This window comes from Castor canadensis, chromosome 5 (genome assembly GCF_047511655.1).
Source record: "Castor canadensis chromosome 5, mCasCan1.hap1v2, whole genome shotgun sequence".
In the NCBI taxonomy this organism is placed as follows: domain Eukaryota; kingdom Metazoa; phylum Chordata; class Mammalia; order Rodentia; family Castoridae; genus Castor; species Castor canadensis.
This window is the reverse complement of record NC_133390.1, coordinates 132472693-132761050: the sequence shown is the minus strand read 5'-3', so window position 1 is coordinate 132761050 and position 288358 is coordinate 132472693. Positions and strand designations below refer to the sequence as shown.

The window sequence follows — 288358 nt, the reverse complement described above, 5'->3', positions numbered from 1 at the left end:
TCTGTGCTTTTATCATTGCTCCCATGTCCCTTTTTTCAGTTTTGAGTTTAATTTTCCTCTTTCCAGCATACATCTTTGCAGATGTTAAAGAAAGCTTCTTTTCCAAAGAAGTCTTTTAGAGTAAAAAGGTGGTCAAGTTTTTAATTTTTTATTTTAAAAATAAGTTCACTATTCCATTAGAAAAACCACTTTAACTGAATATAGAATCTCAGATTCATAATCTTTTTTTTCCACTTCAAACTTCATTTGAACATATTTCTGCCTTTCTTGCTGATAAGAAGTATCCTGGTGCCAATCAGATTCTCAGTCATCTCTTTGTTACCTCCACCCCCACCTGAAAGCTCTTGGGATTTTGCTCAGTTTTTTTTCTAAAATCCTTAACAAGGGATTCTACTATCATACCACAACACTCAGTTGGTCCTTTTGATCTAGCAAGTACAGCCTTGCTCAGCTCTGAAAACATATATTTAAGCTTGAACATCCCCCTTCTCTCTCTCTGTCTCATTCTCGTGAATGCTCTACCTGATAGTTTCATCTCTTTTTACTGCAAGATAACATGGCAAAACATTTCAAAACCCTCTGCTTAAGAATGGACTGAAGGACCCTGAGTCCTCTTGCTCAATTCAGTAATCATGAACTAAATTTTCAAAGAAGAATGTCACACAATAATTAAATTTGCAATTGTGAATTGGCTTGTGAAAGATTCAACTTTGAAGGACAACATGGTATTAATAAATTGTGATTCATGGGTGAATAGTCTTTTTTTCCCAAAGTTTTATAAAGCCAACTGCTATTTCTTGGGCTTTATTTGCAGGAAGATTCTCCAGGAATAGGGCAGATATGACAATAGGGCAGGTATGAGGCTTCTCTACATTCTTTCAAATGTCTTTGGTTAGTGCTTCTTTCTTACTTTGTGTATCTTCTTCTACTTGTGGTGAGTTTGCTTCCTTTTCCTTTCTAAGATATTCCCATTGAAATGGGGTGACATATTATGAATACAACTCAGTAACCAAGCCTCGATGGTTAACACCATTCATTCATTTTATGGGGTTTGAACTTTCACACGAGAGGCAGCCAAGAATTTATTAAGCAAATAAATTACTAACACACTTATGAGCCTGATTTGATCATTTTCCATATTATCGGTACCTAGTAGTTGATCTAAGTTGCTTTTTATTATACTGGTCTACACTGTGATAATAAAATGTAAAACAATGAGATTTTCACTCATCCTCATCTTTTCTCCCTTCACATCAGCTGAAGATCTGAGTTTGGGTGGGGGAAAGAGATAGACAGAAGAGGAAACAGAGAGACAGAAAGACAGAGAGAGGAAAAAGACACAGAAAGAGTGAGAGAGAGAGAAAGGAAGGAAGGAAGGAAGAAAAGACAGAGAGTAGAGAGGGGGAAAGGAAAGACAGAGAGTAGAGGGGGAAAGGAAAGACAGAGAGTAGAGAGGGGGGAAAGGAAAGAGGTAGGAGCAGAAGGAAGGAGGGAGGGTTGAGACCTTTAGATCGCTGGAGGATGACTCATGAAGATGAATTGGGAATCTGGGAGGGTATGAACAGGCTACACTCTGTCCAGCATTGAGCCATATCCCAGCCACTTACCTGGATGGGTCACACCCCTGAGTGGAGGCCCCATCCCCTCATTCCCATTCCCACACATCCCCTGCCCCCTGCACCCTATGGGGCGCATACCAATCTCTAGGGCTTCTCCTGAAATGCCTTGCTGCTGTGTACAGCATGATCTCTTTAACCATCTGGATATGGTTCCTCTGTTAAGGAATACCTCAATCCACCTTGGTCAGGATATCTTCCCTAGGGCTTATTTGACATTTCTTTTATCTAAACTTGTATTTCAGGATGTAAAAGTTTTTTGAAAAGATTTTACAATACAGTAGGTCCTTCCAATTCACAGATATCTATCTAGAGAGCCTGGCAAAGACATAAATAATCCACTGTGTGTTCTCTACATATTTTGGACCACTTCCCAGGTCTTTCCAAAGTTCTCATTTTATCAATAATTTTCTTTTTGTTTGTTTTTAATAGAAAGACACTGAACTTTTACTTGAAAGGCATGGATGAGTCCCAGTCCCACCTCCACCCCTTGCTAGCTAAGGTTTGAATGTCATTTTCACATCAGTTTGCTGAGAAAATAACAATGTTACAGGACTGTTGTTAAAATTAGAGAAGCTGATGCCTGTGAATGATCTTCATGAGCCACAATTGTCAATATAAAAATGGTTGTCATTAATTCTTCTGATCACATTGTAGAGAAAGTGCAGTGGAGTCCTGAGACTTTACTGAACTTCTGTGCATCGTGCCCCAGTCTCCTTTGCAATGAGTCCCTGTGCAGTCAATGTGTTTTTCTCTCCCAGCAATGGGGGAACAGAGAAGAGAAAAGGTTGGAAACTGAGAGGCAATACATCATGAGAAAAGGCTCAGGTCTGGAGTCAAATGGAGCATGGCGCAAATCTTAAATCTGCCACTTCTTGTTGCATAAACTTGGACGAGTTATTTGACTTAGCTGAGCCTCAGTTTTCTCATTCATAAAATGGGTGTGGCCGACAATGCTGAAATTCACCAAATCAGTTTCATGTTCCTTGTAGACTCACAATAAAGTCATTCCCCATCCTCCCTTGCAGTTATGTTGGAGCCACAGCTTCTGGGAAGTCATAAGTGCTCCTTCCAGCCCTGGCCATCAAGGCCAGGTGTGGAGGGGAGAGTTCAACTAACGTGGTGAGAATCATAGGATCTGGGTACAGAAAACACATTTTCTAAATGAGTAAATATTAAGTGTTGAGCAAAAGAAGTTAAATAAAAATGAGTATGCATTGTGAGATTCCACAGTAGATGCTGTATGATTGTATTTATAGAAAAACAAATTTGTGCTGTTGAAGTTAGGGTAGTGGCCCACTTTTCCGAAGCAAAGAAAGTTGGAAAGAGGACATGGTTAAGTCATATTTAACCATGAATTCAATAATCAGTTTGTTAAAAGACCTGACCTGGAAAATCCAGGTGTAAATTTTATGGTACACAGGGCAGGCCATTGTTTATTTTGCCAGTAGAAAGCTGTTTCATTAGACTCTAAGAACATTATCCTGTCCTTACTTGGTCTGTTTCACAATGTGGAAAAAGATGTTGAGGGTGTTGTTTTCTATTCAGGTGTTGATTATACAGCTATGATTTATTTGTGAAAATATATCAGCTATACACTTATGATCTATGCACTTTCAGTTTATATATATTGCATATCAATAGAAAGCTTGAAAAAATGTGTTTGATCCCTTTAATTAGAAAAGATATTAGTGAATATATGTACATATTAGTATTGTATTAAATATATCAGAAAAAATTTGTGAAATTCATCAACTAAATCATATCTAATCATGAATTCAATAATTAATTTTTAAATAAAGATAAGATATCTGTCTTGGAAAATCCATATATTATAATTTTATGGTATATAAGGAAAGCCATCTTTTATTTGGCTGATAAGAAATTCTTTATGACCTTCAACACCTACCCTTGCCTAAGCATAAACCAGGCAGCTGCCTTCCTTCACACCTACAGGTAGACACCTCCCTCCTTTTTGCATAGCCAGAAATAATAGTTTGTTATTTTGAGCCTTACAAATTATAGTGGTTTTGAAGCTTACAATTTTTCTTGCATACTAGATTCTGCTTTTGCTCTTTGCCTGAATTTTATTGACTTTTACTGTTTTGCTATATTTTAGGAACAATATACCTTCTTTACTTGGTCCATTTCATATGTGGGAAAAATCATCAAACAGGCCATATCATGGTGAATTACTGAACCCTGGACAATGTCAGAAGTAACAACCTCTAGGCTCCATACTTCCACGCATGAGAAGTCAGGTAAACTCCTGGGAGGGAGAATCTTGAAGAATCAAAGGCACTAAATGCATTCAGTTTAAAACCATCCATCCAGAATATACATTGGCAGATTTGGAAATAAACCACCAACTATCATCATGTTAAAAGTGTGAACCACTTTTTAGCAATAAATGGGACCCTTCCAGCTCTTTTTCTAATATATCATTTGGACAGTAAATGCATGAAAGGACATTGTTATACTGGCTCCTTCTACATGCACTAGAGAAGGATATTGTTATACTAGCTCTTTCTAGAAATGCACATGATTTCTTGCCTTTTACCTATATGACCCAGCTTGATTGAGTTTTTCATGAAAACCAAGACTCCCTTACTTATCCTTTAACCCAACCTTCCTTCCTTCCTCCAGGTTGCTTGTTAGAGATAAATGAAACTTAACCAGTTTCCCCCTCCTTCAACCATGATCCATTCAGATTATAAAATCTCTGGACTTTTGCCTTGAAATATTGAGTTTTCCAATTGGCCCTAACACCACAAATGAACAAGCTTTCTCATTCATCTTTTCAATTTCAGATAGAGCTTTATCTTAGCCTAAGATTCCCTTCAGAAGCAAACCCTCAGAGATGAATTTAGGACAAGCATTTATCGGAAAGAAAGTCTGAGAAGGGAGAAGGAAAGTTTGAAAGCCAACAAAAGGAGTTAATATGAGTTATAGTGAGGGGAATTGAGGCTCCAACCCTCAGAATTTTCTTTCTGAAGGAGAAAGAACCTGGGGTATTACTAGTGACTTAACCCTCATTGGTTGAGGGTTGTGCAAGGAGTTACTAAGTCATTAGCACTTCCAGCATCCCCTGCAGACAGCTGAGCAGACTGCTCCAGTGCAGCACAAACCCCTTGGGCAGAGACAATGGTGATGCAGGTGCATGTGCAGGTGATGTCAGCATACCTGGAATAGACTACAGCAGCTACAGAACTCAGAGGTGAGCCAATGGGATACAAGTTCAGGCACAAGCCTCTCACCTGAGCATACCAATGCTAACATACACATCAATACCCAACTCATGTGCACAGCTTGGAGTAGAAAACACCCATTGAAGCTGCTGAAGCCATATGGTAAAGAAATGCCTCACTCACACATCCCACTGATTCAACCAAATTACTCTGGAACAAATCAAGAAAGCCAGCATTCTGCTTCCCAAGTCTTTAGTCATCTTATATATATTTGTTCAGAAAGCATCTGTGCCCCAGCCGGCACCCTAGCCTACTCCTCACTCCAGCTACCCACATTGAATATCACCCCAAAACACATTTGAGCTTGCAATTCTGTGCCAGAAATCAACAGTTTCCCTCACACTTACCTGTGACAGGTAAAAGGAAGGACTTCTGCCCTAAACTGTACACTCCTAGGCTGACAATTTTTAATGTCAACCAATAATGTGAGTATTTTTCCTATGCATGCTGTATGGGATTTTCTTACCAATCTTAAAAGCAGAATATTCATGATTTTTGGCAGCTCTACTTGGCTGCTTTTCTATTTTTTAAAAAATTGAAACATTAACTATTTTAGAGAAAAGTTCATGCACAAGAAACTCAAGCTCCTTCTGATGAAATCTGCTTCTTCAGACGTGATTGAAAAGAAGCGGAAGGATAGGCGAAGCTTACTGCATTCAACAATGAAGGAATGAACAGCAGCTGGAGACACCTGGGCCCCAGCCAAGTTCTTAGCTAACAGGATTGCTGTAGAGGCTTTATCTGGGGAAAAAAGAGAAACTGATGTCAGATCTGCATGTGAGCTCAGCTCCAGAGCTATCTAAAGGAACCTATTGGAATAGGAGAAAGCTAGGGAGGCAGACCAGACTTCAATTATACTAAAAAATACAGCCCAGTTTCTGCTACACATATCAAGGAGTTGCCCTGGTATATCCAGACCTCAGGCTCTGGCCCTAAATCACTATGTAAGATTGCCAGGCCCTTCTCTGAACTTACCGAGCTGGACCTACTTTGGCCCAAATGTTCCTCTTGCTTGATAGAATTCAGTCTCACTCCTGCCAGCAGTGGTACCCTGTCATGCTCTTGTCTTCTTGCCTGCACCCTACTTACCTACCAGTCCAGCTTGGATGCCCACCCTGCCATTACCTGGACAAGGCCATCAAGAGACCACAGTACAGCAATGCATGAGCATCACTGCTCCAGGATGGAATGGAAGGGAAATTCTACAAAGGTTAGTGATTTCTACCCTAGTGGCCCCCTGGGGGGGTTGAATCCAAGAGGCCTGGGATTCTCTCCAATGCATTCCAATTCTATGGGTCTGTGAGGTGCTCAGGCTTTTTAAAACTCCCCAAAGGACTTCAGTATGGAGTCAAGGTTGAGAACCATTGCCCCAGACAAGGTCAAGAATGTGAGGCTTTCAATAGGAGAAGGGGACCAGGAACTAGAGAAAAGGTTAGATCAAAAAGAATTAACCTAGAAGGTAACACACATGCACAGGAAATTAATGTGAGTTAACTCCCTGTATAGCTATCCTCATCTCAACTAACAAAAACACTTGTTCCTTCCTATTATTGCTTATACTCTCTCTTCAACAAAATTAGAGATAAGGGCAAAGTAGTTTCTGCCTGGAAATGAGGGGGTGGAGGGAAGAGGGAGGGTATGGGGGAATTAAAGGAGGGCGTGGGGGGAAGGGGGGAGAAATGATGCAAACATTGTATGCACATATGAATGAAAGAAAATTTTTTAAAAAAGGAATGGACAGAAAAAAAAAAGAATATGAGGCTTTTCCCTCTCTTCCTTCCTTTTCTCAGCAAGCAGCATACACATTCATACACTGTGATGAAAAAGAAGGACCTCATGTACTTCCCAGGGCACTTCTTACTCACATCAGTTGAACTGCACAACTAAAGCTGAGTTGCTTTTTACCCTTCCTTCTTTGAGGGGCCACTTGGTGTCCTAGGAGCACATGGGGTTAGGAGTCAGAAGACCTGAGCTCAAGACCAGCTCTACCCCTGGTAAGTCCCAATCCCTGGTGTGTCCTGACCTCTGAGCCCTCTTTCAATGTGCCTGTGAAATATAAGGACTGGACATGTTTTAAAAAGTCCCTTCTGCCTTTGCCACTGGCCCTCAGTATGAGCCACTTGTGCAATACTGGGAGCAGAGAGGTTTGGACCAGTCTGCAGGTGGATCACAGGCTTCTGAATGACACAAAACCCAAAACTGAGCTCTCCACCAGCATCCTTACTTGGAGCAGGCAATTCTCAAAAGCCTGAATTTTCGCCCAATCCACAAGGTCATTTGGGGGTTTTGGAGAGTTCTCCACAGCCTAACTTCAGCTGGTTGACAAGCCTGCCCTGTGGGTGTTGCCAGTCAAGAGTTATCCACATCTGAGTTTGAAGGACACTCCTCTCTTATGACTGTTTAGTTTCCCTTCTGGACATCATGATGGGAGATTCATTCTGAGCCTCCTTCATTATTTGTTTTCAGCCAATGGAAGACTGGAATTTCTCCAACTCATTTTCTGTTCATGGCACAGGCATGGAGAACCTCTGCAATCACCAAATGCCTGTTGCAAAATACAGGTCTTTGGAGGTATTTAGATCTAAAGCATGTGGAAGGTGACTGAGAGCCAGGGCTCTGGAGCGGGACCTAAGCCTGAAGATAAGTCTGGCACATACTGTGCGGCCCTGGACAGGTAGCATAGCCTCTCCAGCTGCAGTGTGCTCCTTGGCAAATGGAGAGGACAATGGGATTTATGTCATTGAGCTGCTATGAGGATTAAATGAAAGGCGACCTGTAACGTGCTGGCAGAGTGCCAAACACATGTGGGATATAATTACATTATTCATAGAGCACACGCCACACTCAGACCCAGCCTCTCCCTGCTGGGATCCTGCATACCAGTTCACGGGCAGAGATGGGCCAGGCCTGCTCTGTTACCTCTTTGATTTGTTTACTTAGGTGATTAGGTAGTTAGGTGGTTCATTTTTTTTTTCCTTTGAAATTTGAGGGTTTTTTCCTTTATTGTTGTGCTGGGAGGGATACATTGTGGCATTTACAAAGGTTCTTACAATGTATCAACTATATCATACTTGAGTTCACCCCCTCCTGCTTCTCTTCATCCCCACTTCCCCCCGATTCATGGACTGGTTTCAACAGTTATCATTTTTGCATTTTCATGCATATATGTACAGTTTTTTGCACCATATTCACCCTCCTACCTCCTTTCTCTATCACCTCCCCTCTCCCATTGGTGCCAACAATTCCCCCTGGGCAGGACCTGTTCTGCCCTCCTGTTCTTCAATTTTGCAGAGGAGAAAAGATAAAAGATAAAAAGAAAAACACAACATTTTTTCTTGTTTGAGATATAAAAGTAGTTATACAGGGAGGTTCCTTGTAACATTTCCACGTATATATGTGTTATTCCCCCAACTGGTTTATCTCCTCTAATTATCTACATTTTATCTTAGATATTTTTAAGAGACAGGTTCTTGCTATGTTACCCAGGTTGGACTGCCATGGCTATTCACAGGCATGAGTCCACTACCTAATGCAACCTGGTGGTTCCCCAATCCCAGAGGTCAGCATAGCACACCTCAGCCTTGAACTCCCAGGCTTAAGCAATCATCTTTTTTTTTTTTCCTTTTATTGTTGTGCTAGGGGTACATTGTGGCATTACAAAAGGTCTTACAATATTTCAAATATATCATCTTTGGAGTCACTTCCTCCATCATTCTGCTTTATCCTCCCATCCCCTAATTCATGGATTATTCAGCCTCCTGAAGAAGTCAGACTACAGGTAGGCACCACCATGCCAGGCTCTGTTATGTGTCATAGCTGAAGTCCATCCCATCCCAGGCAAAGCTGACCTCAGACAGACAAAGCCATGTCCAACAGTATTTGTTTGTAGCCCTAATGAACAATTCTGAAGAAGAAGGAGCCCCACATGTCTGTCTTTGTTCAGCCTGCTGGCATTATTGACACTGAGGATTAGACGTTGGCTGTTGGATGCTTTGAGAATTTCAGAGAAATAAAAGCCAGATCCTCCTGGTTCACACAGGGTGCTACTGAGATTCAACAGCCCCACCCTATCAAGAAAGAGGGGATGAGCTTCTACCACGGTACATCTGCTTTCATTTCATTCCCCCTGCACATTCCCCTTCCAAATTCCACTTGAAGAAAGTGCCACATGACCAGATGTGGTCATTAACAAATGAAATGGAAAACTTGTGACACAGAGCAGTTCTTCTAAAACCTGATGAGCACATGTGCCTCCTGGAGTTCTGACTGGTGGAGATACAGGTGTGAGGTGGAGCTGAGACTCTGCTTTTCCCCAACATGGCTCATATCCCTGGCCAGGTTACACCCTGAGGCTAACAAGGCCCCAGAATCCAACAGTAGTGAGGTTCTGTCATGGGTGAGAACATAATTGGGAATTCTCTGGGTGAACCTGCAAACTTAAAGGCAATTGTGAAATTTTGAAAACCTTAACTGAATTTAGGGGTAACCAGAAGGAGACCAGTTGAGGCTGCATCTGACTGTAGACCATGGCCATGGGGCTCTTTGTGTATGCTGCAAGCTTCTGCCAACATCACTCTGCTTGTCACTCAGGGTCCTGGACTCTGGGGATCTCTAGGGGAGGAAGGGACTCTGGCCTGGGAGACGAGTTTCCAGCTAGAGAGGAGCCCTGGGTTTCTCTACTGTATCTCTGTGTAGTGCTATCTGTCAGAGGGGGAAAACTAAAGGCTTCTCACCGTGGAAAATGCATCAAAGATTTATCTGAAAAGCCAGGAAGACAGAGGGTTGGCAGTCAAATACAAAGGTACACCCAGCTGTGCCAGCTGACAAGCATCAGGTCATGAAGATGTGGGGGTGGGAGGGATAGACCATGCAGGTAAAAAACCAGGAAGGGAACAGTACTCATGACCCACTCATCTTTTAAGTCTGAATTCTTTCCCTCCAGCCTTTCTTGGGCTCCTATTTCTCAGAGGAAAATGCATGATGCACTGATGCACTGGGTTTTGCTTTCATAACAAATGAGCCATGAACATAGTAAATAAACTTTAAAGCATGATCCAAATTCACAGTGGAGCTATTTTTATTTACCTATTTTATTTACTCAAGCCCTTTGTATTCATCAGCAGGTAACTCAAATGGAAGCACGTTTGGGGAAGTTTTGTAATGTGGTTCATGCTAATCTCGCTAGTTAACTTAGGACCCGTGATGATCTCAGCATCCTGGGGTGACTAACTCTATTGTTACTGTTGCTCTCAGGTTGAAGCTGACAGCTACTAAACTCTAGTTTTGCACATTGACTGTTTAGCAAGTCCAGACCCCTCCCTGGATTTGCCTCAGCTAATGGGAACCCCTCACCTGGACATATGGGAAGTTTCCCTCTCCAGGAGGAGCCAGTATCTGATCCATGGGCTAGCAGCTTGGCTCCTTGGTTCTGGAGGAATGTCTGGCACACGTGACACAGGGCAGAGCACCCCGTGGGAGCACTGCTGTGGTTTACATATGGTTTGATTACATTCCTCAAAGGTTCACATTCTGTATGCTTGGTCTCCAATGTGGCCATGTGGAATGTGGTGTTACCTTTAAGATGTGGGGCTTAGTAGAGGATGGTTAGGCCACAATGGGCACAGTCTTGGGAAGTATCAATGATGGTCTTGCAGAGTGAGTTGGTATGGAGAATGAGTTATTATAAAACAGTACACCTGAATCCCTCTCTGGCTTTGTGTCTCACAAGGTGACACCTCTCACACATCTCTGTCTTACACATCTCTCTCTCTCTCTTTCTCTTCACACACACACATGCGCACACACACACACACACACACACACACACACACACACAAACATACACTCCTTCCATAACTACATCCACCATAAATCGCCAGGGGAGATCTCATTAGATCTGACACCGTGCTCTTAAACCTCCAGAACTGTGAGCTAAATAAACCTCTTTTCTTTATAAAGTACCCACCCTCAGGTATTTTGTTATAGCAATAAAAAATTGACTAAGATACACACACAAGTTCAACTTCTCCTAAACCACATCTTTCCCCAGTTCCTTCTCTTTCTCTAGCCTGCTTCTCTCACTGCCTTACAGGTCTGCCTGAGAACTATCCCTCCATAAATTATGTGCCCAGGCTCTGCTTGGAGGGAACCTGACCTAAGACAATCCCAGACATTTACTCTAACAAACACCTCATTTTATCTTCTCAGTGAAAAGCTTGCATGTGCATTAGTACCTATTATTATTAATATTCCAGATTAAGCAATTTACCCAAATTCCCACAACTAAGTGTTAGACCTAGGACTTGAATCTGGCTAACCTTTACGTGACATGTTGTCTCCCAGCTTTAAGTGTTGGCTCTTTAGTAGGAAGCTAGCTACACACTGTAATGGAATAGAAGGGATTGTATTCTAAAGTATCATTGCTCTACATCCCTTTTTATACTAACATGAAAACAAAAGGCATTCTACTACATGAAATATCATAGCAGTTAAACTGACACCTACAAATCCCAGTGTGCCAAGGGCACAGAGAGACAAGTTGAACCTCCCACCACTCCCTGGAGGTGACATGGTCAGAGAAGGTCACCATTCAGCAAACACGATTGCACATGTGTCTTTGAAGACCCACAAGCAAGCTGTGGGCTTTTCCATATGTGATAAAGTGTCCCTGTTTTTGGTATGACCTGAGAAGTATGAGAACGCAGGCTTCTGAGGACTTCCACCTTTTTTATTTTCTGTACCAGGCACAGGAGTCCAAGGGCGTTTATCTTCAGAGCCAGGCGCAGTTCCACTGAGTGCTTCTATGTTGATTTATGTGCCTCGCTCTTGCAGTTCCTGGTGGCAGTTCTCCTCATTTGTCATAAATATCTCGTCTGCACATGGGCGTCTGTGGCCAGTTTCTTGGGCTGGGATCCTAGCAAGATGCATTTCCACCCATCTCTCCTGATTCTACTTGTCCATCTAAACTAGAGCAGCACTGTTCCAGAGGGAGTTAGCTTGAGTTTAAAATAGGGTTGAAAAGATGCCTGCTGCAGAAATAGGAACCTTGAAATTTAGACTTAACACATCCTGCCTCCTCTCCTGCACTGTGCGGTGCTGGGTATGGGCTGAAAATCGCCCAACAGACAACGAACCACACACAGAGGCAGTCCCGGGGCTTCTCCTAACTCCTCCTTCAATTGTGTATTTTAGGAAGCTCCTTAACCTTCTCAGCCTCCTTTTGAGCATTTATCACATTGCACAGCTGAGGGAGAATCAAACCAGATATGCTCTAGGCATTGCAGATAAGAAAAATAAATCTCTGTTGGGGAAGTGGTGACCTGAGCTTACAATACTTGTATTGAATTCTTCACGGTCAATCTCTGCTTTTCTTTGGGAACCCATTCTAAGATTCAGTTGACAGATGTCTTCCTTCTTCTCCTGAATTTCAGGTCAAATCTTTAAGGTTTTCCCTCAGTTCAATTTTTCCATTCTCACTCATTACAATTGTCCTCAAATACTCTGACAGTGATTCCCATGTCTGAGCAGAACTGGCCTAGGAACTGTACCTCCACAGTCCTCAAGGCCACGGCCACGGGGTCCCAGGTGAACCCTTCATTGCTCTGCTCCACCTGCTGGAACTGGAGCCTGATGTGCTGAGGAGTCCTAGTATGGGTTTTGAGAGTCTAAGGTTGTCCTCTTGGCATAAAGCCAAAATATGGTCTGTACTTGTCACAGCTCCATGAAAGGGTAGTCACAGGTGGCCATCACAATGCACGTGGTGACCACTCTGCCCTAAAACAAATGAAGGCTGGGTGCTCTACGCATATTGCACTTCATCCTCAGAATCACATGGGTACATTTGCTTTTCTTTTTACAAAGGTTTATTAAACCTCTTTCACAGGCTATGACTCGGTTACATACTGGAGCGGAGGGTGAAGACAGTCATGGCCTACCCTCATGGAATTTACAATCCATTGGGGAAACTTGACCATAACCAAAAGCCACACAGAACACACATAAACTCTGTGACAAGGACCATGCAGAAAAGTGTGCAAAGGTGAAACATTTTGCCCTGACCTGGCTGTAGGGAGGCAGAACAGAATAAGAAAAGCAACACATGGAGCTGAATAGAACCCATAGTGATGTGGGTGAATGTGCAGGGCAGGACAATGAGTGCAAAGGCCCTGAGACAGGAAGAAGAGAGAATCATTCAGAGTGGACTAGAGCTGCCCCTCCATGACAGAAGTCTGACAGGGCCTGGCCTGGAGCCTAATTGGCCATAGGGAGTCACTGAGCAAGTGTAGACAAGGGAAGGAAGCAGGATCATCATTTAAATCAGGACCCATATGACCCACATAACTCTGCTGACAAAGGTTCAATATGGCAGAGGGCCAGGAAAGCTCATGAATGGTGTGGCTTAATTTGACCCACTTTAAACAGTAGTTGACTACAATCCCATTGCTGGGTATGCACCGAAAGGAAATGAAACCAGCATGTAAAGCGATGTCTGCCCTTCCATGTTCATTTTGTCTATTTATGATGGCCAAGATATGCAATCAATCTAAGTGCCCACTGACAGATGAATGGTTAAAGAAAGTGTGGCATATCTGTGCAACAGAATATAATTCGGCCATAAAAAAGAATGACATCTTGTCATTCTCAGCAACATGGATGAATTTAGAAAACATTGTATTAAGTAAAATAAGCCAGGCAAAAAAGACAAAGACCACATGATCTCAGGCACCTGTGGAATCTAACTGATCTTATAGAAGCACAGAAGAGAATCATGGTTATTAGAGGCTGGGGCGGGGAAAGAGGGGACAATGAGAAGACTGGTATAGGTACAAAGTCAGTTAGCTGGGAAGGAATAGGTTCTGATGTCCCATAGCTCAGTAGGGTAACTGCAGTTAGCAATAATACATTGCATAGCTCAAAATAATTGGAAAACAGAATTTTTAATTTCTCACAGCAAAGAAATGATAAATGTTTGATGTAATGGATATGCTAATTACCATGATAAATGAGATAATAGATATGCTAATTATCATGATAAATGAGATAAACAATAGGCTAATTACCATGATCTGATCATTGCACAATGTGTACATGTATTAAAATACCATGCTGCATTGCATAAATATGTACAAGGATACATCATTTATTTCTCTTAAACATTTGGAAGTTTTTGATTAACACACAATGATTTGCACATTTGTGGGGCACAGTGTGGTATTCCAATACAGATATGCAGTATATACTGATTAAGTCAGGGTGATCACTGTTTCCACCTCCTTGCCATTACTTGTTCGGAGATTTCACACTCCTCTCTTCTAGTTCTTCATAACAGGTTCTCATGAACCCCACTGTGCAGCAGAACACTGGGACTTGTTACTTCTATCTTACTGTGTTTGGGTACCTGTGACCCAACCTCCCCTCCTCCACTTTCCATCCTCTGGTAATCACTATTCCACTGGCTTTTTTATTATTAGTGTTGTACTGGGGGTACATTGTGACATTTACAAAAGTTATTTCAAAATATCATAGTTTAATTCACCCCATCCATCATTCTCCTTAGTCTTCTCTACCCCAATTCCTGGAATAGTTTCAACAGGTCTCATTTTTTTCCATTTTCATACGTGAGTGTATGTAATATTTCCACCATATTCACCTCCTCCACTCCTTATATCCCCCCCTCTCCCACTAGTACCAACCCCCAGACAGGGCCTATTTTGCCTTTCTGTTCTCTGTTTTTGAAAGACATTTTTGTTTGTTTAAGATAGCTATACAGGGAGTTTCACTGTAACATTTCCATGTATATATGTATTATAACCCAAATTGGTTCATCCCCTCTATTTTTTCTCCTCTCTACCTTAGTCCCCTTCTTTTGGTGATTTCAACAGGTTCAAAAATTCTATATTCATTCTTGTATAGAAAGTACATCAAAGGAATGTAAGTCAGATTACAATAAAGGCACCTGAACAGCCATGTTTATTGCAGCACTATTCACAACAGCTAAGCTATGAAAACAGCCAAGATGCCCCACTACTGATGAATGGATTAAGAAAATGTAGTACTTATATACAATGGAACTTTATTCAGCCATAAAGAAAAATAAAATTCTGTCATTTGCAGGTAAATGGGTGGAACTGAAGAACATCATCTTAAGTGAAGTTAGCCAGGTTCAGAAAGCCAAAGGCCACATGTTTTCTCTCATATGTGGAATATAGACCCAATACAAATCAGCAAGTATTATGAAAAATAGGTTATGCTGAAGTGAGGTCAGTAATGGGAGAGGGGGGGTAAAAGAAGGAAGTTAAGAAGGTGAATATGGTTGATGTACTTTCTATCCACTGACTTTTTTTTTTAAGCATCCACATAAGAGAATCTGTCTCTATGTCTGATTTATTTCATATAATATAAGCTCTATACTGTTTTCATTTACATTCCCACCAATAATGTATAGGAATTCTCCATTCTCCCGGCATCCTTTTCTTTCTGTACAGTGATTTGAACTAGGGTCTATGCTTGCTGCCCAAACACTACCATGTGCCATGCCTCCAGCCCTTTTGTTTCAGTGTTTTTCAGATAGGGTCTCACACTTTTTGCCTGGGCCAGCCTTAGACCATGATCCCCCAACCTACACTTCCCACGTAGCTGGGACTACAGACACGTGCCACCTTACTTGTTGGTTGAGTCTTGCTAACGTTTTTATCCTGGACTGGCCTTGAACCACTATCCTCTTATCTCCATCTCCCAAGTAGCTGGGATTACAGACAGAAGCCACCACATTCAGCCCTTCTTCAGCATTTGCTTATGGTTTATTGTGATACCACTGAGGTTAGTTAGAAATGTCACCTTCTTCTCCCCACAAAGAGACTTGATTCATAGCCTCACTTCTCATTCATTATGGCCCAGAAGTACGAGCCTTCCTCTGTATCCACATGTGGGCCCTGGACAGGGGATGCAGCTCCACTGAGTCCTGAGGGATGCAATTTCCTCCTTATGGGCCTTTATTTTCCTGCCTTAAATTATGAATTAAATTAATAAAAATTCTATTTCCTACATAACGTTTCAAAGTAAATGGGGCTCTAAGTATCAAAGTGTCTAAATAAGAAATGATATAGATTGAAAATACATTTTACTCATTCAGAATTGATGTTCCATTCCTTCTTCTCTTCCTTCCTCCTTGCTTCCTTTCTTTCTTTTTTGCAAAATGAAAAATGAAATGTATCTATTTTAACCCTCACTGTAAGAGGATGGCAAAATATTTATTCATTGCTACAGTTACAGGAGATACATTGTTGAAACAAATTCAGAAACCTGCTTGATTAGGGGATCTCAGACCTGATAGAAGAATGAAAGAATTGAAATTAGAATTTGGGACTCAAAAGCTAGGCATGGTAGCATACATCTGTAATCCCAGCACTAGATAGGAAGAGGCAAGAGGATCTTGAGTTCCAGAACCAAAAAGAAGAGGGAGGGATAAAGGTAGGGATAGAGAGAAGGAGAAAGAGAGAGAGAAGAAGAGGAGGAGGAGGAGGAGGGAGGAAGGAAAGAAGGAAGAAAAGGAGGGAAGAAAAGAGGGAAGGAAGGAAGGAAGGAGGGAGGGAAGGAGAGAGAAGAAGAAAGAGAAAACTTGGGGCTCAAGATTCAGTTGTGAAGGGTGCCTATGGCTTATTCCTGTAATCCTAGCTACTCAGGAGACAGAGAGCAAGAGGACTGTGGTTCGAAGCCTGCCAGGCAAATAAGTTAGCGAGACCTTATCTTGAAAAATCCATTACAAAAATGGGCTGGCAGAGTGGCTCATGTGGTAGAAGTTCTGCCTAAAGAAGCACAAAGCCTGAGTTCAAACTCCAGTACCATAATAGAAAAAAAAATAAGATTCACTTGCCATTGCTAATCCCTCAGAGGAAATAGTTTCCTCAAATAAGTTAATACTTATCATTATTTTTAGTGAATAGCCCATTTATTAGCAAGCTAAGGAGAAGCCACAGGAAGGATGAGAAAGGGGAAGAAGGGATGCTGGCATTTACTGTGTATATTAAATACACTCTCAGGTTTGGAAAGAGTGAGATTTTTCTCACAAAAAAAAATCACGGTAGTAAATTCTTATAATTTTATGTTGCCTCAGATCAATTTTGAATAGAAGTTGAACTTTCTCATACTAAAGCAGGACTCGGTCACTTCTGATGCCGTTTCTAATTGTCCCCCTCCCTCCAGTTCCTTAAGGCAGTTGATCCAGACATTCTGTCTTATATGACTTCCTCCTGACGCCATCTCCTAATGGGACAACTAGATGCAATCTATGGACTGGTCTCACTGACCCTCACATCCCACATAAACTGGGCAGATTTGCCAGTGACCTCTCTCAGTCCCAGTGAGGCTCCACAGAGCTCATATGTGATTGCTGAATATCCACTCACTAGGAAGCCTGCTTGGGTGACAAGCTGCACTCCAGTGAAACTGGTCACAGGTCCCTCTCTTGCTCAACATCAATGTGTGTTTGAAGGGATGGACATCTTCCCTTGGCCTTGTGAGGCACATTGCCTTCCTCTCTCTGGGATCTGCAAGTGATAAAAATACTTTTTTTTTTTTGGTGTTACTGGGGTTTGAACTCAGGCTTTGCACTTGCAAAACAGGCACTGTACCACTTAAGCCATACCTACACTCTGATAAAAATGCTTCTGGTGCCTCATGCATTCTGTTGTGCTGCCTCCTCTGGGTCTCACCTGACCACAAACCTGAGGCTTATGCTTCTCCTGGTCAGGGAGAACCCAGACAGTAGATGTCTTAGTAGGACAAAGCTGGATGCAACTCAGATAACAACCAACAGGGAATCTGACAGTACAAACAAAATTCCTGTGAGAGAGACACTAAGTCATGGGTCAGACCAAGCATTACTGCCCATGGATGAAGAAGGATGTCATGAAAGGCACTCTGTTAACATCCACAGCCAAATTCTGCAGATTTACATCTGGGGGTTGAAGCAACTCTCTTAGATATCTCAAGACCAAATGAGAGGAAGATGTCAACAGCCAGAATTGAGTCACTTTAATCCAATGGACGAAGAGCCTCTCTTCATATTAAAGACATGTTCAGAACTGCAACATCTCAATGCTGGCCCCTCACAAGCACCAGCCTCCACTTAGAACCTGAGCTGACGGGGGCCGTAGAGGGTGTAGGGAGAGCAGAGGTCTCTAAGCAGCCTTGAGGACTGTGAAGTGTGACCACAGTGTGCTGTCCTCAGATATTGGGATGCAAAAATCATTGTGCAAACACCTCCACCTTGGGAACAGGTTCATCCCTGAGGAATGATGCTCAATTGCTCTGCAGAAAATGGGCCTTTATATTTGTCCACACTTTCCCTCCTGCATTTCTAGTGGCTTTCTCCCACTCCCCCATTTTTATCTCATCACAGTACTGTGTGCACATCTGTTATATATATTTAACACATGCAACCCTGAAATAATGGGAAAATCACTGGTTTCATGACGCAGCTGAAATAAGATAAAGGATGGGAGTTAAAATTTCGTTCAAGAGCACCAGATATTAAGGCCAGTGGATCACGCTGGTTGCAAGCTGCATATACACAGAGTAAGGTTAAAATTTTCCAGGTCCCCATGCCACATCTTCTCTGACTAACCTGTTATCTCAGGATAAGTGAAAAGTGGGTCACAAAAGGTTCTCTTGCCAGGTGTGGTAGTGCACACCTGTAATCCTAACACTGGAGAAACCAAGACAGGGAGATCTGAAGTTCCAGGCCGGACCGGACTACATAATGAAAACCTATCTCAAAAAAATAAATAAATGAAAATTTTAAATAACAAAGTCCTCTTGACTGATTTCCTTAGTCTTATATTTAAAAATGCAAACAGGTACAGCAGATGAATGGAACATCCTCTGTAAGATGATTATTAATTTTTAGTGTTTCTTTCTCTGTTTTTTATTTCCTATATAAACCCAACATTGACTGACCAGGGAATTTCCTTTACTACTGGCCATTCAGCTTTTCTTTTTATAAACTCAAAGTTGGCAAACAAAAAAAGAAAAGAAAAAGTTGGCAAACACATTCTGAAGACACAGTGATCATCTTAATATACTTCTATCAGAAATGTGAGGAATATTCAGAGCAAGGAATTCAGAGGTCAAAAAAAAGAACTCATCATTTTTTTTTTTGTGGTGCTGGCGATGGAACCCAGGGCCTTGTGTATGCTAGGCAAACACTGAACTACTGAGCTACATCCCCAGCCCAAAACATAGATTCTAGCCAGTGTGTGGTTATTTGGGGAAGTAGAGACCTGAAGAATTAGAGAAGGGCATGAGGAACAACAGAAATAAATAGCTTTTGAGTAATAAGAAAAGAAACTCCTTTCCACAGTGCAATCCTCAGCCTAGGAATAAATGGGGACAGTGCTATTATTTTATTACAATGCTAATAAGGAATGTACAGGCAACTGTGTGTATTTGTTTTGTGACCAAGGCATCATTATTAAAAAAGAAATGTGTTCAATTCAGCTGTGCTTGTTTTTAATGAATTAAGAAGGGCTTTCCTTCTCCTTTAACAGTTATCCTGTATAGTTCTTTTTATTATTATTTATCTTTTTGTCAATATATACATGTATGTATATATGTATCATGTACCTCATGGTGTTTTGAAATGTGTAGATATTGGCTAAATCAAGCCAATTAACATGCACATTACTGTCCTTGTTTATTATTTTTTGTGGTGATTCTCAACAGTGTAATACTTTATGATTACCTAAATTCACCATGTTGTACAACATGGGTCTTGAATCTCATCTTTCCAGATAACAGAACTTTTGTCTGATTCATGACTCACGCAGGTGGCACATGTGCCCCTCCTCCCACAGAATCAGGCTTTGTAGGCAAGGTCAGACAAAGCCTTTGAAAACTATCATTACTCTGAGGAGTAACAGTGAAGTTGTAACTAAAATCACAACCCTTTACAATGGATTTTTGGTGGTACTCGGACGTGTTTAGTGATCTTCACCACACTAAGTCTCTAGGATGCAACAGTGAGCTATGTTTTCAGTGCAGCATTCCCACGAGATGTCTTTTACTATGTTGTGTTAGTTATATTTTCTGAACCAAAGGAAAGACCCTCCACGGGAATACTTCATTTAAATGTGTTGATTTTTATCATGTTATCTTTTAATAGTGCTGGACTATTGCTTTCACCGCAAAGTCATGCATTGTCTCTTTTAATTCGCAGAACTACTTACAGGATGGTTATATTAGGCAGAATGCACCAGGCTGTATTACAGTCACAAACCTCAATATGTCAGCAGGTTAACTAGTCACATCATCATTGGATGAAGAGTGGGTCCTTACTGTCCAGTGGCAGCGCTTAATCTGGAGCATGGGCCCCAAGACAATGTGGAAGGAAGAGCAGAAGAATGATAGGGCAGATTATGCTATAGGCCCATTCTGGAAGGGCCACATTGTTTCGGCTCAGTCCATTGGTCAGAAGTCAGTGATGTGACCTCAACCCACATGAAGGAGACAAAAAGGCAAAGCCTCCCTCTGTGCCCAGAAAGAAAGGGTATAGCTGGGGTAGGCCACAAAGTCTCAGTCAATATTTATATCAGTCAACTTTTACTTAGCACCTGCTGTCTTCCAGGCAATATGCTGAGTCTTAAGGGTATTCATTCCTATTCCATTTATTTATTTTTAAATCAACTCATCATTCTTTTTATTGTACAAAATGTGTTTTATTATGACATTTTCATAAGTGCATATAATGTACTTTGATGACATTTGCCCACCCATTACCTTCTCTTGTACCACTTCCCTTCTGCTGATGTTCTTTCTCTTACCAAATAATCACCTTTCCACTTTCATATCTTTTTTAAAATATAGGTTCTGTATATGAAAAAAATATGCAATATTTGTCTTTCTGGGTCTGGCTTATTTCACTTAATATGATGATCTCCAGTTCTACACATTTTCTTGTAAATGATATAATTTAATTCTTCTTTATGTAACTGAATAATGCTCTACTGGATAGAATATCCCTTCATTGACTGATAAATACCTGGGCCAATTTCATAACTGGGCTACTGCTAAGAGTGATGCAATAAATATAAGTGTGCAGATGTCTGTGTTGCCTGCTAACTTTGATTCCTTCCAGTATATACTCAGGAATGGTATAGCTGGATTATATGATGGCTTTATTTATGTATTTATTCTGAGAACCCTCCACATTGATTTTCATAGTGCCTGGACTAATTTACATTCTTACCAACAGTGTATAAGGTTCCTTTTTCCAGCATCTTAGCCAGCATTTGTTGTTATTTGTTTTCTTAATGATAGCCATTCTGACTGGAATTTCAATCATTTTAATTTGCATTTCCTTTATGGCTAGGGATATTGAATACTTCTTAATATTTCTTCATATTAGTCATTTTTACTTCTTTTGAGAACTATGTGTTTAGTTAATTTTTTCCTTTTATTCATTCCTCTTTTGGTGTTTAATTTTTTATTTCCTTATATATTCTGGATATTAATCCTATGTCAGATGAAGAGTTGGCAAAGATTTTCTCCCATTCTATCAGCTGTCTCTTCACTCTGGTAGTTGTTTCCGTTGTTGTGCAGAAGCTTTTTAATTTGATACAATTCTTTTTGTTAATCCTTGCTCTTATTTCCTGAGCTATTGGAGTCCTATTCAGAAAATCATTGCTTATGCCTGCAACTTGATGTGTTTTCCCCTAGTAATTTAAATTTTTCAGGTCTGACATTAAGGTCTATCATCTATTTTGAATTGATTTTTGTACAGGGCGAGAGATAGGGATTTAATTTCAGTCTTCTACATGTGGATATTCAGTTTTCTCAGAACCATTTGTTGAAGAGGCTGTCTTTTCTCCAACATATCTTTTTGGCACCTTTGTTGGGAATCAGATGGCTGTAACTGCACGGGTTTATTTCTGGATCCTCTGTCTTATCCATTTGGTCTACATGTCTGTTTTTGTGCCAGTAACATGCTGTTTTTGTTTCTGTTGCTCTATAGTATAATTTGGAATCAGGTATTGTGATACTTTCAGCATTGCTCTTTCTGCTCAGAATTACTTAGTCTATTTAGGCTTTTTTTGTGTGTGTGTGCTTCCAAATGAATTTTATGATTGTTTTTTCTACTTCTGGGAAGAATGCTGTAGGAATTTTGATAAGGATTGCCTTGAACTTGATCCATTTAAATATTTAGAAAAGGGATGGTCAACATGTGAAATGAGTTTTTCAGAGCTGTACTGTTGTCAAATTAAAAGTTTAGATCTCAAATCAGAATATTTTGCTCCTCCAATTAACCACCCTCTTTTTGTTTTGCTTAGTATCTTGGCATAGGTAAAGAAATTTTGTTAAAATTTTTCCTGATATACGAGTTTTAAATTCTGAGATGAAAAATAGTCATACTTAAAGATGTCTTTATTTCATACCACACTCTGTATGCCAGGCCTGTGTTGTCTCTCTAAAAACCATGTAATGGAGTGGTAACTAATTCAATTTATCCACTCATAATGTGGCTATAATATGCAGAGTGAAACCTGTGCTATTGAGTAATGATATCCTATGGGATTCTTTCTTGAAGAGTGATTTCGTTTTCAATCTATATTTCTCCAGTCATCAGGAGTCATCTCCAACATGAGCTAGAGGGCTCTATTGTCACACAGTGCTTCTTCTAGTATGCTGGTGGCATTTGTGGGTGTAACTTTCTGCTGCTTATACTGTGTCACCTTCTGTTGCTGTGTACCCAGATATGGCAATTTGCTATAAACTGTGTGTGTCACTATTTGTCATGCATACTTTTCACTTATAGATCTTCTTTGTCCTGTGTCTTACAAAGAAAGGTCCTAATTACCCCCACCTTCATTTCGTAATTAGAGAATATTCTAGTCCCTTTCTCTACAGTGTATAATAGTTTAATGGACTTCAAAGAATAGATAAAAGTGCTTTTGAAAGAAGTCATTTTCATTTTCAAGGTGATATGTTTCCTCTTGTATAGAGAGTAGGATCATATTGATGCTACATTCTGAGCTTCTGTTCCTTTTCATGTCCTAGAGCCCAATTAACAAGCACATAAAATAACCAGGCCTTTTAAGCTTGTCAGCAAATTCTGTATAAATAAACATGAAACATGAATTTTTATTCAAGAAAATTAGCAAGAGAATTTTACATTCTTGGATCCAAAATACTTTTGTTCTTTGCACAGGGACCTCTCACTGCACTTTGAGTATATTTGGTGAAAAGTGTGAGCAGCATGTTGTAGCTCCAACCGGGACAGACCCACAAGGGAAGGGCACCTTTGGTAATTATACCAATAGCACATGTAACTTAGAATCTAATTGTTTGTCACAGTAAAGACCAACATCTTTCAAAGTAAGAGTTTATAATACAGATTTCTACAATATTCAATTCACAATAGCTAGCATACACTTAAAAATTACTAGTCAAACAAAAAAAAATGGAAAGTGATCTATAATGTATGAGAAAAAAAAAACCTAAGAAACACTTGTGAAGTTCCCATCACACAGGAAAAGAATGATACCTGGTTATAGGAATATTGAACTCTCCTGCCACAACTTACTAGGCAGTACTGAAGGTCTATATTAGCAAGTTCTTTTAACCCTGTATCCACCATTCAACAACAACAACAAAATTACAAGCCATACTAGAAAGCAAAAAAGAGTTTGAAGAAACAGAGCAAACAACAGAATCAGAAGTGGCACAGATGTTAGAATTATCAAACAAGGAATTAAAAGCAATTGTGACTAATACACTAAATGTTCCAATGGATAAATGGGTTTTGAGTATAGATAGAGTATATACCCAAAAAGATGTGAATCCCAAAGAAGAGCCAAAAAGAAATGTTAGAGATCAAAAACACTGTAACAGAAGTGAAGACCATCTTTGATAGGCTTCTTTGTAGACTGGGTATAGCTGAGAAAAGAATTGGTGAGCTAAAGAATACCTCAATAAACAATCCCAAAACTGAAAAGCAAAGAGAACTAAGACTAGAAGAAACATACCAGAATATAACATAGGACAACTACTTAAGGTTTACCCTATATATTATGAGAATATTATAAGGAGAAGAAAGAAATAGACCCACATACATGTAGTCAACTGTTTTTTGACAATGTGGACAAAGACAACAGAATAGGAGAAAGATAGTCTTTTTTACAAGTGGTGCTGGAACAATAAACACTCACATGCAAAGAAAAAAAAAAGAGAGAGAGAGAGAGACTCTAGACAGAGACCTGAATGTGCAATGAAAATCTATAAAACCCCTGGAAGATAACTTACAAGAAAATATAGATTACCTTAAGTTTAGCAATGATTCTTCTGATACGGCACCAAAAACATGATTCATGGAAAACAAACTGGTAATCTGAGTTTAATTAAAATTTTTTTTTTGTCTGTGAAAGAAAATGTGAACAGAATGAAAAGACAAGTTACAGAGTAGGAGAAAATGTCTGGGAACATTTCTGATACAGGAATGCTATATCCAAAATATATGAAGAACTCCTAAAGCCCAACAATAAGAAAACAAATAATCCAACTTTAAAATGTCCCCAAGACTTAAACATACACCTCTCCAAAGAAGGTATATGGATAGCAAATAAGCAGTCATACATCATCAGAGAAATGCAAATTAAAACAACAATGAACTAGCACCGCCCATCTATTAGAATGGCCAAAAATGCAGGACAGTCACCAACCAAATGCTGGTGAGAATATGGAACAAGAAGAACTCTTATTTGATGCTGGTAGAAATGCAAATTGGTATAGTCACTTTGGCAAAGAGTATGATTATTTTTATAAAACTAAACATTATGATTCAGCAATCATGCTCTTTGTTGTTTAAACAAAGACATTGAACACTCATGTACATACAACCCCCTCCACATGGATGACTATAGCAGCTTTATTCATCATTGCCAAAACTTGGAAGCAATCAAAATGTCTTTCAGTAACTAAATAAATAAATATGCTGTGGTACACTCAAGCAGCATTAGCCAAGCTAAAATGAAATCAATTATCAAGCCATGGAAAGACAGGAAAGAAACTGTGATAGTCAGCTTCCATTGCTCTAATAACATACCTGAGATAATCAATTTACTTCCTTCTTATTTTAAAAAAAATAATGCTTATTTTGGCTCACAGTTTAGAAGGTTTCAGTCCATGTTTGTTTTTCCTCAATGTTTTGAGCTTGTGATGAAGCAGCACATCATAGTAGGAGCTCATGGCAGAGCAAAACCACTCACCTAATGGCAAGAATGCAAAAAAGAGTGAGGAGGGTACCAGGCTCCCATAATCCCCATCAAGGACACACCCCAAATGATGTAAAGATCTCCCACTAGGCCCCACCTCTTAAATGTCCACAGTTTACATCAGGGTTCACTGTCTGTATTGTGCATTCCATGGGTTTGGACAGATTGATAATGACATGATCCACCACTGTAGTACCACATAACATAGAGTACCAGAATCATTTGTGTTCTGTCTATTTATGTCTCCCTACATCCTAATTCCTGGTACTCTTGGCCTCCTAGTTTTACCTTTTCCAGAATGTTGTTTATCTGAAATCACACTGTATGAGATCTAGAGAAGCTGTCACCAAAAGACCTTCATAACAATAAGTACTAAAGAAATTTCCTCAGGCTGAAGGAACAGATGGATAAGTGAATCCATGGAAGGAACAGAGGCATTAGAAGTGTTAAATAAATGGGTAAATATTAAGGATTATATTTTTTCTTCCTTAAAAGATACTAAAATTTTTAAAGAAAATCTAATAATACAATGCTGGGGTTATAATATATTTACAAAAATATATGTAATAAAAAAGTATGAATCACTGAGATAAAAGAAATTAGTCTGTTTTGATTTGAATATTTCATACAAAATGTAAAATGTTAATCATTTATTTGCAGACAAGCCAAATAAAATGCACTTTGAAATTCTTAGAAAACCCACAGAAAGTAAATGATAATGGACAAAATTAAATAATGATAATTTTTATTACCTCAAAGGAAATTGACTGGGAAAGGAGAAAAAAAGAAATAAAAAATATAGGAGCCAATAGTAAAATGAACCAATTAGTCACATTGGTTAAAATAGATAAGTTTAATAAATTTATATAAAGTTATATATACTTAAACATTTACAGCTATAAATATAATTATATATTTACATAGATACAAGAGCATCAGTCATATAGTTGTGCATATGAACTTAATATAAGTATAATCTATATTATACATGAAAGAATTTATAAGCACAAGAGCTAGTTGTTGGAAGAGAGGGATCAAGCTGAATTAAATGGACACACTGAAATTACATTGAAAGTAACAGCAGATCACTTAAAAACACTTCTTCCCTATGATCAATGAGAATAATGAGGACATTGTACAGATAAAACAGATTGAAAAGAAAAAAAGAGATTTCACAGCACAGAAAGAGAACGGAAACAGTAAAAAATTCTTGCTAATATTATACACACACATAGGAATGTTTGTATGTACCTATATATGAAAGAGCAGAATAAACCATGACAGACATAAAGATGCTACCAGGAGACATTCTTCTAGAAAGAAGAGAAAAAGAAAGAAATGCTTTGTGTGGTAGGCAGAGTGGTCCATCTAACTTCCTTGCATCCAGCTGGCTTGAAGCTTTGTCTTATTCCTTCTTCTCAAGATCACGTGGTAACTTTTCCTTTTGAGGATTTGCTGATGCTGAAAACAGACAATCCATTCTGACTACCCACCCCAAGTCCCAAGTCCTCAACACACCAGTGTGCACAGGCTGAGGTGCAGGAGGCCACCATAGTGGAACAACTGTTACTATGTTACAACACACAAACAATGTCCATGTGTTTCATAATTATACCAAATTATACCCAAGTTATACCACTTCTTGGTATAACAAAAATGGAGAGAAAATGTAAGCGAACTCCAAATGCATGGGGAGGTCAGGTTCTACTAAGTCTTAAACTGGCATAGATGCTCCAGGCTCTTAACAGGAGGACTAGGAAATCAGAGGAGTAATCCCAGGATCAAGTCACTCCACCAAGAGGCACCTTCTTGGGGTGTCCCTTGGGGATTTCCTGTTGCATCTCAGCACCCCATGCCAAGAAGCACCACTTCATAGTGGGGAGCTCCCCACTGAGAGTGGGGTAAACACACATTCTTTTAAAGCAATTACTTATCTGAGCTTTTTCTTCCCACAATGAAAGAACCTTCAGAAAAAATTGTTTAATGGAAAGAAAATGATTAACAACCTTAATTTGTGCTTCTGAAATTCTAATGCCAAACATTTGTCTACTTAAAACCTCCAATAGAATCAACTAACCAAATATTGGAACTAATAAGGGATAGAACGAGGTGCTTGACACCAATTTAACTGTAAAAATCAACTATTCTTCTACTCAGTGGCAATGATCAGGGAGAAAAACGACAAATCACTGTCAAAAGATTATGTGACAAAACACTCTAGAATAGAAAAATAAGGAAATGTGCAGAATATGGATTTAAAAATTCACTCTCATGTGATTTTATAGAATGCCATCTAACAAAAGTTGCAATCTGTTCTGAAAGCAAAGTTCCAGTACCCTGAAAATGTAAATCCTCTTAAATTAATCAGTAAAAGTAAAATAATCTGTCTCCTAATCTTGGGTTCATTTGTAATGAACCTTGGCAAGGTACTCATACGGTTAATATGAAAGAAGAAACATAAAAGAATAAAAAATAATTTTGTAAATGTTAGTCCTGATGAGAGACTTGCCCTATTAAATATGAAAAAAGTTAGAGTAATTAAATCTTCTTAGCACTGATACAGGGCTAAACAGTAGGATGGAGTTTAAGAACAGATCCACATAAGATACATGCATGATCCGTTGAAACAGTGGGGGGAAATGGAGTCCATCAGGAAAATTCCACTCCATTTTGTGATAGGCAGAATAACAGTCTCCAGAGATATTCTAATACTAGAATATATACTTTATATGGTAAAATGACTTTGCAGATGTGATTAAGATTGTGGATCTCAAAATAGTGAAGTGATCCTGGTTAGTGAGCACACCCATACCAATTACATAAGTCCTTAAAAGCAGAGGCTTCCTGTGATCTAGTTCAAAGGAGGGTCAGAAAGATGAGATGATGCTGACTTTGAGGACAGTAATGAGGCAGAGAATGTGGGTAGCCTCCAGGAGCCAGAAAAGACAAGAAAACAGAGCCTCCCCTCAGAGCCTCCAGGCAGGCATGCAGCCCTGTGAACACCTTGATTTCGATCCACTGAGGCCCATTTTAGTCTTCTTTCCAATCTACAGAACTGTCTTAAAACAATTATATTGATTTATGTCACAAAGGTTTTGGTGATTTGTTATAATAGCAATGAAAACTAATACAACTTTGAAGGAAAAAAGTAAGATTTTTACTTCATGTTACATACAACCAAAAATTTGGGGGTAAAGAAAATAAGTCAAGTGCAAACAAAAACTTGGTTAGGTAGTTTCACCATGAAAACTGTCAGATTCAAAATAGAGTAACTTATGTCAATCCTAACAAAAAAATAAGTGAATAAATCCAGGAGGTTATGAAGGAAGCATTCTCACTTAGGATTGCCACCTGATGGTCACAGAACCACAGCTTGTACAAGGCCACCACAACCTTACAAAAAAAAAGTACTTCTACAAGGTCATCTGCCCAGCAACTGCTCAATCTCAGACTGATGTCACTGTGTTATTAATCTATGAGACAAAAGATTATTGCTTCAAAAATATCTTGTATAAACCTCCTCAGTTTTGCCTTCATAACTTCCCCTTGGCCTCCATCTCTTTCAATAAGCCTAGGGTTTACTGTGGCATGTGTTTCCATTAAAATACTATTCTCAAGAAAACTTGGTTTGACTTTGGTTTTAACCTCTGTGTTTCTCTCAATCAACACAACACCACCATACATACTGACACATACAGACACAATTTGTAAGATGAGGGCAGGGATACGAAAAACCTTAGAATAGATACAGAAATCTATTTATATATTTATTTATATATAATAAAATATGTTTATTATATATTATGTTATAAAACATATATAACATTATGTACATATGTATTTGAAGTGGGGAAAGCCCTGTAAGCAACACATAAATTTCAGAAGCATACATCTGACTTCAAAAAATAAAAGTAAAATTTTTTTTCAGGGGACAAAAAAGAATTAGAAAAAGAGACAGGCTGAGAGAGTACTCTACTATGGAGCTACCCCCAGCTCCTTTTTATATTTATTTATTTATTTTCTGAATCTTCGCTTGCTATTCTACGGTGGTTTTATGAGGACTAAGGTAAATACGTGTAAAACATTCAATGATGCCTAACGCTTGACAAATGTTTGTTGTCTTTTCTTTTCTGGAATCTATCTCTGGAGTCTGCAAACTAGCCCACCACCTGTTTTATAACTAAAATGTCATTGAAGAACAGCCAGACGTGCTTGCTATGTGTTCTCTGTGGTTGCTTTTGTTCTCAATGGCAGCAGAGCTGAGTACCTACAACAAAGCCTAAGAATATTTGCTCTCTAGCCCTTTAAGAAAAAGTCCCTGGACTATGTAATGGTTCTGTTATCTCTCTTTTCTGCTCCCCTTTGTCATAAAACAATTGGACATGCAAAGAAGGAAATACTTTCCAAATTATGCATGCATATTTGTGAATAAGGGCCTTCTTTATATTTCTATTGCTAATTATACATTCAACTTCATCTAAATCTTTTTCTATAGAAAAAAAGCTTGTGCATAGATGATAATAAGCTGGATTTCCATGTGTTTTATATTTCATGAATCTTTCATTAGAAGAAAGATCCAGAATCTTTCTACATATTCTTAAATGGGAAGTTTTAGATAAGGCATATGTTATCCAATAGGATCTGTTTGATTGCAACTAGACATTGCAGTCTGGTTCATCTCACTTGGTCAGACATACAGAGGTGGAGGTTGCTCAGCTGTCCAAAGGTTGCAACCTTTATATCATTGGCATCACCTGTTCTTTTCATCCTTCTTCTAGGCTATCCTTAGTGTTTGTGATTTTCATCCAAATTCCTTATGCCTCATGTTCCATTCCAAACAGCCATGTCCAGAGACAGGAAGTAGGGTGGTGGGGGGTAAATGACATTAGCAGACATTGCTCCTCCTCCTTATCTCTCTCCATTTATCCCCCAGAAACTCTGCAGAAGATGTTCAGGATACCTCCCACTGGTCAAATCACCGTGAACCCTCCTAACTGCTAAGGATGCTGGGAAATGAGTTCCTGAGTTGTCTGTTTCTTTGTTGTTTTTCAGGTTCTACAGATGAGCAAACTGAGACAGTCTTTTGGAATGTCTGCTGGGAGACAAACAATGCTCACTTCCACAGTGACTAGCCTAAGTGTAGACATCAGGATCCAGTGGATTATGAATCTGGGAGTCCTCCTTCTGGGTGATGCCTTTGCTGTCTGTCCCTGCTGTCTCTATTTGGAAGTGAAGCAAACTCAGAGGTTGTTCAGTCCTTAGCATGAACCTCCTCTCTTTGTCAAGTGAGGCTTTCAATATTCTGAGGTGGGATTTGCAAAGCTACACCTTGAAAGCTCTGTTCAAGTAGCATTTGCAAAGATGGTTTCTAGTAGCTAATTCAATGACCATAAGGAGATGACAATCAGGTGCCTGTGGATAGAGCTTAGGCAGCCTCTTTGTGCTGTTTTGTATCTTCTCTGCCCATTCTCCTGAAATGAGAGGGTTCCTCACCAAACAATGGCATCCAAAACAAAAAGTCCCCACTTCTCACTGTCCAGCTGGAAAGAGGTGTGCCCTGATCGTCCTTAACCAAGATTCACTTGTTCCTTTCAATCCAGCCTCTTCCAACAATTGTAATAGGGCATACTTTGAACATTGGTTTATTTGTAAATGAGACTTTCATTGATTTTGGCCAAAGACCTACTGCAAGATTTATAAAGCAACTTCCGGTCATCCTTGGTTTCTGGGAGGGATGATTCAGGGCCCCCTTAGGTACTAAGTTCAAGTCCCTTATATAAAATGGTGCAGTATTTGCACACAATCCTCCTATATATTTAAATCACTTCAAGCTACTGTTAGCACCTAATGCATTGTAAAGCTAATTTGATAGTTGTTATACTGTACTGCTTAAGGATTAGCAACAAGACAACATTCAGCCTACATTTTTACCTTCAGAATGTTCTGACCTTCAGTTGGTTGAATTTGTAGATGCAGAAAGCTGACTTACTAGCCATGTGGTATGTGATCCTCAGAGTTAGAGGAACTGAAGGGCCTGAAAGTGGCTCTCATTGCGTAGGTGAGGTCATTTCATAATAGGAAATTGGTTTTGATGACTATGCTTGCCAACTCCTGTCTCTTCTCTGATTAAATTGAGGCCACTGGTTTGGAACAGCCTCAGAGGAAGTTCAGTCCTTGGCATGAACACATGTCTCCTCTGCTCATCAACTGAGGCTTTCACTATTCTAGGATGACATGGGCAAACCACACCTTGAAAACTAACCACTGAGATCATTCAGTGAGCCATTTTTTCTGTTTATTTTTCATCCTCAAAACTATTCTTTATTTTGAATATTTAATAAGTTTTTGGTAAAGTATTGTCAGCATAACATAGCCACAAGATGCTCTTTAGAAAACCAGGGTAGAAAGGAAGTGAGCAGGACAGAACATATAAAACTTACCACCTGCATACAAAAAGAAGATGCATGGGGCATTGGTCATTCTTGCCTGTAATCCTAGCTACTCAGGAGAATCATGGTTCGATGACAGCCCAGACAAATACTTCTTGAGACTCCATCTCCAAAATAACCACAGCAAAATGGACCAGAGGTGTAACTCAAGTGGTAGGGCCTCTACTTGACAAGCATGAAGCCCTGAGTACAAACCCCAATACCACAAAAATTTTTAAAAAGAGAGAGAGAAAAGAAGACACTTCTTGGAAGCCAATCAGTACAGAAAAAAATTAGAAACCATACCACATTTGGAATGAAACCATGATAAAAAAAACTACAACTCTTTGGGCAGGCATGGTAGGTCACATCTACAATCCCAGCTATACAAGTGGCATAGGTAGGAGGCTCTCAGTCTGAGAACAACGTGGGCAGAAACATGAGACCTATCAGAAAAATAACTAAAGCAAAGAAGGGCTGGGAGTGTGACTCAAGTAGTAGAGTGACTGCCTAGCAAGTGCTAGGCCCTGAGTTCAAACTCCAATACCACCAAAAAAGACAAAAAAAGTCACAAAAACTGAAGCACCATGGTCCAAAGGAAACTTGTGCCAGAGGCAAGAGATCTCTGCTTTTCCTGAGGCCATGGTATCACAACAGAGCTATGGAAGCAAAAAGGCCATCTTTACATCCATTAAGAAATTTGAGACACAGTTGAATTTTATTGAAACCACTCAGAGTTCAAAAAATAATAGCTATCATTTTCTGAGAGTCTACATTGTGCCAGAGCTGTGCTTAACCTCCCCCCACATGCCTTTGTATTTTATGGAGAAGGAGATGGACTAGAAGTGAAGCTGCCAACCACCAGCTTGTTAGAGAATCACCTCAGAGTTTACCTTTCCTCTGGTGACTTCTAAAGCCCACATTCGTTCCCTACACTTTAAAATGACTCTTTAGAAGGCAGCACCATAATGTCCTCTAAGATGCTACCATTTCTTGGTTGTCAACTTTTCCATGACTGTAACAAATGCCTGAGATGATCGATTTAGAAAGAGGAAAAGTTTGTTTTGGATCACAGTTTGATGATTTCAGCTCATTATGATTGGTCCTGTTGCTTTGGGCCTGTGTCAGCACAGTGTACTTGATGGAAGCAAGTGGCAGAGAGGGGCTGTTCATTTCATGGCTGAAAGTGAAAGGAAAAAAGAAGAGACTAGCACCCCACAATCCCCTCCAAGGGCCTGGCTTATAACCTTCCACCAGACCCCACGTCTTTAAAACTTCCACTTCCTCTCAATAGTCCTAGAGGCTGGGGACCTATCCTTTAACACACAGGCCTTTGGAGGATCTTCCAGGTTCAAACTGTAGCAGAAAACATTGAGTTTCTGATTATTCTTTGCCCAATAAGCCAATATACTTGGAACAGATAAGCCCTCTGTCCCTTTGAACAAAAGATACAGCTGTATCTCACTGTGTGATTTCTTGGCTTCCTCACTGCATGGTGGTTGCTCTAAGAGTGAGTATCCAAGTGTCTAGGCAGAAGCTTCATCATCTTTGATGCTTTTGCCTGGGAGGATCCTTGTCATCACAGTCTCACCTATACTCGAAGGGAGGAGCAGCCATGGTTTACAGAGAAGGGTGGGGAAGATACTGGTGCCACAGCTTTAGAAATTATAACCTTCTACAGCAGCTGTGAAGTGTTTCCTCCAAGACTATTGCACAGAGTTGCTGCTGATGGATGTCAAAGGGTATAGCCACAAGAGGGTTAGGAGATGCTTATGGAAGTGACTGGGGATACAGACTAGGGGTGCTGGTGTCATCTAACAGCTAGGGTAGCTTGTCTCTCATTCCCAGCAGTACATGGGTGTTGGGGGGCTGGACATTGCATACTTTTTTCCATAGTCTTTTACAGGCCCAGACCCCAGAGGGAAGCCAGGCCACTTGTAGTGGGTATGAGTCCTTGACTAACCTCAGCCCCAGAAGAATCTGCAGAAGCTGAGCCTCTTTCCACTGATTCCCTTGAATACAATGTTATTTGCAATTAAAACCAACTAATGATTAGTTTTGTTTCTCTACTCATTTAATCAAGACGGAGAGAATAGTATGGACATAAATCTGAAAGGAGAGATATGGATATTTTATCATCTGCTATATTATAAAAATCAATAAACTATGTACCATGCATTTTCATGAGATTCCAGTTATGGTGGCCATTCTGATTACTCTTAAAACATTGTCCATGGAGGGTCCCTGCTCTTCAGATGTAGGAACTGAAACAGGGAAAACCTACCTGTTGCCAAACATCATGCACAGAGCACCAGGATTCTGTCCCGCTCTGGATGTTGAACTTATGGTCTGTTCAATGAACCAGCTGAAGAACAGAAAGCACAAGGCAAGAAAGGACACAGTGTCCCCCCATTAGGAAAGGCTCCTTGCTGTGCTATGGGAAGCAATCTGGCCAGCACGGTGCTCATCACTAAAGAGCTGCCTGAAAGTCCTTTGTGCCCAACCTCCCCAGCAGGGACTCACTGAAAGTTTTGATGTCACTTATGCTGTGCAGGTTCCCCAGAGATGGATTTAATGTGAACCCTGGACAATGTCTCCTGAACCTTTTCCCAGCACACCTGTTCACTGAGGCTCCTATCCCAGGCTGCACAGCATCTCTAACTGGAACACCTGGGTCACTTTACCTGAAAAAAGAGCCACTTCCTCATCAGTGAAAACCAAAACCTACATTTGCCCTGTAAGTTCATGGGTGTTAGTAACTTGGAGTCAATAAAAGTTGCTTTCTATAGCCAGTTACCAGTGGCTCACATCTGTTATCCTACCTACTAGGAGGCTGAGATCCTGAGGATTGTGGTTCAAGGCCAGTCTAGGCAAATAGTTTGAGAGACCCCATCTCAACCAATAGCTGGGTGAAGTTATGAATGCCTGTCATTCCAATCTATACAGGAGGCTGAGATCGGGAGAATCATGGTTCCAGGCCAGCCCAGGCAAAAAAGTTTGCAAGCTCTCATCTCAATAAAAAAACTGGGCATGGTGGCAATCCAGGCCAACCAGGGCCAAAAATAAGACCCTATCTCCAAAATAACCTGAGCAAAAAGGACTGGTTAGCAAGTGTGAAGCCCTGAGTTCAAACTCCAGTACCACAAAAACAAAGGTTGCTTTCTGCAAAAGCCTAGAGAGATCCTAAACAGCATTCAGTTTGAATAATTGGGTTCAATAGTTCAATATTTCCATCTGCGTAGCAAAAGCCCTACCTTTAAGTTACTCAGTCACAAGTATTATAAAGCTCATTGCCATCCATGAAGGAAGACAGTGTGAAAAACAACTAAGTTCCAAAATGTCTCTTCTTCCTGTTGTTGTTTTGGCACCAAAAAGCCCCTTTCCTTGGTGGCCTGTTCTCTGCCACCCACTCACATATTCCAGGGCAAAGAGTTGCATCTGTGAGTCAGAACAGAGTCTTCCTAATCTTTTTTCCATGCCAACATTGAGAGAATCACAGAGCTGACTTTGTGGATTCAGGTGCAGTTGTTCTCCAGGCAAACCAGCTCTGATGAGAGGCCATCCATCAGACGCCAACTGCAGAGCTTCAATTGTGGTAAACACACAGTGCAGTGAGCATTCTGAATGATCAGTGTGCCCGGGGCATCTCTGGGTGGGTGTCTTACTCTGCATGGAAGACAGGGCCTCTTCCATCTGTTAGGAGCTAATAAACCCAATGACTGTGTTCACTGTCACAATCTGGACTTCCTCTCTGTCCATATGCTGTGTGTCCATTGCCCATTAATGAAGAAATCGACTGTCCTGTCTGAACTAAAGAAGTAGTGAGAGGCAAAGAGCAGAAGAGAAGCTCCCAGCCATGTGCTGGCCCATCCCTGCTGGAGTAGGCGTTCTATACAGGAGAAGCTAGACAACCAGAGAGAAGAGAGCATCAGAAGGTGATGTCAGAGTCACTAGACTTGAGCCCATTTCTGCATCATAGCAGCTGTGCCACCTTGAATGAGTAACTTGACTTCTCTGAGCCTTATGTCCTCAACCACAAATGCACCTTTCAGTAGGAGCTTCCTCTCGGGAAATGTGCATGAATGAGATTGCATGCATGAAAGATGCTTTGGGAAACTAGTAGTGATCATAGGGGTGATGTAAACATAATGCCCGTAAGGCTGGCAGGTGGTGGTGTCATCCAGGCACATTCGTGAACCATCATAACTACAGCATGGTGGGCAAGCTGCCTTTTGCACTGAGCAGAACAAAACTGTACTTGCTTCATGTAGAACATTTTCCTAGAGTCAAACCTGGATGTGGCAGAACTTCCTAGAAAGTTCCATCTGTTTCCTTACTCACATCCTGAAGGCTACAGCATGGGATGAGCAAGTCCACACAGCAGCATCAGTGTTGAAGTAGGCAAGTGAGTGCTGAAGTAATCTCCCCAAAAGTTTGCTGTCACCTTGGGTATTTCATCAATACTCTCTTGATTCTGGTTTCTGAACACCTAATTCACTCCTTGTGGGCCTTGCACTTGTCTCTGCTGTAGCAATTTCTACAAATTTGGGGTGATTTCTTGGTGGTCTCTCTTCCCTCCGAAGTTTTTCAGCACTTTCAAGTAGGATGGTTGTTCATTGCCTACAAGTCAGAATACTGTGAGTGACAACTGCACAGGTTTCCTATAGTGTGAAGCAATTCCCACCAACCCTGCGTGAAAACAGTACCCATTTACTAGTCACCCTCTCTGCTGGTCAGAAGTCTGGGCCATTGGGCCACTGTCTTGCCTGGATTCTCTGCTCAGGGTCTCAGAAGGACTAAAGACTGTCTGGGAAGGAATCTGCTTCCAAGCCCACTCCAGTTCAGGGTTGACTTCATTTTCTGGCAGCTCTAGGACTGAGGTCCACTTCCTAGCTGGGCCCAGGGACCTCTCTTGGCTTCTAAAGGCCAGGCCCAGCCTCCTGCTATGGTCTTCCATCTTCAGAGGAGAACTTCCCTCCTGTTGAATTTGCTTCAAGTTCTGAGTCCTTGACATCCCTAGCTGTGACCTGTAGATAGACTGAAAGGACCCTTGTGGTTAGGCTAGGCTTGGTGGAGGAGACCCTGTCTTAGAGCAATTGCTGTGAGATCTCAATTACTTCTGTGGAATTCCCCTACGACACCGTCTCCTTCATTCATGTTTTTTCAGTGTCTGAGAGAAAGCAAGCACCAGGGACCTACAATTCCATCTACACTCTTAGAACTCAGTTGCTATAGTGCACAAAATCAATTCAGCAAATATTTGTAAAGGGACTGAAAGGGATCAAGTTACATTTTCTCCACAAGAAACTTAAATTGTGTCTTTTCTGGAGACCAGGATTTCCAACACACCACAGTTCAAGGCAGATTTCCTGGGAACCACTGAGTTCCCCTTTCAAATATAGATTTCTTAGCACAGGGATTCTGGTTTGATAGTCTGGGGAAAGGGAATAGAATGTTCTGGCATCTAATAGGCTTCTCTTTGGGCAGTTCTGAAAGCACCAAGGAGCAGTTTCTCCTGCAGGCTTCGTCTGAACTGACCCTTGCATCTGGAGAATTTGCCAGGTAGGCAATAAAAAAGCAGCCTCACCACAGAGGTCCTCCTGTAGGAAATCCATGGACCCCAAATCAGGCATCTTGGACCCACACTTTGTCAATGGATTAAGGATGCCACCCAAGAAAATAATGGATCTGGGAAGGGAGGTAGAAATTGTTACTTCTTCCAGAAGAGGAATTAGAAAGGACTGTTTCCTGTATTGTTAATAGGCATGGCAATTATTTTTAATAATGCCAGTATGGTGCATCAACATCAGGACAATTTGTGAGCTAATTGAAGGGGGAAATCACAGAGTAGTCAACATATACTGCATTTATTCAGTTAGAAGACATTTACAGAGCCAAGTTCTGAGAGATGGCCCTGCCCTTAGCAGCCAAAGGCTCATCCTAGGGCAGACAGGTACATAAATAACTCTGAGAGTCCATAATCACTGAAGGCCAGCGTGTGAAAGCACCAAGCCATACAACACCTCACTGCAATCAAAGGAAAGCTGGAAGATTATAAATGCCAGGGTATGCTTGGTCCCACGCTTCTCATTTCTCTAAGCACATCAGGCCACATCCTCATTAAGCAGCCAACATTTAGTGACTGAAGTAAACACCAGAACTCACATCTGGGATGCTTTCTGCTGCTAAGCCCTTCTTAGCTATCTAACAGGACCAGCGGCTGTTCATCCTGGGGTTGGGTAACTAAGGTCATTACTAATAAGATTTGATAAACACTCTGGGAGTCAAGTGTTATTGAAATGCTAAGTCATGTCTTCTTCTGAGTGCCGGTGATTCCTGCACTGTCTCTCCTCCTCCCAAGATAGTTTGGAGCTCCTTTCCTGGGATGGTGGGAAATGGACAGGACTCTGTTGCTGAGCTGCAGTTGCAGTTGCCGGGCACCCAGGAGAGACCCACCCTTCCTTCTGTTTTCTAGAAGATCAGTGGGTATAGACCAGACAGAAGGGAAGTTTAGAGCTTCCTGAGCTTGGAAAAATGGCCATGACGTGTGAGACTCAGCTTGGGCACTCAGTGATAGGGATAGTGCAGCAATTGATGACCTTTACACTGGCCTCGACTACACAGTCTTCATGCTCTAGGACTATCATACCCATGGCAAATTTAAGAGTTCCTTACAGCTGAGGACAGGAAGCTTGTGTTCAATTAGACCCATCTCCATCTTCCAGGAGCAGGACCTGCAATGAGTGCCATGCTGTCTGTTGCTGCTGTCACCACCTTACAAAAGGAAAGTATCATTTGAATGAAGGAACCACAGGGCATGGTCTCTGCCCCTCCTGTGATGCCCATGCATCTTGTGATAGAAGTCAACCAATGAGAGCATACCTCCACACACACAACACACAGACTCAGCAATGCCTCCTGTACCATAAACCACTACTTTTCCCTGCCATTGGACAACTTGAGTATCATAGAGAAGCTGGTGACTGAGTCTACACCATCCTGTTCAGTGATAACTATGGCAAAGCAGACACAAAGCTGCACAACACCAGCCCTGCATCCCCTGACCTGCCAAGGTAGTGGGCAAAGCCATCAGTGAGCTGACAAGGATGTCACTGACCCAACTTTCCATGTCCCCTCACCCAATGTTCCAGACCTTGAACTGAGATTCATATTTGGAGAAAGAGACCAAGAGCAATGGTGGTCCCAAAAGGACATTCCTGCTTCACTGAGTCTTGCTTTCTGAGTCTTGACAAGTAGCCCCCACTCCCTACCTTTGGTTCCTGTCCTAGAATTAACTGCCCTGAATACTTCAAGCTCATTTCCTAGGCAAATGGTACATTTGGCTACAGTATCCACTTTGCAGAGCTTGCTGTCTTCTTGGCCTCCAAGGAGTAACAGCCCTGGAAATAGCATGAGAAGAAGAGAGAAGCTCTCAGGGTTCTTGTCTCAACCTATGCTCTAGCAGCTGACCAGCTCCCATCCTTTTCCATGATCTCTCCTCAAGCCCCTTGAAGCAGCCATGGGTCTCAGAGAGCCCTAACTTGCCATGCACCCTCAGTGCTATTAATCACCTCCACACTCCACTTAGTGGGGAAAATGATGCACACACAAGCTCATATTGAAATGAGGAAGCCAAAATGCTTGCATGTAAACATGATCTGCCTTTGGAGTCACACCAGATTGTCAGATTTATGCTTCCAATTGCAATAAAAAAGAAATTCCTGTAGAGACTTCAACAGTCATCTTTAAATGACTAAACCCACAGAATGACAATTGCTGTTCCATAGTGCATATTTCATGTGGGTTCTCTCACATTGCAGCTCTCAAAAGATAACATTCTGTCACCTGTATTGGTTTTCATTTTTAATTTACTCTCTGTCTAGAAGGATGCACAAGAATGCATATCAAAACATGCAGTTGATACCTATATCCTATAGCATGAATTGAATTGCCTTCTAGGGAGTCTGCTCTTCACATCTAGGAGAGTTGACTCTGTGCAAACTCAGGTTTCTGATGATTCTCCATATGGTCCCCCCTTCACCCTGTTGTGCCCCCTTTACCCTGTTGTGCCCCCTTTCCTGTCCTGGCAGCTCCCATATCACCTCTCTCTCTCTCTCTCTCCTTACTACTGTTGCCTACAGTTTCAGCCCACCTTCTCATCTCTTACCCCAAACTTACCAGCACTTCCCATTTAGTCTACTTTCTTTTGCCAGAAACATGATACCACACACTGGGTAAGTTATAAAGAAAAGAGGGCTATTGGCCTCACAGTTCTAGTTCAAGGTCCTGATCCACATCTCATGATGGCCTTCTTGCTTGCAGAGTCCTGAGGTGACACAGGACATCACATGGTGAGAGACAGGAAGCCTGCATCTCTTCCAATCTCTGCCTCTTCTTATAAAGCCATAGTCTCCAGGCATGGGGGTTCCACCCCAATAATCTTATCTAATCCAAATCACCTCCTGAAGACCCACCTCTACCCACCACAGTGGGACTAAATTAATACACTTTTATGACCTCACAATGGTGATTAAATTGAAACATGAGTTTGGGGGAAAAGACTATATTTAAACCATAGAATCTCTCAAGTCAAATTTTAGCTAATTAACATCTCTTTCCTCCAAAAACTTCTCTGCTCTTCTGCCCTGCAAGTTCTAGCTTAAGAGACAACCCTGCTTGACTGTGTTAACATACTGTTCCCTGCTGACCATCCATCCATGTGGCTGACCAAGCAAAGGTCCCACCATGGGCCTTCTATAACCTCCTTCCTCTTCTGTATGGTGAGCTCAACAGGAAGTCTGGAGCTGGAAGCTTCTACCCAATACTGGTCACCCCAACCTGCAGTAAGGCAGAGTCCTCCAGCCTGGATTCTGGCCCCAGCAGGAGGAACTCTCACCTTTCCAGGCACACTCATGTCCCCATGCTACCTTCTTAAGTCCCTGTCTCAGCAGGGAAGTGAGTTGTTTCCACAGGACAGGGCTGATGGGAGGAAAGGGGTCATTGTGGTCTCCAGTCCCACCTCTCACCCATGCAGTTCCAGGAACTTAAAGGGCCTCCTATAACTAGGTGGTTCAGGGGTCTGAGGATTTAGACTGCCTGGCCACCCAGCTGCCTGGCATAAAATATGAAGACCGCTTAGAGTTAGAAACAGCAGCAGGGGAAAAGAGGGTCAGAGTAGAAAGAGAAATTGCTGGGAGAGCTCCATCCTCCAGGAGGGAGAAAGAGGTATGGTTGATTGAAGACTGCCTCATGGAAGAACTGGTGAGGGAATGCAGCAAGAGCAGAAGCAGGATGTGCCTCCAGAGAGGGTGTTCTCCCAGGGGCAGAAGTCTTTCAGCAGAATCCCAGAACATGCCTTATTTCTCTGACAACTTTATGAGGCCACAGGCAGCTCATGTTGGCTACCACTTGACAGTCTTCAAAGAATTAGTCATTTCCACTATTCTGGGTCAGCATTTAAAACAGCTATCCCTGGGAAGAGCCCCAGTGAGCCTCTCATGATTCACTGTGGACAGGACTTTTAGTCTAAGAAGGCTGGAATCCTGAACATCCAGGGGAAGCAAGGAGGGGAATACTTTCATCTCCCCCCAGGACTATGATTTCAAAAGGGGAAAAAGTCAAGAAGAAAGAAAAAGTAATACAGGTTGGAAGTTCTAATGCTATGCTTTTTTTTATTGGACTAAAATATGTATATACATTTTATTATTTTAATCACTTAACAGTATACAACTCAGTGATGTTAAGTACATTCACCAATTGTGCAACCATCACTACCATTCATCTTAAGAACTATTTCAGCTTCCCAAACTGAAACTCTATATCCATTAATCATTAACTTCCACCCCTCCAACTCCCATCCAGCCACTGGGATCCACCATTCTAATTTCTGGTTCTATGAATTTGATTTCTCTGTGTGCATCATATAAATAGAATCATACAGTATTTGTATTTTTGTGACTGGCTTATTTCATTTAACATAATGTCTTCAAGGTTCATCCATGTTGTAGCATGTGTCAGAATTTCCTTCTTTCTTGTGGGTATATAATATTCTATTCTATGTACATACCACATTTTATTTATCATTCACCTGGTGGTAAACATTTAACTGCTTTTCCCTTTTGGCTATTTTGACTAATACTGCTATGATTTTGGATGTTCCAATATTTGCTCAAATCCCAGGTTGCAATTATTTTGGGCCTACACCCAAAAGTAGAATTGCTGGATCTTACAGTAATTCTATTTTTAATTTACTGAAGAATAGCTGTACTGTTTTCCACATTGACTGCACCATCTCACTTTCCCACCAAAAATAAACAAAGATCTAATTTCAATTTCTTCACATTCTTGCCCACACTTGTTCTGTTCTATATGTTTTGTTGTGTTTGTAATAACTGTCCTAATCAGTACACAGTGGTACCTCATTTTGGCTTTGATTTGCATTTCCCTAATTATTAGTGATGTTGAGCACATGTGCTTATTTGCACTCATTTTTCTTCTGTGAAGAAATATCTTCTTTGTTTTTGTTTGGGAAATTCTGGGGTTTGAATTCAGGGCTTTGTGCTTGCTAGTCAGGGGTTCTACCACTTGAACATGTTCTCAGTCTGTTTTTGCCTTTTAGTTATTTTTTTGCCTAGGGCCAACCTTGGACCTCAATCCTCCTTCCTACAGCCTCCTACCTACAGCCTCCATCCCTAACCAGGATGACAGGCATGCACCACCACAGCCCAGCTTATTTATTGAGATAGGATCTTGCTATGATTTTATTTATTGCACTAAAATATGTATGTACATTTTATTATTTTAAATCACTTATAAGTATACAACTAAAAGACATTAAGTACATTCACAAATTGTGCAACCATCATTGCCATCTATCTTCCCAATCTCAGCCTCCCAAGTAACTGGCATTATAGGTGTGAACCACCACACCCAGCTCTTTGTCAGTTTTTTTTTTTAATTGGTTTGTTTGTTTTCTTGTTGCATGCCAGGAACTCTATGAATTCTGAATATTAACCCCTAATAATATGTGATTTTCAAATATTTTTTCTTTTATAGCCTATGCTTCTTGTGTCTGATGTCCGGTGTTTTCTAAAACTCTGCCATCTGGCACATTTCTGTGCCTGGTGACGGGGTTGGTGAAGCCCTTCTCCAGTCACTTTCTGCAGCACACACCTGAGGCCTTTGGGACCTTAACCATCTGGATTAGTTGTGAAAGGAATAGGAGGTCTCAGCGGGCCCCAACCCCCTTGTTGGAGAAACCAGTACCAAACATCCCATGTAGATAAGATAAGCAATGCGGCAGGGCTCAGTTAGGGCATATAGAATGTGGGGAATGTGAGCGGGGGGTACATGCAAGATGTGAAGTACGTGCAAGATGTGAGGTACGCGCAAGATGTGCTCTGCCTGCTTGCCCAATGTTGATAACGAAAATATGCATGCCACCGCGGTCTATATAAGATTTCCCCTAAAGAGGCTCAGGGTCGTGTTTTCCTAACCGGTCCTGCGTGTCCGTGTGGGAGCTCGACCCTGGCTAGCCAGCCCAATAAACTCTGCTTTGTTGATTGCATTCATGCCTGGCTCTCTGTCTCTCGGGGGGAATAGGATTCCGGGTCCTAACATTTGGAGGCCCCAGCGAGATTTCATTTTCTCGAGAGACAGAACCTGCCTGCGAGAAAGCAGGGGCGATCCCAAGTCCTAGGCGTTGGGAGGGGATCCCAGACCCTCATTTGGAGGAACTTGAGTGTTCCATTTGGGCCGCGGCGGGGATTCGGCCAATCCCCAGGGAGATTCATTCTGGGAATCTCGCAAGGAGGACCACAGGGTCCTATTGGGAGAGGCTTTCCTCTCATTTGGGCTCGAGCATTTTAGGAACCCTGGCGCCAGGTGAAGAACTAATTGAGCTAGTCGACCGACCACCCGTCAAGTGGACGCCTTTCGGCCTGATATCCCAGTTGGACGGTGAGGAGGTTGAATGGGGTGCGCACCAGTGTGAGAGAAGGACCGGTCCGAGCGAGTGCTGGAGAATGTTGTGTGTGTGTGGAATTATTGTTGCCTTTACCCTTTTTGTTCTATCTCTCTTGGTGTTTGAGTCTCCTTCCACAATGGGACAGGGACAAACAACCCCAAAGTCTCTGATCCTTTCTCACTTTCCAGAAGTTAAAGAAAGGGCCTTAAATGCGGGTCTGGTCATCAAGAAAGGTAAGTTCGACACCTTTTGTTCTGCAGAGTGGCCCACCTTTGGAGTCGGGTGGCCCATTCAAGGTTCCCTCTCCCTAGACCTGATCACTAAGGTTAAAGCAGTCATTTTTCAGCCAGACAATCGAGGCCATCCAGACCAAGTTCCTTACATTTTGGTTTGGGAGGATCTGGTGAGGAACCCTCCCCCTTGGTTAACAGTTTTTCTGACCCACCCCTCCAGTTCGGCCCCCGGGGCTAAAACCCCAGTCACGCCCGCCTTGGTCATAAAGGAGGAGGAAAAACTTCCTCTTCCCACCTTGACCGGTCCTCAAATTAGGGCATCTCCTTCACCATCTCCGGTCTTACCAGAGAGTTCCCCCCTTTACCCATCCCTCGCAGGGGCAGAGGAAGATTGGCCACCTCCATACGTGACTCCCCCTGGCCAAGCCAGTGCCCCGGAGGAGGAAATTTCCTCATCCTCCTCAACAGGACTGGCAGCAGGAGGAGGAGTGGGTCAAAGACTTCGCCCCGGAGGGATCTGGGAAAGGGAGGGGGAAGACGGGCCCCCCTCATCAACACAGGGGGAGGAAACTGTCCCTACATTTCCAGACCAGATGGTGGGCCAAGGGGGACCGGGAGGAGGGCAACAGTTTCAGTACTGGCCCTTCTCCTCCAGTGATCTATATAACTGGAGGACGCAGAACCCGCCCTTTTCTGAAGACCCCAAGTGTCTCATAGATCTTCTGGAGTCCATCATGCATACACACCGCCCCACTTGGGATGACTGTCATCAGCTGCTCAATACTCTTTTTACGACGGAGGAACGAGAGCGCATCCTCAACAAAGCGAGGAAGAACGTCTTGGGGGATAATGGGAGACCCACAACTCTCCAACCGGCCATAGACGAGGCTTTTCCCCTACGCCGCCCTAATTGGGATTTCGGGACCGCAGAAGGTAGGGAGCGTCTTCGGATCTACCGCCAGACTCTTATGGCCGGTCTCCGAGCGGCCGCCAGAAGGCCCACCAATTTTGCAAAAGTGAAAGCAGTTGTTCAAAGGGAAAACGAAAGCCCAGCCGGTTTCTTAGAGCGCCTCTATGAGGCATACCGTCAGTACACCCCTATTGACCCTGAGGCGGACCTCCACCGGTCTGCTGTGGTACTCTCATTCATTAATCAGGCAGCTCCAGACATTAGGAGAAAACTCAATAAACAGGAAAACTTAGGGGAGATGACTATAAGGGAAATGCTGCAGGTAGCGGAAAAGGTCTTTACCGCTAGGGAAACTCCAGAAGAAAGGGAGGAAAGACAGAGAAAGGAAGACAGGGAGGCCCAGGAGAAATTGAGAAAGGAGGACCGGGAGTTCCAGGCTAAGGAAAACCGAAAGCAACAGAGAGAAATGGCTCGTATTTTCCTAGCGGGTGTCCGGGACCAACCCAGGGGAGGGGGCCACGCCAGGACCCCGGATAAGGAACACTGTTTTTACTGTAAGGAAACGGGGCATTGGAAGAGAGAATGTCCTAAGTTAAAGGGAAGAAGAGGGTTTGGAAGGAGACCGGGGGAAAACAGGGAAAGGGAACGAGCAGTAGAGCAGGCCAGAGTCCTCCTAGCCGGAGAAGAGGACTGAAGGAGACGGGGCTCAGACCCCCTCCCCGAGTCCTGGGTAACAATGCATGTGGAGGGGAAGCCGATGGGGTTCATGGTGGATACCGGTGCCCAATATTCGGTTTTAAACAAGGCACATGGACCTTTGAACAAGGCACGAACAAGTGTTGTTCAGGGGGCCACCGGTACGCAGTTATGTACATGGACTACCAAAAGAAAGGTGAACTTAGGAAAACACCAGGTCACACACTCCTTCTTGGTCGTCCCTGAGAGCCCCGCTCCCCTGCTCGGACGGGACCTACTCACCAAAATAGGGGCCCATATCCATTTTGAACCAGATGGAATAATTGTGACTGATCGAGAAGGGAGCCCGATTCATGTCTTGTCCCTATCATTGGCTGACGAGCATCGTCTGTTTGAGAGTCAACAGGAACCAGGAGGGGACATGACTCATTGGGTAAAAAGATTTCCCACGGCCTGGGCGGAGACTGCGGGAACCGGCCTCGCCAAACACCTCCTGCCCGTAGTTATACAATTGAAGGCTTCTGCTCTCCCCATTCGGGTGAAACAGTATCCTATGCCTGAGGAGGCCCGAAGAGGCATAGCCCCTCATATCCACAGGCTAATAAAGGAAGGAGTACTGCGGCCTTGTCAGTCTGCCTGGAATACTCCTCTGCTCCCCGTCCGAAAGCCGGGAAGCGGGGACTATAGGCCTGTGCAAGACCTACGAAAGGTAAACGAGCGGACGGAGGACATTCATCCCACCGTTCCGAATCCCTATACCTTGCTCAGCCACCTACCCCCCTTGCAAGTATGGTATACAACCCTTGATTTGAAAGATGCTTTCTTCAGCATTCCATTGTCAGAAATTAGTCAGCCGCTATTTGCTTTCGAATGGCAAGAAGATGGGGGCCAATCCGGACAGCTCACTTGGACCAGACTGCCGCAAGGATTTAAAAACTCTCCCACCCTGTTTAATGAGGCCCTGAGCCAGGACCTGGAACCTTTTCGTCAGAGCCACCCACGAGTCACTCTATTACAGTATGTTGATGACTTACTGTTAGCGGCAGAAACCCGAGAGGAGTGCATCAAGGCTACTGAACACCTGCTAACAGAATTAGGTGAGCTGGGGTATCGGGCAAGTGCCAAGAAAACTCACATCTGTAAAAGGTCAGTGACATATTTGGGTTATCGGATTGCAGATGGGGCAAGATGGCTGACTGATGCCATGAAACAGACTATTCTGGCTATCCCATCCCCGACATCCACTAGGGGGGTGAGAGAATTCCTGGGCTCCGCGGGGTTCTGTAGACTCTGGATTCCAGGATTTGCGGAAATAGCCAGACCCCTATATGAGGCCACCAAAGAAGCTCCAGACTGGAGTTGGGGAGAGAGAGAACAACAGGCCTTTGATCAGCTAAAAGACGCTCTTTTGCAGGCCCCTGCCTTAGCCTTGCCAGATCCTACAAGACCATTCACTCTGTTTGTAGATGAGAAAAAGGGGGTAGCCAAAGGAGTCTTGACCCAACAGCTAGGTCCCTGGAAGAGACCAGTGGCATACTTTTCCAAGAAATTAGACGCAGTAGCGGCAGGATGGCCCCCCTGCCTCCGCATCATAGCGGCCATTGCCGGGCTGGTGAGAGAAGCCGATAAACTAACCTTTGGACAGGCCCTCTGGGTAACGGCCCCTCACCCGGTGGAGGGAATCCTTAAACAACCCCCTGGGAAATGGATGACGAATGCCAGGCTCACCCACTACCAGGGGCTCTTGTTGAATTCCCCTCGGATCACATTCACAGATCCCATAATCCTGAACCCTGCCACCTTGTTGCCTAACCCAGAACTGCAGACACCTGTCCATAACTGCAAAGAATTCCTCTCCGAAGTTACACAGGTACGGGCTGACCTAAAGGATACCCCCCTGTCCGGCTGCAAATTAAACTGGTACACGGATGGAAGCAGTTTTTTCCAAGATGGAGCCTGAAGGGCAGGGGCAGCTGTAGTCGACCAAGAAGGAAATACGGTATGGAGCAGCACCCTCCCACCCAGAACATCAGCCCAAAAAGCGGAATTAATTGCCCTGGCAGAGGCCCTGGAGAGGGCAAAAGGAAAGTGAGTCAATATCTACACCGATAGCCGCTATGCTTTCGGTACCATCCATGTCCACGGGGCCATCTATCGCGAAAGAGGATTCCGCACAGCAGAAGGAAAACATCTAAAGAACCTAGCTGAAGTCCAGCGTCTATTAATGGCAGTGGAAAAACCGAAGGCAGTGGCAGTGATGTATGTCCCAGGCCACCAGTCTGCCAAGACGCCGGAAGCTGTCGGTAACAACAGAGCAGATCAAGAAGCAAAGAGAGTAGCAATGGTGAGTCCTCCCATGGAGACAGGGCAACCTTCCACGGTTGCGGCGATAGACGTGCCGGTCCCAGAGCTCCCTCCGCTACCCCCCCGACCAGAATACTCCACAGAGGATTTCACTTGGATGAGAGCCCACTCCCCCTTTAGAGAAGGGGAAGACGGATGGAAAAGCGACTTGGAAGGCAAGTTAATTCTGCCTGAAAAACTCGGACGATTCCTGTTGGCTAACTTACATAAGTCCACCCATTTGGGGCGGAGAAAATTACTAGACTTGTTGACATCTGCGCAGCTCCAATTTCCGAACCAGACCATAGCAGTCCGCCAAATTGTGGAAGATTGTGCCAGCTGCACAATCATGAAACCAGGACGAAGGGAGGGGCACCATACAGGTACTCGGGAACGGGGGAGGGCTCCGGGAAGAAGTTGGGAAGTGGATTTTACTGAGGTAAAACCGGGAAAGTTTGGGTACAAATATTTGCTGGTATTCATAGATACCTTTTCAGGCTGGGTGGAGGCTTTTCCTACAAAGAAGGAGACGAGTCAGGTAGTGGCAAAGGCTTTGCTAGAGGAAATCATACCCAGATATGGGGTGCCCGAGGCAATTGGGTCAGATAATGGTCCGGCTTTTGTTAGTAAAGTCCTGCATGGACTAGCCCAGACTATGGGGGCCAATTGGAAGCTACATTGTGAATATAACCCCCAGAGCTCAGGGCAAGTAGAAAGGATGAATAGGACACTAAAGGAGACTTTAGCCAAATTGGCCCTGGAGACTGGCGGTGATTGGGTGACGCTCCTTCCCTTGGCCATCTTCCGAGTCCAGAACTCTCCCTATGTCCATGGGCTAACTCCCTTTGAGATCCTGTATGGGGCTCCACCCCCCATCATTCAGAGGACCTTAAGCCCAGAACTAGGTGATCTGGCCCCAAATTACCTGACCATGTTGCAGGCTTTAGCTAAAGTGCAACAACGGATTTGGCCCTTAATTCAAGCATACCACGCTGTTAAGAGGGACCCGGCTCCGGAACATGGCATAGTCCCGGGTGACATGGTATGGGTTAAAAGGCATCAGTCCAAAACCCTAGAGCCTAGATGGAAAGGACCTTATGTTGTACTGTTTACTACCCCTACCGCCCTCAAGGTCGACGGGATTGCAGCATGGTTACACCATTCCCATGTAAGACGGGCTCACCCTCCGGAGAAAAAACAGGAAAATTGGTCTGCACGGAAGCATCCAACAAACCCACTCAAGCTCCGGCTGATACGGGATGCTCCGAAAAACGAGAACACTCCAGATGCTCCGCAGCCCTCCTAGAATGGGATTATCACCTGGGTCCACTACACCCACATCAGACCGGCAGATCCGGTAGCTTTGAAGAAAGGCTTCCTGCCAACAAGAAGGGTGTCCCACCACAAGGAAAATTTTTTCAAACTCAAACTTCATACTGGACCTCGGTAACTTTATTCCTTTTTCTAACCCTGTCCACCACTTGCTGGGGGCATACAAATCCACATCAACCTTTTAACCTGACCTGGATGATTGTAGATGTGTCCACAGGAGACATTCTTAACCAGACCTCCAAGGTGACCCCTCCCAGCACCTGGTTCCCAGAATTATACTTTGACTTAAGGGCCTTATTCACTGGCAGGGGACCATGGGATTTGCGCCAAAGTTACTTCTATGTCTGCCCCGCTCCCCAACCCAACCACAGAAAAAAATGTGGAGGAATCGCAGACTATTATTGTAAGTCATGGGGTTGTGAGAGCTCAGGGGATATATGGTGGCCACCCCCCGAACAGGGGGACCTTATTCAATTAAGTAGAGTCTCTCAATCTGGCATTACATACCACCAACCTAGACCTATAAATAAGGGATGCCCAACTCCCCCCAATTGTAATCCCATTATGATAAATTTCACTGATTTAGGAAAAAAGGCAACGAATTGGGAATTGGGTAAATCCTGGGGAGTCAGACTCTACAAAACAAATCATCCAGAAGCCCTTTTTACTTTGCGGCGTGTGCAACAACCAGTCTCTACTCTAACAATAGGCCCTAATAAGGTACTTAGGCCACCCTATGTAAAGCCACCTCCCCGACCTTCCACAGCTCATCACCTTCCCTCAACCATAGCCCGGGCTAATGTTACAACTCCAAGACCATCAGAAACCAGCCCTCCCCTGGTGAGGCCCAGTCTCATGACCGCATCTAAAGACCCCCTCTGGGAGCTAGTGGGTGCTGCCTTCCTGACGTTAAACCACACTAACCCTAACATGACTAACTCCTGTTGGTTATGTTATGATGTGAGGCCCCCATTCTATGAGGCAATAGGGCTAAACACCACTCACGATACCTCATCTGAGGAAAACCCTACTCAATGTTCCTGGGGAGACCGTAAGAGAGGTCTGACCATACAGCAGGTAAGCGGCCAAGGAACCTGCTTAGGAAAAGTGCCAAAGAACAGACGGGACTTATGTACTGTTATTAACGCCAGTTCTACCTGGGAAAATGCTATTAAATGGGTAATTCCAAAGGACAATGGGTGGTGGCTATGCTCGCGGTCTGGACTCACCCCGTGCCTATCAACTAAGGTGTTTAACAGCTCTAAAGAATTCTGTGTTATAGTGACTGTGCTGCCCCGCATCCTCTATCATTCGGAAGAGAGTCTATATTCATACTGGAATACAAAAATGGTTGAAAAAAGGAAAAAGAGAGAACCTATTTCCACAGTAACTATTGCTACCCTACTCAGCCTAGGGTTAGCGGGAGCAGGAACCGGCATAGCTTCTTTGGCCACCCAGCAGAAAGGGATGTCTTCGCTGCGTGCAGCCATAGACGAAGATATAGAGAGAATAGAAACCTCCATTAGCCACCTAGAAAAATCCCTCACTTCCCTGTCTGAGGTAGTACTTCAAAACCGACGAGGTCTGGACTTGTTGTTCCTCCAAAAGGGGGGACTATGTGTTGCTCTAGGGGAAGAATGTTGTTTTTACGCTGACCATACCGGAGTTGTTCGTGACTCCATGTCTAAACTTTGAAAGAGCCTGGAACAAAGAAAACGAGAAAGAGAGGCCGGGGAAAGCTGGTTCGAGTCTTGGTTTAACCAGTCCCCATGGTTGGCTACCCTTTTATCTGCATTGGCAGGGCCAATAATAATCATCCTATTACTTGTTACCATAGGACCCTGGATTCTAAACCGACTTATGACTTTTGTCAAAAGTCGAATTAATACTATCCAACTTCTGGTCCTCCGCCAACAATATCAGGCTCTTCATCCCCTTGAGAATGATTCCTCAATTTAGGCCATAAGAAAAGGGGGGAATGAAAGGAATAGGAGGTCTCAGCGGGCCCCAACCCCCTTGTTGGAGAAACCAGTACCAAACATCCCATGTAGATAAGATAAGCAATGCGGCAGGGCTCAGTTAGGGCATATAGAATGTGGGGAATGTGAGCGGGGGGGGTACATGCAAGATGTGAAGTACGTGCAAGATGTGAGGTACGCGCAAGATGTGCTCTGCCTGCTTGCCCAATGTTGATAACGAAAATATGCATGCCACCGCGGTCTATATAAGATTTCCCCTAAAGAGGCTCAGGGTCGTGTTTTCCTAACCGGTCCTGCGTGTCCGTGTGGGAGCTCGACCCTGGCTAGCCAGCCCAATAAACTCTGCTTTGTTGATTGCATTCACGCCTGGCTCTCTGTCTCTCGGGGGGAATAGGATTCCGGGTCCTAACAGTTGTGGTTGCTACCATTTCTTAAGCATCCAGCATTCCTCTTACTAAAAGCCTTACCTGTCCTGTCAACCACAAGTGTGTCTGATAAGAAGTTACATGTCTTCAAATGTCTCTATGACACTTACTAGGAGATTTCCATATGTTTTTAAGTTAACTGAAAAATCAAACCTGCAATGGTTTGACTGTGTCCTCCAAAAGTTCATGTGTTGTCACATGTACAGAAAAGCAATGCGAATCAACTCCCTGTATAACTATCCTTATCTCAACTAGCAAAAACCCTTGGTCCTTCCTATTATTACTTATACTCTCTCTTCAATAAAATTAGAGATAAGGGCAAAATAGTTTCTGCCTGGTAGCGATGGGTTGGGGGGTGTAAGGGAGGGGGCAGGGGGGTAAGGAAGGAGGTAGGGGGAAGGGCGGGGAAATGACCCAAACATTGTATGCACATATGAATAAAATTTTAAAAATGTTTTTAAAAAGTTCATGTGTTGGAAACTCAATAGCTAGATTCATATGCTAATGTATTTAGGGGTGGTGCCTTTGGGAAGTAATTAGAATTGGGTTGTTTGTTTTCTTGTTGCATGGCAGGAACTCTATGAATTCTGAATATTAACCCCTAATAAGTTTCATATATGATTTTGACTGAGGGGTATGGGCCCCCTGAACCTGTAGTCATGCTGCTGCTTCCAGAACTTTACTGGGCTGCCATCCTGTTGCTGAGCTCCCCCACCATACTCACAGTGGCTCTGACTGTGTCAGAAGCATAGGACAGACACTATTGAGAGCCACGTGCTTGTGATGCACGGATGACACGCGCAGGAATTTCAGATGCTCAGGGTTCTTGAGCCTGCTCTGAGAATGAAAGCACAGGCAGACTCCAACAGCAGAGGTCGGAAAGATTTTATTTATAGAGAATTTAGTTGGAGAAAAGAGAAGAGAAAGACTGCATATTGGAGAATGCAGGGGGACCCAGAAACCGGTGATCCCCTGGGTCAGGTTGGGGAGTGGGGTTTTATAGCCTATTTGCATTGCCTGATGGCAGAGATGCCTTTCAGATGCAAACAGGAGTTTCCTAGGGAGGAGAAGTGTCTCCTTGACCACTTATCGCCTTTTGGGACCTCCCACAGTCCGTCCTTCAGTTCTTCACTTGTGTGACCCTGTCTAGCTCCCCTAATTCTCTCTCTTTTTGAGCTAATCACCCCAGGCATTGTTCCCTCCCCACAGTGCACACTTAGGCATCCTTCCTGGATCGAGCACCCTCTCTACTTTGTCTCTAATGTATCAGGATCCCTTTCAACACCGGGTGGCCAGGTTTCCCTTGCTAAATTTGTTTTTCTCGATTTAGGACCAACTTTTGGCTTTTGAAGACCATTTCAAATCCTGCAAGTTTGCAGAGAAAATCAGCCATAGATTCCTTTTCCTCCATCCCCCAAGTTTGTGTTTGTGTCTAACTAAATATCCTTTCTTTGTCTCCTGCCAGTTGTGAGTAAAAACAGTGTCCTTGGTAGAGCAAGAACCGAGCTGTGGCATGACACCAAAGAGATTCCACTGCCAGTTGGGTTAGCAACTACTACTGCCACCTACATACACACTCACAGTCTCATGTTCAGGCACCAGACACACAAATACTCATACATGTACACAGAGCTGCACATAGACACACACATTCACACAGCCACACACCTACAGATATATACACACACTCTCACCAGTACACATTCACATACATACATACACTTACACACATATATACACACACCCAAACCTACACACACACTTACACTCACAGGCACTGACATACTCTCACACACACTGCTTCCACATGCACTGATTAAGCTCCTCATCAGAGTGCTTATCCTGGATTTTCTGTTTCCTGTGCTCCTGACTTATCCTGAAAAGAGCCCAACCTCCAAGCCACTTTTCCAGAGTGAGGTATATGACAGGCCTCTAGCTGCTTTTGGGTGATGCCCTTATTTCCTTCTGGGTAGTGGCTGCATTCACCCTGTTACCCCCCAACCTACACAACCCCCCCGCCCCCCACAGATGCCCAACACTCTCCTGTCCAGGCCAACACCAAGCCCTCAAGGCTCTCAGAGCTACTTTGTCACTATGGAGTCATGGCTGCCTGGTGAGATGGTGCCTGGCAAAGTTTGGCAAGGCAGGGGCTTCAACCTCTCAGATCAGGGGTCTCCCCTCCATCGATGGTATTCATTTTCCATGTCTGTCCACTTGGTTGTTAGGATGGCACCATCTTCAACTATGGCCACCCACCCTTTGTGGGTCTGCTTCACTATCCTCCCCTGGACATGGGGAGGCCCCTGGCCCTTTTCAGTTGCTGTTTTTATCTCTAACTGAGGTGATTCCATCACTACCAGACTGCAGATCATGTGCACGACACCCACACCTCCCACACCCATTTGGTTCTAAATGCTGGCTACATTCTTATAAATGCACCCATCTCCCTGAATCATTGCCTGGATATGGATATGGGGCAGTCATGTGAAAGTCATGTGTTCAGATACCACATTGATCTGAGCTCCTCAGCTTTCATGTCCCCCTGGTCCTCAGTGTTGATGGTCAAGGCCATGGGCAGCACCCAAGGCTTCAGTCATAAAGCAGAGTCACTCTTAAGGGATCCAATTCCTCATGCCATCCTTCCCCACCAGATTATTCCCTTGGCTCTGCTTTGAATGTGGTTGGCCATGTCCAGTTCTTCCCACCTTTAGTGAGTCACCATCCTCTCTCTCCTGGCTTTTGCCATAGCCTCACCATATGTCCTCCAGCTGCCTTTCCTCTCCATGCAATGCACTATTTGGGGCACAGCCCAGCCCTAGCTCTTGGTCTTGTTGGATAAGTCTGATCAGGAGACTGCCCTGTTGAGAGCCCTCCCTGGTTCTGCATCTCAGCCAAGGCTTCCCACATGCTTGGGAACCAACCAATACCATGGGCCATACCCAACCCATACCATGGGCCCTACCCAACCCATACCATGGGCCCGCTCACTTTTTAGCTGTATTTATGCCACTCTCCTCCTGCCCAGAGCAGCCTAGCTGCACCATCTTTTGCTTTCTATGCTTCAAATAACCCAAGCTCTTGCCTGACTCCAGGCCCAAGTCCTGCTCTTCCCTCCACCTGGTGTGCTTGCTCCCAGACACTCACATGGCTGCCCCTTCTTGTCACTCAATCTCAGCCCTCAGGTCACCTTTTTTAGGTCTCCTCTGACCATCAATGTAATGTGGGATAACTGTCCAAACTGTCTCCTCCTCACATTGTCCTGTCTTCATCGTCTTCCCAAAACATACCTTGACCTTGTGATTTCTCTCTTTCTTCTCCCAATAGAAGTTGTTGAGTACAGGGATCAAGCCAATCCTGTGCATATTTTATTTCCAAAAGTGCCTGGCACTTTTGGGTCAATGTATAAGACAGGCAATATATAGTTAATGAAAATGAATATTGAATAATCAAGTGGCAACTGTCAACCTTCTCTTCCAGTGGTTCTCAACCTTGGAGGCACATAAGCATCGCATATGAGCTTTAAAGAATACCAATGTATCATACCCAGAATTTCTGATTTAAAATCAGTGTTTGTTAAATCTACTAATATGAATCAAATGTGATGCCAAGGGACTTTCCACTTATCTTGAGTGCAGATTTCAGCCCTGAGAAAAGTTGTAGTGATTGGGATACTTGTTGACCCCCAATTCCTCAAAAGGACAATCATCTGATGACCACTCCCTGATGGGATTAGCAATGCACAGGACAAAGACAGGGAACTCTGTTTATTGGTAGGTCAGTGATTATTAAGGTAATTCTTAAAAAGTGAGGAACCAGTGGCACTTGGCAGAGTCTATGATTAAATAGTTTTGGATCTGTGGGGATGGCAAAAGGAGGAGATTTAACTGAACTCTGATGAGTAGAATCTTCTGTTGGGTCTTATCTTCCAGGGATAGGGATTGCTTACAGCATCCAACCAAGTTGTTGCTGTGTCTGATTGTTTACTTTTGCTTGGTCCCAGTACTATTTAACATAGAAACAGGAAAGCATGTTGATTTTCTCTCTCAGCATTAATCAGAAGATAGTTGTAGAAGCAAGTTTGAATCCATGCAAAAAGAGGTAAATTCAGAGCCAGGCATGGTGGCATACATCTATAATGCCAACATTTGGGAGACTGAGGAGAGGAGAATGAAAAGTATGAGGCCATGCTAGGGTAAATAGAAAGACCCTGTCTAAAAAAAAAAGAAGAAGAACATTCAGAAAAGTCAAATGAAAATACACATGATTACTCTGCAGCTGCCTTACAGCCAGCCAGGGAAGTAGAATCTGAAAGCTCTCTGGTCCCTCCAAATTAGCTACTCATTTTTATTTTAATGTGAGACCATTGCATAATTAATATTAGAACTCAATCTATTAAGCACAGTTTAATGAATCAGCCAAAAATTTTTGCAAAGAATGAGATGCATTAAGAATATGAATTAGTGAATCAAATGATTTATTCTTAATAATGCAACATAGTGATGCTGCATCCAATTAGAAATTAAAACCAGGAAACTGATCATAGACAATCATGAAAAATGCTGATTTTGTCTGGTTGTGGTGACTCACAGCTGAAATCCCAGCTACTTGGGAGGTAGAGGTCAGGAGGATCAAGGTTCCAGGCCAGTCAGGTAACCTTGATTAAAAGTGATCAAGACCACTATCTCAACAACAAAAAAAAGCTGGTCATGATGGTCTAGTTACATGGGAAGTATAAGTAGGAGGATCATAGTCCAGACAGGCCTGAGCAAAAGTGTAAGAACTTATCTCAAAAATAACCAAAGAAAAAGGGCTGGGGGAGTAACTCAAGTGGTAGAGCATGTACCTAGCAAACATCAGGCAAACTCCAGTACCCTGAGTTTAAACTCCAGTAACCACCACCATCCCCCAAAATGCTGATTTTATTAGCTACATAACCAGTGGTGGGACTAGAAAAGAGCATGGGAACTTGTTTAGAATAGTGCTTTGTCAACAAAGCACTTAGTAAGAAGAGAGGGGTCTTGAGCCAAGTTCATATCAGCACATCTCTCACCAGAAAGATCCACATGTCACATCCCAACTCAAAGGCTCGTAGGGAAATGTTCACAACACTTCTTCCAAATCAAACCCAGCTACAGCTAACCAACCATTTCCTTGAGCTGGCCCGAGTTTTATCCTCACGGTCTCCATTTGTGGTGTAATAAACTAGAATTTTCTTTCTGGGAAGATGTTTTATATAAAAAAAAATCCTAAATTGATCTCAAAGTTATATGACAATATAATAAAACACAGTATCTGGAAGCATGCTAGGGATTGAAGGCACAGCCTTGCAAATGCTAGGGAAGTGCTCTACCAATGAGCAATACCCCAGTGTAGATAGTTACAAAGTTTTTTTACACTAAATGCTTAATGACAAAGACCTCCTCTGGAGACAAGAGATGTGACCCCAGGGGCTCTTTTCAGTTGTCTAGCAACCAGCTGACTGGGTAGAGACCATCCTTTGGCCCCTTGGGGTGGGGCTGTGTGTGGCCCCAACCCTTAGGATCAGGCAAAATTTTCCTTTTTTGACACCCGCCCCCCACCCCCACCCTGCAGTCTCCTGCAGCTCTGCAATTCCTTCCCAATACTCTCTCTGTTTGCTTTGAAAATACTTCTCTTTATCTTTTCCCCACTCCTGGGTTGTGAACCCTCACCAGACAGGCTATTTTAATCCTTGCTTTATCCTGTGCAACAACTAAGAAAACATCTTGCGCTTACGAAAGGAGTGAACTGAGTCTCTTGCCTGACTACTCATCTGAAGGCAAGGTGCTTTCTGTGTAGTCAGATTCCACCTTTTCTAGGCAGTTTTGAGAGTGCTCAGGCAATCCTGCTCATGAATAATCAAAGAACACTGCCAGTGTGGACTGACTGGGGGCCAAAAACGGAGACAGGAAAATAGAGTAGAAAAATAGCAGTTGTCCTCTGCCTATTGAAATTCAAAAGGTTCCCTGGGGATTTATTTTCTAAATGGCTTGTAATTTCCCTAAGTGTTTCGTCCTTTTTTTCTCCTATGTGCGGGCATCCAATAAGCAGGCTCTGGTGCCATAAATTTCTGATGTTCCCTCCCTGGAAAAATCCTCTAATTATAAAGCAGTGTTTGCCGCATGAGTCAAAGGGAAAAGTAAATTACTTCATTTTTGTTCTCACCCTTTAGTCCAGGGATGAATGCCTGCTCACCCCGCCTTCCCCACTCCATGGGGTGAGCTGACCCTTAGCAAAGGTGGGTACTGGTCCTTGTCCTTGTCATTCTGTGCCCCATAGTCTAGAAGCTGGGGTGCCTGATTCTTTTCACCTCTCCCAGCTTCCCATGTTCCTTTGCAGGATGTCAAGGACGTTATCCTGATGTGTGGGACTCCCCACCTGTTCTCAATTTCAGACAGCAAGAAAGGGGATTTTTACATCCCTGATAGGGATTGGATTCCCCTAGGAACATCCCAAGATGCCTTCAGAGTTCTGATTTCAATGGAAAAAGTGTACAGGACAGAGATCATTTGATTTATAACATATTTAAAATATTTTGAACACTAGCACCAGGCGCCATTCCAAGCACATGCAGGGCTCCACTTAATCCAAGCTGGTCTAAAATGAAGCAGTTATTATTGTCCCAAGTTTACAGGTTCAGGTTAAGTAACCTGCCCAGAGTCACCAGTCTCTCTCTCTCTCAAGCACACAGAGTTGATAAGTGGCAGAGCAGCCTTTTGGCTCCAGGTGATCTAACTTATGAGCAGGACATTGTACTGGCTCCCTAGAGCACTTTACCTTTATGCACCTTAGCTATAGAGTCTTAGGAAGTTATAACTTGTTCAGTTAACAAATCCAAGTATAAGAACAAGTGATTGATGATAGGAAAAAAAAAAAAAAAGCCCAAGGAAGGAAGAGAAGAGACAGGGAGCTGATGAAGTCAAATAAGGAATAATTTCAGGGAAAATCCTGCTGGCAGAGCTTCAACCCAGCCTTACAGAGGGCTCTGGAATGCAAGGGAGGCCTGAGTTTGTCCTGCCCTGAAGCCAAGGAGTTGGCCTTTCCTGCTCCAGCCTGTCAGCTCCTGGTTACCAGCCACCAGAGAGAACAGAAGTCCATGGGCACTCCCAGCTCTCTGAGCTAGTAGCTGCACTGGCCCTCTGAAGGCAGTGCATATGCTGGAGTTAGGAGATAAGCCTGCAGAAGCTGCAGGGACTGAGCACAGGTCAGACTGTCAGGGTGCACTATGATGGGCCCCAGTGACTAGTTCAACACCCACACAGACAGAACCTAGTCTGCTTTGTCACTCATCAGAAGGGATAGGGGCCTGGGAGGCATCTACACGTGTACAGTAAGTAAAATTGGTAGAGTTGGGGAAGTAAATTCTGAAAGGAATGTAGTCAGAATTAGAATATTTAGCTCCAAGAGAAGACTAAGTAGTGAGTCAGTAACTGAGCAAGTAAAGAAAGACTTATTACAAAGAGAACAATGGTTCGTTCCATGACTAAGCGAGCAGGGAAGACATAGAAAAGACTAGCATGACAATGAATGGCAGCCCTCAGGAGACTCCAAGGAGGGGTGTTTGTCTCTATACCTGGGAAGTTGCATTACAGAGTTTCCCAGGTCCCTTCTGAAATGAGTTGCTGTGACAGATAAAGCATGGCATCAAGGACATTTCCTGAGTGACTCTGGAGTATGAAGGTTTGAGGACAGAAGTCCATAGAGAGAGGAAGATCAAACAAAACCAGATGAGTACATCTGCCAGCTCCCCTTGGCCCTATGTTAGGGCAGAGGACGTAGTTCATCTTTAAAAGGGGACCCCAGTATCATATTGCTCCAGGTTATAACCCTGTCTAGCTGAGTGCCTTTAGGACAATGTTCAACCTCTTTTGTATCTACTTCCTCGCGTGAACAATGGCAGTGCTGTTGTCCCTACCTCAGTAGGTGCACAGTGTGGTCCATGGATCTGGACACACTCAGAGCTTTTGCCACTGAGCCAGAGACAGAATCAGGAAACACCAACTAGAATGGCTCTGGGGATTTTTGTTGTTATCACCATCATGGGATACCCCAAGCATTCTGACGAGGCAGCTTGTACTATTTATAATTCCCCCAGCTATTGACATAGCACTTTCCATCATGCAAGTGCTGTGCAAGCTTGCCCATTCATTCTCCCAAAGGTAAAATCTGGAAATTAGCATCTCCTTTTGGCAGTTGGAAAATTGACAAACTGATTAAGTTGCCACTTCCCAGACCCAGAACAAAAGTAGGTTTTGTTGCATGTTTCCTTCCTTAGGATCTTAGGCTCATATTCCACATGAGCCAAACCTTCAGCGCACTTCATCTCCCTCCCTGCCTTCTGGTCTCTCTCTCTTTCTCTCCCTCTCTTGCTCTCTCCCTTCCTTTCTGAAAAAATGAATGGCTCTTTCTTTGACAGTACAAATGAGCTTTCAGAAAGGTATGGAAATCTCAGAATGGGTGGGGGCTACCTATGTCCAGAACCCAATATTATGCTGTGGTTTGCATACCCCAGCCACTTTCCACAAGCAGAGAAAGAGATGTGTAAAGCAGAACAGACTGTACACATTGACACCTGCCCAGCCAGCTCTTTGGGTACCAGTGTGGCACTAACTGCTGGGAGTTGTCATCTGCTCACTGTTGCACACAGCCTGCAGATGGAGCACACTCCAAGGTCAGTGAGGGCAGATGCCTGCTGTGGTCCTAACTGCGGCTGTGGACAGGAGAAAACCCAGAATCAGGGGCCTCAAGGCAACTATCATTTCTGCCACTTTCCACATGTGAGTACCCCACCTCTGAGTCCTGAAGGCCACGTGAGCTCCCAGTGCTGCCCCTTCCCCTGCTCACACATGGCAGGATCCTATTCCCTGCCAAGAGGCGTTTTCCAGGGCCACGCAGTTAGTGAAGCACCAGAATTGCTGTTGAGAGAAACTGAGGTCTGAGCCAGGAAAATGGCACCAAGTCCAAAGTCAAAAGAAAATTGAAAATAAGTGAGAGATCAGTCCTTAGAGAGTGGAAAATCAGATGGAATGAGGGGAAGTACAGGCTTAGGAATATGGTTCAGAGCACACCTGCTTTTTGTGAGTGTGAGCCCATGTATCCCCTGCACACATGACCAGTCCCTGGGAGTCTTGTGGCCTTATCTGCCGCCTGTGCAGTAATGCTATCATCACTTAGGACAGCCAGTACCAGTGAAGGAGACTCCATAGGTGCCAGGCCTAGGCTGAGGGTCCCAAATGCCCAGCAGGTCTGAGTCCTCAGACTCTCCCCTCCCTCTCCTGTGGTCACCAATGGCTTCTTCTGTACCATGAACAGCAGATGTGTGTACACTGAGAACCGATGTCTATGCTGGGCTTCATGCCGCCTCACATTTTCCTCACATGCTAATTCACTTTCTCTTCAAGACAGTGCAGGATATGGCCCTGTAAGGGAAGGACCTGGCCCAAGGTGGCTACAGCAGAAGGTGCAGCAGATGGGAGCCCCAGGCCTGGGACCAGTCCCCTTGCTCCTGCACAGCACGTGCATGTGCCCCGGCTCTGTCCTCTCTCTTCAAGGTTGCAAAGGGACTGCCATCAGAGCCTTCTTTTGAAATGAGAGTGCAAGTCAGCTCATTCTTATTTTGCTATTTTGATTTTGGTTTACAGGCTGTTTACAGGGCAATGAGGATTCACAGGCCTGAAGATGGTTATGGACTCAAATAAAAGCAAGACACAGGCTCCCTTTCTTCTCAGCAGAAAAGTATTATTGGTTCTATTCCTTTAAGCTGGTAGGTCAGCCTATTTTGTCACCTTAGAACATTTGTGGCTCCTTGACTTATTCTGACCTTCTTTGAATGTCTGCTTGAACTGGTCAGCAGGGAAGGCAGGTGGACTTGATCTGGAGAGGTTGGAGTGAGGGAGACCAGGCAGAAGCAATCAGGAAATTCCGGAGGGAGGCTGGTCAGAACACACTGGCTAAGCACAAATTGCCGCTGATTTGGTAGAGTGGGAGCAGCGAAGGGGCAAAGCTGCTTTGTCTGCATCACACACTCTGGCCTCTGGACACCCTAGGCTGTGTCTTGGAGTCTGTGCTGGGAGGCTGTTCAGGTTCAGCCATGCAGGCCCCCTCCTGTGGCCCCTGGCTCAGATACTTCCCTGAGAATAGAAGCAGATGCAAGGATTAAGTGCCACCTCTGGAAGTTATGGGTTCCCTGGTTGTATTTGCCTTTGTCCTGATAATTAGGGTGATAGTTCTGAGGTTTGCAGAAAAAAAGGCATGTGCTTTTGGAAATTGTTTTCCCTCTTAGTGCAGCAATTATGATTATTTTACACTATTTATGAGTTGAATGATTCTTATCTCCCTCCAAATTCATATGTTGAATCCCTGAACCTCAATGTAATAGTATTTGGAGATGGGACCTTTGGAAGGTACTGAGAGTTAGATGAAATCCTGAGGGTGGGGCCCCCAGGATGGGACTGGTGTTCTTATAAGAAGAGATGCCTCAGCTCTGTAGCTTTCCACCTACTGAGGACACAGTGAGAACTTGGCTGTTTGCAAGCCAGGAAGAGAGCCCTCACCTTGTGGCAGCACCTTGATCTTGGATTTCCTGCCTCCAGAACTGTAAGAATGAAATTCCTATTATTTAAAAATAAAGTATTTTTCTACCTGTTGAGTTTTTTAGGTGCTTAACTAGGGTTTCTTGACAAGACAATGTACATTATTATTACAGATAATTCAAGTTTTTAATTGCCAAATACATTTGTATAGGAGGAAAAAAGTCACAAAATACACACAAATGTTCCCAAATAATTGAGCTGTGCCACATTCAGCTCTCTGATGCCTTTTAGCTTGGAGTGAGTCTGCCATGGATGAGATGCAGCCACAGGTCATCAGAGCCACTTCGAATGCCCCTCTTGTGCACACATGTGTCCTTATGCTCCAATGTCTTCCAGTCAATAACACTATGAAGATACAGGCATGCATCACTTAGCAACCCTGACATATTCTGAGAAATATGTTGTTTAGGTGATGTTGTCATTGTACCAACATCACAAAGTGTATTTATGTACAACTAGATGGTACAGCTGGCTATACACCCAGGCTATATGGTACATTCTAGCTCTCTTACACTACAAACCATATGGCATGTTACTGTGGTGAATTGTGGGTAACTGTAACACACTGTTAAGTATTTGAATGTCTAAACATATAAAAAAGTAAAGTAAAAGTATGATATAAAAGATTTAAAAACAGTATACCTACAGAGACTCCAGTGCAAGTCTGAAGAGCGCCATGGGTGAGTCTGTGAGTGGGGAGAGAGTGTGAAGGCCTAGGACACACTGTCCACTGCTGTACATTTACAAACACTGCACTCAGGCTATAGTAAATGTATTAAAAATGTTTTCTTCCTTCAATGATAAATTAACTGTAGCCTAATGTAACTTTACAAACTTTTAATTTTTAATTTTTTTGACTCTTTGTAATAATACTTAGCTTAAAACACAAACACATTGCAGGCTATAGAAATTTTTCAGTTCCTTTATAATTTCACAGGTGCACCATTATAAATGTGGTCTGTTGTTGATTGCCTAACAGTGCTCCAGGCAAGAAGCACCATGGCCTACAGAGAGACAAGGAGGAGGACTTTCATCCTAAAGAAGGAGAGGCCCTCAATAGGAAAAGGGGACCAGGAACTAGAGAAAAGGTTAGATCAAAAAGAATTAACCTAGAAGGTAACACCCACGCACAGGAAATCAATGTGAGTCAACTCCCTGTATAGCTATCCTTATCTCAACCAGCAAAACCCCTTGTTCCTTCCTATTATTGCTTATACTCTCTCTACAACAAAATTAGAAATAAGGGCAAAATAGTTTCTGCTGGGCATTGAGGGGGTGGGGGGGAGAGGGAGGGGGCGGAGTGGGTGGTAAGGGAGGGGGTGGGGGCGGGGGGAGAAATGACCCAAGCCTTGTATGCACATATGAATAATAAAAGGAAAAAAAAAAAAAGGAGAGGCCCTAATTCTATGTTCTGAGGATGAGGACATGGTGATGTTGGAGATGGGCCTGTGGGTACATAAGATGGCCATGCAGCCAGGGTGGGGCAGACCAGGGGGAGGTGGAAAAGCATGCCTGCCCAAGAGTCCAGAAGGAGAAATGGAAATTCCAGGGTTTGCCCTAAGCACAGTCAGGACACTTGTTTTCAGGAGATTTTGTAAGAGAAACACATTGCAAAGAGTGTGGCTAATGGAATGTGATTATTTCAAAGCCGTAACAAGAATCTTCAACATGGATTCATCTCCCTGCTGCCTGTGGAAGATTTATTCAAGGCTTTCCTACACAAATCTGATTCTGCCATTCTTCTAGTCAGAGGCTGATCATTGCCTAGGATGATGCCCCACCTCCTTAAACTTGATTTGAGACCTTTAGTAATCAGCCCACTGTCCACTTCTCCACCCTCACTTCACACAACCTGGTACTCCATTCTTCTTCAGACTTAAAAGCCCACAAGAGCAACTCAGTTCCTAGGTATACCACCTTCTCCCACTCCCCAATGTACAAAAGCACCACCACACAGGCCAGACTCCCTGCTTACCGCCCAGATCTCAGTCATCTCAGTCATTCCCTCCTTCTCTGTCCACTGGGACCTTCACATCTCCCCTTCAGTCACCTACCTGTTGTCATTGTTGTTCACTGGCACACACAGGCAGGGACACACTTGGCACGCTCACTTTCCCCCTTCATTACCTGCCCGGCAGTGGATACCTGCAAAAGCTTGCTCAGCAAGCTAACAGACTCACAGGCAAGCAAAGAGGGCATCTAGTGACTTGGTCTCTCAAAGTGGATGGCTCTGCCATTGTGGATATGACAGCTTTTCCATTCTTTGTTATATCATTTTTCTCCTGTTATTCCCCCATGACTGCAAATGGGGTTATGATTTCAGCACATCTGACAAGCTGGTGACAACCCTTCTGATAAATCCTGGGTTTTTAGGTGGTTCTTGAATCAAAGGGACTCTATCTTTTGCCAGCCAGAGCGGAGAGATTCTGCCTAGCCACGTTTAGTTGCTGGTATGGGATGTGACCTTCATGAGATGTGGGTGCCAAAATCTAGCAAACCATGTTAAAGGGACTCCTGGAGGTAAGGTTTCCAGGCCAGTTGTGGTCATGCAGTCAGGAGTCCTCTGGTGCTGATGCTGATCTGCAGGATAAATAACCCAGGAGTACAAGTGGGGTGGGAGAGAGCCAGGGTTGGGCCCAGACACCTGCCTAAGTCCCTTTGTTTAAGAGCCATTCTTTCTTTAAAGCATGAGTGATAAACTGGGAATCACAGAAAGGAAATTGCTTACCTTTGTGTTTTTCCTTCTAGCTCCACATCCTGCAAAATCACAGAAGTGGTTATTTTTGCAATAGAACTTTTTTGTAGAAAAAAAAAAAGCAAAGGCAGCAAAAAATACATCTTCTTGAGCCAAAACTGAGTTCTTAGGCCTTTTTAGGAAGAAGTGCCAGAAATCACGCTAATAATTAATGGCATGTTTAAATGGTTAGTTCTACTCCAACAGTGTTTTTAAGAATCCCAACCTTTCAGATTTTTATTATGTTGGAGCCATTGTCATGCATGTAGTTCTTTTGTACAGCAAGGAAAATGCTGTCTTCTTTCATTTGATGAACCGGCATGTCTCTCTGTAGTTTGGTGCATGGATTGCAGTGAATGTCTGTATGTATTTTTTGAGGCAAGTGTTTTTGAGCACATGCTACAAATTCTGATCTCACAGCTGATCTGTTTTTTTTTTCTCTTCTTTTCTTCTTTCTCCAAAAGTCATTGGAAACAATTCCATTTTACAACTTTCAAGTAAATTAAAAAATCTTAAGAGATGCTTATTATTATGATATTTAATTTTGTCATCATAACAGATACATATTATTGGGTATTTAATTGTATCATAGAAATTGTTAACTAGGTGAAATGCAAAGAGAAGCCATCTGCCCAGGCAAGACAGAGGTGACAGGTGTCTGGGGCATATGTGGATTGGCCACCCTGGTAACATAGGAGTTGGGTGCTAGAGGCTCTGTGTAGATAAGCTGATTGTCATCTGCATAGCCAGAAATGTTCAGGAAAATGGGAATCAAATGTGTTCAGGTCAAGTGACAATCTAGAATGAGGAAGTGAATTATTAAGGTCTGGAGAAAGCAGAAGAGCTGGTGAAAGGTTAAAGCTAAGCAGGACCACAGACGAAGGGATCCACAAAGCTTGTATGGAATGTGATGAGGGCACTTGAACTTGGATCTTTCTTACCTAATTTCTGGTTGCTTCATGTGTGAGGAGCTGTTTAATGACAAAGGCCCAAGATCTACCCCACTTGGATAAAACATAAACAAAACTACAAAACTTCTTTCCTGCATGTTTATCGGATGTAAGCTGCAAGATATGAGTGACTTGTGGCCCCGTCTCAACACAGGGACGCCTTCAGAGAAAGATCAATTTGATACCTAAAGTCTTGTAGACTTTCTTTCTTCTTTTTTTCTTTGCTGTTTTTCTTCCTTCCTTCCTTTCTTTCTCTCACTTTCTTCCTTTCTTTTCCTCTCTCTCTCTCTCTCTCCCCTTTGCTCTCTTTTTCTCTCCCTTCTTTCCTTTCTTCCTTCCCAGCCCAGAATGCACACCAGAACTTTAGGGTAGGATTGGGGGATGCAGGAATTTCAGGCAGTAATCCATGGCAAACTTCCCTGGTTCTTAGTTAGACATCTCTCTTATGCCAGAGGGAACCTGCTTGACACACTTTCAGGCACTGCTTCCTCGGCCCTGATAGAGGCTGAGGGAGTTGCATTTCCTTTTTTCTCCTTGGCTGGGTGACTCTTCATTCTATAGATGTTCCCAGGGGGTGGGGAACCAGTTTTTACCCATGGTGGTGACCAGCTCAGGCATTCTTCCATGTACTGACCTCATCCCCTAACTACTTACTGGCTCCTCACTACCTCTCCCTGGGATTATGCCCCAAATAAATGATCTGCCTGAGTCCTCTATCTCTGGTTTCAGGAAAAGAGACACAGGTCAGGTGTCACCTCTTTCTGGATATTTTAGCACTTGTGCTTTCCAGAAGTGTGGCAAAGCTCATCCAATTAAGGTTTGTGAAACTGCCAGTTCCACTGGAGGACACCATTCCAGCAAGTGGGGGCGGGGCATAGGAAACAGAACAGTCAGCAAAACCTGCTGTTTTGGCTCCAATTGGGTCCTGAGGAATGAGAGAGACCTTTGAAGGGTTTCTTCACCAGTATATCTACCCTCAATGCCCACAATAATCACCGCTCCTATTCAACATGGACACTGCTGTCAGGTGGTTGGACCAGCCCTCCATGGTCAATGCAATTATGCCAGTTCTATAGAAAGACTGATATTTATAGGACCTTGCTTGGTATTTGAGGAGCTTGCTGAGTGTCACCCAGGTAAAGGACAGATAAGCTGGAGTTGAACCTGGTCTGGCCTGACTCAGGGATCTGTCTCCTGTCACTGTACCATGCTGCGTTTCCCATCATCCTAGGCAGGCCCAATGTATCTCTCAGGCTCTGAATGTAAAGGTCTAGAACTGAGAAAAACAGATCACCAACATTTTCCTGCTTTTATAAGAGAAATTACAGCAGTCCCAGGAGTGAGAGGAATGCTAAAGGTACCTGCAGGTTGGAACCATCAGCAGCAAAGAGCAGAGAAGCTGGGAGCAGGCACATGGAATCATTCAAGGGAACCTGGGGACATCTGAGCTGACACAACAATGTGTGCCACACACAGCCTCTGCCCTCCTTGAAACAAGAAGGGGACAGAATGAAAAGACCTTTTATGGGGGTTGGCCAAGTGGCTCAAGTGGTAGAGCTCCCACCTAGCAAGCTTGAGGCTCTGAGTTTAAACCCCAGTGCCACAAAAAAAGTAGAAAGGACTTTTTGATGGAAAACCTTCAATGTCAGCATCTTCTTTGTGCCAAAAGAAAAGAGGAATGGGTTTTCCATTCCTTTTTCTTTCTTGGAAAAAGCATCCAGCAACCCATATTGTCAACTGTCTGTGAGAACAATAACCAGTCAACTCTGCTTAGAAAAACACTCTGATCGCTCTACACACATCCCTGCCTAGTACAATGCCAGGCAGCAAATATCCTAATTATGCTTATTTTAGATATGAGGATGCTCAGTTCTATCAGTCAGGACAGAGTGACAGAAAGTGATGGCTCCAAGGTCAGAGTTTTGAACCTCCCCAATAAGCACTTAGCTGACCTCTCATTGGTGCCCTCTATTCACACTGATCATTGGAGGAAAGTTGAAGACAGGCCTAGACTGAGCCCTGCTCACCACTACCTAGCTAGGTGGGGACAGGTAAGATTCCCCAATGTATAGCTTCTTAATTCTCTGGGATCATCCCGGCTGACTCTACAGAGTTCTGATCAAGATTCAATCAGGTTATGTTTATAAAGAACTTACCTCATTGCCAGATGTAGTTGATTGCAAACAATGGCCATACATTCCTCATTCTTTATCTTATGCCCATTTTCAATGTGACTTTATGGCTTCACCCATCAGAAGGCATAGCCCATTTTCCCCATCTCCTAAATCTAGGCTGGCTACTTGCTTGGCTTCAATTGCCAGTGAGACAATGCAATGTCAGCCTAAAAATTTATGTGCATGGTGACTGACCTTACCTTGCTGCTTTGGGCACATTGTAGCCAGAGTGTTCTGAAGGACTTGGGGCTGACCTATTGAAGACATACCCAACCAACCACCAGGCATGTGAGGCCACTGATAGCCAGCTGACCACAGAGCCAGCATGCAGAGCACAGGTAATCCATCTCAGCTGGTTCAGCCCTGATTGCTAACCCTGAGAACAAACAAATAAATGGCTGTCATTTCGAACCCACTGAGTTTGGTGTAGTTTGTTATGCAGCAATAGATAACTGATATACTTGCACTGTAGCAGTTGCTTAGAACATACTGTCTTTCTTCCGTGATTCTTTCCAAAGAGATAATAATGGATGTGGAGACTGCTGATGGCAGTCAGTAAACTGGACATGGAGTGACTCCCAGCCCCAGCCCCTCTAGAACCGTTTCCTTACCCGTGACATCAAAGGTTTGGATTAGGTGGTGGTTGCCAAGGTTATCTAATAGTCAGACATTTGATTATGTCTTTTGTTTTTCCTCTTCTAAATTTGTGTCAACATATTATCACTTTTTTCGATTTTAAAACTTTTTTGCTTTGTTTTTGACAATCATTCATATTTTCCTCAGAGCCTCCCCCCACCATGTCCATACTGAACATTAGAATGATCATCTTTCTACCCTTTAAGTCAACAAGATTCAACTTTAACAAGTCAGCACAATTTTCAGTTCTTGGATCTCATAAACTTAAGACAAACAATTTAATAACAGACCAGAGGAGAAAAAAACGAAGCTAGGTTAATAGGGTAGCTTTAAAATCATGTACTTTTTTTCCCCTTTGGTATTACAATCAACATTGGAGGCTGTGATCTAAAGATGGTTTCTTACTGGGCACTGTTGACCCACAAACACTATTCATAGCAATCTGATACTTTTTGTAATCTCAAAGTCTAAAACTTTTTAGTTTAAGACATATGGGGAATATTTCCTATTTGAAAAATTCTTAAATCTGTGTTTTTCCTTATCACATCACCAATCTCTGAGCTTGTAGCGGCTTCTCCTGAAAGCTGGCCAAAGGCTTGACAGCTTGCTCAGCGCCTGAGTGACAGTTCCTCACAACACAGGAATTGGCCCCACTGACCTCTTTCAGCTCTGAGAGTTCTGTAATTTCTTTTAAGAGATAAGCATTGTTGAGAAGGTTAGCCAATTTCCAGAAGATTTTGCAGTTTCTACTGGCTGCTGTTGCTGCCTGATATGCAACAGCTCTTCATTGGCTTTCTTGAAACCTTTATTTCAGTGTGATATCAGCAAAATAGTTATGATCACATTCTGAGCAACAACTAGGGTTCCTCACATTCCTGTGTTGTGAGAAACTGGCCCAGGGGTGCTGCTACTATTCCAGATCAACTGGAGAGCCTACTGGGAGCCCAAATCTCTTTCCTGAGCTGCCTCATCTACAGCAGCATGCAGTATCTCCCTGTTTACACATGATCTCCAGCATCATAGGAATCAAGTTTCTTTTGCAATGAAATGGAAGGCCCATTTAGATTGCAGAAATATAAAACTGTATAGGGAAGGTGAAGGGGATGCCATTAAAAAAAGTGGTTTTTTTTTTCATTTTTTTCGAACTACTTTCATTTGTCAGGAGACATCTATTTTTTGACACCTCAGCCCAGTGGGTTATTGTCTCCAATAGTTATCCATCAGTAAGCATTTGCTCAACTTGGGATATACCCATGCAAAATCTATGCAGGTATAAAATACAGCAACTAGAGGAGGGCATCCTTCAGCTGGAAGTTGCATATTCATTCCACAATTAAGTAAGAAGATGTGGAGGTTTAAATGGCAAATTGGATGATAGAGATTAAGAGTACTACACCTTAGAAGTTTTCTCAGAAATACAAGCCCACTTAAAAAAAATCTATCTATCTATCTATCTATCTATCTATTATGTATCCAGCCAATACAAGGTTGGATAAAGGTATCTCTCTGTGGATAGAAAGAATTCTATGCTCAACACATCCCCTGGGAAGGCCTGGATGCAGAGTTCCAAAGAAACCACAGGAAAGCTTTCAAAGTACCTAAGACATGAACTCAATTCTGGAGGCAAATCCAAAGGTATTTTCTTCCTTTAACTTCTGCCACCCTCATTTTTGGAGAGAGAAGAACCAGCAGGGACCTGTGGTTATGTTTTATGCTCCCTCCCCCTCCCCACAATGTACTTGCCTGCTATATTAGAAAAAGCTCAATTTTAAAGTTCAAACAGTACCTTAGAGGAAAGGCAAATCCTGGCTGTAATCCAGACAGGTGTTCTGCTGGCAAAACAATACCTGCCTCCAAAACCAACCCAGAGACTGGAGTATGAAAATAGCACTGCCCTAGAGGTAGGGAACAACAGTTTCAGGTGACTCCCAAATATTGGGTAACTATGGGAATCTCAGTGAGCCTGTTTAAACCTCAATTTCTTCACCTGGTAAATTGGGATATTAATTCTCTACCTCAAATGGGTCTAACAATATTTGCTCAGCCTAGCAGTTTGGATGAGAGAATGTTCTGTTCAGGAAAGGACCTAGGAACAGTAAGCTGCTTTAGTGGCATTTTCCTCCAAAGAAAAACTTTCTGCTAGACAGGAGAAATGCACAATACCCTTTTCTGACTGTTTGAGGATCCAGAGGAAGGAACTCCAGGTATGCCTAGATGCTGCTGGGATGCAGATGAGGATAATATTCAGGTGTAAGTGAGGATTCTCTCAGATTGTGTCCAAGCAAAGAGCTATGCAAGTATTTGCAGGATTCACGGATGTGCTCCTCCTTCACCACCAATGCCTCCTTCTGGTGGCACTCTGAATTTTAGCATTCACATTGGATGCAGGGCTTCCACAGAACCTCAGGGAATGCAGGAGGGACCCCGCATCATTTCCAACTCCTGCCTGGTGCAAACCTCATCAGAGGAAACCTGGGCAAGACGCAGGGCTTCTGAGGGGCAAAAGCTTGGTTTTCAGGCAGTGTGTATGTGGTGGTGAGAGCTCTGCACCTAGGAGAGCTACGGACCTTGGAACCCTGGGGCATTAACTAGTCTTGACCACCAAGGCGCCAGCCTGGGTTGGCCTGACTGGGGCTCAATGCAGCGAGTTTCCACCTGCTGTTCAAAGAGGGTGGCAGAGTTTTTTTTTTTTTTTTCTAAATAACTTTTGATCCTCAAAGAAAGGGTGAATCTTTCACAGTTTGTCCTCTGAAACTTAAAATAAAAAGACCCTTATTTCAGCCTCCCCCAACGTTTGAAATGCAGACTGTCTTTGGTAGGTGGCCTTTCCTCGGCTCCCCTGTACCTTCTACCTACTCCCCACACCACCACTATACCCACCTCCAAGCCCCTCGCCCGGCTACGCCCTACTTTCCTTGCATTTCCAACTGCTGTGGGCCCGCTATGCGCCAACTACAGGCTGGTTATGAGCCGAAGGGTCTCAGAGTGCGGGCTCCGCGCCTGCTTTTGCCTTTATCCTGGCTTAACGGGTCAGGAGTTTATCATTCACTGTACCTATAGAGTGGGTTCTTCTGAACTTCAAAAACGAACCCGAGCCTGGGGAGGCCTTTAGGACCGAGGGGAGCCATCGTTTCCCGGAGTCGGGCTGCAAATTCCTGTCCTTCTAGTCCCCAGAGACAGTCCCCCATCCCCCAGCCTCCGTCGCCCTCACAAATCCAGACACTGGCCCCAGGCCACTAACCAGACGCTATCATCCGCGAGGGCTCCACTGGCCTAGGGCAAAGTTGGCGGCTACCTTCTCGCGGGCCGCTCCCTCTCCTCTTGGCCATCCTCCCTGGGGTACCCGCGGACACTGCCTCCCGCAGGCGCGGGCTAGCGAAGCGGTGGACCCCCGGGATCCCCTCGCCCAACGCGCCAGCCAGCCGCGCCACGGGAGTCTCCCCGCACCCTTTCCTTTCCCAAGGGACGAAAAGATTCGGCTCCACCCCGGTGCCACCGCTCTCGGTTCTTCGCCGCCCGGGCAGCCGCCGTTGCCCCGCGCCCAGCGCTCCAGAGCGCGCGGGGCAGCCGGGGGCGTTGGCGGCGAGCACAGGGCGGGGATCCGCGAGTGGAGAAGAGCCGCGCCGTGCGGAGGGGAGCCGAGCGGAGGGGAGGGCAGAAGAGGAGAGAGCCAGGGAGCTGAGAAGAAGAGGCGGGTGCCGCACCGCCCCGCATGCTCGCTTCCTCCGGAGACGTGCGGGCGGCCGCTTGGGCGCAACAGCCGGGTCACCTTGTCCCGGAGGTAAGTCCGGACCGCTCTGGCGGCGCGGGCGTGTTGATAGCCCGGCGGGGGTGGGGTGGGAGCTACTAGCTGGTTGTGGACGCCAGAGGCTGCCCTGGCGCGGGCGGGCTTCCTGGCTCCGCCTTGGAGCGCGCAGACCCGGAGGCGGCGTGGCGCCCTCGGTAAGTCCCAATGGTTGTGGCGACGGGACCTGGGAGTTGGGGGGTCTCCAGGCGAGAGGGCAGATGGGGGCTGGTGCGGAAGATGTGGAGGACGAGACTGGGTGCTGCCGGCCAGGGCTGCACCTTGGCGCCTCGCCACCTCTGGCATCCCGGCGACGTGTAGGGGCTGCTGCGCAAAGTCGGCGGGAGCTGCTGAGATTCAGTCCTACGAGCGCAGCACAGCCAGGCTGCCCAGGGCCGTGGGGGATTGCAGCGGGCTTTGGTTTTGGGGGTTGGAGCGACCCTCTGGAGCCACCCAGAGGAGTCCAACTGGGCTGGTGAGCGGGGCAGTCGCGGCGCTGGGGACTGAGATCTACATGGGACCAGGAAAGGAAGCGGACTTTGATTCTTCCAGCGGAGGTGATAAGCAACATGAGGATGCAAGCGCGCTTGGGATAGGGGGATCTGAACTGGCTACCGGGCCGGAGGATGGGACTTCTGGAGTCCGTCGCCCCGGGCCAGAGCAAGACCGCTTTTGAGATCTGTTTGGTCCCCGGCCGCGAGACATCCTGCAGCTCTGGGAGCCGCCAGCTCCTGAGCGGAGATGGGGAGATGGGAGTAAGCAGATGCTCTTTGGGGTTCAAATTCTAGTCTCGTTTTCTCCTGGCGTGATTTCTGCCTCTTCATGTGCTCTCTCCGATGAGTGGAGAGAGAGAGAGGAATAGGTCACCTGCAGAGTTGGGCACTTTTCTTAGGGAAGGGGCTTTAGATTGCGCGCTTGGTGCAAGACCCCAGTGATGTGGACTCCCGCCACTGAGCTTTTGGTAGGCGGCCCGGAGGGGTTGTTTGGCTTATCTGACGGACAAGAAGAAGGGACCTTCTGGTAACCATCATTTATTATGGGGTCCCCTAGCATGCGGAAGCTTGGGCACGTGGCAGCCACACTAAAGGTGCGCCCAATCGTCCTGCGGCGTCAGATGCATTGGAGCCTCTGCGCTGGTCGGGACTGGATGCCTGTGCCTTTCTCAGTCATGTCCTGATGTTCAGTGCAGCAGACACTGGCCGAGGAGGGGGTGGGGGGCCTGGGCATTATCGGATGACTTCCTTTTCTGGTTGGAATCCTGCGGTGGGACGCAAGCATCTCCTTCCTACAGGCCAGTGGGTTAGGGTTGAGCCAAAACAGAAAAGGCGGCATGCTGCGCAGACCTGCAGCCTGTGGGGGTGACTAGCCTCATAACAAATCCCAGAGCGAGCCAACTTTCCCTTGCTCTGGTGCCACTGCTGGAGCAGCCACTGTTGGTGCAGAGAATTGGTCCTCAAAGAGGGGGAAACCAGCTAGAGTGAAAACGAGTAGCCACTGTGGCAGCAGCAGTCTCATGTCGGTTTTGGCGAGGACCTTAAGAGGCTGGAGCCAAATTTTCAAATGAATTGCATGCTGTGCGCTGTTGTTGATTGTCTTTTTTGGGAAATTCAGACTACAGGTGCAGGGCCTGTGGATGTCTTAGGAAGCACACTGCACCTCAGTCCTAACCTTTCAACCTCTTTTCCTTTCTCCAGCACCCTAGCCTCTTGTCTAGGAGCAAAGCTTGGCATGTAGCCACTAACCAGGTGCTGCCTCCCACCCTGCCCTAGCTGCCTTCATGGAAAGCAATCCTCCTGATCAAGCGGGCTTTGCTCATTAAAGAAAAAAAGGGAAAGACCTATTTTTAAACTTTTCTGTTATTGAAAATTTCAACTGCACGGAAAGGCAGAGAGACAGAAAGTTAGAGGGACCTTTGTGTGTCCCTGGCTCAGTCACTGTACTCCTTAGAGTTGTGGAGGCCATGCTTGATGGAGGGTTTCAAAACTCTTTCCAAAAATGATAACAATATGAGGTGAGGAAGACATTAATTAGCATTACTTGATCATTCCACATTATATACATAGATCATAACATCTCTTTATGCCTCAAATTTATATATAATTATTGTCAATATCCAATATACAATTTAAAAAAAAATAAATTACATTATTTTAGACCTAAAAAAAAAAAAAAAAAAACCTTCCTAGCTCACTTCACCTGAATACATCTTCCTGTCTCTCCAGGAATGACAGTTCATTTTATGGTCCCTTAATCATCAGAAATTACATTTTTTTGTGTGTGTGCTGGGGATCGAACCTGGGGCCTCACAGCAGATGTTAAACATTGGCTAGCTCCAGAAATAACTTCTTGAAAATTCCATTAAAATGTAGGTAGATGAAAGCACCCCACCACCACCAATTTATATTTTAGAGCAGATAAAGCAAACTTGCAACTTTCCTGGAGGAATGGGGGAGGGGGCTGTTGACGGAGGAAAGATGAATCTAGATACTTAAGATAAAAGACATTTTAAACTATTGGATTTGATTTATACCAGTCAATATGTGCAAGGCATGAGCAAGATTCCATCTGAAGTATGGTAGGCAAAGAACTTTATCTTTTTGGTCAAAACTTTAAAACTCAGTTCATAAATCATAAGCATTTAATCTCCATATTTAGCACTGACACAGAAGTGTTACACTAAATTTGACTCATCTTTCTCATTAACTTTAACTCCTATTTTCCAGGGAGTTACTATTATAAGACAATAAAGAGGTATTTCCTTATGTAAGTTTTCTAACTGAGACGCTAGTCTGTGCTAGTCTGGGGCTCAGTGAGAGAACAGAACACACCTGTTACACGCACTGTGCCCTCCGAGGGGGCTCTCTGCTTGCTGGGATTTGATGTCCAGAGTGATTTTTGTTATCTGGATAGGTGTAGTATGCACAAGAAGGACTCTAGAGTCAACAGGAAGGGATGTCCTCCCCCCCAGAACCCCTCCCACCCTGAACACCTCTGCACTTTTCTTTAGATAAAACTGTTCCTAAAAATTGTCAATAATATTCTTCGAGTCAGACTTGAATACCTTTATAAGGTGCACTATTTAAAGTCATCCTTAATTAATCTTTTGTTAGGTGAATAACCCTCTTGCAGGCCAGCAGTCTTATGTTCCCTCCACCTCACCCCCAAATAAAACCCTGTTTTTTCATGATGGCAGTGTAGCCTTGTGCCTCTCACTTTGGACTTTGCAGGGTCTCCACGCAAATTGGAAAATGTAGATTCTCAGGGACAATAGCAACTGTATGTAACGTTATGATGAGTTTGGACATGCATGACATTAGCCGAATTCTTTGAATAAGAAGGGTGAAGGTGGCAAAGATCTAAGGATGGGATGTTTGTCAGCATCAGCACACAGAGGGAGGTAGAATGAATAGCAGAGCAATCTGCCCTTTCAATGGAGCATCACATAAGACTATTTTGTGGAAATGAACTGGACAGAGATGTTTCTGGCCATAGCTTTTGACCAACTTCACTGCACTGGGGACATTGTGCCAAAATGTAAAAAAAAAAAACCCAAAAGTATTCAAAGCATTAAAGATAGGCTGGCCAGTCTATCCATGCCACCAGAATTAGAATAATGGAGATATCTGGGTGATTTTCCAACATTTCCTATGCAAGATAGTTGCATGTTTCAAACGACTGCTGAGTGCTCAAAAAGGTGTGTTTTCAAGAGGGTCAGCAGGTGCTCAGGCACAGGCTATAGTCCAGTGCCCTCCTGTTTTTTATTTACTGTCAGGTAGAGAGATGAATGGGGAGACACACACTTGTGGCTTGTCTTCTATCTCCTTGGTACCTTCTGGAATGCATATGAGAAGACTTACATTTCAGACTCTGGGCCCTGCCACTTACTAGTTGACTGATCTAAGACAAATCTCTTAACTTTTCTGAGATTCTGTTTCTTTTCAACCACATTCTTTCCAAGATGTTTGAAAACAAGATATTTAAGGAAGGAGACTCTGAATTAGAGGACAAATTCATGTCTTAACTGAATGTTTCTGCATTCATGTGGCTTTCTGAGAAAACAGAAAGCCAGGCCTTTCCTTGTGTCTTCAAAATATAACTACTTGCTGGCAGCCATCAGAATAGGGACAGTTTCTACACACTCACATGAGGCAAACCAATTCGTGCATGGGAATGTGTGTGAGTCCTATCAACAGTCATGTCTGCTAATGACTGGGGGAACGTGTAGGAGAGGTATGTGAACAAAGCTTTTGAAATGTATCTTTAGCATAACTAAATTTAGCTTCATATCATATTTTACAAGTTTTATGATGTATTGTTCAAGATAAAAACATTTTAAGGCATCAACAAACCACCAAGCACCATGTTTAATACATGATGACTTAAGCTACATTGTTTAGCTCAGAAAGTTCTAAATCTTAAACCATTGTATCACAAGTAATGTGTTAAATTACCTAAGATAAAGTAAAATAGAATACGGCACTAAAGAAAACAACACGTGAACATTAGGACCTGAAATAGCTGTTAGAACCCTAAATACCATAACCAAGAAACATTACGCACATGTAGAAAACAATAAAATTAAAAGCTGTTCTGAAAGCAAATCCAGAGACAATTTGGATACTTTTTTGCATAAAAATAATTGATATAGGAATTACAGAGACATTTTGCTATTGAAGTTTCAGCCAGTGTTCAGTGTGAAATCATTTTGTTGTTTTTAGTTCCTGATTCTCAGCAATAGTACTATCGTTTAGATGATAACAACTCTGAGAGACAGAAAGAACTTAGATTGTAAAATGGGTATTGTAAAAAGAGCTCACTGTTTGAATTCACATTTTGAACAATTATCTTACATCCAACAAGTTCAGTTGTAATCTATCATTTGACCTCATTTGATTACCACTTTCCAATTTGTTTCCATCTGTTCCTTCCTTTTTTTTTTTTTGAACAACTGTATGTCTGAAACAACCAAAAAGCAAGCACATGTTAGACAATTAGAACCACAATAGTTGAGTTCTATTGCTCAACTTTAAGGCAATTTCTGAAAGCAAGATGCAGTGTTCTTACCTCAAATACATCTGAGGATCCACGTTCTTTCCCCCTTAGTAAAGCACAGAAACAAAATGTCATATAAACTTACTCTTTTATTGTGAACCCAATGATTACTTTTAAACTTATTCCTATGATCTTGGCCATCATAAGACAGTGGAGCAGACTCTTAGCTGGTGCACGTTTGAAATAACTGGGTTTATTTCTGAAGATCATAGTGGGGTTCCGCTTTGGGACAGGATTGGGAAATGCCATAGGCATGCTGAGGAAGGGGCTTAGAGTTGAACTTTAGTGGACCCTGAGGACACCCAACTCATCCTATGAAAGATTGGACCTAATTCCACTGTTGATTTATCTGTAATGTCTAAAGTTCATTTTATAAATCAAGCATTTCTGTAGCCACCCTTCATGTCTGAGTGCTTAGCCTCAGCCTATCATCCATGTGCCCCCTTCATAAGAGACCCTGTACCTACCAGTGAGCACCATAGGATAATGGTGCGGCACCTACATGGTGGTGGGGAGAGTTGAGCGGCGTGTTCTGTTTCTGAGATGGCTGGCCTGTGCTGGTAACTCAGACCTTCATAGGTTGATTTTAAGAGTAACATCTGCCCCAGATGGACCAAGGAAGTCCCCTCCTCATGTGCATGAATGCAGAGAGGACCTGCACCAGGCCACCTCTCCACTTGTATCCCAGCCTTGAATTACTTGCAAATATCTGCCTGTGTGTGGTCCAGTCTTCATTTTTCTGTCCTTGTTTCTTTCTTTTCCCATACACAGGGCTAGGAGCTGACTGATCAATCTGCACATTATTTTATGTTTTGGTTTGTTGGTTTGTGTACTAAATCCAGGGATTTGGTTTGCTCCTTTCAGTACTTTGATAGAATACAATTTTCTAAATTTCCTGACAGAGATGGGTTTTGCTAAAAGCTCATTTTAAGTAAAAGGAAATAATCTGTCCTGTTTTTTCTAAGTTCATTCTCTTCCAAATCCTCAGTTTTTAACAGTTGTGGTCCAAATGTCCTACCTTTTCATGGGGGTAACCACCCATTGCTCTCACTTTATTCAGAATGACATTATCAAGGCTTTTGTTGGAACCCTCTCCTAATGACATCTAGACTCAGTAAGGGCCATGTGGTTATTGAGCAATACAGCTGTCCTACGGGAGTGGCTCAGGACAGGGGGACCATTTATGCAGCTGCATCCTAGTCCCTTGACCTCTTTCACCCGACTTATCCAGGTCCTCTGGCATAATATTGGTTGGCACGACTGTTAACCTGAATGTTCTTCATGTCCAATGTCTTGGCTGTGATTGAGAACCTTGGATGTAGTTTGCAACATCACAGTCTGTTCTAGAAACATTGACCCCCTTCCGTGGCCCCCTCACAGTTCCTCAGTGTCTTTTTTCAGCTGTCTGCCCTGCTGTTGTAGCCTTCCCCAGGTACACAGAGGCCTATAGTATCCAAGCACACAGACAAGGCTGTCCAGGGGCTTCTGGTGCCCCCAGTCAACTGAGCTGTGATGCATGTAACACTCCCTGACTCCTCTTCATCTTGTCTTGTAGAAGTTTCTGGTGACCTTCAGATAGAAAATTTCCTAGTCTGATTAGGAGTTGCAAGTTACAACAAACTTAGAGCTCACCTCTCCCAGGACTGGACAAACTGCTAGCATGTGTTTGTGGAGTGTGTGTGTATGTGTGTGTGTGTGTGTGTGTGTGGTTCATGGTCTGCCCTTTCATAGTCCCATGTGCTCAGTCCTCCTACATCAGGACCAGGAGGAAGAGGGGATGGAGGAAAGAGGCCATTAGCTATTCTTTAGCTGATGGCCCTTGTGTTACCTCAGGCACTCAGATGCTCCTTGTAGATCCTTCCAGCCTCCCCACCTCCATGGTCTCCCTATAGCTCCTTACTGACTTGGAGATTCTGCCTCTAGCCCCGGACCCTATCGCATTGGACTTCCTCTGCACAATGAAAGGGTGGCTTGATGAGATGATGGTCTCCTCCTGGGAAAAAGTGACACTTTTCTAAACATTACCCTCCAACTCAGACAAGTGTCTCCATCATGTGTGAGGGATGAGGCCTCTGTGTGTGAAGGGACTTAGGGATTGGTGAGTCAAGGAAGTGGAATGCCCTCTGTTGGAAACAGGTGCAGCATTGGGAAGCGGGAGGGCTGAGAGATGCCATGGCAGAAAGAGAAGGAGACAGTGAGTGGTGATGGAACTTATCAAGTATCTTTACTGTTTCTTGGCTCCAGTGTGTCCCAGGAATTGTACAGAAGGCTAGGCCAAGTGCCATAGGGGTGGGATGGGAGAATAATGGGCTCTGAGGAGCTTTAGCACTTTAGTGGAAGATAGAAGTGGCAGACTCCATCTTCTACCCAGTCTTGAGTAGACATACTCAAGCCTGGTGTTTCACCACAAAGCCTGCCCAGCTGTCTGTAAGGAGTGGACCCATTCTTCTGATTCCTGGATGACATAGAGGTGAGCTAATGAAGAGAAGGCAGCTCAGACCTGAGGGCCAGACTAAAGCTTGTATCACTTGCTTGCATCTTGCCATGAGGATGATTCAGAAAAACCAACAACAGCTTCAACTCTTAGTGCCTTATTGCTAGTGGTACCCCTCCTGGTTCAGAATGGCAGTGCCAAGAAGCAACAGGGGAGAGCTAGAGGAGGAGGGGAGATTGGAGTGTGTCTGATCCTATTTGGTTCTTTTGGCAAACTCCCAAGATTCCCCATTTCACACTTTGTACAACCAAGAGACTGGGAGGGATCCCCCAACCTGCTTTCTAACCTTATGCTATCAGAAGAGGCTATGGAGCAGGAGCCTGTCTTTAGGGCTTGCTTGCTTTTGTGTCTGCCATTCATTAACATTCATGTTTTTTCACCCCACTATGCTAAGTTGTTCAATTTTCTTGGCATTGCTAAAACCTAGCATAATGTTTAGGACAGTTACACATTCTGCACAACAGTTGGATAAACAGATGTGGACAATTCCATTGTACAATAAACCCCAATTAGCACAAAATGTATTTAGGTCACTTCATCTGTACCTCTTGGATGGCTCTCTCAGGAGAGCACTCACAGCAAGTCAGCAAACTGACCCAGGCGTGAGGGGAGAACAGGTTTGTAGGTCAGGCTAGGACTCATGCACCCAGAAAAGTCCAGGAGAGTAGGAACCTCCCACAGAACATCCAGGCAGTCAGGATGGCAGGGGGAGGCACTTCTTTTAGGTAATGCCACAGGTCCTGGACATTGAGAAAGAACACCAACATAAACTAAGTAGGACAGGATGTCAACTCATGTTCTTATCTTGTTCTCAGCAGAAGGCTTTTCCCAGAAGATGGAAATATTCCTTCTCTGTAGACATTGCCCAGAAAGGCTGGTCTTCCTGGAATTTGCTCAGAACTGTATTTTGGTGAGTTCAACTCTGCTCACTGTCCAAGTCTTTCCTTAATCTGGAGCCTTTGCAGAGTATAAAGCAAAGATGAACCCAGTTGTTTCTGGGGTCCAAATCAGGGAGCCTCTGTCCCCACTAGCGTCTGGCTTAGTCTTGGAGAGCATCTTGGGAGCATAGTGTTGGCATGTGCATCCTTCCCCCAGATCCTTCCTCCCCAACCCCCGGAGAGCCCTCTGGCTTGTGCTGGCCAGGACTCTGCCAGGGTAGGGAAGCCCGCCAGGGGCACTTGACACTTGGTGGATGTGTTCCCACTCAGTCCTCATGCCCTTCACTGAGCTGTCCTGTCATCTTGATTTTGGTTGTGATTTACAGATGTCCCTTAATTCATGATGGCGTTATGCCTTGATAAACACATTGTAGGTTGACAAAGCCCATCTAACCTGGAACATCCTAGTTTAGCACACTGTAGAGTCTTGGCTATGACCATTCATCATTGGGGGTTGACGGGAAGTTACAGCTCTCAGCCCCACGCAGCATGGTGAGAGAGGATTGGACCACGTGACACTAGCTCAGATAAGATCCAGATTCAAAATTTGAAGTGCAGTTTCTATTGAATGCTTATCATTTTGTACTATCATGAAATTGGAAAATCCTAAGTGGAACCATCCTCAAGTCAGAGATCATCTGTATGTGCAGCTGGTTCCCAGGTGGACTTCCCTATCCCTAAATCCTACCTGAGGCTCAGCCCCCTGGCCTCTCCATGAGCCATTCCCTGGACCTGCAACTGAAATGAGCTTTTTCTCTGTAGTTTCCCTCCATCACTTCCTCCCATGCCCCTTCCTCTGAGAATGATACTGGTAACCTAGAAATTCACACCAGAAACCTCTTTCTGGGCTGGCACCCCTCTCTCCTCCCCAGATTTAACTATTCCTCACTGCTGCCTCACATCTTCCTACTGGTCCCAGCTAGACCCTCATCTCTTGCCAGGCAATCTCAGCGACTACCTTCTTCTTATTAACCCTCCACCCTTCCAGGACTTTCCAGAGTGAACCTGCTTAAATGAACGTCCACCTCCAGCTCCTCCTCAAGTGCTCCATCCCCAGCCACACAGAACAGGTTGCTTGGGGAGGACATGAGATTGTTCTAACAGATTCTGCCCCTTTCCAGCCTCATCACCACTCGTCTCTGTGATAAGAACACCAGGCTTCTCCCACTCTTACCATGCACATGCATGCACACACATATACACAAATACGTACATGTACTCACACATACATACCATCTGCTCCCACCTTCACCCCCAGCCTTGGTTGCCTGACTCTCGCTAACCTTCAAAGCTTAACTTGGTCCTCACCCCTTCCCATGTCTTTCCTTTAAGTTCAGCATCCTCACCTCTGATCCCAGCTCTGGTATGACATTAGGAGAACAACCAAAGTATGAGATATCTGGAAATAACTCTGGCATGAAGTAATATCCATACAAAGTAATATCCACATGAATTTGCTCATGGAATAAGAAAATGTTTGAATAATCAGAGAGAAGCACCACGGTTCTGGATAGAACACTTCATAGTGACACGGTCTCACTATTGCTCCATGTCAATTTATAGGACTGAGGCTGTCTAATCAGAATGTCAATTCTCTATTGCCTTTTGAGCTTGACATCATTATTCAAAAGTTCGTGAAAGAATAATCAGACTGCAATGCTAAAAATTTCTTTTCATTGTACAGGCTTCATTTTGACATTTTCATACATGTATGAAATGTACTTTGATCATACTCGCCCTTCTCATTACCCTCTCTTGCCCCTCCCCACTGGTCCCCTTTCTCTTCCCAAATAGTCCCCCTTCTACTTTCATGTCTTAAAAAAAAAACTAGATTCTTCAAATGAGAGAAAACAGGCAATATTTGTCTTTCTGAGTCTGGCTTATTTCACTTAGCATGATGATCTCCAGTTCCATTCATTTTCTAACATAATTGCATTCTTCTTCTTCTTCTTTTTTGTGGTACTGGGGTTTGAACTCAGGGCCTACACCTTGAGCTACTCTGCCAGCCCTTTTTTGTAATGTGTTCTTCCAGATAGGGTCTTGCAAACTATTTGCCTTGGCTGCCTAACCTCAATCTTCCTGATCTCTGCCTCTGGAGTAGCTACTGGAGCTCCTGAGCCACTGGAGCCTGACTGCATTCTTCTTTATAGCTGACTACTACTCCATTGTGTGCATATACATATGTCACATGTTCTTTGTGTCTTCATCCATTGGTGCACACCTAGGCTGATTCTATGACTTGTGAATTGTGCTGCAATGAACATGGGTTTCAGGTATCCTTACTGTATGCTGACTTACATTCCTTCAGATATATGCCCAGGAGTGGTATAGCTGCCTCATATTGTAGCAGTATTTTTAGTTTTTTGATGAACCTTTATACTGATCAATTGTAGCTGCACAATTTACATTCCTACCCACAGTAAGAGTTCCTTCCCCCCACCCCACATCTTGGCATAATTTGTTGTTGTTTATTTTCTTGATGACAGCCATTCTGATGGGGTGAGATGGAATCTCAGTGTCATTTCGATTTGCATTTCCCTGATGGCTAAAAGATGTTGAGTATGTTTTCAGGTGTTTGTTGGCCATCTGTACTTCTTTTGAGAACTGTCCTTTTAATTCACTTGCCCACTTGTTGACTAGATTATTTGTTCTTTTGGTGTTTAATTTTTTGAGTTCTTCATATATTCTGGATATTAATTCCCCATCAGATAAGTAACTGGAAAGGATTTTCTCCCCTTCTGTAGACTGTCTCTTCACTTTGGTCATTGTTCCCTTTGCTGTGCAGAAGCTTTTTAATTTGATGCAATCCCATTTGTCAACTCTTACTATTATTTTCTGAGCCTTGGCATCCTGTTCAGAAAGTCATTGCCATTGCCTATATCTTCAAGTGTTTTCCTCTAGAATGCTAAGCATGTCTTTAAATGAAGAATTACCCTACCAGATAATAACACCAACTGGTAAAATTACATTAGTTGACCTCCCAGTCATTAGGATGGTTGCCACAAGTTAAAAAACAAAAACCAAAAAAAAAGTGTTGCCAAGAACATGGAGAAATTGAGATTGCAAAGTGGAACAGATACTATGGAGGGTCCTAAAAACATTAAATGTAACTACTATATAGTCTAGCAATCCTCTTTCAGGGTATGTGTCCAAGAGAATTAAAAGCAGAGTCTTGAGATATTTGCATACTCATGTTTATAGCAGCAGTACTCACAACTAAAATGTGGAAGCTATTGATAGATAAAAATGTGGCATGCCCATACAATGAAATACTATTGAGCCTTAAAAAGGAAGGGAATTCTGACATATGTTACAACAAGGATGAACCTTCTGGAATTATGCTGCATGAAATAAACCAGACACAAACAGACAAATATTGCATGATTCCACATATTTGACGTACTTAAGAGTGCTCAAAATCATAGCAGCAGAAAGTAGAATGATGGTTGTCAGGAACTGATGGAAGGGGAAATAGGGAGTTATTGTTTAGTGGGTATAGAGTTTCAGAACTGCAAAATGGAAAGGTTCCAGAGGTCTGTTGCACACAATGTGACTGTGATCAACACTGCTACACTACACAGTAAGAAATGTGTAAGATGCTAAATTTTGTAGAGTGTTCCTTATCAGAAAAATAAAAGCTGTGTTAGATGCAACTGTAAGATTCTAGTTTCTAGTAAATAGTTGACTAGCTATTCTGGTTATATACTGCTGCATAATAAACTGTCCTCCAGACTCAGTACTCATGGGTCTGTGGTCAGGAATGTGAACAGGGGACAGTGAAGATGGCTCATGCCCTCTGGGGCCTCTGCTAGGTAGACTCAGGTGAATGCATTGAAGCTGTGTTGGCGTCTTCCTTCCCTCATATGGACCAGGCCTGGGGTCATGTGAAGCAGGGACCCAGCTCCTGCACATGGCTTCTTCCTAGCTTTCTCCAGCAGAGCAGCCTCAAGGAGGTCAGACTTCTTGTGTTGAGTCTCAGTAGCATCTAAGAACAGGAGGAGGATGGAGGCTTCTTCTGATCACCATGTCAGTTCCATCATGTCTATTACAAGTAAGTTCCTAAGTCACCCCACAATCAAGAAGAGGCAAATTAGACCCAAATTTTGGAGGAAGCACGTCCATGGTCAATCTGTCCTGCCAACAGGTAGGATGGAGAGAGCACTTTGAAAAAGATTCCCATCCAGGAGCTCAGAGTGGTGCCAGCAGCAGGATAAACAGGGGAAGAATTGGATGAGTGAACAGAGCACTGTGAAAGAGACGGTAGGATATAAAGTCAAATTACAGCTTCCCATGCTATAACAATTTCTGAATTTCTAAATACAAGAAGCACCAGTAAATAAATGTAAAAAGAAGCAGGTATAATTCACTCTGCAGCTACTGAATATCTTGGTAGTTATAAGTAAGAACAAGATTGATAAAGATAAACTAAATATATGTTACAAATTCTGTCAAAAAACTGTAAGCAAAATGTAGAAGAATATAATAAGATGGAAATAAATGTATGCAACACATGAACAACTCCTTGCTCCACCCAGTTTTTTTTGTTTTTTTTTTTAATGTGAGGGCAGGGTCTGCCCAGACTGATCGAACTGAGGTCCTCCTGCTTCCACCGCCTCAGCTCTGGGATTACAGGAGTGTACCACCATACCCAGATCCCTGAAACCCTTTCTTAATCATGTTTTATATTTCTACATCCTGCGCTTAGAGCCAGTACACATTACATGCTCAGTCAGTGTTTGCTGTTTCTAGACTACCTTGACTGCCCCCCTCTTCCTGAAAGGGTCTGTCTGCATTCTCACCAGGACTTGCTATCTGAGGAAGGCCCTCTGCTCTGAGCAAGCAAGGATGTTCTCTTTTCTGTAGCTGACAGTCTTGGCTGCAAGCTCTACAGTGGTGGATGCACTTCTATAAGTAGTTTACTCAACTTGGGTGGAGGGCCTGCCATTTGCTGGTGTGGTGTTATGCCTCAGAGACCCAAAAATGAGAAGGCTGTGGGACTCCTCATGCCTGTGAGGTCTGTGCCTGGGGTGTGGCTGCCCCTGCTTGACACAAATGCAGGCGTGATGGGATGAGTGAGCTTAGAGTCCTATGGTCAGAGTGCATGGTCAGGATGTCATGGCAAGACTCAGCCAAGACCCCAAATAAGAAGGCATTAGACAGAAGGAGAAAGAAGGGTCTTCCAGGCAAAGAGTGCAGGATAAGGGTCAGAGGCTAGAAGAGACTTGGGGGCAGCTAGGATGTAGAATTTTGGGGTGACTTCAAAACTCAGGCTGCACCAATGGTGTTACTCAGATCTAGGGAATCATGTGAAAAACAGAAAATGGAGTCAGCGAATTCACACACCATTGTGGTTTCTGTACTGCTGTGTTCAAATGGCCCCAAAACTTACAGCATGAACTATTTTGGAAGACTGGGAACTTTAGAGGGGTCTCTGGACTCCTTTCAGTTGCAGTCTTTTATATGGGTGCTGTCCAAAGATATGTGGAGTCAGAAGAAGGGGAACTGAGGCAGTTAGGGACCAGCCCATAACCTATCACCTCAGGAGCCTTCCATGTGATCTCTCCTGATAGGCTTCGCTGGGCTTCCCCACCACGTGGCGACCTTGAGATACTGGATTTCTTAAATGACAGCTCAGGGCTCCAGATTGAAATTTCCAGTGAAAGATGTGAGCTGCATGAACTTTTCTTCATCTCAGGAGTAGCCTAACTTCATTGGTGCTGAATTCTTTCTGTTACTATGAGTCCCAAGTACACCTAGACTCAAGGGGAAGGAGCAGAGACCTACTCCCCCGCCACCGAAGAGGAGCACCAGGCACATGAAGGGATAGATATGTGAAGGGAATATTGTATCTACCTTTAGAAAATATGATTGGACAAACACTAAAAAAGAAAATACTCAAATTCCTTGCTCTATAACACAGTAAACCTTTAAGTCACAAGTAAATAAAAAGTGGAACCCTTTTTCATCTGAAAAACACCTAGATCCATTTAAAAAAAATTTAGATTTGTCCTAGTCTTAATTATTTTCCAATGTCAGTAAAAATTCTTGTATGTCAAATTGTTGTTAAAAGGTATGTTCTAGACTGTGATGCTATAGTTGGGTCCCTAAGCCAGAAACTGGGACATAGATTAGTGGCATCAATTTTACATGCTATATGGATGCATTAGTCATTATATAGAGAATTTCAGGTCTTAGAAATTTTGTTCAATTTCACTATTCCCTAATGTTTTCACTGAAATGGTGGAAGGAAAAGGTAAGAAAAAATTGGAAGTTTCAGATCTTCGTAGATCTAGTGACTTCTCCAGAATCATGCAGGAGTTAGTGTCAAAAGTAACTAGATCTAGATTGTCTGCCTTTTTCCTTCTTTTCTTCCTGTTTTTATGCATTTTGTGTAGTGATGTCTCCTTTAAAACAAGAGCTCTTTAAACAAATGTGAAAATGCAGTATACAAATGATACATCAGAATGATGGAGAGCTGCGAGCACACTGTTGAGGAGCTAAACAATTAGGTTTCTTTTTCCTACATGACCTAAGTCTAGAAGCAGAAGGTGCTGACTCAGCAGTTCAGCAAATCAAGGCTGCATCTCTACTCTCTCGTGACCTTTCCGTTCTGGCTCCCATATGGCTACTACTACCCCAGACGTCACATCTGGGATCAAGGCAAGAAGTAGGAAAAGTAGACAGATCCCCAGGAGACTTCTTTAATCAGACACATTGTCAACTTTGATTATGGGAAAGTATGGCATGAAGGTGAGGGTTTATTTAACTTTTCCAGTCTCTAGGGTAAAGATGGGCAAGGTAAAGGGCTTGCATTCAGTGGTGGTTCCTGTACTCAGCCAGTGAATGCCATCCTATCTCTCAATGAGAGCTATACCAAGGCTATAGCATTGGGCAGAGGTTGGAAGGGAAGATGGATGTGTTTGTGAATGCAAAAAGAGAACATTCTGTGGTTTGCTGGTGACTATGAAATTGTGACTGTAGTCATAATCCTGCCACGGGATGGCAGGTGGAAGGTTCAAGTGCAGATGTTTCCCCTGTGCTTGGGCAGCAGAGCAAGCTGAGGACCTAGACTAACATCCATAGACTGTACTTTGAGTAGCTCAGTTCCAGAGTTCTCAAACTTTGCTACATGGTCATTGCAGTTGGGAATATTTAAAAACTGGCTTACCCACACTATGGTTTAGAGATGGTTCGAGTGTCTGAACCCTTGGTCTGGGGGTGGGGTACCATCTGTGTATGACCCTCTGACTCTGAGGCCACTGCATCTGTGTCCACAAATAACAGAGGAGGACAATAGAGATGGCAGTCAAGAACCAGAGGGAGCAGAGCTACCTGTGAGGAGCCCTAGAGTGAACTTGGGGCTGTGGGTTTTTGTGTGAGTGGCTGCTTCCCCTTCCATCCTGCACTGCTGGACAATGGCTAGAGTACAGTGTGGGAGTCTGAGGGGATGCTTCTGTGTGGCTTTGCTCTTTTTGGGGTCTCAGTTTGTGTCAAGGCCTGAATGAACACTCAGATCACAATTCCTTATTATTATTTATAGAAAGTTATTACACCTAAAATAGCAGTTTGCTGGGGTTTTTTGGTTTTTTTTTTTGAGCCCACAAGGATAGGATTTGCTTGTGGCATTTTGGGAAAACAGACCAAGAGGAGGGGAAACTGAGTCATAGTCAGTATGGGAAGGGTCAGTTGAGGCTAATTGGGGAGTAGAGGAAATGAGGGGCCTGGTGTTTTTGCAGTGTCTGCTTGAACTTGATCCTGGCTTACCACTCATTCTTTGGGAAGTTATTCAGTCTCTTGGTGCCTCAGTTTCCCCATGAAGAGGAGGTACCAGTGGTCATTGCATGGGCTTGTCATGGTGAAGTCAGAAACAAACAGTACTCAGCAGGAGGGCTGAAAGAATGCTGTCTGTGGCAAGGACTACCTTCTTTGGGGCCTGGGCCAAGCCTGCTCTAGGGCAGTGGGTTCCAGAATCCTTTGGATGACAGGTGAAACTGGGAGCTCTAGGTTCCAGGGGGACATAGAGGGGAGGAAGAAAATGCCAGGCCAATGACCCAAGCCTCACAGTCTGAGAGAGGGAAGAGCTGGGGAAGAAGCAAAACTCAGAGGAAGTGTTCTGGACCAACCTTCCAGAACCCAGCAGGAAGGGCAAGCCCACAGGGAAGAGCCATGGGGTTGTGACACCTGATTGCAATGGCAGGCAAGGGTTGGAGGTTTAGATCCAGTGCAGGAGAGTGGCTCATGAGACTGAGATATTAAAACTCACAAAACCTATGTGTTCCTGGGCCCAGTATATTCTACAAGGCTCACTGGCTGGGTCCTTAAGATGCTAATTGGTATCAGTGAGTGTGAGGTCACTGCAACCTGCTCTGAGAATTCTTTGAAGGTACAAGTGGTGACTAGTGGAACATTAAAGAAAGCAAAGTAATGGATGATCCTGGAGAACAGAGATCTGCAAAGCAGGGAGGATACTGTGGGGGACAACCTGGAGAGAACAGGACAGTTGTTGAGTCTCTGTGTAGGACCATCACATCAGAACAAGGTGACTCACTCACCACAGGTTGACAGGTACAGCAGGTTAAAGAGTGGAGAGACTCAGATTCTGTCATCTTGACATTTTTAGCACCTAATTCTGACAGAGGTACACTCATTGCACAGACTGTCTCGTGGTAGAACCACATGCAGGGCTGGAGGCACGCGGCTGTGAGAGGGAAGCACTTTGTCATTGTCCCCATTGCAGACCCAGGACAAGGTCAATTAGGATTCCTAAAACCTAGCAATGCAGACATGTACGTCTCCAGGTAGCTTCCAAGTGCAGACCTGGCATTAACACTGACCTTAGAGTCAAATGATGAAACAGAAACCTCAATCTTGACTTCAGCAAATAACACCTACATGACAGCACTTTAGAGTGCTGAAGAAGAAGATTGAAAGAGTGATTATGATTGAAGACAGTGTAGTGACTCACAAGCCACTGGGCACCTCTACATGGCAGGATTTGTGCTATGTGCTTCCTGGAAGCACCAGACAACAGAAGACAGGCACCTTCCTTAGCAAGCTGATGGCTTCCTTCAAAGCAAGTGCACTTGGGAAACAGAACAAAACCAAAGCAGTGTGAAGGCACAAGAAAAAAAGGTGCTGAGGATGAGTGGAGGGGAACAAAAGTAGAGCTAAAATAGATGCAGTTATTTTCTATTTGCTTTCCATGGTTTCAGTTAACCCATGGGCATCCACTGGAAATATTAAATGGAAAGTTCCAGAAATAAACAATTTATAAGTTTTAAATTGTGTGCAATTCTGGGTATCTTGGTGAAATCTTGTTCTATCCTGTCTAGGATGTGAATCATCAGTATATCCACACTACATATGCTACCTATCCATTACTTACAAGTAGCTGGGTGAGTACAGTACAATAAGATATTTTGAGAGAGAGAGAGAGAGAGAGAGAGAGAGAAAGAGAGAGAGAGAGAAAACACATTCACATGATTCTTATTACAGTATAGTGTTATAATGGTTCTATTCTAATATTAGCTATTATTTCCTACTGTGCCTAATTTATTAATTAAACTTTACTGTAGGTGTGTATGGATAGGAAAAAGCAGCATATGTAGACTTCAGTACTGTGTTAGTAGGCTTTACATTTCTATAATAACATACTTGAGATAAAATCAGCTTATAAAGAGAGAAGTTTTATTTAAGCTAACAATTTTTGGAGGTTCCAGGCCATGATAAGTTTGACCCATTGCTTTGGGCCTGTGGTAAGGCAGCATACCATGGTGGGAGTTCATAGCAGAGCACTTCTCCCCTACACACCATGGCCATCAAGCAAAGAGGAAGAGTCCAGGGTCCTACACTACCTTCTGGATGCCCCCCATAACCCAGGGACCTTCCACTAAGCCTTGCCTTTCACTTCCTTATTGTGTCACTCTGGGGACCAAGTCTTTACACATGGGCCTTTGGAAGACACTTAAGATACTTTCCTAAGTTTTGGGCATCCATTGAGGGTCTTGGAGCATATCCTACTCTGATACCCCTGGAGCTGTGTGTGAGATACTATTGCTTTTGTTTAACAGATGGGGGACTTAAGGATGAGTGAAGTGCATGTTTGCTGGAGACACCAAGCTGACAGGTGCCTCTGCTGGGATGTACCCCAGTTCTGTCTGACGAGAGGGCTATGCTGGTAGCTCTGGTCTGGTCTGCCTGTCATGCCTGGTGAGCCTCTGGGCACCCACAGTTACCTGAATGGAGCCTCTGCTGTCTGTGCTCCCTCAGAAAGGGGTGGTCCTTTTTGTTGGTTCCTGGCAGGCTTATGATTTCTTGTCAGGCCTGGAACCTCACTAAGCAGTAACACTGAATACAGGAAGCAGCCCCAGCTCTGCCTTCCATGAGAATCACTAAAGCAAGCGTACACTCCTGACTAGAGGGACTGACAGAGAAGGGTTGAGGATGGGCTCCACCAAGCTTTGGCTTTGGCCAAGACACCACACTGTCATTTGATCTGAGGTTAGGTGCCTTAAGGACCATTTCCATCCTATCTTGAAAGAGACTTAAATAAATCTTGAAGTTCCAAAGCAAAAAACAAAACCTCAGAAGTCCTGTCATAGAATGAATTAGTCTACTTTATGTTGCTGTAACAAAATAACTGAGGCAGACTAACTTTAAAAAGAAAAGAGCACTATATAGCTTATAGTTTTGGAGGCTGAAAGTCCACACAGCAAGGTACAGGCTCTGGCAAGAGTCCTATGGCAAATGTCAGAAGTGAGTGTGTGTGTGTGGTGGGAAGGTCACAAAAAAGAAAGACAAAGAGGAGAAACTGGGGGTCCCACAATCCTTCCAAGGTTACACTTCAATGTGATAAAGATCCCTCCCCATACCATCACTATACTAACACCCAAGCTTCCAACAGGTATACCTTTGGAGGACAGACAACATTCAAACCATAGCACAGGATGGAGGACAGAAATGCCTTCTGGTTTCTTTGGAGGATGGAATGAGCTAGGTTTTCACAGTCCTGATTTCTACACTGTGTAGGAATGGCATAAGATAGGATCATTAAGCACAAATCCTCCCAGCCTTGGCAGCACTGGGAAAGGACTCACTACTCACCTCAGTGCCCGTGAGCCCAGCCTCCTCCAGCAGCCTTTCCTGCCCTCTCCCTACCAAGTTTGGCTACTCCCACCTGTAAACCCATCCTCTAAACAAAGGGAAACCACACAGTTTGCAGAGTAGTAGGAATTCAAGGTGTTAATGCAAGCAATGTTGGGGCATGGTTTTAGATGGGATTAAGACATTGGTTTTGATAATCCTACTGTGCTAACCCCATTGATAAATGAAGAAGAGAAAATTTGTAAGACTTTGGGCTGTTTAGGCACTTTGAAATACGAGGCTATCAAAGTATTGTGATGTCCTTAGAAAATACGGGAAAGCCTTTGGATATTGTTTAGAAAATCTTTCTCTTTCTGGTTGCTGTCAGCCAATTTCTTTGGAAGAATTACATCAGTAAACCTCAATGAAACTGAATCATTCTTTGCTCTGACAGCACACATTTGTAATCAGAATCTGAATCTTGATAGAGATTAAATGAACTCACTTTCATACCTGCAGGTTTTCTTTTCAGGCACAAACCTCTATTAACCCTTTCATGTGCACACACACACACACACACACCACAATTGTAAAGGTTTTCCTTGGTTTAAGTGGATTTATATTAATTGGATTTCCCTCTAATATTAAATATCCTTTGAGAATGATAACCTCCCATATGAAAACACAACATACCAGAATTTGTGTGATATAATGAAAGCAGTTCTAAGAAGGAGTTTATAGCCATAAGTGAGTACATAAAAAATGAGAGAGATAAAAAATAAATAACCTAATGGTGTACCTCAAGGTCTTATAAAACATAAAAACAAACCAATTCCAAATTTAGTAGAAGGAAAGAAATAATAAAGATCAGAGCTAAAGTGAATAAAATGGAAATGAAAAGAATACAGAGAATCAATTTAAAAAAAGGGTTGGTTTTTTGAAAGACTAAAGAAGATTTACCACTTTTAGGCAAACTAACAGACAGAGAAAAATTAATAAAATTACAGACAAAAGGATGATATTAAGAATAGACACCAGTGAAATCCAGAGAATTGGTAGCTAATAATTTGAAAAGTTACACTTCAACAAATTGGAAAATCTAGAATAAATGGATAAATTTCCAGACACATATGACCTACAAAAATTGAACCAAGTAGATATAAAAATATAAATAGATAAATAATGAGCAATGAGATTGAAAGTAATTAAAACTTTTCGCAACAAAGAATAGTCCGGGGACAGACAGATTCATTGTGAATTCTATGAGAATTCTAAAGAAGAACTAACATAAGGCTCTTCAAAATATTCCTTAAAATAGAAAGAAAAGGAATACTATCAAACTCAATCTATGAAGCCTGTATTACCCTTATATCAAATTCTCTCTCTCTCTCTCTCTCTCTCTCTCTTTCTCTCACACACACACACATACACATACACACACACAACACACGAGAACACTATAGGCCAATTACCTTGATAAACATAGCTACAATGATCAAGTTGGATTTATTCCAGGAATGCAGTGATGATTCAACATGCACAAATCAAGAAACATATAGCATGTACACAGAACTAAGGACAAGAATCACAGTCTTTTCAATAGATCCAGAAAACTCTTAGACAAATCCAACAGCTCTTTATGATAAAAGCCTCGAAGAAACTGGGAATAGAAGGATCATACCTCAACATAATAGTGGCTATACATACTAGATCTATAGCCAACAGTAAGGAAAAAAATTGAAAGCATTTTCTCTAAAATCAAGAACAACAAGGTTGTCCACAATCACCACTGTTACTTAATATAGTGTTTGCAATATTAGCCAAAGCAATAAGGCAAGGGAAAGAAAAAAGGGATAGGAATAGGAAAAGAAGAAGTCAATAATCATCTGTTCAAGAGATGATTATAAAATACCTGAAAGGCTCCAGCATAAAACTTTTATTCTGATAAGCACTTCCAACAAAGTATCAGGACACAAAATCAACATATGAAAACCAGAACACCACCACCACCAACAAACTGAAAAAGAAGTCAGGAAAACAATCCCATTCACCATAGCCTCAAAAAATACTTTGGCATAACTTAACCAACATGTTAATGACTTTTACAATGAATACTATAAAACACTGAAGAAAGGAACTGGAGAAGACACTAGAAGATGAGAAACCTCTCATATTCTTAGATCAGTAGAATTAATATTGACATATTACCCAAAGCAATATATGGATTTAATGCAATCTTTATCAAAATTCCATGATATTCTTCATAGAAATAGAAGAACCGATTCTAAAATCTATATGGAAGCACAAAAGACCCTGAAGAGCCAAAGCAATCTTCACCAAAAAACCAGTGCTGGAGGTATCACTTGACTTCAGACTATACTAAAGTGCCATGGTAGCAAAAACATGTTGCTGACTAAAAAACAGACAGGTAGAAGAGTTGAATAGCATAGACGATCAAGAAATAAGCCCAGAGCTGGGTGCCAGAGGTTCACACCTGTAATCCTAGCTGCTCAGGAGGCAGAGATCAGGAGATTCATGGTTCAAAGCTGGCCCAAGCAAATAGTTGAGAGACCATATCTTGAAAACACCCAACACAAAAGAGGGTTGACGCAGTGGCTCAAGTGGTAGAGCTTGTACCTAGCAAGTGTGTGGTTCTAAATTCAACCCTTAGTACCACCAGGAAGAAAGGAAGGAAGGAAGGAGCCCAGGAGTTGAGCATAGTGGTTCATTCCTGCAATCCCAACTATTTGGGAAGGCAGGGAAGGAGGATTGTAAGTTTGTGGTCAGTTCAAGCAAAGTTATCAAGACCGTTTCTCAAAAAATAAAATACACAACATCTCAAACTCCTAGAAAAACAAGAATAAGCAAATCCCAAAACAAATAGAAGGAGAGAAATAATAAAAATAAGAGCTGAAATCAACGAAATAGAAACCAAAAAAACCATACAAAGAATTAATGAAACAAAAAGTTGGTTCTTTGAAAAAATAAACAAGATTGATAGACCCCTGGAAAACCTGACTAAAATGAGCAGAGAAAAAACCCAAATTAGTAGAATCAGGAATGCAAAAGGGGAGATAACAGCAAACACCATGGAAGTCCAGGAAATCATCAGAGACTACTTCGAGAACCTATATTCAAATAAATTTGAAAATCTAAAAGAAATGGACAGATTTCTAGAGACATATGATCATCTAAAACTGAACCAAGAGGAAATTAATCACCTGAATAGATCTATAACACAAAATGAAATTGAAGCAGCAATCAAGAGTCTCCCCAAAAAGAAAAGTCCAGGACCTGATGGATTCTCTGCTGAATTCTATCAGACCTTTAAAGAAGAACTGATACCAACCCTCCTTAAACTGTTCCACGAAATAGAAAGGGAAGGAAAACTGCCTAACACATTTTATGAAGCCAGTATTACACTTATCCAAAACCAGGCAAAGACACCTCCAAAAAGGAGAACTATAGGCCAATCTCCTTAATGAACATTGATGCAAAAATCCTCAACAAAATAATGGCAAACTGAATTCAGCAACACATCAAAAAGATTATTCTCCATGACCAAGTAGGCTTCATCCCAGGGATGCAGGGGTGGTTCAACATACGAAAATCAATAAACGTAATAAACCACATTAACAGAAGCAAAGACAAAAACCACTTGATCATCTCAATAGATGCAGAAAAAGCCTTTGATAAGATCCAACACCATTTCATGATAAAAGCTCTAAGAAAACTAGGAATAGAAGGAAAGTACCTCAACATTATAAAAGCTATATATGACAAACCTACAGCCAGCATTATACTTAATGGAGAAAAACTGAAACCATTCCCTCTAAAATCAGGAACCAAACAAGGATGCCCACTATCTCCACTCCTATTCAACATAGTACTGGAATTCCTAGCCAGAGCAATTAGTCAAGAAGAAGGAATAAAAGGAATACAAATAGGTAAAGAAACTGTCAAAATATCCCTATTTGCAGACAACATGATCCTATACATTAAAGACCCAAAAAGCTTTACTCAGAAGCTTCTAGACATCATCAATAGCTACAACAAAGTAGCAGGATATAAAATCAACATAGAAAAATCATTAGCATTTCTATACACTAACAATGAGCAAAGTGAAAAAGAATATACGAAAACAATTCTATTTACAATAGCCTCAAAAAAAATCAAATACCTAGGTGTAAACCTAACAAAAGATGTGACAGACCTCTACAAGGAAAACTATACACTTCTGAAGAAAGAGATTGAGGAAGACTATAGAAAGTGGAGAGATCTCCCATGCTCATGAATTGGTAGAATCAACATAGTAAAAATGTCGATACTCCCAAAAGTAATCTACATGTTTAATGCAATTCCCATCAAAATTCTAATGACATTCATTAAAGAGACTGAAAAATCTACTGTTAAATTTACATGGAAACACAAGAGGCCACGAATAGCCAAGGCAATACTCAGTCAAAAGAACAATGCTGGAGGTATCACAATACCTGACTTCAAACTATATTACAGAGCAATAACAATAAAAACAGCATGGTACTGGCACAAAAACAGACATGAAGACCAGTGGAACAGAATAGAGGACCCAGATATGAAGCCACACAACTATAACCAACTTGTCTTTGACAAAGGAGCTAAAAATATACAATGGAGAAATAGCAGCCTCTTCAACAAAAACTGCTGGGAAAACTGGTTAGCAGTCTGCAAAAAACTGAAACTATGTCCATGTATATCACCCTATACCAATATTAACTCAAAATGGATCAAGGATCTTAATATCCACAAACTCTAAAGTTGATGCAGGAAAGAGTAGGAAATACTCTGGAGTTAGTAGGTATAGGTAAGAACTTTCTCAATGAAATCCCAGCAGCACAACAACTAAGAGATAGCATAGATAAATGGGACCTCATAAAACTAAAAAACTTCTGCTAATCAAAAGAAATGGTCTCTAAACTGAAGAGAACACCCACAGAGTGGGAGAAAATATTTGCCAGCTACAAAGGACTGATAACCAGAATATATAGATACGGAACTTTAAAAACTAAATTCTCCCAAAACTAATGAACCAATAAAGAAATGGGCAAGTGAACTAAACAGAACTTTCTCAAAAGAAGAAATTCAAATGGCCAAAAATCACATGAAAAAATGCTCACCATCTCTAGCAATAAAGGAAATGCAAATTAAAACCACACTAAGATTCCACCTCACCCCTGTTAGAATAGCCATCATTAGCAACACCAGGAACAACAGGTGTTGGCTAGGAGGCGGGGAAAAAGGAACCCTCATACACTGTTGGTGGGAATGTAAACTAGTACAACCACTCTGGAAAAAAATTTGGAGGCTACTTAAAAAGCTAAACATTGACCTACCACTTGATCCAACAATCCCACTCTTGGGGATATACCCAAAAGACTGTGACACAGATTACTCCAGAGGCACCTGCACACCCATGTTTATTGCGGCACTATTCACAATAGCCAAGTTATGGAAACAGCCAGGATGTCCCACCACTGATGAATGGATTAAGAAAATGTGGTATCTATACACAATGGAATTTTATGCAGCCATGAAGAAGAACGAAATTTTATCATTCGCTGGTAAATGAATGGAATTGGAGAACATCATTCTGAGTGAGGTTAGCCTGGCCCAAAAGACCAAAAATCGTATGTTCTCCCTCATATGTGGACATTAGATCAAAGGCAAACACAACAAGGGGATTGGACTTTGAGCACATGATAAAAGCGAGAGCACACAAGGGAGGGGTGAGGATAGGTAAGACACCTAAAAAACTAGCTAGCATTTGTTGCCCTTAACACAGAGAAACTAAAGCAGATACCTTAAAAGCAACTGAGGCCAATAGGAAAAGGGGACCAGGAACTAGAGAAAAGGTTAGATCAAAAAGAATTAACCTAGAAGGTAACACACACGCACAGGAAATTAATGGAAGTCAACTCCCTGTATAGCTATCCTTATCTCAACCAGCAAAAACCCTTGTTCCTTCCTATTATTGCTTATACTCTCTCTTCAACAAAATTAGAGATAAGGGCAAAATAGTTTCTGCTGGGTATTGAGGGGGTGGGGGGGAGAGGGAGGGGGCAGAGTGGGTGGTAAGGGAGGGGGTGGGGGCAGCGGGGAGGAATGACCCAAGCCTTGTATGTACATATGAATAATAAAACAAAAAAATAAAAAAATAAATATAATACACAAGAAAAGGCTGAAGACATGGCTTAAATGGTAGAGTGCTTGACTGCCCATAGCTAAGCAGCTTCAGCCATCTGATCCTTGACAAAGGGACCACAAGTATACATTGGAAAAAAAGACAGATTTTTTTTAAATAAGTGGTGATGGGATAATTGGATATCCACATATAGAAGACTGAACCTAGATACCTGTCTCTCACCCGTACAAAAATGAACCAAAGTGGATCAAAGATCTTAAAACCTAAAACTACTAGTGGAAACACTTCAAGTCATGTATAAGCAATTACTTTCTGAATAGTACTGTAATACCTTAGGAAATAAGAGCAAGACTTGACAAATGGGATTTCACCAAATTAAAAAGGTTCCACACAGCAAAAGAAAAAAATCGACAGAGTGAAGAGTCAGCCTGCAGACTGGGAGAAAATCTTTGTCAGCTAATGTCTGAAATATATAAAGAACTAAAAACATGGACAACAAAAAGCAAATTATACATCAATAAATGGGCAAATGAACTGAAGAGACACTGTTCATAGGAAGAAATACAAATGCCAACTGATACGTGAAAAATTATTGAATATCCTTAGCCATCAGATGAATGCAGATCCAAACTACATTGAGATTCTACCTCACCCCAGTCAGAATGGCAATCATCAAGAAAAATAACAACAAACACTTGGAAAGGAACACTTATACACTGTGGGAATGTTAATTAGTGCTGTCTGTATGGAAATCAGTATGGAGGTTCCTAAGAAGGTAAAAATAGAACTTCTCTATGATCCAACCATACTATGTCTGGTTATATACCCAAAAGAACCAAAGTCACCTTACTCTAAAGATGTATGCATACCCATGTTTATCTCTGTGCACAATAGTCAAATTATGCAATCAGCCTAAGTACCTATCAAAGGATTAATGTCTATAATCCAAGCTACACAGGAGGCAGAGATGAAGAGGATCACTGTTTGAAGCCATCCCTGGTAAATAGTTCAAGAGACCCTATCTTGAAAAAACCCATCACAAATAAGGGTTGGTCAGGTGGCTCAACGTGTACACCCTGAATTCAAGCCCCAGTACTGCAAACAAACAAACAAAAAAAGGATGAATGATTTAGAAAAATGTGGTCTGTCTACACAAAGGAGTTTTACTGAACCATAAAGAATAAAATTATGTAATTTGCAGGCAAATTTATAGAACTGAAGATCATCATTATCAGTGATCCAAGCCTTTCCCACAAATACAAGTATCACCTGTTTTCTCTCATATGTGGATTAGGGGACAAAAAAAGACATGAAAATAAGAGATGTGGGAGGGGAGAGGGAAAAAGGAGAGGAGGAAAGGGGATAAGGGTAATAGGATGAATATGAACAAATATGTGCATGTATGAACATGTCATAATGAAGCCCCTTACTTGTACAGTTAATATATGCTAATTAAATAAGAAATATCAGAGAGGGTGCTGACAACATAGGTTTTGGATTTTCTAGCTGGAGGCATTGACAAGATTAGCAGTGTGACATGTCATGGACAGCTGAGGAGGAACAGATGAAGAGGCCATTAGCAGTGGGAAGTGAAGACCTTGAGAAGCCAGCCTGTTGTGTGAACATTGATATCACAAAAAGTGGCATAAGACACAGTGAGTAGAGACAAATGACCAGATGCTGACATCATCCTTTCTTCAAGGCTCGTACTCCTAACATCCTTGAGATTGAGCCCTGAAGGAGAGATAGGGACAGGAAGAATGAAGCAGGACCAACCAGAAGGAGTAGGCAGGATTGGCTAGAGTAAACCTGGGGCCCTAAGGAACCAGCCTTCTCACTCCTGCCTCTTTGCCAGGCAGAAGGTGAATTGGCTGTCCAGAGTAACCCCTCTGCAGGCAGAGGGGATCTCAGAAGTGGCAGACACCATGTAGTTCTGACTTTCATGGTGACCCTAAGTGAGAACTTGGTAAGCCTTGTACACCCCCTCTGTAGAAGACTTACAAATTCATCTATTCCCAGCATTGTGTGAGGACCCTCAAGGAGGGCTTGCTCTCACTATGTTTCGTTAGGAACAATTTGCACTCTTTAACCCAAAGTTCTGGAAACACTGATTTTTGACAATTTTCATTTGTTACATAACACTTGCTCTAGACATTTAAATAATAGTTTTCAGTTATACAGAGAATCACTACGACATCTACTAGAGTTATGGTTATTAACAGCTGTATTTATGATAGCACTGTATAGAGTTAAAGTTAGACTGGAGTATCGTCATGTTCTCAGAGGACAGACTTGTTTTCCTACTAGGAGGGGATCTTCCAGTTACATTTAATGGTGCTGACTTTACAACATTCAACATTCTCAGAGACATCACAAGGTGGGTGTAATTCTTCTCAAAAGTTTCAGGTGACCAGACAGACACTTGATATAGCACTTCACTTACCTCAGACCAGCACTAGGCCACTTTGAGAGGATTCCCTTCCTGGTCACTGCTTTTTTTGTTTTTTCCAGGAAGGACACTCAGCCTTTATTACTATCCACCTCCCTCTCCCACCCTGGTTTATATCTCAGCTACAGCCCATTTCTAATCTGAATCTGATTCTGAGTTACTGAGTCAACCAGTTTTCTGTTGGGTGATGGTAGGGAGGCCAGGAATGTTATCTAGGTATTATGGTTTGGATCCTAAACATTTTCTAAATACCATATGTTAAAGGCCTGGTCCCCAGTCCATAGTGCTAGGTTAGTGGGAAGAAGTTAGGTCATTGGGGGCATGACCTTGAAGAGGATATTTATCTATTTTTGGAGGTACTGGGGCTTGAACTCAGGGCCTCATGCTTGCTGTTCAGGCGCTCTACCATTTGAGCTACTCCCCCAGTCCCTTGAAGAGGGGCTAACTCCTTTCTGTATTTCCATTTGCTTCCTGGCCACCATGGGGTGAATGGGTATACTCTACCACATACTGCTGCCGTGATGTTATTGAGGATTCAAAGAAGATCATGTTGGTAAAGTATCCCAATCCACTACCACTATGCTACGCAAACAGTAAAGGCCTAATAAATGGAGATTGCTATTATTTTTACCTGCAAAACTTGCTAAGGTACTGCATGACTCAGGACAGCAGGAGAATGACCCTGTGCCTGGCTGTTTTGTGTGAATTTTAGGATATACTTGTCAGTTTTCTGCCAGCAAGCCAGCTGGAATGTTGGCAGGATTGCACTGAATCTGTGGATTAATTGAGAGACATTGCCATCGTAATAAGAGAAGTTTTCTGGTTCCTGAGTACAGATATCTCTCCATTTATTTAGGTCCCCTGTGATTTTGTCCAATGATGTCTTGCAGTTTTCAGTGTACAAATCTGTTTAGTTAAACTTATTCTTAAATATTTCATTCCTTTTTGATCTTAAAAATAAGTTGTTTTATGTAGTAGATTGAATCAATGTGGGCTTTGGCTATGTTATCAGGTTTGTGATCTTCTCTGACTATCTACTTCTTCATCTTTGAAATGGGCACCAAATCCAACCTTGCCGTGGCTGGCAAGGTGACCACCTGGGAGGGAGCGTGTGAAAGTACACAGCTCAGTGCTAGCAGATAGTTTAGTCCCTCCTTTTTTTGGATCTGTAGTAAAACGATGACTTTTTCCACATACATCATCTTATCTTGATACTAAATCAAAGTACCCCACAGAGTTGGTGGGGGGAGATTAGTTTGATTCATATTAATATATCTCAAATATTTTCACCCTTATATTGTCTTCAGTGGTAGTATTTGTATTTACTTCTAATTCTCAAGTTCTAGTCACTTCCCTCTTCCATAAAAAGTTTTGGTACTTTTGACTTTCTTCCAACTAGATCCAGCCTTAGTGAGTTTATTCAAGACTTTCATAGTATATTCAAAGTACCACCAACACAGTTCATTTTATTTGCTAGCTCACTGCTGGCTCATATTTTCTTATGAGTGTGGAATTTTATTCCTCTGTTCTTAAATATGAAATATCTGTTGAGGTGACTGGTCCCCAGGTCTGTAAGTCAAACAAAGTTATCTTTTAATCAATTTTTTAGAATCATGAATAAGATTTGTATATCTTATTCACGATTCAAAGGATACCGAGGGACCACCAGGCCTGGAAAGGAACAGGCTCGTCTTCCCCTGTGCACCATACCACATGCACCATGCCTAGGTGAAAATAAGTCTGGATGGTCTCCTAAAAGCAAAATTTCTTCAGGTAGTTGAGTCTCTGCTTAAAGTTAAACAGATGCAAGGAAGGGTTCTTAGACAACTCTGGGGATCATTCCTGTTAAAACAATAACATAACAAAAACAGGAGCTGGAGAAGAGTCTCAACAGGGGCCAAAAAGCAGAATTTAGTTGATGAGTCTGACAGATATCTGAAGATCATATACTGTTTTGATTCTACATGTAGTATATGGATTCATTCCTGCTAGAGCTAGGTGGAAAATGTTGGCTAAATAATAACAATAAATGATTTTCCCAACCTTGATGGTCCAAATCTATATTTTACACTTAAAACTGAGCACAACTCTCATACAAAGCACACTTTGCTCTGAGCCTAATGCATTGACAGTGTTATTAAAATGAACACTTGAAGCTCTCAAGGTCCTCCCTCCAGGGTGGTTTCCTCATGTGATATTGAAGCCTGGCGTTAAGGAAGCCCCCAGTCAGTAGGCTCTGAAAAAGAAACTCAAAGCAGTACACTTTTATCAAGGCAAGACTGATCCATAACGCCTATGTATTTCATCTATTCGACTTGAGTTTAGACATAAGTGTACACACCTAAAACCATTAACACAGCCTATGCCATAAGCCTGTCAATCATTTCTAAAGTTTCCTCCTGCCCTCTTTGTTATTGTTTGTGATAAGTGCACTTAACATAAGATCTACCCTCCTTGTTAATCCTTAAAAATACAGCACAGTATTGTTAACTATAGACACCAGTATAGTACATCTCTAGGACTTCCTCATTTTGTATAAGTAAAACATTGTACTCATTGACCAACATCTCCCCATTTTCTCCTCCCCACTCCCCCCTTGCAGCCACCATTCTACTTTTGGTTTCTATGAACTGGATCATTTTAGATTCTTCACATCGTGTGTATGGTATTTGTCCTGAGTCTGCTTATTTCACATCCCCTGGGTTCATTCATATCACAGAAGGTGGGATTTTCTTTTTTACAAACTGAATAATACCATTGTGTATGTCTGTACCACATTTTCTTTATCTGTTTATCTGATGATAGATATGTAGGTTGTTTCCATGTCCTTACTGTTCTAAATGGTGAAGCAGTGAATGTGGAGGGCAGACATCTCTTTCCAGATCTGGATTTCATTTTGGATATATACCCGGTAGAGGGACTTTATGATCTTACAGTAGTTCTGTTTTTAAGTTTTTGAGGAACTCCATACTGTTTTCCACAATGGCTCTACCAGTCAGTGGATTCTTGATAGGCATAAGTGTCACTGGTTTAAGGGGAGACGGAAATTTTCTCTCATCTCATGTAGCCCTGAGTGGTCAGAGAAACAGGAAGCAAGGCTTTCTGTTCTCTTATTATCATGCCTGCTTGCATGCAGTTGTATCAAGCAGCATGAAAGGTAATTGGTTCACATTTACCACCATCCACCTCTGTGGCTCAGCAAGGCTGCACCACATGCTATTTATAAATGACAGTTACGATGTTTACCCATGCACACTGGAGAACTGCCAAGGTGTACCAGCCAGTGTGGCTAAACATTTATTGCACTTAATGTTGATTAGGTGTGACATGTATGGGGTGGGCTGGTCTCCATCCAGACTTACTAGTTTTGCAGAGGATCCCAACTGTGCTAATACTAGCTCTTTGTGCCTTGTCCAAGCAGAGGTGGCTCATAGGTGGGAGACCAGGAAAGGATGAGAAGCTTTTGTGGTAGAGCAAGGAGTATCCACTGGCCTGTCATTTGAAAATTCTATAAGACATAGTGAATATCTTTACGAATAATTGAAGAAGTACATGTAAAATGGATTCCTGATTATCAGCCAAGAGATAATAGATGGCCTATAAGTCATGCCATGATTCTGATCAAGGCATATTTCTAATACAGATACCTGCTCTAGAGGAGCTACAATCACTCTGTCCCCATACTCACTTCTCTCCCCAGACTTTTAGTGGGAAGTAAAATGGCCAAAAAGTGGACATTAGGAAGGGGAAACCAAGAGGCCATCCAGGCATTCTCCAGGTGTGGGGTGACTGCCAAACCCTTGGGAGCCCGTGTCTGCTTCTGTGCAGGCAAAAATGTCATTCTCACATCCCTGATTCTTCACAGGGTGTTTGATTCGCTCAGTTATGTCACAAATGGCATGTAAAATGATGCTGACTGTGACTCTTAAGTCTTTTAAAATGTACAAACATGGTTGGAAGATGCTATTGATAGAAAGTGGCAGAAAAAAAATATAAAGACCTCAGATACTACAAAAGAAAGGTCAGAGTATCTTTCTTTCTATTGAGTTCTGGTTTTATCATTTTTCCATAGTTTCCAGGGAACATGGGTGTTTGGAGGTATTTCAGTATCAACTTAGGAGAATCTAATAGAAACAAAGGCTGAGACCATGTTAGTCAGCTTCCTGTTTCTGTGACAAAATGCTTGAGATAAACTTAAGGGAGGAAATATTTATTTTGTCTCATGGTTTCAGAGGTATCAATTCATGATCACTTGGCCCTGTTACTTTTGATCCTATGCAAGGCAGCACGTCATAATGAGAGCACATGGATGAGGAGGCTACTCACTTCATAGCACCTGAGAGGCAAAGAGAGAGAGATAGGACAGGGCACCCTCCCCAAATTACCTAACTTCTTTTTACTAGGCCTCACCTCCTAAAGATTCCACCACCTTCTAGTAGCACAGAGACTGGGAAAAAAGCCTTCAGAACATGGGCCTTTGGGGGACATTCAAGGTCCAAACTTATAGCCTATACTTTTCTTTTTCCCTGTGTCTTAACTCAAAGGATTAGAGAACATAAAACCCAAATGCACTCCCATGTCAGCTGCCATGGCAATCTCCACTTGACTTGACTTCCATGTCTGGTGCCTCAACGTGATCAGTTAACGCTCAGCTTACAAATGCTGATCCTACCACTGTGCCTGTTTGAATGTCAGTGACCAGCCTGACTAGAAAGAGAGTTGCAGAATGTGGGATTTGTACTCTCAAACCTGAGCCATGGAAGATACATTTCCCATAAAGCAAGACAAATTTCCCTCATGATCCAACATTGACAGTCATGGTGTATGCAACTCCAGCCTTAGGGGAATTTTTTAATTAGTAAAGAAAAATTGAAAATGGAAGTGTGGTAGCTTACTAACTCTACCATATAAACACATACACACATGAAATGAAAAAAGATGAGATTTCCCTAAGCTACCAAGCATACTAAAATAATTATAAGCTTTTAGGAAAGCAGTCTATCCATTTTTAGCTATGAAAAGAATATATTTATATAGTTTGTCTATCTATATTGTAGTTTGTTTTATGCTTTATATATGTAGTATGTGCTTTACTTTGAACTCCTGAAAATGGCTGGAATGACTGTTTCATTGGGAACTAAAACATCATGTCTGTGAATTCTGTATGCTTTGCATCATTTGAGTCTTGGGTCATGGCTGTGTCAAGGTTAACATATGGTATATGTGAAGCTATAGCTGGTTTACTGGGTTCCATTGGTCATCCTTAAGTTTACTCTAGACCCTAAGCTATGGTGTGCACTGTTCATTTCAACCAGCTACATTCTAAGGGGAGTCTATAGGGAGGGGCCAGTGGCTCTGAGGCCAGACTGGCTGGGTTCATCTCAGCTTTGCCACTGTCTAGATGTTTAGCCATCAGCAACTTCCTTTACCTCTCTGAACCTCAGCTCCTGCTTCTGAAAGTGGTGGTAGTAGTAACAATGTTCCCTTTACAGACTGATCATCACATACTTAATTGTGAGGGGCTTAGTGCCTCTGATATCATCCATCCATCACACAATAAGCTGTATTGTACAGAGTTAAAGGAAAATTCACTCCTGGCGTGTCTGATCCAGGAGAGTTTTATGTACCAGAGCAGATAAAGCCAGTGCCCCAGTTGTAAATTTTAGGCACTTACCTCCACACACCCAGTGCTTCTTACCACTGCCCCCTGTGACTTTCTTCCTGTAGACTCTTTTCCAATGGTGGAGACTACTTTGCCCATACCAGGTGAGCTTCCAGGGCCAGAAGGTGAATGTCCCATAAGCAGCCCTTGATCAGCAGTGGGCAAGAGAGTTGGATAAAGGCCTCAGCTGTCTCCCCCTTGGTGGAATGATTGAGTACTTGTCCTGCACACTCTCCCAGCTTTCCTGGTAGAACTGAGCCCCAGCTGCTGGCAGCAGGAACTGGCTTAACAGCACACTTTCTTGGATTCCCTGTATTCCCCATCTTACTCACCACTACCTGTCTAGTGCTTTCTAAAACTATCTCCCAAGTAAATTACACTTGGCCCTTTGTGTCTGTGAGTTCCACATCTATGAATTTAATCAACCATAGATCATAAATATTCAGAGAAAAATTGTGTCTGTTGCTAACCTATGTAGACTTTTTCCTTGTCATTATTCCCCAAACAATATATACCTGTTTACATAGCACTTACATTATATTAGTTACCTGTGGGAGTCCTGGAGTCACCCCCCCATACCCACCAGGGATACTAAGGGACAACTTCTGGGAAGTCTTGGGCGTCACCTGGGGCATAGGAATTGTGCTTTGCTGAAAAGGTGGCCTGATTTGCATCCTTGCTTCTTCCCTGTCTCTAAGTAAATTGTGTCCCAGGATGGCACAGAGTGGGAGTTGAAGTGTCATGCTGAGAGGCAATGTCATTTGACGATGACTTTGCTGCTCATGGCTATTGCTACTGTGATTCAGAGCTTCCCAGCCTGTTCAGGATGAATCACACCTGGGCAGAGCAGGGATGAGTCCCAAATAAGCCACATCTCCCAGTGAATCTTTCTCTTCAGACCCTCTTTCTGGGAAAGAACATGACTTTGAAACAATCATTTCTTTGAGACTGGCAGCTATTTGAAAGTGAATTTTAAGAATAAGCATCATTCTGTGGACGTGTCATCCAAATCTTCCTTTAGGAACATAGTAATTCACTTCTCCAGATCAAATGCATCTACTCTGCAGTGCTTAGCCACTTGGCTCCTGGTTAGGAACGTGTGCAGGTCTGTGGCACTGTCTTCTCCATTGAAGGTAATGAAATGCAAAGGTCATTCAAGTAAGATAAGAGAGCCATGTTGAAATGGTGTTGTCAAATGTGTGCCTCTGATGTATCTGGAAAGCACATTTAAGGGAAGGATGTGTTTGCATTGATATGTATTCTATTTCAAACTTAGACAAGGTTAGATCTTTACTGGACATGAACTTGGACAAAATTATATTCAATGATTATTCAAGATGTCATAGCATTAAACTTATTGTGTGTGATTTTTAGGATTCAAGGATCCTTGATCCTGATACATCAAAAGTGAGATTCAAGGTCTTTAACTGAGGCCGTGTAGCAAACCAACTCATCTCTCAGCTGCCTTTTCCTGAGGACTGTAGAGACAGACTGGCTTCTTTCACCTGAAGAAGGTTTGCTGGTGGGTGGAAATACAGCTGGGGAATAGGCTGCTTAACATCTGGTATTTGTCACCTAGGGCAGGGCACAGGTATGTGATATGACAAGATTGGCTAACCAGCTAACTCAATGCATAGATGATGCTAACAAGACAGAGGGAAACAACTAGGAGGAAGTCAGAACCCAAATACATATTTTGATGTCCAGAGCTGGCTGTGAGCTCAGCAGCACTGAGAGAGACACAATCAGGAGCATGACTCACAGTGTCCAAGCAGTAAAAATAGACTAGAGGCTCATGAGAAGGTCGTCTACTTCTCTCCTGATATGAGGCACAAAGTTCTCATAGAAGCAACGAACATCATTCCCAGAAGCACCCGCTGGAAATCCTCCTCCATCCCTGTGGGTCTCCAGTCCCCCTCACCCTCTGCAGGTTTTTATACAACTTGTACCTACATCACTCCCTGATTGAATTCATCATCTGCCTCCCAGCCTTATATGGAGTATAAAAAAAAAAAGCTACAGGCTGCTTCTGGCTGGTGTACCCCAGCACAGAGAACTGTGCCAGATGAAAGAGGAGTCTCAGTGCATATTTGTTGAGTGATTGGGTTGCTGGAGTTGCATGAGGACCCTTCCTTATCAAGTAGATCCATGGATCATAGGAGAGCAGTTTCATGCTCTGCAGATGCTCTTGCCTATTGATCTGGATGGCTGCTTTCCAGGAAGCATAGATTGTGGCATATCTAGTTCAGAGTGCAAATACAGATGCACATAAATAAAGGGGCTATGCAAATGACAAAAATGCTTTTGGAAGTCTGTTGAAGGAAAGTAGGGAATGGTGGTATTTGAGACAAAGTGAGCAAAACTTAGGCAAGCTAGACTGTCACCCTCTGGCCATCTGTGGGCTGCCATCCATCCTAACCTTTGCTCGTGGTCTCCATTTATGGCCATGAAACTACTTGGAGGGTTGAGTCCCAGGGCTATATTGTCACTGTAATGAAGAAATGGAAGTTTTTAGTTTTCAGTTCTTTTCAGAATGGGACATGATCTGAACTTTTAAACCTGCAGGTCATGAAGAATAGTTCTTATTTCAAAAAGAGTCAAAGAAGTCAAAATCAAAGCAGTCTCAACTACTCAGGAGTCTGAGGTAGGAGGATCAGTTGAGCCCAGAAATATGAGATAAGCCTAGCCAACATAGCAAGACCCTATCTCAAGAGGAAAAAAAGTCAGAAGGGATCAGTGAGGCTGGAGCATAGAAAGTTAGGGACCTGTCAAGAGCTGAGATGGAAAATTAGAAAGGTGTTGGCTATGCTGCACTTCATAAGCGATACTGTGGCATTTAGTCCTGTCCAAGGAGCAATGTCACTGCAGAAATTTACTCAGGGATGACACAGGTCAATTCTATTTTTGAGAGACCCCTGCAGCTGCTGCTCTAGCCAAATATGGATGTGGGAAGGCACTAAAAGGTTATTGATGTGGCCTGGGTGAGGGATGATGCTTGAGTGATCTAGGGTGACCAAGGAGAAGAAGGTCAGACTGGTCAATGATTGATTTTGCTGAAGTGTAAGTGCTGGCAAAATATGCTCCCAGGTTTGGGGCTTGGGCAGGTAGACAGGTGGTAGGGCAGTTCACCAACATAGGGTGAGGTGAGGAACCAGCAGAGGGTCTGGTGAATGTTAACTTTGATCGTCTTGTGGTCAAGGACACATGGGTGGGATTGCTACCATGGGCTACAGGGAGATTATGAATTAGAAAAGTATTTAAACCTTACACAGAAACACAGTATAGAGAACCTGGCAAAGGCAGACAGGATGAGATTAGAGGACCAGGAGAACCAGGAACGGGTACAGTCAGGGAAATAATGGTAGGAATGATCCTATAGATCATGTGTTTCTAAAAAGTCAAGCATGATGGCTGAAGCGAATCCTCTTGCTGTGTAGAGTCCCTTCAATAGGATAAGAGGAAAGTACCAGATTGCCTCCTTTGTATACACAACCTGATCAACCCCTCTAACTTACCCTGGCAGCTAGGTTTGGGTGGATTCCAGTAATCCACATAGATTTCTTACAACCCAGACATTATTTTTTTTGTGGTACTGAGGTTTAAACTCATGTTTAACCTGTGTGCTGGGCAGGCACTCTACTTCTTGAACCATGCCTCCAGCCCTTTTTGCTCTTGTTATTTTGGAGATAGGGTCTTGCTTTTTGCCAAGGCCAGCCTTGATCCTTCTATTTTAAGTTTTCTACCACTGCTGGAATAACAGGTGTGCATACCACACCCAGCATTTTTCTGTTGAGATGGGGGTCTCACTAACTTTTTTGTCTGGGCTGACCTTCAGCTGTGATCTGACCTCAGCCTCCCAAGTAGCTAGGATTATAGGCATGAGCCATCAGTGCCCTACTTCAGGTTTGTATTTTAATGATTCCACATATTTCAATGAAACTTAAGCATAATATATTCTGAGGTGACCTCCATTCATATCTATTGTTTCAAAGTTGACCACTAACCTGGTTCTCACATTCTGTGGATTAGATCCTTCCCAGGCTCTCCTTAGAAGACTGGGCCTTGGACATCAGGGTATAGTGGGGATCAGCTTATTTTAAGAGATCCTAAGTCCAAACACTGGAGGTGAGAGGCTAGACTTCACCCTTGTGACCCTTTAAGCAATGGATTAAAACACTGTATAGATAGTGACATGTCAATAAGAGAGTTTCAGGCTTCTCAACTGTTTCACGCTCCCTGTTCTGCCACATTCTGTGGTTCAGTGGTTACCAGAGGCAGTCCCCAGAACAGTATTGCCAAGGGAAGTAGTTTAACAGATCACAGTACATGTTCCAAGATGGCAGAAAAGAAACAGGGCCTTGATATAATCTCAAATGCTGACCACAGGAGATGATTTCCCCCTCTACAAGCCCTGATTTCTACCCCCCAACCCCTGCTCCCAGTTTATTCCAAGTGCTTTACTTAGTGCTATCAGAGTCTGCTCAGAACAACTTTAGGGAGGAATTTCTATTACATTACAGCACAGCTGTATCGGGAGCCTTCCATTGCCCTGACTGGGGTCTGTCAGTGTAGGCTTCTGTAGCCTTAGTGAGTTGTAAGACCAAGGGCATATAAAATAAGATAAAACTAAACCTGTAAAATATGCCCAGTATCCCCATACCCAGAAAGAGAAAAGGCAAGTATGATGGTTTGTCTGAATTTTCAGGAAAGCAAGCCAGGTGCAGGAGAAAGAACTTCCTCCTGAAAGATGCAGAGCCTGACCTTAATCCTCACTGAGCCACCAGACTTAAGGGTGGCCAGTGTTCTGATATGTCAGCACTCATATTTTCCCTTGAAAACTAAAGACATAGCTCTCAGACTACAGCCTGTCTCAAGTTCATATTCAGGGCAAAAGTATAGGAAGGGGACCTGCCAGGAAAGGTCCTTCCCTGGCAGCCCCATACTGGCCCAACTGCTGGAGAAGAACAGAGTCCTTTTTGGGCTCAGTCCAGGAACTGTCCATACTTGAAGTAAAAGTGTCATTTGGTTTCACTAGGATTTATTTGAATTCTGCTGATGCAGTGACTCCTGGGGCTCTTCTTAGACCTGAGAGGCCATGTTAGTGTGATTCAAAACAAACCATCTCAGTTCCCAGAATCAGCAGAGGTTTGGACCTTGTGGACTTTTGTCCATGTGAAGGGCAGGTTGGACTCAGACAAATAAGGAGAGAAGGCCGGCCATGGGCCAGGTAGCCTGCAGCCCAGGTGCTCATTCAGTGGAAAGGGTTATAAGAATAAAGGAGAGATTTTGCTAGAGGACTAGTTGAACCCCGTTATCCCGAAAGCTACCTGGAATCAAGATTTGGTGCATGCCTCCTACTGGGAAATGCCTCCAGAAAGCCCTAAAAGTGGAGTGAGCTGTGGGCAGGGAAGGGAGGATGCCCAATGCAAGACCTGTTGTAAAGAGACACCCCCAAGGGCAACTGAATTTGATCCTGGGACAGGACAGATAAAGTGAAAACTCTTCAGAGTGACTAGTCTGGACCTCGGGTTTGGTGAGCTCATCTGCCCTCTCAGACCACTGTGGCATGGTCACTCCTGGTGCATGGATTTTCTTGCTTGTCAAGCCTGGGGCTGACAGAGTGTGTTGGATTGCTTGCAGTAGGAATCAGTCAGCATGCTGTAGTGAGGACCTAGGCATAGGCAGGGGGCTGACAGCATCTGCAACGTGGGGAGTGTCTGAACTGCTTCGGATCCACCTTCCTTGCTCCCATGTAGTTCCTGAGAGAGAAGCAAATGAGACTAGGCATCATTTTGAGCCTGGGTTGAGAGACGGGTTTTCTGAGAGAAGCTGTGTGTGGCTCACTGTGGGAGCCTCCTCTGTCTGAGGCCCTGTTCCCAGACCTTCTCTCTGTACCTCCAAGAACCCAGCCTTGCAAGCATGGAGCTGGGAGTGGCCATTGCCATTGGGCAGAAGGCAGGAAGGGCCCCTTCCCTGTGCCTCCTCAGCATGCAGACCTGTTGCTGCAGGTCACCAGTGGGTATAGGGGCCTTCCTACTAGGGACAAGAAAGAAGATGAAAGAATTAAGAAACTGTGAAACTGTTGTAATGGAATATTACCCAGCCTTATAAACAGAAGAGTTCTGGAGGATGTTATTCTAATTGAAGTAAGTTGGACACAGAAAGAAAAACGTTGCATGAAATCATTTATATGATATGGAATCTTAAAAAAACAGGGTAAAGAGTAAAACTCCTTAACAGGGATGTGGTGGGGGACAGGAAATAGGGAGATATAGATTAAAGTATAAAAAATAGCAAATTTGTAGGATGAGCAAGTAGAAAGCTCCATTATACAACAGAGGACTAGAGTTAACAATAGCGAATTGAAGGTTGTAGCTCAGTGCAGAGTGATTTCCTAGCATGTACAAGGCCCCAGGTTTGATCTCTAGCACACACACAAAAAGATAATAATAAAATAGCATAGCAAAGATTTTTGGTAAATGAGTAGATCATAGTTACTCTTGCCATATGGGAGAGAGGGGGTAGGCCACTATGTGGGATGATAGACAAGTTCATTTGCTCCATTATACTAATGATTTTATTACCTATGTTTATTTTATAATGTGTTGTATCCCTTAACTATACACCGCTAATTTTTTTAGCAAGTGAGCAGGAGGGGTATAAGTAAGATGCCCAAGCTGAGCCAAGGCTGCCATCCAACCTAGTAGGAAGCAGTCAGTGGAGCCTTCTGTGGCATCTGTTTCCTCCTGTCTAAGACACACTGTGGACACAGTTTGCCCAGAATTCACCCAAGTACCTCATCTCCAAGAAGGGCTAGCTGGACCTGGGAGACTCACTGTCTCACAAACCCAGGCACCCTATGATCTCAGTGGTGGTTCCTCAGAAGAGCTGGAGCGTAGGGGGACCACCGTAGGCAGAACTAGACAAGTGTTTGGACCTTCCCAGGTTACATAACATGCTATTAAAAGCAAAATCCAATAAAAAAGAGAAAGAAGGTACCTAAGGAAAGAAGGGATAGAACATAACTAAGAGAGGGAAAATGCTAAGAGGTTAACACAAAATGGTAATCATGGTGCAAATGGAAAATTAATATTGAAGCAGATAATGTTGAACTGTCAGAAAAACTGAAGGCACCTGTGAAGATAAGACATAAGTTAAATAAAAGACATTCAAACTAAGTACTAAAATGTACAACAAAAACCTAGAGCAGACAAAATTAAGAGAAAAGCCTAGAAGTTACAGGCTGTACTTTTCTTTTCTTTGAGATAGGGTCTCACTATGTAGCCCAGGATGGCCTCCAAGTCACAGTTCTCCTGCCTCTACCTCCCATGTGCTAGAATTACAGGCACATATCACTATGCCTGGCTGAAGACTATTTTAAAGCAAAAATAAAATCCAAATGAGCATGCAAAAAGTTAAGACTAGGGATTGGAAATGAAATAAATATAGTTTTTCAAAATGATAAAAAAAATAAGATGAGACCGCACAGCTCCCACTCCCACCTCCCCCACAGCATGTCCTGGAATAATCATGAGCAGTGAAAGAAAGGGAGATAAATAGAGGAAGAAGTAAGGAGACTGCCGACTCAACAGTGTGGCTGGTGGCGGGTCAGTTAAGAAGTAGAAGTAGGGGCATAGGTGATGAGTCCTACCACAGAATACATTCATAGTGGCCCAGAGCATGACATGAAGGGAAAAAGCCATAAGTAAAACAACAATCTAGGACACAAATCTCTCTGGAGTGAGCATTGATTTACTATGTAATGTCCTGGGTCCCTGGTATAGACACATAACATTCAGAGTTGACAACCTGATGGGCTTTGGACAGGTTTTATTAACAGAGGCAGTCAGTGAACATACACATATGTCTAGGTGTATGTGTGTGTGTGTTTCAGTTATTTGTCATTATAAAATAATTGTGGAGCTCTAGTTTCTCTTGAACTGTTTATAGTTCAGAATTTATAATTTTTGTTCATATCATTGAATGTAATGTTATGCTTAAATTTTTAAGATGTATTCTTCTTAAATGTATAAATTTTAGAGTTTACACAGTCTTCATTAATGTTCAGTATTGCTGTTCCTTCTCACTTTTATGTGAACAGAATTCATCTCAATTACTGTCACTGTTGCTGTTTTCTATCCATGTTTCTTAAAGATACTCATGTTCTTCACTTCCTTTCCATCTTACCTCTAACTTATACTTTCTGTGATCACTTTTGTCTGGGGCACATCCTGTAGTAATCCTTCTAACAACAGTCTGTTAGTGGCTACTTTCTCAGTCTCTGGACAAAGGCTTTTTGTTTTCATTTGTGAATGCTACCTATAGAATTCCATATTTAAAGTATTTTTTCAAAATCTTTGAAATGATTTTCCTTATGTTTTCTGTTGTTGAGAAATGCACTCTTGGTTTGCCTTTTCTCCCTATAGGGAGGGATTCTACATTTTTCCTCTGGTTATGATCATCTTTTGTTTTGTATAGTTAGCATACTATGTAAAAGGTAGAATAGTTTTCATTTACCTTGTTTTAGGAGTATCTGAACTGACAAATGCACATCCTTTATTAGTTCTGATAATTTCTCAGATGTATTCAGACATTGTCTCTTCCCCATCCTCAGTATTCTCACATTCTGCAATCTCCAGTCTGTTCTAGAATTTTTATCATTTGACTTTTTAATGCCCCTTTCATAGTTTCCATCTTATGCAAAATCTATGAATTATTATGAGTTCCACATTTCAGATCATTAAATCCTTCATCAGCTATTTCCAGTTTGCTTAAATCATTCCCATGTTTTAAATTCAATGTTTATTTTTATTTGAGGAAATTCCAATGTGCTTTGTCTCTTTTGATAGTGTATTTTCACCCATTTGGAATTGGTTCCTTCTTGTATGTCTTGAGCATCTTAAGAGACTCATTTTACCCATTATCTGAAGTTCTTGGAAAGCTCTTGTATCTGTTGACTCAGATATAGGATTGCATCTTAATAAATGTAAAAATTTTGAATTATGACTCTCCTCGGTGGAACTGTAATTAAAAATTGTCACCTGTGATTCTCTGAAGAAAGGGTATGTCTGACAGGTACCCCTAAAAATTACTCACTCAAGACCACTTTTTATGAGTTCCTCAGTGTAGGGTTTCCTGACCGTGCAAACACTAAAAGTTGAGACCCCAGAACCACATGGTATGGAGTTTCCAGCATGGAACTTTCCCAGGCCAGGCCAAGTGGACTATCACTTGCTTTTCCCCTCCCTGCACTGATGAGCAGAGTAACCCTAATTAGCATGTGTAGTGGATGTGTTGTCCTTTGAGGCTCCTCCTCAGGCCCTGTTTCTTCTCTGCACATGACCAGGAAAACCCTAGCTTTCCTACCAAGACTATTCTTTCTCTCCAGAGGTGCAGCAGCATCAACTTGGCTTTAAGACTCTGTGTTTCCTTTCCCTGAAGATTTTCCTTGCTTTCTTGCCCTCAACTGTGCCTTTAAGGAAATCCTTGCTATATTATGCAGCACATGTAAATGCTTTGTTGCAGAAGGGTTTTCAGAGCATCTAGTTTGGCACAGTGTTTAAGCTGATTTCTCCTGAGAGATGTGAAGATCTGGCAACACTATGTCTGCATTTCAGCAGGACTAAAATAGGCTGGAAACTTGGTTGGAGGCTTGTGCTTTCTCTTCAGTTCTAATTCTTACCTCTCTGTTGGTATCTATGATATCCTATTTTTAAATTACTTTGAGGTTCACTTTGAGGCTCAGAGCCCACTAGGAGCACACCTATAGTCAAATTAAATTGGTTGAATTTAGCTGCTGCAACCAGTAACTTGGCTGTATGAGATCTTGGGAGCATGCTCAGTAGGCAGGAGAAGGTTCAAGTGTGTAAACCTGTGCAAAGGATTCTCAGGAGAAATGGGGAAGAGAGCAACTCTGTTTCTGGTTCTATGGAGCAGCATAGAGAGGTCAGCAGTTGTGTATCTCAGTCACCTCTGCTCAGGAGGTAGGGGACCAAGAAGGTCTGGGGCTGCCGTTGGTCAAAAGTAGGCATGGAGGTCATTCTGCAGCTCCAGTACCTTTCTTGTGCAAAAACAGGGTACATAGGGATCATCCAGGACCTGCTGGAACATTGTGTCATCAGCCAGTCTGACTTTCCATTTTCACATTTCTTAGGGCTTAACCAACCTTCCAAAGAAATTTTTTTGTTTAAAGAAATTCCTCATTTCAAAAGAAAGCTCAATTCCTATGAGGCTCCAGGCAGCAGGAGATGGCAGAAGCTGCCTGACTGACTCTGCCCATGTCCCAGACTCTGGCCTCTTGCCAAGTTCTGATTCACAGGGGCCTTACTGTTGTCAGAGATATGACTCATCTCTCTATCACTACTGGAGCATACCTCTCAGCTCTGTCTTCACTCTTAATAGCACATTAAGGAATCTACCTAAGAAGAAACCAATCCCTGGCACTTTCTGTGATGAAATTAAGGAAGCAGACTGGGGACCTGCCATGGAGACCATGCTTACTCCAGTCTACCCAAAGTCCTTTCTCTTTGCCAGGTCACAGACACACCCCAAGTGGACTGAGACAAGTTCCCTGCAGTGTGTACTTTATTCCTATTTGTGTCCCCTGGCCTTCACTAGGTCTTTAAAGCCTATCACGGGCTGCAGAGAATAACTGAAGAATAAGTAACTACAGGAATGGGTGAGGTATTAGCATAGGAGTGTTGGATTGCAATGTGACTAATTTTTTTCATCAGTCAGAACTCTGATGAACTAATTTTAGCTACTGATTTTTTTCATTTGTCTCAGACTGAGCTGATCCTTGTTTCCATGTGAAGGTCCAGGAAGCACTGGTGAGTTTATTATGTTAATATTATGTTCATTAGGTGTATACAGTCCTAGTCCATGAGATTGTGTATTCATTTATGAATCTTTGTAGAAAAGAAATCATATTTTTGCTGTGAATAAGTACTTAGTTTTAAGAAAAACAGAAGAGCAACAAGTTTTAGCTTTTGTGTGTGTGTGTGTGTTTAAGCAAATCTGAGGTTCAAGAAAAGTCTGTGGCACAGCAAAGGAAAAAGCAAGTCACTGTGCCATCTTGTTTTTCTGATCACTCTTGAGACCTCATGTTGCATCCTAGCATTTTTGGGGTATGGGAATTGAATCCAGAGCTCTGTGTGCGCTACACATGTTCTCTATTACTCAGCTACACCTCCAGCCCCCTCCATGTCTTTTGAGAGATCATTTGTGATATGAATGATGAGCCGATCATGTTCTCACCTCTGCATTTATTTCTGTGAACTCAGGAAGAAGCACGTGATCTTGTAGCTTTCTTTTTACCCCTTTCTATGATGTGGATCGTAACAATAGCCAATACACATCCCAGGTCTGTCTGTACTATGTTCTCTCCTGTTGATTCAGAGAGCAGCAGCTGCTTGGCTCCTTTGATCTTTTGATAATTTATTTTCCTCATGAAACTCTTGGCCTACTAGAGACTCTCTCTGCTCAGTGGATTTCTGTCTATCTTTCTCCCTCTCCTTGTCTCTCTGTCTGTCTGCCTTTCTCTCTCTCTCTCTCACCACCACCAAAAACATAGAATGTGATCACTGAACATTGACCCAGGTTAAGGAGTTTTCTGGGTAAAAGGTTACAGTCCATGATTCTCTTTGTCTTTTAACTTAATTTCTGATTAATATTGCATTTCTCCCATTCTAAGAGTACATTCTTTTCACATTTTAACATTTCTAAAATTCTTAACTCAGGATGTATCTCACAACTGGTGGCTTCTGACCTAAAGAAACATAATCAAGTTTTCCCCTGAGCATATTTTCATATATGTGGGTAAGTCAAAATGAATATTGACTACATATAATAATGTGGGATTTAGTATATATCAGTTTCTGCTTTTATATCAAATTAAATATACTATAAATATTACATATTATATATGTAAATAATATGAACAATATTGTATATGTTATATATAATATTTATAATACATCTAAATTTGTAATATTTATATGTAATTTTTTGTGCTGTTGGAGATAAAATGTGTCACCTCCTACTTGTTAGGCCAACACACTACCGTGGAACAACACCCCAGCCCTTCATATATAATTTAAAATAAGGACAGCAATAATACTAAAGTGGGAGAGTATAATCGGAACTGATGTGTTTTAAAGTTCCCATATTTTCCAGAAACTAGTATTATATAAACCCCAGTGTACACAGAGATGCCGTGTCAGGCTTGTATGACAGTGCCTCTACTTTTTTTTTCTTTTTGAGGACAGTGGTTTTCTTGTTATGACATATAACATATATATATATGTATGTATATATGTATTAAATATATACATATATGTATGTAACATAAAATTTAGTATTTTAATTATTTTTAAGCATGCAGTTCAGCAACAGTAAATACATTCTCATTGTATGCAATGATTTAATTACCCTCCATCCCATCTCTACAACTTTTCATTTTTCCAGGCTCAAACTTTGCATCCATTAAATAACAGTTCCCCATGACCCTGGTCTCCATCACTGGCCACACCACTCTACTTTCTGTCTCTATGAATTTGACTATTCTAGGCACTTTGAATAAGTATAAGCATATAGTAGTTGCTGGTTTGTGACTGGCTTTTTTCACTAAGCAGAATGTCTTCAAAGTTCATCCATGTTGTAGCACATATGAGTATTTCTTTCACTTTTTAAGGTAATCCCATCGCACTAAATGCCTTATTTTGTTTGTCCATTCATCCATCAATGGACATTTGATTGTTTCAACCTGTGACCTCTGTGAATAATGCCACTGTTCACTTTGGTGTCCCCAAGTGTCTAATGAAGTCTGTCCTTCAATTCTTTCAATAATTTGGTTCGCTAATATCCAGCAGTGAAGTTACAGAATCATATGAAAATGCTATGTTTAATTTTTGAGGAACCTTCAGACTGTTTTCCACTTAAACTGTTCCTTATTACTTTCTTACCAACAATGCATAGGAGTTCCAATTTTTCCATGATGAAGGGATTTTTTTAAATGTATTTTTGTGTGGCTATTTTGGCTTGAATAATAAAGGTATTTTAACAAAACTAAATAGTACACAAAAATAGTCATGAAAATTCCAAACCTCTCCCCTGGGCTCCCAGCACTTCATTCTATATTCTGAACCTACTTCTTAGAGGCAACTTCTGTTTCCCCTTCTCTGGCAGTTATAACTTCCCTTTGACTGCTGTGAAGTTCATCTGGGTATTTCTTGATCATTTGACTTTAGATCTATCCAGTGAACTCTGCTTTGAAAAAGCGGGAGTTAACTTGCTTAAGGTTTGAACTATTTTGAGTTCTTCCCTTGGTTCCTGTCCTATCTTCAAATGGACATCATTAGGCCTTCATCTCCTGTGTTCTGTTCTGCGGGAGGCTGTGGTGAGCATGCCTGCCCTCTCTCCTCCTCTCCTTCCTGTCTGCTTCCCACTGTCCTCACTTTTCTTTAAAATGAGTTCCTCCTGGTGTCTGTGAGTCAGATCCTAAAGTCTAACTTCCTGAGTGTGAAACCAGCTCTGTGGCTTATACGTGAAAGACTTTGAGCGAGCTCCTTAAATTCTTGCTGCCTCAGTTTCCGACTCTACAAAACGAGGACAACAGCAATGCCCACTTAAAGGGTTCATTGTGAAGACTGAAGGTGTTGGCACAGTGCTTGTCATTTAGGAAGTGTCCAATCTTCTGTACCAAAATGGTGATGATGGCGATAACAAGGACAACGATGAAGGTAACGTTGCCAGGACTGAGAAGCTTTAAAATCTGGTTTTTTTTTTAATTATGTTTGGTCTATATGTAGATGTAGACTCTAAATGTTCAACTATTAAACACTTATTATGAGTCTGTAAACATTATGACTATTAAACCTAAATCGTGATGATAAAATAATATTGTTTCTGTATTTGTTTCCAGGATCATAACCCTATACCAGAAGGAGGAAAATATTCTTAGTGTCTAGATCATGTGAACTCTATCTTCTTAAATTCCACAACTGATCAAAAATAATGGGAAGTTTTGTTTTGCCTTGTATCTGAATCCATGGCATTCTTGTATTCTCTCTCTCTCTCTCTCTTTCTGCTTCCTGGAATTTGTAAGTAATTTTTTCATATTGAGGAAAGAAAACTATGCCTTTTAACAGACTCACTAATACTCCTAGTTCTGTGTGTGCTCCATCATTCTTGTTTGCAAAGACAGTCTTTGAAGCTCACTGATGTTTATTATAAATAGGACAAGATTGCCGCTGGATGGCTGCCATGCGGGGATTTCTTTTTATTCATTTCTTGAGTGATCCCTGTTTCTCTTATTCCTGATTATCCCCTTCTTGGTTTTCACTATCATTTTTTTTCCTGGAGTAAATATGTAACTGACTTATTCAGAGAGGCTGTGTGTGAAATAAATTTCTGACTCCAGAAAATATCTATTGTACTTCTTTTTTTGCTTCCATTCTTGTTTTTCTTTCATTCTTGAATGATTGCTTGGTTGGGTACATAATTTAAAAAGCTCTTTCTCTCTACTTTACAGGCATGGCCCATTGTCTTTGTAGGCTGTGGCGTTCTAATGGGAAGCACAATGCCAGGCTGCATGCGGGTGTCCTCTGACTGCTGTCTGCTGAGCAGGGGTTCTGAGCAGCTATTGCCACCACTTCCCGCCTCGTACGCATTGGTTGAGCTCCTCCCCCACCATAGCTCTTTAAAATTCTTTATTTTTTTAAAGGATTTCTTCCCATTTGTACTCCCATTAAGATCTGTTTGATCCATTTCACAAGCATTTTAATGAGATATTGAAGAGAGGAGAAAAACAAAACAAAATACTTACCCAGTCCTCCATCTTGACTCAAAAGCATGGCTCCATGGCTCTTTTGGCCTTGTTAAACCTCTGTTCTACCTTTGGTTTCAATTTCACTAGTTTTTGTTTTTACCTTTATTACCATCTGTCATATATTCTTTGTCCATATTGTTGTTTTTGGTTAACTTATTACTTTTGATGTTGACTCATTACTTTTAACCTCTTTCCCCCAGTATATGCATACAAGGCTATCTATTTACCTCTAACTATTGCTCCCCTTCACCTCTAGGTTTTGACAGATAGTTTTCAATATGACTCCATCCCAAGTAATCTTACCATTTGCCATGTTGCCTCTTTCATTTGATGATTACTAAGAAAGCATTTCTTTTTTATCTCATTTCCAAATGATTTTTTTAAAATTAACTATCAATTTTGTATTAATTGTGTTTGGTCAAAGAAACTAGTCTATTATTTCTAATTATTTGAAACTTGGTGATACCTCCTTCATGGTCCAGTACTTAATTTTTGCAAAGAAGGAGAGAAGGGAAAGTAGGGAAGGTAGGAGGAAGAGAGGGGTGGAAAGAAAGAGAGAGAGAGAGCCTTGAAGAATCTGTATTCTCTAATTCTTGATACCAAGGTTTATATATGCTTTTTGTTCAAAACTATTATTCTTAAGCAATCCTCTGTCAGGTTCCTTCTCACCCTGCAGGAACTTCTATCTAAACCTCATATCTTTACACTTTAAAAAAGCCCTGTTATTCTCATAGTTCATGCCTTTCTTTTGAGGGGCCTGTTTATTTCTTAACAGAATTAAGAGAGAAATTTTGAATTCACTTGTACCACAGAGTAGTGAAGCTATCACATCATCCCTTTCATTCTATAAATTTTGCTTTAGAAAATTTGTGATTTACATATATAAAGACTGAGAATTATAGTATCTTCCTAGTGACTGGCCTGCTGTAGGTGGTGACTATGTTACTATGCCGACTGTGCTCTCCATTCACCAGACTGGGTCAGATTTCTTGTCTTTTGCTTAGGATTTTCCTTGTATATTTATTTTCCATCCTATTACTTTCAATGCTCCCAAGTCTTATGCTTTAAGCATGTCTCCTATAAATAGCAATGTCTGGGGTGTTATTTTAAACCCAGAGTATTTTAATTTGAATAATTTATATTTATTGTAGATACTGATATATTTGGATTTGCTCTCATTCTAATTGGATATTTGTAGCTGGCCTCATTTTGGGAGTTTGTATTTCTTTTCTTGACTCTTTCATTTGATCAAGGTTTTGCTTTTCTTCCTTTTTAATGTCACTCTTACACATTTTTTTTCTCTCTCGTGCTTTGGAATATATACAACTATTTCTATTTACTTGAAGTTTAAATGTGCATATTTAGTAAGTCAAATTCATTTTTTCCCTTTGTGGTACTGGGAATTGGACTTAACTAAGTCTAAAGCAATGTTTTAACACACTTCTGGAATATTAAAAGGGTCTTAAAATCAGCCAACTCTTTGTTTGCATACACTATGCTGGAATCTATGGAAATGTGATTTTCAAAATGTGTCCCCTAGAACCCCCTAGAAATGAACATTTTGGAGTCTTTCTCCATGCTGAATGAGAAACTCTGGAGCCCAGCAATATACACCTTAACAAACCCTCCAATGCATGCACACATTTAAGACCCACTCACATGTTCTAAAGTATGAATTTTGAAAGGAAACATATGTTCAAACTGTAGCAGTATTTATTTATCTCCCTTTAACTCCCAACTCATACTCCTTCTAACATTATCTCGAGATTTTCTAAGGCCTGTCTCTAACATATATTCTCCTAGAGAACATTTGCATTTGCTCCTGCCAAACACCAGGGTGGGGAATTCCCAGCCCAAACACTGCAAGCTAAGTGTTCAACTGTGTTTCTCAAGACACACTGAGAGTGTGAAAACTTCAGCATATGAGACTGCAGGTTTGTAGTTAGAAATTCTCAGAGATGAAGCTCCTTGACCCTCTTCCAAAAAGCAGCTTTACCTATGAGAATTATAGAAACAAGAGGACTTTGAAGGTTTACTATCTCTCTCCCTCAATGGGTAAGGAGGAAGACGTCTTGCTTGAGTCTGTGTCCATGTTTAGTCTTGACATTTAAATCTGTGACAGATGGGAGCCTCTGCCTCTCCAACCATACGGTGGTGTGTGTATGTGGGGAGTGTCATTGATGTTGATGGTGTGGTGTTAATGGTAGTGGTGGCCTTTCTTGTAGTGACTGTGTTGTTGTCAATAGTGCTGACTTAATCATGGTTGTGGTGCTGGTTGTGGGGTGATTGTCATGAATCAGTAAAGTTTTCCTGTAAATAGTCAAATAACAAATATTTTAGACTTTGTGAATGACATGGTTTCTGTCACAATTGCTCACATCTGTTCTTATAGTGAGAAAACAGCTGTAGATAAATGTGAATGAAGTGTTGTGAATAGAGTCTAACAAAACTTTATATATGACACTAATGTTTGCATTTCATGTAATTTTCATGTGCATTGATAATTCTTCTCTTCGGCCACTTAAAAATGTGAAAATCAACCTCAGCTTTGGGCTTTACAAGCACAGGTGTTGGCTATAGTTTGTCAAATCCTGGTATGGTGTTAGTGCTGGTGATGGGAGTAATAGCAATAATAGCTACCCTAGTGCTAATGGTGGTGCTGATGGTAGTGGTAATAATGGTGGTGGTACCCCTAATGGTGGGGATGGTGGTGGTGGTGTTAGTGGTGGTTGGTGGTGATAATGGTAGTACCCCTTGTGTGGTATTAATGGTGGGGATTGTGGTGGTGGTGGTGGTGGTGGTGGTGGAATACTGTGCTGATGGCAATGAGTGAGGGTGGTAGAGCTGGTACTGGTGGACATGGTGGTACTACTGGTGAAGAAGCCTCCAACTTCTTTAAAAATTGAAATGGAACTGTGAACCACTCTGATTTGATCAGTATATATTGTATACATATATTGAAACATCACACTGTACTTTATAAATATATGTGCTAATGTACTTTTAAAAAATGCTTAAGGAGTTGAAAAAATGGAGGCACAAAGCTACAGGGAGTTGACACAGCTTTTTTTTTTTTTTGGTGGGACTGGGGTTTGAACTCAGGGCTTCACACTTGCAAAGCAGGTGCTCTACCACTTAAACCATGCCTCCAGTCCATTTTCTTCTGGTTATTTTGGAGATGGGATCTGCCCTAGCTGGCCTCTAACTGGAATCCTCCTCATCTCAGTCTCCCAAGTAGCTAAGATTACTGGCATGAGCCACTGATTCCCAGTTTGGCACAACTTTAAAGGCAGCAATGGCCAGAATATGCAGGTTTTCTTACTTTCAGAATCACATCATACCTGCTGTACTTTTCTTTTAATAAATCAAATTTAGAATTTCTATAGATGTTGTCCCAATGGTGCTACAAAAAATCCTCACCCTCCTGTAGAAATTTGGATTGGCTTTGAAAGGGGAGGCCCCAGGCCACCAAAAGTGATACATACTGTGATGTATTTTACAATTGCCATGTGCTACTTAAATGCTAAATAATAATAACTCATCTGATTCCGAATGCCTCATTTACTATCTCTACTGCCAAATCGAAGGCTTTTGTGAGTGTTTGTACTAAAGGCAAATTTTAATTGGTTTCATGAGGATGTGCAAGCAGCTCTTCCCTCTTGATACTTGGGCATGGGTGGAAACACATATCATTTGCTTAGCAGGAGGGAAGTATTGCTACTTGCACAAAAGGCTCCTAACAGTGTTGGGGTTTAGGGAAGACCTGGCACCTGGTGTCTGCCTAATGCTTTGCTTAATTGAGCTGTATGAGAAGGGATTAGAGGTGCCTGCCACACACCCCAAGTGCCCTGGATCAGCAAATCTGCAATTAGTTTAATTTTTTTCTCTGGTTACATGAATTGTTTTCATTGCCCAGCTTCCACTTGGAGCCGCTGCTCCAGAGGTCTGTTCTGCACATAAGGTTCCTTTCAGCAGCAGAGATATGGGCATTAGATACAGCTTTGTAAAGTTCCTTCCACCTCATCTGTACATGAATCACAAGCTTAATGCTGTAGATCTTTTGAGTCTCTGTGAAGGCTGGGAGAGGGGATGGTGGAGTGGGAAAGACAGAAGGGTTTTTCTGTTTGTTTGCTTGTTTGTTTGGTGGTACTAGGGTTTGAATTCAGGGCGTTGCACTGTCTAGGCAGATACTCTGTCACTTGAGCCACACCCCCAGTTCTGTTTTGTTTTAGTTATTTTTCAGATAGGGTCTTACATTTTTGCCGAAGACTGGCCTTGGACCATGATCCTCCTATCTATACCTTCCTTGTAGCTGGGATCACAGTTCAGGGGCCCTACCATACCCCTACCATGAGATAGGGTCTCTTTACTTTTTTTTTTTTTGGCCTGGGCTGGCCTTGAATCCCATTCTTACTGCTCTCTGCCTTCTGAATAGCTGGAGCATGTGCCACTATGCCCAGTAGATTCCTGTGCTTTGTTTGTTTGCTTTTGGTTTGTTTTTTGGTGGGACTGGAGTTCGAACTCAGAGCTTCACACTTGCAAAGCAAGTGCTCTATGGTTTGAGCCACACCTCCAGTTCATTTTGCTCTGGTTATTTTGGAGCTAGGATTTCATGAACTACTTGCCTGTGCTGGCCTCAAACCATGATCCTCCTGATCTCAGCCTCCAACTAGCTAGGATTACAGATGTAAGCCACTAGTGTCCAGCTACACAGGTGTTTTTAAACTTAGAAGTATCAACAGGCTCAGAACCAAAGGGAAGTAATAGGAGAAAGTTTTGGTGATTCAATTGGTCTTTACTTCATATTCATGCATTTGTTTGAAAACAATTGTACTCACAACACTGGTTCTCAAAACTTTCATTCTTTCTTCAGAGCAAAAACATTTTATTAAATGTTATAGACATGTCTGAGAAAACATTACAACCTGTAATGTATAATCCTTATTTCTAAGTGGATGAGTCCATATACATATCCATCAACATAATTCCTGCTGGAAGAGGCTGGAATTCTTTTCAAAGGGTGCATATTGTGTGGTTTACAAGAAGACAGGCCTGAAACTGCTCAGGTCCTGCTTTGGATGGGGAGGCAGAGGCCCATGCTTTGTTCTCAGCTAAGAAAAAGCATCTGCTGCATTTGGGCTCTGAGGTTTTCTGCCCATAGCGAGGAAGCAGGCCCAGCATATGGGACTTTCTAATTTCAGTATGGGGTTTCTCTAGTCCTGCCAGTGTTTCAGAGACCACTCCCACACACACTCCACTCCCCCCCCCCCCGCCCCCGACACAACACACATACTCACATGATTATCTGATTACCTAGGATGTCTGTTGCCCTTGTTCTAGGCCATGTATCAAATGTCAGTCCTTCATTCCAAATGTGCCCACTGAGGACTTTGTTTTATTTTTAAGATTGTTTTATTCTCACTGTATATCTGCCAGAAGGAATGCACTATTTTATCAATCATTCAACAAAAGAGATGAAATTAAAATTAACCCAGCATCTTTCAAGGGCTGAATAATAGCAATGACTACTTCTCCCCCAAATGAAAGTAATAAAGGAAATGCAGTGTATCTCTACAATGGCATGTTATTCAGTCATAAACAAGGACAAAGTGCTGAGATAACATGGATAAAACTAGAAACATTCTGCTAAATGAAAGAACCCAGACACAAAGAGCTTGTATGGTTCCATTTATATGAAATGTCCAGAATAAGCAAATGCAAATCCATAAAGACAAAATAGTAGATTAATAGTTGCCCCAAGTTGAGGAAGGGAAAATGGGGACTGTTCATGAGTATAAAGTGATGTAAACTTTCTGGAGAGGTTTGTGTAACTGTGAATATTCTGTGTCCCACTTAATTGTGCACTTTAAAATTTACTAGGATTTATGGTACATGAACTCTCTTGATAAAGCTGTTACTTAAAAAAATGAGGGCTGTGGATGTAGCTCAGTGGTACAGTACATGCTTAGCATCTCAGCACTGCAAAAAAAGAGAGAGAATGAAGTTACTAATTGTATTAATTCATTTTTGTTACTGTAATGAAATCTCTAAGGCAGGCTAGCTTTATAAAGAAAGAAGATTTGTTTAGGTCTCAGTTTTGGAGGCTGAAAGTCTAAACAACTGTCACAGGTTCTTGCAAAGGCCACCCTTGGCTATGTCACCTCATGGTAGATGGCAATAGTGGAAGCTCATGAAAGAAAGAGAGAAGTGTCATATCGAGAGGCTGGTGGGTGATGCTCAGGCTTTTATAACAGCCCTCTCTCTAGAACTAACCAGGGTTCCACCAGAACTACCTTAATTTTTCCTGAGGACACGCCCCTCCTTCTACTAACCTGAAGACCTCTGTTAGGCTCCACCTCTTAAAGGTTCCACACCAGTTCCCAGCTGTCTCTCTGGGAACCAAGCTCCCAACACATAACCTTAGAGGGCAAACCATAGCACTAACTAAAAGACACAAAAGCAGAAGAGTTGGGTCTACTCTCAACCCACAGGCCTTTCAGTTGTGAGGCTGATAGAGCAAATAGCTTCACAAATTGAGACATTCCCAGGCCTTGTGGTGGATATTGGTTCTTCAGTCCAGGAGGTAGACAAAACCTTAGAGTCAGGGATACCTGGGTTCAAATTCCAGCTATTCCTCTTGCTGGCTGAAGAATCTTTTCTGTTTGCATTTAGATCAACCACTGTTGTATTTCAGGCTTTGTTGACTCTAAAAGACACCACCATAGACATAAGATTGAGGCCTGCCACTTGCTGGGGCCTCCATTATTTCAGCAAAGAGTCCATGATCTGGGTTTTCTCCCAAGCTTTAGAGGTCAGAAAACCAACTGCACTGTGATAGAATCTGTCTTTTGGGACAGGCTTAATTATCCCACCTCTGAGACTGCTCTGTGGAACAAGAATGCTAATTTTTCAATTAGCAATGAGAAATTATTCTCTTGGGGACTGAGAACAAAAAGACTGTGTGACCCCACACACCCTCTCCCTATTACCATGCAGCTTATGAATTTGCAGAAAGAATTAGTTGTTTTGCAGGCCTGTTTTAAATTTTTATTATAAGAATGTATTCATCCATACTGATATGGTACCCTTCCATCTTGCAGACTGGGAGGCCATCTACCTCTCTAGGGGTTTCCTGTTGGGGTATGTGAAGGCAGATACGTGCTTCTTTTTCAAATCCTGACCATAAAAGCAGTCATTTGGTAATATTTTCAGAGTTGTGAGCTTACGGACATACAGGTTGGTTTTCTGTTCCCTATAGAAGTTGCGTTGACACCTGACAGGCTTATAGAATAGTAGTTTGATGCCTGTGCTTGCACCAAGAAGTAGGCTCCGTGTATTAGTCCATTTTCTGTTGCCAATGACACAATACTACAGTCTGGGTAAGTTATAAGGAGAAAAGGCTAATTTAAGCTCACAATTCTGACCCAAGGTTGAGGGACCCCATGATGGAATTCTTGCAGAGTCCTAAAGTGGCACCCAGGGCATCACACAGCAAGAGACAGAGAAGGAGTGAGTGTGCATGTGTGTGTGTGTGTGTGTGTGTGTGTGTGTGTGTGTGTGTGTCCTAGAATCTTATAAAGCCATCATGACTCAATCATGGGGGCTCTACCCTAATGACTTTATCTAATTTGACCCCACCTATAAACACCATGTTCATGGTCCTCTTATTACCTCAGAATGGGGGTTAAATTTCAGCATGAGTTTCAGAAGGGATACAGAAACTACAGTTCCCTAAGTTAAGAATTTGGGAGAGGTCCCAGGAAGTACCAGTTGGGATCAGGGAAGTGAGGAGAGACACAGTGAGTTGATTTCTGGGGAGCTGGGGTGCAGGCCAGCTGGAGGCCTATGGGAGAGTACCCTGGCATCACAGTTATCCCATCCCAGGGAGAGATACTGGAACATTTATCTCTCAGCTGCTCAGATGACACTGGCTAAAGCTGTCCCATGTACTTTGACAGCACTGGTCTGGCCTGGATGAACCCAGACTGATGGGGGCCGGGGCCCGGAGTACACTGTCCATGGGGTCACCTCACCTGGCATGGATGAATTTATCTTCATGGCTCCACCTTTCCCAGTGAAGGGGCATGAGCCAGAAGCAGGGTGCTCACCACCCTACCCCACCTCTCCTTCCCTCATTACACAACAAAGAAGCACTCATGTGAAGGAATTCACTGTCAACGCCTCCTCTTCTCCTGAGTTTGTCACAGCTCTTACCCCCATCCCCACCTTCTTGCCTCTCCCTAGTTACTGCATGGTCCAACTCTTCTAGCCTTCGTCCTGTCTATTCCCTGCCTGAGAGCCCTAAGCATGTGGCCTGCTTTTCTCAGCCTGGACCATTTTCCCCTTTTTCTTAGCCTAACTAACTCCATTCCATCCTTCAGGGCTTTCCTTAAATGGCCACTCCGCAAGAGAGCCATGCTTTTTCCCCAAACTAGGTGATTGCATCCTATGCTTCTTCCCTCCAGACCTGCTTCTCCTTGTCCATAAGCCCTCGCCACATTTCAGTGCTAATTCAAAGACTGTCTTTCTTCTATGCTGTGGGCAGCGTCCTGGCCAGTGGATGTCTCAGTCCCCTTTGTTTAGCACATTGGTCATTCACTTGGCACATTGGTGTCCACTAAGTGCTGTCAGCATAGGAGTGCCTACTGGATGCATAGAAATATTAGGTGTTTGATGCATGATAGCTTCCTTTCTGTACCTGGTTTTAAGGGAGGGAGTTTGAATTCCCCATTTTGAAACTTTTAAAGGTGAATTTTCATTGAGAGTTGAGGTTTCTCTGCTCCAAGGAGCTAACTTTTGTTCACCTGAAGCCTTTTGTCTCCAACTATACTTAAACTGACAGATGACTGTTATTTAGAGGTGGGGAGAAATACCTTGGTTCAAGTTTAGAAAGTTTCCAATAACCAGACTCTTAAAAAATTCATATATTATTACTATTGTCTTTAAATAAAATAAGGATGAGATGGTACTATGACTTGGAAATGGTTTGTGCCCAAAAGTACTAGAAGCTACGTTCCCAGTGTGGCAGTGTGGAGGTGGTGGAACCTTTAAGAGGTGGATTTTGGAGGAAGGTAATTAAGTCACAAGTGGATTAATGTCGTCTCTTGGGAATGGATTGGGTTTCATGGGACTGGATTAGTTTTCTCAAGGGCAGGTTGTTAGAGAGGCCACACATGTCCTTGGCCCTTCTGCCTGTGGCTGGTTCCCATTCCACTTCATTCCTCCCACTTCACCAGGAGGCTGGTGCGGTACTGTTTGGACCCTCCAAACATGAGAATCTAATCCACTTATCTAAACCTCTTTACTTTTTAACTCTCCCTATCTCGTGTATTTTGCAAAGCAACACAAAACAGGCTAAGACAGATGAGAATCATTACCTTTGCTAAGCAGGATCATAGTGATTGCTGATGTCCTCTACTGGCATCTGTGCTGACTCCTTGTAGATGAAAACAGAATGACATATTTCAGTGCCAAAGGGAAGTTTTAGGAGATCATTTGATGAACGTCCAACCTTTATCACTAAAAATAGAATCATGTGCTTCCCCTGAAATAATACTGAATTTCTGGTTAGAATAGCTTCTTACATGGAAGCATTATTTATAAATTTTAAAAAGCCACTAGCATTTAATTCAGTTTGAGATAGTTATTGATGGAGGAAAATATTTTCTTCAGTGATGGAGAGTCATGTTTTGCTTTCATCAGTGAAGTTCTTGACCCAGATTTTGGCTTCTGTATGAGGGAAACATCTCTTAGATACTTATCAGCATTGTAGAGCAGATGTCAGGCTCATCATCAGAGGTCCAAAGAAGACTGGGAGGGTGGTTCTAACCTGGGAACTTTCTGTCCAGGTGAGGAAGGCCATGTCCATAGGTAAGTCAGCAGACTATGAAGCCCCAAACTGGACACTGGGTGCCAGAAACCAGCTCTGCTCCAAGGGGAAGTGATGTGTGAGGGTGGTCATATGTGAATTAGTGAGCAGCAAAGAGAGAGAGGAAAGACAGTGTGGCTAATGTCTTGGGGGTCAACACACTCAAAGGCCAGCTGAAAATGGGCATTTGTCTCCAGGAAGAGTGAGAAATTGGGCATCCTGAGTCTTGGAGCCTGGGAGGTACAGTTGGATAGAAAGTGAGGTGGGACGTGTGCCTTGTAGCCTAATCTGAAGCCCAGACTGTGGATGGTGGCCCTGTGGGCCTTCAGAAGAGTCATAGTGAGAAGTCCTGAGAAAAGGTGAAGGCTCACACCCACAGCACTCAGGTGTGTTCACACCTTCTGGGATTCCCAAGCAAGAAAAACTGACTGAGTGTACTGTGCCAGCTCTCTGAGTCTCTGCAGCAACCATGCACCTGGCCATGACTCTCCCTAGGCTTTTTGGAGACAGCCTCAGGCCACACAGCCACCTCCATGTTAAGAACCTGGTCTGTCCAGGTAGATGGAAAACTGCACAGCTATGATTGTCCTCGAGTGAGGAGAAGCCAGGGTAGTGGTCCTGCTTTCATCACTGCCTGCCTCCAAGGACCCATCAGCAATAGGAAAGGACTTAGAGTGCTAAACCAGGTTGTGCCAATAGGCACGTGTGTCCCTCAAGGAGGAGCTGGCTTCTGGCTGCTTTGAGGACATCCCAGAGGTATGATCCGGAGCCCTTCAGGCACCAATTGAGACTACACATTTGCCTTGTCATGACCTTTCAAACAGAGGGGCCTTGCACAACACAGGCACCATTCCCAAAGCGTCTTACAGAGCATCAGGTCCTTCTCACTGCCCTGAAGCCAGCTGGACAGTAGAGGATGATATCACTGTCCAATACCAGATCTCCATGTGTATGCACTTTTCCATGTACTCATTCCTCATTCTATTTTCTCTCTGTGTGAGCTGTACTCTCCATGGCTCACATAAATGGAACCACACAGTATTTATTTTTTGCTAATGGCTCTTTATTTCCTTTAGCATAGTGTCCTCAAGATTCACCCATGTCCACCTACCCCAATTGTGTGCACGATGGTGACAACTCTCTCAAAAGCCTTTCTGCACTATGCCCATTGAGTACCTCTGCACTGGAATTCGAGAGCTTCCAAGCAGGGCTGGGGTGCAGCTCAGGGGTAGAGTGCTTGTGTTCGTGATGTGTGGGAGGCTCTGACATGCTGAAGGTCATGGGATCAATCCCAGCATTGGGGGGAAAAAACTCCCATTAAGGAATCTTTTTCTGCTGTATCTCCTAGTCTTCCCTCTGCTTGCCCAGTGTCACCTCACCACCTTGCCTCCTGGCCTTTGATTAATTCTACTCCCTCTGTATGGAATACCTTATATACATCCTTGCCAGTCGATTTTTTAAAAAGTCTTTATTGTAGAAAATTTCAGACATTCATGAAACTAGAGAGAATTGTTGATGGTGACCACATTTCCTGATCAACCAACTTCAGTGATTGTCAGTCAATGGCCAGTCTTAATTTCTCTGTGGGCTGTCCACTCTTTTCCATCCAGATGGTTTTAAAAGCAGTCCCATCTTAAATACTTTAGTATGAATCTCTGAAAAAGTAGGTAATTCTCTCTCTCTCTCTCTCTCTCTCTCTCTCTCTCTCTCTGTGTGTGTGTCTCCATTTTAGCTTAATTTGATTTTCCCCTTTAAAAAATTGTGATAATATATACCTAGAATAAAATTAACTTCTTATCCATTTTTAAATGTCCAGTTTGGTCTTATCGTGTGTATTCCTAATGTTGCATAACCATCACCTCTGTTTTCTCTGTGCACATTCTTACAAACTGAGAATCTATACCCATTAAATAGTAACTCCCCATTTTTCTTTGTCCTTAGCCCCTGGCAACTTCCATTTTACTTTCTGTCTCTGTGTTCTGGACTCCTATCTATAGCTCACATAAGTGGAATCTCACAGTGTTTGTCTTTTTCTACTGAAGTTCGTTACTTCCTTTTGCATGGTGTCCTCGGTTCATCCATGTTGTAGCATGTGTCAGAATTTCCTTCCTTTTTAAAGTCTGAACAATATTTTGTTATACGTACATGTCACATTTTGGTTATCCATACATGGGCACTTCCTTATTTTAACTGTTATCAATAATGCTGCTTTGAGTGTGGATACACAGGTATCTCTTCAGGACCCCCTTTTCAGGCTGGGGATGTAGCTCAGTGGTAGCATGCTTGTCTAGCATGCACGATGGGTTCCATCTCCAGCACTATAAAAAAAGGGTGGGCGGTGAAAAGCAGGACCTTTTTCCAATTGTTTGGACTAAAACTGATGGTAATGTGTAAATTTTTTCGGTAGTACTAAGGATTGAACTTAGGGCTTCACAGCCCCTTGAGCCATACCTCCCGTCTTTTTGCTTTTAGTTTGTTTTTCAGGTAGGATCTTACACCTTTGCCCAGGCTGGCCTCAGACCATGATCCATGAACCAACCATAAAGTTAAAGTCACTCCACATGACAGGCCCATGCTGAAAGAGATATCAAAGGATGCTGCCATAACAAAAATAAAAGTTCACCAACTTCAGCCTTTTTATTTACTTAATTTATGATACTCAATCCTAGAAAAATTCTCTTCAATAACAAAAACATTGTTATTTAAGAACATAAATCGCTTGATATGCATGTTGACTATCCCTTACCTAAAATCCTTGAGACCAAGGGAATAAATCTAATTAAGATATATTGTAAGCACATATGTAAATGTCACAATAACCCCCAATCTACAACTAATATATGCTAATAAAAATGTTAGAAGAAATAAAATTCTTGAGACCAGAAGTGTTTTACATTTCATGTTTTTTTAGATTTTAGAATATTTGCATATATACTCCTTGCAAATATAACCTAGAGGTATTATATACAATATTGTCAGTGACTTGCATTTTGACAGGGATTCCTCACATGAGGTCAGGTGTGGAATTTTCTACTTGTGTCTCTTGGCACTTGAAAGTTTCAACCTTTGGAGCATTTTCAGATTAAGGATAAACCTGCTGTATACATTAGGGTATTTTTAAAAAGATAGTAAGTTATCAACTGTAAAATCAAGCAACTTGTTCACTAGGAACATTTGCACTCTACACTATAGAACAGTGCCCCTCAAGTTTTAATGTGCAGACTAAGCCACAGGGGTCATGTTCAAATACAGATGCTGATTCAAGAGGGGTGTCTCCTATTTTCTCTCTCTCTCTCTCTCTCTCTCTCTCTCTCTTTCCTTTTCTTTTTCCATGGTGCTGAGGATGAATTTCATAAGTACTAGGCATGGACTATACCACTGAGCCCTACCCCAGTCCTTTTGCATTTCTAACAAGTTCCTGGATGGTGCTGAAGCAGCTGGGTCTCAGAGGCACTTGGAGCAGTAAGCTGTGGCAAGTGTGCAACAGACTAAGCTGTGCCTTGCCGGCCTCCACGTGCCTCAGTGTGGTTCACTTTTGGTATATGGACAGCTAATGGAGATCACATTAAATAGAGATTATTCTTATCATATAACTGGAGTCTTTATTTCAACATATGTCCGTTGATTAACTGTTGCATACTGGGTACAAGAAAGGGAAAGACCACTTTGAGACCACTGATTTCTTGGTCTCAAAGAGCTCCTGTTAGGGGTAGGAGAAGGATGCTAACCTCAAATGCTGTCACATTGACAGGGAAGGATGCAACAGGCATTATTAAAATTAAAAAAAAAAGAAGAGAGGATGTGAGTGCAGCAACAGATAGTGAACAGAACTTCCAGTTGAACAAGGTGTACAACATAATGGAGGAGGTGGAATTGAACCAGTGCAATCACATATCTCTGTAGGATATATGCAACTGACGTTGGAGGAGGGAGCTCAGTTTGAGATGCTTCAACATTCTTCTAGACTTGCTGGCATATCCAACAGATCACAAATGATATGAGGGACCCAATTTGGAAAGCAATTCAGTGACTTCTCTGTAGAAGGAGGAAGTGCATGGACCAGAAATATACTGTTAAACCCATTTGCTAACATGGAAGATCATCTAACACAGAAGTAATCCTCAAGCATGTTATGCTTGGTGTGTTGTAGGCAGCCAAAAGACTTTGATCAAATAGTTTGATTAATGTATTTAGTTCCCAGATTGTAAATATGCCTTCAGACATAGACATTTCAAAATCATGTAAGTAGAGATGATGGTATATTTCTGACCTCTCTTAAATTGCACACAGTGTTATATTACTATTACCCATTATGTCTTAATGCATAAACTGTAGTCTGAGCTAGCCATTTGAATATGTTCTCTCAGATTTTTCAGTTAGCAAAGGTGTCCTCTCTTTCTTCCTTTGGTTGGTCAGCAATTCTAGATTATTGTATCTACCATCAAGTAGAGCAGTTATAATTAAGAAAACCCTTAAATTGTATAGAAAGCCACAGCACTAGAGACTGCATCTTTTTATGCATAATCGTCATTAACTAAGGAAATTTATTCTTTATCTTTCCTAAAATCACAGCCTCTGGGTCCTTCCCTTCCATTCCTCTCCCCTAATGCCCTCCCCCACCCGCCTTGTTCATCCCTTCCTGTCCCTCCTCTTCTCTCCTTTCCTTTCCTTATTTTGTTTAACAATTGCAAGCCTAGATAAGAAAATGATCTAAGGAGGAAATCATTTGGAGTTTTTATTATTATTATTATTCTTGTTGTGCTGGGTAGGAGTACATTATGGCATTTATAAAGGTTCTTACAATATGTCAGATATATTATACTTGAATTCACCCTTTCCACCATTCTCCTTCCCCCGCCCCCATTCCTGGCATAGTTTCAACTTTCATTTACATACATGTGGACACAATGTTTGCACCAAATTCACCCTCCTATACCTTTTCTCCACCTCCTTCCCCCTCCCACTGGTATCAACACCCCCCCACCCCAGTTAGGACCTGTTCTGCTTTCCTGTTCTTGGACTTTGTGAAACAAAGGGAGAAATGACAATTTTGCTTGTTTAAGATAGCAACACAGGGAGTTTCCTTGTGGCACTCCTGTGTACATATGTATTATATATAGCCTGATATGGTTCATTTCCTCAATTCTTCTTCTTTCTACCTTAGTCCTTTATTGTGGATGTCTCACTCAGTTTAAAAAATGTATATTCATTCTTGTATAGAGAGTACATCAACCGTATACACTTAACTTCCTTCTTTTGCCCTCCCCCTCTCGTATGTGACCTCCCCTTAGCATGACCTGTTTTTCATAACATTGCTTGTATTTTTATTGGCCCTATATGCTACATATGAGAGAAAACATGTGGCTTTTGGCCTTCTGAACCTGGCTAACTTCACTTAAGATGATGCTCTCCAGTTCCATCCATTTACCTGCAGATGACAAAATTTAATTCTCCTTTGTGGCTGAATAAAATTCCATTGTGTATAAATACCACCTTTCTTCAATCAATTCATCACTAGTGGGGCATTTTGGCTGTTTCCATTGCTTAGCTATTGTGATACTATTGGAATAAACCTGGGCGTGCAGGTGCCTTTGTTGTAACCTGACTTACATTCCTTCAAGTATTTCCTTAAGACTGGAATTGCTGGAGTTCTTAATGGAATCTCAAATATGTAGATGTTTTACTAAATCAGGTAAACCAAAGCACAGAAGTTTCTAGTGTAAGATCTGGGCCATGCTGGAAGTCCAATAGGCATGTGTAGGTACTGAGCTCATGCTAATAGGCACAGAAGAATGTATGCATGTGTACATGCATTTATTTCCCCAGTGGGGGATTTTATCAATGTTCAGTACTAGCAGTGTGGGCTTTCCTGTCATTTATCTTCTAAATCTGTGTGGGACATTGGCTTAAACCTTCTTTTCCTTGGCTATGTTTTCCTGTTTGAGTGAATAGCCATGTACCTGGAAGAGTCAATCCCCATTATAGATTTGCAATCTTATTTCCCCATGGACAAGTGGGTTGCCAATGTGATTGAGTTCACCCGTGGGTTTCAGGATGGCCACTGACAATCAGAGGTTTCTGTAGGGCTGAAATAGATCTAATTCCTGCAGTTTCCTTCATTTGGAAGGAAAGGCTTCATAGAGATGCAGGCAATCAATTTCTGGCTCACTCTGGCTGTCTTCCCTGATCGAGCCTTTTAGAAATTCACAGACCAGGTAGGGATAGCATATTTATCTTACACTATAGCTACCATGTCTATCAGTCAACTGTACAATCTGAAACAGCATGGGTCTGGTGATGAGCCTTGTTTTGAATATGATTTCCATTTAATTTCTGTTTCCTTCTCCTCCAGGGGAAATGGGTCCCATGAGGCAAGTGTGACCTACGAGTCCAGCCCACCAGTCTGACACCCAGCAGAGGGAGACTACCATGGATGGCATCATTGAACAGAAGAGCATGCTGGTACACAGTAAGATCAGTGACACTGGCAAGAGAAATGGTTTGATTAACACCAGAAACTTCATGGCCGAGAGCAGAGATGGTTTGGTGTCTGTTTACCCAGCACCCCAGTATCAGAGTCACCGGGTGGTGGGCAACACAACACCAGCCGGCCTGGACAGCAGCAGGAAGGAGCCAGTGCAGCAATTGCTGGACCCCAACACCCTGCAGCAGTCAGTGGAGTCCCACTATCGTCCTAACATCATCCTCTACTCAGAGGGTGTGCTGCGCTCCTGGGGGGATGGTGTGGCCGCTGATTGCTGTGAGACCACCTTTATCGAGGACCGGTCACCCACCAAAGACAGCCTGGAGTACCCTGAAGGGAAGTTCATTGACCTCTCATCTGATGACATCAAAATCCACACCCTGTCCTATGATGTGGAGGAGGAGGAAGAATTACAGGAGCTGGAGGTCAGAGAATGTGCTTGTTGGGACATGGGAAAGCAGGGTTTGAGGGGGTCCTGTGGGTGCCTAGCAAAAGTCAGGGAATGAGGTGAGTGTGCAAAAGTGCAGAGAAAGTGGAGGCATATGCTGTGACTCTTCACTTCTGAGTATTTGTGGAGTCTGGGAAGAGTGAAGAAAGATGAGATGGGTGAAAAGCCAGGGAACTTTAGAAGTGATTTGGTCAGAGAAGACCCAGGGTGATGGGAAAGGGAATGACAGACACCAGCACTGCCACATCACTTAGGGATTGTACTGCTGAACATTCAATGTGAGAAAGAAGTCATTGGCAAAAATGAGCAAGATGACAGAGGAACACGTGATCCTAGAGCCAACTGAGGCTGGAGGACATATTTAGGGAAGTGGTTTTGATGTCACATGTGGGTCTTTTAATTCGGCATTCCAAGGTTTCAACTAAGAGACTTTGCTATCATTAAAACCTGCTGGAGCAAATAGTAGAAGTTGAAAAGGGAAGATGTGTTGAATTAATACAGTTTTTTTTTTTTTTACTTGCGGTGCTGAGGATCAAACCCGAGGCCTCATGCGTACTAGTCAAGCACTAAGCTACATTCTCAGTCCCAAGAAGAATTGTTTCCTTAGTAGACTTAAGTAGGTAAGGGCATTTAAATTACATGTACACTGGACATGGAGTGATAGATAGGCACAGTGGTCACTGGTGGTGCAGCACGTCTGTCCCTTCTAAGCAATACAAGGAGGGAGGCTGAGAGGGTGCGTGCTGCAGGGGTGTCAGCTGGCAGGCCATTGCCTAAGCTTAAGAAATCATTGCTCACGTGGGAGTCAGGGTCTCAGGTGTCCTGCCAGGATGTGAGTGCAGGAGAGGGGGCCACTCTTTTTTTTTTTTAATTCTGTTTTCTTATTGTATCATTTTTACATTTATTCACATGTGTATACATTGTTTGAGCCGCACTCCCCACCCCCAATGGGAGTGAGAAGCAAACTGCAAGCCTTTATGAGGCAGTGTGTGGTCAAAGGGAAAGGGCACGTGCAGTTCAAGTGGGCAAGGACGTTATGGAGGTGGAGAGGAGATGTCCACGGCAGAGTATTCGGATGGAGGGCTGCGGCTGGGGCGCGTTCCTGGGGAGGCAGTAGACAGCACTGTGCCTCTCGGGAGGACAGCAGGATGCATGTTAGAAAGGGGTGTGTGGGAATGGAAATTGCTTCAGAACACAGGTTGATGAGGAAATGAACATTCTAGTGGAGACTATAAAGAAACTGCCAAGCTACAGTGGAAATCTGGAAAGATATGTTCTGACCCTGGGGTCTGTGACTTTCCCCAGCCATCTTTTGTGGGTGATGCTCCTGATAAGGTTTGATGTGGGCCTTCTGCTTATAAGATGGAAGGAGGTGGAGAAAACAAGATGAGGGAGGATTGTAGAAAATCAGCCCGCCCACACATGGGACCCCATAGTTAAGAAACCAGTGAAGCTCTGAGGTGGGTCAGGACTAGAGGGCCCAGGGAGGACCAGATGCAGCCAGAGGGAGATGGCTTTAGTAACGGGAAAACTGGATGTGGGAGCAATCCCAGGGAAGGGCACCTGGGAGACCCGACTGGACTGTTAGGTCCTGAGTGCTTATCCCTGACATCTCAGGAGACCAACACCATGCGATAACACTATGAAAGGGAAGAGGGACATGAGGTCAGTTGGGGCCTTCAGGAAGTCAGGAGGGTACTTTAGCTTCTATGCCAAAGCCTGAGTCAAATGTCTGTGATTCTCAAAGTTTGGATTATCTGGCTGAAAGCAAGTATCTGAGTGCTTCCAGGCCTCTGAAAATCTGGGAGGCAGGTACCTAAAAGTACCCCAAGGTCAGTGTAAGGCCAGAGGTCAGTGTAGGAGCAGCACCCCTGCACTGCATCTCCAGGACAAGCATGAAGAGATTTGAGGGGTGGTGGTGGGAGACCTCCAGTCCAAAGAGACACGATAAATACAGATACCCAAGAGGTCTGTAGGGAGCAGAACTGGTTGGGAATGCTAAGACCTCTGGGTCATGGTGAGAGTTGGGAAGATCTACCCCAAGGGGAGTGGGGTCCTGCCATCAAGAATTTAGCTATCTAAGAGAGACTGAATTCAGGAAGGTCATATGCTCAGATGCTTATGAGACAGAAAGGAGAGGTGACCAGCCCATAGGAACCTTTAGGTGCAGTGGACTGGGTACTAGAGAGCCCAGGCCCATCAGGAGCCATTGCCCTAACTGGCTCCAGCCTGGCTGCTGGGTCACCCCTCCTGGCCATGCTGGAAGATATACTCAACGAGAGCTAAGGGTAGCTGAGGGTCAGAATATTCCAAAGTTTAACTCACGAGACAATGCAAAGAGAACAGGACTCTGTATGGAGGAGCTGTAGGTCACAGGCCTTGACCTCTGCCCTTGGCCATAGAGAACCATGGAAGGGTTCCAGGCAGGAGGTCTGTGGCCAGATTTGTGTTTTGTGAAGCTGGTCTGGCTTCAGAGTGGGACAAGAATGTGAAAGAGATGGAGGATGCATAGAGCTAGGAACAAACCGAATGCCCAGAGCTCTTTTGTCATAAGGGATGGTTAGAGAAAAAAATCAGGATAGCATTAGAAATGGGAAAGAAATATTTAAAAAATGAAATTTGTCATTGATTGAAGATGAAGAGAGAAGAGCGATTAGCAGAGGATTTTTAGTTTTGTTGTGAGTTTTAAAAAAATCAGCTCCAAGGTGTACTGTGTCTCTGCAATTTGAGGCTTGAGATAGTTGCTAGATTGAAAACGTAAAAGAAATTTCTGAATGAGTCCACCATTCCTTTCTCACTCATGGGGGCTTGATTCCAGTTCCTCCTTTTGGCATATCCATAGGCTTTCCTTGAATAACACACTATGTCAAGGTCAGTGAGAAATGACAGGTGATCAGCATGTCTTCTTAGGCTCAGTCACCTTCCCTCCTGCTGCTTCAAATTTGATTCCCCTTTCTTTTTAACACTTGTATGGATTTCTGATTGAGCTTGAAAATAAACTCAGTTAATATTTAAATGCAATTTGTTTTTATTCATAGTATGTCTGAGCCCACATTTTTGGCAATGCATTTCTGACTCTAATTTATTGCAACAGTTTTTCAGACAACACCTCAGCCAGTTGGTTTGGAATTTGAAACTCTCCAGAGACCTGACATCTACCCAGAGCCATTCTCTTACATTATTGTAGGAGGTGGTGGCTTGTCCATCCTGATAGGCCCAAGGTTTTGACAGGTGAGGCATCTGAGGATATGAACTCTACTGCCCAATTTCTTTGCTCTGATCCAGGAATGGCAGTGGTAGCCTCCAGAAACATTCCTTTTAATAATAAAGCATCAGGAATGTTTTGTAATAAAATTGCCTCTTGGCCTTTAGACTAAGATCAAATGTAGGAATATTTAGTAATAATACTTACTCTATATTAATATTTTTAGTAGCTTTTGATTTTTTCTTTTTGCTTTTCTTTTTTTGGTGGCGGTGATACTGGGTTTGAACTCAGGACCTTATGCTTGCTGGGCAGGCACTCTACCACTTGAGGCACACCCCCAGCCCTGACTTTCAATTGTAATAGTAAGATGCAGCATGTTGGCATTTATACCTTGGGCAGAAAAGGTACTTTCCAGCTGCATTGATGGAATAGCAAGTTATTTAAAAACTAGACTACTTTTTTGGGCACTTAAGGAGACATTCTGGTTGACCTCCAGACCAAGAAATTATTCCCGCACATGCTCTGAGGGGAAGAAGGCAGGACATGTTGTGGCTGCTCTTGCTCTTCCACTGTTGTTTAAGATGCCAATGGAGGATTTTAGGGGAGGGCTTTAGTGGTTAATGTGGTGTTTTGTGACTCTATGAAAACAAAGATTTTTTTTTCTCATAAGCATACTTACAGTATTGCTATGGTGCTTTTTATTCCATTTTTTTCTACAAATAAAGAAACTAATGACTGATTAAAAATGTTATCATATATACAATAACTGTTCTGTGGTTTACTTTTTCCTCCATTCCATGAAATAATAAAGTGACATGTGTCAGTTAGTGTTTTCTATGTAACAAATCATCCCCAAACTTAGTGACTTAAAACATTTATTTATTAAGCTTATGATTCTGAGTTGAGCTCAGCCAATGATTGTTCTGCCGGTCTCCCCTGGATGCACTCATTTGTCTGTAGGTGGTTTGGTAACTGCTTGAGAGTGTTGGCCGGCTGTTGGCTGCAGTGACTGAGGTGACTAAACCACATTTCTCTCATCATCCACCAGGCTATTCCAGAGGATTCATCACATGGCTGTCATGCCAGGGGTCCCAAGAGTAGCAAGAGAGGGTTGAGGCCCAGTATCCAAGGGCATTTTAAATCTTTTCCTGTGTCACATATGTTATTATCTTATTGGCCAAAGCAAATCATAGCCAAGCCCAGAGTCAAGGTAGGAGGCATTGTTTAGGGTCCTACCACAGTTGTCCCTCTATTCACAGGGGTGGTTCCAGAGCCCCTGTGGATACTAAAATCCATGGATGCTCAAATCTCTTATATAAAATGGCACAGTATATAACCTACATAGTCAATTTCAAGAATACTAATAGAAGGTTCCCAATGATTCAACAGATGTTTGGGATCTCACCTGTACTACCTAAGACAGGTATGCTGCAATAGAGCAGGTGGTGACTGGGTATTAGAGGAGAGTTCTGAGGGGGTCTCTTAGAGATTTTTAAGACTGCCTGTTACAAGCCTGACCTGACAGACGTCTCACCCACTGGTATCCTAGGATACTCTGGGTGGTAATAATTGGGTCTGGTGTCCCACAGCCCAGGACCTTCTCCCTGGATTGTGACCACTGCTTTATCCCAATTCACAGACAATAGCTAAAAACTACAGCCTCCAGGAACACCAACGGCAGGAAGCCACTTCTCTTTTTCACACAAGTAAACTCAAACAGAGAGATTTTGGAGACAAATAATAAAGCAATTCTACAAAATATACAGTAGGAGTTTAAAGCTTTGAAAGGAAGTGTTTGGAGCCCATAGCTAGAGAGGCCTCACAGCCCTCCCACCATCAGAGATGCTGACCAAATGTTGAAAGTCACATCATCACTCACTTCTTGTGAAAATACAAGACTGTTGGGACCCTGGACCATTGTCATCTAAAAACTGTACCCATGAGGCTGAGCCTTTTCTTCACAGAAAAAAGGGGAAGGGAAACACATAATTATAGAGCACCTTCTCCATGCTGGGCACTTTGCACATGTGTCATTCAATCTTCACTACTTTGGGGGAAGATAATATTGTGGTCCCCATCCTACACAAGGGGATAGGGATGCTTGGAGTATTTCAAAGATCACAGAGTTGGCTTTGCTGGTGGCCTTTGGAGCTGAAGCAAACCTTCTGACTTCAGGCTCTTGTCTCATATTGAGTATGCTGTTCTTTCTGTATTAGGGGGAAAATGTGTATTAAGTGAACTTCCATTTCAGCATTATGCCAGAGTTCACAAATGCTGCATAAATAGACAGCTAAGTAGGCACTGGTGGCTCACGCCTATAATCCTAGCTAATTGGGAGGCTGAGATCAGGAGGATCACAGTTCAAGGCAAGACCAGGCAAAAAAGGTTGCAAGAGTCCATCTCAATCAATAGCTGAACACATTGGCACACCCCTGTCATTCCAAGCTACACTGGAGGCTGAGATAGGGAAGATCTCAGTTCCAGGCCAGCTCAGAGGGGAAGAATGTTCATGACCCCATCTCAACAGAAAAAAACTGGATATGGTGGCATGAGTCTGTCATTTACAGCAGGAAGAATAAATAGGAGGATTGAGGTCCAGGCCTGTGTGTGCAAAAAGCAAGACCCTATCCCGAAAATAATGAGAACAGGAAGGGCTAAAGGAAAGACTGCTTAGAAACCAGGAAGCTCTGAGTTCAAATTCCAGTGCCACCAAGAAAAAAGAAGAAGAAAAGACAGAGCTGGAGTTGTTCTAGGCCACTTCTTCACTTCTCAGTCAGCATTCTCCAAGACCTTCAAGTCTGCTGTTCCCGCTCAAAGACTTAGCACATAATGGAGGACGCAGAATTTCACAACTGCAATGGAACCATTATGTACCCTCATCCATAAATATGGTGAAAGGGAGGCAGCCTCAACAAACATTTGAAGAAAACCCAAAAGCATGCATGAGACTGAACAACAACAAACAGAGCAGTTGACCCAGAGGAAGCGGAAAGAACTCAGAAAATAATAAACAACATTTTTGAAAAATTATTTTTCATAGCTCCAGATAAAAGAGGATGACTTTTGGTAGGGAGATGTTTGAGGGGCTAATTTGGGTAGAGGGGCTACGTTAGGGACAGAGTTTGTTTGTTTACCTCATTGAACTGGCTAGAACCTCGTATGCAGTGTTGAATAGAAGTGGTTCAGTATTAATGTCTCACTGTGCTCCTCATGAGGAGGGGATTTATGGCTTTCATGATTCAGGATGATGATAGCTGTAGTTTTTAAAATGTTCTTAATGAGATATAGGAAGTTCCCTTTTCACTACTTTGTTGAACAATTCATTTTTAACTAAAAATGGGTGTTTAGTTTGTCAGATGCTTTTCTCTCTACTTAAATTACCATGTTTTTCCCCCGTGTTATGGTGTGTTGCATTAGTGGTTTTGTAGGTATTGGATCCTCCATGCATTTGGGGATAAGTCCCACTTTCTTATGGTATATAGTCCTCCATAAAGTTGCTGGGTTTGCTTTTCTGAGTAATTTGTTAAGGACTTTTATGTCTTTGTCCATGAGGGATATTGGTGTGTAGTTTTCTTTTCTTGTGGTATAATTTTCTGGTTTTGGTATCAGAATAATATTGCCCTCATAAAATAAGCTGGGAACCATTCCCTCCTCTGTTTTCTGGAAATTTTGCATAGTATGGGCATGATTTCTTTAGAAATGCTTTTTAAAAATCACTAGTGAAGTCATATGGGCTTGGGCTCTCAGTTATAGATCTGATTTTTTCTTTATTGTCTTATCTATTGCTCTAAAGCAAATCTGAATTTTTTTTTCTTCATGACTCAATTTTAATAATTTATGATCCTCTTATCTAAGTTTTCTAATTTGTTATAGTATGTTTATAACAAACCTTATTTTCTGTAGGGTAGGTAATAATGTCTTCTCTTTCATACCTTATTTTGATGATTTTAGCTTTTATATTTCTTCTTTGGTTAATCTGGCTAATAGTTTATCACTTTTACTGATCTTTTCAAATGGCTGTCTTATGGTTCCATTGATTTTGCCCTCTTATTTTTCAATTTTCCATTCTACTAGTTTTAACTTGGATGTGTATGATAGCCTTCCCTCTGTTTCCTTTACTTAAATTTGTTCCTCTTTATCTAAGTTTTTTAGGTAGGAACTAGTTTTATTTATTGAAGTTTTTAAAAATAATATATATGTTTTATAATATATATAGTTTTAACTATATATATTATATATAGCTGCAAAGCTTTCTCTTAAAGACTGTCTAAACTATAGCCTATAAATTTTGACATGTTATCTTTGCATTTTTATTAAGTTCTAAATTTTCTGGATACAGAAAATATTGTGATTTCTTATTCTACTAATGAGTTACTTATAGATGTGTTGTTGAGTTCCAGGTATTCAGGGATTTTCACATTTTTAATAATTTTTTTCCCAATTAAATTTCAATGTGATTAAAGGATACAGTTTATATAGTTTCTTTTAAATAGATTGAAACTTGATATAGGCTTAATATACAATGTGCTAATTTCTTTTAAATATAGATTGAGACTTGATATAGGCTTAATAAATAATGTGTTCCGGGGAATTGTGCCACTTGTACTTGGAAATAATACATGTTATACTGTTTGTGAATTACTTTGTAAATATTTATTAGGTCAAGTTGTTCAACCATTGTTGACCTGTCTTTTATCCTTGTTTATCTGCCTAGTTGTTCCAGTTGAGAGAGGAATATTGAAAATGTGTATTTACTTTTGTGAATTTTCTATTTCTCCCTTCCATTTAGCCAGCATTTTGGAGCTCCCTTGTTAGGTATATTTACATTAATAATTGTTATGTCTTGCTGAACACTTGCCAGTTTTATTTCTTATCTTCTAACACTGATAAAATAATGATAACAACATAGGCACTCCAGCTTTCTCATTATTACTGTTCGTATGATGTATCTTTTCCATTCTTTTGCTTAGATTGTATTTAGTCTCTGAATTTTAAGTGTGTCTCTTATAGAAAGTACATAGTTCAATCTTGTCTTTTTAATTCAGTTCTGCAGTCTGTGTTCTTTGATATTAATATTTGCATTAAATGTAGTTTTGGATATGCTTTGAATTATGTTTACCACTTTTATTTTCTACCTATCTTGGCTTTGTTGTTACTGTTTTTATTTCTACTAATCAGCTTTTTCTGTGTGTTAGACTCATGTATTTAGGGTGCCATTTCATTTGTTCTGTTGATATTTTAGCTGCATTTTTGAGGTATTTGCAGATCACAATAACACCTTAATTTATCCAATTTATTTCACATTAACACTATTAGATATTATGCTCAATATAGCTCCATTTTCTCCCCCTATTTTGTTCATATTGTCATGTGTACAATTCATGTATATGTTATAAACCCAACATGAGTGTTATTATTATTGATTTATACAATTATGTCCTTTAAAGAAAATATGACAGAAAAAGAGAAATACATATGTTTGTATAACATTGTATAGTTCCTCACTCATATTTAGTTTCCAGTGTTCTCTGTTTTTTGCTGTGGGTTCAAGTTACCATCTGTTCTCATTTACTTTCAGCTTCAAGACTTCCTTTAGTATCTTGTCCAGCAGATCTGTTAGAAATAAATTCTCCCAATCTTTTTTTACCTGAGAAGGTCTGTACTTTCCCCTCATTTTTGAGGGATAGCTCTGTTGACTAGAATTCTTGGTCGACAGCTGCTTTTTCCCTCTGCATGTTACCTTCTGGCCTCCCTTGTTTCATACAAAATGGTAGACATCCATTGTGTTGATATCTCCATGTACAGAAAAATTGCTTTTCTCTTGTAACTATCAATATTGTCTTTTTGTCTTTCAACAATTTGATAAGTGTGTCATAGTGTGGGCCTTTTCTGCATTTTTCCCAGTTGGAGTTCATTGGGCTCCTTGAATCAGCAGATTATTTTTTCTCTGCATATTCCATAAACTTTGGGCCAATATTTTTTCTCTTTTGCCTTCTCTCTTCTTTCCTTCCATAACAAATATATAAATATGCTGGTTCACTTAATTTTTCCCATAGATGTTAAGTTGCAATCATTTTATTTCTTTCCTTTTTTGTGGGACTTGGGTTTGAACTCAGGGCTTCACACTGGTTGTTTTCCGCTGTTGAGACTTTCTTGTGAATTTTGATTTTGGATTATACTCTCAAGCCCATAATTTCTATTCAGTTTCTTTTTTTAAAAATACTTTCTATCCCTTTATAAATATAGGTTGAATCATTGACATCATTTCTTCCTGTTACTCTTAAATATGGTTTCCTTTGGTCGGGGACTATATTTGTAGCAGCTGCAAAGTCAGACAAAAAGTTAGACATCCGATGTACTTATACTTTTTTTTTCTGCTAAATTCAACATCTGTGCCCACTCAGAAACAGTTTCTCTTGACTGCTTTTTTTTCCTGATTATAGGTGCTGCTTTCCTTCTCTTTATTTGAGACACACACACACACCCCACACATGTGTCTCTGTGTGTGCGGTGTGTATGTGTGATTAGAAACTAGACATTTTGGCTTTTTTCATATAATTTTTTCATTTAAAAAATTTTTTTATTATTTTACATTAATTGTGCAAAGGGTATTTCACACATGCATATACAGTACTTTGATCAAATTAACCCCCTCTAATGCTCTTTCATTTCTCCACCTCCTCCTCCCTTATTTTTCTTTTTTGTTTTTGGTGGTATTGAGGTTTGAACTCAGAGTCTCCCACTTCCTAGGCAGGAGCTCTGCCATCTGAGCCAAGCCTCTAGCTCTGTCCCCTCATTTTTCAGAAGCTTTAAGTGGGTTTCCTTAAGCCATCTTCATACATAGACATGATGCATTTTTTCTAGTATTCACCCTCATTTTCTCTTTTTCTCTCCCACCTTCCTCTTGCCTTCCCCCGCCTCCAACAATGCCACAATTATAGTCATGAAACTAGACCTTTTGAATGATATATTGTAGCAACCTGAGATTCTGATTTTTCTCCTTGAGGTTGTGATAGTTATTTGGTCTTTTTTTCTCTTGTTGTTTTGTTTTGTTTCTGTTTTTTAGTGATTTTCCTGACTAAATCTGCAGAATCGTTCTTTTCTGTGGTTTTGTTTGTTTGGGTTTTTATTTTTTAGCTTTTTATTTATTTCAACCATTAAGGCTCACTTCTTGGGATTCATCCTATGAACCCAACTTCAAGGTCAGCCAGTTGATTATTGATTAGGGATTGAACCCCAATACCTCAAGCAGATAAGTAGTTTGGGGAACACACTCTAGGTGCAGGCAGTTTTCAATCTGTTCCAGGTTTTACTGTCTGTCTGGTTCTTCTCTGCCTCCTTCGTGCCCTTACATTGCTCCAGGTCAGCCAGGGATGGAGGAGAGCTTACTGAGCCCTTATGTGGTTTCCTCATTTCCAGGAGCTCTGTGTTAAATTCCTTACTTATTCGCCACTTTGTCATTTGACCCAGCCAAGGCTGTAACCTTAGGCTAGGAGAGCCTCAAGATTTCCCCGTTCACAATTGGGCACAGATTTTCTACCTTCTTTTAATCAATTCAGTCCCTCCTAGCGGTGAAGTTTCTGGTTTCCATGACCAGTTCCATTCCAGTAGAAATGCTTCACAGACCAAGCTACGGTAGGCTTGGAGCAGCTCACAGCAAGAGCAACACAGAGTCCAACTTTCTTACTCAAAATGCAGTCATTTTTTTCATACATAAATGTCTTTAACATAGTGTTGCCGTTGGTCACCTTGAGAGCCCTGACAGCGTTGTTTTTGATCATTTGTTCAGTTGTTTCTGGTGACAAGATTTGCCTTCTTCCCTCCTTGCTATCCAAGAAGACTGTAGGACATTATCTGAAGTACAAAGATGCATATCTCACTCAGCATGCACTGGATATGAACAAAGAATGTGTTCAGATGTTCACAGATGGCTTGTGGTTACAGTAAGAATCTTAATCAAATTAGTTATCTTTAAATAATATGACAAATAGTTGCTTATGGCATCAGAAAATTAAATTACTCATTTTCCTCCCTATTAATAGAGAAATTATATTTAGGTATTTTAGTTTCTTCTGGATCTATGTTGGCTCACACAGACAGGGCAATCATTTTACATCCTCATGACTCATCTCATTTTCTTTTGCCCAAACTGCATACCTACCTTATTCTGTGAAGAGACACTCTACAGATTACTTTGGCTTGTCTAGAAGTTAAATGTTTTCATGAAATAAGTACTTGTCACTCTTTGGGGCATGCCATATACAACTTCCAAAGAAAAATTTAAGAAAAAATTTTGTAATATATGAACATGAATAGAATAATAGTATGATATCTAGTGTTTTAATTTTCTGTATCAAGTATAACTCTTTTAGGTGTGTAACTTAAGACATGTTTCTCAAAGAATAAAAATCAAGATCTTTACATTATTATCTTACACATTCTTATCTGTGTTGATAAAAGGCCTTGGTGTGTATAATGTAGCTATTTGATGAAGATGAGAGACTGTCCTAGGCAGTAAATCCATCCATCTTACTAACGCAGGGGTTCATTCTTCATATTCTTTGAAATACTTTTTGTTAAGCAAAGAAATAGGCACCTCAAAGCAAGTATATGTGCTGAAATAAGAAGATACTTTGTAATAGTGTGCCATCAGCTGTCTTCACTGTGGCTTTTATACAGCTAGTCAAAGTTTTTGGTGGCTAGAGCCTTGCCATGCCTATGGAGAGATATAAATGTGGAGAAAGAACCACTGCCAGAGAACCAGAGTCTCCTTTTGTTTTCAGATTATAGTTATTGTAATGAAATCTGGGTTTTCTGCATTTGCATGTAGCTATTAGCTGTGTGCTTTTTAGTATGGTAATTGTGACAAATGTAGTTTGAATAAAATGAAAAGAAGGCCCAGAACCTCAATAAATCTCTTCAATACTCAGTTTTGAGCAAGTATTAGTAGAATTCTTCCTTTAAATGAAATTGTAGTTTAGTAAGTTTCCCCAAACATGGTTGACGTCCTTTTGTATCAAGTAGTATTCATTTAAACAAAATCCAGTGGGGTCAAGGATCCTTTGGCAGTCCCTATACTGTAGATTTCTCAGTGGTTGATGAAAACAGCCCTCTCCATAAGCCTGCCACTCTCTTCAGTCTAGCTCTCTAGTGTGTACAGAAAACATATTTCTTTAGTGACTAGCTTTGACACATTGGGAATTCCAATCAAGTTGACCAATGTTGTTGAAAACTTCCTCTCTTACGTATAATATCATAAAATCATTAGAGGAATAAAAGGGATGATAAACACTAGGATGAAATAGAAGAATTCAAAGAATCATTGGTAATAAAAAAAAGTGTTGACTTGAAGAGGTAATTACAACACAGTTCACATATTTCCTGGTCATGCTACTGAAGAAAAATGACAGAATCCACCATTAAAACCCAAAGATGAGCCTAACTTTGTTTTAGCCGATATTCGTCATTTTTTCCCTCTATCAACTCATTTCACAGTATCTCCTAAAAGCATAAAAAAAACCCAAAAGCATCTGAAGCTTAGATAATGTAGATGGCTCAGGGTATGTCACAAACTCTCATGTACTGAAAGAAACTATAGAAGGTGATAGATCATGCAGGCCTAGTGCTTGGTGTGCTGAGCTTTTAAAAGTTTGATTTCTGAAATAATAAAAAGAGGCATTTCATTTGTTTGGGAAGCTGTCTCTGCTAAAAAATCATTTGAAAGGTGAGAGAACTCCATCTTTATGGATTAAGAATAAACATCAATTGTCAATGGAACCAGTAGAGTAATATATGTGGCTGGTGCTTTTATTCATTTGAAAGAAACAGGGAAGAATGGAAGGAGGTGAGACAGGGACTCTCACTGTGAAAAAGGTGCTGAATGATTTTTATATGGGCCCATCTTTAATGGGGAATGTTCCCACTCACCAGTGGAAGAAAGAGGAATAGCTGTGAATTTGGTTGTTCACAGCTGAGAGTTGGAGTTCCCAAAGATCGCAAACGAAAAGATGTTTTCCCCCTTAGAGGATGAAGACCTCATTGTGTCCCACATGTGGTCACCAGAGGAATGTTAGATAGTGTTAATAAAAACAGACTCTGTCTTATTTAAAAAAAAAACACATCCTTAGAACAAGAAGTACATGCTGTCATGTCTTGGTGTTAATCGAAAAACGTCCCCAGAGTCCTCAGTAGGTTTTCACATTGTACCTCAAGTGCATCTGTAAGCAAAAAAGTCAGCCAATGATTGGTGATGCCATGTGTTAGAGAACAAGTAATTAGAAATTGTTATTGGAAAGGTGAGGACTATCAGGGGATGTGATGGAAGTCTATACAACCATAAAACAAACGGAATAAAGGAAGTGAGGGAACAGTCATTGGAGTTGATTCCATTGTTTGGACTCTTACACCTTTCCATGTAGCATTACCTGCAGAGATGTATACTGTAAAACGGAGATTGAAGAAATTCACAGAGGTTTCCAGGAGGCTGGTGATGAAGGTGTGGGGACAAGGTGGATGGGCCATGTCTAACTCCAGTTAAGTCATAGAACACAGCTATCATTCTAGCAAAACATCTGGACTGTACTGGCACAGGATGGGTGAAATTTGCTTGTGTTTCAATATGGTAGATTATCTGGAATTTCACCCAAATATTTCTAATAGAAAATGGAAGAAGAAGCTGGATGCAGTGGTGCATGCATGTCACCCCAACTACTTGAGAGGCAGAGATGGGAGAAGGCTTCAAGGATAGCCTGGGCAGAAGTTGTTAGGAAGATCCTATCTAACAAAATTAGCCAGACATGTTGTCACATGCCTGTGGTCTCAGCTACTCAGGAGGTGGAGGTATTTGAATTGTGGTGCTAAGCCAACCCTGGACAAAAAACATGAGATCCTACTTAAAAAGTAAACTAAACCAAAAAGGGCTGGAGCATGGCTCAAGGAGTATAGTGCTTGCCTGGCAAGTGGAAGCCCTGAGTTCAAACCCCAGTACCTCCCCCCAAAAAGAAAAACACTGGGATAAATTAGTCAAATGTTGGGTCTGCCATTTTGCTTTTGTTTTTATCCTTTTAAAAATGTCATTAGGTAGTGGATCACCAAACAGTTCAATGAAATTCAGATACCAAGGATGGCCTGGCGTACTTGCGCTGCCTCCCCACATCCTCAGTTTTCAGTAGCTTCTTTCAATATCTAAGTCACCACACAAGCTTTTGCCTATCAGAGCCTTCACAGCCTTCCTTATGCCTAGAATGTTCTTCCCTTTGCCCTCCCTTTAGTTGACTACTTCTCAGCATCCAGTCCCAATTTAATTGTTATTATTTACACGTTTGTTTGTTTGTTTACTTATTTATTTCCTGTCTTGCTGGACACAGCTGCCTTAAGCTGAGTTTCCCAGAAGCAGACAGATGGCAGGACTGGTGAGCAAGTGGTTTATGGATTCTGTGCTCCCAGGGGAAACCAGAAGTTGTGTATGTGTGTGTGTGTGGCAAGGGGTAGAGGAGGAGAGTAAAATAAAGAGGGCAAAGAATTCAAGCAAGGGAATGATTCAAGCAGATGTTCACAGAGAGTGTGATCCCCTAGGGGACACTGCAGTCGAGTTTTGACTCTGTTGTTCTATGACCACTGCCAACACCAAGAAGTCATACAATGAGAGGAGCAGAGGCAAACTCCTAGCTACATCTCAAGAGTCAGCTAGGTGCGGTGGCTCACGCCTGTCGCCCTAGCTATTTGTGAGGCTGAGATCAGGGAGATCATGATTTGAAGTAAGCTCAGGCAAAAAGATTTCAAGACTTCATCTCAACCAATAAAAGCTATGCTTGGTGGTGTGTGCCTGTCATTCCAGTGACAGCAGGAAGCACAAATAGGAGTGTCACAGTCCATGCCAGCCTGGGCAAAAAGCAAGACCCTCTCTCCAAAATAATCAGAGCAAAAAGGGTTAGAAGTGTGGCTTAAGCAGTAACTATGGGCCTGTGTAGCAAGCACAAAACCTTGAGTTCAAACCCCAGTACCACCAGGGGAAAAAGAAGCCTTCTCAGTGGAAATCCTAAGGATCCTTGACTCTGTTTAGTAAAGTGCTTAAATTCTTCTTAAGTCAAATTCAAGAAGCAAGAATGAAAAGTCAGCCTCCAGGCACATAACTCTTATGAGCTTTGTAGTAGCATCTGCAAATCTTGGGGATTATATGGTTAACAACCTATTTTAAAGACAAAGATCTCAAATAAATAAAGCATGACATGAAGAATATTATGAATGACAAACATTGGCATTTCATTTTAAAAAGTGATTACACAGTCATTGTAGCCAGACTAGATTTTACTTTGGGAGCAGAAATAAAGAAGTAGAAGACGAGACAGAGCAATGCAGAGTAGTGAGTGGCCTGGGTCAACAGTCACTCCAACTGTTCCTGGATCCACCCTCATTCCTGAACTCAGTCCTCAGTGCCATGTCCACATCTCCCCTCCCCTTCTCTTTTTTAAATTGATGCAGTGGGCACACCAAAACCAGTATCTCTGGAGTCAGAACTTTTCTTAAGCTCCTGCAGGGAATTCTACTTTAAGACTCACTGGTCTGAGGCGTTAGTCTCTGCCATGATCTTAAGATCAGTTGCTCTGGAAGTTTTCTTACCGTATGACTTGTTGAGCCTGTTCTCAATAAATTTGGATCAGATCTGTAACCTTTGCACAGGTTCCCTAAGTCTGTGCCACAGAGCACTCATCTTGTGGAAAGCGAACAACTTGAAGAACACCAGGTACCTTTCCCCTCCAGGGTCTTGGAAAGTCACCAGAAGGTTACAGACTGTTGTAACTGGATGTGTTCCCCAATGTTCGCAAGTAAAAGACTTGGTTCCCAGGATGGCACTCTTGGGAGTGGGACCTTTAGGAGGTAGCCCAGTGGGAGGTCCTTAGAACATTACAAACATTCCTTTGAAAGGAATTGTGGCTCCCTAGTCTGTCTGTCTGTCTGTCTGTCTCTCTCTGTTTCCTGACTCAAAATGTAAATAGTTTGCTCTGCCATCCACTCCTACCATGATGTATCTCCCTTGCCTAGGACCCAAAGTGAAACACTGCCTGACTTGGATTGAAACATCTACAACTGTGACCTGAAATAAGCCTTTTTGCTTTCCAAGTTAATTGCCTCAGGTGTTTCAATATAGTAATACAAAGCTGACTCACACATGACCCCAAGTGTCCTACAAGGGAAAGCGAGACGAATTGCACTTGTTTGATGAACTCAGTGACTCTTGGATTGATTTGACCCTGAACCTTTTTTGTTTTCCTGAACCAGCATGTCACAGTGTGGACTTGGGGAATACTTTTACTGATGACGTTGTGACAAACTAGCTGATTCCATGCTGGATGAGGTGGAAGGGGCACAGCTCTAGGTGACCAAGGGTGCCCCTGCCTCTGCAGAGGACCTTGGGTGAAGGCAAAGGGAAGAAGTTGGAGCATGATGACTTCCTGCGGACGCGCTTAAGAGGGCCACTCTGCTGTGGTGAAGACTTATCCTTGGAAGCTGGTAGTGCCTGGAGGAAGCTAGTGATCCCAATCCCTATGCAACCTGGAAGAAAGACAGAGTCTGAGCTAAGAACAGATAATAAAGGAGATATATTGCTGTTTGTTTGTGGAAGTGAAAGTCTCACAAACAGGTAAGAGGTCTACCTGCTCCTGGTAGACCATAGTGAAGAGAACTTGGAGTGAAGGAGTTATCCCAGGGACATCTCGTCCCAACACCTGTCTCAGGTCTGCCACATTTGACAGGGCACAGGCAGCACATGGAGTCTTGGTATAGGGTGATATACATGGACATAGTTTCATGTATATCATAACCAGTTTTTCCAGCAGTTTTTGTTGAACAGGCTGCTATTTCTCCATCGTATATTTTTAGCTCCTTTGTCAAAGATAAGTTGGTTATAGTTGTGTGTCTTCATATCTGGGTCCTCTATTCTGTTCCACTGGTCTTCATGTCTGTTTTTGTGCCAGTACCATGCTGTTTTTATTGTTATTGCTTTGTAATATAGTTTGAAGTCAGGTATCGTGATACCTCCTGCATTGTTCTTTTGACTGAGTATTGCCTTGGCTATTCGTGGCCTCTTGTGTTTCCATATAAATTTAACAGTAGATTTTTCAATCTCTTTAATGAATGTCATTGGAATTTTGATGGGAATTGCAGTAAACACGTAGATTACTTTTGGGAATATCGACATTTTTACTATGTTGATTCTACTAATCCATGAGCATGGGAGATCTCTCCACTTTCTATAGTCTTCCTCAATCTCTTTCTTCAGAAGTTTATAGTTTTCCTTGTAGAGGTCTTTCACATCTTTTGTTAGGTTTACACCTAGGTATTTGATTTTTTTTGAGGCTATTGTAAATGGAATTGTTTTCATACATTCTTTTTCCATTTGCTCATTGTTAGTGTATAGAAATGCTAATGATTTTTCTATGTTGATTTTATATCCTGCTACCTTGCTATAGCTATTGATGATGTCTAGAAGCTTCTGAGTAGAGGTTTTTGGGTCTTTAAGGTATAGGATCATGTCGTCTGCAAATAGGGATATTTTGACAGTTTCTTTACCTATTTGTATTCCTTTTATTCCTTCTTCTTGCCTAATTGCTCTGGCTAGGAATTCCAGTACTATGTTGAATAGGAGTGAAGATAGTGGGCATCCTTGTCTGGTTCCTGATTTTAGAGGGAATGGTTTCAGTTTTTCTCCATTAAGTATAATGCTGGCTGTAGGTTTGTCATATATAGCTTTTATAATGTTGAGGAACTTTCCTTCTATTCCTAGTTTTCTTAGAGCTTTTATCATGAAATGATGTTGGATCTTATCAAAGGCTTTTTCTGCATCTATTGAGATGATCAAGTGGTTTTTGTCTTTGCTTCTGTTAATGTGGTTTATTACATTTATTGATTTTCATATGTTGAACCACCCCTGCATCCCTGGGATGAAGCCTACTTGGTCGTGGTGAATAAGCTTTTTGAAGTGTTGCTGAATTCGGTTTGCCATTATTTTGTTGAGGATTTTTGCATCAATGTTCATTAAGGAGATTGGCCTATAGTTCTCCTTTTTGGAGGTGTCTTTGCCTGGTTTTGGGATAAGTGTTATACTGGCTTCATAAAATGTGTTTGGCAGTTTTCCTTCCCTTTCTATTTCGTGGAACAGTTTAAGGAGGGTTGGTATCAGTTCTTCTTTAAAGGTCTGATAGAATTCAGCAGAGAATCCATCAGGTCCTGGACTTTTCTTTTTGGGGAGACTCTTGATTGCTGCTTCAATTTCATTTTGTGTTATAGATCTATTCAGGTGATTAATTTCCTCTTGGTTCAGTTTTGGATGATCATATGTATCTAGAAATCTGTCCATTTCTTTTAGATTTTCAAATTTATTTGAATATAGGTTCTCAAAGTAGTCTCTGATGATTTCCTGGACTTCCATGGTGTTTGTTGTTATCTCCCCTTTTGCATTCCTGATTCTACTAATTTGGGTTTTTTCTCTCCTCATTTTAGTCAGGTTTGCCAGGGGTCTGTCAATCTTGTTTATTTTTTTAAAGAACTAACTTTTTGTTTCATTAATTCTTTGTATGTTTTTTTTTGGTTTCTATTTCATTGATTTCAGCTCTTATTTTTATTATTTCTCTCCTTCTATTTGTTTTGGGATTTGCTTGTTCTTGTTTTTCTAGGAGTTTGAGATGTATCATTAGGTCATTGATTTGGGATCTTTCAATCTTTTTAATATATGCACTCATGGCTATAAACTTTCCTCTCAAGACTGCCTTAGCTGTGTCCCATAGGTTCCGGTAGGTTGTGTTTTCATTTTCATTGACTTCCAGGAACTTTTTAATTTCCTCTTTTATTGCATCGATGATCCATTCTTCATTAAGAAATGAGTTATTTAGTTTCCAGCTGTTTGCATGTTTTTTGTCTTTACTTTTGTTGTTGAGTTCTACTTTTACTGCATTGTGTTCAGATAGTATGCACGGTATTATTTCTATTTTCTTATATTTGCTGAGGCTTGCTTTGTGCCCTAGGATATGATCTATTTTGGAGAACGTTCCATGGGCTGCTGAGAAGAATGTATATTGTGTAGAGGTTGGATGAAATGTTCTGTAGACATCTACTAGGTCCATTTAATCTATTGCATATTTTAGATCTTGGATTTCTTTATTGAGTTTTTGTTTGGATGACCTATCTATTGATGATAATGGAGTGTTAAAGTCTCCCACAACCACTGTGTTGGCGTTTATATATGCTTTTAGGTCTTTCAGGGTATGTTTGATGAAATTGGGTGCGTTGACATTGGGTGCGTACAGATTGATGATTATTATTTCCTTTTGGTCTATTTCCCCATTTATTAGTATGGAATGTCCTTCTTTATCTCGTTTGATCAATGTAGGTTTGAAGTCTACTTTGTCAGAGATAAGTATTGCTACTCCTGCCTGTTTTCGGGGGCCATTGGCTTGGTAAATCTTCTTCCAGCCTTTCATCCTAAGCATATGCTTATTTCTGTCGGTGAGATGAGTCTCCTGTAAGCAACAAATTGTTGGATCTTCTTTTTTAATCCATTTTGTCAAATGGTGTCTTTTGATGGGTGAATTAAGTCCATTAACATTAAGCGTTAGTACTGATAGGTATGCGATGATTCCTGCCACTTAGTTGTCTTAGTTGTTTGAAGGTTTGATTGTGTGTACCTAACTTGATGTTACTCTCTACTGTCTTGCTTTTTCTTATCCTGTGGTTTGGTGCTGCCTGCCTTTTCATGGTTAAGTTGGGTGTCACTTTCTGTGTGCAGGATCCCTTGCAGAATCTTTTGTAATGGTGGCTTTGTGGTCACATATTGTTTTAGTTTCTGCTTATCATGGAAGACTTTTATTGCTCCGTCTATTTTGAATGATAGCTTTGCTGGGTAGAGTATCCTGTGGTTGAAGTTATTTTCATTCAGTGCCCGGAAGATCTCACCCCACGCTCTTCTTGCTTTTAATGTTTCTGTTGAGAAGTCTGCTGTGATTTTGATGGGTTTACCTTTGTATGTTACTTGTTTTTTCTCTCTTACAGCCTTCAATATTCTTTCCTTAGTTTCTGAACTTGTTGTTTTAATGATGATATGTCGTGGAGGAGTTCTATTTTGATCTGGTCTGTTTGGTGTCCTGGAGGCCTCTTGCATCTATATGGGAATATCTTTCTCTAGATTTGGGAAATTTTCCGTTATTATTTTGTTGAATAGATTACGCATTCCCTTCGCTTGCACCTCTTCTTCTTCGATGCCCATGATTCTCAAGTTTGGTCTTTTGATGCAGTCAGTGAGTTCTTGCATTTTCTTTTCACAGGTCTTGAGTTGTTTAATTAATAGTTCTTTGGTTTTTCCTTTAATTACCATTTCATCTTCAAGTTCTGAGATTCTGACTTCTGTTTGTTCTATTCTGCTGGATTGGCCTTCTGTTTTGTTTTGCAGTTCTGTTTCGTTCTTTTTTCTGAGGTTTTCCATATCCTGGCAGTTTTCTTCTTTAATGTTGCCTATTTTTGTCCTGAGTTCATTTATCCATTTATTCATTGTATTCTCTCTTTCATTTTGGTGTTTATACAGTGCTTCTATGGTTTACTTTATTTCTTCTTTTGCTTTTTCAAATTCTCTATTTTTATTGTCTTGGAATTTCTTGAGTGTCTCCTATACATTTTGGTTGACCCTATCCAGTATCATCTCTATAAAATTCTCATTGAGTACTTGTAGTATGTCTTCTTTTAAATTATTCTTTGGGCTTCATTGGGTCCTTTGGCATAGTTTATCTTCATTTTGTTGGAGTCTGGATCTGAGTTTCTGTTCTCTTCATTCCCCTCTGGTTCCTGTACTAATTTTCTGCTGTGGGGAAACTGGTTTCCCTGTTTTTTCTGTCTTCCCGTCATTGTCCTTGGTGTTGTTACTGTCCCTGTACTGTGTGCAATTAAGTATTTTCTAGCTTGTAATAATAACAATGGTAATATTTAGAATGGAAGGGTGAGCTGAGATGGAGAGCAAGAAGTTAAAGAAAAGGGGAAAACAAATATACAGACAAGAGGGAGAAAGCAGAACAAGGTATCAGACAAGAGAGTTTCATAGGTATAAACAGGGAGTGTTAGTGTACTAATCGACAGTAAGCTGAACAGACATTAGATTGACAGAGAGGATTGAAAATCAAAGATAAAAAAATAAAAAATAAGTAAATGAAAGTAATATCTATATATAAAAATGAATTAAAATAAAATGGAAAATAGAAAATTAAAAAAAAAAACCAAAAAACTTCCAAGTTTATATGCAATGCAGTTTCAGTCTTAATAATTTGGGTGTCCGTCTCAATCTCCAGTCCTGGAGTTGGTGCCTCAGATGTTGTTCTGCAGTTGTCTTATGAAAGGGGATGCATAAAGTAGAACAAAACTACACACTCACTCACACACACACACACACACACACACACACACACACAAACCCACCAAGTGTCCCAAGTTCAAATGCAATACAGTTTCAGTACGTTTTTCGGCTTGCAGGTATAATTCGGTTGTTCTCTCATCAAAGGTAGGGAGAAAAAGAAAAAAAAGCATCTGGAAACAGTTCTGAGAATGGTATCTGCAACTGTGGCTTGCCTGCCTGCTGCTCTCAGCCTGTAGCTGGTGGCGTTATTTATGCAGATCTCTGGGGTGAGCTAGCACTCACCTGGTCCCACAGGCTTTGTTTGCTCAGAGTTCTCCTGTGAGGGAGCCTCTGCTACAGGCTTTCCCCTTTCCAAGCACTGGGAAAGGTGACACTGCCCCCGCGTTGTCAGGCCTGCATGTTTATTTACAGCTCACGTGGGAAGTGGGTCTTCCCCGCTCTCCTGTGGAGTTTTCCTCCCTCCGCCACTCTCACAAGCTTCCCCGCTCCTGGTTGCTGTGCGCGCGCCCCGCTCCCCCCAGAAGCTCTCCGGCCCGCCCGGCTTGTTTATTTACAGTCCCGGGAAGGATTCCCTTCCCCCAATCTTCAGCGCTCAGGGCGCCCCACCCTCTTTCCAGCGTGTCTGGACTGTTCTTATTGCTTATTACTCAGTTTCTCTTTTTTTCCCGGGTGGAGGTCAGTCTGTCCAGGGGGCTATGCTGCTCTGGCCCAGGCTTGTCTGTGGGGGTACCGCGGTACCGCAAAGCTCACCTGGTCCGCGTCTTCCCAAGCCGTATGGGCGCCGGCCACTGGTGGCCCCGGGGGCCCTCCTCGTTTCTCCATTTAGCGTGAGGTGGAGATTCTCTGCACCGGCTGGAGATGTGGAGGGGTCAAAGTTATGCCTTTTCTCAGTGATTATGCCTGCAAAGTGTGTCTCCAGCGTCTCTCCAAGATTTCACTATAGGAGGGTCGCTTTCTGCTTCCTCCCTGTAGCTGCCATCTTGGAATCTCCCACATGGAGTCTTGTTAAAGGGCCAGTTAGGGCCTGAGCATCTGCATTTCCCACAGATTCCTGGGGATGTTAACGCTGCTTACCTGTGGACCACAGGCTGAGCATTGAGGTCATAGGCCTTCCAACACCATTTGGGGACTGAGGAGGTGCAAGGCTGACCATGACTGAGAACACTGTCCTTCTCTGGCAACATGGCCTGCCTCTCAGAGTGCATTTAGGAAGCCCTGTATGTATCTGTACCTGTCCTCTTCTAAGGATGGAGCTTGCAGGTTAAGACAACTTCCATAAACTGTACTTCTGCCATAGGGTGCCATGCCCTGTAGGACAGTGCTATCACTGCCACTCTGGATCCCCCTTGGAGTGAGCTGAAAAATGATAGTGCAAAATTGCTCTGGAGTGGAGCTTCCTGCCTCCTCTCAGTTTTGGGGCTGGGGGCAGGAGCACTTCCCCATGTGTGTCAGCTCAACATGGCCTTATGCCCAACGGATGGCGCCTGCCTCACACAGCCTGTCTGCAAACTCACAAAGGCTCCTCCCACAGTGGGAGGGCCAGAGACACTGTCACCACACACTTTTCACACTCAGCCTTGGGGTTCAGTTATGGGGTATAATGGGGCAGTAAAATCCTTCACACAGTACCTGTTGGAGCTTCTGGAAATGCAGCAACTGGTCCAGTTTTGTGGAAGATGTAGGTATGAGATGCTTCCACGGCAGCTGCTGCAGGCATGTGTCTTGTTTTTTCTTCAGCAAATGACCTGAAAGATAAAAATGTTCTCCTAAAAGGGACCTGCACAGCTCTTTCCTTGGTTAGCTGATTGGGCCATTTTGTATCAGCTGGTATTGCCCCCTGTAACAACCGCTCCTTTGTCTTTAGCATGGACTGGGAGAGGTGTGAGACTCCTGGGGTTGGGGGACCTCAGGAGGCTATGTGGTGTGAGATCCTTCCCACAACACCTTCAGTCACCCCTGGCTGTGCAGGACTTCAGTTTTAGGAGGTCAAAACCAGAGATAAACATGATAGGGACTTGGAGGAGAGTTTTAAAAGTACAGGCTGCCAAGCAATTGAAAGGCAAGTGTTTTCTCAATAATCCCCAAGGATGTAGAAACAGTAGATAGCTATGGTTTGGATGTGGTTTGTCCCCCAAGGTTCACGTGTTGGAAGCTTGATCCCCAGGGTGCTTATGTGAAAAGCAAAGAAAACCTTTAAGAGAAGGGGCCTACTGTAATTGATTAGGTCATTGAGAGCATTACTTTCATAAGAGAAAGTAATCCTAGCTACTCAGGAGGCAGAGATCAGGAGGACTACAGTTCGATGCCAGCCCAGCAAAATGTGAGACCCTATCTCAAAACTACTCAACAGAAAAAAGGGCTGGCAGAGTGACTCAAGTGGTAAAGCACATGCGTAGCAAGCATGAGGCCCTGAATTCAAACCCCAGTACTTCCCAGAAAGAGAGAGAGAGTGATTTAGGTCATTATCATGGAACTCTGGTTAGTTCTTAAGAGAGAATTGTTAGAAAAGAGCAAGATTGACCCTTCTCTGCTCTCTGACTTACCAGCCCCCCATGTCATCTCATCCTCTCAGAAGTGCTCCCACCATAATGCCGTCCACCATGATGTGATATGCCAAGGGGCCATTACCAGAACTGGTGCCATGCTGCTTAACTTTTATCCTCCAAAACTGTTAGTTAAATAAACTTCTTTTATTTAAATTACCCAACCTCAAATATTTTGTTATATCAATGGAAAATGAACCAATCATATAGAAGGAATTTCTGCATGTCCATAAGCACTGAAAATGTGCTTCACACACCAAAGGCAATGTAGTATAATAGTAAGGGCTGAGAAAGACAGCAGCTGTATTTTCTTGCCATCGTCTTTCAGAGATGCACTTCTTCATAGCCATGTTCACCCGAACAGGGGGTGGTTCCATCCCTACTGTCCACACTTCCCCCTCAGCAGTGTCACAACTCACCACCCACACCATGTGACAAACTGGAGTTTTATGAGGTCATGTGAATCCATGACCAGTTCTGGAGACCCAAGAGCCTTTGGGTAGAGGGTGCACAGCAGACTTCATATCTGCTGGCTCAGCACAAACCCACTTATGGAAATGACCTTTCCCTCTGTCAGGAAACAAAGTCCTGTGAATGCCAACTTGTTGAAAGTGACATGGACATCTATTGGTGTCACAAATATAAACTAGGTAAATTTTTACTTAGGAGTTGCTGGAATTTATGCAAACTGATAACTCTCCCCCTCCTTACCCTTAGCAATGACTCCAGCACGTGAGGAGAGTTTCTATATGGGGCACACTGGCACAAAGAAAACAGTCCACATCAGGCCACATGTGGTGGGAGGAGACTCATGTCCGTGTCTTGTGCTTTTCACCTTGAAGTTGTTGTCATCCCTGTTCTACAGAGGATGAAGTGGAGGTTGCAGCTACTGGTTTTCCATCTACTCTGCATATGAAACTCACACGTAAATCACGTGTAAAGTCCCTGGGACCCAAAACATCGGAAGTCTTGAACCCAGGGATAGCTCACACTGAGGACATGGTGACTCACCATGAGTCCCACAGTTCAAAAATGACAGATCCAACTTCTAGTCCAAATCCCATGCCTTTTCTACTCCACTGTATTGACTGACTTGTATCTTAAAGAAATGCTGGTCTAAATTATATAAATCAGTATAAAGACTCCAGCTTCCTATTGAAATCAGTAATTGTAGATTTACTCCAAAAAAAAGAAAAGTATAAACAACAACTGAACCCCAGTTAGTGCTTAGTGAATACTAAAGAGTTCACAAAAAGTACTGATGTCTATAGCTCACTCACTTTGCAGCGTATCAAAAAAAAAAGATGAAGACAGGGGTAGATAGAAAGATGAACAGATGGGTAAATACATGATAAAATCTTTACAGTAAAGGTGCAAATAGTAGAATCCAAGCAGTGGATACATGAGCATTTTCTATGTGAGTTTTATCTATTTGATAAAACTGTGAGTTTTATCTATTTGAGATGCATATTGGTGCAAAGAATAAAAAAAGGGTCTCTACATCATTTATTAACTAATGCATTTTAACTCAATGTTTTAAAATTGTCATACACCAATTTCAGTGCTATATTTCATATTGTAGTATTTATATGGATTAGAAAATATATTCTTTTAGTGGAAGTAATTTATTGAATGAATGGGTAGCAACATTGCTCTGAAAAAAGAAAATAAACCATCATGTCTCAATGTAAAGTGTGTTACTCTACAGCTGTCAGAAGAAAACAGAACATTTCTGTTACCTATTGGTTAGGTGACAATGGCTTAGCCATGGTGCCTGAAACACAATCCATAGGAGAAAGAGCAGATACCTTTGAATTCATCAACAATAAGAACTTTTGCGCTGCAAAAGACTGTCAAGATGACGTAAAGACAAGCTGCAGAATGGGAGAGAAATATTTGCAAATCACATATCTGACCAAAACAATTATATGCAGAATATATAAAGGTGCCTCTAAACTCAAATGTAAGTAATCAAATAGTCCAATTTACAGATTTACAAAAGCTTTGAACAGACACTTGGACAAATAACATATACAGATAACAAATAGCACACACAAAAGTTGTCCCACAGCCTTAACCCCCAGGGAATCCCAGACTGATCCAGGATTAGATACCAGTGCACACCTTTTAGAATGGCAGAATCCAAAAACTGACAATGCCAAGTGCTAGCAAGGATGCAAAGCAAATAAAACTCACATGCTGCTGGTGGGAATGCAGAATACACAGCACTATGGAAAGTAGTTGGTCAGCTTCTTATGAAGTTAAACAAGCACTCTTTTACTCAGTAATCCCATATCTGGGTACTTGCATTCATACAAAAGCCTGTACAAGTATGTCCATAATTTGGGGGTGCAGGGAGCAGTGCTAGAATTTGAACTCTGGGCTTTATACTTGCTAGGCAAGCTCTTTAACACTTGAGTCACACCTTTGTCTTTTTTGCTTTGATGAGTTTTGAGATAGGGTCTCACTTTTTGCCTAGGCCAACCTGGATAGTGATGCTCATATGTTATGCTTCATGTTGTAGCTGGGATGACAGGTGGATGCCATCACACCCAGCCTTTTCTGTTGAGATGGAGTCTTGTGAACTTTTTTTGACTGGACTGGCCTTAAACTGCAAGCCTCCCAATGTTAGCCTCCTTGTAATTAGGGTTATAGGTGTGAGCCACTGCACCTGTCTAACGTTTATTTTTAGTAACGAAAATCCAGAAGAATGTCTTGTAGTGGGTGAATGGATAAATGCATTTTGGTACTTCCTTATCATGGAATGTTGCTCAGAAAGAAGAAAGGAATGTACTAATGACACCTGCTTGTATCTCAGGAGTGTTACACTTAATGAAAAAGGCCAATCTCACAATATTATGTGCTGTATGATCCCATTACTATGACATTCTCAAAATTCAACACTATCACAACAGACACCAGTTCAGTGGTTGCCAGGAGTTAAGGTAGGGGAAGGATGTGACTGTGAAGAGGCACATGAGGGGGATTTGGAGAGGTGAAAAAGTCAGAACCTTTCATTTGGGGGAAAGGGCATTGTGAGATAGTATCTCATAGCCCAGGGTTGTCTCTGTTTAGTCCAAGCTGCCTCAAACTCAAGACACTCCTGCCTCTATTCCTGAGTGCTGTCATTACAACAGGTGTGCTTCACCAGACCCAATGGTGATGGAAGATTTCTGTCTCCTGATTGCTATACTGGTTATATGAATCTATACACATGACAAAATCCATAGAACTGTACACCACAAGCACTCTCTTGTGTTTTTACAAGATCTGCTGGTAAAATGCAATTAAGGTCTGTAGTTTAGTTAGAAGTGTTGTCCCATTGTCACTTGCCTGGTTTTGATCCCTGCACTATGCTTATATAAGAAGTAAGGCAAGGGCACATAGGAACTATGTTCTATCTTTGCAATTTCTTCAGGAACTCTGTTCTATTTTTGAAATCTTTATGTGAGTCTAAAATTATTTAAAAGTGAGTATATATATATGTTATTTCAAGATGTATATATATGTGTGTGTATATTTCTCTTTCCAAGTGTGTATATTTCTATGTATTATTTCACTGTATTCCATACAGTACATACACCTTGAAATAATTTACTGTTGTGTGGAATATAGTAAATGTGCATACACATATACACACACGTACTGTATTAGTTACCTTTCGCTGTGACAGAATACCTAACAACTTAAGGGAGGAAGGATTTGTTTTGCCTCCTGATTTCAGAGGTGTCAGTCCGTCATGCATGACGTAGCAGAGTAGAGCAGTTCTTATCATGTTGACCAAGAAGTAGAGAACAAAGGGGCTTACAGAAAGCGGCCAGGGCAAGGTACGGCCCAAGGCCACATCCCAGTAACTTACTTCCTCCAAGTATGCCCCACATCCTGCTTTTCACTGTCCCCCAATAATGCCATCGTCTTGTATCTATCAAGAGATTAACATGCTCATTAGGTAAAAGACGTAACTGTCTCTGGAAACGCCTTCACAGACACACCTGGAGATGTGCTTCACTAATATAGACATTTCTCAATCCAATTGAGTTGACAATTGATATTAACATTCATAATATTAATTATCAATAGTATTAATTATTAATACTAATGTTGATATTAATGGTTGATAATATATGAATATATGTACATGTATACATATATTAATTGTTAATGAATTTTAATATTCTTTTTTATAGTCTTCTAATTGTAACTGAAAGTACAACTTAAATATATGATCTAAAATTGAACATTTTCAAATACTGAAGAAAAAAATTAATTATTTTTAAAAATGGCTCATATCCTAATACTCCAACTCTGTATCTATTGGTAATCACAGAGGTTTACCATATTGGATTTTCCACTTGATTTAGAAATTACTCTAACTCTTACAAACTAGAAAGCCTGTATGGCTGTGGCCCATGGTTCAGCTGGAGGGGTTAAAAGAAACTGCACAGGTGACTTGGGATCATCTGAGCACAGGACTCTCTTGCTCCCATGTTTTGGGTACTGGCTTTTCTCCTTGTTGCAGAGAGAGAAGATGTAGATCTGAAGTTCTAAAGCTACATAGACCTGATGTCAATGACCACTACCTGGAACTCTGAGAGGATGGAGAGACATTGGACTGCTCTGGTGGGAGGAGCAAAATCAATGTGATCCTCACTCAAACCAATGAGGCTGGTACCCTAGAGTAAAGGACAGTGTTGGGCAGGATATGGTGTTAAAGATGATCACTGGTTTCTTAAAGGGAAGGACACTGTGGTACTCATCTGTCCCCCCACAACATCTAAAACAATCCTTGCACTTCCTAGAGGCTCAGAGCAATTTATTGGGTAGAGGGATTTTGGGTAGAGGGTGTCAGGTTCCTCCAAGCTTGCCCTGTGTTCCTGGGAGTATTAGCATTCTACTAGGCTCCTCCACCTCTCAGCCTGCCCTTCCCACCCTTGTCTACCTGCCGTTTCACTCATTTTTCTGCTGTGAGTTTCCTTTAGCTTACAGCCATGGGGTGTTCACTTTCCAAGATTGGGCTTCCTGTGAGTAGCCTCACTATGCCACAAATAGTCTGTCCTCTGCCAGATGCACCCAGGAACCATTTGCACTGTGGGCCCTTGGCAATGGGAACTTGGTGGCTTTGTCCTTTGAGAAGCTGCCTCTGACTCCACAGGGTCCTCTTTCTGGAAGGGAAGACAGAAGCTGCCTTTGGCTCAAGCACATCTCTTTGAAGTGTTGACATGCTGTGTTCCTGTGGGCAAGTGTGTGGTACCAAAGACCACTAAGTAGCTTCCCTGTGAAAACATGAAAAGGACAAACTTGATGAAATACCAAATTGCAGTGCTAAATGAATTATTCATGTGTCATAAAAAGAGAATTCAATATCTTTTCATTTTTTCCAGCAATGCTCACAGTATTTCCATTAAAGCACAACCGGAAAAAAAGAAAAAAATGTATGCCATGCTTACTCCCCAAAGAAAAAGAATTAAATTTAAAGTAGAATTTTTACTGCTAAGATGGAACATTTTTTGACTTTTTATTTTTCAGATAATTTCAGGCTTATAGAAAACTTGCAAGAATAATACAGAAAATCTCTGGTTCTTATCTCCAATTCCCCTCAATCTTAAGAGTTAACGGTATTTTATCATTCTCTGTATTTATATACATATGTTTCCTCTGCTGCTTGCAAGTAAGTTGCAGACATGTTGTTGCTTTATCCATAAGTGAACCATATTTTCTAGAGAGTCAATGATTAAAAATCAGGGAAATAACATTGTTTTAATATTATAATCTAATCCATAAACTGTATTCAAATGATTGCCATTCTTTCTTTATTATTCTTTATAGAAAAAGGAAAAGAGATTCAGGTACAGGAACCCATTCAGGATCCCACATTGACTTTTTTCTTGTCATACCTCTATTGTGTTCTTTAATCTGTAAGAGTTCCTCTGTGTTTCCTTGTCTTTTATGACCTTGACTTTTTGCAGAATTCTGGTCAGTTTTGTTACAGGCCAGTCATCAGCTTGGGTTTGTTTGATGATTTCATATGATTGGATTCAGGTTACTACATTTTTGTCAGAAATGCCACAGTGAATCCAGTCAGGAGGCCCAAGCCATCTACTTGCCCTAAGCCAGAGAGGGTAACTTTGATCACTTGCTTCTGTGCCTGCCAAGTTAATCACTGGCCACGTGACAATGTTGCTTTGTAATTAATGTGTCTTTTAGGAAGTACTGTGAGACTGTAACAAAACCCTGTGCACATTAGTCATTCACCAATCATGTTAGCATCTTTTGACAAACGTCTAATTCATACTTCCTTCTTATATTTGTTAGTAAGCATTGCACTATGGGCAAGAATTTTCCCTTCTGCGTTTATTTTACCTATTTATTGCTTTATTTCAGGTTGGACCATCAACTCTTATTTATTCAAGGGTTTATTATTAGTATTTATTGTTCATTGATTATAATGCTTAGTCTGTTCGAAATTTGACAGCAGGATCCCCTTCAAGTTAGCTTCTGTGACCTTTGGACATAGAGGATCCTTCTTTAGTCATTTCTTATGATCATTTCCTGATACAACAAGCTGTTCTAAGTGCATCTGAGTTGGAGGTATAACTCAAGTGGTAGAGTGCTTGCCTAGCAAGCATGAGATCCTGCTTTCAAACCCCAGTACTGGCAAGAAAAACCACCAAGTGCATATGAGTACATTACAAGCCCTAGTCCTGAAATCAACCATTTCTCCCAGGAGCCCTGGTTCCTTTCCCTGGAGCATGATATTTAGGAAACAAGACCTGGGGACACGGTTTGCTCATTGCTGCTTGGAGGTCACAGTTTCTCAGCAGACTGAACAAGAAAATGTATGATGTTTATTTGTACATAAGCACATCTATATAACAAGCATGTATACATATACACATTATAGTCATGTACCACTTAATAACCAGGATAAATTCTGAGAAATGCATCATTAGGCAATTTTGTCATTGTACAAACATCCTAAAGTAGACTTATACAAATTAAGATGACTTCATAGAAGTCACTAGATGATACATTCTTATGAGACCACCATCGTATATGGGCTCTATCGTTGATTGCAATATCATTATGCAATATATATTTTCTTATTTATCTAGTGATACAGTATACATCTCTCTATCCACGTGCAACTCCAGTCCAATAATTTCACTTTGACATCTCTTATTTTTTAAGCTGACTTGTATTCCACTGTGGGGGTGTATGACAGCTTATTTAACACTCTCCTTTCAATGAATGGTTAGCTTATTTCTAATATTTTGCACTTATAATACTGCAATGAAAAATCTTGTGTATATGCATTTTTATATTTTTGAAGGTGAATTTTCAGAATAAATTTCCATAACTGGGATTGCTATACCGAAAAAAAAAAAAAAAAACCTGCAGCTGGTGGAGTGGCTCAAGTGGTAGAACACCTGCCTAGCAAGTGTGAGGCCCTGAGTCAAACCCCAGTACTGCCACAAAAAAAAAAAAAAAAAAAGCTTTGCTTAAAAAACTTCGATTTTGTTATATATTAACAATTTTGCTATCTAAATATTGCACCAATTTGCATCCCCGTCAGCCCATCTCCTTGCAGTCTCAATAACAATTTGTTTGGTTGTGCTTTTTTAATTTTTGACAACTTGAGAAGTGAGAAATGCTATCTTACTAAAGTTTTCACTTTCCTTTCCCTGAGAATTGAGTTTGGGCATTATTTCCACCCGGACATGAAGTGTAAAGCTCCAGCACCTGCCTTGCACCTGCAGAGCTCTGAGAGACAGACAGTCTATAATGACTAGTTTCCATCTTTACCTTTAAGCCAGTCCAAATCCAGGGACTTGATACCTGAAAACAGTAAGGAACAGGGAGGATTATGTGCTGAGTTCATCAGGTGAACAAATATAAATTAGGGGGAAGAAACTCTTATAAAACATACATGTAGCTCTTTCATGTTGTAAGAATAATGTGAATTTTAAGCAGGAATGTGTGTTTAGAAACTAGATCAACAGTGATAATTCAACATTCAGTTGTGAAACCAACCCTCTGGGTTGATGATAAACTGCTGTGTCCCAGTTTATTTCCCTACCATGTAGGTTGATGTGAGTCACACTCTGGTTTTCTCAAGCAATAGAAGTAGTCAGCTGATTGTATGGGCTGGCTGCAGGCACCTCTCTAACCTACCTCATACCATGAATCCCCTCCCAGTCCACAACCCTGTGTGTACCATGCCCACTGCTGACATAGGGCCTTTGCACATGGTGCTTCCTCTGCAAACAGGTCCTTTATTTAGCCAGGGGCCATCAGACAGAGTTTCAATGTCCTCATAAAATGCAAAGTCTACTATACTATAATTTGAATGTTGAATGCCCTCCCCCACAAAGACCCATATGTTAAAGGCTTGATCCCCAGGATGGTGCTACTGAGAGATGGTGGAACATTTTAGAGTTGAGCCTAGAAGGAAACTGTTAGGTATTTGGAGGGGACAATGGAGCCTTGGCCTCTTCCTCTCTTTTGCTTCCTGGCTTGTGATATGAATTTGCTCTGTCACCCATTCCTGCCTTGATGTGCTGCTTTGCACAGGCCTAAAGCACAGGACCAACCCACCATGGGCTGAAACCTCTGAAACTGTGAGCCAAAATAAACCTTTCTTTTTTGTAAGTTTATCATCTCAGGTATTTTGCTATAGTGGCAAAAATCTGGCTTATGCAGTGTACTGTACTATTATATCCATGATATGAAATAAAAAACCGATGAGACTGAATAAAATGATATAATTGCCATCATACCCTGATTTCTTTCTATACCACTTTTATCTGAATCACCTAGTGTTCTTCTATACAGAGTCTTAGAAGCCTTGGGCCAATTCTGCCTTTGAAGACATGTTATGTGTATGTACTCTTTGTACCATTTACTTGGTGGCAGTGATGAGATTTCTCATCCTGCCTGATCACGTTCCTTGTGTGTTCATCCTCTCATCTCCTCTCAAATGCTCCTTGAGTGTGATGGTCTCATTCCATTCCTCAATGGATGCTGTGGAGGCATCCATCACCTGCCTGCCCAATCCTTTGCAGGTTCTACAGCAGAGCTCTCTGCTGCTCATCCCTCTTAGGTATTACTTTTGCATGTGATGACCCCCTAAACCTGATGTCCACCTACCTGAGGACTTCCTCTGAAACCCTGACATCTCCCCTGTAAAGTGTAGAGGAGTCTCTGCCCCCAGAGAGGCTTTCTCCTGATACTGATGGAGGTGGCTTATTCCACCTGACTGACTCGGGGACTTAACTCTTGTGGTTCCCTGAAGGAGCAGGTCTAGGTGCTCACAGAACTGACCAACTTGGCAGTACTCTTCTCCTAGCTGTGTTCCCTGCTTGGTCCCATTTCTCTTTCCACCATATTTCCTGAGAGTGACTCTATGTTAGTTCATTTTCTGTTGCTAATAACAGCAAGAGTGTTGCTAATAACAGCACAGAGTGGGGAAATTTTAATGGAAAGAGGTTTATTTTGGCTCATAGTTCTGAAGGTGCAAGGCTGAGGGGCCCCATCTGGCAATGGTGCTTTTGCTAGCAGAGTCCCTTGGCAGCATATGGCAAGAGACAGGAAGCATGTGGATCTCTTCTGGTCTCCCTCTTTTTATAAAGCCACTAGGATTCAGTGGGGCTCCACCAACATGACCTTATCTAATCCTAAATACCTCTCAAAGTCCCCACCCCTAAACACCATAGTCAATCAAGTTTTATTGATTGACTTACTCCTATTACTCCTATTTCCATAAGATTTGAGGGATTAGTTTTCTAACACACTGATTCTGGGGAGCACATGCAACCATAGCAACCTCCCAAGAAAACTTTTGCACCTGAATCCTTTACCGAAGAGCTGCTGCCAAGGGAACCCAAACTAAGATGGGTTTCAAGGAAGCATTTGCTAAATTTGCCAACCCCAAGCACTGAGCATTGGAAGCAGAGGAAGAGCATAACCTGACAGGTAGAGTTGCGGGAACTTCTTATCCTAATCTAACCACTAGATGCACTACCTATAGCTATGTAGAAAACAAGTATTTAAATTATTGTGGGAATATGGAGTGACTGTGCTGTAATATAATTGTGTATTTTATCATCATGCTCCACCGTCACAAAGAAAGATGCACCTCAGGCTGCAAACATGGGCAAATCTTAATGCATTTTGCTTCATTTAGCTCCTGCTTCCAGAATATTATGAACCCAGAAGGCCACAACCACCCTTATGTTTCTAATTAGAGACTTCTCAGATGGGAGATAAGTTTGCACCTTGCCCAAGACAAGCACTCATTAGCAGAAGTTTCTCCCTTAAAAACTGTGCTGTATGAAGGAGCACCTGTCTCATGGCACAGTGCAGCCATTCCCCACAGGAACTATGAGGTATACTCTCAGCCTGGTTCAGTTACTTTGCAGGAATTTGTTCTCTGATGCAAGTGGATGCAGAGGCAAACATACATGGCTCTTTACAAGCTAATGCCTGCTCCAAAGGCCTGAATGTTTTTGAAAGGGAATTAACGTCCTCTCCTACATCACATCAATGGATCATGGGAGTATAGTCCTCTTGGGGATATGGTAGGAGCTATTATTGGAAGCCCCAATCTAAGAGGAAAACTCCACCGCACAGAAAACAAAATGACAAGAACTAGAACAGAGAGCATTGTTCTTAGTGACAATCCACACAGGTGCATGTCAGTTGTGCTTCAGCTGTGCCCTCTTCCACACGGACCAAACACACACTGCATTTATTCCACACAGTCTGTTAGTAAGCAATCTTCATATATTTGTAAGCATGCCCCCTGTCCCTGTAATCAAATTAGGAGCCTCCAAAGGAAAGGAGCAAGGTCAGTTGTAAGCAGGAGGGGACAGAGCCCTGCAACATGGCCCAGACTATAGACAGTGGGGATTTCATCTCATTCCTTGTAGAATATGCAGGACACTTGTGTTTTATTTCATTTTCCTTATGAGCTAACTTTATTTTTTCCTCCATCTTCAGAAAGTTTTCATATTTTAGACTCTTAATCAGATTAGTGTCTTCTAAAAATAGAGTAACTCTCTCCTCAAGGAATGTAAAACCATTTAGGGAATAATATTGGATTAGATACTATGAGGAGGGAAAAATGTCCACTTCTGAGTGATGCATTGCTTACTTATTTTCAAATTGCATTTATTAACTGAATGCCACTTATTTTATGAAAGTTTCCCTGGAAACCCAAAAATTCAAAACAGGAAAAGGTCAAGCTGCTTGAGTCCACGCAATTTGGGGCTGGCCCCAGCCCCCACCATTACCACATGTCCCTTCAGGTCCTGAGGAACACAGGGATTCCTGCATGAACTAAAGCGTGAAAGCCCCTCTCATTAAATAGCAAATCACACCCTCCTAGTGATGGGCTTGGACTGTCCCTGCAAAAAACAACCAAGACCAAGTGAGGACGGAGAACATTTCTCTCATTTCCAGGAGTGCAGAGGTGCATAGATCACATTCCAAGAGAAAAATAGCACATGTTGCATTTAGAAATCCATATTTATGACAAAATCTGGATTTCCGTTAGTTTGATTGCTTGGTTAATAGTGAATGGATGAACAAAGAATAACTGAATTCCCAGAGTTTAGGAATTAGAATAAAGAGTGACATAGTTTGACATTTTATTAACACTACACATAATGTCATCTTCCATGGGTAATCTGGAGCTCCAGCCTGGGGGTGATAGTTATGGGGCATTTCTGTGGTGATGCTGCTTGTTTCTGCCTTGGGCCATTGTGATATGCATGAGGAGAGCTGATCCAGGTGTGCATGTCCCCTGCAGCACATACATGGAAAAGGCTGGGACCTAGGCAGGTCTGGCCCCTTATTTCCTTTGCTCCTTGTCATAGTTCTGAACTCACAAACCCCTCACTGAGCCCTGGGTTTAGATAGGAAAGGGACTAGCAGACATGAACTTGGAATTCTTTCTAAAATGCTTTCTACCCACACAGGAGAGAATAGCAATAGCCTGAGCTCTTTGTGGCTAGTTAGGCTCACAGTGCTTCAGGCCCAGGACACCTTCCGCCCCCTCCTCCTGACTTCCTATTTCTCAGTCCCACACAGATTTCCCTAAGGATTCCCAAATCCTCATTTGTCTGGGCTCTTCCCAAAGAGCTCTTCCCAGCTCTGTTCTTGCAACAAGTCTTCCACATGTGTCGGCATGCTCAGCAGCCTGCACACAGGAGGGAGGGTCAGCTTTCCAGATGAGAGGTTTGCGCTTCATTTAACTTCTATCTCACCAGCATATGATTCAGCTCCTATCTACAGACAAAGTTACAGGAGAAACTAAGTGTATATGCCCAAAATGATTAGCAAATTATTTAGGACAATTCTGTTCAGATCCTATGCTTTCCCACTGTTCCATGTTTCTGAGCTCCAGACCTCTCAGCCATGCATGCATCCCACATAATGGAGCTTCAGGAGCTGTCTGTGCTTTTTAAAGTGATCCATGGGCTTCAAAATTAGGGAAAAGCCTGGTACAGGGAGGGTTGTTTGATGGAGTGCAGTAGAAATCAGGTCTTTCATAACCGAGCTGCTAAAGAAAACCCCTAAGTGGATGCAAGAGGACCCGTAGAAGTTACCGCGGCAGTGCAAGTGAGGGAAGATGGTCCCAGCACTGGCCATACAAGATCATCAGTGGCTCCCACCTATGTGGCTCACTAGTGGCTGTGGAGCTCTATCTGGTAGCATCAGAGGCAGTCCACCCACACTTCCACGATCTTCTGATGCAGACAGGTCTGCTCCATGCTGGCTGCAAGAACAGAGAACATTGGGTACACAGAACACATGAGCTGGCACCACTTCCTATGTTCTTGATGTGTTTTAACCTTGGTTGTCTGTCAACTGCTCTAGAGCTACCCTAAGTAAGGCAGTCTTAAACCTGACCAAAACATAGTTCTGGCCCTTCCAGAAACCTAAACTCCCCTTGGTGGGCTCACCTGTGTGGGTAATACAGAGCCCAGGAGGTCATTTCAGGATAGGATGGGAGCAGGGGTCAGGCAGCAAGCTGAATGCTGCATGTTCATGGGCAATGACAGACTCAAGTGAAGGTCAATCCACTGGTCACCCTAGTGTACCCTGAACAAATTTTAGGGGCCTTGACATTTGGTTAGTGTTGTTCACATTGGCTAAAGCAATAAGTAAATTCTTCATTCATTCACACAGGTAGGTACCTTGAGTCCTGTTGTGTACCACATGCTGTTCTGGGTCCTTATATTATAGCTGTGAACAAAACAGGATCAGGTCTCTGCCCTCTTGATGCTTAGAAGAAGGGAGTCAGACACTAAACAAGCCAGAGCCACCTAGGGTGCAGAGAAGCCCTGAGCAAGTAAGGTAATAAAGGTGTTGGGGGAGATGGCAACAGTCTTTCAGGTGTCCAAGGAAGGCTCTGATGAGAAGTGGTATTTGAGCAAAGCCCCATAGTGAGCCAAGCCATATTGTGTGGGGAAAGTGTTCCAGGCCAGAGCACAGCAAGTGCAAAGGCCCTGGGGAATTTTAGAAGGACAACAGAGAGCTCCCATAAATGAAAGAGTTGAGGTCAGAGTTCATAGGGGTCATAGCTCAGAAGACAACACAACCCATTCGGATTTTCTGAAATGATGGGAATGTTCTGCATCTGTGCTGTCTGATGTGACACTTGTGGCTGAACGCTTATGGCTTATGACCCCTTGGGATGTGTAGTGAGACTAAGGAACAGGCTATCAGTTGTATTTAATTTTAAGTACTTTAGTTTTAAATAACTCCATGTGGCCAGCAGCTACTGTGCACAGTGCAGATGTGGTCATCCCAGGCTGCCTCCCCTAGGACCACCTACTGACATGCCACCAAGATAAGCAAGCACAGAGGGCCAGAGACAGGAAGGAAGACACCATAAGATCCAGAGACTGTTCATGAGACCCCAAGGGAGACCAAGTAACACAACTGAGCCCAACATTGCACCCAGAAACACCTCAAAGCTCACTGAGCTGCAGTAATGTGGAATGTTGTAATGGGCAACACCCTGGGCCTGACCTTGTGATTACTTAATAGAAGAGTCACTGAAGAAAACGTCATGGGAATTGACAGGCATCATCTCTCTAAGTGAGATGATGTGAACAGGCAGAGGATTGTGGGTAGCAACCAAGCAGTAAGGCACCAACTGAGGGGCCCAGGAGCCCAACCAGCTGTTGCCTGTCTTCTACTTTGCTTCTTTCAGAGCTGTGGCTCAAAAGGGGACCTCCTTATACACTGTGAATTCCTGTGAAAAGCTTTGCATCTATCCTGTGGATGTTCATCAATGACCCATGGAGGGGATTTGTAGAAAGGGCTGCTCTGCAGAGTTTTTCTTGTGTTGATTGTGAGTGGTTCCTCTACTTGACTAATCTTGGGCTGGCTTTCCTTTTCCTCTCTGTTTGGTGGCAGGATGGCCACAGCCACTCATACCCACAGAACACCTACTGATGGAAGAGTGAAGGAATGAAAGAGCTAGGCTCTTTTATCTATTCTAGTTTGTGAGCTTTGAAAATCCATTTTAATCAAACTTGATTATTTTGGTGCCATGAAACTATAAGTTTGCAGTCTTAGCTCATGGCTTCTTTATGCTTTTAGGTACAAATCTGCGAGGATTTTGGGGAGAGGGACCTGAAACTGTTTCTGTGCTGCTTGGAGACTATAGTGTAATTTGTCTTGCTTCCCGCCTGGCTGCTGGAGGCATCAGTTTTAAGCCCTGAGTGTCTGGAAAAAATCTCAGTCAACCACTATGTCCACTAGCCTCCTGCTGCCACCATGGAACAGACAAGTCAAGAAGCAAAGTCATCAGAACTCCTGGGGACCCAGAAAGAGGAACACATAGAAGTAATTAAGACAAATTGGATTTGATGTGTGGCACTCAGCAAAGAGGTGACAAGGATCCAAGACTCCAGCTACCTCCCACTGGGCAGGGCTGTCATTTGGCAAGTGTTTCAGCCTATCTCAGCTTTAGCTTTATCCTTTGTAAAGTGGAAGTGATAATAAAAATTGCGATCATTTCTAGAGTTGCTATTGGTAAGAGCTCAGGTACATTAAAGTCTTTGTAAACTAAAAAACAAAGATGAAAAACCCAAAGAAATGTGCACAGCAGATCTGTTTCTTGTGTGCAATGATCACCATCTGAATTGGCTCAGCCCATGATGTGAAGCTTATGCAGTTCAAGGTCTGAGTTGAGGACCAAGAGAAGTCCTTCAACCTCACTCTCTGTCCCTCTGTGATCTTTGGACACTTTGGGTAGGTTTGTATCAGGCTAGACCTGCCTAGCACTTCACACAATACCACTCAGCCCTTCTGGACTGCAGCTCAGCAGTACATACACCAGTGGTCCCCCAATACCCCAATTTGCCTCCTTCTGAAAACACTGAGGTGACAGGACTATATGTGTGTGTGTGTATGTGAGAGAGAGAGAGAGAAAGAGAGAAGAGGTGAGGACATGAAGGCTGCACATCCTTGGTTCTGGTGGATGGTTCTGTCTTTCCCTGGCTGGGACACGTGTCTCCACCTGGGCAGCCTCCAGTCCTCATATTTCCCCATGAATTATACATCCCTGTGGGCTGTTTCAATTTCCATCTCTGATAGCCATAATGATGGTAATTTTCATTTCCTTTTAACTGTTCCAAAGACCATATGGGAGACGATGTACAGAGTAAAAAGAATTGAAATTTCATAGATGTAGCTCTGTGGAGGGGATGCTGTGCAGTCTCACGTGGAGGAGACACTGAGACCAGAAAGCAGTGACTCACACCCAGGTAGACAGCAAACAGTACCCTTGTGGCACTGGTGACATGGTGAGGAGTGACCTGTGGCCTGCAGTGGATCACTTCTACTCTCTGTGGAGTGAGGCCCTAGACTCCCTGACCTTTAGGTCTGTCTGTGTGTAGTGGGATGGATCTGCCTTGTGTGGCCAGTGAGTCACCAACTCCCATCCCAAGCTCACTTGGGGAAGTCCTTCAACATGTGCCTGTTTTATTTGGTGAACCACACTTTCATAAAGTCCTGGCAGGGCTCCTTCAGCTTACTACAGCACTTCTGCAGTCTGCATGTGGTTAGAAGCTCCAGCAGTTTTATATGCACTTAGTTTGCAAAAACGCAAAGGACACCTTTGTCACTTGGAGGTCTCTCTACATCTGTGTGGGTGCAGGACTGCCCTCACAGACGAGTTCTACTGTGCATTCCTGAGCATCTCCAGCCTGTGGCAGGGTCCTCTGCCAGACACTGGCAAAGGGGATTAGGAAGCTAATGACCTGCCCTCAAGATGAAAAGCATCATTTCTTTTTTAGGAAGCAATGTGTGGACTAAGCTAGGACTCCATCTTTGTGCAAAATAAGCAGGTGTAGAGAGCACCCCTTGTCTTCTGATGAGTTAGTCCGAATGAAATATGCTCACATGAGGAAAACAAAACTCACAATGGGGGACAGCAAGAGGTGCAACCAAGTAGAACATGAGCATCTTCTCCATGCCGGCACCGAGGGTGAGAGAAAGTGCAGGACACCAGCCATTCAGCATCTGGGAGGCACCAGGGAACCCTGAGGGAGGTTGGGTAGTGGCTCATCCCAGCTGCTTCTTAACAATCACTATCCTCAGAGTCTTTGCTCCCATTTCCTATGTAGGGAACAGGAAATGTTTCTCTCTTTTCTTTTTCTCTTCCCGCCACCTTGTCTATGCTTTATTCTATTATACTAAAATAAATCTTTAACTAAAACTTTAAAAAAATGACTATCCCCTGCACCTCCTCCACTACCCCAGACCTTCTACATTAGAATCCCCAGGAGAGTCTTGGTCAGACCTGTGAGAGCCCCACTGTGTAACTGTCACAACCAGTTAGCTGCTCATGAAAAACCGTATGAGACCCTCAGGAGGGAGTCTGTGCATGTGGGTGCTTACCAGCCCTCCCACGTTCCGATTCCAATCAGAGTCAAAGGAAACTTGAAGGAGTAGTGGAGGGACAGCTTCCTTCCTCTACACCAGCCTTGCCTCATCCTGTAAATTGGGCAGAAGCCTGAGAACAAAATTAAAATGCACATGGGGCATGCCTTCTGGAAGTTCCCTGTGCAACTGTGTGAGATTACACTTTTATCCCCTCTGGCCCAGCACTAAGATCCCAAAGATTTTTGAAACATGAATACTCCTCAATCACAGTGGAGTTACCTTCCAATATACCCATGAGAAGTAAAAAACATCCTAAGGTAAAATGCAGTTAATACCTGGAGAAACCCATCATAAAGCCAAAAAATCCTAAGATAAACCATTGTAAGTTAGGGACCATACATACTGTAATTGGTTTTTGTAAGATTTTACCTACTGTTGAATCACCTAAGGGCCCTGTACTTGGGGGTTTTCATCTTCCTGTTCTCTGTCATAGTTTCTCAGATGATGCAGCTTTGTCTTTTGGCTGCATACTTGCTGGCAACAATGATGACATAAACTATGTCAGCAGTAGCAGCTGCTCCAGCCAGGCATGGCACCCTTGTCCCTGGGAAGCTCTGAAACAATTGCATTATTAATCTCTCCCTTCCCTCCGTCTCTGCAGAGTGACTACTCAAGTGACACAGAGAGTGAGGACAACTTCCTCATGATGCCCCCGCGGGACCACCTGGGGCTCAGTGTCTTCTCCATGCTCTGCTGCTTCTGGCCTTTGGGCATCGCAGCCTTCTACTTGTCCCATGAGGTAAGGCCTCTCCCTATCAGCTGGTCGGACAAGACATACTACATGGCCATGTTGGCACAGGTGCATCGGGCCCAGGGGGAGGACAGCCAAGGAAGTTCATTAAACATCCACTGCATGGGGTGGGGGTGGGGGGTATCAGCATGTAAGGGATTGGAAAACAAGCCAGAAGAAGTCGGATACCCAGCAGGCTGGGCAGGGTCGTTCAGCCTGCCTCACCTCTTTATTCTTACAGATGCAGGACTACCTTCCAGAAGAGACCTGCATGACAGAGGCAGGTGTCCCCTTGGTAAAGGCCTTTGATAGCCTGACCTTCACACAGGCCCTGAGGTCATGCTAATGGGGCCAACCCCAGTGCTGGGAAGTTCCTGGCCCAGCTTGAGGACATGCCTAAAAACACTGAGCCTAGTAAAAAAGGAGCAGATGAGGGTTTTATGGTTCATGTAAGAGCTTTTGGTTCCGAAACTGCCTGTGTGAACCCATCTCAAATGAATGCCCTGTTAGTAGAAACAGCACCTCTCACTGTGCAATTGTGCTTTTCCTTCTAGATGGGACTTCTAGAATTTGTAAAGGTACAAATTCCTAGTCCTTTTTATTACATAGCATCCCTTAAGAAGCCCATGTTTTGAAATATTTTTCCATAGCAAAGGAAGAGCATTCATTCTGAAATCATGTTTTCATCCTCTTCATTAATTAAACAAAGGCATTTATACATGCCAATTAAGACATGAAATTGTGGCATCACCATGACTTACTACCATCTTCTCAAATAAATCAGAGAAAGGCAGCCCAATGCTGATGCAGGGTGCGTGTGGGCCTGCCACCTTGTTGGATAGATGGTTCCTGAGGGTTCTTGCAGTTCCTTCTCTGTCTTCTATGAGTGTGGGACTGAAGCTGCAAATAGCCAGCTCTGTCAGGGCCTATGCTTAAAATATTTCTCTCTCTTGCCTTGAAAATGACTTCCAAGGGTGAGCAAGTTGCTTCTTGCTGGCTTCTGAATTGGTGGGTTCAGTTTGCTGGTGAGAAGAAAAACATTAGGAGGTTCTGTTTGTGTCATCTGCACATCTCAGGTGATGACTAACCTTCTTTCCTGATGGTCAAAGGAGGTGCAAGGTAGAGCCATGGACTTGTGGCAAGCACCTCTTAGAAGTGACTTGTGAGGCAAAAAAATCACTTTCAGATGGGGCCGGGAAAGTAGGGAGGGGTGGGGTTCAGAGGCCATTTCTGTGGTCCTGGTTCTGGAGGACAATGGACAGTAGTGGAGAATCCTGCCCCTCTGAGGTTAGACTGAGCAATTATTACAGGCCCAGCTAGGCCTCAAGAATCTATGTGGTCTTCTCTTTTGTGAATTTGTCCTAAGAATGCCACAGATCTCTATCTCCAGCAGCACAAGCACAGGTGACAAGCCAGCCTACCTGGGTCTGACAGGGCATGGGCAGCTGTGGAAGGAGGCAGGTCCTAGTGACCCTGGACTTCAAGTCAAGGCACTGTGGACACTGCAGATAGGGATGCATGAGGAGCTGGAGAGAGGTACATGGATGGTCAGATGCCTGCAGTGGGTGGAGCCTGTTCCTGCCTGTGTGAGCTGCAACTGGAAGTCTGGGTTAAGTGAATTAGCAGGAGCAGTCTCACCACAAAAGGGGAGGTCAGGAGGATGGAGGAGCGAAGAGAGCTGTTGTGAGCTTTGTGGGGTTTTTCCATGAGCTAAGTGGGTAACCTCAGCTGCACCCAAATCTGCCCCCACCCTGTACCACATCCCTGGGTCATCCACAAATGGGCCTTCCTTGGCCCAACTGCCCAAGGGAAATACCTTCAACCACAAAGCTATACTTTAATTCCAGAGTTCGGAGTGCATCTGGTGTTATCTTGAATTCCCCTGGGAGAGGTGGGACCTATTCCTGCTGATGAGAGCAGATGTTCCAGATAAACATCCATCCATGTAGACACCTGTCAGCATGGTCCCAGGGAGCATGAACTCTGGATAAATGGTGAAGCCACAGGGAGAAGTGGCCTGTGTGTCCACATGAGAGACCAGACCATCATCAGCTTACTAAGGACCCCAGATCACCAGTGGTCTCTCTGTTCCACATGCCTGGAGTTTAAGCCTCTCTTTGGAGCAGGGCAGGCTGAGGGTAGCACCTCTGTCCAAAAGATTTTAATTATAGTAAAATCAAGGCTACCATTGCAGACAATAGTGTTTAGTTTCTCTTGCTCAGAAAGCAATTTTATGCTTAACACACTAAAACTTGTGTCTCAAGACATTTAATATCCTCAGTGGTTAAGGGGATATTTATTATTTTATTAGCAGCAAATATGACCTGCAGTTTCTGTGCAAGGTTCTGACCCACATTTTGGAGGTGAACCTCAGACACTTTTGCAGAGGGTAAGGGTTGCCTGTCTTGTTGGGGTCAGAAGAGGTGCTCTTGGGACCAGGATCCCTGGCCTCCTTTTTTGTTGTGGTTGGAGAATGAATTCCCTTCAGTGGAGCCTCAATAAAGAAGAGATGCTGGCATTTGCATAAATTCTGAAAGTGAGTCCCCTTCACAGGACCTGTGTCCAAGTCGCTCAGAAAATAAGGACTCCCACACTACAGCTGCTTCCTAGGTAGGTTCTCCCAGTTAGTCTGTAGCTGTGGAGGCCTGTGCTTTGCTGCAGATCTAGGCCTCCATGGGCCCCTACACACAACGCCTCAGCCTGGCCATGAGGCTGCTGTGCATTCTGTCCAAACTGCAGATGTGAAATCTCCAGCAGGCCATTTGAGGGGAACGGGCAGCTGCCAAAGGGAGGGTGTGTGGCACAAAATAGAACAGACACTCTGAGAATCATGGCTCTAAATTGAATCAGTGCTGCCCTAGACAAGACCAGCTGGGAGTTCTAAACCCAGGGACTGGATGGGGGGGCAATTTGGGTGGCTGCCAATGACCCTCATGGCTCTAAGTTTTTTGGGGGGAGGGGAAGCAACAGTGCAGCAAAGCACTCTTTGAAGCCAGGGCTCCCTAAGGCCACTGTGCAGGAAATCTTTGACATCCACATGTGACTTTTGGATATTTTCCATTTATCACAGATCCTATCTCAATGTGCTCACTGACAATTATACTGTGTCTGTTTATTGTCAAAATAAGCGTTCAGTGAAGTCAAAGAAACATGTGAGGCCATTCCGGGAAAACATAGCAAAACAAAACAAGCCATGGTGGTTTGATTAAGCCGGTCAGTGGTGAAAAGAATTAATAGCATCTCTCCGCCTATACACCCTGGATGTTTTAGGTTCTGTCCTCTTCTAGCCAGATCCTGGTCAACAGGCAGCTCTTCCCTGCCTCAGACCCCTGATCCATAATATGGTGCTCAGATACTTCCCATTGCTTAGAGTACAGGTCAGTGTTTTGAGGCCAAAAACACATAGTGTTTTGCTGGAAACCCGGACTGTCCATGCCCTGTGGATCCGAAGGCAGAGGAGTGCCTGGAAGGAGACAGATTTCAGGTATTCTAAAAAGGTGTTCATAAAGTTGCGACAATGTAACAGGACACCTTTGAACAGTAACTACTCACCAGATGCCATGTCAAGTACTATACACCTTGCTTCTCAGGTGTTGTCCTGGCCCTGCAGCAGCAGCATCCCCTGGGATGTGTTAGGAATGTTAGGAAAACACATTGTCTCCCAGAGTCTGTGGAGTTAGGCCCAGGAATTCACATTTCAACAAGCCCACTAGCTGATTCCACAGCATTCACAACTGAGTACTGCTACCCTACCTGGATAGCCTTGTGGGAACTCAGGAACATGGGAACTGTGGTCACACCACACTGTGGGTGCTGCAGTCCAGCTCAGTGATGTTGAATAGTATGCCTACAGCCAGAGCTGCTTGGCAGGTGTCAGGACTCTAAAAACTGCAGAGAAGCCTGCCACCTCTAGCATGTCTAGGCAAGGAATCTGCTGGTTCTGCACCAAGCTATGATGAGGGACTCAGCAGAGTGAGGGCCAATGCATGGATGCATGTTGCCCACAGATTCGTTTTGCCCCAGCTGTGTTCCCAGTTTGATCCAGCCCCCAGTGCAAGTACAACTGTGTAAACCAGCATATAAAGGAAGGCGTGGATGTGTGCACTCTTGGTGTATCGATCATTTAGGAGCTGGTGTTTCCAAATGATGCTGAGAGTAGAAATAAAACCCATAATTTGCTTACTTGCTGTTGTAAGCCAGTTAATGCCCACACTTTGTCTTTTTAAATCTCTCCAATGAGTCTGAAATGTGAAAAAATATTATCTCCATTTAAATTAAACAAATGAAGTCTCAAGGATTGAACAACTTGCAAGAGTCACAGAGGTAGTGAGTTACAAGTGCATGAGCCAAATACCTATAGGCTTGTCCTTTAAAACCAAATTTTCTGCAATATAACTCTGGTGTTTATCTGTTTGCAAACAAAAATAGGACCACAGTACTGCTCCCAAATCTACTGCTAGCAGAAACCAAAAGCTCAGAAGAAACATGGCTAAGCATTTGCCATTGTGGCCCTGTACTCAGTCTGCTGGGATAGAGAAAAGCCTGAAACTGGACAGGGACATCCTGCCCAGAGGGCCTTGGGTCTGGAATGGCACTGGTAGGACCCAGGCTTGCATGCCCTGAGTTCTCTAGTAGAATCTTCTGCATTTAGACATTTATTGTGTCTTGATTTAATTTCATTTCATAAAATGTTTCTTTCCTTTACTAACTGCGACATTATAACAATAATTAAATGGGAAAAAAGGGTATTCAGAACCAGATTATGATTTTTATGAATAGTGTCAGCAAAGGGAATTTGGCAAATGAAGGGGCAAAGGGAACCTCTGTGTGGTACTAAAATCTAGCAGAGCAAGAGACCCATGGAGCCAGTAGTCATCCACATACCCCGCATTTACTGAGCACTTACGATGTGCGAGGCTCTACTCTGGGAGATGCAGCAGTGAACAAAATAGGCAAACCTTCCCGTTCACAGAACTGATGCTCTAATGAAGACAGGTAGACATGGCTGGAACAGAGTGACTATTGATGTGGAAGGAGGAAATGAGGAGACACAGGGAATAAGGCAAGGGTGAGTGGGGACAACCTCCATGACCCTTCATCTGGGACCATGAATTGGACTCTCACTCTGAGATGAGAAGCCATGCCTGCAGTATTTGGGCAGAGGGCAGGGCAGCAGCAGGGATTCAACACTGGAGGTATTGCTGTCACAATCCTGGAGAGAGACAGTGGGGTCTGAACTGTAGTCATCACTGGGAACTTAATAATGGAGAGACTTGAATGTCTTTTGGAAGAATGACCCATGGGTTTTGGTTGTGGTAGGTGCATGGGAAGATGGGGTTTCCAACAGCGGGAAGGATGTGTGCAGAAGGAGCAGGGTCCACCCTGCTCAGTTCGGGCATTGTCAAGACCACAGTGCCTGCTGTCAGGGAGCAGATGCATGGGACAGGTGGCTCAATGTGTGTGTTTGGAGTTTTGGGGGAAAATCTAGGCTGAGAACATGGATGTAAGATAAGGAGAGCTGAGTGAACCGAGGGCCTCAGGCGTGCTAGGCAAGCACTCTACCACTGAGCTACACCCTCAGCCCATTTATTTGTTTTGAGTGGGAGAAATCATTTTGTGTGTGTGTGTGTGTGGTGTGTGCGTAAGAGAGAGAGAGAGAGAGAGAGAGAGAGAGAGAGATGAAATGTGATGAAAGAGATCCAACAGAGTGGAGAATCGATGTTATAGGCCAGGTGCTGGCGGGAGAGGATTTCTGGAGAGATGTCAAGCACAGGAGTGGCCATGGGCAGTGGAAGGGGCTGCCTTCCTTAGAACACCTCTCTCTCTCCTTACAGGGAATCATATCAGGGAACAAATTGGGAAAAGTCAAGTGGCTCAGGATCCTGTCACCAACTTCTCTAGCCAACTGGGTTAGGCTCAGTACTGACTGCACTTAGAGAGGAGAACTATATAATCTACAGTCCTTCCCTCATATTCCCAGTGAAATAACAGCCCTAAGTGTAGCTCTCAGGAATGTGTGTGTCCTTCCCCATCCGACTCCATCAGAACTGCATCGTAGTAAATTACAGGAGCGACCAAGGCATTCTGGATAATGATACGGACTGACGGTGCTTATTATTGCTCCTGAACTTGATGGTTTCCAGCAGTGTAGAAATATAAGTCAAGTGCATGCTTGCCCTCCTCTCTCTAAATAAGAAGTTCTGCAAATTCTGCAAAGGCAGAAGGAAGGGAAATGATTATGAGATTTGGGTGTGAAAGCATGTCACTCAGTTATACCCTAGTAGAACATATAAGGGATTCCATCCCTGTTCCAAAGGGAAATAAGTATTTTCCTTCTCTATTTACTGTAGGCATTAATATTAGTTCTTTATGACTAGTTTGTTTATATCTACTGTCAAGACAGTGCTCGGAGAGTGGGGCATGGCACCTTGTGTGTTGTCGTTCGTTGGACATGACATTAATTCTTGAGCTGCCATGCAACTGATGAACCATCCAATAAGCTTATGGAGATTTGGATGATATACCTCATCTTCCAGTTTTTTCATATGGAAAGAATAAATTGATTTGCCCTTGGAAACATACAAAGTTGGTCAAATAATTTGAGCATAGGGTACAGGAAATCACTGGGGACCTTGCTTCATTTCCCAGACTCTGGCCTCCTGCAGCTGGAAAAACTCAGATTTTTTTATGTTTATTTTGTCAAGAGCCTTTGAAAGATGATCAAATGTAAAACTTCCCAATGCTTTTCTTACAACACCCACCCAGAATATGACTTCTTTTCTTTTCTTTTTTCTTTTTTAAGACAGGTTCTCACTACCCAGCCCAGGCAAGAGCCTGGAACTCAATATGTAGATCAGGCTGGCCTCAAACTCAACAATACTCCTGACTCAGCCACCAAGTGCTCAGATTACAGGTGTGCCCCCCACACCCAGCTTCAGAGTATGATTTCTCATCCCCACTCCTCCCACTCCCTCCTCCCTTTGCCATCATTCAGAGAGTTCAGCAGTTTGAGAGTCAGCATCTGGACATGTACTTCTGGGTCCCTGATACACCCCCAGCCCGTTTTTGGCTTGATTCAGTGGCCAGTCACTACACGACTGTCTCGTTTCCATGTTTGGTGTCTATATGGACTCACCAGGATGTCACTGGTCACACATCTCCCCTCTGCCTGGCTGTGCAGCCCATGCAAGAGCAGAAGGGTGGCCCAGCTCTTGTCACTGGGAGGCAGAGAGCTCCAGAGAGCCATGGGGACACAACACAGCCTCACAGCTGTACTGATGGCCAATGATCCTGCACTCCATGTGGAGAGTAGGGGAGAGATTTCTTTCTGGATTCCCCTCCCTCCTTCCTTACCCTAGCCCACACCCCATGCCCTTCTTCCTGGTACTCTTCCAGCATGCATTTGGAGGGGCAGCTTGCAACACCTCCAGGAGACAAGTGACACCATGCACTTTGCATTTGTCTGCACAGAAAAGTGCCATTTGGGAGGGAAGGAGTAGTAAGTTTGGAAGACTTTCTAGCTGTATGTTCTAGAAAGAGCTGCATGTGCTTTTCCTTGTTCCTGTTCTAATATCTCTGGGTATAACTTGCTTCCTCAGGTGGGGCTGACTGCTTCCATCTTGTGTTTCTTTGTCAAGAGCTACAGTTATTAAATAGTATAACATTTCTTCCATTGTTTTTCTTCCAACGATCCATTTCACCTTGTGCTGGAAAAGAGGTGAGGCGGGGTGGAGGTTTCACTTGCCCTCAAAGTCACTGAGTCCTCAGAGGTAAGTGCTGGAACTCAACCTCTCTGGGAGCACTAAGCGACCCTTAAGGTTGGACTGTGTGATGATGCACTTAGCACCGTGAGCCCTGGGCAGGAAGGTCTCCAAGTCCCTGGGCTGCCCAGAATACAACATGCAGCACAGTTGAAGAGCTAATGCTTTATTTGGACATATAGTCCCAGACTAACAACAGCTACTTCACTGCCACGGTCTGTCCCCAAGGGAACTACTTGCCCTGTGCTCCCAGGTTGCCTCACTTGGCTCCTCTAGAACTGCCCTGGTGGCCAGAAGCCACACTCTTGGGCATGGGTTCTGGGTTGGGAGTGAGTGGAAAAGCGGAAACCCCAATGGTGGTAAGTGGCCTGCATGGAGTTGATCCTTGAGGAGAGTTCCAGAGCAGATTAAGCTGTCATAGTTTCAGATGAGGCTGAGAGACACTAAGGCATAAAAAGGAGCCTCAAGACCCTCATCTGCAAGTGCTTGTGAACCTGGAGGGGAATTCTCACCAAAGCAGCCATGTTTTAAGCCCAGCAGGCTACTGAGTGGGCACTGAACCTCCCTTGTCCTGGCAGTGAAAGGGTCCAGCCAACAAGTTGGCCGTGGAGGTACACATCTGTGGTCCCAGCTACTTCAGAGGTGAAGGTAGGATCACAGTCAAAGGATAGTCATAGACAAAATGTTGGTAATGTTACCATACTAAACAGGGTCAAGGTAATATTTGAATTGCTTTATAATATACAGTTGTACTAAATTCCCCAGCAGCCCTGTGAAATTGGTACTATGGCATTGTCACCATTTACAGGTGATAAATTTTACAAATTTAAATCCAGGTCTGTATCAACCAGAATCCAGGTCTGTTTAAAATCTCTTGGATACTTCCAGAGCTGCTGTTCAGAATAAACTTACAGCAGATTTTATTTCATCCTCGAGTGATCACTGAAAGAGAGGCAGGTTCTCTTGACAAGTGAGGCAACCAATATTGGGCATCATTGTTGGGCCACACACCCAGCAAGGTTGTTTCACTTGCTCAGGATCACACGGCAGATTATCTGAATCACCACAACTAGGGTCCACAGGGAGTGAAGCATACATGGATCTCCAGAGATACCCTCTGTGGATGCTTGCACTTGGCTCCTAGGTATTCTAGACCAGTCTTATTCAAGTTCACATTGTCTCCTCAGTTTAGTATTGTTTGGCTTGGGTTTATTACTTTTCCCATGGAATATTATTTTACTTGCTACTTTTTAACAGTTAATCCTCATTTATCCTTCCCACAAAGGATCAGTTTTGTGGCTTCAAAAATTATGCTATAGTATCCAGTCACTTGTTGGGAAAATTGAATGATTTCATTTCTATGTCTTCTTTAAAAAACACTGAGCACTCCAAGTATGACATGTTACTGTGTATTTTTGGAAATTAGAGAAAAAGGAAAAGGGGCTGAAAGAAAATCACCCCAAATATAGGCAATGGGTGAGTTTTCTCTTCCTTTTTACATGTGGCTATGTGTTTATGTGCTTGTTGGTTTTAAAACCACTAACGTGAAAGGGATTTTCAAACTTTTCTCATTTGAAGATAGCAATCAGAACAGTACACAAGCGTAATTGTACAGCTTACAAAATTATTTTAAAGCCAACACCCAAGTAACCATCATCAGGTTCAAGAAATAGAATGTCCCAGGAGCCTTAGGACAGAACTAGCCTGGCTTTCTTCACTTCTGGATTATCCAAGCAATGGCCATAGTGACTTCTACAGGGTTCACTACCTTTCATGTTTTTATTATTTTGCCACCAACGTTTGCATCCCTACACCTTCATTTCTTTGTATTTCCCTACCACTCTTGTAAATGCCGTATGGAATATAAATGACATCCTTATCTTGGCTCAGGTCTCTAAGGAAAATTTTCCAACATTTCACAGTTAAGTAGCATCTTTAGATATCTTGCTTTAAAATTATGGATGGATGCTGGATTCATCAAAAAACTTTGGGCAAGTGAAAAAATTCACAAGTGTTTTTCTTCCCTTTAGTGCTATGAGAAAGTATGTTGCTTGATTTGAAAAGTTTAAGCCCACAGTGCCTTCATGGAGTAAGTCCTAATTGGTCACAATGTTCATGTGTTGCAGAAGTTGTGTGCTGCTTCTTCACTTGGAAGCACTGCATTTGTGTTCAGGAGAGAGATTTAATATCTTATCCTTTGTGGTGATTTCTTCATTAAGTTTTGGCATCAATGTTGGGCCACTTAATAAAGAGTTCTCTTTTTTCTTGTTCTCTGAAACTCTGTTTAAAACGGAAATTATTGATTTTAAAAATCTTTGGTAGCATTTACCCATAGAGCTGGCTCTGCTAAGAGCTTTGTTCCTAGGAAGAGTTTAAAGTAATGATTTAATTTCTTTAATATTGAGAAGTCTAATTAGATTTTCTATTGTTTCTCACATAAGTTTTGACAAGTTGTGTTTTTCTAGAATTTTCATCATCAAAATCATCAATTTCATTTATCTTTTTAGGGTATGAATCCGGGCCTTTCTTATCTTCTTTTTTGGATATAGATGGATGTGTGGGTGGATGGATGGGTAGAAAGACACAGATACCTCCAAAAAGACAGTGTCATTATTGTTTTATATTGTCAGCATTGTCTGTTAACCCACATATTCTGCTGACTTTGTGATTCTCGTTCCTCCCTGAATCTTTAACCGTCACCTTGATAATCACCTTCTATCTAAAGAACAGCCTTTCAGATCTCCCCTAGTAAAGACCCTGTGGTCTATGCTACCCTCTCAGTTGTGTCAGTAGAAATTTCTTCCTGAACATGTAAGAATTTCTCAGTTTGAGCTGTTGGCAAAATCTCACATGGAGGTCCTGAAGAGGACTGTGGGAGGATCTCAGAGTCATAAAAATTTTAAAGTTTGGGGGGTGGGTGGGCAAAGGTGTGGCCCTCCATACTGAAGAATAAAGCCCTGAAGTTGATAAAAAAAAAAAGAAAGAAATGTCTTCCTGTCACTTTTATCCTTGAAGGTGTGTTCCCTGGTGTGGAATTTTGGTTGACAGTTCCCTAGTCAGTGTGTCTCAACTTCTGGCAAGCCCATTCAATAAGTGGATAATATTGTTTTTTGTTTATCACTTTCAGGATTTCTATGTTTCTTCTTGTTCAGATCTGAAACAATCTTTTTCCTATGTTCCAATTACCTGCCAAGATTTCCAAGCTGTGTTTCATTTCTCAAACACAGTAAGCCAAGGTGTTTTATAGCCTATGCCAGATAATTACAATATTATAGACCAGGAGTCTGCTTTTTCTTGTTTTTCCTTATTTTCAAAACATATTTTCTTAGATATTCTTGACTACATTCATCATTATTTCTGAGAAAGTTCATACTAATGTTTTGGAGATTAGAATGATATGCCTTCCTTAAGGGAGGTTCTTTCTTTGCTTTTCCAGGACTGAGGGCACAACTTCAAGATCACACTCATGTTTTGTGTTGATGCTAAGCTGGCTGCAACCCATGAGAGGACCAATGCATTTCTGCTTTACTTTTCCTCCTATACTTTAGCTCTTAATTATTCCATACTATGGCAGAGGTTGGTTTACCAGGTTCTCCCTCCATGGTGAGCTACACACCCATATTTCAATCAGCACTATCCCAGTAACAAAAACTTTCCCTCTTGGGTATCTCCTATAAGTCAACAAACATACCAAGTAAAAGTATCCCCATGTGCCTGGCTCACCCTTCCAGAGTTTTGCTCTATCCCAGGTCTTTACTTAATAAAACCTCACCTTATTTCTTTGATACTTGCTGAAATATTCTTTAATGTCTCTTCAGAGTTTTAGGGTATCTTCTACAGAGAGACTACTAATCTGGCATTATTATAAGTCTAAATTTGCATTTCCGTTCCTTAGTTGTTTAGCAGAGAATATATTTTCACTTAGAATATTGAAGTCTTGGTTGAGGGATTTGATTATCTGTTCCTTGAATTGCCATTCCTTCTGACTCTAATTGAAACTTGAGCTGGTTCTTTGCACTACATGAGCAACCAAGTACATTACCACTGAGGCTGACAAAGTATATGAAGAAATGGGATAAAACCTATGTGCTTCTCACTCAAAAGCAGAGAAAGAAACAATCTCTGTTTCAATAATATAAAGAACCACAGGGCACAGAGTCCGGCACCTTGCAAGTGCTCACGAAATTCTGGCTGCATGTATGTCTATTGCAGAGATCTGCACACCCACACCTTCTTGGTAGTTCTGTAGAGGTGAAATATGTGGCTTCTAAGAGGATTTTCACCTAATGGTGTCCAGACAGAGTTGGGAGGGGCTGGCCATGGTTAGGAGCAAATCAGGCTACCAAATACTGTGAGCACAGGCCTCATACAGAGCTGTGGGCAGCTAGCACTAATGCCACTGGGGCTTCTGGAAGGAAGAGCCAGTATCAGTCATCTGAGCTGAGAAGGGAACAAGTTACTGTCAGTCTGGCTTTCAGTCATAGGTTAAGGCTGCTCTCCAGAAGTGTGAGATCCTTGGACTCCTGACTCATTCCTTTGTCCCATGTGGAAACAACAAAATGACCTGAGAATGCCCTGCTTTGGGAAAGAAACAAATCCCTCTGGTTTAAACTTTGTGTGACAGAAGGGAGAAAATTCACCTATAACTGGGAAGACAGGCTAGAGCTAGGGAGCCTGGAGTGCAAACTGGAGTCTGTCCTTTGTTATTTAGAGCATTTAAAACCATGGAGTATCATACTAAAAGTGAAGCTTTAGAAAGCAATGTATGGAGCACAGTGACTCATGCCCATAATCCTAGCTACACAGGGGGCAGAGATCAGGAGGATTGTGGTTTGAGGCCAGCCTGGGCAAAAATATTCACAAGACCCCCATCTCAACCAATGGCTAGGCATGATGGTATATACATGTCATCCCAAGCTACATGGGGAAACACAAACAATAAAATCACAATCCAGGTCAGACTTGACATAAAGCATAACCCCCATCTCACAAATAACCAAAGCAAAAGGGTTGGTAGAATGGCTGAAGTAGTAATGTGCCTGTCTAGGAAATGCAAAACCCTGCATTCAGCCTCAAGTACTTCAAAAAAAAGAAAGAAAGAAAAAGAAAAGAGAAAAGAAAGAAAGCAGTGTACAGAGCAGTATTATCCAAATTTGACTTAGCCTTTATCACAAGGAAATGAGCAGACACCTTCATTAGTCACTGTGGGGTCATAGTGCATATCTGCTGTACACCCTGGGGCCCGCTGGAGATGGATGGAGATAAGATTATCTGGAGGGAGATTGACCTGGGGCAGCTCATCCCCCATCCTCATAAACACCCTTCATGGTACACCTTTGACTACAGGATCATTGACCTAGGACTTTCTTAATCAACTGAAACAAAATACTAACTTTCCCATCTTTCTAAGCATTTCTCTCTCTTAAATAAGCCACCATTTTCATGTTTGCTTCTCTAAACCTGGTCACAAAGACAAACTTTTGAAATTTTCATTCTTTATTTTTCACAGTTACATGGTTAGAACGTACATATCATTGGGACCCCACATATTCTACATATTGTATGGTATTTATAATTATCCACAAGTCTTGGGGGGCAATGTCCTATGTACCCCACCCTCTCCCTTTTAGTCCTCAAATTTCTTATTCTGGAATGTTCCCATGTTTGTAGCAAGTTGAATGCATCTGTTAGGTACTTGTTGGATCAGTATTAGAAACAGGTCTAACTCTTCACTTGAGAGTCACAGCTCATCCTAGGTAACAGGCTGGTAGTTGGAGGGAATCTGGCTAATGCTGTAAGGTTTGTTGGAGCCAGGGAGAAAAACCTGAGAAGAACATCCTAATCTTGAGAGGTGTTGTGGAGAAGCAGCAGGGATGGTGGCCATACATAGGAAAGGAACTGCTAAGGGATAGAATGTGCAGGAAGGACTTGGAACAACTCAGCCTTCCAAGGTTAGTGATGTAAATAAAGGTGACAGTGAGAGAACTTTGGGGGTGACAACCAGCAAGACACAAGAACAGTGTTGGTTCTGTAAGCATGTGGACTGAAAACATAGCAGAGGGACAGCTCCAAGATATAAGAATCTCTCTCTCTCTCTCTCTCTCTCTTTCTCAATGTATCTCCCTCCTTTTTCTTCCCTCCCCTCTCCTTTCTCTATCTTTGTCTCCATATGCATATTTAATATGCTGATCATAGCTTCTGAGAGCTGTTTTGCCACTTCTGGGCTTAAACAGTTCTACATAAATATTAATGATTGGGTACAGCCAAGACAAATCAGATTTTTGATCTATTTTTTTCCTGAATGAATAAATGAACAAATGCTTCATGTCTGTTTTGTTCCCTGCTGTATATTGGACAGATACTTTCAACTACAAGTGATGTCTGTCTTGGTAAATAGCATCTTGATTTTGTTATTCCTTGACTGTAGCAGACAAATCATACATGTTGTGCTGCTTGTTCAAGGTAGAATCTGTGCTCTGCCAGCTTGTTTGGAATCCAGGGTTGAAATCACAGAGTATCACATGGTACATTCTTCTGTCTGTACTTATGGCTCAGCACTAAGCATATTTCCAATGTTGAGATCATTTTCTGTAAGTGATGTTACCTGATCTGTTAATTGGGGTATGGCATGCCCTCCAATATTGCGTTATGTGAATTTTTCTTTTGTGTCTCTTCAAAGACTGAGACCTTCTGTATGGGTCCTATAGCACCATGAAAGTGCAGTGCTGGAGCTCCTGGTTTGGGGCTGTGGCCTTCAGCTGTGGACCACTCTCTGTGGTTGCTTCTGTGAATACCTCATATAGCCTGGGACACACTTTCAGCCTGGAGTTCCCTGATTGGTCACAGAGGCACCAAGTGTCACCACAAATTGGTGCATAGCCATATGGACAGGCTATGCCAGGTTTAGATGGACTCAAACCAGGTCTCAGGAATATGATTGTGATGCTGTGGTGAGTGGACATTCCTGTGAGGCTATGATAAGTAGACATTCCTGTCTCTTGAACTGGGGTGGCCAGAGAGACTGATCCATCTTGCTACAATCATCAACTCATTAACATCCATTCCTGGCCAGCTACTTCACTGAATTCCAATGGATATGTAGTAGAGAACAAGCCCAGAGTGTTTTATCATAAAATTACAATCTTAGGTTTAGTTGACCTATCAATGTTTTCTCAAATATTTATAATATATCTGTTTGGATGGTACTAGGGTTTGAAATCAGGGGCCTTGCACTTTCAAGGCAGGCACTCTACTACTTGGACCAGGCTCCAGCCCTGTTTTCTCAAATATTTTATCCCACTACAAATACTGCAGAAGCTACCTTTCAGTGGATGATCCATCTTCCACCAAAAGATCCACTCCAAGTGGAAATGGAAACATTTTGCTGTGTGCTGAAAATTCAGGAGACTCCACTGGAGCTTGTAAACCTAGGAAAAGAGGCATGTGCACAGACAGGATAGTTAGGAGGAAGATGCAGAACTCAGGATCAGCCAATAATTAGAAAGCCATGGAAACCACCTTGCTTCATGGTAAGGGAACTCTTTCAGGCACACAGAAGGCAGTAGGTACCAATGTATCTCTCAGACAGATAACCGCCTGTAGAACTGGGACTGAGATGTGAGATAGGAGATGAATATGGTGTCAATGATAGTGGTAACATAAGCCCAACTCTCTTCTGCAAGCTCTGAATCTTTGAATTAAAGCTTAAGGCTAGATCCTTCTGCATAATGATTGAGTTTTCACACCCCTGAGAGATGTGCCTCCCTCAAATCTTGTTACTTGTTGGCACATTACACATCATCATCGGAAAGAAAAAGAAAGCAAATAAGTAAAAAGGGAAAACTTAGATAATGTTCAGAAAAATCCCATAAATACTGCTTTTCAGGGAAGATAACAACTTCATCTCTTGACTCACTTGTGTGTTGGTTCAAGCCAACCATAAACTCAAGAATGCTGGTGATGGCTGAGTCATTGGTTGGCTGGTGCATTCTCAAAATCTCATGGGAATCAGAAGCCATTATCTCTGAAATTTTGATTTGACATCAGTGGAAGGCAACTGCATCTCAAAGACACTTCACTTGATGCCTGACCCATCAGCCCAACCACACCTGGGCATTTTATGGGTTTAGATAATGTCACTGCCTCCACCATGAAACATAGCACAGCAAGAGGGTATAGGACCCAGGCTCAGTACTCTCTCAGTGGCTGCTGTACGATCCCTCCTCTCTCTCACTCTCTCTCTTTCTCTCTCTCTCTCAGTACTGGGGCTTGAACTCAAGGCCTACACCTTAGCCACTCCACCAGTCCTTATTTTTTCGAGATAGGGTCTTGTGAACTATTTGCTTGGGCTGACTTTGAATAGCAGTCCTCCTGGTCTCAGCCTACTGAGTAGCTAAGATTATAAGCATAAGCCACCTCTTTTGCTCCTTGCTTGGCTTTACCATCTTCTGGAACTCTGAAAGTTATGTGAATCCTTGACCCAGATGCTGAATTTGCAGCTGAAGAGAGCACCTTGAGCATGTGCTGTGACCTGAGAGCACGCTGTTAAGCTCCTTGATTTCATTTTTTTTCTGTCCTTAAGACAGGATATTCTTTATTCTTAACCCATCTAGATTGCATACAAAGTAGCAATGGACACTCAAGGCACACTGTAGAATTTATTTACATTGGTATCTTTAAATGTCCATCTAAGCTTTGCACTGTGTGACAATATTCAAGCACACACAGGAACCAAGAGGATAGTGGGCTCCTGGGATACTCAGCCTCTGAGCTTATAAATGAGAGCTGTGAGGGTGGACACTGCAAAATTAATTCAGAGATAAATGATGAAGCAACACAAGTGCAGAATGCTCAGAGGACTTGGAAACAGCAAACCATGCAAAGGGAGGTATCTTTTAGAACTGGCCCTGCACTGGGATCTAGTTAAATGAAAGGGGAAGGTGTGACTATAAATCAGCAGTTCTGGGGACCATTCACCTTCCTCGCTATGGACCCTTCGCATCCCCCTCTGGTTCTGTAGAAAGCTTTGCCTTGGGACTGTATCATCATTCTTCTCCCAGTCCCCCTGCAAGACCCAGCCTCCACAGGGACAGTATCACCCCTTAGGAGCCCACTGTACTCAAACTGATTTTGCACTTTTTAGGCAAGTCTGAACCACAAGGCTTCCCCGAGACCCTCATTCTTCAATTACCCAGCAGTCTCCAGCTAACTTGCCACTTCCCAGTGCCCTGCCCTACCAGATGTGGTCTTTGTTATAGACCAAGAGAAACAAAGAGGTTAAAATCAAAGCAAAACCGAGTTCATTTTGAAAGAACATTGCACTGAGAGTAACAGAGCTTTGCAATAGGAATAAGGTGTGCCATAGGAAATTATGGATGTATCCAAAGGGGTTGAGGCAAAGGGAGGCTTTTACAAGCAAAAATGGGGAGATTACATTAGATATTTTCAAACAACCATCTGTGGCCATAACAATAATAAGAGTGAGGCCAGTCTGAGGTTGAAGAGACTGTTGCTGGGAAGCAACAATCTTGTAGAAGTTTTCTTTGTATAAGGTGGCAAAAATCTTTGTACAAGTGTGTTTCTGACAATCGTGTAAGAACCCTTCCTTCATAACCTCCCAGGTTCATTCATTTACTTTTGTGAGCATTGCCATAAACAATTCTGTCTTAATTCTGACAACTTGCACACTGGTCATCTCTTCTTGGTCACCAGGAAAGCCATGGGAGCTTCCAGGCCACCCTGAGGTGGCTTATGGGCACAGGAAAAACCCCAAGAAGACAATGGCAATATTTTGAGGTGATCCCAGGAATCCCTAACTGATACTGGTGGGTGGAAAAACAGGGTTATCTTGAGGCCCTGTCCCTGAGTTCAACTTGAAAATCATTCACTGCATTCCTGAGACAATGTGGAACAACTTAGGCCCATTCAGTGTTAAGTGTATGAAGTACATTGCGTTCTTTTGGAAATGCCACCCAAAGCTTGAAAAATAAAATGAATCCTCTAAGCAACAAACCTTCATTCCAGAGCCCCCTGTGTCGATGTAATGACTCAGAATATCCTGGCCGTCGGTGCTGTGAAGCATGTTTATGCATGTACCACACAAGAGAGCGGGCCTAATCAGCCGGACTGCGGGTCATAGCCCCAGCTCTGATTCCACAGCAGGGTCCCTGAGTCATGTGCACCACCTACAGAAACAGCTCAGATTTATGCAGTGCCTGATTGCCTTGGCCCTTAAGCTGGTTTTTAGGTAATTGGAAATGTATCTCATAAGTAACTGGCACAGCAAGGCCCAATCTATTATTCACAGATGTTGAATGATGAGAAAGGGAGTTGTCCAAACTCTGCTGATAAGCTGATGAGCCTGAGGAAGGCAGAGACCTTGGGAAGTCCCCTGACCTTCTCCCTCTGAGCTTGGCACTGTGTATTTGTTCAAGTGTGGGTAGGTGTCCTCACCAAAAGTTCCCCTTGTCTCTTTCCAGGGAGGGGGCCTCTCACAGGGTGAAGTGAAGCTACTTTAAGTACCATTGCCTCCTAGACAAAGTTCATGTCTCACTTGGGGGTCCTTCTACCCACTGAAGTGGAATGAAATGAGTTAGAAGAGCATCTCCTTCCAGTCAGAAGACCATTTTCTGTCCTGGGCATGATTCCTTGAGGAATCTGAAATCTGCTCCTATACCTGACACTGGTGTTTATGGAACCGATATTTGCCCACAGATATGGCTCCAAACCACTGGCCTTGTCATCCCATTTCCTCTCTCCAGTCTTTTTATATGACTCTAGGTCCTCATGACTGGCCTCTTTTCAGAACCATTGAATTACGGTTCCAGCTCATGACCTTGTTTCCAGTACTCCCTCCCTTTCTGCAGTGTCTCCCAGAGTCCCCAAGTTAATATTCCTAAAGCAGAGAAGAAGCTCCTTCCAGCTCCCAAAACACAGACATCAGCAGCTCCTGCTGGTCTGAAGAACAGACTCCAGGCACCACCAGTCAGGGACTCCTCCTCTCCACAGTCCAACCCACCTGTACATGGGCTCCAATGTGGCCACACTCCTTATCCCATTCCCTTGTCATCTGTGTCTCCCTTGTACCTTTGTCCCCCCTCACTTCTCACACCATGGCCTGGGCCACCACAGCAGGAGTCCGTCTCTGCTCTTAATATAGGCTCTCCTGCCTGGACATTTCCACCTTATCCACTGAAGCCTCTGCCAAGTGCTCCCCCTAGCCCCCAGCCTCTTCCTCTGAGATCCAGACTGTGCTAGTCAGCTTTCTGTTTCTACAACAAAATACCTGAGGTAATCAACTTTAAGAGAAGACAGGTTTATTTGTGCTCACAGTTTTGGAGGTTTCAGTCCATGATCCATTGGCTTGTTGCTTTTAGGCCTGTGATGCAACAGATCATGGCAAGGTGGCAGGACAATTTACCTAATGACCAAGAGCAAAAGAGAGAGGGAGAGGAAGGGACTTGAGTCCCCATCCCTTCTAGAGCATGGTTCCAATGACCCTGAAGACCTCCTACTAGCCCAAACTTCTTCAAGGTTCCAGCACCTTCAAGTAGCACCATGAGCTAGGACCAAGCCTTTACCACATGGGCCTTTGGGGAACATGTATCCAACCATAGCACAGGCTTCACCCCTCAGGCAGTGTGTGACCTCCCCCAAGAGAACCTGGCCCCTTTGTTCTGTTTTCTCCCATGGCGCCAGTCTCACACATGTAGGGAGCATCCTCAGCTGACCAGTTACAGGAACTCAGACCAGACCCATCTTCACATCAGGGTGAGATGTGATCCCTAAGGATGGGAAAGCCCTGTAAATCAAGTGTTCTAAGATAAAATAAGGGAACACACAAAGCCCTCACTGCCATCTTATAATTACACATCTTAATGACAGTGCTCTTTGCTCATTCCGTTCCATAGCATAACTGTGAAACATGACATAACCACTTCATGGTAAGAGCAAGAAAAATACTACCCTGGTGAATGTGGCATTAACTTACCTATCATATCCTGTAAGCCCATACTTGGTCAAATCAGACAATTTGACCCACCTCCATTATTTGCATGAGAGTGGCCAGTCTTTCTAAAACCTCTTTATTATTCCTCATCACCACACTGGGGACATGGGGGCCACAGATGAGTCTGTATATTTCATCGAAGTGGTCCTTTCTCCTAGAAAGGGACAATCCAACCCTGGTTGAATGTGAGAGATGGTTTTGATGTCTTTCCTTTTTAGACATGACTTTTCAGTGTCAGAACAGAAACCCTACATCCAGTTGGGAATATTGTGACAGTCCCTGCTCACATAAACATCCTGGTGTCCCGGTCTTAAGTCAGGAGAAAAGAGAAGTATCAACCATTATTCACGGCATGTGACATCCCAAGCTGTAGAACAGACTTTGGCAGCAGGGCTTAAAACAGCTTTTGGCACAACCTTTCATTAATCTGCAGAAGGATTAATTTTATTTCTCAGTAACTTCACAGAACTGGAATGCTAAGGGGAAAGGCTTAAAGCAGAGTCACCCTTAGACATGTTTCTAAATATATCTTAACTCAGAAATGTTCCCCCTCAGCTCCTGCATAGAATTGTAATAATAGTTATTCATGAGCAAAAAGCATGCATGGCTTTAGCTCTTGGTAGTCCACCAACAGAAATTTAAGAATCAAGAACTTAGGGTCTAGGAAGGTTCCCTGTTTTAGACACTATTGATCTAGACACACCATTTCTGCCACTCAGGATCGAGGATGTGTCACCTGAGGATGACACCTGGGCAACTGGACATTTCCTCAAGCATTCACTGTGGCCACAGATGAACACTTATAGGGGTCATGCACTATGCTAAGTACTTTATGAGCTGCTTTGTCCACAACTCTGAGATGAGACGGAAAATGCTTTACAAATAAGGAAACTGAGTCTCAGGGAGGTGACTCCATGGACACAGAGGAGTGCGAGAAGGATGCAAAGCCAGCAGAAGATCTAGCTGTAGAACACAGTCTCTGTAAAACCATCCAGAATATACTGGAGTCCCTGTTATTCAGACACAGGGCCTTGGTGCTTGGGGCTAGGACACTGAAATCCATCCTGTTGACATCTGCTCCCAGCTGGGAGACCCTGAGCCAGTTAATCAGCTTCCAGAGCCTCAAGATGCAATAAGGCAAGACAAGCTGTGAGAAGGCTGATGCTGCTATCTGGCACATGGTGAATCCACTGTGTGCACTGGATGAGACCAAGTGAGCATGCCCTGCAAATGAGAGGGATGGCACCATCTCATACCTGCACAACCTTTCCCTGTCCTTGTCTGTGTCCCTGAGCACACTTGTATTCCCTAGGCCCAGGGCAATCATCTTGCTGGCCCCATGGTCAGCTTCCTATGACACCAGCCAGCCCATGGCCCCCAGGATTCCTGGGTCCATGATGACTGCCTGCAGCTTACTCATCAGGCATCCAGCCTGCACCCTGCATCCTGCGTACCTACACCATGTGACTCCCAACACACATAGCCACCCCGCCCCCCCGCACCCCGCCGACCTGGGAGCTCTTCCTTTTGCACTCACCCTTCTACCCTAACCTCCCTGTGGCATCTCCTCAGAGCCCATCTAGACTACGAAGTTTTACTTAGTGCTATACCCTGCAGCCTGGAGTATCTGTTCTCTAGTTATAATGAAGGAACTCAGAAAATTTCCGGTTAAAATCATGACTCCCAAGGGACAAGGATGTAAATGATGGTAAGTAGGATTTGGGATTGGTAGAGGATGGGAATCCAGGGCTTTCCCAGGAGCAGGAACAGAGTGGCTGCTGCACTGTACTGACTCCCAGATGCAGGACAGAGGGCTGTGTATACATGCTGATGTGAGTTCATGAAGGAGGACCTGCTGGTCAGCAGTGAGAGTATGCTCACCTAAAGCTTTAATATGTGTTATTAGACTTTTTACTATTCCTGTGATTTGTGGCTTGATAAAGGAATAGAAGATATATACCATTTGGGTTGGTTAGTTTGATGGGTGGGTTGTTAGAACTTGCAAAAGCACTTTTTCCTCCAAAGATTCTGCTCTCATTTGCTGGAAAAACACAATCTGAGAGGAACCAACTTAAAGTTCCTATTTTAAAACTGAGAGGAGATTGAAGCAATCAACTTAAATCTTAGAACTGAGACTGAGAAAATGTAACCAGCAAAACAAAAACAGAGGGTCACTTACACGGACGAAATAAGCTAACTCTCGGCTCACATCTTTTGGAAGCTTGTCAGACGTAAATATGATTAAAGAACTAACCATTAACAACCTTCTGTCAAAGGTAAGTTTTTTTTCACGTATTTAAGTGCTCAGAATATATTTAGAATATTTATTATGCATAAATTAATGTACTTGGTAAGTTGGGAAATGAAATGAACTGAGCTTAAAAATATCTTGTAGTTTGGACCAAGTGCTGGGGAAAGTTCTAAAACAATCTGAATTACCAAATATTTTTAATTCAACATTATTGCTTTCAAGCATTTCTTTTACCTTGCAGTTAGCTACTTTATACTTCAAGGGGTTGTTTCAGTGCCCTATTTTAGTAAATGAAAGCTTAGAGTTGAAATTAATAACCGATTTATACCAGTTTATCAAAATTCATTTTTTTATTTATTCATATATGCATACAATGTTTGGTCCATTATTCTCCCCTACTCCCCACCCCCTCCCTCTCCCTATCAAAATTCTTAAAGACATCCATACCCTAAGTAGGTTAGGCAAAATCTGTGCTGGTGTTTGAACAGATCCCAATTTCCCACCACCCATTGGAAAACCCAGAGGTGATGAGGTGCAACCTGGACTCTCCCCAGGCCTTCTCCCCATCCATCTCTGCTGTCTCCACTGAACTTCCAGCACCAGGGAAGTTTCACTAATGTGAAAGACCACCTTGCTCTAATTGCCCCTACTGTGGGGTCCTGGGGGATTGTGGGAGAATGGGCAGATGAGAATCCTATGCTGCACCCACCTCATCCTCCCCATGGATCTAGGGCTGAGCAGCTTCTTTCCTTCTTCCTGGTCCAGATCCCACCCCACATCCTGTCCAGGTAGCCTCTTTCACAAGCACATTTGCAGAGGAAACTCAGGTCCTCAATTTACCTGACACTACTGTTCCAGAAACAGGTACCCAACAGATAGTCAGCACAGTCTTTGATCCTTCACTTCCTTCTCCAGAGTCCTTAACATCCTTCCTCAGCTAAGAGAACTGGAGGTTCTTCCTTCTCCCTCTCTCTTCCCCCTGTAGGGGAAGGTCCTTGGGCTCCTAAGGGGTCCCTGACAGTCATTTAGAACATGCAAGTGTGGCTTAGAATGCAAAATGAGTTGCATCATTATTTTCAACAATGCCTAACTGAAATTTAGCCTATTCTGCAAGTATAAACCTAGGCAGCAAACCACAGAGTCTGTTACGACTTTTTCATCAATGGAAACCATAGATGTCTTCACATCACATGGCAGATGGTGAAGTTATCTTAAGATATTGTTTATGTCCATCACTGTTTTGAAAACACAAACCCGAATGCTTTTATTCAGCGCACTAATAAAGTGTCCAGCTATTAATTTGCCTCAATTATGATTTTAAATACTTCCAGAGCTCAATTTCAATATACTTGGATCCTATTTTAAACCTCTATTTTTATTTTGTACCTTTAAAAGAATTTGTCTGAGGCTGAGGGTATAGCTCAGTGTTTGAGTATATACCTAGCACTCAACCTCAGAAAAAGTAATAATAACAATAATGACAACTAAAAATAAAATAAAATAAAAACATGATTCTGAGACCGGTCCAGGGCACTAAAAAAATAGAACTTATGCCAGTTGTTATGATGAGCTTGTCCATCCTTCCAGTACCTCCTTCCCACCCAGCTCCATCCTGCCTCTCTTGTTCCCACCTGGGCTTCTTGTGGGACCCACCTCCTTACTTACATCCCCTCAGCTCTATCTTTGGAGATTTTTAACCCAGAAAAATCTGAAGCTCCCTATTTCACACAGGACTGAGGTCACCATGTAAACATGTGACCTACACCTCTTGTCTTCCTCTGAACAACCAGAAGGACTTCCTTCTTCTCATTCAGCACACCCAGGACCCAAGACTCTGGGTTCAGCAGAAGTGTTGGAGCTGACTTGTGGAGACCAGCAGGTTCCTCTGGAGAGAAGACATGACAAGGCCTCACCACAAGTTAGAGCCACAAAGGGCACCATGTAGGAGGAAAACAAGGCAGTTGAGGGTGTGACTGCAGCCAGCTAGAGCTTATGGGAGAGAAACTCACTTCATAGTATGTCTGTTGGCTGTCAGAATCCCCCTGTTCTTCTCTGCAAAATGCACACTTCAGAAATCTGAGTACCTACTCTGTGCCAGTCCCATGCCAGGTGTTGGGGACTCAGCAGAGAATAGAACAAAGTCCCCATACTTGTAGGAATTCAGACATTATTCCAGAAAGAAAATCACACAGTCCAGCAAGTTCAGAGTGCTGCCAGAGAAGATGCATTCTGGAGATAACAGCCCTCCTTGCCCCTCAGGCCTCCTCTCCTCTAGTCTGTTGAGATCCTCCAGCTTGTTCCCCTCCTCCAAGTCAGGGCAGACTCTTCACTTACAGGGCTGTTGATATTGTCTTCCCACCATCCAGTGCCTGGCCAGAGCATGCACTTGAGGCTTATGGAAAATGTACATGAGATACAGCCAATGTGACAGTGGGCAGGAAAGAAGTGGTGCCCCTGCTAGGACCACTGCAGCTTCCCTGTGGCTCTCCTGCATCTCAGAGCACACACCAGAGCCCTGTCTCAAGAATAGGCTCATAATCCTCCCATCTGTCCCTTTCCATCTTTCTTCTCCTTTATCTCCCAAAAGCAGTACCCCCAACAGGTGTTTAAACCTCTGTTTGCATCAGTGCTCATTTCTCTTCTGGAGCAAAGATCGTTTGCTGGTTCTCAGTTCACCTTCCTGGAGCCCAGGAGAACCTCTGCCCACTACCTGAAGCAAAGGTCACATTCTCCACCTGATGAAAGTGAGGCAGTTCACTCTGATTAGCAATCCTGTCTAGCCTCCCAACTCAGTTGACTCAGGGAACACAGAGACAAGGACCTCTTTTGAATTCATGGAACATCATGGGTTCATTCTTTGGCAGGACAGCAACACCAACATCTGTAGGATAGGATTAATGTGCTCACAGACAATGCTTGGTGTTCTAACTAAGGAGTCAGCTTTGATCCAACTACCTCCTTTTCCAGCAGGCCTGGTCACAAGGGAAGATACTCATCTAGTGAGATGCCCCAGGACGGGTGGGCCTGCAGCATCTCTGGGAGTCAGAGCACCAGGCGTTGTCCCAAGCGCTCCATGCACAATAGGGTTCATCCTGTCTCTCTTCTTTCTGCTCTTGCCAGGAGCCACACAAACTGTTTTTCTTCTGGCCTGTTACTCTGCCAATGTGCAAAGCCCCCAAGGAGAAAAAGGCACCATCCCAACAGCAGTTTCATTACCTTCGTATTTTATTCTCATCTTTGAAACTCGAAAAAAATGTTCTGTATTAAAATGCTCCTTCCCGTTGTGCACAATGCTAATGCCCTCCACATAATAATGCTAATGGAATATTTTCCACACTGGAAATAGCCACAGTGACCTTTTCTTCTTTCTGGAAGAGTCGCTTATTTTTTCTCTTACTTCTTCTACCCACCTTGCTCTTTTTCCCCTGGCGCCTCAGGTATCAATTCTTGCAACCTAAGTGCCTAGGACACTTTTTATGATGAGTCTCCTTAATTGAAGCAACAACAAAAATAAGAATTTGTGAAATAATATGGAGGAAATCAAATGCACTTATTTTCCTCCAGCTATGGCCTCTGCAAAATCTCAGATTCTTTGATGAGGAGATTGAGATCTTGGGGAGTAGCTATGAGGTACTGTTCACCCCCACAGACCCAGATGGCAGATGTGGGGTACTTTAGTTTGAAGCCTCTTATAATTTAGAACTGCCAAAAGGGTTAAAGGGAGGTTTTGATGATGAAAAGGTGAAAAAGTCTGTATTAAGCCTGGAAATTGACTCATGGGGCCTTCAGTGGAATTTGACCCTGTAGCTTCTAGGGATCCTTTAATCTGAGGATGGAAGAAAGATCTGGTCCTGGATGGAGCCATGTGTCTGTGTGGCCCCCACACCCTGTACTATACCTGCTGGGCAGAACCATGACCTAAGGCCCTTGTGGACTGTCACTGTCATAGTTCAGTCCCTTCTCTTTAAATGTTGCTGTTATAAAAGGAATCAGAGGGCAATGAATCACTTGCAGGGCATTAATCAGATCCCATTTTATTCCCCAACATTTAGGAAGTGATAAGAAAAAGGACAGAGGTCAGCCTGTTATACCTGACCTAAAGTGGAACTTGCCAAAAGGAACTGTTTGGAGGTGTGGGGCAGAAGTCAGCACAAGTTCTGTTGTTATTCATTTCTTAGTCACAAAAGCACTTTTCTTCTAGGTATTTTGCTTGTTTCTTACAATGAGGAAGAGAGTAGCAGGAACTTTGAGATTTCCACAGGGGTAACCATGCAATAAAAGGAAAAGCAGAGAGAGTCTGATGGGGTCAAGATACCACAATACTGCCTTCTTTTTTCCACTGCCTTCCCCTATATCTTCATCCATACATTCCTCTTCTTTGGCACTTCTCTTGGAGCAGAAATTGACTTGTCATCAACAAAAGCATGCATTCCATGCACCTGTGTGTGCACACGCATGTGCATGCATGCATAATTTAAGCATCTTACCAAGGTCTACATTTATAATTCAGCTGAATGTAGTATTGTCACTGTATACTAGTTGCTATGATTTGACTGTGTCTCCTCAAAGTTCCTAAGTTGGGAACTCAATACTCACTGTCATATGTTAATAGTATTTGGAGGTGGGGCTTTTGGGGGATAATTAGTTAGATGAGGTCCTGTAGATGAAGCCCCCATGATGGATTTGTTAGAGGAAGAAAAACACAACTAGCAAGCTTGCTCTGTCTCACCATGTGATGCCCTCCACCTTGTTATCAGGCAGCTGATGCTGGCACCATGCTCTTGGATTTCCCAGTCTCCAGAACTGAAAGACAAACAAATTTCTATTCTTTATAAATTATCTCTTCTCAATATATTTTGATATAGCAAGACAATACGGACTAAGCCAATAGTGTAGCCCTACTTCTTATCAATCAGCTGGCTGGGGTTCTTTTTCTCTACCTAGATAGGAATTGTGGGTAGACAAGGAGAAGTTCTTCCAATGCTGACAGTCCCAGGCCCTTGAGTGCCCAAGAGTTGGGGCTGGCCTGTGGACCCAGAGGCTTTCAGCTCCAACCCCTAAGAACTCCAGTCATTAGAAGCCAGGGAATTATGACTATAGGCTCTCAGGTTGGAGGCTTTTTCCTCTGGGCTTAAACCACCAGTTCCCTTGGCACAGCTTTTGTAATCTTTACTTCTGGCAGCAGTGAGCAGCAGACAGAGCCAAAAGCAGCAGGTGGTGCCTTCTAGTGTTACATCTTTCATATAGGCCTTGGGTGTTAGGACCCTCAGCCCTTGACAGCAGCAAGTGTTACAATTCTTAAACCTTGGGTGTTTGAGACCCTTGGTCCTTTGGCACATCCCTGGAACTTTTCCAATGACCAGAGCCTGCACTTTTTCATCTTCAGCTCTTCATGAGCTTCATTGTCTTCATTTCCTCTAGTCCTCATCATTTCTTACGTGACAACTCTCTTCAACTCTTCAGCTGATTTCTCACTGCTACTTTTGCCACCTTTACCTCTCCCAACTTTACCATTGCTGCCACCTTTGCCACTGCTACTACCCTCCTTTCTTCATGTTAGCAGCTCAGCCTGCTCTACTGATGATAAAATTCAGAATTATTCAAGAAAAAAACACTCTAGGTAAGCCTTTTTTTGGGACTAATGTTGCAACACAAGGAGGCAGCACAGGAGGGTGTCTCCCAGCTGGCTCACAAAATGAGCTAAACAGCCCCCTTCTATAGCCAGAAAGGGAGTGTGGCAAGGCTGTCTGCACTAATCACAGAAGTTCCAATCCTTCATTCAAATGAAGGACTTGGTTTGCACAAGTCACAAGTCTTTGCTGAGCTACCAAGGGAAGTGCTCCCCCTCCACCTGAATGGAAATGCCTACAGAGTTTTCTTGAGTTCCTGAAGGCTTGTGATGGCAAAAAGTCTGGCACAAGCTGTTTGTCCCAGTCATGACTAGGACAGTGCCTTTAGGAGCTGGAGTTGTGCTTCAACATCAAGCAGCTATGGTTGCCATGTAGTGTCCAGAAGTCATCTATGGAGTGTTCAAAGCAGCCAGTGCTGGCATGAGGGCAGCCCAGTTGGCTCCTGGCTGATGGTCCTTTGCTCAAGGCAGCAGGGCAGCAGGGAAGGTGTCAATTAGAGATTGACATATAAAGAAGTTATTATTTTTAACATTAACAGTATTAAACAGTGCTTAACTCCTGCCCAGTGACTCAGAGAGAGTATTTCCCTCTAATCTGTCTCATATTGACTGCAATATTTTCATTTTATCTTATTAGATTGCAAATCTCTGCTGATAACAGAGAGGTCATCTCCTACACTGTGACCAGCACATGTATCTTGAACACCAACGAGACATGACCCAGCATAACATTCTGGTGTAAAATCACAGAATTCAGTATTTTTTAGTTGAGCATCATCAGGGGAGAGAAGAGTTGAAACTAAGCCTTCTAAGTTCAAGCCCTACATGAGACAAGGTTCTTGTCAAGTTTTGTATATGATGAAACTGGAACAGAGTCTACATATAGACCCCAAAATGACCAATTGATAAAAGGCTTGTAACCGTGGCCCCACAGAGAGCTTAGACTCTAAGCTCTCCCCTAAGTCCCCTAAGACTCTACAGAAGGAAGTGAATTCTACATCAGGGCAATCTTACATCAAATTTCAGCAATAATCTGTGTATAATTCATATTTATTTCATAGGGAAAATGATTTACATACAACACCTACCCCCAGTTTTGTTTAGGACACTGATCCAGTTATTGCTGCAAAACCAACCCTCCCATACCTGGTTGTGGGGAGTGGAGTAGGAAAAGCCTATGAGGACATAGGCACAGTTGCACTCAATATTCTGCAGGCTGAGTTCAGCACAGCCTCAGCTGCAGAAAGTGAGAGTAAGATGCAGAGCAGCTGCTTTTCCTAAAATGTTTATGTCAAATAATCTGTAGGCTGAGATTTGGCACAGTCCCCACTGCAGAAGAGAGTGAAAAGGCAAGATGCAGCTCAGCTGCTTTACCTAAGTTGTTTACATTCAGAGAAGCAGGAAGGCAGGTTCCTCTTGTTACAATGTGCCCCTCCCCGCGCAAGGCTTTTTGGATGGGGGAGACTTTTTGATGGGGGGATTTGGGCTGAAAGGAAATTGCAGAAGGTGGAAAATGAATTGCTGAAGGGAGGATTGCTGAAGGGAAAAGAATTGCTGAAGGGGAATTGCTAAAGAGGGGTTGATAGAATTGGTTGGCAGCTTGCGAAGGGGACCACCACTGAATGATGCAGCTGCTGTTGTGTGTCTGCAAGTCTAAGAACCAAAGCTTTAAGAAAGCTAGATAGAGTATATGGGACAGTGCAAGTCTGCACTGAGAACTTTATACATAGGCTATAGAAAAGCTAAGCTAAAGAAAAGCCAAGAGAAAATATGGGATAGAGCGAGTTTAAGGAAAGAGACTTTAAAGAATAGAAAAGAATACTTTAAAAGGAAGGTTTTAAAGAATTGTAAAGGATTAAGTCCTTAAAGAATAAAGATAGAGAAAAGAAGCAAAGTTAAGAGTTATAAGAGAAAAGAAGGGTTATAAGAGAAAAGAAACAACAAGGCTGTTGTGTGTCTCTACCTGAGCACCCAGCACACCTGACCTCACTTTCTGCATGTCTGTCTATCTATCCTTTGTCCTTTCTGCATCTCCCGTTGCCCCCAGTTAGCCCCAGTCAGGTTCAGTAGTAACCAGAAGTGACAGAAAGCTGGCTTCACCCAGTAGCATAAAACCATTCTTATTATGCTCATGGTTTCTGTGTGTTGGGAGTTGCAGGAGAACCATGGGGATGGTTTTTCTCTACTCTGTGATGTCAGAGAACTTAGCTTTGAAGACAGGACTAGGGATGGAGAAATGTCAGAGGTGTCTTCATTCTCATATCTGATGATCAGTGCTTTCTGTTGGCTGGTACGTTAAACCCACCCCATCACTTTTCCATGTGGTCTTTCCACTCTACTAATTTGAGCCTCCTCACATTATAGCAGCTGGGTCCCAAGAATGAATGTCTCAGATAATCAAAGTGTGACACAGGATCTAGTTAAGTTTCAGCTTCCAAAGACACGCAGCATCACTTCTGCTGGATGCAGCTGGTCAAGGCATTTGTGGAATGGGACAAAGACATCAGGATACTAGGAGATTTTGAGAGATGAGAAATATTGTAGCAGCCCTTTTGGACACATATAAACACAGCTACATTTTCAAGGGTAAAAGAAACTGTACATAAAACATATTCATATTATTAGGTTCATAGTAAAGTGAATGATAGAAAAATTTCCTTTCCTGTATGTTTTATCCAGAAAGAATATCTATCAAATTAACAACTTCTGAGACGTAAAAAGCCTTTCAGTTCATGAGTTTGTGGCATTATTACAGTCAAAAGGGAATTTTTACTCAAAAGCAAGGCTATCTATCAAAAGCTCACTGACACACACACACCAGTGATGATAGCACACTGCCTCATGAGAATCCTGTGACTCTTCAATCAGTAAAGCAAACATGCCAATAAGGCTGAACAACAACATTAAAATATCATAAGTAATTTTAAAAATAAGCGAGGGTAGTATATTCCTTCAAATATCTATGGCTTGATGCCATGTGTGTGGGCAGGAATGGAACAGAAACCATGTCAACAAAAGAAGCCACCCAGCGGCATTTGTTAATATTCAACATCCATCCCAGTTGTTATTCTAAAAGCAAAGAGCTGGCAAAGCTTATTGTATTTACTTTTGCATTTAAGTAAATAATTTATTGCATCGTAAGTGCATGTACTTCGAAGGATTGAGTGGGCTAGTTTAGCAGCAGGTTAACATCACTCTGGCATAAGTGAGCATTTACAAAATGCATTGCCTCAGGGTGGCTGAGATACTCTTAAGTTTGGACCTGTTCATTCATATTTTAGTAATTCTTTTGCCATTTGTTCCCAAGCCCCTGGGTTGATGTGTCTACTTGCATCTCATTTGTTCCTCTCCATTCATATCTGAAGCAAGGTGATCTTTGGCATGATTTTGGTAAAGAGAAACTCTACTCTGGAGAAGGGACAGAAAGATTTTTGAAGTCATACCTCTTTCTGGAATGTACCTCAAAGCCACTGTGGGAGACTTGACCAGAAGATCCAAGAACATCCCCTTCATCTATGCCCTACCACCATATGAATAAGCCTGCACTGTAATACAGATTTGAACTGGGAGAGTTGGAAGACCTACACAATGTTTAAGGAATAGTATATAAGGTAGGCTCAAAGCCAGGCAAAGGCTTCAATAATGCCAAAAATAGGAAAAAGGTATAGAAAAGTCAACAAAATCAAATGTCAGTTCTTTGAAAAGATTTGAAAAGAAAAATCAACAAAATTTGAAAAGATCAATATAATTAATTAACCTCTAGCCAGGCTAACCATATGATAAAGAGACTATGCAGATGGTCAGTATCAGAAACAAAAGAGGGGCCATCACTACTGATCCCCTGGGCATAAAGAAATGAATGAAAGGGTGCCACGAACAACTCCATGGCCATAAGCAAATTAACTCAGATGAAATTGACTGATTCCTTGACAACACAGACTATCCAAACTCAAAAGAAGACAATAACCCAAATCACCTTATAACTGGGAGACAGTGGTCCTCAATCTTGTCCACAAATGGAATCATCTGGAAAATGTTAAAGGCTGTGGATGCCTGAGTCCCACTCCTAGCAATTTTTATTTAGTTGGCCTGGGCACTCAGGTTTTTAAATCTCCTGCCTGAGTCTCATGCACAGATTAACTGTAGTTAATTCTGATGTAATGAAAGCATGTTTCTTCACCTACACTTAAGAATCGCTCTTAGGCCCAGGTACAGTGGCTCACACCTGTCATCTTAGCTACACAGAAAGTGGGGATTATGGTTTGAGGCCAGCCTGGCAAAAAGTTAGCCAGAGCCCCCGTCTCAACAAAATAAGTTGGCTGAACATGGTATTACATGTTTGTGTTCCCAGCTATGTGGGAGGCTTTAGTGGGAGGATTATAGTCTGAGGCCAGACTCAGGGAAAAAGCAAGACCCTATCTGAAAAAATAACTAAAGCAAAAAGGGCTGGAGATAAGGCTGAAGTGGTGGAGCTCTTGCCTGTCAAGCACAAGGTCCTAAGTTTTAACTCCCCATTCAGGAAAAAGAAAAGATTATTTCATTTTTTTCTTAGTGTATCTTTTAATATACAGGAACCCTGAATCCTTCCCTTAGTTCTAGGACTAACACTGGTTTAAATTTAGTTTTAGTGAACAATCAATTCTCAACTACAAAATACTCTGCTTCCAAACTATAGGAAACACTTTCATGAGCTTGTTTTGAGGACATCATTTCTGTCTCTGAGAAGAGGGGTGAAGGAACCCTAAAAGAATGAGCACTATTTCCCTCCTCACACCACCTTGAGAGCAGGTTTCTTTATAACATTATAAATGTGGCCGTACATAATCAAGTGCTCACAGCTGCCTGGTAGAGAGCATCAGGACTGGACAGCAGGACAGCCACAAAAAGTTGAAGAGAAGCTCTTTTGGCTGTGACAGTATCTTTAAATCCTTTATTCGTGTCATGGGTGTGCAGTGGATGTGAAGTCATTTTTGATCGATTGCACTTATGGTACTCTGAGATGAGAGCTGAATGGTCCCCAGCCAGGAATAAGGAAACAAATCAGAGAGGAAAGTTGGGAGGGGGCACTGGTGAGATGTCAGCACAACTCCTCTCTGGGTGTCCTTAGCAGGCTCTGGCCCCTCCTTAGGTAGAAATTCTCTGGGAAGAAACAGGAAAAGTTAGCACTGGCTGCAGGAAGGCACATGGGAAGCCTTCTGACACTGCCAGAGGCTGAATGGCCTTAAGTTCACTCTTCTGAAAGGACACCAGGGAGCCCAGAAACTTGGAATTCTATACCAAAATGCTTTTCTGCAGCCTCCAACTGACTGTAATACATGTAGCTCAGCTCTCCATTCCTTCCAACTGTGCTGCTGTCTCTCCCCTGAAGGGCTTGGGTGAGGGGATGGGGCTGACAGTGGGGTGGCCTCACTCAAGGGCCTACAGTGTCACAGCAGAGAAAAGAAAAGATTTCCAAGTAAAGAGGGTCATGATTATTTACTGGAGACAAGAGAGACCTGGACAGTGCACAGCTCAGCCATTTAGGAGTGGGTAGTAGCAGCTATAGGTGTGGGTAGCAGCAGGGCACAGATCTGACTAGCAGTAGGGTACAGCTGTAGGTGGCAGCAGGCCCAAGTATGGGTGGCAGTAAGGTAGCCATCCTTGTAGAGAACACACCCACTACTCCATCCTCCTTTTATCTTAGCATATATTAAGTGTACAAAGGAGGAGGCTTATTATACCACCCTCTTCAGTCTGCTGCCCATGCTTCTCCAGGATTCTGACAGCCATCTGAAGCCAACTCCCACACCTTCCCTTGACCCTCTGGGACAGCAGTGAGAACCAGCCTGGGCTTGCCAGCCTCCATGCCACAGAGCTTGTCAGGAGGAAGTCAAGCTGAGTTTGTCCACTATCCAAAGCCCCAAGCAGCTTGTATAAGATTTAGATCCCAAATGGCAGGAAGATGGTGATCTGGAGGGCTTGGTGGTCCTTGTGAGAAAGGCAGCCCCTGTCCTGTGCCTCTGAGTGCTCTCTTGCCTAGAGATCACATGTGTCCAGCCAGCTGGCAAGAGCCCCTGAGACAGGGACTTCATATCCATTGTATGGATGGAGAAACTGAGGCTGGTGACCTTACTGACAAGCCCAAGGCCACATTTCCAGAGCAGCTTTGCACAGCACCTGCTCTGCTTTGGCCTCATGTTCAGAATACTGGGGACATCAGTTGACAAGTAGTGAGGTAGTGTCCACAGGGCAGAGAAATGGGAATATTATTCACTTTAGAAATAAAGTCCTATCAGGTTAAGGAAGCCCCTGCCACCCCTCATAGAACTGCATTGGAATTCAGAGATTCAGAAGACAAATATGCAGCTGCAGAGCAGGACCCCAGGGAACACACAAAGCTGTACCACAGATACACTGCACTTGTCCATGGAAGCACCAAACAGATGGTTCCATTTGAGCTGAGTGAAAGCTGTGATTGAGTGACAGCAGTGAACATGCAGCTGAGGTGATGCAGGTAGAATGTCTAGCAAGGAAGAGCAACTCCAGCCTGCGTTGAAGGAGCCATGCCAAGGGCAGGAGCAGGGGCCGACTCAGCCTCTACACACTTGCTCCTACTGACTCCAGAAAAACACCCCAAGAGCAATACAAGCATCCTCCCAGGACTCCATGAATGGTACCTGCTGCCTCCCTCAGCAGTGTCTTGGGACAGAGAAGGTACTATGTGGAAGATATTGGGCAAGAGAATTGAAAAAATTAAGACTTTAACATCAGCACCTTTCAGAGCATGATGGCAAGTTTTAAAATGACAATACATCAAAGAGAGAGGAGGAGGGCAGAAGAGGAGAAATGAAAAAGATGGAAAGGAAAATGAGAAATCACAGAGAAAGGTATCAACATTCACTCATTCTACCATTCAACAGCTTTGCTGTGTCAATGCCATATAAATATGCCAAGGAAAGGAAGCTCTTTGATGTCTACCATGTGCACTGTGGGAATACACAGAATTTGGGGCCCCTCCACATATTTATAAAGCACTGAGGCATCTGAACCAAAAATGATTTATAAGGCTAACTACAGTAGACTGCCAGCAAAGAGAAATGGATACATCCATAATGCAGGTTTGGCAAAACCATTTTAAAGCACCATTGCAGGGAGGGTAGATGAGATTGAGGAGCTGAGAAAATGTCAGCAATGGAGGAAGACATGGAACTGCTTAGAGACACAGGAGAGTGGCAGTGTCTCTATCCCTCTGCAACAGGTGCTGTGCTGACACTTAGGATATTTTTGTACTTTGAGGCCCTGCACAAGTGCCTGGAGTTAGAAGTTGGGTTCCAAACCCAAACAGGCATGGGCCAACTGTGTGGCTGCATGGAGTTGCTTCCTTTAGAAAACAGGAGATTCTACCACTGGTGATGACACCCACAGCAACCCAATGAGAAAAGACACACACCTGTATAGTTAATTCACAAAGGAAGGCATAGGAAAAATCCAGAAGCATGGTCTCTCAGGGAAGGTCAAGTGCAAACCACACGGGATGCACTGCACAGCCACCCAAATGGTTAATATTACAATAGAGACCGAGTAGGTGCTGGGATGCCTCAGACAGGAATGTTCACCCACTGCTGGTGAGAGCATAACATGCTACAGCCATGGTGGAAAATGGACTAGAGTCTTCTTATAAACTTCTTCCATCTCCCTCTTTCACACCTAGATATTTACCCAAGAGAAGTGAGCCCATGTATCCACCACAGGCAGCAGGATTCACCATGGTCCCATGCTGGAAATGACCCAGGAAAGAGAGAGACAGTGCAGAGTTGATCTAAGGAAGCCTTCCACTCCAGAGTGGCTTGCCAGGCAGGTAAATATAGTGGGCAGGCCTGTCCCTCTCAATTTCAGACAACATAATCTCTTACATGGCTGAAGCAGCATCCTTGCTCCTGAGGTCTTGGGTTCTAGAAGCCCTTGAGTGTCGTCCAGGACCAGTCCTATCTGGTTCATTGGCAAGCAAGAGTTCTCCATGCTATGGTTCCCAGGTTGCAAAGTTTCCTGTCTCAGAAGGCAAGCAATATTGGAAACCAGCTACGATGCTCATATGAGACAAAAACTAAGGTAACTGCTTTAAGAGTGAGGAAAAACACTGTATAAAGAAAAGAACAATGACCAAGATCCAGCAAGGTTCAGGTCTGGGAGATAAGCTAGCTTGGCTGCTGATGTAAAGTAAGAGAGGTTTCCAAAACTTTTGGATCTCTGTGGTTTATACACAGGCTGTGACTGCTACCTAGGGTGATGATGCAATATTAATACTCCCACATGCACCTCCACTTTGTGCAAAGTACAAGGAAAACATCAGGTCAAGGAAGAGGCTGTGCTGCAGGTGGCTTTGAATAAAAACAGAGAAATTAGAAAGCAGGCTCATAGAATTCCTGATAGTTCTGGGCTCATGCTGGAAACCATAGCAAGGCATCTTCCACAGCTCAGCTGGAGTGATGGAGAAATCAGATCATGGCTAGTGTGAACCGAAATCACCATAGGTGGGTATAGTGTACACCATAATCATGTGACACTTTTAAAAATAGCCAACTTGCAGGTTGATGATTTCAGAAACCAAGGACCCCAAATTTTGGTGAGAACATAAATTATTTATAGTTACATCAACCAGGACTGTCAAAAATTGAACAGAGTCACTACTGCCCAGCTACACATGTCTCTCTGATCTTATCCTCCATAGCTGTCCTCAGACTAAATAGGAATAGTTATCCATTTTCCAAGTGTGAAACTGTCTCGGTGGGGACTGTTAGCAAGAGGTGGGAGGTGAGGGCAGTGAGTAGCATAGAGTATGGTTCATTTTAAGCCTTTCCGGTCATGTGGGATCCTTTCCTGCTTGGATTTAACACCTAATTTAATTATAACACAAGTGAAAATATACAGTCTGCATCTTCTTGACAACTCTTTGGTTTTTTTTTAACTTGACCCTATTAATTAATGGTAATTTCCATTGATTAAGAAGTACTAGTAGATGCTTGTAGATGCAAATGTTCTTTTGAAATATGTTTTTATTTTTAACTGTCACATAATAACTGTGCATAGTATAGGATATGTCATGACATTTCTGTACACATATGCAACATCTAATGATCAGGTCAGGGTAATTGACCTATTCTTCACCCCAAATATTTATCATCTCCTTGTATGTTTATGAAATAGTAAAGGGGATTTTGAATATTTCTATGAGATTTTGTCAAAACTGCCCCAGACCTAAGAAGGTTCCCTCTTGTGCTGGAGATGGTAATTTGGCTGCTGGGGGGTGCGCAGAGAAAGTGAACAGAAAGCTCTTTTCCTTCAGATATCTAGTGCATATCTAAAGATAAAGAGGGCACAAGTGATCATGACATGACTCCTCGTGCTGTGAAGGTTATGGAAAGCCAGTCAGGCTTCCAGACACAGTGTTCTCCTTCCTTCTGGAATAAATTTGTGAGAAGTCAAAACAAAACTTGAAAGAAACTGGTATTTATGAAGGCCCTGGTGAACACTGCTCTACCATGGATTATGTGAAGTTTTCTCTTTTCTTTTTGGTCTGTAGAGTTACCGTCAGCTTCTGCAGTACAGAATACTCTTCCCCATCGTGTCCTGGGTTATTTGTGTCTTCATTCCCCAAGAAAATCAGAAGCAATGAATGGATTGTGTTTAATGCGAACATGATGTGGTTGGTGGCCTGCAGCAAGCTTAATGCCATTATAAATATTCATAAACACTTGGTGAGGAGGCATGTTTGGAAGCTTTCTCCCACTGGTCAAAATTCTTCCAGACCTGGAATGTCCTTGCCTCACTGTCAGGGCAGATGTTACAGTCCTAAGTGCAAACATAGGCTTGCAGCCCCCCACTGTTCACAGGTGGCTGCCCACCCCCATGCTCTGCCACCCTTCTGGAGCCTGCCTTCTTCCAATCATTGTTCCAGCTTTGACACCCACACTGCAGTGTGTGATAACTGTGGGGCACCCCACGTGGCTACTCCACTCCTAGCAGAGTCACTATCGACCAGCACAGGAGCAGGCTCAGAGGGGAGCTCAATATTGACTGATTGCCAGAATTTATGTTCACAGAGGTGGATTTTCCACATAACTTTAAGTTGATCTCCCATTAATTCTAATTTATCATCTTGGAGGAAGGAAAAAAATTCAATAAGATGCTCCTGTTTCACTGTCTCCAAGGATGGTTCCCTGGAACAGCAGCATCAGTATCAGCTAGGAACTTAAGAATGCAAATACCTGGGCTCTGCCCAATATCTTCTGAGCTGAACACTCCAAAATGAGGCACAGGAATCTGTGTTAACAAGCCCATCACAGGATTTTGGTTCAGGTAACATTTGAGACCTACTGAACTAAAGGATGTTAAGGTCAGTCTTTTCCCGATGAACCAGGGTCTTTGTTATGAACCACAGTGCCCAACGAAGGATAGGGTTCAGGAATACAGGGGGAAGAAGGCCTCCATCCTTGTCTTGTTTAGGACTTATCCTTTCCAGTTCACTAGCATCTGTCAGAGTCTGCCTTATATTCCCTTATTTATCAGTGGAGACATGGACATACATCTCCATTCATTCATTGCCTTTCAAATTCTGTAAGTGGCACTTCCATAATCAATAAGCAAAAGAGGAGTAGAATGGAAAAAGGATTAAAAGTGAAAGACCTTCTCCAAGTCCCTTAAAGTCACCCCTCCCAGGGGACCACCTCTTTCCAAGCATTTACAAATGTGTGCATTAGTGCAATTTTGATTCACAAATAAAAGCATCAAAATCCATTGCAATTTGCTTTTTTACATAATGTATTTTTGTTGTTAGTACATAGAAATTAGTATTGATAGTTTTAGTGATTTTGTAGCATTATGATGTATGAATGTGCATAATCAATCTTTTCCCTTAAAACTAACATGAAGTTGTTCTCAACTTCCCCTTTTACAACTATATCCACAAGTGAGATTCTACTGAATCAAGTTTATTCACATGTAAATTTAGTTAGATACTGTAAATTGCCCTCCACATATCTATACCAGTTTTTATTCCCATTAACAAAAATGTGGGTGCTTATTTTCTCTACCCGGGCTTGTGCTCATTTTTTAACAAACTGATAGATAAAAACAGAGATCTGATTGCTTTTCTACTGGCATTTCTTTGGTTCTATAAAGTTAAACATCTTTCTATGTATTCATTTTTCTTCTCTTTATATTGTATTGATTTGAAGACACTTTTATATTACAGCTATTAGCCTATTGTCCATGAGCTTAGTCACCCACATTTTCTCCTGGTGAACCTGTCTGTCAAAGTTGCCATTTGCCATGCAGAGGAGTCCTGGAATCTCTTGTGCAATTGTTGAAAGGAAACTTCACATGGCACTTAACAGTGGATGTGAGCTAACTGTGCAGCATCTTACAGTGACTTAACAAAGTAGAAGCTTATGCTGGTGTCTTGCAGACTCCATCTGCATAAGCCACTCCCACCAGGCAGCCTGGCTGCTCTCAGTCCCTCCCTGCTCCTGCCAGCCATCCCCAGTTGGGAATAAAGCCTAGGATTCCAACCACCCATCACCCTGCCAGCACCAATCCTTCCAAGATACAGGAACAGAAGCCAGTAGCAACCTCCCTTGTGGATGCCAGGTTGTGGGCCCAGCACTGACTTGACCTCGTGATTTATGAAAACACAAGTACCAAGTGTGCTGTCTTCCTGCCAGGACAAGAAGGCAGAGGAGGAGAAAATTGTGTTGTGCAGATCCCGTGTCTTAACACAAATCCCATGGCTCACATGCTTCCCAGAGCCTCCCACCAAAGCAACTTTATTTTATTATTTGATGATGTCGTAACAGTCTGCTTTTCTGAATGGCTTCTTCATTCTCTCATTGGCATGTGTAAGTTCCCACTGTAATGCTAAAGAATGGGAACTGTTGGAATAGAAAATGCTGGCTGGAGACTCAACACATCTTCCTCATCCAACAATGAGGAGGGTACCCTCTCTCTGCCGGATGGGCCTTTCCCTCAGTTTTCATTTTTCCTGTTAAACATTTAAGTTTCTAAAATGGAAACACATCTTAGGGAGGAGGCCAAACAAAGGAGGCCATAAGGAGTTTTCATAAACTTTATTTTTATTACACTCATATGACACATAATTTTACACAATTGGCAATGTAATTATTCATATATGCCTCTTATTTTTAGTGCAAACTTTTCTCCCCTCTGTGTTGTGCATGGGTCCTGCTGCCCTTATGTGAGTGCCCTCCCCAGGTAATCTGTGTTGCCCACAGGCTTGACCATACTTCTGCTGCCTCTGTAACTGACCATTTGTGTATGCACATCTGTGCATGATACACATGCATCTTGCATGTCTGTCTCTGTAGGGTCCTGTCACCGTCTCATTTTCATTTCCACTTTTTGCATCTCAGTATTTTCACTGACGAAACTTTCCAATATTCTTAACTTTTAATAGTTAACTCATGTGTTAGCCAGCTTTCCATTATGTGACAAATACCTGAGACAATCAATTTTTAAAGAGAAAAGGTTTATTTTGGTTCATAGTTTTAGAGGTTCATATCCATAAATAATTGGCCCCTTTGTTTTGGGCATATAGCAACACAGTACATTATGGCAGGAGCACAGGCAGAAAAGGCCTATTCACTTCATGGCCAAGTATAAAAAACAGAAAGAAGAAGCTAGGATCTGAATATCCCATTCCAGAGCACACCCCAATGAACTAATTTACTCCCACTAGGTCCCACCTCTTAAAGGTTCCACCATCTACCAATAGTACCATAAGCTTTAATACATGTGCCTTTGGGGGACATTTCAGATCCAACCTATAACAACTCCTATTACTGGTTTTTGTTCCTTTCCTTATTTGTTTTGTAACACCAGAGATTGAATTTACTAAGTAAGCAGTCTACCACTTGAACCACACCTGCAGCTGTCTTGCTTTTAGTTTGATTTTCATAGATTTTCTCTCACTAATTTTCCCTGGGCTGGCCTTGAGCCTCAATCCTTCTACGTCTGCCTCCACAGTACCTGAGATTACAGGTGTATGGAGCCCCTATTACATTTATTACATCCATGAAATGACCCATATAAAGATGACTTGTTTATCCATTTATCCTCCCTTCACTATGTGTTCACTATTGTTTGACTTTCAAGACTCTACAAACAATAGTCCAATTGAATGTAGTTTTGAGGAAAGTTAATATTCACTCTCATATAAGACTATACTGCAAATGAGATACTTATTTGTGGAAAAATTTTCCACTTCTTTTCATATACCCATTTTGGAAGTGATTTTAGTGTAGTGTCATAGTTGGAAACCTATATTGATCAGGTAAAGACACTTCATGCCCTAGAATGCAGGTGGAAATCATAAATTGCAATAGAGCCCTCAGCAGACCATTCAGGACACTATTGGGAATTTGACCCCAACAGCAGCAGTCATTGCTGTGACATTCCCCTGGGAAACTGTTGAGTAGGAAGTACCTGCAGCCTGGGACAATGCCCTGTGAGAAATCTGACTGCGACCTCATCCTCCCTGCAGCTGGGATGGAGATGTTGGCCTTGAAGAGGGATATCCATGAATGAATAGCAGCAGAAGAAACATGCCCTGGATATAGCTCATGGCAATTTCACATTGCTTCCACCTAGAGCAGGGTTTCATCTGCCTCCTTCCCTTCATTCTAACAGCTCTTCTCTGTGAAAAGCAAAGACTATGGAGAGAAGGGAAATGGGACTACAAAATGACCCTTCCCTTCTAAAGTTTCTGTCCTCAGAGGTCTCATCTGGTCATGGGATCCTCTCCATGGAGCCTGTTGCTGTCCTAGGAAACTCCAACATGGTGTGGGCTCCCCAGATTTCTGTCACAGAAGACAGCCTTGCCCAGTGCTGATGTCCCTGCCTGTGGTACACATCAAGTAGCTGAAGTCCTAGGCTTAAATGGATGAAAAAAGAGGCAGATGTCCCAGGAACAAGACAAACAAGCAAAGAGCAGAACAGGTGCTCGGCCAGCTGGTAGCAGGCAAAGGTCCAGAATCAGGGGGTGTGCAAGTATCATTGGTTACAGGTGACACTAGAACAGAGATAGTGGTAGCCAGTTACAGCTGTCTATCCACCAGGCTGACTGTGGACATCACCTGGCTCCCCATTACCACTCCCCATAGTCAGGACTGCATGGATGCAACCTGGGATGATCATAAACCACCTCAAATCTGCTGAGACTCAGAGGGGTTAAAAGCTTTAACTGAAGCCACAACTAGTCAATGGCCACGTCAGGACTACATTCAGCACATTGCCTAGCCTCAAGCAGGCGTGAAAGGTGGAGGCGAGTGTGCCACCTGAGCAAAACAAGCACTAGTCACCCCTCACTTGCAGAGGAAAAGCAGCCAGCACACACCAGCCCTGTCAATGAGTCCCAAAGCCAAGTGCATTTGTGATTGTGCATGGCTGTCGTGGACAGAGGAACCCACACACAGCCAGGAAGAGCAAGCAGTGGTAAGGGAAAGGGAGAAGATGGGATGGGAGAGAAAACCAGGGTAAATGTCCTTGGTTCTGGCTAGAGAGTCCACACTGAGTTCCAAACACTGAACCAGCCACCGAGAGTACAGCTGCCCACCAAGAGCAGTGAGTGCCCAAGGGAGAGACTTCCTGTGCTCTGGAAGGTAAAAACCAACCTCACTTCTCCTACAACACAGAAGTTGAGGGGAGTCCCCGAGTGTTTGCAAAGGTCCTACATTGTTCTGATGACACTGTATCAGACACTTGCCCTCTCCACCTATGGAAGAGTAGAAAAGGAAAGGGGCCAAAGAGATCTCCACTGGGGGAGGAGATCCCAGTGTGGCCACCATATGAGGGCAAATGTGGAGGAGGGTACAGAACAACTCCTTGCCTCTTGAGTCCAGGAGCTGCACCATCATTCTGAATCATTCCCTAGCAAGTGTGAAATTGGATTTTTCAAAGAAGGGACAGTAATGAACAAAAGTGCAAATATATTGAGAGCAGCAATATGGTGGCAGGTAAAAGTAGATTTTGTATGCTTTTAAATGTGCCTCCAGATGAGTATCAGTGGGTGTGATTACTACTGAAAACCAACCAACAGAAAAAAAAAGGAGCAGCAATAGTCAAGATGAATGACGTAGTAAAGTGGATACCAGAGGTTGGGGCTGTGATATAAAACGCTTTCCATCACTGTGAGCACACAGTCTTATTTGTGAAATACATGCAGAGGCTGCCCAGGAGTGTCAAGGTCCAGAACATCTAGAACCTATACCAAGATGTCATCACCTGGGCCCGATCGCCCTGCAGTCCTTTCCATCATGGTGGTAGGTGCAGCTGCTGTCTCAGGAGGAAGATCAATGCCAACCATTAAGTGCAGCACAGAACATTGGGGAAAGGAGAGATGCCAGGAAACATGGGGAAAGGAGAGATGCCAGGAGAGAGGTGACCAGGGAAAATATGACCTGGCTCAGGACAGGGTTATTAGGTGGCCAACAAAGGACATGTATCCCAACAGAGATCTGGACTGATGCCTATGTCCTGCAGCTCAAATGTTACAGGGTGCATTGTACAGTGACAGTGATCATCTATTAGTCTTCAGAGACAGCTGTACCTACACTGCACATTAAAGCCACAAGGACAGTAAGTCCAAGGCATGGTTTCTCTACACAAATGCTCAAGAGCCAAGCCCAAGATTTCTAAAGAGGTTCCAGCATCTATTGGCAGGAAGGCAGTTTGGTGCACCTGTACTTCAGATCACTGGTCTGAGAGACAGGGAGACTCAGGCTCTCACACTTAGAGAAATAAAAAAGTTGAGACATCAGCCTACCATTGACTAAGACAAATTTGGCACCCTGAAGTCTTAGTATGACTTTTTTCATTGTTTGTTTGATTCTGTTTACCACCATTAAGGTTTTGGACAGTGCAATAAATCATGAAAAAAAAAAAACCAGAAAAACTTCAGAAGCATTTTCGTGGATGCTTGAACATTTATTTTTGTTCTTTGCCTTATAGACCAAAGCCAGATTATATATTTTGTGGCTAGTGGGAGCTTTTCACATTGGTCTGTGTCTAATTGACACCCTTTTGTTTTAGAAGCACTTCTTGGCTTTTTTGTTCTACAAGATGCTGCTCCAAGTTCTTTTTTCATAATTCCTGTTGAATTCCTAGAAACAGCTGTTTGCCCATGGAACCCTGGTTTCTTTTTTTAAATAACAATGTTAGAAATCAAGATCTGGCCACTGTGTGTGCCTGCTTCTACCAGAGTATCATTGATTCTTGGCTGTCCCAGTGATGGAGCTAGGAAATAAGCATGTGTATACTCACTCATGTTGCTAGTTCTATATATAGGGTATTTGTGCATTTAAATATGTAGAAATATTTCTGTATTCATAATCTTTTAATTATGTGTACATTTATATATATATCCACTTGTAGCTAAATTAAGCTAAACATATGTTCATCCTGATGTTTCCAATGCTAATCTCAACCACACATAATTGTAGCCATCTTCCCTTACTTCCCTGTGACCTGCTGCTTTTACAGTAAGAAACCTGGCCTCAACCATTCACTATCCATCTATTCAGTTGTTCAATTTGATCTTAAATGAGTAGTTTCAAAATTGTTGACTTGTGTCTTCACGGAAAAGAACTTTATCAGCTGAAGAGCAGAACTTACTTGGTCTCTAGTCCACAGTCTCCTCTCATTCCTAGAGCTACTTAGGTCAACCTCCCCGCCCAGTGAGATTGTTTCATAAATTTGTAATAAATCTTGTTGTAATCTGCATTCCGTTCTGGCATCCTTTGACCTAAACATTTTTATTTATATACATTAAGATCCACTTTTTGTACTATAAGTTCCATGGATTTTGAAAAATGCATAGTGCTATGTGCCCACCATTACAGTATTACAGAAAATTACTCACTTTTGACAAGAAGAAGAAATACAGCTTTGGGTAAAGAGTGTTAAAAATATGTTTTCAACCTAATTGTGTGAGGCTAATTTCTCCCTTTTGCCCCACAACTCACCAGATTTCTCAACAGAAAATCAGGCATCAAATGAGAAGTCCAGGGTTTGATCTCCAGCACTGAAAAAAAAAATAAATATTGAGTCCTAGTGGTGATTAATCATTGCAGCTTCATGCATTTTAAAATGTAAAAATTAGATTTTCTATGCTATGGAAGAAAAGACAATCATGAAAACAAGCTACGTCCAAATGCCAACAGGACATTTAGAGGGGACATCAATGGATGGTTCAGAATTCAGGACACTTTGGGTTCTTAACACACTCTCATTTAAGTGCACGACTCTGAGCAAATTATCTACTCTACTTAACGTCCATGTGCTCATCCCTCAAGCAAGGCCAATGTTAAACCTCAGTCTCCTCTTGACCACACAGATGATAGTAGAAGCTATGTGAAAATATTTTGCTTATCGTGGCAAGTTGTACCTTGCTAAGATGGCCATGACGGGATTCCCATTGCACATGCTCTTCTGCAGTGCAGCCTTTCCCTTGCTCCATCCCAGGGCAGAGCTCACATCTCCTCTTCATGTTCCCAAGATGCACTTAATGCCTTATTTGTCACCAACAGAATGCACGAACAAGGGACCTGTGTGACTTCCAAGGCTGAGGTTCATCAAGGCCCTGCCACTTCTTCCTTATCCACTAGGACACTCACTCTTGGAATCCTGAGGTGCTGTATAAGGAAGTCCTCTCCCAGAGACCACCATGCTTTGAGAAAACTCAAGCCACATAGAAACAACACTTGTAGGTGCTCTAGGTGACAGTCCTGATCTCTAAGTCATCTCACCCCAGGTACCAGATATCTGAGAAAAGCCAAATTGATCCATTAGGCACACCCACTCTCCAGGTGGATACTATTAAGAAGTCCCCCTGTGAGCCCTGCCTGGATGCCTCACCCCAGAATCCATGAGCATCTAATGGCTATTGTCTTAAACCACCAGTGTACTTACGTACATAGTTATAGTTCACCAGAACACTCACCACTGTGTCCTAGCTACTGTTCTAAAGACCGGCATGCATACGTTAACATTTTAATGCTCTCAGAGACCCATTAGATAGTGACTCATTATCTTCAGTTGACAGATGATAAAATTGAAGCACAGAAATTCAAACAAACTTGTTGAAAGCCACAATAAGCAATGGATTTGAACCCTACCAATCTGACTCTGGAAAAATGGTCTTCCATTGGGAAAAAATGTTCAGGAAATGCTTGGGAGGCACTTTGGAAAGAAAACATTAGAAAAATTGAGGTTACCAGCCCTGCCTCTGTGATCAAACTATAGCCAGATGGACAACACTGTCATCACTGCTCTCTCCTGACTGGTGAATTGAGCTTCCTGTTAGGATGAGGATGCCAAACGAACTGTCCTTAAGGATATTGCCACCATTCCAGGCAAAACACCCTTGTTAATTACTTTAATCATCATTATTTCAATTGAAAGCATCTGCACCCGGTTGGATGGAGATCATCTGAATAGGAACAGCAACCCATTTACCCAAAACATGGGATGAGTAGACCAAATAGCTGGCTTTCAACTGCTACCCAAGAGGCCCACGCGTCCGGTCAGGATGCCGATGGCTGAATGGGTACCGTTTGTTCCTGTGACTGCAGCTCCCACTGATGCAGCTCAGCAAGGAAAATCATCCCAGGCTCCAGAGCAAGGAAGGAAAGAGGGAGAGATGGAGCCTGGAGGGAAGGGAGTGACAGGGGAAAGGTCTTCCATTGTGTGAGGCCAGCTCTCAGCCTTGAACTCTCTGGGCTCCTCAACCATCTGAACTAGCAGATGATCTTCTTCCCAACTTCAACCCAGATCCACACCTGAGCCAAAAGCAGCATGAGTCAGGCCAGGAGAACCTCACACATCTAACTACATGTGGCTATCGTTTAACTTGTATTCAAGGCTGAAGGTGCGCTTCTCTACAGACCCAGTAACAAAGCATCCAGCTGTGAGTTCTTCAGTGGCAGCTGGTTCTGGCCAGCTCCTACAAGTCTGCAGAAATCAAGGTGCCCTCTTTCACCTAGACAGAAGCCAATTATTTAAGGATCCTAACATACAACGTTGTTCTGCATAGAGCTACTTCTGTCCACCTGGAGAGAAGGGAGTGGGACTGTGCCCTGCGTTGGGAAGCTCTCACATCCACATCTGAGCTCCTCTCCAGTCAATGAGATATGGGAGAGGAGATCTGCCCTTTCAAATCCAGCTTTTCATTTGGAAGCCCCAAATAGAGTTCCGAGGAACTCTTGGGTATCCCTCTAATACCAGGAGGACCCAAGGACAGACCACAAAGTGTGCACACTCCAACAAGCTGCGGGCAGCACTGCAGGCAGCACTGCTCATACACACAGTACTGCTCCAGGGGGAGGGGACCCTAACTTATTTGTTTGGATCTTATTCTTTTGAGTCCAGTAAAAGGAAATTTCCTGTGCTTGATTTTGAATTCATTCCAATCAGCACTTCATTAGATAGTCTAATAAAGAAATCAATGTGACTTTGCATTCTGGTCTCCAGGCAGGGGACCCAGGGCACTAAACAGTGGAAGAGTGTGTGTGCACCTAGGCAGAGCACATGGAGGTGCTTTCTGGATAGCTTGACATTCATTCACCCAAGCAGAAATGTGTGCATATGGCAGAACCAAGGAGAATCTGTTTGTGTCACATACATATCGCATCAAATTGTGCCTCAGAGGCAAGGTTCCTCTCAACAGGCACACATCAAAAAAGCAATACTACAAGATCATTTTCTGTAAATCAAACACTTTCTCTGGGAAGGGGTAATGGTATATATCCCATTGTGGCACAGAGATTGTGGTCCATGGGTATCTGTGTGAAGAAGAGGGACCTTTCAATAGAGGGCTGAGATATCTGAATGCTCCTCACGTAGCAGCTGTCAAGGAATTAAGAAGGAGAAGGAAACACTTCAAACCATTTCAGAAAATAATCCCTGCTGCTTGGTGGCAGAGATATCGAGGAACACATTTCAAAGCAAGCCTGGGCAAAGAAGTTAGTGAGAACCCTATTAAACAAACAAGTTGGGCATGGTGGTGCACATTATAATCCCAGCTATGCTGAAAGTAAAGGAAGGAGGATCATGGTCTGGGGCTGGCCTTGGGCAAAAATAAATAAATAAAAAAAAGCATGAGACCCTATCTGAAAAATAACTAAAGTACAAAAGGGCTGCAGGTGTACCTCAAGTGGTAGAGCACCTGTGTAGCAAGTGCAAGGCTCTGCATTCAAACCCCAGTGCCTCAGGAAACGGATGCTTTATACTAGTAATTAGGTGCTTGCAAAGGAGGCCTATGGGAGGTGGAGGAGGTTTGTGTGTTGGTCAGATCAGGCTACTCTAGCAGGACACTGTAGACTGAGTAGCTTAGGCAATGCACATCTATTGTTCACAGTTCTAGAGGCTGGAAGGCCAAGTCCAGGTGACAGTCACTTTTTCCCTGTGTCCTCACATGTCTTCTCTTCTAATAAGGGCACAAATCCCATCATGGGGGCTCCACCCTCATGACCCCTAGGAACCCACTTAGCCTCCAAAATCTATTGACCCTCCTCCTACCACCGTCCCCTTGGGTATTAGGCTTTGATGAATAAATTTGGGAGAACACAAGCATTTGGCCATAGTAGTCTGACTCATGCCTCTGGAGACAGGGCAGGGGGAAGCAAAATCAACTTAACTGAATCTTCTCTCTCTAAGTGGACACTTTCTATTAAAAGAGGTTTGTGATCTACAGTGGGTCCCCTTGGGGTGTGTACCCACATCACTAGGGATATGAGGACACATAGAGTAAGTGGCACCTTCCTGGTGCTGTTGACCGGAGCCACCTTGGTTTCATTTCACTTAAGTGTAAAATTCTTACTCCTGATCCTGCCTTTGCCATTGTGTCATCACACCTTTGGGGTAGCTAAGGCACACTTTTGTTGCAGGAAAATAGACAAACATCAGGTCCCTGAGAGAGTGGAAGAAGGAGGGGCATGAGCCCAGCTGGCAGACTTGGCTGCCAATCAGAAAGCAACAAGGCTCCAGCAAGGAGACCAGATGGGTCAAGAGGGAGCCCAGCACCAGCTCAGCATGGCTATTTTCCAGCTGCAGATGTAAAATGATTTTAGGAAGTTCAGATGCAATGGCTTTGCTAAGCAAGCCATCAAAAAAGGAAGAACTGAATGTTCAAAATGAGCATCCAAACCAAGTACAGCAAAGTAGAAGCCAAGCGGCTGGAGCCAGACTCAATTTCCACAGTCAACATTGTGATGTTACAGCTGGTGGAGGCCAGTGTCTACACTGTGTATCGTTCTTTTCACAGTTGGCATGCTGTTTGAATTCAGGGTGGAAAGGTACTGGTTCAGCCAAGTGTTTTGAACACAAGTGCAAAATAAGAGCCTGTGAAAATTTTTCCTTCATTAAAGGAATAAGGTTTAGTGTCATCCATGAGCAGGATACTGTGTTAATTGTTGAACATTAAAAGAGCAAAAAGGTGGCCTCTGCTCTCTTGGAGCTTATAGTCTAGCAGGGAACTGAGCATCACTTAGTCAGTATCATGAACAAAAATGTCACAGTCCTATAAAAACATGGTACAGAGAAGCATAGCCATCACTGGTAGCAGAAGCCAGGAAAGCCTTCCCCAGACTTTTATGGAGATTGGGAGACATCCTACTGAGGAGATAGCTTGGGTTGGGGCACTACAGGCTGAGACTAAAGTACAGAGAGATACATTCAGTGAGACTGGAGCAAAAACAGCAAGAACAGAGAGGTGGAAGAGACCAGACCATGTAGGCCTTGGAGGTCCCCTTAGCTGGGACTTTTCTTAAGGGCTGTTTCAAGAAAGGGAAGATAAGTAAAATGGAAAAAATTGTGGGATGTGCATTTGCACAATGTTTTCCAAACTAGCCAAGGTGAGGACAGGAGACAGAAGAGTAGTTTAGTCAAAGATGGTATCAGAGAAATAAAAGAAAATCTGGATTTAGGGCTGTTAGGCAAAACCTGCCATCCTGAGAGATCACCAGAAAATGAGGGAGACTAGCTTCACGGTCAGTGAGTGAAGGGTCGAAGGGGCAGTGGCCAGTAAGGGTGATGAAAAGTTTAGCTTTGGGCACTGGATTTGAGGTTCCTATTGAGATAGCCAAGTAAAGAAAACAAGTTGTACGTCTGTAGATGGGCTGGAGTTATGAATAAGAAGTTCACTTTATGTACTCATCAAGAACAAAATGGGGATATAAAGGGCTTGGAACTGAGTCTTCTAACTTGTGCTCTGTAGGTCCACTGTGCTGTGTCTTTATTTGTATTTACTTTTAATATATCTGTTCAGGACTCAATGAACTACTTCACTTTCAAGACGAATATCCATCTTCAGTTTGTACTGTGCCCAGCCGTTACCATTTTGATATTGTGTTTGTCCCACCCTTTTTTTTCTCTCCTTCTGGAACTCCTGTGGGTTGTATGTTGGCTCTTCTCTTTCTATCAGTTGTAGTTCTGTAGTATTTTTCCATCTCTTTATCTTTCCGTGCTTACCTAGTTGTTTCATCTGCATCTGTCTTGTAACACACAAATATTATCTTCAGTTGCTCCTAGTGAATAATTTGCTCTGCAATCCACAAACTTGGGCTTTTTTATTTTGTTTGTTTTCACTTCTGAAAATTCTAGCTGTGTAATTTTCCAAGTCTGGATAATTTTAATGTGGCCTCTTGTTCACTATGGATTTCTTGTCCTTCCTAATCACTGAAATTATTTCAATTGTTTTGAAATCTGAGATTGTCATAGAGCTCTACAAGAGTTTATGAGAACCTTACAACTTTGCTCTCATAGAATTCCAAAACAATCTCAAAGAGATTAAAATAGAATTGTTCTGAAATGATTTACTTCTGGAAATAATAGTAATGTTTTGGATGGCAAACAAACTGACCCCTCTCATGCAGCTTCTAGTGTTCTATTGTGGGTCTATCTTGAACTACAATTATTGTTTTTTTCTTGCTGGAAACCCATGAGCTCTAGCTTGTGAAATTGTCATTATCTTTTGAGGCCATCTTTTTGTTCTCTTTTGTTTGAGTACTGAATCCATTTATATTTTAATTTTAATCAGGGCTCTTGTATCATGCATATAATAAACACAGAGCCCACAGCTATGATTAGCCTGGCCTTAGAGTTTGATTGCTGACTCAAGGTCCAGGACAAACACAGAACATACTCTTGATTTCTCAAGACTGGCAGAGTAGTTTCTAGCCCCTTGCTTAGAATGGACACTCTAAGGCTTGGAACTTGTGCATGGCCACACCCCTGGCCAAACACCAAGTCCTCACTCACTTCAGACCATCAGAAACCCAGCCACAGCCCCTTACCTGTCTCATGGAAGTATATTATCCAGGGGCTATATGGTTCTTCTGTACCTTTTCAGTTGGAGGAATCCCAGTTTGCTATCTTGCCAGAGTGCAGGACATATCCATTCCACAGATAAATGCCAGTGACAGTAACCAAAGTAAAAGAATTTAAAACAGGAAAAGATTAGAGTAGTTGGGGCTCTTATTGGCATGGAAAGACTACCAGATAGAGCTCCCTCATGTGAACCAGGCCTCATGGTCTTGGTTTGGATTAAATCACAATGAGGCAGCATGCACAAAAGCAATAGGAACAAATATTATTCAGAAAAGCAAGTTCCACTCTCTGAACTTTGCTAACCCTGTGACCATGTGCCTTTCCCAGCCTGTAACATGCCATCCTGACTAGCCCCAAAGTTGATTATGAAATTGGGCTTATAAAAAGTGAGCCATCTGTATAGTATGTCTCCCAGGGGACATCACTTTTATAAACAGAATGATGCAAATTTGTCAGCTGCACTAGATATGTATGGTGTATTCAAGGTCTACTGGGTTCCTCTGGCCATATTTGACTGCCCACCAAAAATTCATAAGGACCATATCTGTGTCTCCATTATGGCCTCCTGCATTTGGGGTTCATCTGGTGCTATGCAGCATCTGACTAGCTTTTTTATGTACATAAACAGCACCATGGGGCCAAATGAAACAAATGGTTTGGTCCAAGTCAGTAGCGTGGTTCCAGTGACTCACAGTAACCAACAGCTCATAGCAGAAGAAATGTTCCAAGTTCTGTAGAGTTCCTGTGTGGTTTCTTAGAATACTCACTCAGAGCAATGAGCTGCCACAGAAGAAGTCTAAGGGCCACCAAATGGTTTGGGGCTATTCTTTTTATGTTTGAATTATAGAAAATTCAGGCTTGTATGTTGTACAAATTCTCCAAGTGAGGAAAAAGCCCTGCCCTTTCCCATAAGCATTTAAGTCTTAGGACTCAGAAGACTAGTTCAGCCTGCCCATTTGGGATTAGTGTCCTCCTTGGTTGCTGTTGTCAACTGTAATCAGCTTGAGGCTCCTATTTAAATTCACTCCTTCACAATATGAAAACAAATATATGTTCTTTGAAACTGCAATACATCTTGCACCTCTGAAAGCCCTCACCTATAACTAGGCTGGCCCCCAGTGAGCAACATGAGCCTACCCTTCTACCATGTAGTGACTCTTCATTTCTTTTCCTTGTTATTGCAATTCATATATTATTTTATTAGTGTTTCGTTATCACTTTAGCTTCTTTGTATGTGTTCACATGTGTTTATTCAAAAGACAAGTCCTCTTGAATTTGTCTGTTTTGGTTCCCCACAGAGAGGCTATCTCTCAGCCTTGACACCCCAAATATCATGTTGGAACCAGGACCACAGGGTGCACTAAAAGTCACAAAGGTGATGGGACAAAAGACTGTCAGCTAATATTCAGAATCTTGTCCCATCAGGAGTCTATTTAAGTGTCCTAAACCCTGCTCCCAGAGTGACAAAAGGTAAAAAAAAATTAAGCCCATGTGCACCATGTTTATGATAAAATGAGAACAAACACATATTGGAGTTGCTTTTTGATTTTTTATTATAATTATTAATGCATATTAATTGTGCATATTAATGAGTTTCACTATTGGATTTCCACATATTCATTTATCATGTTTGCAGGTTTTTGGGGGTCATTGTCTTGAACTTGCTGGGTAACTGGTCTACCACTTCAGCCATGCCTCAGCCTCAGACTGAGATCCTCATATCTCTGCCTTCAGAGTAGCTGGAATTACAGGGGTGTACTACCATGCCTGGACCTGCAGTTGTTCTGACATATACTTAAAACAAAAGAAATTTACTCAGCTGCACAAACTAACAGACTAATAAACAATGAGCTAGGAACACTTCTTCATAGGCAAAGGCTCCACAGACTGCACAGGGGTGTTTCAAGTCTTTTGTGGAATTTCCACCTGGTGTCTTAGCACAGTCACTCAGAGCTGTGGGCTGCTACACAAGAAGTCCAACTACCAGTAACCACCATTCTGGAGTGTCCTTAAAGCCAGGTATGAGTGAACTTACCTTGGACCCTCTAGAGCACTTGTGCCACCAGCTAGATATTCAAGTGACCTCAGTTAATGCCATTTGAAGTAGAAGAATCACCCAGCAGGTCTGACCTGAATTCCTGACCCAAAACTCATGAGCTATAATAAAATGACTGTGGTTCATACCACTAAGCTTGGAGTCATTTATTACCCAGCAGTAGATAATTAGAGCAGTCACCACTCCCCACAGGGAGGCCATCAGTGAAGAGTGAAGCCTGGGCAGGTAGCCCAGTACTCAGGTTACATCCTGGAAACAGGTGATTGATGAGAAGCCAGGCAGAGTCCAAGGAAGTGGAAAGAATTAATGACTTGGGATCCCCCTCTCCCCCCTCAAATAAGACAAATGGTGAGATTGAGGTAACACCTGGTTCTTAGCTGCTGCTTACAATTAACTTCTCCTGTCTGGAACCCTCTTACTTTTTATTTGCAGTTACCAGGATCCACTGAGGACTGGTGACAAAACTCCTTCACTGTGCTATTTTGCTGTTTCCTCATAGTTCTGACCCCTTCATCACCACAGTATCCTACAGACCAGAAGGGACATCAGAAGAGGTTTCTCACTTCATACCCTAGGACCTGACTAGGCCTTAGTCAGTTTTATCTGCACTTTCTTTAGTAATCCAAAGTGACCTCATGCAATTTATCAGTAAAATGATTGGGGTTTGGTAAATAATGGATATATTACAATGCAATTTTTTGTACATAGAACAGGTGATACCACATCCACAAACCTTGGCACTCATGGTTATTATTGCACAGACTTGTGACTCTTTGCTGGAAATCTTCCTCTACTCACCACAGAGTGCTCAGCCATAGGCAGGGGAGGACCAGGAATATGGGAAAGTTAGCTTTTCTGAGTAGCTAAATCCTTAGTGATGAGGGTGGAGGGGTTGCAGCTAAATACCTCAGATTCTTAGCCCCTTGAGGAGAACACCTTGAGATACTTTCCAGATGTCTACTGTGGGACCAATACAACTGTCCCCTGCTCCTTAACCTGTCCTGCACTGGCCCCTCTGCTTCTCTGCATTTCTAACTTCTCAATGATCCTTCCAAGATCACCTTCTAAAAAGTGGGTCCTCTCAGAGCCACTCTGGTGGGGTAGGGGTAACCTGAGCTAGAATGACATTTAGAATAAAAGGATAGATTTCCAGTGACACATGTAATAGAACATTCCCGTTATCTCTACTCTTTCCTAAAAACTTTATTTAGACTTCAGCAAAAAAGATAAATAATGTAAGACTACAAAGAGAAAAGACAATGTACATGGAGCTGCAGGTAACAAAGATGGCAGCACATTGTGAAAGATGTGAGCAGATGGAGGAGTGGTGAGTGTGCCATGCAGGGCAACAGAGTTGGAGAGCCTTCCAAGAAACTACCAGTGGGAATCAGCCAATTCACTCCATCATCACCTCACAGATGCAAACCTAGGAAGCTCCAGTAAGACACAATCTGGAGAAGGCATTAACCTAAAAACAGTGAGATGTTTTTATTTCACTGGGGAGTAAACAACCCAGTCCTGTCTCCTGGCTCCACAGCTTAGCAGCAAACGTTTCTTTATCCCAGTTGGAGACAGTCATATACTCCAAACAAATTCACTCAGGCTTCATCCAGTCTTGACAACCCCAGGCACAATGATGGGAAGAGGTGAGATCCAGACTCGAAACCTCAGCAAGACAAACAGTATCTCTCTATGGTCCAATCTCCAGAGGACGTTACCTCATTAGGCTCTTTTGGCATCGTCGTAATCATCATCATCCATCTTTTGGCAGGAGGTTGGAGGATTTCTCCCTTGAGGTGCTGAATGTCACTAGTCTGCTAGGGCTTCCATATCACAATACTACAGACTGTGTGACTTAAAAAACAGAAATTTATTTGCTCACAATTCTAGAGGCTGCAAATATGAAGGTGTCAGCAGGCTTTATTTCTTCTGAGGCTGCCTCCTAGGCTTGTAGATGGTGCCTTCTTGCTGTGTCTTCACATGGTCCTTCCTTTGTGTATGTCTGTGTCCTAATCTCTTCTTATATGGACATCAGTCATTGGATTAGGCCCACCCTAACAACTCCAGTTAAACTTCATTTCTTCTTTAAAAGTCTTATCTCCAAATACAGTCACATTCAAGAGGTTAGGGATTCAGCATGCAAATTTTAGAGGAGCACAGTCCAGACTGTTAACAGTACCCAAAGGAAAGACCAATATATGCCACCATGCAGAAACTACCAAATGAAAAAGGCAGCTTGGTGCCTAATCAATACTATAGGAAATCTCTCCAGTTTTTCAGCCCCATATGTGCATGTGGAGCATCTAATTGGCTCTTTGGTTCTCTTAAATGTTAAATAACAGCCAGTGATTGCCTGACATTTGAGAAAGCCTCTATCCTGAAAAAACGAGACCTGGACAGGTCTCAGAGAGGGACTTGGATATAGACACAATGTAGAAAGTGGAAAATATCTCAAAAATCTATCCAATTAATGTTTTCAGACAGATTAGAAATGAAATTAATTTTATGCAGCAAAAACAGGAACTCACAAGAAAACAAAAAGTGAGGAAGCCAAGGGTCCATGGATATTAAATAATACAGCACCCAAGACAAAATCCCATATAATGCTTGGAGGACAGTTGAGGTAATCACCCATAAAATATAACAAAGGGGAAGGGGTGGACAATAGTACAAAAAAGGAAATGAGCAAAGGATTAATTCAGAGATTGAACAAGGACTTTTACATAAATATTTTAAAACACCATGGATAGTGGGTGTTCTGTACAGAGAGAAGGAACAGTCCACAGCAATGAACAGGGTACAAGGATTATACTAGACCATTGAGAGAGGTGGTAATGAGAAGACTATGGAGTGAGGCTGTGAGAAATCCAAGGAAAGAATCATTTCCCATATAGAATTTTATTCCTAGCCAAACTGTCAATCAGGTATTGGAATAGTATATGTTCATTTACAGACATGCAAAGACTCAAATGCATACCACCCATGCACTGATTTCCAGGGAGATTCAGAAGCATGTGTTACACAGATAAGTCTTCCTGAAATGAGCCTAAAGTCCAGAAAACAAGAACTATAGCATAATAGGGAAGGAAAAGGAATTTCTTTGATGAGGTTAAAGGGCTACATCAAAGAGCAACCACTTTCAAGCAGTAGAAGGATAGGAGGAGAATGGTCTCCAAGAAATAAGGAATTAATAGATTACTGATATGTTTGATCATATTGGGAAAAGGTTATATTGAGATGGTTCTGGTGTGTATGGTAAAAAAGAAGATAAATCCATGGGACAGATGTAAAAACTACAGTAATTAAGTCCAGAAGAATGAAAAACACAATAGGAGTGCACTTGGCTTAGCAAAGACTAGAATGCACTTAGTTGAAATAATGCCTTAACTAAATGCATTTAGGAGAATGGGGGAAGGGAAAGGAAACAATGGGATAAGGAAGAGACAGAGGTGGATTTTAAGGAAATTAACTATTCATCCACAACAATAATTGGCCAGTGATAAACAGTTGACAAATTGATAAGCCTAGAAATAAATACAAACACCTGACAGAACCAGTAACAAAGTTTAAAACTTGTCTGAGGAAAAGCCTCAGAGACAGGGAAGTACCCAAGATGGTTTTGCTGATATGTTATTTTATAAAGCCCTGTATGCATGTTGCTTTGATTATAACAACTATTTTAAAAACTGAATATATGTTTACCCTATTATTAGAAATTTTACTTCTAACTATATAGCCAACAGAAATAATTGTATATGCTCATAAGAAAAAGTAGACTAGAATGTTCATAGCAGCTCTATCCATAAACGCAATTTCTAAACTCCAAATGCTTTTGCACAGGTGAGTGAGCAATAAATTGCAATAAGTAGATCCTCAGTATCTATAGTTCCAACGAGAGTGCAACTGAAAAAATCCACACATGCTCAAGATGCAAAGGATTCAGTACTGTACAGCAGAGGCTTGATTCATTTTTTCCATAACACCCCCCACTTCCACTAAAGACGGGCCATCTGTCAATCTAAAATTTTCACTTTACCACATAAATTAAGTACATCCACTTTTCTCTTGCTTTGGGGGGTGTTTTCACAAAATTAAGGGCAGGGAAATATTTAGATCACACAATGATTTGAACACAATTGATGATAATGTTGGATTGACTGAGATCTGCACCATATCAACTGAGCTGTGTAATGCACACACAAGAATTTAAATACTTTTTGTTTTGAAATTTCTTTTTTTTAATTTATTTTTTGACTGTTCTTGGTCAAAACCACGTGTAATAAACCAAGAATAAGGTGGGCTAACTGTATATTCTTGCAGTAGGATACTATCACCTCACACAGTAAGCAGGAACCTCACAAAGAGGTGAGGAGCCATACACAGTAGCATAGATACTGTGGGATCTATTGCTGGGACATTCCAAAGCAGAAGAAGCTGATTTGGCAGCTGTAGGTCAGGACTGTGGTCTCTGCTGGGGATGAGTGCTGGAGATTGAAGGACACAGGAAAAGCCCATGAGCAAATGTTGGGCCATTTATTACTGCTTCAGTCTGAGAGAACACAACTGTAACAATTGTCTGTTCCTTCAAGTCCCTCTAATTCTGAGCCAACAATGAGACTCTTTGTAGTCTTTGATCATCTTTATTCCTTAAAAAACTGAATTTTGCATATATGTGACATTCTGATCAGAGAGAAGCACGATTGGGTTCTGGATAGCTGGCCACAGAGCCTGATTCTTGGCCTGGACAGGCGGAGGTGAAGCAATGAGAGAGAGCAGGATGCAGGAATGAGGCAAACACATCTAAATGAGGGTCACAACCCCTGAGACAGAGCCCATGGCCCCTCACCCCTTACAGAGGCACGTCTCTGCTTGGCCCTTCGGAGTTTCCTGTGCTTTCCATGAAGAATGGCGACCCTCATAGCCTCCCCTCACAGCCTCCCCTCACATGCAAACTGGCCCTAGTTTATGGAGAACCAAGCATGTGTCCTCTGCACAGGGCCAGCATGTGGGAGAGGGAAGGATGGCATGGCAACCAGCTGCAGGTGGGCTGCAAGGAGAAGAACCCAGTAGGAAGATCTCAAACCAGCTGAGTTTGTTTTAATAGCTTAAAATACAAGAGTTACTAAAATGGTATGGGGGGGTCATAAAATGCAGCTGAAACTAAACACATAGGAGAAAATGCATGCTGAGGTTGGAGTGTGGGGTTGTTGCCTCTGCGAGCCACTCCATCCTGTGGTTTATGTTTATGGTTGGCCATCTTCCACATTCAGAATATTAGATGGAGAATGCCTGTTCTCTAAGTACAGCTCTCAGTACCTCGTCATTGCTCAGTGAGTGTCAAATGGTAATAAATAATGGAAATAACCTTTGTAATAATGCAAAGAAGTATAATCTAGTCAGACAGATATTGGTACTAGAGGAAAAATGGGCATGAAGTACCCACAGTGCTATCAATTTCCAGAGAAGTGATTTAAGAGGCAGTGAGTATGTTGCAGGAGTCTGTCAACAAATTTCAGGAGGCAATGGCATTTGCTGCCACGGTCCTCGTGTTGTGCCTGACCCAGCTTCTCTCCATGAACATGGCAAGTGTGTCAGTGGACAATGTGCGGTGTGGAAGCATCTGAGCTCTCTGGTTGCTACCCTTAAGGATGGTGACTAAAGGAAAAGCAGAGCAGCAGGACTGTCCCTGAGAGCAAATTGTGATTTTTCCAAAACCTCAAACACCGAGTTATTTTCCAGCCAAAGGTAATGAACACTTTAGCAAAAGCTTGTCAGAAACTCAATCTGGAGCTAAAGGAAATGTTGGCCTAAGGTCACTGGCCCTCTGAGAGACTTTGAATGTCCTCTGGTTGTCCCACAGTGGGGGACTGGGATCTGTCAGTGACCGATTCCAAAGGAGAGCTGCAGGCCTGTGAACCCTTGAGATGTGGCCATGCCCTATGTAAAAGGAAAGGCCTCTCCAAGTTTCAGTAGATGTCTAGGGGCTTTCCATTCATCCTGCAGCTATTTCATTCTTCAAATGTGGGGCCATCCAAGGCCATGTCTTGTAACATTGACCCTGGCAGGAACTTCCAGCTGAGCCTCCAGTTGCAGAGCAAGAGAGACAAAGAAGGAAGGAGCAGAGGGAGGGAGAGAGTAAAGAAAGGAGAGAGGGAAGGAAGGAGAGAAGGAAGGGAGGAAGGGAAGAAGGAAGGCCAACATATGCAAGACAAATCTTTATGATAACCTAGGGACCTCAGATGGGCAGCAAGAAAGGGAGACATGACACCAACTAAGTGAGGACACTCATAGCTCATGATTGCTCATTGCTCTCCTTACTTCTGTGTCCCCTGGGAGTGTCAAAAAGAGGCTGGGCTGGAATCCAGACAGCACTGTGCTATACCACCAGAAGAAGCCACTCCCTCTAGATAGAACCAGTTCTATCAGGTGGGTACTACCACCAACGGAGAGAGTTGTCACTGGGTAAATGCAGCTAGCTATTAAAAATATCATCCAAAGAATGAAAATGTGACTTCTTTCCTCTGCAGACTGGCCATTTCTTATCATGAAAATGATCTCGGAATGTGTATCAAAAGCTTTAGGGCCTTGACGGCATGTTCTTTTGACCTGGTTTTTCATGGCCGTCATTTCAGCCTAAGGAAACATGACACAGTACTGGCCGTTTTAGCCAAAGCACATTTGTCCTCGGTGGGTATTCTCTTTATAGGATTTTTACTTTGCTCGGTTTGGGTATTTTTTTTCTTTGTGGTACTGGAAATAGAACCCATGCCTAAGGCATCCTGGGGAAGCACTCTGCTACCCTTAGCCTTTATTGTCTCAGTTTGAATAGTGCTTCACTCATGGAGAAGACATTAGTTGTTTTCATAAGGCTTATCACTTGTTTTACTTTTGTTCTTCAATGTAAAAATCGGATATTCCTTATATCTTTACAACTAGGAAAGTGAAGGTGGCTCTTTAGTTCAGGAACCAGAGTTTGCATGCAGTGCTTCAACATGAAATGGTCCAGTGAGTGGTGCATGAGCCCAGGCTTAAAGGATGTCTCCCTCTGGGCTGTGTCTGACACCCTATGCCCAACTGTGCCTAACAGCCCAGTATACCTTCCTGGGCTCTGATTGCTTATTCTTCTCACTTTTGGCTTTTAAGGTTCTCTCTCATTCCCTTGAGACATTTATCTGAGAGCTGAAACTCCACCTGAGTAACCTTCACGAGTGCAGAAACTACACCCCTGGGTCCCTTGAGCACTTGTGCCTCAACACACTGGCACCCAGATTGTGCCCCCACCAATTTGCAGATTGGGGCAGCCCCCTGCACTTTGTGTTTTATGACAAGAGGCCCACAAAATGAAAGTAAGACACTTCACTTGACCTGTTGGTAAAAGGACAGGGCAGAAACCACCCATAAGGGAGAAAGCTCCCAACTCAAGGGCAGGCAGGCATGATTGTCACAGCATATTGGAGGGCAGATGCGGAAGCAGCCTCAGATGATCCTGTAACTAGAAGCATCTCTGTGCAGTCAGGAAGGGCTGTATGCAGATGGGCCAGGTAGGGGTGGCTCATGCCATATACCATCACCTCCCTTTTCACAGCTCTTGTCATCCAGGGATGGCAGAGGCAGAACTGAGAGAAAGCAACCTGTGGATGACCTTCAGAGGTACAGCCTCTTAGCCAAGGCCCGGAAACCTAAATTGGATCTTTTCCCCAAGGCCTGGCCCAAATTTGATTCTGCTGTGGCAAGAAGAGCCCCCAGGTAGAAATCCCATGTGTGTCTCTGAGGTTTTATAATTAACCTTCTCTCAGGGGCTTCTTAAAAGAGTTTTCTTAGGGGCCTCTGAAGGGAATTCCTTTGATTTGGGCTTCCTAGAGCACACCTACAATGAGGACAGATGGTCTATCTAGGAGGTGATTCTGGACTTTGCTGGAGGCAAGCAGGGCCATGAAGAAGGAGTAGGAAGGGTGCAGACAGGAGGCACTGTGGGACCTGGGCCCCTGACTTCTGAGGTAGCATGAAAAGCCAATCCATGGTAGAAACCAAGGCAGGTAGAGAGATATGGAGGAACTATGCTTCAAGTATCCCCATCCCAGGAGGCAGACATCTACCAGAGGTTATCATAATCCAGTCCCAAGTCAGAATCACCCACCAGGCCCCTGATGAAAACAAGAGACAAGAGTAAGTGATTACTTTTGCTTCCAGCTGCAAAGTTTGGTGATGATGTTATATTTCAACAACAGATGAACACACACATGTATAAAGCAACAAGGAGTCTTCCAGGCTGGGATGGCTGAGGACTCTCCCAGAAGACAAAAAGTCAGGCTGCCCAAGGGGAGCTGGACACCAGACCTGAAGGAAGCTGCTGCAAGCAAGTGGTCAGTTCATAAGTGGTGTGGTCATGTCATAGCCTGAGATCAGTTTTCTTGAGGTTTTTGACAAACACTCACTTATGCCACATGAAATTCATATGTAGACCAGGGTGTAGACAAGTCTAGGCTCACAGGACAAGTACATAGCACCTGGTCATTCCAGCCAAGAACCACCTGGTGTTACCTGCCCCTAGGAGGTGCCAATAAGTTTTGTTCCTTTGCCATCCTCTCCTTCCTCTCCTATAACACAGTAGGTAGGAACAGCTGGGAACAGGGGCTGCTTACAGAATCCACTGAGCTTGGCTGAGCTGTCTTCCCGTAATACTTCCACCTAATAACGACTTCCGTGCCTGTGGTTTACAGACCCAGGGAGCCAGGTCAGGAATCTCTTGTGAATAGTAAGAAAACATGCCAAGGACTCTGCAGCTTTAGTCCAGAAGTGACCAGGTTGGAAGCCTTCCTTCCGGTCCCTTCTTTGTCTCAAAGGGACAAGCAAGCTGTTTTGTAGGTAGTTACTCATTTTCTAAAACAAAGGTTAGTGTCAAGTCACTTTCCTTAGTCTATGGCCTGTGCAAACAACAACTGTACCTTTGGTATCTTGGAGCCCAGTTACTCTACTTCTGTGAAATCCAAACATCAAGTAGCTTTGCTGAAGAGCAGCCTGCTCGTTAGGCCTTTGCTGTCCTGACTGTCTTCCATGGTAGTGCCTTGACAACACATTCCCTGGTACTCCTGTAGGAACAGATACCTTAGAACTAAGCATAAAAATGCAGACAGAGGTCCCCTAGTATGAATGAAAAAAGTTTGTATGATTCTCAGACACGTAGGTTTTGGGGTGAGAGCTCTTTCTGGTGCTGTGTGTGTGTTCAGAATCCTCAGTATTGGGCCAAAGTTCAGCTCAAGGGACAGGAAGACTACTACTCCCTCCTAAACAGCTCCTAGGGAAAAACACGTGGAGGCATTTGAAGGAGGTGATCTTGTATGGCTGACACACTTGGTCATTCATCATTAGCTGTTGACCTCCAACTAATACTGGATTATTGATCCCAAGTTCATGTCCTGGTGAAGCTGATGAATGAAGATGCCAGACTAGGAGTTAAGAGTAAAGCAAGCACAAGGATGCAAAAGCTCCCACATGGAAGGGGCTTAGGAAAGCTTCAGCCATAGTATGGCTGAAGTCTAGGAGTAATATAGGGCTCTGCCTGGCTTAGGTCCAACTATTCTACCTTGAAACTCTATTTGTGATTGGTTGGAGCCTAGTCAACTCTCTGTTGAACCCAGCCACTTGCCCGTCCCCATCCTTATCGACCAGAACATTCTGGGAAAGTCTGGTCAGTTTTTCTGGCCTTGCGGCCCACTGCCTACATCTAACAACTGCATTTTGTTATTTTGGTGAGAGACTTGTTATTTCTCTGAGAAACCTGTTTTTCCCATGCCCCTTTGGAAGTCTGTTTCTGAAGTGTTTCCCTCATCCAAAATGGAGCCACCTCTGTCATTGCTCCTTTATACCACCAGGACACGAGTCCAGGCCTTAGGAAGACCACAGTGGACAAGGGAGATTTGGACCCTGCTCCAAAAGTCAGCACCCAAATGTGTGAACACTGACGAAATAGGGAAGTTTCATGCAGGATTCTTGTGGAAAAGTGCCTGATCAGCTATAGGAACCTCCACCCTCCTCTTGGCTTCCCTTCACCTACTTTCCCCCAGCCTTGCTAAGAAACTGTGCTAAGAGTGAGGATAATGACAGTGGCAGCAACAAAACCATGCTTCTGATGAACAAGGACTGTTTAGAGATAATGCCAAGAAGGGCAATTACAGTAAATTATGTTACAGGACATTGGGAGTGCTGCTAGATAAAATGAAACCCAGCTAATTATGACCTAATTAATTAATTACTGTTGTCCTAGGAGGCTTCTCAATTTGCATTCCCTCAGCTGTGCTACATCAAAACTTATTCCCAGTGAGCTCCCAAGCTCAGTTCCAAGGCAAAAACTAAGGGAGTTAAAAATAAAATCTAGCTTTCAAGATTCAGAAGTTAGGGAAAAGAGAAGGGGCCAGGTGGCAGATAGAGGTCCCTCTGAACACATCACAGATTTCCAATCTCATCAAAACAGGGTCAAGAGATTGTGGAAGAGGAAAAGCCACTTCCTAAGTTCTCTCTGAGTTTGACCCTCTGTGATCCGTAGCATGGAGTGAACAGCCTGTCTTCCAATACTGGCCCATGAGATGTAGAAATATCACAGATGACTCATAAATGATAGGTCTGGTAAGAAAAATCTAGTTTTCCAGTGATGGCCCATGAGAGCAAGTTAGGACATTCCCTAGTTAAGTGGGCTTTGCCTTTACCCTGACTAAAGAGGCCCCTCCACAGGCCTGGATTAGCCCTTCTCAGCATTACTCCTCACTCCTTGGGAGTATCCCTCTCCATCTGCCATGTGAGCTGTTTGACTTGGGTGTTCAGGTCATGATGGCGGTGACTGAAGCACACAACAGCCCACAGTTTTGGCATTAAAGAATGGCGTGTCACAGCACAAGTCGGCAAGCAGAGTCTGAACAGATAAATGCTCATGTTCCTCACACAGCAAATCTGGACCAGGAGGCTCTGGTGTTGTTTCAGAGGTTCCTGAGCATCAACACAGACTTTTGTAACCTTCTCTCAGCTTCTCTCCTGGATCCGTGCCCACAGCAGTTCCAGGCTCCACATCTGCATCCCCAGGCAAGAAGGAGGGCGGTGTCATCCACATGAGTCCCACATCTTACCCTTCCCAAAGTTCTCCTAGAGACACCCACTGCAATCTCCCTAATCTATACTTGCTACCCCCCAGGGTGTGGAGAAGGGCAAGGAAGGAAGAAGTTGGGAATGGACTTAAAGTCCTGCTATGAAATACCATATCTGACACCACATCCCACTTCCATGTTCCTGTTTTCCTCAGGACCCTAAGAAATGAGAATCTTATTAAACCAACACCTTGTCATGTAACTGAGTGCTCCAAAGTATAGGTAGTGATCTTACATGAAATTATTCTGACAATGGACAATTATTTTGACAATGCCACTCTGGCAGGGGTAAGGGACTGTCAGAAAATCAATGGATGGCCATATGATGGCTAACTACTAAAAAGTGAAGCCCCAAGTATTCTGGGGTTAGTTTAATAATCTGATGCCATAGTTTCCTTTCTGGGAAATGAGAACTATAATTTCCTTCCCCATAACCCTACTGGGTTATAGAGATTAAATAAGGTAAGTGTGAACATGCTTTAGAAAGTTAAGTGTCAGTCAAATGAGGAAAAAAAAAAAAACACTGTTGTTCTTGTGTAGGAAGGGTGGCCCTGGAGATAAGAAGCTTCATCCATAACTGAGACCTCACACCCCATACCCGTGGTAGTCACTCAGCTACTTCAAGCCTTACTTTTTGTCCCTAGAAGTGTGAGGAGCAGTGATAAACACCAGCCATGTACCTTCCAGTTAGAGAGCCCTCATGGTGGAGGACAAATGCCACTTCCTTTTTGGCCATTCCTATATTGACAGGTTCTCTCTGGAATCAACTGAAGTTTCACATTGGGACAGAGCCACAGACACACTCTCCACTCCCTGTTCCTTCTGACTTGCTCACTCTCACTTCCTTTTTCTTCCCTTATTCTGCAGACAAACAAAGCCGTAGCCAAGGGGGACTTTCACCAGGCCAGCACCAGCTCCCGGCGAGCTCTATTCCTTGCGGTGCTGTCCATCACCATTGGAACTGGCATCTACGTGGGCGTGGCCGTCGCCCTCATCGCCTACCTCTCCAAGAACAACCACCTATGAGCTTCCTGCAGGCAGGCATGGAGGGGAAGGACCTGGGCCAGGTCTGTGGGCACCAAGTGGGTAGAGCTGGCCAGGGGTAGACACACTTGTGAGATGCTGTACAATACAAGTGATTGCGGAATGACTCCATGATGACCTGGAATTTTCTACCCCTGGATTCCTTTTGTTTTTATCCGTCCATTTCATTTCACAGCACAGTATAGACCACCAGACAGATGGGCACTGCTAATTCTTCCAAAGATCCCAGCCCAAGAGGCTATCTCTGGATGGATTCTGGTGGATTAATGACAATGTGGCTTTCTCTGCAGCCTGTCAGTGCCTGGAATGCCCCTGCATTAGCAATATACAAACAGTAAAATTTTAAAAAGTATTTATTTTTTATGGAATACGGTGCAATAGGCAGAGGGCAGGGGACACGGTCACTCTGCTGTCTGTGGCCCGCTTGACTCTTCTGCGTTCCCCCAGTCTACATGGCTTCCTTGCCAGAAGTAAATGGAGCCGAGAAGGAAGAAAGGGCACATCTTCAGGAAGGACCCAGCTGGCACTGTCTGGAGGTGGTCCCACCCAGAGAAGGCAAAGTCAGAATAACATAACATCTGTCCCCAGGCCCTGTTCCTTCCTGCTGTGCTGCCCCAGTTAAGAATGCTGGACCGTGTCACTCAGCAGTTATCATGGCAATGCGCAGTCTTGGGGCCTCTTTGGGTAGATGGGAGGCAGGCCGCAGCTCCTCCCGCAGCATGTGAAGAAAGAACCCAGTGTTTGTTGGGGACCTGAGGCAAAAGAGCTATGAAGACACCCAGGGTGCTTCTGAAACAGTCACCCTGTGGACGCTCACCCTGGTCATGGACAATGACAAAGAGATCCGAGAAATGGGATGGGCCTTACTCTGTAGACTAAATGAATAGCTATTTTCTTGTCATTTTTTAAAGTGTAACTCTTGCTTCATGCTGCTTAAGTTATCAGATGAATGCTGAGAAATAAGTAATCACAGATGTTTTAATACCATTTCATTGCTGTTTTACGAGTGTTCATTATTTAACAAAAGTTATCTTTTAGCTTGTTTGCTTATGACTGTTCTTTCTGATGAATAGCAATGGTTGGGTTTAATTTTGATGATTTATTTGGTGTTTAAATGACTGCAGAGCACACAGGACTCAGCTGCTGAAGCAGTGGTATGGTCATCTCCCAGGGCAAGAATCACATATCCACCTTGAACATAGTTAATAAATGCTGCCATCCTGATCCCGAGAATGCAGCAACCCTCTAACAGCGGTTATACCTGCGGCTCAAGCTTGTAATCCTAGCTAATCTGAAGGCAGAGATCAAGAGGATCATGGTTCAAAGCCAGCCTAGGGAAATAGACCCTATCTTGAAAATGCCCAGCACAAAAAAAGGGCTGGCAGAGTGGGTTAAATGGAGCATCTGCCCAGCAAGCATGAAGCCCTGAGTTCAAAAACCCAATACCACCAAAAAAAAAAAATTCCCTATGTCTGGAATCCTGGTATCCCAGAAATCTTGATTAGATTGGTCAGGGGTACAACTTGGTCATTCCAATATTCAGCAAAGGTGAGAACCACTGTCCTGGAATAAGGACTACAGCTTGATCTCCCCCACCTGCCACTCTCTCCCTTGACCTTAAACATTTAATGTTTTGAAAATTATTAACACCATCTTTGTGAGTCAAATCTGAGACTCACCCAGCATTTGTCTTTGATAGTCCAAAAGCATACTCTAAGATCTTATCCCTATGAAGACTATATAGACACCCAATCATCTCCATGAAAGCCAGAGTATATAGGACTGGAGTCACAATAACTTGGGCTTGAATCCAATTGCACTACTTTCTAGTTCTGTGATCTTGGACAGATGCCTGCACCTCTCTGAACCTCACCTCTGTGACAAGATAAATGGTAAGGCTCACTTCATATGATTGCTAGGGAATTCCTGGGAAGGAAACCACACACATAGTGCCTGGCATATGCACTGTAGATGGGGTGGTTGTGGTTACCTTAGGTGTCCCTATAGGTGACAGGACATATCAAAGCTTATTTGTACCTTTCCCTCTGCATTCCAATATCTGGGTTTATTCATCATGAGCCATTGTATAAAATGTGCTTTTCTGTATTTGTTCTGAAATGTCCCATTTCAAATTCAAAGGGTGTCCAAAGTTACATCTCTTTGGGTTTGAAGAAACAGAATAAGTCTTTATATCCTCACCCACCACCTTCATTAGCACCATCACACTTGTCCTAATCCAAACTTTCTGTGCCAGACAAGTTAACTCCTATTATACCAACTGGCCATTTTATCCCAACACTGTCTTTCCACAGGGAAGAGTTTCAGAATCTTACCTGAAGAATCTGCCCTCCCTATAGTTTCTCAGGTTCTGCCTAGTCTCTCTCCAGGGCCAGGCACCAAGACCATTTGCCATTTCATATCGATGGGAACGATCACAAGTTTGTGCACTCAGGACCAAGTAAATGGAGCTGTGTGACACAACAGCTCACTTGGAGGGCAGATAACAGGATAGGGAGATCCTATGACCAGCTTGGCCTTGGCAATTGCAGGGGAAGTGACTGAATCTCATCCTCAGTGACTCTGTTAGTGTCTGCTGCAAATCAGAGCAATCTCCTTGCAGCCTGCACCTCCCTGGACTGCACTAGCATGGTGACTGTACCCACCATTGCCCTGGCCTGAGCATCCCCTGCCCTGGGCACTTGCATACATGATCTCATATAATCTAAATGAGGAGGTGAGAGAACTGCAGTTCAGATAAGGGAAGGCACCCAGCACCACAGAAGGAGCCAGGTGTAGTGGGCAGACACAGCCTCATCTGCACAGATCCAGCCTGGCTCCCCACAGGTGTCAGAGTGCTATTGCTTCTCCCCATCCCTGTACCAAGGACAAAGTTTCTGTACCACACTAGCTCAGCCAACCCTGCCTTTTCAGAGGCCCCAGCCAAGATTTTGGGCCCTCACCCTTGAGGATTTTTGGAGTCTCTTTGAGAGACTGGTTGAAATGCCAGCCCCATGAGGACACTATTGGGTTTCCACCTACATTATTTGCTGTGAGTATTGACATTTGTTGACACAGTATACCAATAAACCTTTAAGCGCCTGAGGCCACACTGACTCCCGATAATGCACAGCTGTGCATCTCCTGCTGTGAGATAAGGCTGGGCCTCTGCACTACTCCCATACATTGGGAGTTTCTGATGAACCAGAATGGCTGTGATGTTCCACCCCTTGAAAGCTCCTCCCTGGTCTTCAGAATGACCTCAGCCGCCCAAGAGGCAGAAGGACAGAGCCCCTGGTTTCCAGAGCTTCTTATCTGAAGATTCTGCTCATCTCTGCAAAGCAACAATGGACACCAAACCACAGACACATGGGGCCTGCAGTCTGCTGGCTCCATGCCAAACAAGCTTGTAACTCTAGTAATGGATTTGTCAGCCGCTGAGCCCTGCAGGAGGAGTCAAAGCTCCATGCAGAGTGAGGGCAGAAGGGATAGGAGCTACTAACCTTGAGTTAAAGGCACAGCAGGGCTCAGGATCATAGGGTGGGTGGCTGTGTGTCACTGCAGGGAAATAGGATGGGGCACTACCTGGGACAGGCCCCAGAAAAATAAGGGCAAGTGCAACTGCCCACACAGACACCTGAGAGTAGAGCTCCATACAGGTTTGTGTAACAGTGATCCACAGGGCAGAGAGACCTTAAGGGTGATGAAAGGTAATGGAGTAGAATGTGGTGCCTCCCAGGAGAAGCTCTAGGCTGAAGACATTCCCAGGCAGTGCTGCTGGCCTGTGCTTTCCAAACCCCCAAAATGGTGAGAGGAGCAACCCAGGGCTATAGGTGGCACCTGTATTTGCTTGAGCTAAAAGATGCCAAGCAAGCTTCTGTTCCAGGAGGAAGGTCGAGGGCTAATTCCTTGGGGTTTTGTCATTGCTGCTGCTGCTGCTGGTACTGCTGTAATTAATTGTGCTTTGTTTGTGAAAACCCATGGAGTAGGACAGATTTCTTGAAGATAGCTGTGGAAGGCCTGGTGACAGCTAGATGGAGGCAGGGATGAGTCCCTGGTGCCATTGTCACGTGGCTACCTCCTTCCCTCTCTGGATGCCCTCTGTGAGACTCTTTTCCACACTGGGTGAGGGCTGGCACAGGGGTATGACGGTGCCCTGCTAAGGCACTTTTGACAGTACTCTTCTGTTCACTGAAAGCTCCGGGATCCACTATAACTGCCCATGACCACACGCACTGGAGGCTCCATAGGAGAAAATGGGAATTGCTGAGATCTGAACCCACAGAGTGAGCTGTGTGCATCCATAAGCTCTGGGATGCTTTGCATGTCCACTATCAGACTTTCACTGCCATAGTGCTAAAGCCACTGGTGAAGAGTGACATGGGCAGGAGCCTTATCTTGACTGATCAAGAGAGCTTCACTGACTTTCCTTGTGGGCCCCTCCATTGCCTCATGTGCCTCTGCCTTTACCAAGTGTGCCTGAGTATCAGAGCTGAGAGGCACAGGCCACAGCACAGAGATACAGTTCCCAGACTTACCTCAGAAGTGTTGCCTCTGGCTTTCTGCCTCCCTTCAGGTCAGGATTAGCACTGTGACTGCTGTGTCCATCGGGCCATAGCTTACCATTGCTGTTGCACCTATATCCACAATACAGGGGCCATGGAGTATACAGCCCAGGCGCTGAGATTACTGTTCCTGGAACTGAGCACTGCTGACAGTTTCTTCTTTTACCCAAAGCCTATTGTTCCAGTGTAGAGTGAGCTGGGGACTACACTTTTACCCAGGCCAGAAAGAGAGGCTCACATGCCTGCCCAGCACTCAGGCATGCATCAGGGAACAAAGATAAATGAGTACAAGATGCTTGTGAAGGCACCATATGAATGCCAGAGAGTGGCAACCCTGATTGCCTCCAGGGCACTATGTTGTGTTTTACACTGCAATCAGGTCATTTGGGATCAATTTAAATATAGAGGGATGGACGGAGATCAATAAGATATGTATACATCTGTGTATTGAACAGAGATGACTTCACAAAAGCAGGACCATCAGCCTCACATACAACTGTAATGGCTTGTCCTCCATTTTCATAGGACTTTGTGTACGACACCTCACAATAGCTGAACCCAACACATAACTGAACTGACTGTTTAGTGAGTCAGCTCTGTTTCTACCACACCCTTTTTAGGTTCAAATTATTTTATTAAACCAATCATGATGAGTAGGTTGAATGAGATAGTTAAGATTCCTCTAAGTTGCATGAACTAACATCTTCATTCCCTGGATATGGCCACTGCACATTTTAAACAATATCTATTTTTTTGTTTGAATAGGCCTGTGAAGTGTTCCTGATGAGTAGAAAGAATCTACTGAGAGTGGCTGTGCACTTACTAAGGGCTAAATAGTTGAAGGGTTCATAAAGAGATGTAAAATGTCTCCCACTTAGCACAATGAGCAAGTCTTCCGTTTATTCTCTCAAGAGGCCCTTGTGTAATTACAAGCAAGAGATGGTCACTGCCAGCAACCATCTTTAATTTAGAAAGGAGATCAGGCCCACTTCAGCTTTCTTCACCCATTTTTCTAGTCCATAAAGTAAAAATGGGAATTAGATATGGAAGGCTCAAAAATGAAACTCTCCTCATTTTTATTCCCAAAGAAAAATCCAGCAGTTCAGCATCCTAAGCCAGCTTTCTACATGGTAATTCCACAGAACAGGAGCACTAAAATAATTGCATCCCTCACACTGGCTATGACACGAGGCTTTGTAAGAAAGCCTTCATTTCCATCTAATCAGGTAGTCCTAGAAACTCTCCAGTTCAGAAGGGGCTGAGGTCCCTTGACAGAGTCGGGTTTCCATGTGAGGTGACTTGCCCCCAGCAGCCAGTTAGGGTAAACAGAGACTCAGGGCTCCTTTTTGGTAGCCAAGCTTTCTTCCCCAGATACTTTGTTGAAGCCTGAGCCAGGGTGTGGATCACTACACATGAGACACTTACCTTGCCAGTAGACTTGCTTTCCTTTCCATGGTTCTGGTCCAGATGTCTCCAAGGGTCTTATGAGCTCTACCGGGAGACCTCATGGTCAGGAAACCAGATCCACAAGGCCAGAGCTGGTCACAAAAAGATCCCAACAAAGGAGCAGACTGAGTTTAAAAATTAAAGTTGAACAAGGTTTATCAGAGTCCACAGTGAGATTTAGGCTTTAGTTATGCACAGAATTTATCTATTCTAAGTCCTTTGACATCACTGTGGAATAGAACAAGAGGTTCCAAGGAGTGGGACAACCCATTCTACATCAAAGCAGTTCATCAATCATTGCTGAGCATTTCCTATGGTACAAAGGCTATGATGGGCCCTCAGGAGAAAAAGTCAAGGAAGATATCCAATCTGGAAAAACACAGAACCTCAGAGAGAGTGCAGGCATGTATGCCAGACTATGGTACTAGTACGTACAGAAGTGTGCTCAGGACTTGAGAAGGGAAGAGTCAAGGCTGAAGACTACACATGTTCAAAAGCATGCTTTTAGGTGGAGGATGCTCCTCAGGCTGGAGAGGCACCTTTAAAGAAAACTCAATTTCTCCTTCATCTTGGTAGTTTTTGGGGGGTCTTTCAGACCCGGCAGATTCCTTCAGTTTTCCCACCTTCCCTGGCTTCACATGCAGGATGCTGTGCCTATATTACCATATCACACGATATGCCTGCACATACCATGACTGTGCAGGTAGAGTTACCTGTGTGCTCCTGCTCAGTCAGCTTTGGGAAATGGATGCAGGCTCCCCGCAAAATTGGGAAGTGGTTTCACTTCCCCAGGCTGGTCACTGAGCACCATAGTATTCTTATCCACTCACTCAGAGGGTCACTACTGAGTACCTGCCTAGTGTGTGTATTGTAAAGTGAGACTTCATTTCTAATGGACCAACAAGCCACCTTGGAAACAATAAGTTGGTGGCTGAAGAATCCATTTGGTGCCCTCCCCCTTTAGTTCCAAGTAATACATCACAACGTAATTATAACAATAAGCATGACAAGTGAACATGGGGCAGCTGCCAATCGCTGAGCTCTGCATGGTGTCATCTCTGTCAATGTTGGAGTCTAATATCTAAGACTAAAGCTTAGAGAGGTGAGGAATTTGCCCCAGTCACACGGCTAGTACAAACTGAGTAACTTCACTTCCATCTGAATCCAAAGTTGACCATATCACCAGCTATCGACTCATCTGTATGCCTTATGGCTTAACTAGGTTTGCTCAATGCTAGTCTTCAAAAGAAATAGAAGGATGTTCTTTCTAGTTCTGCAATGGTGTCAAGTGTCAGGTGTGAAGAACTGGGTCTAAGGAGGCCTTGCCTGCTCTCTTCACTGGCCTACAGTGAAGATTTCTGATCCCTCTTCACTAATCTGGATAGAAAGAGACAGGTTTTATTGTAAGCATGGGAGAATCAAATCTACATCCCACATCTATGGTAGTGATGGTGAGTGGCCCTAAGAAAGGGAGAATGGGCAGCCCAAGTATCCAGAAGGCCAGCTGCATGCCCAGCACTGTAGGAGACACTGTCATATGACCCTCCCTCTGAAATCTCACAGTCGAGCCAGGTGAGCATGTTGTTTAACATTGCCATTTTATAGATGGGGAAATTGAGGCTCAGTGGACAAGTGATTTGTCTTGTAGACAGAACTGGTCCACAATGAGCCAGAGTAGAAGTTCAGGTCTGTGCAGCCCCTCCAAGAGCCCCTGTCTTCTCTCCATGGCTTGCTGCTGCATGTCAGTTAAAGAAGAAACTATGGGCACTTCATATACGCCCTAGCCATGCCAGGGGTGTGTGAAGGCCCACAGAGTCAAAGAAGCATTGGATGAACAAGGCATCAGACAAGGCACATGTGCAAGGCCAAAACCATGTGTTAGGGAGCATGAAAAAGTCCTGCCTGTACTAGTCAGCTGGGGCTGCCATAACAAAGTACCACAGGCTGGGAAGCTTAAACAACATAAATATATTTCTCACTGTTCTGGAGGCTGGAAGACTGAGATCAAGATATTGGCTAGGTTGTTTTCTCCTGGGCCCTCTCTCTTGGCTTATAGGTGCCTGCCTTCTTCCTGTGTTTTCACATGTGTGTATCTGTGTCCTAATGCTCTGTATTAATGAGGACACCAATCATATTGGATTATGAACACCCTAGAGACCTCACTTCTACTTAATCACTTCTTTAAGGGTCCTGTCTTCAAATATAGTCACATTCTGAAATGTGAGTAACATATGCATTTTGGGGAGACACCACTCAGCCCATAACACCACCCAAGCTGATGAATCTCTTGCCTCATGACATCTCCCCTTTCACACATACACTGTGGTCACCAGAGTCCCAAACCACCCCAGCAATGATGCCCTCAGCCCTGCCTATGTTCCATTTTTCTGTACACCTGCATCTATTGTCCCAAACTAAAGCTGGGTCTGATCCATAAAGAGTTCAAGTTACCCATACATGGGCAGTGGGTGCTAGATACCCATACCCTCTTCTTCCTGTCATGGTAACCATGGGAGATCCAGACATGGTTGTGTAAGCTGACCTGGTGAGGCCACCTTCCAGAATCCTGCAAACAAAGGACCTATCAGCCTCTGAGACAAGGATCCAGGCTTGACATGTGGTGAAGTCAAGAAGCCCTCCAGGTTGGAGGCCACCACGCATTTCTCACCCAGCTTGCCTTACCTCAACCATACCTGAGTCCTGAGAGATTGAGGGCCTCCCAATGAAACCCAGAGAAGTATAATCACTAGCCTGGAGTTTTTCTCATCCACAAGGGAGCCCCCAGGGAACTGGAATGCCTCAGGTAGGGTGAGAGTTAATGGCATCCACCAGGACACAGACTTCAGGACATTTGACAGCTGCTGGCTAGACACGAGCAACCCCCAGGTGTGAGCAGAGAAAATTGGAAAGAATAGTGTTAGCTGAATCATGCATTTCTAATCTCACAAGAGTCCCTAAGGAATCTCCAGAAATCCCTGGTAGGGAAATTTTTCAGACTTATGAGGCCCCATCTAATTGTACCTGAGCTAACAAAGTCTGTTCACTAGTGTTGCTGTGGCCTAGAGTTCTGCTTAGAGTGCTTTCAGCTGTGAACAGTGTGCCCAATGGTAACCTTTGGCATTTCAGATCTAGCCATACTCTTCCTGAGGCAGCCATGGCCAATGAGAGAGCAGGTGGGAGGTGGGGGCAGCACAGGGCCTGGGCATTACCCCCAAAGGAAGGCTTCTCCAGAGAACCTGAGTGGCTCCCCATCTCCCCCAAATGATCTCCCCACTTCTGGGTTCCTAGACCTTACCACTCTCCCCACTATGCCCATTTATTGTCCTCTCAGCATTGTTTTTCTGAGGAATCCAGTTGTACAGTCCCCATTGGTGAGGGATAAGGGAATGAGGATTCAGGATTTAGCAAGTTGAGGTTCAAAGAAGTGAACAGACATACATGCCCAGAATTCCTGAACAGATAGAGACCAGTCCCATGCTACCATGGTCAAAAACAGCAATCCATCTAGCAATTGTGAAGCACTTTCACACAACTCACCTTGATCCCACTCAACCTCCCTTCTCAGGGTTGAGAACTCCCACTTCCCCATTGGCTGGCTGCATGAGGCCTTCTACTGAGTGCTTTGCCTCCCCTGGGCCTCCCCTATGGGGCCATCTTTTCCCACATTATTCATCTGTTCTCTTCCCCCCTTCTCAGCACAAGAAGCTCCTAATTTTGATGGAGGTTTGCAAGCAAAGGTGAGTATGTTGCTATTTCTTTGTTCTCCCCACAATCTCTATGTTCACCCTACACTGACTCATTTGGATGAAGATAAGTGTGACAGGCTTAGCAAATTTACTCAGAAGCCACAGCAGAGTGCAAACTTTTGTCTCTCTCCCTGTAAAAGAGAATGGCTTCTGTTGTTTGCAGAAGGGCCCTATTAGCAAAGTGCCATGAAAGGGCGTAGTTAATGTTTAGCATATTTGCAGAGCCAAGATCTGAATAGCACCAAGGCAGCTCATGCTATATCTCATTCTGTGATTCCCTGTGCAATTAAACTTTCTCACTATTTGCCTGCCGATCACATGTGAGCTTCTAGACTCAGCTCGGTTGTTCTAGAAGCAAAACTGCTTATGATGGTACAGCTGAGAAAACTCCTGTTGCTTCTAACTTATGCACAAAAGAAGAAAACAAACATATTTTTCAGTTGGAAAGTTAGAAAAGCAAGTTTGGCCCATCAGAAAACGTCCAAGGCAGGTCTCTCACTCACAGTGAAATCACAACTACTAGAGAATAGTCCCAGGAAGATATAAAATGGCAAAGCAAGACTGAGTAGGTAGACTTTTCTGGGGTGAGCTCCCCTCCCCTTTCCAGTAGCATGGAAGCATTTTTTGGCGCCCAGAGCCAGGCACCAGAGATTCAGAGAATTCAACGTCATTCCCATCCTCTCTGCTCTCCCATGCTCACAGTTGAGGTCTTCCCAGTAACCAATCCTTGGAATCCGTTCAGGGCCTTCCAGACTCAAGCTTCCAGTAAACATCTTGTGCTCTTGTCATGCTAATAAAACAAAAGATTTTTGTTTGGTAAGAAGCACCTGTATCCTGCATTGTCGAAGGTCAATTTGGAATCTTCTCAGCAGTCCCACCATTGGGAAGTGTTCAATGACCGTCCAAGCACACTATCCTCAAACACAGCTTGGAGCCCTCCTCAGCTTATCTGATACCCTTGCCATACCCTGCCCAGTCTTCAAGGCCAGCCAAGGTCCCCCTTCTCCGGAAAGTTTTCTTTGACCACTGCCACAGCCTACAAGAACTCTGCCCCATCTGAATTCCAGAGCAGTTGCCATTCACCCCACCTGCCATTCATCCCCATGGATTGGGGGCAGGACTCTTTCTCTCCTATCTGCAACACACTTTTGTTTAGATGTACTCAGTGCCTGATGCTGCTCTGCACTCAGAAGTCATGGTGATGAGTGAGAAAAACCCCAGTTTTTATAATCTGATAGCTCATAAAGTCACCACAGAGTGCGGGAGGTCATGAAGAAACCGAGGTAGGGGCAGAATGGGTATGGCTGAACTGGAGACAGTTCATGAAGAGTCAAGTCAAGGGAGTGACCTTCGGATATTATGATGTCAACTCAGAAGTCGTGGACACAAAAACTCTGTAGAGTGAGAAATACAGACTATGATGCCTCATGTGCTCAGTACCCATCAGTGTGGTCATTGTCACAGGGATGTGCCTGAGGCCAGCCCAAGTTTGCTGCTCATGACACATGCTCAGCACTAAGATGCTGTCCTTTGTTAGATGCCTAACAAAGTCATGGGCAGAACTCATTGCCCATGTCTCCCTCTGTGTAGCCATCAGCAGAGAAGATGAGGAGCTTATAGAGGTAGCCAGAATGACAGGTGCATTCAGGTCGTCATACCAGAGCAGTGACAACACCGGTTCCGACAGTGTTAATAGATGATGTAGATGATGAAGAGGATCATATTTGGGTGTTATGAGATCTTAGATGATGCATCTCAATAAGGAAACATTTTGTAAACATCATAAGTTTAAAAATATCCTATGGTCAAAGTGAACTCTGTCATTCTGTAAAGTATGAAAATGCTGAAAAAAAGAAGGTAACATGAAAGGAGTACATTCATTTAATCAATATCAAGCACCAGCATACCTGATTTGGGATGGGCAAGTCTATGTGATGATATGTTCCATGGTCAGATGCAAAATAACAGCTCAGTTTATATATTGCACAGAAGAGTCCTTTCCACAAGGGAATCTCAATGCATTTTGCCACTGGTCACACCACAACAAGTTCATGGACATTCCAGCCAGCTAGCTGGCTTTTCCTATTGGTCATCATTTTATCCTCTGGAGACAGTACATTAAGACTTCCAAATGTCCCCTTGCCAATCTGTCTGTTGGGACACCAGTGACTGACTTCTTTGATTCTTCCTTGAGCGTACTGAAGGAGCCATCAAGTAGGGGCTCCCATTCCCCTCAGCAGTCCCTTCCACTCCCTAGTCAATGGCAGAAAAACTGTAAAATCACTCATGTGTTCTTTCCATGAGTTTGCTTAAAATACATTGATTTTCTTGCAGCTTGATTGTATTTGTTGCCTCTGGATAAATGCTCATTGATTGAGGCACCCATTTAAACCGTGTCCCTTCTGCCCTCCCTGTTGCCAGAGCTGCTTCTCTGCATCCATGGACTGCAGGTCAATGAAATACATTTATGGTGGAACTCTGCTGAAATATCTAGAATGATGTGAAGGAAAGACCTTCATTTAATGTTTGTTGCCTTTAATTAAATTGAATTTGTAATTTTATGGGTTGCCTGTACTCTCCAGGTGAACAGTGAGTGATATGCTCTATTCAAACTGAAATGAGAGACCCATCTTAAAGTGAGAAAGAGCAAGGAGCTGGGAAATGAAGGTCATAGGTCCTGGTAACCAAGGACTGAGTGAAATGTCATTCAATTATTAATCATGAGGACTGATGTTTCAGCAGCCCTCTCCTTTGCCCCTGTGACAACAGTTGGAGTCATTGGATACCCCCATATTTTGGGGTCCTTAGGGTCCTGCCTTCAGCCTTGGTTTCTCCAAGTTTGGACTAGGATCCTTCCAAACCTTGTGATTACAAATAAAGTGAACTTATTGTGAATTCTAAAACTGCTAGGAGTTCCATTTTAGACTCCATGAGAAAGTCTTAGGGAATCTGTGTGGATCACTGACAAAAGCTGGCCCATCTGAAAGACCCTTCAAGGTGAGTTCCTTGTGTACACATCTCTCTCTCTCTCTCTCACACACACACACACACAGAGACACACACACACACAACTAGGGAGAACACTTCATATAATTATGGAGGAGGTAGATGAGATGTGAGCACTATGCAGTGAGATTAATTTCCTGCCATGATGTGTGGACTCTATCTGCACATTTACCCTCCTTGCCTTGGCTGTGCTGACTCCTCAAATGTGCAATGCCTGGCTTTATTCTGTTCCCTAGCTACACCACCCTGCAGGTACAGGGCAAGCAAGTGCATCCCCAAAGACCTGAGTGATTGCAGACACCTCCTGAAGCCTGGCCTCCAGACTGCCTCCACACTCATAGCTCCCTTCTTGTCCCCTATGCCCAGGCCCACAGGGGTATTCATTCATTTTATCCATAACATTTATTGCAGACCCACTACCACTAATCCTACCTGTAAAAACTCAGAAGTGCTGAAAATGAGTTGACATTAACTAAATGAGGCTCAAAAAATGCAACAGTGAGCCAAAAAAGAGCAAATCACAAGTGGTTCAGGGTTGTGATCCATTTAGATAGGTTTTAAAGCAAAACACACTAAACTATGAAGCACATATGTATGAGAAAGCAATGATACGAAGTTGTTGAATGTCACAGTGGCTTTTCCCTTGGAGGAAAGGGAGGGACAGGAGTGGTAGGCAGCAGAGGGGTTCATGGAGCACTAGAAATGTCCATCACTCAGGCGAGGTGGGGTACATGGCCTTTCTACTATTCTTAAACTGTTTGTATACATCAGACATATTGTTTGATGTTTTGATTGTTTGTGCCTGATATGGTTCATGGTCTTTTGTAAAAGCCAAAAATTATCATAAAACCACTGCTGGGTTTAGAGGAATAAAAAAGATTAAGAAGGCATAACCCTGTACCTGAAAGCAGGCTATCTCCATGTCTTTTCATTTCAGTGCACTGGAGTTGCTCCAATCAAGGCTTTAGAGTTTGCAGACAAGGGCTAGAAATCCTTTTGCCAATTCACTAGCATGGTATTGAACATCTCAGTTTCACTTTCCTAATCTTCAAAGCAAGGTGAGGGGCAGACCCAGAACTTTTATAAAAACTGAGTGAGGAAACGCAGGGGACTGGCTCAACACAGTGCTCCCCGTGAACAGCCGTGAGAGTCACCATGTCTTTACAATTCCCAATTCAGTTCTGTATCACAGCTCTTGACATGACAGTAACTCTCCCTGTATTTTAAGATTAATTTTTTCTAAAGCAGAAATATTATTTATGTATTGATTTCCCTCATCATTAGTTATTTGGGAAACAATATTATGCAAACATATTTGAATCTGGTTAAATTTGATCCTCTCAAGAAATGCCCTTGTGAATTAGGTAGGTGGGGCACTATTTCTTTAACTGACAAGTTGAGAAACTGAGGCTCAGAGAGTTCAAAAGGAGATTTCCCTTCTGCAAACAAGGCAATCTCCCTTCTTATAAAGCCTGCTTTCCTCATCGGAGATTTTAACTGTGAATTTAAAAAAGAAATGGATTTAAAAAAGAGTCAGAGAAAGAAGGCCAATCACAGCCACTGGACCATCAGCACCCTTTGAGATCTCAGAATCTCTTACAAGAAAGGAGAGCTGGAGACATCTGTATTGCTTAGAAAACAGTGTGCTTAGAAATTGAAAAGGAAAATCTCCGTGGAGGTGCTTTGGTTTGAGACATGGCCATAAGAAACTTCTTCCTTTGGTCATCAAGAAAGAGAAAAAGTAGGTAGTTGTGGAAGGGTGTTACAATGTCTGTTCCCAGAGGGAAGGGATCCTGTGTGATTTCACCGTGCAAACAGGAAGTGGGGAATGGATTCAGAAGAGAGTTGTTGAGGGAGATCTGGTCCCAACTCAGCGCTCCTCACAGCTGAAGTGTAGGCTTCTTCAAATGGCCCAACTATTCTGTGTCTGCGTGCTTGATTTTGATGAGGATGATGGGGAAAGGGGGACAAGAAAGGTCATCTTCTGCTCACTCTTTTATGTGGGTACTGATGAGAAAAAAACAGAAAACAGACAGTATAAAATGTTTGCTTTCTGATAATAAGACTTCTTCATACAGGTCAATTTCATTGATAGCTATAGCAGTGGGCAACATTGGTGCTCTGTCTATTCTTCTCAGGCTCATGTTTCCTAGAGGTCTGATGGACCCTTGCCTCTGCCTAAGGGGCCAACCTGTACCTCTGTGAAGGGTGAAACAGTAGGTCAGCCATAAGACATAGGACGCGATTCCTCTCTAGAGAGCCACAGCCTGTGGTGATAGGAATCTATGACAAACACCTTAGCTTCCTTGAGGTTTCAGAGGGCAACTCCCAGGTGTAGTCTGTACTCTCCAGGGTCCTGTTGGGGTTGAGCTTCAGATGTCCACAGCTATTACCTGCTCTGTAATGCAGCCTCTAGTGGTTCCTGACCCTTCTCATCTCACTCTCCCACCCCCTACCAGACTTCCTGGCATCACCTCCCAAATAAGCCACTGCTCCCTGGCTTCTTTAGGGTTAGGAGGTCTGAGACATGAGCCTTCCTGCCTTTGCCAACATGAGGCCCTTCTGAATCTACCCTAGGGCCATCCTTATTTACATGTGTGCTCCCCGAAGGTAGAGGAGTCTTCACAACCCTGTGCAACTTTCTTATCTCTTTGGGATTTGCCGGCTCCCCACAATGGGCAGTGGGAGCTCCTTCCCCACAGTGAACATGGAAGTCCACACTGCATGCCTCACCTCAGGGCCATGCCAGGGCAGTGCCTGCTTGGCTCGGGTGACCCAGTGCTTCTGTCCAACTTCAACCCCTGACAAGCCTCCTGCCCCAATGTCCTCGTGTGTACAATAGGTGTAAAACCTGTTTCTGTTGATTTATTTTGAGCCTAAAACCCAGTTAACAACAGTGTATAATTCCAGGAGTTTATACAAATACACACAAACAGAAGTTTCAGGCTGGGGATGTAACTCAGTGGGATGTAACTGCCTAGCGTGCACAAGGTCTGGGGTTCTATTGCTGGCACCAAACACACACAAAACAACCGAAAAGGTTCATCACCCCTCAACCCCCATAAGCCCCTTGGTGTCATCCTAGCTCCACCCGCAGCCCATGGTGGCCACTGATTGACCTGTTCACCTCTTCCAGAGTAAACACTGGTTTTGCCTCTTCCAGAGTGTCACATGAATAGAGTCAGAGACTGTAGGCTTTTATGTCTGGATGCTGTCCCTCAGCATAAAGCCTTTTGAGATGCATCTGGGTCATTGCTGTTGTCAATAGTTTCTTCCTTTCTATTGCTGAGAAGTGTCCCATGGAAAAAATCAGCAGTTCTCTCATGCATTCACCACTTGAAGGACTTTTGTATTATTTCTGGTTTGATGAAATAATGAGCAAAATTCTTATGAACAACTGTGTGCAGGGTTTTGTGGGAACATACGTTCCCTCTTCATTGAGGCAAATGCGCAGGAGTGGATTATTGACACCTTTGTAACTGGTTTGCATCGTTTACCCATCCCACATTCCCATTTCTTCATATGTACTTCCTGGAATCACTTCCCCCAAGGTCTTGTCTTAGGTCTGCTTTTGAGGGATCCACCTTAACATGTGACCTTCCATATAAGTGGAAGTCAGGTAAGATAAGACACTGTGAGGCTGTGCCACATCTGTGATTCTGGAGCAGATAAATTCTGTGCAGAGCCCAGACTCACGATTTCCCAGAAAAAAGAAGAAGTCTTGGAGTTCCAGCAGCCACTGACTATCTGCAGCAACCTGACCATTTTGCACAGAGAAATTCTCACACAGAATTTCTGGGCCTCTGCTAGAGAACAAGTGGCCCCAACCTTTGTAAGTTGCTTTTTTCACCTTATTTATTTGAACAATGCATTTTTTTTCTTTTTCTTTTATTATTCATATGTGCATACAAGGCTTGGTTCATTTCTCCCCCCCTGCCCCCACCCCCTCCCTTACCACCCACTCCACCCCCTCCCTCTCCCACCCTAATACTCAGCAGAAACTATTTTGCCCTTATTTCTAATTTTGTTGTAGAGAGAGTATAAGCAATAATAGGAAGGAACAAGGGTTTTTGCTGGTTGAGATAAGGATAGCTATACAGGGAGTTGACTCACATTGATTTCCTGTGCGTGGGTGTTACCTTCTAGGTTAATTCTTCTTGAACTAACCTTTTCTATAGTACCTGTTCCCCTTTTCCTATTGGCCTCAGTTGCTTTTAAGGTATCTGCTTTAGTTTCTCTGCGTTGAGGGCAACAAATGCTAGCTAATTTTTTATCCTCACCCCTCCCTTGTGTGCTCTCGCTTTTATCATGTGCTCATAGTCCAATCCCCTTGTTGTGTTGAAATGTGAAAATTCCTCACAATCCTGCTCTGAAAGATAACTTCCATTGACAGCTGTTCTCAGGCCTGCCCAGATGTTTTCTATGCATGTATTTTGAATTTTATAATAGTAAATAAATCACAGACATTTTCTCCTCATCCAATCCATAGAGACCATCTCTATCCTTGCAATGGTACAAAAGCACTTTGACATCTACAATTTGTCCTTCTGTGCTTTCCAAGATTGCCTTATTCATTAAAGGGGAGATGAACACATAAGTGTCTTATTTCCCTACAGTAGTCAAATCAATAAGTTCCCTCAGGTAGAATCCTAAGGGGAAACTGCCAATTTCCATGCTAGTGGAAAACCCATTTCACAGACTGACTTTTTCCAGCAGGTGCAAGGGTTTCATCTCTGCCAGCCAACAATCCATGGTGTCCTAGTAATGAAACCCCACCCCTTCCCAGTAACAATTGCTCTATGCCTTAGCTTGGGTTCTCTGAACATTCTCTCTGAACACCAAGTTCTCTGTGTTCAGAGAGAATGGTCTTGTTATACCCTTGCCTAAGCTGTGCAGCTATTTCTGCAGTGTCTGAGCCACACAGTTGCAGCAGCAGAGCCCTAAACTCAGCTATGGTGAATCAGGCAGCACTGTCCCCCAAGGCAGCCCCGACTTCTTGCCTGTAGTCTCCGTGGCCATGTACATCTGTATGTGAGCTCCAAGAGGGGGTTCTACTAGGACCAGACACTCTCCACCTCCACTGACCAATACAGCAGTCACTTAAACTGTAGCTCATACACCTGAGGAGCTGAATGTTTTGTTCATATGCTGCTACTTGGTAAAGTGTAGGACAGGACAAGTCTAGACAGGAGGGTGGGGAAAGGCATCCAGGAAGGGAAAGAAATATATACAAAGCCAGGAGCCCACTCATCAGTGTAGATAAGCCCAGGAAGGGAGGAAAGTATCCTCCACATCAGCATGGGTTGTTCTAAATTTGTAACTCAACACACCCTTGGAGGTTGGGGAGAAGGTGTGAAGGTTGAGGAGGGAGCATGAGTGACAGGGCCAAGTCTAGTGAGTTTTTGCAGTTGCTCTGGGCAGCTTCTCCTCTGACCCAACTGAACTAGAACCAGGTCAGCCACCCTCCTCTGAACTAATGAATTAATGAATGGATTAAGAAAATGTGGAATCTATACACAATAGAATTTTATGCAGCCATGAAGAAGAACGAAATGTTATCATTCGCTGGTAAATGGATGGAATTGGAGAACATCATTCTGAGTGAGGTTAGCCTGGCCCAAAAGACCAAAAATCCTATGTTCTCCCTCATATGTGGACATTAGATCAAGGGCAAACACAACAAGGGGATTGGACTATGAGCACATGATAAAAGCGAGAGCACACAAGGAAGGGGTGAGGATAGGTAAGACACCTAAAAACTAGCTAGTATTTGTTGCCCTTAACGCAGAGAAACTAAAGCAGATACCTTAAAAGCAACTGAGGCCAATAGGAAAAGGGGAACAGGTACTAGAGAAAAGGTTAGATCAAAAAGAATTAACCTAGAAGGTAACACCCACGCACAGGAAATCAATGTGAGTCAATGCCCTATATAGCTATCCTTATCTCAACCAGCAAAAACCCTTGTCCCTTCCTGTTATTGCTTATACTCTCTCTACAACAAAATTAGAAATAAGGGCAAAATAGTTTCTGCTGGGTATTGGGGGGGGGGGAGAGGGAGGGGGTGGAGTGGGTGGTAAGGGAGGGGGTGGGGGCAGGGGGGAGAAATGAACCAAGCCTTGTATGCACATATGAAAAATAAAATTAAAAAAAAAATAAAAAAATAAAAAATAAATAAAAAACTGGTTTGTTTTCCAAGGAAGCAGTTGAGTTATAAAATCCATGGCAAAGGGGCCCAATGACTTTCTCATGTAACCTACACGAGTCATTTTCTGGGGCCTGAGGACAGATTCAGATCCCAAGTCCAAGCTCAGAAAATTGAGATGGAGGGTGCCTCTTGATGGCAGTACTTTCCATGCTGTGTTGTTCATTTTGGCTACGGCACAGGAGCCCCACCAGGTATCTTTAGCATCATAAGTCATTGCCATGATGCTACAAGACCTCACTCTGTCCAAGGCCTAGCAGAAGAGTTACCTAGTGAAATAATTATCTGCTGTGCTATCCACACTGGATCCAGTGTCAGGAGGAAGAAGGAGGTGCACAACGTGGAGCCAGGGACAGAGGGCTCTATATTAGATTAAAGGCAACTGGTGTGGTGGGAAGGAAGTGACCCCAAATCCTCCAGCACCACCTCTAGAGAGGGATCTCTGGCAGTTCCTGGCCCTCTTTGGCCCTCGGTTTAGTCTGCAAAATTATGATCCACAGACCAATCAGACTTCCCAAACACCAGTGAGCCTGAAGATGGCACACAGTGCTTGTTTAAAATCCAGTTCCTGCTATATTTGACTTGATCCTGAAACAAAAGGTGAATATTAATGGAAAAACTGATGAAATCTGAAGAAATGCTGTCACTAACTAATGATAATACAAGGGCATTGGTTTTTCAGTTTTGGCAAATGCTCCTTCATCCTGTAAGATAACATTAGAGGAAGAAAACTGGGCAAGGGCATCAAGGAGTGTTCTGTGCTAACTGTGCAGCTTTTCTGCAAATCTAAAATCTTCCAAAATAAAATGTTTATTTTTTAAATCTAGTTCTTGCACTCCACCCCAAAACACTGTGAATTTTTGTAAGTTTGCAGGTGGCACAGAAATGGGGAGAATTTAACCAACTGTCCAGGGTCTGATGGGGAGAGTATGCAAACCAATTTGGAAAGTTCTGAGTTTTGGTTATGATGCGCCTAGCTGAGGTCCCTCCTGGTGCCCATGTTCTCAGAGACAGGTTTACATCTTGGGCAGCAGAGATACAACAAGAAACAAGCTACAGAGACCCAGAACAGGCTGAGGATGAGAATCAGGAAAGGCCGTGGAATATGGAGAGTCAGAGACAGCCAAGGACACCAGGAGAGAATTTCAGATATTGGCCAAGAAGCACATAAGCCTGGCCAGTGGTGTGGGGGACACCCAGAGCACCTTTCCCCGAAATCCACAGACTTTACTCCCAAGTAAACACACAAAGAGCTCGTGAGCAAGGATTTGAAATCAGAGTTGAGAAATTGGTGGGGGATCCAATCCTTGGGTGGAAACAGCAAAAATGTCATGAATTGAAGTGCAGAGACCTCAAGACCCCTCCTGTATCAATAAAGGTTTTGGCTTAGTGGGACAACTAGCTAGCATGGCCAAGGAGAGAGAGGCATAATGGAGGCATCCCTAGTCTCTTGGGGCAGAAAGGACAAATGAATTTGTTCCACAGGGCATTGGAGAGGGACAGTCTGGGCTCCAGCAAGGAATGGCCTGTGTGACCACATGAAAGCAGGGAAGCTGAGGAGCAGGTGTGGTGGCACACCAGCCAGGAGCAGCCAGGTAAGGCAGCCTGGGCCTTTGGCAGAAAGGGCAGTAGAAGGCAATGTGAGAACTGGGTCTTTCCTCAGGATCCATGAGAACTCAGGGAAGCAGGACAAAAAGAGCCATGGTCCAGGAAGGTTGTTACAGCAGCAGCTCTTAGATAGGTGGGGACCCAGAAAGCCTGGGAGGATTACCCAGTTCAGCACACCACTGTGGTGAAAAGACAGCAAAGGCCTAAGCTAGAAGCCAGGTGGAGGGGATATTGCTGACATAGTGACCAAGAAGCCAGTCTTCTGAAGGTAGCAGCTGGCTAAGGCTTGGGACTTGTGTACTGAGTGAGTAAGGGGGTGGCCATTGAGGCAAACTTTCTGGGTTCAATCTCATCTGGTGACCAGCTCTGTTTCCCCAAGTATCCAACTGGAGTGATAACAGCACCTTCCTCAGTGAATAAGAATATTAAAAAGAACTACCAACTGCTCTTAACTTCAGAGGCAGAGGAAAGCTCTGAGATTTGGAGCCCAATAGGCTTGTTTATTGTGGGACCTGCAGAAGGCAGAAGAGGATGTGACAGCTGCATCCTCTAACAATGTGACTCCAAGACCTCAGAGTAGTGAGCAGAGCTGCTGTATAGGACCTCATCTTGTCCCACAAAGTGTGTGCCAGGGAGGCTGAACTTTGCTTCTGGGTCCAGAAGCCTAGGTTCCCTGCTGCCTGAGTGGACACTGGGGTAGACACACACAGCCTCAAGATCCTCCAAGAGTCAGTACATGGAGGCCAACAGTGGCTGCCAGCTTCCAGACCCCAGGTTCCTGAGTGCCCCATCACCCTCCTCCTCAACTCAGGAAAGGGCACTTCATCTATGTCAGTGAATATTTGATTAATGAATGCAGACTCAGAGGCCAGGTGGCCCCTATTATAGGAAGAGTCAGGATGCCTTCAGAATTCAATTTCCAGCACTTCCTGACCCTGCTGATATCAAAGCCACTAATGTCCCTTATTCCCTTGGTAAGCCAAGCTACACACCTTATCTGTCACTGAGACCATTTCCAACCCCTGCCAGAACACAGTGCTTCTTGGAACAAAGACAGATCCATTTCCAGTGGGTGTCAATGGTGGTGGGAGGTCAGGTGGGCACATGGAAAGACTGATGTAGAAGACAAGAACATCCACAGGAGGTCCGCAGTGAGATGATGAACAAAGCTGAGGGGCAGAAGCCCAGCCAGGTTGGCAGGCAGGTGTAGTGGCCTCACCAGAGAGCAAGGCAGAGGGCATTCCTGAAAATGGCTCACCTAAGGAGAAGAACCCCCAACAGAGTTGCAGTCAAACACCCAAGGGTATCCTGGGGTGCAGTGAGACACCCTGAGTGCTGTCAAGAAGAAGGTGGTGCCCCGTGGTGGACAAATTATCCCTGTCCTTTCCCATATGGCTTTGCTGTGTCTCCACATGAGTGGCATGTGCTTCTCTATCACCTGAGGTGGAGAATCAGCGGACATTCCCTGTAATGTCCAGACCTGGAGAGCAGGCCACGAAATGCAGCTCTCAGGTCCTACCTTGGACTTAAGAATCAGCATCCTTAGGGTTGGAGCCCAAGAACCCATGTTTTTAAGCCCCAAGATGGTTCTAATGAGAACCCAGGTTTAGAAACTTCCAGACAAGAATACATCAAGGCTTCAGCCTCTGGGACACAAGCCAGATGCTTAGTCCTTGATTGTTCTGAAAGAAGTGCTGTCCTGTGCCCATCCCAGGAGCACCCAGGAGGCCTTCTTCATGCTTAGCCTCTACCTGCTGAGTCTGCAGACTGGGGCAGTGAAAACCCAAGGAGTTATTGCAACCATAAATTCAAAGAAATGAAGCATTACAGAAGATAATTTTCATTTTGGTTCCCAGCCAGGCTTCCTTTGGGGAGATAGGTATAAATCTGCAGTGTCCCATAGCAGCATCTTCTTCCTTCTCTGCCAGCCACCACCAGCTTTTGGCCACTCTGGCTTTCCAGATAGGCTGCTGCTTCCTGAGGTGCTGGTAACTCCACCCTCTTCCTGGGCAGCACCAAGGCCTAGCAAACTTTATTCATTCGAGCACATGCTCCAGGGCTTTCTGAATCCATTTTTCTTTCTGGTTTCCATAAAATTTCCTTGTACTGCCTACTTGACATAGTTCCACAAGCAGCATCAGACTCACTTCACACTGTGAAGCTGGTAGTGGGTACCATCAGAAATGATGCTTTGTTGTCTGTGGCATGACTTATCACACAGTTGCCAACTCAATAGCCAACACTGTTATTTTCCCTCTGGATTCTACTGGAGCCAAGCAAAGGTAAATTTACAATGCAGATAGCAAATGATGTGTTAAATATGCCTGTGAATGCTGAGCCTCAGTTGGGTAACAAAATAGAATTAAAAACACACAAACTCTTGGTTTAGTATATTCATTCATTCATCCATTCACTCACTCTTGGAGTGATTTATCCAACAAACACCACTGAACAGCTCCCATGAACCAAACACTGGGCTGGGTAAACTCCACCAGAGAGAAGAAAAGAAATTGAAAGTGTTTTGTGTGTGGGGTGTGTGTGTGTGTGTGTGTGTGTGTGTGTGTGTGTTTGTGTGTGTGTGTGATTATATATGAATTATTTAGTTATATATACGTATATATGTGACTATGTATATATGTATATATAGTTTTATTTATTCACATACAAAACTTTCTTTGCCTTAAGAAATGTTTCTTAAAATGCTTCCTGGGAAAGCATTTCTAAAGGTCTCTGAGCAGCCTCCAAGGCAAAGACAGGTCTACCAACCATAGGAAGTCCCCTCATGTGCCCAAAGCAGGGTGGGAAAAGGAAAGTGAGACAGCATCCATCCCTAACTGCTACCAGCCCTCCAAGCTCAGCTTTCCCCATGACCCCTCATTCTCTCCTGAAGGACCTTGGCACAGACTCTGGGATGTGGTTTGGTGAAGATGTCATTAGTGAAACTGTGACTCTTGTATTTGCTGAGTGGTTGGTAGGGGTTGGTGCTGGGGTTCAAGAGTCCATGCAGCCAAATACAACACCAGGAGAAAGATGGCCCTGAATCACTACCAGCTGGAGAAGTGGCAAGGCCCCCAAGAGAGGACAGATAAAGGGCTAAGACATTTGAAAGGGCTGGGAAGCCCTTTCAGGAGGTAAGTATAGGGCTGGCTTCATAGAGAAGGGAAGAAGAGAATTTGGTGAGTAGTGGGGTGAGTCAGGTGGGGCACTTGCCAGGGAGAAAACCATGGAATAAGCCCAGCAGGGAAAAAGGAGATACAGTTAAGTGGGAAGGAGATTAGAGCTGGACATCACAGGCTTTGAGGAGAAAACTAAGGACACTGCACTTGACCTTAAAAAGGCGAAGGGGCCCCTGGCTGTTGGTTTAACAGAGAGGAATGGTGGTATTGGCAGTGCTCAGGCACCTCGGAGTCTTGTGGCCTACTGGGGAGGGACTGGAGGCAAAAACATGGTAAGAAGCAAGGTGGATGTTCCAGTGAGCTAAGACAGGACTGAGAATCCAAACAGAGAAGACAAAGTGCTCGGGGCACTGCCTTGGCCAAACAGAGCCTCGTGACTTCACTAAGACCTTCTGCAGAGGTGTCTAAAATACGGTAGCACCCACTCCTCCATCTTAGGGAACATGTTCCAAGACACCCAGTTCACTGGTGCCAGAAGCCTCAGAGAGTACTGAATCCTATAGCTTCATGAATTTTCTTTCTTAAGTGCTTAGTTAAGTACCTACCACCCACTGTGGGTTACAACTTTTGAGGTAACTAGCAAGCTAGAACAAATTTCTTTTCTTCTTCTTCACAGTTTGACAGATAGAAGATACATTCTTACAATGAATGTTAGCAACCTGAGAAAATGAATTTTTTCTTACGTGGAGAACTTTCACACTTTCACTTAAGTGATGGATGACTCTGCTTTGGAGAGTCTGAATTATTGTCATCAACAGCTCTGTGTTTTGGGCACTTATCAAATATTAGCATGAACACAAGTACTACAATGCTAGGGCAGCAGAGCTGATCACTGAGATAAGTGACTAATGGTTGAGTAGCATATCCAGAGTGGATACACTGTACAAGGATGACTTGCACCCAGGGCAGGGTAGCATGAGAGTTCATCACAATACTCAGACAGTGCACAGTTGAGAAGCTATGAATTGCTTATTTCTGAAATTTTCCAATTAATAGTATTCAGACTGGTTAACTTCAAGCAACAGAAACTAATAGATAGAGGGGACAACTGTATTCAGAGAAGAAGCCAGGTCCATGTGCCTTCCAGCATGGGACGACTCAGCCCTTCAGTCCACATCTGATATCCTGTTTATAGGTTGTTCCTACGGGCTCCCAATGGGTCATCTGGAGGATCTTAATCTGCTTATTTTGAGTAATTTAGGCACTAGAAAGTAGAAAACTGGGTTTTGGTTAACTTTGGGTGATTCAGACTTTTAGTTTTAGGTTAAGTAAATGAACTGTCCTGTCCCCATGTGGACAAATGCCTCAGTCACTGAAGGTTGCTGTTTATATTCAGATCTCTGCTTAAATCCTAGGCAGTTCTCTGAGATTTATAGTTTCCCATGGATAAAGCGGCATTATAAGTTCCTTCCTGCAGGGGTTATGCAGGTCAAAGAGCAAAGAACAAGCTTGTCACTATGGCAGTCACGTCACGTTATTCCTTCTCCTAAACACCCAGGAAGAAGAGCTCCTTTGAAGGTAGATGCGCCCGAGTGACTGCTAGCCAATAGAATGTGAGAGAGGGAGACAACCCATTTCCTAGGAAATGCTTTTAAGAAGGGGCTGAGCCTCTTCTGTGCTCTTCCCCCCTCTGCAGATTGGATCCCAGCATGGGCAATGAGTCCCAGGGGAATGGAGCTCGCATGCTGAGAAAGGATTTTTGCAAAATATCTTGAGGTGGAGGAAAGCCAGAAACTCACACTTTGGTACCCTTCAATGAATAAGCAATAACCTTCTGTATTTGAGAATTTAGACCTCCAAGATCCCTTTGCTAGAGCAGCCAGAAGTACCCCAATGGAGATGGGCTCAAAAGGTCACAGAACTTCTTACAAGGCAAGCATTTTCAGGAAGGTCTGTCTGAATGAAGCAAGCAGATTAAAGAAAGAAAGCGCTCTGTTCCTAGGACCTGGTCAAGTCCCACTAAAAGCACATGCTTCAAGCAAGGAAAGAAGGCCCAGGCATGCAGTTCCCAGCCCTGGGCTCAGGACTCTCCCTTCAGCCCAGAACCCAAAGGCATCGTGGTGGGACTGTGTGACTCAAGTGGTGGAGTGTCTGCTGAGCAAGTGCAAGGCTCAGAGCTCAAATGCCAGTATACCACAAGGGGGAAAAAAGGCATTACGATGAACCAGTGGTCTACTTTCAGATGACCCAGTTTCCAAGAATGAACGTCTGACCATGTATACGTGTAATCTCTAATATGATTAGGGCTAACAGCCCTACTTAGCCTAATGGAAAGAATCTGAAAAGCCCACAGAGAAACCCACGTCTTGTTTTAATTAGGAGGACAGGAACAGCTGAGTAAGTGACATTAATTACCAAGACCCAGCTGCTGGTGCCCCTTCTGAGAGGATTGGTGCTCACTGTGGTCCAATGTGCCCCCACCACATCTGCTGCTGGTACAGACAAATTGCACATCTGGTCTGCTTCCCATGTCATCCCTGAGTGGTGACAGAGGCCAGCAAGATTTACTTCTGTGTGGATCCAGTCCCTGTGATAGGACATGTTTAACTGTGGTGTTTTTACTTACTGAGACTGCTCCAGCTATAATAAAAAACATGCTTGCCCCATGCATGCACCTCAGTGGGATCCTCTGACCTCCCCCTGCTCCCTGCTCCATACTACAGGGCCCTCAGCATACTGCAGAGCAAGCACAGAGCACCTCTGCTGTGGCAACCTGCTAATGCAGGGCCAGATAGGAAATGTGAGCAAACCCTGGGGCCTGCCTCTGCTCTCACACACACACTGCAGGAGAACTGCAGTCCCCACTCAGCCACTCCTTTGCTCTGAGACCTGAGGCAACTTACCCACCATCTCTGAACCTCTCTCCCCACTTACCTCCTTACACTAGGTGAGACAAAGGATGTCCCAGCTCAGTGCCTGATGTCCTAGAACCACCCAGTATCATCAGCATCATGAAGGCTGGACAAATAATAAATGAGCTTGTGTAAGTCACTGGCCCTCTATGAACCTCTTTTCTCTTCTGCCAGATAATAGAATGGCCTCTTCCCTGCCTGTCCCACTGGTTTTTCTCCAAGATACATAGGCAACTTTGAAGCTAGATACCAAACCCACCAGACCATTCATCATAATCACTGATCCCTAGCCAGGGACTCTTGGGATATGGCAAGAGGAAGAGGTGCCTGGGTAACTTGTGATAACAGCTGTAAGGTGCTCAGTGCTAAAGCACATGCTGCCTGAATTAGATGAAGACGGGTGGGGTTGACGTGGAAGGACAGAGCCCTGTGGCCATGGCAACCCTCATCAGGAGCTCCATTTGAGAATGATTAAGACACATTTGCATTAATTAAGAATTCACATATCTCCTTCCTCCAGGAAGGGACATGACCTACACAAGCCTCTCTCCAGCCTTTGGTATCCTTGACTTGGCTTTGGACAGGGCTCCTGGGAGGCTGGCATTGGGAGGCTGGCCTGCAGGCAAAGTCTGGCTCTGTTCCCAGTGTCTCCAGAACTTCCTACATGAACATCTTCCTCCCTCTCTTCTTCTCTCCCTCCCTCCCAGTCTTTCAGCCTCCCAGGTGAGCAGTCGGTTTTCCTGTACCCATACCACCCACCTGTGTTACCTACAGACTATGGCCAAAAGACTCATTTCCCAGCCACCTACATCATCATCAACCATAGCCGCTCTTTTGTTTGAATCCAAATTATCTGAAGTGCAAAAATACAGTCTCTTCAAGTCATGCAAGAACATGTGACATCCTGGAAGTGAGAGCAAAAGCCAAGTCCCAGAGACATTGCCCAAACAACCTCAGTGAGCTTGGTGTGCTGGGACCCCGGGACCTAGAGACAGAAGACAGCATGGAGAAAAGGTTCAGAGGCCACTAACTGAGCCAGGCTTTCCTAGAAACACCTCAGACCCTAGGGTCTTGCCCAGGAAGCCTCATGGGCTTTAGTAGAGTAATTCTTTGTGGAGAATAGGTGCAGATGGCAGGACCCTGGCTGGAATACCCTGGGCAAGTAAGGCGCATTCACTGATGTGGGGGATGTGCCATGAGAACAGGCATGGTGCAGCCCTCCTCCAGGGTTCCAAACTGTGGCTTCTCCCCTCAGAAGTTCGTCCACCTGTGGTTCTAAGCCACACAAAATTTCCTTCCAACTCTGGCCTTCAGCCTGCATGTCACCCTGCTGTGACCTGCTCTGGCCACTTACTCTTCTATTTCCTAAAGATACTGCTCAACTTTCTAGTACTGTTTCCCTAAGTCCAGAGGACATGAGGAGCCCACTCCAGAGCCCAGTAGGACTGACAGCCAGCTACCTTCATGGGTACCAAACATGCCACTGCTTCCTGTGCATTCCCCTCGAACTTCCAACCTCTATTTTCCTTGGGACTGGTAAAGGGGAGCAAGCCCCTTCTCAGCCCAGGTCCATGATGGAATCCACACACCCTCTGGGCTACCTTTCCAGGTATGCTGGCTGGCGAGGTGGTAAGTGCTTGGCTACCTTTGGCATGGGCAGAAATGCCTGGAGTGTCCTGGGACAGCATGTCAGGTAAGCAGACAGGACCTGCCACTGGCCCCATTCTCACTCAGCTGTGAGAACAATTGTGTTAGACCTGGTTGCAGAAAGTCACTGCAGGCTTCCAGAAGGAAGGGAAAATGGAGATAGGGGGATCCCAGAAGCACAGAGTCTGAAAAGCAAGGTGCACCACCTCCATGCCTATATTTACATACTGGCTCAGGGGACCCTGCAGAACCACCCCCAGGAGAGCCTGAACTTCAGCCCCATGATATGAGACTGGCAGCCACACATTCTCACTCCCCTTCTCCTCATGATCATCTATTGAGCCCTAGTACATCTCGCTCTTCACACACTAAAAGAGCAGGCCTTACCCACCAAGACTCCATCCAGAGCTCCTGGCTCCTCTTCCCTGGGGCCGACAGACCAAAAGAGGAGTTCATCTCCCTGAAGTGGCCAGAACTGGAATCAGACCCACTGCTGGAGGGCCAGGGCCCTTGGGACAGGAGAGGTTTCCTGGTTAAGAGAAGGGGTCAACCTTGCTAGGGCCCAGCTGTAAGACCCACCCTTATGCCCAGAGCCATGTTGCTCACCCTGCACTTACTTCTTTGTCTTCTTCCACTGGCCGGTTCCTGGTCTGTGCTACCCAGTGAACCCACAGCAGTATGGGGTGACTGCCCAAATCCACTTCATCTGTTACCTTGAACCTCCTGCTTCCCACTCCAGTCCTGAATATTGATGGGGTCAGTGGGCCACCGGCCCTCCCTGACACCCTGTAATGGTGGGCCAGACACCTGTTGGGGAAACCCTCTTTCCTGGCACTCTTCCCCTCCCAGCTGATTCTCCTGGCCCAGTGACATTGACCCTGTGCGTCCAGTTGGCATTGCCTCGAGGTTGCCTTTGCCAAAGAATGAACTGGACAATGAATTTCTAAAGGAAATGCACCAAGATATGTCCATTTCTTCTCACGATGTGGTGTTGCCCTGCCTCTGTGTGAGTGGTGTCTATGTCCCCAGTGGACTTTGTAACCAGTCCAATCAATCCATCAGTGGAAGTAACACTGGCTTCTAAGGCTGAGCTGTTTCTCTCCTGGGCATTGTGTCACTTGGGGCCCAGAACCACATGACAGTCTGGCCATCCTCATGTGCTCTGTTGTGTATCATGTGTAGGAAACACAGAGCTTCAGATGCCACAGAGACCAAATGGTCAGCTTTCCAGCTGGAGCCCCAGACACTGTGGAGCTGAGATGAACTGTCACACCGTGTACAGTTCAAATTCCTGACTCACAGACACATAAGTGCAATAAATATCATTGTTTAAAGCTGTTAAGTTTTAGGATGGGTTGTTATGCAGCTATAGTGACTAAAACAATTTGTATTTCTCCAAGGACATATTTGCTTGGGTGTGCAGTCTGTGGGAAGCCCTGGGCCATGAACAAGGATGTGATTATGGTCAATTATAACATGAAAGGAGGTGGCAGCTCATTCCTCTTGGGAAGCTTTGTTTGTCCTTGTTATTTTACGTTTCCTAGTCCAAATGGAACTCTGGCTTTTTCTCTGGCTTGTCTTAGAGTCTGTAAGTCAGTAAAAGCAAAACAGCAAATGTATAAACACTGAAAAAGAAATGCATGGCATTTCATTCCTGGCTTATAGCAAATAAGGGGAAGAAGCTTGAACAAATGTGCTCTCCCTGAAAATGTCTAGGAGGAGGTTTGCCCTTGGGACAGTGTTGACAGCCCTGGAACAGCTTGCTTTTCACCCCCGGGGACTTCTGGATTTGGAATTCCAGAGAGCATGTGAAAATGAGAACTTCAATAGAAAAGGCCTATCAATTGGACAAATTCTAAGTAAATGGTGGCACCTGCATTCACTGGCACTTTGTTCCAAGGTATATGTGAAGGGACACCTCTGGAAAGCTACCCAAGAATGGACAGCTGAGGCTGCAAACATCACATGACCCTGTATTATGCAGATTTATGTATACATATATGTGTATTATAAAGAGAAGTTGTAGACAAGTACGTACTAAGCTATTAATGGTGGTTCTGGGAAAAATTATAGAAAACATCCTTTTATATATAAGATTTTTTTTTGAAAAGTTTGGAGTTTATAAAGATATTAAAGTCTCTCAGAAAGAAAGATCTCATGATTGGTTAGTCTTCCAGCAACACCAGGACTCAGGAGACAGCAGGACTGCTGTTGTCCTGGATTCTGATGTTTAGTCCTGCCCTGAAGCAGGGGCAGCTGATGAACAAAGTGTTCAATCCCTTCTATCCTCAGACACCCTGACCAGAGCAGAGGCACACAGCTCATGATTTCTGTTTAATCCAAGTCATTCCCTCAACAAAATGGTCCTGAGTTTGATTTAGAATCAAACTTAATTTTGGTTCCCTACAGAACAGAACCTAAGGCAAAAACATTTGTGTTAACACATTGCTGGGACATATAACCTCAAGAAAGTAAGATTGGGAGGTCAGGAGAATGAGAGAAACGAAGAGACAAAGACCAAAAGGGAGCATGATGGGGGTAAAATAGGTCGTAGGTCTTGCCAAATCTCTTCAGTAAGACTGAAGCGTCTGCTATGTCTTAGAACATTTCACAGAGGTCAACAGACCCAGAGGAAAAGAGAGATCACCCATTGCAATCTATCTTTGTTCGAAATTCATCCCATAATATAGAAGCTCATTCATGCTTCTAGAATACCCCATCTGTCCATCCTGAGCAACTCAGGGAAAGATTCTAAGAAGCATCTACACCTCTTAGACATAAGCCACCAGAGCAGCAAGCAACAAGGCTACAGTAGCCCCTGCCACCAGATGGTGATAGAGCTCCTGAGAGAACCGTCTGCCCTAGTTCTACAAATGATGTAGGAGGTAGTGGCCTTCCTGAAGGTCATCAGAAACACAGGGCAGAAAAATAAGACATTGGTCTCCGTCACTCAGCTGCTGAACACTTGGCCATTGAGATCACCTGTGAAGCCTCAACTTCCTTCCTCCTACCTGCCTTACAGTTTGTTGCCAGGGCAAGGTGTGGTACTACATACATAAGTTACCCAGGATACCCTAAGCACTCAATGTTCTCTTGGTTGGTAGCCTTGGTTGTACCATTAGCATCAGCATTGCACAGGAAAAACTGCTTCCTGTGTGTGGTGCACTTGGCTCATAAAAGTTCAATAGACCCAATATCAGATGCACAGCAATCTGGGTAGTCAGTTGTTAAACTGTTGGGAGTCTGAAGTCTGCAGTAAGGAAAGGGTTTCCACTGTAGCAGGGAGGAAGATCAGAAGAAAACAGACAAGGCCTGAGTTCTGATAACGTGGCAGGGAGGTAGGGATGGCATAGCAGAGAGATAAAACCTAAAGAATTCAAAGGAGAAGAAGGTCACGTAGCACTAGAGGTAGAAGGTCACTTAGCACTAGGCTAAAGTAGCCTATAGAATTGCATGTAACCATATATGGGTTAAACCTTGTTTTTTAATTTTATTGCCTCTATAACCTGCTTGCAAGGGTATATAAGGTGGGACCCCTTTGTTCTCAGGACTCAGTCTTTGGACAGGAGTCCTCTGGGTCTGTGCTGGCACAATAAAACGTAGCTTCTTGCTAATTGCCTCAGAGTCTCTTATCTCAGCCAGCAATCTCCCACAACATTTCTTGGGCGCTGGTCTGGGATTACGGAGATGGTGAGTTATCACCTCCATTGTCACCGGGGTGCATCAGACTGGACCGCCCGGAGGAGACCCTACCAGGTGCCAATGGACAGGTTGATCCAAAAGGGGGATTCCTCCTCCCGGTTGGTTGGGGTGAGGGCCTCGGATGCACAATGGAACCCAGTGAGGTGCAGGAACCAGCGAGGAGAGGGGAGCACCACTCATCAGAATGGTAAGAACCTGGCTTCAAATTCAGGCCTGCCCCATGAGGCAGAAGGGGAGCTTGATCACTTCCTAATGAGACAAGTGAGTAACTGCCTTTTTTTGGGGTGAAACCATGTCTCTCAGGTTCAGGGAGCAGGGTGGAAGTACTGTGTTGTATGAGAGTGTGTGAAACTCCAAGCCTCAGATGCAGCCCAGCTGCAAAGTAAGGAGTCCTGATCCCCAGTTCTGGGTGAACTCATAGGATCAAGGGTGAGCCCCAACAGGCCTCCGGTCTGGGGTTTAGGCCAGAGAGATGATTAAATCCCCGCAAGGGGAGTGGCAGGAGATGGAAGAAGCAGCTGCTTTTCCAAAACCCCTCCCCCTCTGTGTCTGTCTGGTAGACTGGTAAAGGGAGGAGACGGGCAGAGGCCAGAGCAAGAACACTACCTTGGAGTGTATAGTTAAAAACTTTAAAAGGAGATTTAATGGAGATTATGGAGTTAAGTTAACTCCTAACAAGCTTAAGGTCCTTTGTGAAGTAGATTGGCTTGCTTTTGGTGTAGGATGGCCCCTGGATGGGTAAATAAATAAAACTGTGGTTAATGAAGTTTACAGAGTAATTGTAAAAACAAAACAAAAAACTAACATCCAGAAGAATGGGAAAAGCCAAGAGGCTAAAATTGGTCTTCAAAAACCAGACTTTGTTGTTTATTTAAATTCAGGTAGCAATTTACTGGGTGAACCAAGGAGAAATCAGTCTTTCAGTCTTGATGGGTAGCTTTGGTGCTCCGGTTTGCGTATCTTCACCCAAAATGGGCATCCTGAAGGAGGACTGAGGCTCAGCACTGAGTTCTTACAAAAATTAATACATGAAGGATGAACTTACTCTGATACATAAGGTCTTGTATGACTTGAAAGAAAAGGAATGTTGCAGAAGGATTGTGAATGTGGAGAGGGAATAGTGGAGGAATGGAAACAAAATTGGGATGAGGTCTTCATAAATGAAGTGAGGAGGGAAAGAGAGATAGAGGAAAATTGAGAAAGGGGTGAGAGAGAGGAAAGAAAAGTGTTATAAAATGTTTGGAGACAGAAAAAGATGAAAGGTTTAGTACACTCCTTCAGTTGAGTTTTTATGTCTTAAAGATTAAAAGTAAATAGAAAATAATTTAGAATTATTAAAATATGCCAGAAATGCTAAACTTGCTGGCACCTTTACTTCTAGGGAATACAAACAGGGAGAACCTACCTAAAAGGGTGAGAAAAAAAAGAAGCAACTTTGGCTGTTGCTAGTAAAAAAAAAAAACTGTTCCAAAAAGTTAGTACAGTAGGCTTGGTCTTGTATTGAGACAGTCATGAAATGCTTACGTATCCCTTGCTAATGGCTGGTCAGATTATGCATCCATCTGATGGTGCGTTCACAGTGTGTGTGGATGTGTAAGCATCTTCAAAATGGTTCTTAAACTGCTGCTATAAGGTTAATATGATACTTAAGGTGACAAAAAACTGGGGTATTTATTTTAAAGATCTCTGTTATAAACTGCTTAGGCTTTTTACACATAAATATATAAAAATCTTGAGGACAGTTCTTATTATGGAGTCAATGTAAAAAATTATTACTCCGTTCTACTGCTACTTTTTAAGAAAATCAGTTTTCAAACTTATTTCAATCAGGTCTCACTAAGATGTATGCATTCAGGTGTTAACACTCCAGCTCAGACCAGAGGAAGAAAAAAAAAAAAAGATAAAGACAAGCTCCCATAGAGGATACAGAATAAGTTATCATAAAGGCACAGAGTAAGTTGTCATAAAAAGATGGAGATTATAGATGCTTATGTAAGTGATTAAGTTGACTAAAATCTAAGAGTTACATTAAAGGTTTCATAAGGTCAAAATTTAATGTGAAAATGAAACTTAATTCTCTAAGCCCATAACAAGAAGACGATCTTTATCAAGGGCAAACACAACAAGGGGATTGGACTTTGAGCACATGATAAAAGCAAGAGCACACAAGGGAGGGGTGAGGATAGGTAAGACACCTAAAAAATTAGCTGGCATTTGTTGCCCTTAATGCAGAGAAACTAAAGCAGATATCTTAAAAGCAACTGAGGCCAATAGGAAAAGGGGACCAGGAACTAGAGAAAAGGTTAGATCAAAAAGAATTAACCTAGAAGGTAACACACAAGCACAGGAAATCAATGTGAGTCAACTCCCTGTATAGCTATCCTTATCTCAACCAGCAAAAACACTTGTTCCTTCCTATTATTGCTTATATTCTCTCTTCAACAAAATTAGAGATAAGGGCAAAATAGTTTCTGCTGGGTATTGAGGGGGTGGGGGGGAAAGGGAGGGGGTAGTGTGGGTGGTAAGGGAGGGGGTGGGGGTAGGAAGGAGAAATGACCCAAGCTTTGTATGCACATATGAATAAGAAAACAATAAAAAAAAAATAAAATAAAGAAGATGATCTTTAAAATATTGTATAGTTCTTGATAATGTTTACAAAAAATTGTCTTAAAAATAGTTTTTGTTGTGTCAAGATAAACTTTCAGGAATTTTTGATGCTTCAGGTTAATCTACAAATTTGTCAAGACACCAAGAGTTTATTAAATCACAAAAAGACAAGAGGCAGCTGAGCACAGGGAGTAATGCTGCACTGATATGAGGGTCAAGACACATTTTCTTATGTAAAGCCAAAGTGCACCCTCCAGATAGGATAATAAATAAATAAAAACTCAAAAAAGAGCACTACACTGGAAGTCAAGCCCTCCAGTTTTTACTGGGCTCAACAGAGTGGAGGTGTTAGTCCTATTCCTTCCACATGTTGGATGGAGGGAATTTTTGCCATGGGATGTCCAGATTGGACATGTTGTTTTAAAAGGGCTCCATTGACTACCGGTTGGTGGGATCCTGCTTACGTCATGAGCCATACCTTAATGTCAGCAACCTGGGATGTGATCCCTTATCAACATCTGAGCCATGATTCTTGGCTACTGTGTTTCCTAACTCCACATTTAGTCCCCATAAATATTTACCTGTGTTCTCTGGTGATTTTTGTTGGAGTTTTAACTACTGAGGTAACTGAGTCATGTTCATTTAAGAGTTAGTTTATGTTGGGGTTAACAATTAGGAAAGCCATGTTAGGACTAGCCTCCTCCCCCTTGCAGATAGCTTACCTTTACCTTCCTGGATAGATGCCAAGGAAAGTTGGGCAGACAGTGACCTAACTACAACTTATCCTTCTTGGTTGCCCAGGAACAATATCCCTTAGTGACCTTCCTGGTACTTTTCCACTAGCCCCCTATATCTAGCCCAAGCCTGTGTATGGCAATGGGCTCTAGCTCTCTTGCTGGGGTCTCCCTCCACAGGGCTCCTGCCTGAACAACAAATCCTGTGCTGGGGTTTGAGGCATCTCTCTGCCTCTTCCATGCCTCTTGTTTTCTAACAGTTTATATAAAACTTTCTAGATGACCTCATGGTTAAACAACTGTTGTTTTGGGTGACTTTAATACAGTTGGTACCCTATTTATGTCTGTGACTGGGCTATTTGGATTTACTAAAACTGTTCTTTTCCCCTACAACTGATAAAAATCTAAGGTTTTACTTCAAGAACAACTAAACATGCATATATAAACTCTATAGAGTTGTGATGCTCTTGCTGGTTCCTATATATTAAGTACATCAAGCTTGTATTTTAGAATAAAATACAAAATTTAGATAAACATGGTAACAGAAAGTTAGTGGTACTGATATACTGTTCTATTAGTTGCTAAATTGTCCATCAAAATTTTAACCATGACTCAAGTTTTTGTCATTACAGTTCTGATCCTTCTGGGGCATTTACAATCAAGTCCATAAAAAATGACTCTAATAACTACTTATGTGTCAACCAGGTTAGCTTTGTAGACACTGCTTTTGTTAGATTTTGTTTTGTATTGTCCTTGTTTAGAAGCCCCCTGCCTAAGAGCCACTCCTTCTTTTTTTTTTTTTCATTGTTAACTGAAGTGCATACTTTATTTACATTTCCTTACTTCCTCTTTTTTTTTTTTAGTACTGGGGATTGAACCTAGGACTTTGCTTGAGTTACATCCCCAGCCCCACATTTCCTTACTTTCTGTCTAATGTCCTTTATTTATTTTTATTTTTTTAATTTTATTATTCATATGTACATACAAGGCTTGGGTCATTTCTCCCCCCTTTCCCCACCACCTCCCTTACCACCCACTCCGCCCCCTCCCTCTACCCCCTACCCCCTCAGTACCCAGCAGAAACTATTTTGCCCTTATCTCTAATTTTGTTGTAGAGAGAGTATAAGCAATAATAGGAAGGAACAAGGGTTTTTGCTGGTTGAGATAAGGATAGCTATACAGGGCATTGACTCACATTGATATCCTGTGCGTGTGTGTTACCTTCTAGGTTAATTCTTTTTGATCTAACCTTTTCTCTAGTTCCTGGTCCCCTTTTCCTATTGGCCTCAGTTGCTTTAAGGTATCTGCTTTAGTTTCTCTGTGTTAAGGGCAACAAATTCTAGCTAGTTTTTTAGGTATCTTACCTATCCTCACCCCTCCCTTGCGTGCTCTCGCAGAGCCACTCCTTCTAAGCCTCTTTGTTGCTTAAATTTGGCCAAAAGAGTCTATTTGGCACTGACTCCCACCTGATCTGTTCATTATTTCCCACCCCCAGCCATGGGACCAAAACCAACCAAACAAACAAAATCCAGAAAAGAGCAACCAATCAAGAAAGATCTTCAGTCTGAGGCCATATCACCCTGAATGTGCCCAATCTCATCTGATCTCGAAAGCTAAGCAGGGTCAGGCCTATTTACTACTTGGATGAAAGACAGATCTTCAAGACAGACTGCTCAGAGACAAACAATTTGGAGACAAAGGGGGAATGCCATCAAAGTTCAAATGGAGTCACTGGTGCCAGACCTCTCAAAATTAACCAAAGCCGAGAGAATTAAGGAAATGGCTCTTGTGCATGTGTGGCTATCTGGCATTAAAGCCATTCCAGACACTAACTCATATTTTTAGACAGGGTCTTCTACTTAAATAGAGACAAAATAACTATTTTTGCTGGCTCTAAACATGTCCTGTGATACTTAAAGATGGTGGTTTTAACTTTTTAAAAAAACAATGTGTTTTCTTGGACATATATACTGATAATATATTGTTGCCATGGTAATTCTACTCAGTTTAAAAAAAAAACAAACAAAAACAAAAGACAATGTCTAGGTAAAAAAAAATTAAAATGTCCACCCATTAAAACCCCAGTGTAGGGGCCCTTTTGTTGTTATCTTGTCTACTACTCCCACCGCAGTTAAAGTAGCAGAGATTGCTCCTTGGATCCACCACAGTCGAGTCAAGCCAGCTTCTCTCGAGTGGGAGTGCATCCCTGATCCAGCTTCACAGTGTAAGATCACCCTCTGGAACCTGAGCACTCTCCCTCAGCAGAACTCTGCTTCCCAGGAAACAACAGGGGACCATGAAGATGGGATGACAGCCCTGCACTAGTCACCCAGGAAACTGACTAGTCTACACACGACAGAAGCTTGAGGAGTAAACACTCCAATGGGACAAACAGATTGTTTTTCACACCAGCATTTCATGTCTGTATCTGCTGCTGTAGTTCTCACCCTGGTCTTCACCAGAGGCAGGCAGAAAACACCCCCGCTGATTGGTCTCACAATGAAAGGTTTTTATTTGCTCTCTTCTATCTCTTTTGGGCAGGATGCATATTTACTATTTATTGTTACTAATGTGGTTTCTCTTTGCAGGCCCAGAGCCCTTGTCCTGTGACCTGTGTATGTGTACTACCCAGGCAGGAAGTGTTGTCACTAGGACTCTGCTTTTCCATATTCACTATTCCTGTGTAGGCTCTGACATTGGGTCATGCACTCACAATCACACACCTATCTAGTGTGCTCCCATGCTAATCAGCATATCTGCTTCAACCCCACTTACTGCCCTCAGAGCAATGGTTGGAGACCAGGAGCGTCCACCACCCTGGGGACCTCGTCAGCCACAGCCAGGAGTTTAGTCCTGATAAACCAGTGTCAATGCTCTTTGATGCATGTGTGGCCATAGACCAAGGTGGATGTGGAGGTACAGGCTGTGGCTGTGGGGGCCTCGCTTGGGAAAGAGCCTATACATCAAATTATAAGAATATGTGCTGGGGAGACAACTTTTGGCCATGTGATGATGTGGGTTCTTATTATTGTCCTTATTGGAGTTGTGTTTCATGGGCCACATGACAGAGGGCTAAGCATGCAGCCCTCCGTCACAAGGGGGACGGCTGCCCTTGACTGCATGCATGGCACTGGTAACCCTGTAAATTTCACTGTACTTAAGCCATCTGATTGGACATGGGGAAAAGTAATCAATATAAAAATAGATAAATAGGGTCTTGCCCCTGAGAGTCTGATACACCTCAAATTAGTAACTGTTACCCATGACAGTTCCTCATACAAAGTTTTTCAGTCCTTTTATGAGGAGATGAGGAGTAAATTTTCCATCTCTGCCAAAGCTAAAAACTTGTTCCTCTCACTGGCTGAGTCTATAGCCCAGACACTGAATGTCACTTCGTGCTATGTTTGTGGGGGGGCCAACCTAGGAGACCACTGGGCTTGAGAAAAAGATGGCAGGTGGCCTCCTGAGTAAATCTTCCAGTACTATGGTCCCACCACCTGGGCAAAAGATAGCCCCGGGGCTATGGTATCCCTACATATATGCTCAACTGCATCATCAGGCTGCAGGCTGTTGTTGGAATTATAACTAATGAAACTGCAAGAGCTTCAATTTGTTGGCAAAACAAAACATTAAGATGCACAATGCCATCTATCAGAACTGCTTGGCTTTAGACTATTTGCTGGCCTCTGAGGGAGGAGTTTGTGGAAATTTTGATGTAAGCAACTGCTGCTTGCAGATTGATGATGAAGGAAAAGCCATAGACGGGATCACAGACAGAATGAGAAAGCTTGCCCATGTCCCCATCCAGACCTGGAAAGGATAGGATCCCAATGACCTGTTTGGAGGGTAGTTTTCTGCCTTTGGTGGATTTAAAACTTTGATGGGGCAATAGGCCTAATCCTAACAGCATGCTTAATACTGCCCTGTCTGCCCCGCTGGCACTGCGCTCTATCAAGACTATTATGGAGGCCATTATAGAAAGGAAAATGGCCTCACGTGTAATGATACTATAGAAACACAAACTCCTAAATTAAGATGATGCTGTTTGACCCAGGTGAGGACAAGCATCAAAGTGGGGAATGATGTAGCAGGGAGGAGGACCAGAGAAAAACAGACTAGGCCTGAGTTCTGATAACATGGCAGGGAGATAAGGATGGCATAGCACAGAGAGAAAACCTAAAGAATTCAAAGGTGAAGAAGGTCACATAGCACTAGGGGTAGAAGGACACTTAGCACTAGGCTGAAGTAGCCTATAGAATTGCATATAACCATATATGGGTTAAACCTTGTTTTTTAATTTTATTGCCTCCGTAACCTGCTTGCAATGGTATATAAGGTGAGACTCCTTTGTTCTCAGGGCTCAGCCTTTGGACACAAGTTCACTGGGTCTGTGCTGCCATAATAAAACGTTGCTTCCTGCTAATTGCCTCAGAGTCTCTTATCTCAGCTAGAAAACTCCCCCAACACCACCACAGAAATCAGAAGGAGGGTGGTTTTTCCCTTCGGATTGCTGGTGTATTAACACTGCACTCTCAATTTCTTTGGTTTCAAAGTAAGTTAGAGGCAGTTATCCTAGAATCTCCTCTACAGTGTTCTGGTAACACAGGTCTCAGGTCCCATCCCAGACATCCTGAAGTAGAAGCTCCAAAGCTGAACATGGCATTGACTAGGGAAGTTGATTGGTTTTATGCATGTTAATATTAACCCTGGCCCAGACTTTCAGGTACCCAGAGTCCAGGACCTCAGAGGCCTCTGGAACCCATGACCATTACCCTTTCCCAAAGCTACAGGTCACCTCTCAGGTGAGGCATTTTCTTTCCTCTTCCATTTCTGAATAAAGTGTCACTGATTTGACTCTTTAACAAAGAGTTCTGTTTTCTGACTTTTTCTAGGATGCCACACTGGCCTAGTAACTCACTGTTTTAAGCTTAAAGTATCAAAGGTACATGCATATTTTGTATGTACCCTCAGCAGATGAGGGTCACCAAAGGAACTCACAGACTTTCCACTTACAGGGTGTATGCATAGAGTCACAACCCTCCCATTCCTGCTGTATGGTCTTGGACCAGTAGCGCTGATACCCCTGGAGCTTACAAAAACAGTCCCCAGACTCTGATCCCCACTCTTTCATCCAGACCAACAGGCACAGAAAACACCCAGGAATCTTGTTAAAAGGCATATCTAATTCAGCGGGTCTGAGACTAAAAACTTACCAAGCCCCCTGGAGACACGGTGCTATTCGTCCAGGAACTGTGCTTTGAGGATTCAGGACTGATGCTCCACTACTCTCATGGAATCCTGTAGAAGAGGAAGTGAGAGTTCCCACATCATTACAGATGGAAGGATTGTTACTCCTTCTATATTTGCTTCTGGTACCTGCTACCTTCATCAAGGTGCGTCTCAGCTAGGGCCCCTGACCATCCATTCACTCATTTATTGCTGCATAAAGAAACACTTAAAAACTATCTGCTTACATAACAACAAAGAACTTGGGCTGTGGCTCAGTTGAATAGTTCTTCCCCTCCAGGTAATGCATGTTAGGGTTGCAGCGCCCAATGTTTTCACGTCTGATGCCTCACTAGAAAGCTAAAACAGCTAAGCATTTTAGCTTTGACCTACCCCCACCCCTCACTTGTGATCTTACCACCTGGTTAGCTTAGGCTTCCTTATAGCATGGCAGCATCTGGCCAGTTGGACTCCTACAAGGCAGCTGGCTTCCATAAGGGACCATTTCAGGAAGACAAACCTCAGTGTGCAAATGACTCTCCTTGCATCACACTTGCTAATATCCTATCCTAAACAAGTCACATCCAAACCCAGAGTCAATAGGGAAGAGGCAACTTAAGGGCAAGAATGCCAGATAGAGAGGTGGTTCATTGGGGTTATAGGTTCACTGTGTACCAAGGCCTCTGATCTCTGATTCCCACACCAGTGTTTATTTCTTTGTCCTTATCTCAAGCTCAGTTCTCTTGGAAATTATTTCCCCTAATAGCTCATTTAGAGTCTCAGTCTTAGTAATTATCAGAGAACTGCTTTCTGAATTCAACTTCATTAGAACATTTTCAAGGAAATAGTTCATTAAAAGTTCAGAAACTCTCATTGTCATGCAAGACTTGCTTGCTGAAGCTATTACATTGAAAATTAATGAATTCTTTTAGTCATATTTTTAATGGAGGAGGAATTTAATTCTTTGAATAATATGACAAATTCTGTTAAAGACCAACAGTTGTGGGTATTGATCATTGCTCTCATCTCAGGAATCATTCTCCCAGTCCAATTTTATTATAATTTTATGGTGAAGGAATGGCTTAGCTGCCCCTGAAACAAAGAGAATTTGAGCCACAAAGCTGAGGTTATCATTACCCACACAGGGTCATGAAGGGGCTGGGAGCTCTATCCTCACCCTGGGGATTTTAGCATCCCCTATTCCAGCCACTGCAGGAGACTCTAGGGGGCTACAGCACCAGTCATCAGCACCTTGGGTGTCACCAGCTCACATTTCAAAGTTGCTCCTGCAGCTTGTATTTGGGCTTGTTTATAAGAAATAGGCGTAGGAGGACCATCTTGGCATTTTCCATAAAATTCTGTTGTCTCTTCTCAATTTAAAAATGATAAGAGCATGGTAAAAATGACTTAGACAGATCAAAAGAATGAACAATGAAAAAAATAGTTTCTTCCTATCCCACATGCCAGCGCACCAACCTCAGCATTCCAGAGTGAGCTGTATCTCACATACCCACAAAATGTATGAGCACCTATAAGGAACTGTGCATTTTATGCACAGATAGACAATCTTTTACCAGTGACAGCACAGCCTGCATGTGGATAGGCACCAAGATGTCCTTGTCCTCCAACTTGGCAGAGCACATGGGAGCTCCTTTCAGGTGACCATATACATCACCTCTTCCTGTACATGGTCACCTCCATTAGCTCTGATGCTTTGTTAGGATCACCTGAACAATTTCTCAACTTCTGACCTTGAGCTGTTTAATAAGTCTCTGTGGATTTTTTAGAATCAATTTCATTGGTTTACATATTCCCTGAAAATCTTCAAGGCCATATGAGTTTTCAAATTTACTTACATAAATCTAAGCAGAGTATCCTTTTGAGTTAGAACTTGAAATTCTTTGACTTATTTCTTCTGTAAACCACTTTTGAATTGTCCTCTTTTTTGGATGCTATTAATTTTGTAATGTGTTTGTAAGTGTGCAGATGTACACGTGTACCATTTGTATGCATGTGAGTTTCTGTGTGCACTTATATATGAATCTTCACATCAGCTCTGAAAGTTATTTTTCACTTCCCATTTTCTGTTACTAAAATCTACAACATCTGACTTTATTATGCTCAATTTCTTATCTTTTCTAAGGCTAAACTTACCATTTTCTTTTTGCCAAATTGAGTGCTTCATTTATTTTTCTTTACTCCTATGAACAAGATATCTATTAAAAACTAATTCTTTTAATTTAAGCACAGCTGCAGCTACATGACATAATTTTTATTTTCTAGATAAATATCAAAGTTTATTTTTATTGTGTCATGGTCACAGATGTGGTATTTGATATTTTTTTAAAGAAGGAAAAATCTGTTCCCTACTTATACTGCTTTTCCTAATAGTGTTATGTACACTAAATACAGTTTGTGTAAATGCTTTGTGAGCAATTGAGTTTTACAAATCTGCAGTGCCATCATTTTCCATTCCCAATACTGCTTGCTTGGCCTGTCTATCTTTTCTTCTCCTCTTCCTCTTTTTTCTCCTCTTCCTTTTCTTCTTCATCCTCGTCCTTCTTCTTTTGGATCAGTTCTGCAAGGGGTTATTGATCTTCTAAGGAAATGACCTTTCATTTTGTTGATTATTTCTATTGTATGTATGTTTTATGCTGTATTATTACAGCATCCTTAACTGTTTTGACACTTTCACTTATTTTCAGCTTAATTTGCTATTCTTTTTATAATTTCTTTGAAGTGGATATTTATGTCTTGAATTTCAGCCTTTCATTTTTTCTAACCTATCCAATTAGAGCTATGAATTTCCTTCCAGACACAGTTTTACCTTCAACTCATATGTTTCAATATGTTAACATTTTAAATTATTAATTTCAAAATATTTCCTGATTCATATAATAATTTCTTCTTATTCCTATATGTTATTTAACTAACTTCCAAATATGT

At 43.1% G+C, this 288358-nt stretch overlaps 1 protein-coding gene and 1 pseudogene across 7 annotated transcripts; both read left to right on the top strand.

The window, feature by feature from the left end:
* Positions 1–71766: 71766 nt before the first annotated feature.
* On the top strand, positions 71767–245942 carry Syndig1 (synapse differentiation inducing 1). Of its 7 annotated transcripts, none has more exons than XM_074074214.1 (5): positions 71767–72324; positions 99581–99729; positions 137233–137789; positions 179515–179652; positions 244722–245942. In XM_074074214.1, exons 3-5 carry the CDS (start codon positions 137310–137312, stop codon positions 244878–244880), a joined length of 777 nt encoding a protein of 258 aa, XP_073930315.1. In that variant the 5' UTR covers positions 71767–72324; positions 99581–99729; positions 137233–137309; the 3' UTR covers positions 244881–245942. The 7 variants fall into 7 exon arrangements, with proteins under 7 accessions (XP_073930315.1, XP_073930314.1, XP_073930317.1 ...); XM_074074215.1 differs by lacking the exon at positions 71767–72324 and adding an exon at positions 72409–72485; XM_074074213.1 differs by lacking the exon at positions 99581–99729 and having other exon boundaries at positions 71769–72324.
* On the top strand, positions 195118–195213 carry LOC141423801 (small nucleolar RNA U13; annotated as a pseudogene).
* Positions 245943–288358: the final 42416 nt, after the last annotated feature.

Excerpts from the sequence above, each read along its gene's own strand:
- Syndig1 (XM_074074214.1), top strand. The coding sequence starts at position 137,310 with ATGGATGGCATCATTGAACAGAAGAGCATGCTGGTACACAGTAAGATC. Across the intron at positions 137,790-179,514 it reads AAGAATTACAGGAGCTGGAG|AGTGACTACTCAAGTGACAC; the intron begins GTCAGAGAATGT and ends CCGTCTCTGCAG. Across the intron at positions 179,653-244,721 it reads CCTTCTACTTGTCCCATGAG|ACAAACAAAGCCGTAGCCAA; the intron begins GTAAGGCCTCTC and ends CTTATTCTGCAG.